Source organism: Pelodiscus sinensis, chromosome 8 (genome assembly GCF_049634645.1).
Source record: "Pelodiscus sinensis isolate JC-2024 chromosome 8, ASM4963464v1, whole genome shotgun sequence".
NCBI lineage: Eukaryota > Metazoa > Chordata > Testudines > Trionychidae > Pelodiscus > Pelodiscus sinensis.
Window position 1 is genome coordinate 21,719,179 of NC_134718.1, and position 288,358 is coordinate 22,007,536.

Below are 288,358 nucleotides of genomic sequence, written 5' to 3' on the forward strand. Positions count from 1 at the left end.
GCCCTCCCCAGGAACCTCTAGCAGAGGATTGCAGTGCACCTCCATGAAACTTCCATTGGAGTATTCATGGGACATCCCTATGCACATAAGCAAGCTGCTCTTCATGTCTTTGCTGTACTGTTCAGGGGAAAGAAAAACTGATAGTAACTCTCTCTCTCTCTTGCTTGTTTCAATACCTCTTGTAGCACAAATACAAACAAATAAAGAAAATCAACCCTGCTACTTTGGGGGTTCCATCCTGGTAGTTTTAAAGCAAAAACCACATGTACCAGGAATTCCTTCCCCTTCATCAGACTCATCCATGCACAACTGTTAGGACTAGCTGGACTAATATTATGTCCTGGTTCACTGTGGGGCTGGACACTCCCCCCCCCCCAATTCTGTCCTCTATATTTCTTCTCTTCTTACTTGTCCATCTCTTTCTCCTCCTTTATGGTGGAGGCTTTAATGGACAAGACTATTGCATAGAGTGGTGCAATCTCAGCTAAGGATAGCACACAGCTTTTTCTAAAAGCAGCAGGTCTGCAGCTCTGCACCAGGTAGATTGTTGTCCTCCCTTGTCTTTTAGTACATCTGCCCAAACTCTTTGGCTTTGGTAGTCCTTCTTCTCTATGTCCTGAGCAGTCTGCATAGACATGCCAATGTTTCTAAGGCTGGATCAGAGCTGTGACAGCACAGCCTTTTCTCCCCGCACACTGGGAAGATTCAACATCTGTATACTCCAAACAGGAGTATATCTGTAGTGGGGAGACACTGTGGCCAGGTGGACAATTGCACACAACACAGGGGAGGTATACTTATGAACCTAAGCAACAAGGACAAGGAATTAAAAGAAAAAAAGTGGGACTTTAGAAAGAGGCAGCTAGCTAGCCTTTTGGCAACAGAGTTCACAGCAGTGACCAGAACCAGTAACTGTTAATGTAAGCAACACAGTGTCTACACTGATATTTCATCAGCCTAAGTATATTGACTTTGATGTTTTCTTCATACTACTCACAGAAGCTGTGGCGGGGTGCTGCAACCTCGCACTCAGGAGGGCCAGGGAGGCCCAGGAAAAGGGACTCTTGGGTAGGGATGCCCATGGGGCAGCTGCTGGAGCAACTGCGTAGGGTCCATGGGAGGGGGACACCCGAACCCGACCAGATTCCGGTGCTGAGAACGCCAGCTGGGCGAGAGGGTGGCGCACGCGGGTGACGTCAGCACTGCACGACTTGGCCCCAGGGTGCCAGGTAAAGATGACTTGGCCCCAGGGTGCCAGGTAAAGACAGCCAGGCGACATCGGGCAATGACGCCACATGCCAAGATGGGAGGGGGGCATTGAAATGTAGGCCCAGAGACGCTGGAGAGGAGGGGAAGGACCTCACAAGAGCCAGGACAGGAACTCAAGGAAGAGGAGGCCCGATGCCGAGTGAGGTAACTCAGACCCCGGGATCGTTGGGGGGATGAAGGGGCTGAGGCAGCAGAGTAGGAAGTGGCCCAGGGCGGAGCTGTGGAACCCAAGAGCAGGTGAGTTTAGGGGTTATTACCCCACCCACTGGACAGGGAGTCGTCTCCCTGCCTTAGGGCCCTGGGTTGGGACTCGGGAGAGTGGGCAGGCCTGAGTCCCCCACCCCACACCCCGTAGTGCCCGAGGCACGACCAACCAGTGTGAGGAAGACCAGAGCTAATTTGGGACGGGATACACTGTGGTGACTCAATGGAATTTGGGTGAGAGTGGGGTTACAGAATAAAGACGCCTTTAGAGAATCCGACACGGTGTTTTTGACCTTGTAGATGTGGTGGAGAATGTGGGCATCGAACCCAGCCCTGTGGGAGAGCTAGGAAATTGAGATGAGACCCCACAATTTAATGGTGACTTTGTTGTAGAGGTCCAAAGATGGAAGTGAGCAAGCTTCTGGACAGCCAGAGACAGCAACAACAACAGCAGACCCAGCTTGTTACAACAGATGGCCGTGCAGTTCCAAGAACAACAAAGGCAGCTGGTTAGCGAATTATGAGAGATGGCGGAAGGAACAAGCGGACAGCGAGTGGGGGGAGACAGTGTAATAAGCGGCTAGGAAGGGCTGAACGTAGGCAGCCAGCTGCTGATAAGGCTATCGAAGATGGGACCATAGGACGAACCGGAAGAGTTCCTAGTGACATTTGAAAGGGTGGCCATGGCAGCAAGATAGCTGCAGGAACATTGGGCCACTCTGCTGGCCCTGTATCTATCTGGGCCCGTGCATCTGGCTTATTGGGGGATGTCAACAAAGGATGTGCTTTGCTACTTTAAGGTAAAGGAAGTGATCCTGGACCAGTTGGACATGACCCCCAAAACATATTGGTGACGCTTTAGGGACGCAAGGTACGGGCCAGGCGAAACACCCAGGGCGGTCACGCAACAGGTGAAAGAGGCGGGAAGGAGGCGGCTGGAGCCTGAGAACAGCTCCGCCATGCAGATAGCAGAAAAGGTGATACTGGAACAATACATCCAAATCCTGACACCTGACAGGCAGTGATGGGTCTGGCGACACCTCCCCAACACCCTAGGGGTATGTCTACACTACCCTCCTAGTTCGAACTAGGAGGGTAATGTATGCATACCGCACTTGCTAATGAAGCCCGGGATTTGAATTTCCCGGGCTTCATTAGCATAAGAGGGGAGCCGCCATTTTTAAATCCCCGCTGCTTCGAACCCCGTGCAGCGCGGCTACACGGGGCTCGAACTAGGTAGTACGGACTAGGTGCCTATTCCGAACTACCGGTACACCTCGTTTCATGAGGAGTAACGGTAGTTCGGAATAGGCACCTAGTCCGAACTACCTAGTTCAAGCCCCGTGTAGCCGCGCTGCACGGGGTTCGAAGCAGTGGGGATTTAAAAATGGCGGCTCCCCTCTTATGCTAATGAAGCCCGGGAAATTCAAATCCCGGGCTTCATTAGCAAGTGCGGTATGCATACATTACCCTCCTAGTTCGAACTAGCGGGGTAGTGTAGACATACCCTAGAAGAGGCTGTCTCCCTTATGGAATGCTTCAGCTCCGTGGAAGGCATTGATTGGAAGGGGAAGATGGCCCCTTATGCCCCAGGTCTAAAGGGTCCCCTCCTACACGGGAAAGATAGTCGCCCCCCCAGCCCATAATCCACCAAAGGCAGTACCTGGGCCAAATACCGAAAGGAGACTGGCCCCGGTGTGGCGGACCCGAGAACCTTTGGATGGAGGGTCACCTCCCACTCAAAATGAGTGGCGGACCCCAGTGAAAGTGACTCCGGCCCCTGGAGGGGCATATTATCAATGCGGGAAGGAAGGACATTTTCAAAGAGACTGCCCCCTCATGAACTGTACCTATGGACTGCCAACTAAGGTGGGTACCCTGTGGAAAGGGTTAAGCCAGCAGCAGATAACCCGGAGGGTAAGGGTAAAAGGAAGGTGGGTGGAAGCAATAGTGGACTCAGGGTGCAGGCAGACCCTGGTTAGGACCGATGTGGTTGGAGTAGCCCCGTCCCAAGGGCAATGACTGTGGATACACTGTGTGCACGGGGACGTACATGCATACCCTACAACCAGGGTCTAGATCAATGACGGGTGAGAGGAGGTGGTCTGCGAAGTGGCAGAGTCACCCCGACTGACCCATGTGGTCCTGTTGGGCAGAGACTGGCCAGGCTTCAGGCATTTGGTGAAGCCCTAGAGCAATGAAGCCCAGGGGCAAGGCACAGTGGCCAGGCACTGATATCGTGTGTGTGGCCAAGGAGATGAGACACCCACCCCCCCGGGTACCCGAACCCGTGGCTGTGGAGTGGACGAAGGGGACTTCCTGACCCAACAAGGAAGTGACACGACCTTACGAAACATGTGGAAGCAAACCCGAATGGCAGGGACTCGGGAGGCTATCAGGGCCCCCACTTTGAGGTACAGGGTGATCGCCTATATAGAGTGGTCCCCGGTGGGGAGAGGCAGGAAGAGCAGGTACAATTGTTGGTCCCCAGCCCCTACCGGAGGCAGGTCATGGAACTGGCACACGATAACCACTGGGCCAGACACCTGGGTCTAGACAAGAAACAGCAGCGGATATTACAATGATTTTTCTGGCCCGAGGTGTATAAGGAGATCAAAAACTTTTGCCCAGAGTGTCAGTATACCTCGCAAGGGAAACTCCAGAAAGCCCCGCTGGTGCCACTCCTTTTGAATGCATCGCATTGGACTTAGTTGGCCCCCTAGAATGGTCGTGGTGAGGACATCAGTACATACTGGTAACCCTGGTCTACGCGACACGGTACCCAGAGGCCGTGCCTTTGCGAATGACTACAGCACCCATGATAGCAGAGGAGTTGATGAAAATATTTTCTAGGGTGGGAAGCTATTGACGGACCAAGACCCGAACGTGACCTCCCGAGTAATAGCAGAATTGTATAAGGGTATGTCTACACTACAGAGTTAATTCAAAATAACAGACATTATTTCAAATTAACTTTAATAGCTGTCTACACATAAGGAGCCCTTATTTTGAATTTGGTAAACCTCATTCTACGAGGAATAATGCCAAATTCGAAATAGCTAATTTGAAATAAGTGCTGTGTAGACACCTATTTCAAATTAGCTGGCCTCCAGCCCTTCCAGGGAGCCCTGGTGGCCACTGTGGCCACAACCAGGAGAACTCGTCTGCTCCCCCCGCAACCCCGGAGCCCTTAAAGGGGCAGACTCTGGCCACAGTGCCTGTGCCAGTTGCCAGCCTGCCAGCACACAGCCAGCAGACAGTGCACCTGGAACAGCATGAGCCACCCACCCGCTACCACCCAGCCCTCCACCTCTTCCCAGGACCAGGCTGGCAGCTCCCAGGAGCCTGCCAGGGGCTGCAAAAGGCAGGCGACTTCCTGGTCAAGTGCAGAGATCGTGGGTCTCACTGAGATTTGAGGGAAGGCCTCCAATGCCCATGATCTCTGCACCAGGCACAGGAATGCGGCCATCTACAGCCACATGGCTGCCAGCCTGGCCACCAGAGGCCACATGCGTACCCAAGAGCAGGTGCACTACAAATCATAGAATCATAGAACCATAGAGCTGGAAGAGACATCAAAAGATCATCAAGTCCAGCCCCCTGCTCTAGGCAGGACCAATCCCAACTAAATCAACCCGGCCAGGGCTTTGTCAAGCCGAGACTTAAACACCTCTAGGGATGGAGACTCCACTACTTCCCTAGGTAACCCATTCCAGTGCTTCACTACCCTCCTAGTGAAATACTTTTTCCTAATATCCAACCTGGACCTCTCCCACCACAACTTGAGACCATTGCTCCTTGTTCTGCCATCTGTCACTATTGAGAACAGCCTCTCTTCATCCTCTTTGGAGCCTCCCCTCAGGAAGTTGAAGGCTGCTATCAAATCCCCCCTCACTCTTCGCTTCTGCAGACTAAACAGACCCACGTCCCTGAGCCTCTCCTCATAAGTCATATGCTCCAGCCCCCTAATCATTTTGATTGCCCTCCGCTGGACCCTCTCCAATGCGTCCACATCCTTTTCGTAGTGGAGGGCCCAGAACTGGACACAATACTCCAGATGTGGCCTCACCAAAGCCGAATAAAGGGGAATAATGACATCTCTGGATCTGCTGGCAATGCTCCTCTTAATGCAAACTAATACGCTATTAGCCTTCTTGGCTACAAGGGCACACTGTTGACAGTTATCCAGCTTCTCATTCACTGTAACCCCCAGGTCCCTTTCTGCAGAACCACTACTTAACTGGTTGGTCCCCAGCTTGTAACTATGCTTGGGATTCTTCCGTCCCAAGTGCAGGACTCTACACTTGTCCTTGTAGAACCCCATCAGATTTCTTGTGGCCCAATCCTCCAATTTGTCTAAGTCACTCTGAACTCTATCTCTGCCCTTAAGTGTATCTACCTCTCCCCCCAGCTTAGTGTCATCCGCAAACTTGCTGAGGGTGCAATCCATCCCCTCATCCAGGTCATTAATAAAGATATTGAACAAAACCGGTCCTAGAACCGAACCTTGGGGCACTCCGCTAGAAACCGACCGCCATCCTGACATCGAGCTGTTGATCACTACCCGCTGGGCCCGGCCTTCTAGCCATCTTTCTAGCCATCTTACCGTCCATTATCCAATCCACATTCCCTTAACTTGCTGGCAAGAATATTGTGAGAGACCGTATCAAAAGCCTTGCTAAAGTCAAGGTATATCACATCCACTGACTTTTCCATGTCCACCGATCCAGTTACCTCATCATAGAAGCTAATCAGATTGGTCAGGCACGACTTGCACTTTGTGAATCCATGCTGACTATTCCTAATCACTTTCCTCTCATCCAAGTGCCTCAAAATAGATTCCTTAAGGATCCCTTCCATGATTTTTCCAGGAACCGAGGTAAGACTGACCGGCCTATAGTTCCCTGGATCGTCCTTCTTCCCTTTTTTGAAGATGGGCACTACATTTGCCTTTTTCCAATCATCCGGGATTTCTCCTGATCTCCACGACTTTTCAAAGATAATGGCCACAGGATCCTCAATGACATTTGCCAACTCCCTCAGAAACCTCAGATACACTAAGTCCGGACCCCCCATGGATTTATGTACGTTTAGCTTTTCTAAATAGTTCCTAACCTGTTCTTTACCCACCACGGGCTGTCCTTCTTCATCCCATCTTGCGTCACTTAGCGCAGAAGTCCAAGAGCCAACCTTGTCCATGAATATAGAGGCAAAGAAAGCATTGAGCTGCGGCAGGCCTATACGAGGGTCTCCCAGTCAGGGGCTGACCCAGAGGCCTGCCCTCACTTTGAGGCCCTGGACCATATCCTGGGTTGGTCAGACGATCCGTGCCCCCCTGGTCATCATTGACCCTGGGGCAGAGGGCCCTGCCCCTGACACAGGGGAAGAGGAGGAGGAGGAGGAGGAGGATGGCAGCCAGGAGCCTGCAGGGAGCCAGCCCTGCACTCAGGACCACCGAGCCTTCCCAGAGAGCCTGTCAGCAGCCTCATCTGAGGCCGGGGAGGCCTCCACATGTGAGTGACATCATGGTCCCCTTATGTGGGGTCGGGGGGGGGCGGAGTGGGAGCCCAGGGACTTTACCCCGGGGAGAGACACTGCACACTGCCCTCCCTCCAGATGCCACCTCAGACACTGCACATCTTCCCTTCCCCCCGCCCTCCCACCATACTGTGGGCAGCAAAGGAGCTGGGGTGCAGTCCTGGGCCAGCTCACATTCCCGGGGATAGCAGGACATGATGGTGTGGACACCTGCCATCCTTGCCTTTCAGAGGGGGGCTGGGTTTCACCCACTGTGTCCCCAAGGAGAACTGACCACTTCTCTTGTTTCATCACAGCCGCAGCACCCGCACCCTGAAGGAGTTCCAGAGGAAACAGCTACGGTTGCATGGATGGCAAGTCCACAGCCAGGAGCAGTGGGCACAAGAGGACCTGTAGCTGTGGCAGGAGAGCTTGAGGGAGTTCCGGGAGCAGGGCCGTGCCCTCCGAGAGCACCTGCAGGCCCTGGCGGACCACTTGCTGCCTCTTGCTGCTTCAGCCCCTGCGGCCGCCCCAGCTATCACTCCTCCTCCCACCCCTGCGCCTCCTCCAGCTTCTTCCCCCCCTACCCTTCCTGCCCCACCCTCCACACCCACTCCCCCCCAACGCCCCTGCACCCGCAGTGCTGTGAGACAGGAGAGCCAGCAAGACCCTCAACCCTGAGCTTCACCTCCCCCTTCCTCTCCTTGCCTCCCCCTTCCAGATCCCTCCTTCCAGGTTTTCCCCCTCCCCTCTCCCGCCCTCATTCCCCCGCTCCTCCCACCTGAGTTATGTGAAATAAAGACTTTTTTTGTGGCAACACAGGTGTTTTTATTGTAGATCAGGAGGGGGGTAGGGAGGGGAAATGGGAAGGAGGTGGGGGAGGAATATAAGGCCCCAGATCCCAGTGGGGCACGCCAGGGGGACTTCAGTCCTCATCCACCTGGAAGCTCTCCCGCAGGGCGTCCTGGATGCAGACAGCCCCCCGAAGGGCCTCCTCGCTGGCAGCCATGCAGGGCTGTGTGTACTGGCCAGCCAGGTGGGCAGCTCTGCTATCCAGGCTGGCAGGAAAGCCTCCCCCTTCCTCTCACGTAAATTGTGGAGCACACAGCATGCTGCCACCACGTGCAGAATATTGTGCTGGGAGAGGTCAAGCTGGGTGAGGAGGCACCTAAACCGTACTTTCAGTCGACCAAAGGCCCCCTCAACCACGATGCGAGCCCTGCTGAGCCTGGCATTGAAGGTCTGCCGGGAGAGGCTGAGGTGTCCCGTGTAGGGCTTCATGAGCCAGGGCTGTAGGGGGTAGGCCGCATCCCTGACCAGGCACACTGGCATGTCCATGTCCCCGACCCTGATGTGGCGGTCAGGGAAGAAAGTCCCAGCATGCAGCCTCTGGCACACATAGGAGTTGCGGTACACCTGCGCTTCGTGTGCCTTGCTGGACCAGCCCTCACTGATGTTCATGAACTGGTCCTGGTGGTAAGACACGGCCTGCAGGATCATGGAGAAGTATCCCTTGCAGTTATTGTAGAGGGAGGCCAGCTGGGTAGGGGCATGGATGGGGATGTGCATCCTGTCGATTGCGCCTCTGCAGTTGGGGAAGCCGAGGGCGCTGAACCCCTGGATGACCGCGTCCAGGTCAGTGAGGCAGACAACTCTGCAGAGCAGCACCCTGTTGATGGCCTTGACCACCTGCAGAGAGACACACAAAACCAAGGGTCATTGGGGCACCCGGGTGGCTGAGAGTGTTTTTTCCCCGCTACTGTCCTGTGCCCCACTCCCAGGAGCAACCCCTGCTGCAATCTTGGCCACCGCGGGCCGTCTGTAGCATGGCCAGGATGGACCAAACCCTCCCGGGGAGGACACTTACACCACCTCCTCCCCGTTTTCCCTGGGGCAGTGCACGTTCTCCTTGCAACCCCTCTGTCCTTGCCCAGTGGCCAGTGAGTGCTGTACCTGCATGAGCACCACTCCTATGGTGGATCTCTCCATGCCGCACTGGTTCCCGACAGATCAGTAGCTATCCAGCGTGGAGAGCTTCCAGAGGGCGATGGTCACTCGCTTGTGGAAGGGAATGGCAGGCCTCATGTGTGTGTCCCGTCGCTGCAGAGCAGGGGTGAGTCACTCGCAGAGCTCCAGGAAAGTGTCCTTCTTCATCCTGAAGTTCTGGGTCCACTGTTGGTCTCCCCAGCACTCCAGGTTGATATGGTCCCACCAGTCGCTGCTGGTGTCCAGACGCCAGATGCGGCGGAGCACGCTGGCATCCGGACGCTGTTCCTCTAGGGCCCCCAAGGCGGGCAGGGGGAGGGCCAGGGGGCTGGGCTGCAGCAGAAGGTGCCGGGCAGCCTCCAGAAATTGCTGCCAGGCTTGCAGCAAGACATTCAACATGAGCACCAGAGTGCCCAGGGGTGGCTCTGGCTCCATGGTGTCGAGTACTGTGGTGTCCCAAAGGAGAGCGACCGAAGCAGTCGGAGAGGAAAATGTTTTGCTGTCCCTTGGCCAGGTAGGCAAGCAAATGGGAAAGCTGAGAACTGGCTGTCCAGGGGGGTCCCTTTAAGCACGAACCTCAGATAGCCTCAGACAGCAGCCACACAAAGCAACTACTGACCTGATGCCCTGCTGGAACTGGTTTCAGTTGCCCTTAAATGCGACCCAGCAGCCAATCAAATTAGAAAAATGCTATTTCGAATTAGTTTTTGGGTTTAGATGTGTTATTTTGAATTAGCTTATTTCAAATTAACTAATTCGAAATAAGTTAATTTGAAATAGCACTGTAGTGTAGACATACCCTAAGTGGCTACGGGTCAAGAAAATCAGAATGTTGGTGTACTATCCCCAGACCAATGGGCTGGTCGAAAGGTTCGACTGGACCTTGAAGACTATGTTACGTAAGTTTGTCCGAGAGGAGCCCTGCAATTGGAATAGGTTACTACCAGCACTCACGTTCGCGATCCGTGAAGTGCCCCAAGCATCAGTCGGGTATTCCCCCTGAGAGATGTTATACAGCCGTTGGCCCAGCGGCCTATTAGATCTAGTATGGGAGGAATGGGAGGGGCAAGATTCCCCAAGCTGGGGCTCCATTCAATATGTAGTCAGACTAAGGCAGAGGCTGCGAGCCTTAGGGGAGTGGGCCAGGGAGAACTTGTAAAAAGCCCAGGAGACCCAGGCCCAGCAGTACAACCGGGCAGCTGAAGTGAGGGAGTTTGAGCCTGGGGAGCAAGTCCTGGTGTTACTCCCCATGGAAGAATCTAAGTTGCTGGCCTGGTGGCGGGGGCCCTACAAGGTGGTAAGGAAAGTTGGAGAGGTGGACTATGAGGTCCAAATAGACGGGAAAAGGAAGGCCACCCAGATCTACCATATAAACCTATTGAAAAAGTGGGAGCCTAGGGAAGCGCTCCTCATTTGCACCCAACCTACGGACATGGGCTACGTCTACACTGGCCCCTTTTCCGGAAGGGGCATGTAAATTTCACCAGTCGTCGTAGGGAAATCCGCAGGGGATTTAAATATCCCCCGCGGCATTTAAATAAAAATGTCCGCCGCTTTTTTCCGGCTTTTAAAAAAGCCGGAAAAGAGCGTCTACACTGGCCCCGATCCTCCGGAAAAAGTGCACTTTTTCAAAGTAGGAATAAGACCCTCCGGAAAAGGGCACTTTTTCCGGAGGATCGGGGCCAGTGTAGACGCTCTTTTCCGGCTTTTTTAAAAGCCGGAAAAAAGCGGCGGACATTTTTATTTAAATGCCGCGGGGGATATTTAAATCCCCTGCGGATTTCCCTACGACGACTGGTGAAATTTACATGCCCCTTCCGGAAAAGGGGCCAGTGTAGACGTAGCCATGGAGTTTGGCCCGTGGGGAAAGGAGGAAGCAAAGGTTGATGAAGTATGGATGGGGGAAGAACTGGACCCCGAACAGTGGTGCGAACTACAGGAACTACTCATCAGGTATCAACAGGGGCTAACCAGCCAATCAGGACAGACGGACCTAACGTATCATGAGATAACCACGGAACCAGGCCAAAAGGTACGAGAAGCCCTATGCCCCCTTCCCCAAAAGCTGTGGGAAACAGAGGGTATGTCTACACTACAGCACTAATTCGAACTTAGTTAGTTAGTTAATTTGAACTAAGCTAATTCGAACTAACGCATCCAGACTAAAAAACTAGTTCGAATTAGCGTTTTGCTAATTCGAACTAGCATGTCCACATAGAGTGGACCCTGAACCGGGGTTAAGGATGGCCGGAAGCAGTGCCGGCAGGGCATCAGAGGAGGACTTAGAGCGTGGAGATGCTGTCTCAGGCTAGCCGAGGGCTGCGCTTAAAGGGACCCGACCCCCACCCCGGACACACAGTTCTAAGGGGTGCCCCGCTTGCAAAGAAGTTCTGGCTTGGAGTGCCCGGAGTACCCACACTGGGCACATCACACCACTCGGCCATCAGCCCAGCTGCACTTGCCGCAGGCTGCCATCTGGGGAGAGGGGGCAATCGGGGGGCTGCAGGAGAGCTTCCACCCCCAGAAGCCCGCAGAGCCAGCCCAGTCCTCCCCATCGGGGGCTCGTACCCCATTCCTCCCTCACCTTCTTCCACTTACCCTTCTCTAGCCCCCCTTCTTATTGATGTACAAAATAAAGATAATGTTTCTTCCAACATTGACTCTGTCTTTATTGAACAAAACTGGGGGAGACTGGGAAAAGGAGCTGGGAGAGGGGAAGAGAAAGGCTGGGAGAGGGGAGGGCAACTAACATGATCAGGGGTTGGGAACAGATCCCAGATGAAGAAAGGCTACAGAGACTGGGACTGTTCAGCTTAGAAAAGGGGAGACGGAGGGGGGACAGGATAGAGGTCTCTAAAAGCAGGGGTTGGGTGGAGAGGGTGAATTCAAAAAAGTTCTTCCTGAGTTCCCATAAAGAAGGACTAGAGGACACCAAAGGAAAGGAATGGGTAGCAGGCTTGAAACTAGTAAGAGAAAGTTGTTCTTCTTCCCAAAGCAAATAGTTAACCTGTGGAACTCCTTGCTGCAGGAGGCTGTGAAGGCTACAACTAGAACAGAGTTTAAAGGGAAGTGAGATCAAGTCATGGAGATTGGGTCCATGGTGTGGTATTAGCCAGGGGGTAGGAATGGTGTCCCTGCCCAAAGTATGTGGAAGGCTGGAAAGGGATGGCGCGAGACCAATGGCTTGGTCACTGTCTTTGGTCCATCACCTCCAGGGTCCCTAGGGTTGGCCGCTGTCGGCAGACAGGCTACTGGGCTAGATGGACCTTTGGTCTGACCCAGGACGGCCATTGTAAGCTCAGGGCTCAGGGTCGGGGGTCTCAGTGGACCCCCTTGATTTTCATGCACACCTGCTCCTGGGTGGCCAGGCTGGCAGCTCTCCTGCCCTAGACGGCCACTTTCCTGTGCCTAGTGCGGAGATCGTGGACGAGGTCCACGATGTCCGCACTAGCCCAGGAAGGTGCCCGCCTCTTGCGGTCCAGGGCAAGCTCCCGGGAGCCGCCAGCCTGGTCCCGGGAAGAGGGGGTAGGCTGGGGGACATCGGGTGGGTGGCTCTGTGCCGTGCCAGGTGCAGGGTCTGCTGGCTGGGTGCTGGCAGGCTTGCACCTGGCACGGGCACCGTAGCCAGCCCGTGCCCCTTTAAGGGGTCCGGGGCCGGGAAGGGGGCATAGAGTTTCCCTGGTGTTGGCCAGAGTGGCCACCAGGGAAACCTGGGGAGGGCTAGCCTCCCACTAGTTCGAATTAAGGGGCTACACACCCCTTAATTCGAACTAGCTAGTTCGAACTAGGCTTAATCCTCGTGAAATGAGGTTTACCTAGTTCGAACTAAGCGCTCCGCTAGTTCGATTCAAATTCGATCTAGCGGAGCGCTAGTGTAGCGCCTATTAAAGTTAGTTCGAACTAACGTCCGTTAGTTCGAACTAACTTTGTAGTGTAGACATACCCAGAATGAGGAGCAATGGTCTCAAGTTGCAGCGGAAGAGTTTTAGTTGGATATTAGGAAAAACTGTTTCCCTAGGAGGGTGGTGAAGCACTGGAATGGGTTACCTGGAGAGGTGGTGTAATATCCATCCCTAGAGGATTTTAAGTCCCGGCTTGAGAGAGCTTTGGCTGGGATGATTTAGTTGGGGTTGGTCCTGCTTTGGGCAGGGGGCTGGACTCGATGACCACCTGAGGTCTCTTCAATCCTATGATTCTATGCTATGGTACTCAAGAGAGGTGGTGGTATTAAGTCAGCATAACAAAGCAGTTGTGTTGGCAAGCATAATATTTAAAAGCAGATGTATCCACAGTTAGGATGAGATAATGAGCCTTGCATTGACTGAACCAGGTAGTGTAGATCAGGCCTGTATTGAGCCCCTATAGTTCACTGTAATTCTGTGTATTTTTGGAGTGTTATTAGTGTCATGCTTGTTCAGAAATAGAAAATTGCTACAAATGTGTGATTGTGACCCTTAAATAAGAAATCACATTGTGTGGAAGAGGGAAAGAATGAAGTTTCCTATGTCCCTGTAGTGATATCTAAAATTTGTCTAGTGAAGAAAGCAACACAAACTGCACTTTACTGACTCAAAATGGAGGAAATTGCATTCCTCACCTTTGTGTTGGAGATGCAGCTTCTGGAAACAATACACTATCTTGAGTCTCTGTGTCCCACAAGGGCTGTGATAGGCTGCAGTGTTAAGAGGCTTGGTTGAATTGAAGATAAAAGTAAATGCAAAATTCTGAACCGTGCTGTGAGGGTATTAAACTCCTACCTAACCTAAAGAGGGTTGTTCATAGGGTTAGTCCTTTCTCTTCCTGAACTCCCAGAAAGCTGTAAGGGGCCATGTGGAAGAGGCAAAGGCCAGAGCAGGAGCAAAAGGCCGGGAAGAGCGCAAGGGAAGGAGCATAGCATCGCCCAGGCACCGGCAGACGTGGTGTGCTAGTGGCACCAAGACCACTGGCAGAGGGAATAGCGAGTCTGCTCCACAGCAGTGGTTCCAAGCAGAATGGCCTTTGGCTCATGCCTAGCGGCTGTTGCTCCCAGGCCCCAAGCTGGGTTCTGCCCGTGGGCATTACAACAGCAGGGACCCTGGGATCCGAGGCATCTGGGGAGAGCGGTGGGAGGGGCGGGGGAGCCCGTTCCTCGGCTCTCTGCCTCGCTTCTCATTCGGGATACTGGGGCCTCGTGTGGTGGGGCCGGCCACATGCGGGAGGGGTCCCCCGGGGGCATGCGATGGGCTCCGCCGCGGTGAGGGGAGGGAGGCCGCGAGGGCCGGGTCCCGAGGCTGGGCAGGGCGGTGCCGGAGGCCCGGAGAGGCGGCGGGACACTCCCCCTGGCAGTGGGGCTGCAGCCTCTCCGCCCGGGGGGTGGGGGGGCGCCTGACGCCGCCGCTCGCTGCTGTAGCTCCAGGTCCCGCTGCCGGCAGCGCCGCGTGGCGGGCGGGGCGGCGGGAGCTTGCGGCACTAGGACTTTGACTCAGCAGCGCCGGGCTGCGGGCGGCGGCCCCTTTAAATGCGGAGCCGGCTGTCAGCGCGCGTCTCTCTGCCGCCCCCTCCCAGCTCCGCCGCAGTGACAATCCGCGCGCCCCGGCCCTGCCTCCACAGGCAGCGCGCGGCTCCGCACCACCGCGCCAGCCGCCGAGCCCGCCGCCCGCCGCTTGCCGCAGCCCAGGGAGAAGGAGACCGGCACAATGGAGGCTCCGCGCCTGGGTCGCAGCAGCATGAGCAGCCCCACCAGCCCCTGCGAAGATGTGATCAAGAACCTGAGCCTGGAGGCGATCCAGCTCTGCGAGAGGGACGGTAGGTCCGGGCTCCGCGAGCTAATCCTGGCACAGCCTGACACTGCCCCGTGCACGCCGATCCGAATTGATCCCGCGGCGCACGGCCTTTGTCAGCCGCCCGTTTCTGTTGTGTACCCCCCCCCCCCCGGCCGCCGAAGAACAAAAGGAAGGGAAAAGGGGGCTGCACCGTGTTAGGGGACCCACCCCTCTTGGAAATCGCCCCTTCCCAGGCAGCGCGGCTGCGTTCGGGCTCTCACTCGCCTGCTGCCCTTCGCGCCCCGCAACGTCATCGCGGGGTTCGCTCCGAGACAGGCATTAGCGAGCTAGCGGCAGATTTGCAGCAAGGTTCCAAGTCTAGAGACCGGATTGCAATGATTTGTATTAGCCATGATCAGGACTGGAGCTCAAATTCCTTTGTAGCGTTTGTGTCCTAGGGTAGTTGTTTTATATAGAAAACATACATAGGCGTCTGCTAGCTGTCGATTGCTGGTGCAGAAACTTGTTGCCAATTCCTTTTTAATGTTTGTTTTTGAATAATAACCCAGAGAATGAATTATCACCCTGTTTCTCAAAATGGGGTTTGGAGTGCTAAGGGAGATTGGGAAAGAAGGAGTGGGTTTACGTATTTCAGCACCATAGACAGAAACAACCTTCATGATTCTGGGCAATGGTTCAAAAATTGCAAAGCATCTGTACAGAATTGGCCAGATACATCTGGTAGAATGTGTGACTGATGCTATACATTCTGTGCCTTAATATTAAAACCTTTGCTTTGTAAATAGAGTTCTAAGTCTAATGCTTAATAGAATTGGAGTAAAAAAGGCTCTAAGTAGGAACAAAATTGGTATACAGTGTCGGTAGTTGTGCTAAATGGGATAGTTTGACAGTGGAAAAATGAAGTTTTGTTTTACAGTGCAGAAGCAATTTTAAGGATTAGCACAAACAATTACAAGGTGGTAATGAGGAGCCAAGAAGGAACCGTTTATATACTAATATCCAGAAATTTAGGGCTACCAATTTTAACTGAGGTTTTTATTAATTATACACAATTATGTCTAACTTCCAAGAGAAACATGATACTCAAATAACAGATAAACTTGTGTATAGAAAAATGACATGAGTAAAAAATTTTCTGTTTTGCAGAATAAAATTTAGTCTTGTGTTCAGTTATCTGAGTTTTTCTTGTCTCCTCGTTTTGACATTAAAAGCATAAATAACTTCAACATAATTGGATAGTATTTTTCAGTTTAAGTAGTGAAAGAACAGAACTGAATTTGTGTATTTAGTGAATTTACTGAACATTTGGGTTATTATGCCAATGAGTTAATCTATGTGGATTAATTTAACTTTTTTGTCCATGTGGATATATGTTTGGAGCATAATTATTGTAGGTATCAGTTAATTATGGAAATAATAATTCTGATTTTCTTTAGTATTAAGTTACAAGTATGTCATTGTTAAATATTTCAGTACTTTTGATTTAACCAGAGTTGATCATCTCAAAGTTGAGGTTTTGTAAAGTCTGATATTAAAAAATAAATGTTAAAGAAACTGAGAAAGTATTTCAGTAGAGCTTTCAGTTACTTTTATGGCAACATTCTTTTTGTTTTCATATTTTAAATATTGATTTGTATTTGATTCAAGGTAGAATGTGTGCTTTCATCACTATATTTACACCTAAATCATTGGTTAGGAAAACTTAATTATGTATACATAGAATATATTTGAGCATCTAAATCATTACCTATATTTAATCAGTGCATTTGTGTGTATATATATTATTTATTATTTATTTTGATGCACCTTCTTGAAAGGCTTTTGTCATTCAAGAAAAAGCCTTGTTGTTTTGTCAGACATATACAGGTTGAACCTCTCTAGTCCGGCACTCTGGTCTGGCAACATTCATGGTCCAGCAGTTAGTCGGAAGTTCACTTATCATGAGTGTGGCCAAGTTTTCTATGGTCCCATAAAGGTTGTTTACAGCCACCTGCCCTGGCTCTTAGAGTTCTGTGCTATTATTTAGTTCTAATTTACCCCACATGTCTTCTAAGAGCCTAGTAAACAGTGGAAGTGTTGGCAGACAATATTGACCTCTGTGGTTTGGCAAATTCTCTGGTTTGGCACCAGTCAGATCCTGAGGGTGCCAGACTAGAGAGAGTCAACTGTATATATATGAATCACGGATAACAGATAAAATAAAGATTTTGTTGGATGTTGATAGATGGAGAAGCATACTGTGATGAAATTAACTTTGCAGTTACAATTTCCTCTAAATCTGAAGGAATAGATTGCTGTTGTTTGACAAAATTCCCTTACATTTGATTTCATACATTGGAATAAACAAATTAAATAGTCTTTAATTTTTTGCCTTCCCCCAATCCAGGGTTAATAAAATCTACTATGTTAATTGCTGCAGTCTTCTAATTGAGTTAATACACTGTAATAAGCAGTACTCAGATTTTGTTGAAGTATCTCATGCAGAAGAATTGATTTTTCTTTTTGGCTTTTTAAAATCAAGAATTTCCTGTTTAAAGTGTCATCACTATAAAACAACAAGTTTCTCTTCTGTATATCTGTTTTTTCAGGTTAATCTTCATGCATATTAAACCCCAATACCTGATCGATTCATTGCTTCATGAAATACACATCTAAATTTTGAAAAGATGCACCTGCATTTCACATGAATTTTGTGTCTAATTGGCCATAGAATTGCACTAGAACATATTTGAGTATTTCCAACAGGTGGCACTTAAAAATAAAAAAAATCATGCTTTGAGTGAACACAAAAACAAGTAGATGAGCCTGGGTATCTGTAGCGTAGAGTGCAAGAATATATTTAAGCATCTAAATTGGTACCTACATTTATCCTGTGAATTTGTGTGTATACATATTATTTATTATTTATTTTGATGCATCTTCTTGTAAGGCTTTTGGTGCTCAGGGTAAAATGTGCCCCACTGAAATCAATGAGGATTTTGTCAGACTTTCTAATAAAAATGAATGTAAATCCTTTAAAAATGTCTTTTTCTATGCAAGGTTTATAAAATTAAAAGAGCAGGCACTAATTTAAAAAAGTGTGAAAAAAAACCTATGAAAAACAGAACTGTGCCTTCAGTTTTAACATGGGTCGGTTAGGGCACAGTTGCACTTCGCTTTTGCTGGGGCTTTGTAGATAAGATCTTAGTGTAAGGAAGTTTTTTTCTCAATAGTTGCACAAACTGTCCCCATCTTTATTCAACTTCATTTCTGTTTTCATAATTATCTTCTCCTTTCCCTCCTTGTTCATCTCCCTCATTGCTGTTTGCACACTTCAGATATGTGTAATTAGTTATCAACCAAATTAGCTGACTTGTAGCTAAACAATACATATTTAGTTCTCTTAATCTTTTCTCATAAATTAATCTCTTCACTCCTGTGCACATTTCCTTTACGCTTCTCTGGTCTCCTTCCAGTTTGTCTGGAAAGAGGTACCCTGAACTGAATTAAATATTCCATGTGTAAACACAGCAGAGCCAGATAGGGTATGTGTGCACTACAGCTGGGAGTATGCCTCCCAGCTCAGGTAGACAGACATATTCAGATGGACTTGTGCTTGGCCATGGACTCAGATGGACTTGTGCTTCCCTATGATGCAACATTCACACCACTATTTTTGGCATGCTAATTTGAACAGATCTCATGAAAGTCTGTCAGCCTGAGCTAGGAGATGTGACCCTGGTGACTAGATGCCAACGCAGGTTCAGGCCTCACAGAACACTTACTCTTACTCGCAAATCAATCTTGCTTACCTGTGCATTACTATTACTCAAATACATAGTAGATTAGAATGAGTTTAGTATTTTATAAACTGTATGTAGAATACAGCATGTACTGTTTCCCCTCAACTATACCTCATGTTATATAGTGATACCAAGAATTTGCACTGTAAACCTCTATGACTAAAAAGTATGTCATCTGAAGAAGTGGGCTGTGCCCACGAAAGCTCATGATACCATCGACATGTTTTGCTAGTCTATAAAGTGCCACCAGACCATTTGTTGTTTTAAAAATGTATCCTGTACAGACTAATTCGGCTACCCCCTGAAGCTTCCTTTATGACTATGTAACTCATCAAAGAGGGAAAAAGCCTTGTGTTATGCAGATGATGGTCAGTAACAAGATGTTAAATCCTGTTCATTAGATGCAAATGAGCCATCGTGTGAGATCAAGGACCAAGGACTTTAAGTGCCCTCCTCCCCAACCCACTTCCATGAAGAAGGAACCTTCATGGCAGTGGTTGGGATCAGCTTGATGTCTGAGCGAAGAAGATATAAAAATGCTTCACAAGGAAAAATGATAATCTCTTTGCTGTTTAAAGGCCAGAGACAGTAAACTAAAGCAGAGGTTCCTGGGGTAAACCTAGGTCCATCCTGACAGACATTTTGAATTGACAGATTACTATATCTCTGCCCTCATAGGTGGTAGCTCATTTGTGCATATGTGATTAGTGCTTTAACCTGTAAATTACTCTCATCACTGTCAAGGATTATCTGGCCTCCTGACTACTACCCCGTGTTACTCATCCATGTGGGCACTAATGATACTGCAAGGTGTGACTTTCAGCTGATCAAGAGTGACTACACGGCTCTAGGGGCACGGGTGAAGGAGTTTGGAGTGTAGGTGGTATTCTTTTCAGTCCTTCCCATCAAAGGTAGGTGCCCAGGCACAGAGACAGACCTTTGAAGGAATGGTAGAAGGGAGAACAGCAAAATAGAGACAATGGATTTCAGGAAGGCAGATTTTAGTAAACTCAGAGAGCTGGTAGATAAGGTCTCATGGGAAGGAAGACTAAGAAGAAAACAAACTGAAGAGAATTAGCAATTTTTCAAAGAGACATTATAAAGGGCTCAACAGCAAACTAAACCACTGAATAGCAAAGATAGAAAGTATGGCAAGAGACCACATTGGCTTAACCAGGAGATCTTACATGATCTAAAAATCAAAAAGCAGTCCTGTAAAAAGTGGAAACTAAGTCAAATTACGAAGGGTGAATATAAGCAAACAACACAAGTATGCTGGGGCAAGATTAGAAAAGTGAAGGCATAAAACAAGCACAATTAAGTTACAGACATAACGAATAACCAGAAGACATTGTACAAATATATTAGAAAAAAGAAGAAGACCTGGGACGGGGTAGGCCCATTGCTCAGTGAAGAGGGAGAAACAATAACAGGAAACTTGGAAATGGTAGAGGTGCTTAACAAATTTTTGTCAAGAAGATTGGGTTAGAGTTAGGGTTAGGGTTAGGGTTAGGAGCTGGGAGAGGAGGTATCTGAGCCTTCTAACTACCATCTTTAAAAAGTCATGGAAGTTGGGAAAGTTTCCAGAAGACTGGAAAAGTGCAAATACAGTGCCCAGTTATAAAAAGGGAAATAAGAACAACCCAGGAAACTACAGACAGGTCAGTTTAACTTCTGTGCCAGGGAAGATAATGGAGGAAGTAATTAATTCATCTGCAAACAAGTAGAAGATAATAAGGTGATAGGTAACAGTCAGCATGATTTGTAAAGAACAAATCTTGTCAAACCAATCTGATAGCTTTCTTTAATAGGAGAGGGTATGTCTACACTACACCTCTAATTCGAACTAACTTAGTTAATTCGAACTAGGCTAATTCGAACTAACGCATCCAGACTAAAAAACTAGTTCGAATTAGCATTTTGCTAATTCAAACTATCATGTCCACATTAAGTGGACCCTTAGCCGGGGTTAAGGATGGCCGGGAGCAGTGCCGGCAGGGCATCAGAGGAGGACTTAGAGCGTGGAGCTGCTGTCTCAGGCTAGCCGAGGGCTGTGCTTAAAGGGACCCGACCCGCACCCTGGACAGACAGTTCTCAGGGGTGCCCCGCTTGCAAAGCAGTCCTGGCTTGGAGTGCCCGGAGTACCCACACTGGGCACATCACAGCACTCGGCCATCAGCCCGGCTGCACTTGCCGCAGGCTGCCATCTGGGGAGAGGGAGAAACTGGGGGGCTGCAGGAGAGTTTCCACCCCCAGAAGCCCGCAGAGCCAGCCCAGTCCTCCCCATCGGGGGCTCGTACCCCATTCCTCCCTCACCTCCTTCCACTTACCCTTCCCTAGCCCCCCTTCCTGATGTACAAAATAAAGGACAATTGTGTTCAAAAATAGAATCTCTCTTTATTGAACAAAACTGGGAGAGACCGGGAAAAGGAGGTGGGAGAGGGGAAGAGAGAGGCTGGGAGAGGGGAGGGCAACTACAATGATCAGGGGTTTGGAACAGGTCCCATATGAAGAGAGGCTAAAGAGACTGGGGCTTTTCAGTTTAGAAAAGAGGAGACGGAGGGGGGATAGGATAGAGGTCTATAAAAGCATGAGTGGGGTGGAGAGGGTGTATACAGAAAAGTTCTTCATTAGTTCCCATAATAGAAGGACTAGCGGACACTAAAGGAAAGGAATGGGTAGCAGGCTTCAAACTAATAACAGAAAGTTCTTCACAAAGCAAATAGTCAACATGTGGAACGCCTTGTTGCAGGAGGCTGTGAAGGCTAGAACTAGAACAGAGTTTAAAGAGAAGTGAGATAAAGTGATGGAGGTTGGGTCCATGGAGTGGTAGTAGCCAGGGGGTAGGAGTGGTGTCCCTGCCCAAAGTTTGTGGAAGGCTGGAGAGGGATGGCACGAGACAAATGGCTTGGTCACTGTCTTCGGTCCATCCCCTCCAGGGTCCCTAGGGTTGGCCGCTGTCGGCAGACAGGCTACTGGGCTAGATGGACCTTTGGTCTGACCCAGTACGGCCATTGTAAGCTCAGGGCTCAGGGTCGGGGGTCTTAGTGAACCACCTTGATTTTCATGCACACCTGCTCCTGGGTGGCCAGTCTGGCAGCTCTCCTGCCCTAGACGGCTGCTTTCCTGTGCCTAGTGTGGAGGTCGTGGACGAGGTCCATCATGTCCACACTAGACCTGGCGGGTGCCCGCCTCTTGCGATCCCGGGCAAGCTCCTGGGAGCCGCCAGCCTGGTCCCAGGAAGAGGGGAAGGGCTGGGGGGCATCGGGTGGCTGGCTCGAGCCGTGCCGGTACAGGGTCTGCTAGCTGGGTGCTGGCAGGCTTGCACCTGGCACGGGCACTGTAGCCATCCCGTGCCCCTTTAAGGGGTCCGGGGCCGGGAGGGGGGCATACGAGTTTCCCTGGTGTTGGCCAGAGTGGCCACCAGGGAAACCTGGGGAGGGCTAGCCTCCCACTAGTTCGAATTAAGGAGCTACACACCCCTTAATTCGAACTAGTAAGTTCGAACTAGGCTTAGTCCTCGTACAATGAGGTTTACCTAGTTCGAACTAAGCGCTCCGCTAGTTCGAATTAAGTTCGAACTAGCGGAGAGCTTGTGTAGCGCCTATCAAAGTTAATTCGAACTAACGTCCATTAGTTTGAATTAACTTTGTAGTGTAGACATACCCATAACGAGTCTTGTGGATAAGGGAGAAGTGGTAGAGTGGTACACGGAGATTTAGTAAAACATTTGACATGGTCTCGCATTACTTTCTTATCAATAAACTAGAGAAATACAACCTAGATGGGGCTACTATAAGGTAGGTGCATATCTGGCTGGATAACTGTTCTCACAGAGTTGTTATTAATGAGTCACAATCATGCTGGAAGGGCATAACAAGTGCAAATCCACAGGAGTCTGTTTGGGACTGGTTCTGTTGAACAGAACCAATGATCTAGATGGTGGCATAGAGAGTGCATTTATTAAGTTTGCAGATGATACCAAGATGGGAGGGGTTGCAAGTGCTTTGGAGAATAGAGTCAAAATGATTTAGACAAACTAGAAATGGTCTGAGGTAAAATGGATGAAGTTTAATAAGAACAAATGCAACGTACTCCACTTAGGAAGGAGTAATCAGTTTCACACACACAGAATGGAAAGTGACTATCTAGGAAGGAGAACTGCAGAAAGGGATCTAGGGATCATAGTTGACCACAAGCTAAATGAGTCAACAGTGTGACACTTTTGCCAAAAAAGCAAACATGATTCTAGGCTGCATTAACAGATGTGCTGTGAGCAAGACACCAGAAGTCATTCTTCCGTTCTACTCTGTGGTGATTAGGCCTCAATTGGAGTATTGTTTCCAGTTCTGGGCACCACATTTTAAGAAAAATGTGGAGAAATTAGAGAAAGTTCAGAGAACAGCTACAAACATGATTAAAGGTCTAGAAAACATGACTTATGAGGGAAGACTGAAATAATTTGACTTGTTTAGTTAGGAAAGTAGAAGACTGAGAGGAGACATGACAGTAGTTTTCAAGTATCTAAAAGGGTATCACAAGGAGGAGAGAAAAAAATTGTTCTCTTTGGCCTCTGATGATAGGACAAGAAGCAATGGGCTTAAATTGCAACAAAGGAGGTTTAGATTAGACAATAGGAAAAAGTTCCTAACTGTCAGGGTGGTTAAACACTGGAATAAATTGCTTAGGGGGGGATTATGGCATCTCCATCACTGGAGATATTTGAGAGCAGGTTGGACAGACATCTATCAGGGATGATCTGAATGGTGCTTGGTCCTGCTGTGAAGGCAGGGGACTAGACTTGAGGATCTCTCCAGGTCCTTTCCAGTTCTAGTGTTCCATGATTTTATGAAATGTTTAGATATTTTATTTCAGGATTGGCTACAGATGCTGTCCTTGGAATAATTTCTAGAGCCATGGTCGCCAACAGGTCGATCGTGATCGACTGGTCGATTGTGGGGCCTCGACCAGTCGATTGCGAGGTGTCTGGTTCCCACCCCCCCATTTTCCCTCCAACCCCAAGAAGCCCCACTACTTACCTCCAGATAAAATGGAGGTAGTGCCAGCTTCCCATGGGTGGGCAGAAGTCCTGCAGCTTAGCGCCTTTCTGAGGATTCCGGAAGTGCGCTGGCTGCTCTGCCAGGCACACTGCGGGAGGGGGCGTCGGCTCCGAAGGAGGAGCACGGCACTTCCTTGCACTGGCCCAGGAGGGGTGAGTTGGCGCGGGGTTTTCCTGCACCACGGGGGTCGGGGGGCCAACCCCAGAGCAGACACGCATGGCGTTTCCCTGTACTGTGTGTGTGTGGGGGGGGGGTGAGTCGGGCCCGGAGGAGGAACGCCCTGGCTTCCCTTTGGGGGGGGGGGGGGGAAATCCTGCAAGGAGGCAGATGCAGGAGACTCTGCCTCCACTGGAACCCCACCCACTCTCCCCACCCCCATCTCCCCAGCCACAGAACTCTGTCCCCACTCCCCTGTCCCAAGCCACAGAACTCTGTCCCCACTGGCACCCTGTCCCCAGCTGCAGAAACCTGTCCCCACTGGCATCCTGTCCCCTGCCAAAGCACCCACTAGCACCCTTCCCAAGTACTATGTCCCCTGTTCCCACCAACACAGTTGGGGCCACATTAGTGAAGCTTTGGGGAGGGATTTTTTGCATCTCACTTGTGTGGCCTCACCTGACTTTTCTTGGGTCAGTGACCCCTGACTCAAAACAGGTTCCCTGCCTTTATCAGAAATAAAGACAATGCAGAAACTTTTTGTTTGACATAGTATTTTATTTAAAAATGAAGCCTGGCCAAGAAACCCCCAACTTGGGCCAAGCCCCCATCTGGCCACAGCAGCATAACACTCCTGCACTCCCCTTTCTCCCAGACCCTACATCTGAGCCTATCATACACTGGAACCCACTCATCTGAGCTCCTCATATACCCCAACCCAAATTCCTGAACCCTTACATCCAGAAGTCTGTGGCTTGCTTAATACCCTAACCCTACATCTGACCCCAACACTGTCTGCCCTGGCGCCCCCTCCCCGAACCTGTGCCCCTTTATCCACCTTCTGCATCCAGATTTCCTCCCAGAGCTTGCACCTCTCACCCCTTCCCACACCCAAATCCCTCATTCCCACCCCAGAGCATACACATCCCGTCTCAACCCAGCGAGGTTCCAGCTAGACTGCAGGGCTGTGTCTAGACTACACCCCTTTTTCAGAAAAGGGATGCAGATTAGACACAGCGCAATTGCAAATGAAGCAGGGATTTAAATCTTCCCCGCTTCATTTGCATAAACATGGCTGCCGCTTTTTTCCAGCTTGGGGCTTTGCCGGCAAAAAGCGCCAGTCTAGACAGGGATCTTTCGGAAAAATAAAGCCTTTTCCGAAAGATCCCTTATTCCTCTTAAAATCAGGAATAAGGGATCTTTCGGAAAAGGCTTTATTTTCCAAAAGATCCCTGTCTAGACTGGCGCTTTTTGCCGGCAAAGCCCCGAGCCGGAAAAAAGCGGCAGCCATGTTTATGCAAATGAACCGGGGAAGATTTAAATCCCTGCTTCATTTGCAATTGCGCTGTGTCTAATCTGCATCCCTTTTCCGCAAAAGGGGTGCAGTCTAGACACAGCCCAGGAGTTTTTCAAGATTCAGGAGATATTCCAGAAAAACACTTCTGCATCCAGGGATGCATTTGTTCTTCCTCTTCTTTTAGTGGAAGAGCAAACATGATCTTTTTGTCACCCCTATATTTCTCTTTCCACAAGGAATAAGGAGGCTTCTAAAAGAAGGGTTTTTTCTGACATTTGGTCCAGTCTAGAGAAGCCAAATTTTGGAAAAACCTCTTCTTACAGAAGAGTTGGGGAAAAAAAGCAGCAGTATAAGGGTTGAGGATAGCAATTGATGGAGAGGAGGAGAATAGAGAGGGCAGGGCTTCAAGAAAGGGGTGGGGCTTCAAAGAAGGGGAAGGGCAGTAGATCTTGGCTTGTTCTGTCGTTTAAAAAGTGATATTGGGTGTAAAAAGGTTGGAGACAACTGTTCTAGAGCCTCAGTTGATTTGGGGTAAGTGACAGGTATCTCTGAATATATGGTGATTTTTGGTGCAAGTGACCACTTATCACAAAGTCCAGCTTACATGGGTGCAAGATAAACTGATCTAGTGACCAGCAGTTCACATTTGTTACTGACGTGTTGAAACCACCAATTTGGTGTGTTCGCCCTGTTTTTGACAATTTGCCCTGAGATAAGTACTCAAAGCCACGAACCACTACAGGCAGTGTGACAGGCTGGTCTGTCCCACCAGCAGTGTAGACAAACCCATAGAGTGTGTGTGTCACTTCCGTACTCTATACCTTTGGGTGTGCAGCTCAAAACAGCATTGTCTTTTTTCCCGTTAATCTGCAAACTTCTGTCTAATTTCTGTCCTCTATTTATATTTAGGACTTTTAAATTATCATTATTACTGCTTTCCATTCAGATTTCAGATTATTTTTTCCTGGATGTAATACTCTGCTTATTACCTAGTGGGATCTGTTTTATCATTTTCTGTCCATGTTTTTAAACTCCTCCAGTATTTGCAACTCTTCGAGGGTATGTCTACACTACCCCGCTAGTTCGAATTAGCGGGGTAATGTAGGCATACCGCACTTGCAAATGAAGCCCGGGATTTGAATTTCCCGGGCTTCATTTGCATAAGCGGGGAGCTGCCATTTTTAAATCCCCGCTGGTTCGAACCCCGTGCAGCGCGGCTACACGGGGCTCGAACTAGATAGTTTAGACTAGGATTCCTATTCCGAACTACCGGTACACCTCGGGCTTCATTTGCAATCCCGGGCTTCATTTCCTCTTAAAATCAGGAATAAGAGACCTTTCGGAAAAGGCTTTATTTTCCGAAAGATCCCCGTCTAGACTGGCGCTTTTTTCCGGCAAAGCCCCGAGCTGGAAAAAAGCGGCAGCCATATTTATACAAATGAAGCGGGGGATATTTAAATCCCCCGCTTCATTTGCAATTCCTACTTGTCTCATCTGCATCCCTTTTCCGGAAAGGGGGTGCAGTGTAGACACAGCCTAAGGGTAGTTAAACATCGGAAAAAATAGCAATGGAAGTTAGAGGTGTTTAAGACAGGTTAGACAAACACCTGGTTAATATTTATTCCAGTCTCAATGCTAGAGACTGGATGACTTAAAGAGATCCCTTCCAGTTCTACATTTCTGTGATTTGGACTAGTATAACTGAGATCGGAATCTGTCTCTAAGTGTACTTCTACACAGCAATGCTATTTAGTCCACGTCTATACTACAAGCAGTTATTTTGACATAATGTCAAAATAATGTCAAGCTGGAGGATTTCTCTAACCCTCATTTTATGAAGAGTAAGGGAAGTCAGAAGAAGAGTGCTCTTTCTCGGACTTCCTGCTGTGTAGACAGAGCCAAAAGCCAAAATAAGCTGTCTTATTGACATAGTTAAAGTTGTAAAGCTTATTTTGGCTTTAGCCCTGCTGTGTAGTGATTTGTCCAGGGTTTGGACAAAATCTGTACTTCTGCTTTCCTCAGAGAATAATGATAATTTCAAAATAGTTATTGCAAAATAGCATTAGTGTGGACACTCTGGTGCTGCTAATTCAAAATAATTGGCCTCCAGAGACCTCTCACAGCTACAGCTCTTACCTCTCTGGCCACACTTTGCATCTCCACTGCTCTCATCCTCCTGCAGAACTTAAAAATCCTAGCAGGAGAAGGGCTTCTCCCATGTAGCAAGCTATGAAAGCTCCATGTGACACAGCAGTAACCAAGGCACTCATGAGTGACCCCAATGCTCCATCAGAGACTACCACAGCTGCCAGCACTCCTGCTGCTCCCTTGGCTGCCATTAACCAAGGATTCAGGAGAGCTCTGGCCTGGAGTGGTGCAGAGATCCTGGATCACAGTAGAAGCTAATCAGATTGGTCAGGCATGATTTACCCTTCATGAATCCATGTTGACTATTCCTGATCACTTTCCCCACTTCAAGTGCTTCAAATGCTTCCTTGAGGATCCCCTCCATGATTTTTCTGGGGACTGAGGTAAGGCTGAATGGTCTGTAGTTCCCTGTATTGTCCTCCTTTTTTTAAAGATGGGCACTACATTTGCTGTTTTCCAATCATCCGATCTCCATGAGTTTTCAAAGATAATAGCCAAAGGCTCTGCAATGACACTTGCCAACTCCCTCAGTACCCTCGGATGCATTAAATCCGGGCCCATGGATTTGTGTATGTTTAGCTTTTCTAAATAGTTCTTAACTTGTTCTTTCCCCACCAATGGCTGTCTACCTCCTTCCGATGCTGCGCTGCCTAGTGCATTTGTCTGGGAGCTGACCTAGTCCGTGAAGACAGAGGCAAAGAAAGCATTGAATATTTCAGCTTTCCCCACATCATCTGTCACTGGGTTACCTCCCTCATCCAATAAGGCCCCCACACCCTCTCTGATCAACCTCTTATTTCTAACATGCCTGTAGAAACCTTGTTATCCTTCACATCTCTTAGTAGCTGCAATTCCAATTGCGCTTTCACCTTCCTGATAACTCCCCTGAATTCTTGAACAATATATTTATACTCCTTCCTAGTCATCTGTCCAAGTTTCCACTTCTTGTAAGCTTCCTTTTTGTGTTTAAGCTCACCAAGGATGTCCCCGGTACGCTAATCTGGTCGCCTAACATATTTGCTTTTCTTGCTGTGCATCATGAAGGTTTCTTCCTGTGCCTTCAATAAGGCTTCTGAAAATACTGCCAGCTCTCCTGGACTCCTTTTCCTTTCATGTAAGCATCTCAGGGAATCCTGCCCATCAGTTCTCTGCTGGAGTCAAAGTCTACTCTTCTGAAGTCCAGGGTGTGTATTTTGCTATTCTCCTTTCTTCCTTTGGTCAGGATCCTGAAATCAACTATCTCATGATCACTGCTTCCCACCTCTACTTCCCCTACTAGTTCCTTTCTGTTTATGAGCAGCAGGTCAAAGCTGTGCATGGCCCCTGGTCGGTTCCTTCAGCACTTGTAGCAAGAAGTTATCCCCAACATTCTCCACAAACTTCCTGAATTGTCTGTGTACTGCTGTATTGGTCTCCCAACAGATGTCAGGGGGTATGTCTACACTACCACCCTAGTTCGAACTAGGGTGGTTAATGTAGGCAACCGGAGTTGCAAATGAAGACTGGGATTTGAATTTCCCGGGCTTCATTTGCATATTACCGGGCGCCACCATTTTTAAATGTCCGCTAGTTCGGACTCCGTGCCCGCGGCTACACGCGGCACGAACTAGGTAGTTCGGATTAGGCTTCCTATTCCAAACTACCGTTACTCCTCGTGGAACGAGGTGTACCGGTAGTTCGGAATAGGAAGCCTAATCCGAACTACCTAGTTCGTGCCGCGTGTAGCCGCAGGCACGGAGTCCGAACTAGCGGACATTTAAAAATGGCGGTACCCAGCAATATGCAAATGAAGCCCGGGAAATTCAAATCCCGGGCTTCATTTGCAACTCCGGTTGCCTACATTAACCACCCTAGTTCTAACTAGGGTGGTAGTGTAGACATACCCAGGGTGATTAAAGTCTCCCACGAGAACCAGGGCCTGTGATCTGGAAACTTCTCTCAGTTGTCCAAAGAAAGCGTTATCTACCTCATCCAGCTGATCCGGTGGTCTATAGCAGACTCCAACCACAACATCACCCCTGTTGCTTCCACTTCTAAACTTAATGCATAGACTCTTAACAGACTTTTCTCCCTCTAAATACTACAGCTTCGAGCAATCATACTGCTGTCTTACATACAATGCAACTCCTCCTCCTTTTCTCTCCCACCTGTTCTTTCTGAACAGTTTATACCCTTCCATGACAGTGCTCCTGTCATGTGAGTCATCCCACCAAGTCTTCGTTATTCCAGTCAAATCATAGTTCTTTGACTGGACCAGGGCTTCTAATTCTTCCTGTTTGTTTCCCAGGCTTCTCGCATTTGTGTACAAACACCTTAAATAAGCAGTTGATTGCCTACCTTCTCCATCCGAATCAGGGGTCCCCCTTTGTTGCTCATTCCTCCTTGGGATTCTTCCCTGTGTCCAACTTCCTCACTTACCTCAGGGCTTTGGAGGTAACAACAGCAGTTCTATCACCATCCATACCTGGCTTCCTTCTGAGAGATTCCTCAGTTATTAAATGCATCTTTGAAGGGCAGGAGTGTAGTGAAAAGATTTTAAAGAATGGTGAGTGTCCCTAGCCCCCTTCCCAACTCCCTCTCAAACTCCCTGTTAACAGCCCCTGGTTGCAAGGTCCCTGGTTGCTGACTCACTACTTTATAAAGCCCTGGACTGCTTGATAGCCCCTCTCCCTGATTAAGGCTCAACCAATGAGCAGAGGCTTCTAGATTTCAAATCCTGATTAGAAGCTCACAGCTTCCACCTGCCAGCCACAGCACTCACTCTGTGAGGGAAGGGAAGGAAAAAAAAAATTGCAGAGCCTCAATGGGGTTTGGTCCTGCATCCAGCATGAGCCAGTACTGAATCAGGCTGCCTATCGACTAATCAAGTAGTCAATAAAAAATGTATCGACTACTCAATTAATTAAATACCCACCTCTTAACATCCCTAGTTTGCGGACAAGTGCCAGGAGTGGGCCACTGATCATGAAGAGCTCCTTTGCCAACCAGGAGCAAAGGAAGACCACCTGGGACTAGCTGGCATGCCAGAACAATGCCCTGTGCTCCTCCCCCACCTTGGTGATGGAGTGCATGGTGTTGTGCATAGAGCGGGCCACCAGCCACCTCTCCATCCCCCCCACCATGGCTTCCCCTCCTGGTCTCTGTAGGGGTCACTAGGGCCCTGAAATACGGGGCAGTGGGACCTCTTGAGAAGATAAAGAAGGGAAGGCACCACACCCATCCCCATCCCTGAGCCTCTCTTTCCTTGACCCCCAATCCAGATTCTTTACCCAATCCCTCCCCTGGTATATGTCCCCCCCAATAAACCGTCCTGTTTTTTCAACAAACATGTCTTTATTATTTGCTCTTTAGGGGAGGGGGAAGGTGAGGGTGGAAAGGCTCACACAAGGAATGCAGAGGGCCCCTTCAGGAGAGGCACAGGAGAGAGTCTCACAGGTGGCTATGGACGAGTGTCCCTCACGGCCTTCCTGATGAGTGCAGCCTCCTGATGTGCTCTCCTGATGGTTTTGCTGTCTGACTGCTCAAATTCCCTGGCCAGATGTTCAGCCTCAGCCCCCCACCCTGGCAGACAAGTCTCTCCCTTGCTCTCACATAGGTTGTGGAGCACACCACAGGCCACCACAACAAAGGGGAAGTTGCGCTCGCTGAGGTCCACATGGGTGATGAGACTCCTGAACCTCCCCTTTCAATGACCAAACACATAGTCCACGATTATGTGGCTCTTGCTCAGCCTGGCGTTGAAGTGGTGCTTGCTGGGGTCCACGCTGGCATTCATCCTGCAGGTCTTTGTCCTCATCTTGCTGGAGCAACATGCGAGCAGTTTGAAGTACTGTGTCAGGAGGTGCAGCATGAGGCCCATGAGTCAAGCACTGATTTTTAGCAGATGTTTATGAGCATAATTCCACCAACATCACTGGCAATATATGTGTACAAGGGGAAACTGTAGCCCTTAATGATAATCCACCAAAGAGATTAGCATTGGTGCTTTTCAAGAATAATCCACCAGGCAGGCAAATAAATAAACTGTACGATGCTGCAAGGTTCAGGACATTTGTCTCACTTGTATTTAGACCAGGACTTGGAAAAATATGGCCTGTGGGCTGGATCCAGCTCGCCACTGTCCTGCGACCCAGTGGGAGCCTTGTGCAGACTCCCTGCCTGCCACACCCTCACACGCCGTTCAAAGTGGCCTGCTTCAGGAGCTATGTGCTCTCTGAGCATGGCATACCCCTGGGAGGGGAGCTTCATGTGCTGCCTCCACCCCCAGCACAATCTCACAGCTCCCATTGGCCAAAACTGGCCAAGGGAGCTGCCTAGACCATTCTTGCAGCACAGGAATTGTGCGGAGGGCCCCTACAAGGGGTGCGTGGTGCACGGGAAGCACATGGCTCCTGCAGCTGGCCGCTTTGAGAGACGTGCAGGGACACAGCAGGCAAGGAGCCTGCCTGAGGGTCCCCCTGGGCTGCTGGCTGGAAACACCTAAGGTAAGCGCTTCACAGCCAAAGCTTACCGCTGGCACCTCGTGCCCTCCCTTCCCCCAACTTCCCTTCCGCACTCCTGCCCCAAGTCAAAACCCAAACCTTCTGCACTCGCTATCCTGCACCCCCTTCCAGACCCTACACACCAATCCCCTGCCCCAAGTGTCAATCCCCTCCATCACCCAAACTCCCTCCCAGATCCCAATCCCCCACCCCGAGTTCCCTTTTGCACCAACCCCCATCCCAGACCCTGTACCTCCTCCATTAATGTAATAGAATGCATCCCTTGACAACTTTCCAAATTCTTGGAGTGTTTCCCATCAAAAATTACTTCCCATTCTGCTGTAGCTAAATTGTTTGTATCTGATTTTGATTGTCTGATGGTTTTAACAAGGATACTGTCTTTCTGTGGGCCAAAACTTACTTACCTGTTGCTGTGTAACATGGATGCTAACGTGTATGTGTTTATATTTTGTGTGTGATCTGTGTACCATGAAAGAAAAAAAAAAGATAGGATCTATTTGTGTGTTTAGAGCCAAGTTCTGCTTTCAGTTATACCAATGCAATCCTGTTGACATCTCTGGGGTTGCACAATAGGTAAGGACATAATATAATAATTAGTGAACCAAACTAACATGAAGATACAAATATGCATGAGCATTCAAAGACCATTCATTAACCATATTGCCAATTATTAAGACTATTTTTTATTTAGAGCATATTGTATCACATTAGGGGCACGGCACGTCTAAACTACATTCCTCTTTCAAAAGAGGAATGTAAATTAGGCAAATCGAAAGTGTAAATGAAGCATTGATTTAAATATCCCATGCTTCATTTGCATATTTGCATCTGAGTGCTTTTTCCAAAAAGGGTTTTTCGAAAGTCAAAGCTCAGTTTAAAAGCAGTTCTTTCAAAAAAACAAAACAAAACCCCTTTTTCAAATGAACCCATACTCCTGAAAAAATGAGGAGTCTGGGTTCTTTCAAAAAAGGGTTTTATTTTCAAAATAACCATGACTAGACTGTGCTTTCACTTTCGAAAAACCCTTTTTTGAAAAAGCACTCAGACACAGGGGCAGCCCGTGACTATAGGCAGACTCGGCCGCCGCCTAGGGCGCCGCTGCCCAGAATGCCCAATGATGACATCAGTCCATTGACAGCCCTGTAGGTGGGGGCGCTGATCGCGCGTTCCACCTGGGGTGCCAGCTGCCGCAGCCAGCCTCAGACCGCTCCTGCTCAGACACGAATATCCTGAATATATGGGTTTGGTTTTTCATGTTACTCTGAAAGGTTACAATTGATGGAAAACTCAGAACTAGATGATTTAACTTTTTCCAATGTAAATGGAGTCTTGAACAAATAGTCAAGTAAGACAGAGAACCTGCACATAGTGGCCCAGATTCAGAAATGCTGTAAATGTTACTGTACATGACACATTGTTAAACAGATGTAATTTACACACTTATGAGGCATGAAGATGGGATTTTAGCAGAGGTTATAGCCAATAGGAAAGTTTAAACAACAGGGAGGACCCATTTTGTCATTTTCTCGCGCCCTTTTATTGGCTGCTTTTCCTGGTGCGACTCTCACTAATATATAAATTATACTCCTATTTATGCCAGTTTAGAAGTCTGTAATTGTCACCATTATTTGTGTTACCTCTGATTTTGGTGAAGTCTTTCATGGGAAACTGCCTACTTCCAAATTCTGTTATTTTATTATGAATTTTTTGCATAAAATCCTAGAGCTAAAAGTGGAACTAACTATTAGCTGAACAATAGCCATGTGCCAGGGAATTATCAATCTGAAAACTCCTCCCACAGTCCCCTTAGAACTAGAGATGTGAAAGGTTAACCAGTAACCATCACCCTTAATGGATGATGCTTATTTGTTTAACCGGTGGGAGCCAGAGCAGCTCCCCACCTGCCATGGGCAGGGGGGCTGCTTCTGCCCCGCGGGATCCATTGCGGACAGTGGCTGCTCCAGGCATCCGGAGCAGGCTGGAGCAGTCCCTGCCTATAGTGGTGGGCCACTGCAGCCTGGCCATGGTGGAGAGTGGGGGTGGGAGGAAGCACTTGTGACCCCCTCCCTTAATTGGTTAACTGGTTAAACATGAAGAAAACTTCACATTTAACTGGTTAGCCAATTACATGGGATTTTACATCCCTAGTTAGAACCAGAGCCATGACATTTAGGTCAGATGGCAGGCAGAGGATAATTGTAAAAGATATCCTCTGGCTTTTTCCTGCATAGCAAACTATAAACAACAAATAGTATTTGTGAATCCACTGGCAGAAGATGATGCTTTATTTTAATTGGCTTTGGCTATAAAGAGTGCCACTGCAAGTGAATGTATGTTTCACAAGTTTGTTTTGCTTTGAGAATAGACAGTCATGCTTATTATTTCTCTGTGTTTTTTGTTTTGTTTTGTTTCTGTTTACTTGATGATAGGTGCTCATTATTCCATTGTAGTCAATCATTTCCAGGTACTGTTCTCTATGAATTTGTTTGACTGATGGATAATTTCTCATGCTTCCACAGTGCAGTAGACTGCACTGTTACTGCTGTGAGAAGTGGCTGAGATCATTTAGGCTGAGCTGTTTGCATTAGGATTGGAATTATGGGAGTGAAAGCATGATTTGCTTGCTAATACAAATCATATCAACTCTGTAGCCAATCTGAATTTTCAGTATCTCAGCACAGTGTATCTGGGGTGTAGCCCTCTAGCACGAGCCTATATTTTTAATATATTGTCCAAATGATGAATTGCATGCAAACTAGACGTGGGGGAAAGGGTGTGTGTGTGTGTATGTGCATGTATACTAGTCATGCTATAGCTAAGGCTCTCTCCATTGTTAATGTCTAATTTGACTGTTAAGATAATATCAGAGCTGAGACTCCATGAGCAAAATCATTGAAGACCAAAAGCAACTATTACTTTATTTTCCAGTTTTGTAAAAAAATCACTCCTGTGAATATTTAATAAAATGTTTGAAATGAATGTCTTCAATATCTCTGTGTATAATTCTAGAAAAGCCTTTGTGCGTTAAATGAAAAAATCAGTTGGCAAGTTGTCCATGCTGTGAACTTATGTATTGTGAATTCTAAGGTAAAAGTGGAGGGTCCTCGTGTAATTAAAATTTAAAAAATAGTGATTGTGCACATAAGATAGCTACTTTTCAGTGAGAGATTCTAATAAGATTTTTTTTTTGTATCATCCTTCCACCACTTCAGACGAAATGGTTCCGCTGCTTGTTTTCCAGGTAATGAGATAAATTCAAAAGCAATCCCAGAGTGCTTTCAAGTCTTTTCAGCTTGGTTATATCACTTCCTAATTTTTATCACGTCTCCAACAGTGACGAGTGAAAGCCATGAATGATCAAAAGAAACTTCTGTGCTCTTTTCTTTCTTTCACTCATAGCTAATTTCTGAATTGAAATATAATTACAACTTTAAATTAAGTGTGTGTATATAGTGAAATTATATGAATTATAATTATGCAAATTATATTTTATATAATGTTGTTTCTAACCAATTGTCAGCATTTTGGTTCAGCTGCAGCAGTGACTATCACAATGGGTTTAAAATTGATTAGACTATTTGAGTTGAAATTTAAATCTGGATATGGCAGAGAGAGATAAGCCTGTAATAGGAGTATAAAGGTTCTGCATCTAGTCTCAGTGAAGATGGCATTTTGTGTTTATTCTGTGACTTTGAGCATAAGATTTTAGTCCTTCAAAGTGAGAACTACACACAAATCAGTAGCTTCCTTGGCTTCTCGTGAGAGGATCAAGAATCCCTTGGACTGTGTACTGGTTACATAACTAAATCTCAGACTGTGAAATGGAGTTGTTTCAGAAGCATCTGTTCTCTAATTCCAAGGGAGGACATTTCCCATTATGTGGCATTGCGGACCTAGTCCATTTGGTTGTTAATCTTTTTTCTTTTGAATTTTCAGCCAGAGGATGTATAATACTTGTGTTTTTTCTTATATTCCCCTGTTATTGTTCCCAGGTTGGCACATCAGGAAAATGCAAAATGAAAGGGTAGGTTTAAACAGAAGTGGCCCTATTTTGATTTTCATGTTACAGTTCTCCATTCCTGCATTATCAGGGTTATTTTCATTTTTATCTCTCAGGCTTTGTCTACACTGCAGGGTTTTTGCGCAAGAAGCTTTTTGCGGAAGAGATCTTCTGCAAAAACTTCTTGTGTAAAAGCACGTCCACACCTCAAAAGTGCATCCATGCATTGTGGATGCTCTTGCACAAGAAAGCTCTGTTTGCCATTAACAGAATGGCCATCAGAGCACCTGTGCTTTTTCTGATAGGCTCTTTTTGCACAAGAAACCCCTGTGGAGTGTCCACACATGCCTTTTTGCACAAGAGCTGTAGTGCAAAAAGAAGTTATTCCTCGTGGGGAGAGGAATAACTCTACCAGCAAAAGCCCTCTTTTTTACCAATTTACTTGTGCAGAAACACACCTGAGGTGTGGACACACTGTAACTGCCAATTGGGTGGATTTGAACCTGGGACCTCTAGGAGCTGAGTATAAGAGCCTCTACCCTCTGAGCTAAAAGCCAGCTAGCACCCAGCCCCTATGGTAGAGGTTTCTTGATCTTATCTGTTGCTGTGGTCTAGGTGCCACTGCATGGGTCAGTGAACCACACTAGGTGTGTGGGTTACAGCTCTGCCGTTTTTTGCACAAAAACAGCTGTTTTTGCACAAAAATCTTGTAGTGTAGATATAGCCTCAGTGATGTTTCAGCAATGAAAGGTCAATTCATCCATAAAGAACTAGCAGAGAAGCAAAAATGAAAACACTTGGCTTCCAGATCCCAGTGCTAAGTCCTTTTCAATTGGGATTTTGGACTGTTTCAGAGCAAGTATCTCCTGATTTAGGATTAGTTTAAATTGCAACTTCTATTTGCCCTAGAGTTTATTTCCTTTTGTTAAACTGCTCATTGAGTGATTCGCTACTAGGCTTCAGCATGAATGGATGGGCATGTATCAGTAACATCTGGAGATGAGAATGGACATAATGATGAGCATACAGGGGAAAATTATATCCTGTATAGAAAACTTTTTCAAGAGTAAGTGACAAAGGGAAGCTTTAAAGGGATATTTGCCAGTGCGATTAATCTACTTTGCAGACAGTATTAAATGAAGTACCCCAGGCATTAGTCCTGGGGCCGGTTTTGTTCAACATCTTCATTTATGAGCTAGAAGAGGAGCTGGATTGCACCCTCAAAAAGTTTGCAGATGACACTAAGCTCGGGGGAGAGGTAGATACTCTGGAGAGTAGGAATAGGGTCCAGAGTGGCCTAGACAGATTGGAGGATTGGTCCAAAAGAAATCTGATGAGGTTCACGAAAGACAAGTGAAGAGTCCTGCACTTGGGATGGAAGAATCCCAAGCACTGTTACAGGCTGCAGACCGACTGGCTAAGCAGCAATTCTGCTGGGGTCCAGCAGTTCTGGACCTATGGATTACAGTTCTGCTGGGGTCCATCCTCATTGCCTCACATCCAGCAAGAAGCTTGATTTGAGGCAATGTGCCCTTGTTGCAAAGAAGGCTAATGGCATATTGGGCACATTAGTAGAAGAATTGCTAGCAAACCAAGGGAAGTGATTAATCCCCCTCTATTTGGCACTAGTGAGGTCACATCTGGAATATTGTGTCCAGATTTAGGCCTCTAACTACAGAAAAGATGAAGACAAATGGAAAAGATACATCAGAGGTCAACAAAAATTATTAAGGAGCTTGGGCATATAACTTATGAGGAGAGGCTGAGGGATTTGGGCTTATTCAGTTTACAGAAGAGAAGAGTGACCGGGGTTTGATAGCTGCCTTCAGCTACCTGGAGATGGGTTCCAAAGAGGGTGGGAGGCCGAGGATGGCTATTAGGAAACACTGCTTCACTAGAAGCACTGGCATGGGTTGTCTAGTGAGGTGGACTGAGATCTTTCATCCACAAATAAAGCAAGGGCTGTGGCAGCACAAGCTCCCCCAGACTGGTCTCTAAGATGTCTTAGTCCTGACCTTAAGGGCTCATCTAGACTACGGGGAAGATTTGAAAGAGGATATGTAAATTCTGCAGGAATTTGCATATCTTCTTCCAATCTCACTTTTGAAAGCAGAGCTTTTGAAAGTGAAAGTAATCAAGATGCAGGGTTTTTTCAGCAACCCTCCCCTTTTTCAAAAAGCCGCATAAACCTCATTTTTTTGGTTTCAAAGTTCTGCTTTTGAAAGTGAGATCAGAAGAAGATCCTCTTTTGAATCTTCCCCGTAGTTTAGATGAGCCCTGAGGGACAACAAACAGAAGTGAAGGGGTAGATTAGTCCCCATGCCCATTCAATCCTTGTCTTCTCTGCTGTGTCTAATAACTAGTTTCATTTGTACTGGTGATTTCTGGTGGTGTGGACTCAAGACCACTGCCTTATTTCATTTAGATCACTGAAGTACTATCCAATGGTAATGACTTTAATTCAGGAGCAACCTGAGCTAGATTGTCCCCTTGCACATTGTTTAATGGAAATGGCAAGGCTCAGCAACTCCAACAGTCACTGCCCCTGACCCAGTGGCCCCAAAACATGAGCCAGCAAGCCACTGGCAGCCAGCCCTCTACCACTCCCCAGGAGCAGTCTGCCAGCTCCCAGGAGCCTGCCAGGGCCCGGAGAAGGTGGGCACCTTCCTGGTCCAGGGTGGAGATCATAGACCTTATTCAGGTTTGGAGGGGATGCCCCCAACGTCCATGATCTCTGCACTAGACAGGGGAACGTGGCCGTCTATGGCAGGATAGCTGCCAGCCTGGCCACCAAAGGCCACATGCGAACCTAGGAGCAAGTTTGCATGAAAATCAAGTTGGTCCGGTGAGACCCCGTAACCCTGAGACCTGAGCTTCCCCTCCCCCTTCTTCCCCTTGCTTCTCCCTTCCAGCTCTCTCCTCCCAGGTTTCTCCCTCCCCTCTCCCACCCTCTCTTCTCCCCTCTCCTACCTCCTTTCCCCAGTCTCACCAGAGTTTCATTCCCCCTCCCCCGTTTTGTTAAGTAAAGAGAGTTTGCTTTCATGAAAATACATGTATTTTATTTGACATCAGGAAGGGGGGCTAGGGAGGGGTAAGTGGAAGGACGTAAGGGAGGAATGAGGCACAAGCCCCCAGTGGGGCAGACCAGGGAGGCTTTCACTGCTCCTCAGGGTGGAAGCTCTCCCGCAGGGCCTCCTGGATACTGACAGCCCCCCGCTGGACCTCCCAGATAGCAATCTGCAGAAAGTGCAGCCAGGCTTGCAGCAACGTGTCCACAAGAAGCACCAGAGTGCCCAGGGGCAGTTCCGGCTCCATGTTGCAGAGTGCTGTGGTGTCCTGAGTGAGGGCAACCAGAGCATGCAGAGACAAAATGCTTTGCTGTCCCTCATCAAGGTAGGCAAGCAAGCAGGGAAAGCTGAGAACTGGCTGTCCGGGGGGGGGGGGGGGGGGGGGGGAGGGTCCCTTTAAGCACAGGCCTCGATAGCCTCAGGCAGCATCCATACAAAGTAATTCTTGACCTAATGCCCTGTCGGACCTGGTTCCGGCTGGCCTTAAATGAGATTCAGCGTCCACTCAGTGTGGACGTGCTATTTCAAAATAGCAAAACGCTATTTCAAAATGCATTTTGTGTGTAGACACATTATTTTGAAATAACTTATTTCTGAATAACTAATTTGAAATAAGATATTTCGAAATAATGCTGTAGTGTAGACATACCCTGATTCTGTGACTCTGCTCTGTCTAGATAGCAGGGCATCTGGGTGAAATTTCAGTGGTGGACCCACAGCTTAAAATGGTCAGGCCATGCCCTCCTCTCCCCCTTCCCCCCCTCCACATACATCTTCCAACTGCTGGATCTATAGAACTTTCAGCAAGTGCAAAAACATTGGCTGGGGGTGGCTCTTGTCCTTTCACCAGCCTCCCCTAATTGATATAATTGCCTCTAGCCCCAGTGTAACTGTCAGTGGTAATTCCCCCTGCCTGTTTCTTCACCACATCTCTCTATCTTCTGCCCCATCTTTATCAACTTGTTTCTTAGCCTCGCTCTCTCACTTCCTTCACACCATCTGTCTTCACTGCTTTTTAGCTTTATGTGCTGTGTCTTTTTCCTCTTGCTCTTTTCTGTTGTTGCTTTGCATCCTTCTACACTCTTACGCAGTAGTGAGTCTGGCAAAGATCACCTCATCCCTTAACACTTGCTGGTGGCACCACTGCAGGGAAGCACTTGCTATACAAGAGTACAGGGAAATATCTAATTTTAGCACGTGTTGGTTGTGGGGATCAGTGAACAATTTGTTCTCTCTCATGTGTGTCTGTAGAAGTTAGAAAAAGCTTCCTGATGAAACTAGTGAAATTCAAGTATACTAACATTGCAAACAACCCAAAGGGACAAATCGAAACTATCACAGTGTCAATATTTGGTGCTTGTTGCAAATATGACATTATTAAATGTTATATTCTCGTGCCTCTTGTAAATGTTGAAAGCATTTTTATGTTTGAGAATCACTGCTAGGATTTCTAATCATATTTCTTACATTTGACTGTCAATAACTACATTATGAAATAAGTCATTTATGGGCCTGTTAACTTTTCAGCCACCAAATTCTTCATATGTTTCTGCAGAATCTTATGTGTAGTGGCACAACATCTTTTTTATATAATTTGCTATATTCATATTGGGAAGCCCTTACTTATATTGATGTCCGTATTTTCACTGACTTCAAAGAGACTCATCTTGTCAGTAGGTACTTCCACTCTGAGTAAGACTTACAGAATTGGGCTTTTGTATTTTTCTTGTATGTATTTTTGTAAAATAATAGTTGAAAGAGACTAATATTTGCTATGTTAAAAGTTGAACTAATCATACTCTAGTGCATTTGTCTAATGCTGTCAATGTTTATTTTTACACAGGGAATAAATCACAAGATAGTGGGATCGCAGAGATGGAGGAACTTCCAGTCCCACACAACATCAAAATAAGTAACATCACATGTGATTCTTTCAAGATTTCATGGGACATGGATTCTAAATCCAAGGATCGTATTACTCACTATTTTATTGATCTCAACAAGAAAGAGAACAAGAATTCCAACAAATTTAAACACAAGGTAATTTTTAAAAAACAGTAAACAGTGATTTTTAGAATAAATACAAAATTTTGTGACAATCGTCTGGACTGCCATGGAAAGCCACATACTGAATTCACTAGAAAGCTGGGATTTGTAAAAGAACTGATAGAAAAAAAAATCCAATAGAATAATTTTTGAAAAACTTGTTTAAAAATTGAAATGAAACTATTTGATAATGTTAGAACATTCCATTTGATTTGTATTACACTATAAATTCAAATATAAAAGTCAAATTAATAAAACATTTAATTTTCATAGAAATTAAATGTTTTGATTCAAAATAATTTTTTGAAAATTTTTCCTTCCAATTGAAACCTAAAACAAATTTTGAAACAGTAGAATTTCCAGCAAAACAGAAGTTCTGGTTCCTTTACCAGTCTTATTTTTCATTAAACAGGTTGCGCATGGTGCTCCTCTGCCTATCCTCACAACAGCAACATGTGTCTTCTTGACATAAGATTTAATAATTAACTTCTAGGAAGGTTTCCAGCAGTCTTCCTCTGCTTCTTAATGCTTGTTCAGAATGATTTAAAACACTTGTTCAGACATTTCAGCAACTATTGAGCTGAATATTTGCTCTCTGTTAGATGTCAGCGGTACATTACATTTGTTTATTTCAAAGTACTGTTAGTTATGTATAGGCAGTCCCCGGGGTTACGTACAAGATAGGGACTGTAGGTTTGTTCTTAAGTTGAATCTGTATGTAAGTCGGAACTGGCATCAGCCGCTGCTGAAATTGATCAGTTTCAACAGCCGCTGAATCTGGACACCAGTTCCACTTACATACAGATTCAAGGTAAGAACACCAGGCATCCCCAAGTCAGCTGCTGCTGAAACTGATCAGCAGCTGATTCCAGGAAGCCCAGGGCAGAGCAACTCTGCCTCGGGCTTCCTGTAGTCAGCCGCTGGTCAGTTTCAGCAGCGGCTGACTTTGGGACGCCTGGGGCAGAGCAGCTCGGGTGCTGCTGGCTTGGTCCAGTAGCGCGGCCGCTCCTCGGAGCTACTGGACCAACCCAGCAGCACCCCTGCTGAAACTGATCAGCAGCTGAATCAGGACGCCTGGGGCAGAGCAGCTGGGGTGCTGCCGGGTTGGTCCAGTAGCGACAAGGAGCGGTGCTGCGGGACCAACCGGCAGTGCCCCACCTGATCTACCACAGGCCCCTGGCTTTGCTCCACGTCTCCCTGGTCTGCTGGGGGGGGGGCACTAGCTGCGTCTCCCCCTCCCCCAGCAGACCAGGGAGATGTGGAGCAAAGCTGCGGAGGACCCGGGCTGAACCGTGGCGCTTCCAGTTCAGCGCCGCGGTCCGGCCCGGGTCCTCCGCGGCTTTGCTCAGCGTCTCCCTGGTCTGCAGATCTGGAAGCGGCCGCGGGTCCGGAAGCTGACCCGCGGGTCTGGAAGCTGATCTGGAAGCGGCCGCGGGTCCGGCCCACGGTGCTCCGCCGCTTTGCTTCCGTCTCCCTGGTCTGCTGGCGGAGCCAGCAGACCAGGGAGACGGGGAGCAGCTTTTCTCGCCCCGGAGAAGGCGGGCGGCGGGACCAGGTGTCCCGCTGCTCTAGTTCTCTGGAGCGAGAAATCCCCGTTCATAACTGCGGATCCGACATAAGTCGGATCCGCGTAACTCGGGGACTGCCTGTAGTGGGATGGACTATGATGCTACTGTCAAATCAAGGGAGGACAATTATATTAAAGACACAATCATTTGCTATCTTAAAATGTGTTCATGAATTCCATAAAAGATGTATCAGAGTATCAGAAACAGTATCAGAGCCCAGATACCGTCAAAGTATGATATTTTTAATGTTACCAACACTTGTATTAGTAAGGGCTTTAAAACTAAAAGGGCAATCAGGAAACATTTCTGCTAACTTATGTTGATCTTTTTACCTTCAAAGGTATTTTAACTGTGATAATTGTTTTTTTGTATTTATAACCCCTTTTTCCTCCCCCATTTTTCCTGACCTTCACTTTTGGTTTTATGAGATGGTTGGAAGTAATGTTTTGTGTTTGTTGTATACCTGAAAACCATCACTGCAATTTTCAACAGTGAGTTTTAAAACATCACCTAGTCCTGATCTTCAGCTGATATAAATTGGCATGGCTTCATAGACTTTAATGCAGCTATTCCAACCACCAGATTATACTATTCCTGATGATGCCACAGCACACCTGGTAACTGAGCTATGTGATTTTGTCTTCACCCACAACTATTTCCAATCTGGGGACAATTTATACCCTCAAGTCAGCAAAACTGCTATGGGCACCCGAATACCTCATAATATGCCAACATTTTTACTCGCAACATTGAGCCAGAGCTGCTGCAGAGCAGTGCCAGGCTCACAAGTCTCATACTCTGCTTCATAGCTCAGGTCGTCCAGACTGCCTGCATGCAGCTTCAACAGCACGAGGACCAGCCTGGAATGCAGGCTCTGATCACCCATGGTATGTCTACACTGCAAAGTTAGTTCGAACTAATGTCCGTTAGTTCGAACTAACTTTCCTAGGTGCTACACTAGCGCTCCGTTAGTTCGAACTTAATTCGAACTAACGGAGCGCTTAGTTCGAACTAGGTAAACCTCATTTTACGAGGATTAAGCCTAGTTCGAACTAGCTAGTTCAAATTAAGGGCTGTGTAGACCCTTAATTCGAACTAGTGGGAGGCTAAGGCTTCCCAGGTTTCCCTGGTGGCCACTCTGGCCAACATCAGGAAAACTCTATTGCCCCCCTCCTGGCCCCGGAGCCCTTAAAGGGCCACGGGCTGGCTACACACTTTGTGCCAGTTGCAAGGCTGCAAGCACTCGTGCCTGCACAGCCTGCACCTGCCACACTATGAGCCAGCCATCCGAGGGCTCCCAGCCCTTCACTGCTCCCCAGGACCAGCCTGGCGGCTCCCAGGAGCCTGCCCGGGGGCGCAAAAGGCGGGCGCCCGCCTGGTCAAGTGCGGAGATCGTGGACCTCATCGAGGTTTGGGGGGAAGCCTCCAATGTCCACGATCTACGCACTAGCCACCGGAACGCGGCCGTCTACGGCCGCATGGCTGCCAGCCTGGCCGCCAGGGGCCACCAGCGCAGCCGGGAGCAGGTGCGCTGCAAAATAAAGGACTTGCGGCAGTCCTACTCCCGGGCCTGCCTGCCAGGGGCCGACCCGGAGGCCTGTCCCCACTTCCATGCCCTGGACCGCATCCTGGGGGCTCATGCCGTCCCTGCCCCCCGGGGACGTGATTGACCCCGGGGCAGAGGGACCGCTCCTGGACACGGAGGAGGAGGAAGAGGGCTCTGAGAGCCAGGAGCCTGCCGCCAGCCTGCCCAGGACCCGGGACCCCCGAGGCACGCCACAGAGCCGCTCGCCTGAGTCGTCTGAGGCCGGGGAGGCGTCCACCTGTGAGTACCCTCGTGTTCCCCTTATGTGTACAGGGGGCTGGGGCGAGAGGGAGCCCCGGGACCGTGCGCCTGGGCCTTGCCCACCACGGAGCAGCAGCTGGGGATCCTGCAGGGGCCCTGGCCTTGCAGAGGGGAGCTGGGTTTCACACACCTGGGCCCCTGGGGTAATTGACCGCTGGTCTTCTTGCACCACAGCTGCAGCACCGGGGCCTGCAGGGCGCACCACTCCGCCTGCAGCAGCCACCCGCGCCCGGGCAAGCAGGACAGCCAGGAACCAGGAGGACTACCAGAGGTGGCACCTCCAGTTCCTGGATTGACAGCTCCGTCTCCAGGACCACTGGGTCCAGGAGGACCTCAGGCTGCGCCGGAGGAGTCTGGAGGCCCTGGAGGAGCAGGGCCGTGCTCTGCGAGGCCACCTCCAGAGCCTGCTGGACCGCTTCCCATTTCCTCCTCCCCCTGCTCCCCCTCTTACTCCCCCTCTTGCTCCCCCTGCTCCCCCTTTTGCTCCCCCTGCTCCCCCTGCTCCCGCTCCTGCTTCCGCTCCTGCTTCCGCTCCTGCTTCCTCCACACCCCCTGTCCCTCCTGCCCCCCCCTCCACAACCATTTCCCACCGACGCCCCCGGACCCGCAGTGTGGCGAGACAGGAGAGGCAGCCGGACTCCCACCCCTGAGCTTTCCTTTCCCTTCCTCCCTTCCCTCCCCTTCCCTTCCAGCTCCCTCGTCCCAGGTTTCCCCCTCCCCTCTCCCACCCTCATTCCTCCCTTCCCGCACCCAGTTATGTTCAATAAACAGACGTTTTTGTTTCAAAAACAGGTGTCTTTATTGTACAGTAGATAGGGAGGGGAAAGGGGAAGGGGGGTAGGGTGGAAGAAGGCCCCAGTGGGGCATGCAGGAAGAGGTCAGTCCTCCTCCTCCTCCACCAGGAAGCTCTCCCGCAGGGCTTCCCGGATGGCGGTGGTGCGGGGCTGACCGTAGTGTCCAGCCATGCGGTCAGCCTCAGCCATCCAGGCTGGCAGGAAAGCCTCCCCCTTTCGCTCACACAAATTGTGGAGCACACAACATGCTGCCACCACGGGAGGGATGTTGTGCTCTGCCAGGTCCAGACGGGTGAGGAGGCATCGAAAGCGGGCTTTCAGTCGCCCGAAGGCCCCCTCCACTACAATGCGGGCCCTGGTCAGCCTGGCATTGAAGGCCTGGCGGGAGGGATTGAGGTGCCCCGTGTACGGCTTCATCAGCCACGGCTGCAGTGGGTAGGTGGCATCCCCCACCAGGCACACGGGCATGTCCACGTCCCCGACCCTGATGTGGCGGTCGGGGAAGAAGGTTCCGTCCTGCAGCCGCTGGCACACGGAGGAGTTGTGGTACACCCGGGCGTCATGTGCTTTGCCCGACCAGCCCACATTAATGTCCGTGAACTGTCCCCGGTGGTCACACACGGCCTGCAGGATCACGGAGAAGTACCCCTTTCTGTTGACGTACCGGGACGCCTGGTGTTCCGGGGCACGGATGGGGATGTGCGTCCCGTCGATGGCCCCCCCGCAGTTGGGGAAGCCGAGGGCGCCGAATCCCCGGATGACGGCGTCCGGGTCGGCGAGGCAGACCACCCTGCGGAGCAGCACCCGGTTGATGGCCTTGACCACCTGCAGAGAGAGACACAGCAAAGCACCAATCAGTGGGGCGCCCGGGTGGCTGGGAGCGTGCGTGCCCTGGCAGTGCCCCGCGCCCCACTCCCGGAAGCAACCCCCCTGGCAGCGTGTAGTACGGCCGGGACAGCCCGACCCCTCCGGTGCGGGGCGCTTTCGCCTCCTCCCGCCCCCCCTTTGTCCCTGGGGCGGCCCATCCCCTCCTCGCAGCTCCCCTCCCCCCGGGCTCAGTGGCCGACGAGTGCCATACCTGCATGAGCACCGCTCTGACGGTGGATCTCCCCACGCCGAACTGGTTCCCGACGGATCGGTAGCTGTCCGGCGTGGAGAGCTTCCAGAGGGCGATGGCCACCCGCTTCTGGAGGGGGATGGCGGGTCTCATGCGAGTGTCCCTTCTTTGCAGGGCAGGGGCGAGCCACTCGCAGAGCTCCAGGAAGGTGTCCCTCCTCATCCTGAAGTTCTGGGTCCACTGTCGGTCCTCCCAGAGCTCCAGGACGATGCGGTCCCACCAGTTGGTGCTGGTGTCCAGACGCCAGACGTGGCGGGGCATGCCGGTGCCGGGGCGCTGCCGCGGCTCCTCCATGGCCCCCAGGGCGGCCAGGCGGAGAGGCAGGGGGCTGATGTTCCCCAGGTGGTGCCAGGCAGCCTCGAGCCATTGCTGGCAGGCTTTCAGCAGCAAGTCCAGAACGTGCACCAGAAGGTGCAGGGCGAGCCGTGGCTCCATGTTGCCACCTGCGGCGGCCCCCCCGAAGGGAAGCACCGACACAGACGGGCACAGAGACCAATGCTTTGCTGTCCCTCGGCGAGGTTGGCAAGCAAGCAGGAAAAGCTGAGAACCGGCTGTCCAGGGGGGGTCCCGTTAAGCTCGAGCCTCAGATAGCCTCAGACAGCAGCCACACAAAGCAACTACTGACCTGATGCCCTGCCAGAACCGGTTTCAGCCACCCTTAAATGCCCCCCTGCGTCCAATCAGTGTGGACGCGCTAGTTCGAATTAGCAAATCGCTAATTCGAACTAGTTTTTAGTTCTAGACGCGTTAGTTCGAATTAGCTTAGTTTGAATTAACTAATTTGAACTAAGTTAGTTCGAACTAGTGCTGTAGTGTAGACATACCCCCAGGTCTTGGCACTCCTGCTGCTGCACATGCCCCTCAATCTCCTGGACACCATGGAATGTCACTTCTGGTGGTGGGAGACTAGTTTGGATTGGTGGGACTGCATCATCTTGCAGCTATGGGATGACCAGCGGTGGCTGCAGAAATTCCGCATGTGGAAGGCCACTTTCCTCGTGCCCTGCAAGTGGCTCACCACTGCCCTCAGGAAACAGGACACTCAACTGCGACCTGCCATCCCCATGCAGAAGTATGTCACCAACTCCCTGTAGAAGCTTGCCATGCCGGACAGCTACTGCTCTCCATCAGGAACCAGTTGGGTGTGGAGAAATTCACATTTGGGGCTGTCCTCCTAAAGGTAGCCAAGGCCATCAACAAGGTGCTGCTACAGAGGGTCGTCTCTCTGGAGAATGTGGACAGCATCATTGATGGCTTTGCTGACATGAGCTTCCCCAACTGCAGGGGGCCATAGATGGCACGTACATCCCCATCCTGGACCCTGACTACCGGGCCTCAGATTACATCAACAGGGGTGCTGCAGGCTCTCATGGATCACAAAGAATGTTTCATTGACATGAACATTTCCTGGTTGGGAAAGGTGCGAGGGCTCTTGTACATTTCAAAAGAAGAATGTAGAAGTGCCTATTGACTAGTCAAGTAGTCGATGGAAATGCCATTAACTGCTTGATTAGTAAATTAACCATTACTTAACATACTTAGGGTAGACCAGACCTTCCTGTGGTTCACTTTGTGAAGGGGAGAATCCCATTAATGAATGAGTTTCCAAAATCCACACATTTCAGTCTAGAGATTTACATTTAAGCCTGCACCTTATATAATAAACCCAAATACCAAAGTATGAAAATGCACAAATAAGGTTACAAAGCAACCTTAACTCGTCACTGTCACTCCTGCTCATCTGTTGTAGTGGTGAGCAGTGACATTTTATAGAGGACTTTACAATTTATGACCGGGGCCATTTTATAAATCTTTATTTGAAGAGATTGCTCATAAGTCAAGAACACATAAATATGTGACTGGTTTGTATATTTAATTAGTTTGATTCCTTAATCACACTGCACCCCTGGCCTGGATTTTGCATAATGTTTTCCATTTATTTAATAGGATGGTCATGCTATTTACAGTAATTACAGCTAAATCTCACAGTATAATGTTAATTTACAGTTAAAACACTGAGAGTGTATGTGTCTCTGTGTCTGTGTGAGAGAAAGAGAGTGAATTAGCCTCAAAGTCACAGAAATAACTGGAAAGGGAGCTTTTTCAGCCATCAGAGACAGGGCAGTGGAGTCTTTGGATATGTCTAGAGTACATCCGTCTGTCACCAGAGGGATGTAAATTAGACATACCGAAATTGCTAATGAAGCAGGGATTTAAATATCTCGCACTTCATTAGAATAAAAATTGCTGCCGCTTTTTGCCGAGGCGGCAATTTGCCGGCAAAAAGCGGCAGTCTAGATGGGGATCGGTTGGCAAGGAAAGCCTTTTCTGACCGATCACTTATGCCTCGTTGCATAAGGAATTGCTCGCAAAAGGCTTTCCTTGCCGACCAATCACCGTCTAGACTGCCGCTTTTTGCCGGCAAATTGCTGCATCTGCAAAAAGCAGTGGCCATTTTTATTCTAATGAAGCACGGGATATTTAAATCCCTGCTTCATTAGTAATTTTGGTATGTCTAATTTACATCCCTCTGGCAACAGATGGATGTAATCTAGACATACCCTCTGACAAAAAGAGTTTTCCTCTCAACAAGTTAGTTATAAGTATTGGGTGGCATATGAAGAAATGTAAAATGAAATCTCTTCTCCGATCTGATCACTTTTTAGTTTTTTGTTGTTACTTTCCTGCTAGTTATTCTGTTTCCAAATAGTCCTCCTATATGAACAGGGAAAATAAGGGCTATTATTGCTAATATAAAAACAAACAGAAAATAAATAATTTTTCTTAATTGAAACGCTTTCCAAGTTTGTTTATGGGTCATGCAGAAACAAAACCTTTGCTTTCATCTGTATTAGGGATGTTAAATATAGTTTAATCAACTAAACTAGTCCCAGATGCTGTGATTCTGCTTTTTAATGTATTAAGAGCCCGTAGGCTCTTAATACATTTAAAGGGCTAAAGTGCAGCAGGGGGAACCCAGCGTGAGCCAGAAATCAGCTGGCCTGGTTCATGCTGGGTCCCCCTTGCTGAGCTTCTGATTTTTAAATCTATTAACAGTCAGCAGGCTCTTAATACTTTCACAAAGCAGAGTCGCAGCATCTGGGATTGAGTGCAAGTTGGGAATCAGCTGATTCCTGGCTCGTGCCTAGTTCCCGCTACTCCCTTGCCCCCTCAGGAGACAGTGCTGGAGGGAACCGGCTTTTAAGCAACTAGTTGAGGAACTAGTCGACTATTCAATAAGCTTTTGCTTATTGGATAGTTGACTAGTCAACTAGTCGCTTATATCCCTGGTTTATACTTGGATGAAGCTAGATTAATTTAAAATGTCCACTGTTCATGTGGCAGCAACCATTTTAAGATGCTATGGTTCCCATCTGCCACCCACTCCTCCTCCCCCATATACAAGGAATGCCTTCCACACTCCATCCCAATTTCATAGAATCATAGAATCACAGAGCTGGAAGAGACCTCAGGGAGGTCATTAAATCCAGTCCCCTGCTGAAGGCAGGACCAATCCCAACTAAATCAACCCAGCTAGGGCTTTGTCAAGCCAAGACTTAAAACATAAAAACCTCTAGGGATGGAGATTCCACCCCCTCCCTAGGTAACCCATTCCAGTGCTTCACCACCCTCCTAGGGAAATAGTTTTTCCTTATATCCAACCTAGATCTCTCCCACTGTAATTTGCTTCCATCTCCCACACCACAAGGAGACTATTGTGACAAAACCATCACCACTACCTCTTCCTGCCTGCCCTCGCCCCCAGGACAACTAGTCAATGTCTCTGATCTCTTTTAATCATATCACGTTGATACAATGCAGCCCTCATTTACAGCCATCCCATGTGAAAGCAACCATTCCACCCATTTCCTTAGGCAGGGATTCTCTCCCAGCAGTTTCTCAAATGCACATTCTCTTACCACAGACTCTCCTCCCAGAATGACAGCCTTTGCAGCTTTTAATCAATGAATACTGACAGGCACTATTTGCTATTCTAATGAATGGATAATTGTGAATACATCACAACTCTTTTTAATTTGGTAATCTTGTAATAAAAATAATAGTAATTCTAAAATTACCTGTATGTTCTAAAGCATGCTGTTATTCATATTTCACACACTATTAAGCTTGCTTACACCCTAATAGGGAATAGAAGATTACCATTATGTTAATCAATACATTCCATTTTAATATTGTTGCACACATTTTGTTCCCAAGATCAAGGCTTCTGCAGGGTTTTGAAGGATGCAGAAATCAGCTCTGTTTCCTGCAAAATACTGGCAAGGAAACCTGGCATATCATCTACTCCCTCATAGCCAGATCTAAGCTGAAGTCTTCAATGTTGCAGAGGTCAAGCATTTCAGCCTCTTGTGAGCATTCCCAACTGGAATTGGAGCATTCCTAACTCCATCTTTGATATCAGCACAATGGGCTCTGAATCTCTGGCACAACAAAACAATGGGGGGGGGGGGGGGGGGAGGAAATAGAAACCAGAAGACTACAGTGATAGACACAAAGCTTACAACACAAATTCCACTTATTGTCATGCATTTGCTTTTCCCAGGTGTTGTTTTTAAACAGGTTTGTTGTGATAAAAGATAGGAAACAAAGAGTAGGAATGAACAGTCAGTTTTCAGTATGGATAGAGGTAAGTAGTAGTGTCCCGCAGGGGTCTGTACTGGTCCCAATCCTATTGCACATATTCATAAATGATCTGGAGAAAGGGTAACAGAGAGGTGGCAACATTCGCAAATGATAGTAATCTGTTCAAGATAGTTAAGACCAAACTATGAAGAACTTCAAAAGGATCTCACAGAACTGGGTGACTTGGCAACAAAATGGCAAATGAATTTTAATGCTGATAAACGCAAAGTAATGTATGCTTGAAAACATAATCACAATTATACATGTGAAATGATGGGGACTCAATTAGCTATTACCACTCAACAGAGAAAGATTGGAGTCAGAGTGGATAAAACATCTTTTCAATGTTCAACAGAGGAGACTAAGGTGGTGGTGGGGGGAGTATTATAGAGGTCTATAAAATCATGAATGGAGTGGAGAAAGTAAATAAGGAAAAGTTACTTGTTCCCATAACATAAGAACTAGGGAGTCACCAAATGAAATTAATAGGTAGCAAATTTAAAACAAAGAAAAGCAAATTTTTCTTTCCCCAGCACACAATCAACGTGCGGAACTCCTTTCCAGAGAATGTTGTAAAGACCAGGACTTTAACAGGGTTCAAAAAAGAATTAGATAAATTCATGGAGAAGAGATCCACCAATGTCTGTTAGTCAAGATGGGTAGGATTGGTGTCCATAGCCTTTGTTAAAAGCTGGGAATGAGTGACAGGTGAGGGAACACTTGATGATTGTCCATTTTATTAATTTCTTCTGGGGCACCTGGCATTGGCCACTGTCAGAGGACAGACTACTGGGCTAGATGGACCTTTGGTCTGCCAGTATGGTAATCCTTATTTTCCTTATGATATATTTGACACATGAAGCACTGGTTTTGAAATATTTAGGCTGCGCTGTCTTAATTTTGTGCTGAGCTATGTGAAAGACTATTCTTCTTTCATGCTGGTGTCAATCAACACTGAAGTCAGTGAAATTATATTTAGAGACCCAGTAAGCTTATGTTTTAATGGCCTTAACATTTCCTTAGCAGCATAGTGTATCGTAATCAAATTATAGTCCTAATCCCACAGGCTTGCATGTTTAAATACAAATTGATCTCCTTGAGCTATTACGTGGTTCTCAACAGTGTATGAGGCACTCTTCCAGGGTATATGTCAACTCATCTAGCTATTTGTCTAGTTTTGCAACAGGCCATATAAAAAGCACCAGCAAACTCAGTATAAGCTAAAATTTCATGCGGCCTTTTTGTACTGCATTATATACTATACACTGAAATGTAAGTATAATATTTATATTCCAGTTGATTTATTTTATAAGTGCATAGTCAAATAATCAATAATCTAAATAATCAATTTTGAGTAGTAGTGTATACAAAGTAAGTGTAAAGATACACTTGCATTTTTATATCTGATTTTGCAAACAAGTATTTTAAGTGAGGTAAACCTTGCAGGGGATAGTCATGACAAAATCAGACTCCAGAAAGGGGCATAGTCTTGAAAGGTTAAGAACCACTAATCCAGTGGTCACCAACCTGTAAATTGGGATCTACTGGTAGATCATGGAACCTTTGATCAGATGATCCTGACAGGTTTGGCTGGGAGGCTATCAAGTGCCACTCCTTTATCTGCCCCTCTCAGCACGGCCATGCTCTTCCTGCCCTCTGCCTTGGAACTGCCCCTCACCCCCAGGAACATCCTGCTTGCTGTTCTCCTCCAGCCCCAGTTCTGAACTCCTCCTGCACCCCCAAACCCCAGCCCTAGCCCTGAGTCCCCCTGCATCCAAACTCTCTCCCAGAGCCTGCCCCCTCCTGCACCTCAACTCCCTGCCCCAGGCTCAGCTCAGAGCCCCTCCCACACTCCAAAACCTTTAGCCCAAGATCAGTGTCTGCATCCCCCTTCCCCACACTCCAACCCTCTGCTCTCAGCCTGATAAAAGTGAGGGAGGATGGAGTGAGCAGGGGCAGGGGCTCAGAAAAGGGGCAGGAAGGAGGCGGGGCAAGGGTGTTTGTGTTTGAGGCAGATCCTGGATTGTACTTAAATTCGAAAAGTGATCTCATGCCTAAAAAGGTTGGAGACTACTGCACTAATCTATAGTGCTACAGGTAATAATATTCTATAATCATATAGCCCCAATATTAAAAGCATGTGTTTAGATAAAGGCTAAATCTCACTTCCTTTCCTTATGTGTGTCATCTGGTTAACATCACTGTGGTACTCATGTGAGAATAGTTAGTAGAAGTTGGGCCTGGGGGGTTTAAATAAGGTTATTGACATTCATGACCCTAAAATTATAGGACTTTCTGAATATAGCATGATCAAACTTTTTTTATTTCATTAGGATGTACCTACTAAACTGGTTGCAAAAGCTGTTCCGCTCCCTATGACAGTTCGTGGACACTGGTTCTTGAGCCCAAGAACAGAATATACAGTTGCAGTGCAGACAGCATCAAAGCAAGTAGATGGTGATTACGTTGTTTCTGAGTGGAGTGAAATCATAGAGTTTTGTACAGCAGGTAAGATTGCTGGTAAAAGATACAGCATCTAAAGAAAGAAAAAAAACAAGCATGCTGTGCAGTTAGCTTCTGTCTACATCACATAATAATCAGGACCAGTCCCACATGGTAATGTAAGGGGTGGTTTAGGTGGCTTACTTTCTGTTTAAAATGTGTAATGAAACCAGGACTGCTCTCTTGTTGGGATGTGGGAAGGAAGATACACAGAGACCCAGGCCTCTCCTACACTCAGACACTGTCCTTCTAGCATAGCTGTTGTGGCAAGGACCCCTCTTTCCCTAGCCAGTGTTTGGACCGGCAGCCTCCTCTCTTTGTCAGGGGTTGGGCTTGCAGCTGGCATGTGGAGTAGGGAGCCCTGCCCCTCTTCCTGGAACTCCTTTCCCTGCTCTCTCTAGCTCTGTAAGGGTATGTCTAGACTGCATCCCTCTGTCAGCAGAGGGATGCAGATTAGGAAGGTCAACATTGCAAATGAGGCAGGGATTTAAATATCCCGTGCCTAATTTGCATAAAAATGACCGCTGTGTTTTGCTGACTCAGCACTTTGTCGGCAAAAAGCAGCAGTCCAGAGGGGGATCTGTCGAGAAAGAAAGCCTTTTTCGACAGTTCCCTTATGCCTCCTGCAAGGAGGTTTACAAGATCTGCTGCTTTTTGCCAACAACGTGCTGAGTCAGCAAAAAGTGGTGGCCATTTTTATGCAAATTAGGTGCTGGATATTTAAATCCCTGCCTCATTTGCAATGTCGACCTGCCTAGTCTGCATCCCTCTGCCGACAGAGGGATGCAGTCCAGACATACCCTAACTGCTAGTACTTTGTGTCAAACTTTTGCTCTCCATCTCACCTCCCAGCCTCTCACTCTCTCCTCCACCTTCTAACTGGGGAGATTTTTAAAGGCCTCCAGCAGGCCTGAAGTGGAGTCAGCCAGTCCCAATCTGCCTGGGCCAGCTCCCTGCCAGCTTCTCCTAATTGCCCTGAAGCCCTCTACCTCTAATTAGCATGCCTTTTGGTCTGCCTTTCCCTTACACGGTAGCAGCCCTGTGGGCTGACCTTATCACACTGTATACAAAGCAGGCAGTGCACAGACCATTAGCAGTTGGCCAAACAATGCACCTGGTGGCAGTCTAGGTGATCAAAACTGAATAAAACTGAAGGAGTGCCATTCTTGCATCTGTCTTCAGCCTCAAGTAGCTACGCAGTTTCCTGAAAGCACTCCATGTGCTTCTGTTCAGCATGCAGCAAGGTTCTCAAGGCTGTTGCTTGTGGAAAGCCTCAGAGCACCACCACCTCCACCTCACCTTGTCCTGCACTCCAGTGATTTGGCTTCTATATTACTTGAACACAGCTTCATTGTGATGAGATTCACCCTAGTGCACAGGCCAGCCTGTACTCCTCATTACAAATTGTAATGAGTCCTTGTGCTAAATGCACTGGAGTGAGTTTAACCCTGCATCGGTTGGGCAGTATCAGAGCCCTCATATTGCCTCTGTGGTAATGTATTGTGATACTAGGTCATAGTCACATGGGGAGTAGGGAGCATTTTTTTAAGGGAAAAGCACATTAGTAGGAGATAATGCTATCAAGCCCTTGTAAAAATTGCATCTAGTTTTGTTCATCAAGTCATGAGGAGTAGTGTAACCTGGTGGATGGGGATTCTGTTCCTAGGACTGCCACTTACGGGTAGTGTCACTTTGGGGCAAACTTTTACGCTTTAATGCCTGTGTCCCAAAAATCTTTCTCTGTGCCTCTCTGCTTTATACAAAAAATCAAAATACTGTTAGACTGTGATTGTTGTGTTTCTTTTTTACTAGCAGATAATCTTTTCTTCACAGATTATTCAAAAGTTCATCTAACACAGCTTTTGGAAAAAGCTGAAGTGATTGCAGGACGTATGCTTAAGCTTTCTGTTTTTTATCGGAATCAGCACAAAGAATACTTTGATTATATCAGGTAAGAAACAGCACGGTAAAATGGTTTTCCCGCATTAAGATAGTACAGTAAAACTCCAATAGCCCGGCATCCAATAGTCCGGCACTCCTGATAGTCCGGCATCAAAATGGCAAGAGCCTAGTGAGTGAGCTTCAGCAAAAAATGAGTCACAAGATAACAGCGGCAGCATCTGAACTGAGCAAAAAGGGTAAAAGAGGCTTAAAAAAACTAAAACATTACAGTATACTGTATACAGTATATGCAATAAAAAGGATTAAGAACACTTTATATACAGTATATAATGTATACAGTATATATATATATATATATATATATATATATAACCATCTTATAGTACCTCCTGATAGTCTGGCATATCTGATAATCCGGCACCACCTAGGTCCCATAGGTTCCGGATTATTGGAAGTCTGCTGTAAATCCAGTGAAGTATTAAAATACAATGCAACATAAATATATATATGTGAAGAAGCATGCTGCAATTTTACAACAAAAAGTCTATGCACTAAATTCCAGTTCAAGAATAAAAATGACATGTATGTAAACAATTTAGCACTGAATGGGAATGGGAAATAAGTTTGCTTTTTGGAGTAAAAACAGTATTTTCACAATGCTTGTTGTAATGGAGTTTCAATCTGAGTAAGCCTCTAGCCTCCATCCTAATCTAAATACTAAGTAAAAATAATGATGATGATTGATGATGTACAAGAAATTAAATGAGACTTCTAAAGATAAGGAGTGCACAATTTTGTGCATGCAAGTACTTGGTGTATACATATGTCTCTCAAATTTGCATATGCACATTAAGTAATCAAGCATATGCAGCCTGAATACTGGCATTTAAAGTCAGATCCAAAGAGAAACATAGGCATTGAAATGGCTCCTGGCTTGGGCCTTGCAGGTGTGTTGGATAGAAGCACCTACTCTGGAGGTCCTGCAGAAGCTAAAGCACCTGCTCCCCTAGTCTAAGTTGGCTGTGCACATCCACATTGGCAGAAACCCAGGTGCAGAAGGATTGTTAATGGTGGAAACACGAATTCATAGGGATTTCAGGTGCCTCCAGGGTTGGGTGGCAGCTTAGCAGGGGGGTTGAGGTCACAGTGGTGCCTACGTGTTGGACATGTATGCCTAGCGACTTAGGTGCCTAAGTCTTTTTTGTGGCTCTCTCCCTTAGGGTATGTCTACACTACAAAGTTAGTTCGAACTAACGGACGTTAGTTCGAACTAACTTTAATAGGTGCTACACTAGCGCTCCGCTAGTTCGAATTTGAATCGAACTAGCGGAGCGCTTAGTTCGAACTAGGTAAACCTCATTTTACGAGGACTAACGCCTAGTTCGAACTAGCTAGTTCGAACTAAGGGCTGTGTAGCCCTTTAGTTCGAACTAGTGGGAGGCTAGCCCTCCCCAGGTTTCCCTGGTGGCCACTCTGGCCAACACCAGGGAAACTCTATGCCCCCCTCCCAGCCCCGGACCCCTTAAAGGGGCACGGGCTGGCTACGGTGCCCGTGCCAGGTGCAAGCCTGCCAGCACCCAGCTAGCAGACCCTGCACCTGGCACGGCACAGAGCCACCCACCCGATGCCCCCCAGCCCACCCCCTCTTGCCGGGACCAGGCTGGCGGCTCCCGGGAGCTTCCCCTGGACTGCAAGAGGCGGGCACCTTCCTGGGCTAGTGCGGACATCGTGGACCTCGTCCACGATCTCCGCACTAGGCACAGGAAAGTGGCCGTCTAGGGCAGGAGAGCTGCCAGCCTGGCCACCCAGGACCAGGTGTGCATGAAAATCAAGGGGGTCCACTGAGACCCCCGACACTGAGCCCTGAGCTTACAATGGCCGTCCTGGGTCAGACCAAAGGTTCATCTAGCCCAGTAGCCTGTCTGCCAACAGCGGCCAACCCTAGGGACCCTGGAGGGGATGGACCGAAGACAATGACCAAGCCATTTGTCTCGTGCCATCCCTCTCCAGTCTTCCACAAACTTTGGGCAGGGACTCCACTCCTACCCCCTGGCTAATAGGACTCCATGGACCCAACCTCCATCACTTTATCTCACTTCCCTTTAAACTCTGTTCTAGTTCTAGCCTTCACAGCCTCCTGCAGCAAGGAGTTCCACAGGTTAACTATTTGCTTTGTCAACAACAACTTTCTCTTACTAGTTTCAAGCCTGCTACCCATTCCTTTCCTTTGGTGTCCTCTAGTCCTTCTTGATGGGAACTCAGGAAGAACTTTTCTGAATGCACCCTCTCCACCCAACCCCTGCTTTTAGAGACCTCTATCCTGTCCCCCCTCCATCTCCTCTTTTCTAAGCTGAACAGTCCCAGTCTCTGTAGCCTTTCTTCATCTGGGACCTGTTCCCAACCCCTGATCATGTTAGTTGCCCTCCCCTCTCCCAGCCTTTCTCTTCCCCTCTCCCACCTCCTTTTCCCAGTCTCCCCCAGTTTTGTTCAATAAAGACAGAGTCAATGTTGGAAGAAACGTTATCTTTATTTTGTACATCAATAAGAAGGGGGGCTAGGGAAGGGTAAGTGGAAGGAGGTGAGGGAGGAATGGGGTACGTGCCCCCGATGGGGAGGACTGGGCTGGCTCTGCGGGCTTCTGGGGGTGGAAGCTCTCCTGCAGCCCCCCAATTGCCCCCTCTCCCCAGATGGCAGCCTGCGGCAAGTGCAGCCGGTCTGATGGCCGAGTGGTGTGATGTGCCCAGTGTGGGCACTCAGGGCACTCCAAGCCAGAACTTCTTTGCAAGAGGGGCACCCCTTAGAACTGTGTGTCCGGGGTGGGGGTCGGGACCCTTTAAGCGCAGCCCTCGGCTAGCCTGAGACAGCATCTCCACGCTCTAAGTCCTCCTCTGATGCCCTGCCGGCACTGCTTCCGGCCATCCTTAAGCCCTGTTCAGAGTCCACTCAATGTGGACTTACTAGTTCGAACTAGCAAAACGCTAGTTCGAACTAGTTTTTAGTTCTAGATGCGTTAGTTCGAACTAGCTTAGTTCGAATTAACTAATTCGAACTAAGTTAGTTCGAACTAGCGCTGTAGTGTAGACGTACCCTTACTGACTTTTGAATTAAGGATGATAAAGAGCAGTTATTTGGCTAATCGTGTGGTTGATACAATTTGTATCAACTACACAATTAGTCAATAAATGAGCTGCTCTGCAGAGCAGGGGTATTTCCAGGAGTCTACTCAAGCCGGGACTGATCAGTCTCTGGTCATGCCGGCTCTATACCGCTGCAGCTCTGCACTTAAAATGCAGAGGCACAGTGGTCCCCACAAGTCGGAACTGCTCAGTCCCAGCTCATGCTGGGTCCAGCAGCCCCTGTTCATGGCTGCGGAGAGAGGCTGCTACCAGTGCAGCTTCGCAGCAGCCTCTCCTGTCCTCCTCCCTCCCCCTGAAACCTCTGATAGAGACACTGGGGGAGGTGCAGGTGGCCCCCTTTTAAGCCAGCTCCCCACAATACTGGCTCCTGCCCCTCTCCCCACTGCCTCTCATGCAGAGACAGCAAGGGAGGGGGAAACGAGTAGTTGAGTACTCTGCTCGACTACTCAATAAGCACAAGTCGATTACTCACATCCCTATTTTGAATGCCTTATTGTGCAACCCTAAAAGTCTCTTAACATGGGTTTTAACTTCCACCCATGCAGTGTATCTACATATTTTCCAGATTAGTGCTGAAGATAAAAGCTAGATAGTCAAAATATAGATGACATCACCCCAAAGGTAAAGCTCAGGAGACTGAACAGGAAACTGTCTTAGGAAAAGCACTATGCAATGACTCCGCTAGGAATACTCTTCTAGAAAACTGGTCTGGAATATCCATTGCCATCACTAAGAAATGCAGCAGAACTCTGGTTTTGCACTGTCTTACAGAATTGGAGTTCTGATTACTGCCTGTAAAGTTGTGTAAACAGGCTTTTTTTTCTACACTTCAGCCTATGTTAAGCCTGCTTCAACAATGCATGCCTTTAAGTTTTACTCAAGTCTAATTCAGTTTGAGAGAAGTAACACTTTCATTAAACAGGAGCAGCTCTGTGTTGGATTGGGACTTTGAGTCCTGGAATAAGAGCACATCATTCTTTTGGAATGCCCAGGCTTACCCGGTCCTTATAGCTACCGGGTAGGTCACGTCTTTCCTAGCTCACAGTGCATGTGCATTTGAGTTCACAGAATTTTGCTCTGATGGTAGCCATTCATAGGTAGGGCCCCTCAAAATTCATGGTAATGAAAAACACACCATGGACCATGAAATCTGTTCTTTTGTGTGCTTTTAACCCTTTATCATACAGATTTCATGGGGGAGGCCAGCATTTCTCACACTTGGGGTCCTGACTGAAAAGGGAGTCGCAGGGCACAAAATTATTTTAGGGAGGTTGAGGAATTTCCACCCTTGCTTCTGCACTGACTTCAGAGCTGGATAGCTAAAGAACGGTGGTTGTAGGCTGAGCACCATACCATGACACCCTTACTTCTGTGCTCTTGGTGGTGGCAGCTTAGCCTTCAGAGCTGGGCTCCTGGCCAGCAGCTGCCACTCTCCAATTGCCCAGGTCTGAATGCAGCACCGCCATTAGCAGCCGCACAAAAGTGAAGGTAGCAGTAATGCAACCCCCTTCCTCACTGCTCCTTTTTGGGTCAGGAACCCTACGATTACACCACCAGGAAATTTCAGATGTAAATAGCTGAAATCATGAAATGTACAATTTTTAAAATCTTAAAACTGTAAAAAATTGATCCAAATGGACTGTGAATTTGATAGGGCTTATTCATAGCTGTACTTTTGGATTTCCTCCACACAAAGAAGTCCTTGTGGCTGCACTACTCAAGTGACAGCCTTCTAACTTTTCTTTATTCTATATGTTTTTGGTTTGCATAAGATTCTAGCCTGAGCTAGTTTTTCCTCTTATTAAGAAACTAGCTAACTAGCCCATCATAAAACGGGATTTTCAGGTCTCTCCTCCATGTCCTATTCCCTTTCTATCTTGGTCTTCTCTCCTGAGCCTCCAGTCTCTCGCTCCGTCTCTCTTTCTCTCCCCTCCTCCTACCTCCTTCCCCCCTCTCTCTCTCAGCTCTCCTCCATCTCCTGCCTCTCTCTCCGTCTCTTTCTCTTCTTCTCCCCCTCGTGCCTCTCACTCTCTTTCTCTTCTTCTCCCCCTCCTGCATGGGGAGCGCGGAGCCCAAACGGCTGTTTGCGCCGCTTGCTCCCACACGGCAGCCCAGCTGAACAGCTGCCTATAAGCCCCCTGCACCATTTTCCTTCACCCCAGCACTGATCCTGCAGTCTCCCAGTTGTCCTCCTCCTCCCCCTTGTTCCCCCGCCATCCCCTTGGCTAGGGTCTGTTCATGGCCATGGGGCGGGGCCTGACCGTGTACGTCACTGCCTCACCCCCCTTCGCCTCCCACCGTGGCGCTCGGCTGAGTTCTGCGCCGCTTAGCCGGGCCACCAGGGTGGAGCCCAAACAGCTGCTTGCTCTGCTTGCTTCTCCACGGCGGCCCAGCTGAGGGGCGCAGAAGTCAACTGAGCACCACGGTGGGAGGCAACAGCGCTCCCCAGAGGCAACAAGTGATGCTACAACGTTACAGAGTCACAGACAATGGGCTACTAGATATATGATTACCTTCATAAAGTGAAATAAAACCTGATTCTAATTTAATGCATGGCTTGCTGTTAGAATACATGAAGATGTTTGGATGTTACAAGAAACAGGCAAGTTGTGGGTCTTCCAGTTTGCTAAAAATGTCTAGCCAGAAAGGTGCTATATTGTGCTCATGACTAAGCTGTTGGTGGCCACAAAACCTGGCAGTAACATTTGTAACCGTTCACTCTAACTAGCATTCCTTGCCTCAAAGTGTTGGTTTCCTTATCATTCAGAAGCTCTCTGATTGTGTAATAATCAGTCCTGCAAAAATGAGGTATATTTAAGACTAGCAAGCAAGGGTTCTAATGGCTGATAAAGAAAAGTTATTTATTAGTTCCCATAATAGAAGAACTAGAGGACACCAAATGAAATTAATGGCCAGCAGGTTTAAAACTAATAAAAGAAAGTTCTCCTTCACACAGTGTGTTGTCAACCTGTGGAACTCCTTGCCAGAGGAGGCGGTGAAGGCTAGGACTATAATAGAGTTTAAAGAGAAGCTGGATAAATTCATGGAGGTTAGGTCCATAAAAGGCTATTAGCCAGGGGATAAAATGGTGTCCTTGGCCTCTGTTTGTCAGAGGCTGGAGAGGGATGGCAGGAGACAAATCGCTTGATCATTGTCTTCGGTCAACCCTCTCTGGGGTACCTGGTGCTGGCCACTGTCGGTAGACAGGATACTGGGCTAGATGGACCTTTGGTCTGACCCAGTACGGCCATTCTTATGTTCTTATGTTCTTATGTAACTAGGGCCATGGGCTGGCAGCAGCATGGCAGCAGCCTGGCTGGGGTGGCAGTGGGGGAGGTAGAAGTGGGGAGTGGCTGGGGCAGTAGTAGAGCTAGGAGCACTTAGGAACAGATGGTTGGGGAGCTGGTGGCAGGTGACCTTCCCTGGTCAGGAAAATTCCCTCATTTGGGACTGGTCAGATCCTGAGGGCGCTGGACCAGGAAGGTCCCACCTGTATTGTGTTTGCCTGGCTGAAAACAAAATTTTCTAACAAAGTCTGCTTTATTGAAATTAAACCTTTCTAAATGACATGGGGAACAAACAGGAATAGCTGTTGTACAGGGAAACTTACTGACCTTTGCAAGTGGTGTTAAGGTACTAACACATCAGGTTGGTCAGTTTTGTTCGTATGCTGAGCATGCGCAATGAAACGTGTTCTTTATAGCACATAGGAATTAGATCTTCACTTGCTATCACCAGCCTGTGAAACGACTCACATAGATCAGAATGTAATGCATCACAGTATCAGATGATGGGCTAAATTGAGCACGGCATGTATAGCACAAGCAGTTTCTGCTGGTGAATTATTGTTGGAAAGCTTTCTGAAAAACATCTTTTAAGCCTGGTCAATTTGCATGAATGGAGAATAGTAATTTAGCATACCAGATAGATGACAAGCGTACTGTGAAATATAAAGATGGAGATGGATATGAGACCTACGATGTGTTGAGAATTAATCGTTTACAACTCAGGTAGAAAACAGAAAAAGAAATCAGTCATGGCTTTGACAAGAGAAGTGGTAAGTTCAGTAAAACATATTTTCTAAATAGGAAGGTGCTGACGATTTATTGCACTTTGAAAGCATTTAGGCAAACAAAGTATGAGATATGCTCAACATATTTTATTAGGGTGTATAATTCCTTTTAACCAGTTAAACATTATGTTTAATAGGTCAACTGCTAAAACAGAGGCAACCCCTCCTCCTCCTCCCGCTGCGAGTAGGGGCTGCACTGGACAGGCTGGTGTGCCCTCACCTGCAACATGCTGCTCCATCCAGGCCAGGTCTGCCATGGACAGAGACTTTTCCAGCTGGGCTGAAGTGTCGCCCCCCCCCATGGCTCCATGGTGTGTGGGGAGCTGCTCCAGCCCTCGCAGGTCAACAATTCATAACCCTAGTTTTTATGTGTGCGTACATGCATGCACACACACACACACAAACACACACAGAATCTGTGCACTTCAAATGTTGACTTGCAATGAAATGTTTGGGTTTGTGTAACTTTGGTTTTACGACTACAACTGAAAGAATCAAATTATATCTCATCTTGGGTCTAGACCCACTTCCACTGAAATAGACGGCAGACAAATTGGACCATGTCTTAGTAATATGGAGCAGCAGATTTTATTAGAAGAAAATGGAATGGGGTCCTACTGGGGAATCCTCTCCTCAAACTTACTAGAATGAAACTATCATCTTTACCACTTCCTCTCCAGAGCTGCCAGGCAGAACTCCACAGTGCTTGTACGGAGCTCTCCTAGCATTCAAAATCTGTGAAGATCTGTTTAAATAAAACTCACAGAAAGAGAGAGAGATTTTCTGTGTTTCAGTCCCTGTTACTTCAGTTATTCCTGACTGTGTAAGGAGCGGAGTGGCAGCAGATAAGAGGGCAAGGGAATTCCTACATCCCCCTATCATAGAGGCACTGGAAAATAGAAAGGGGAACTAACCATCATGTGAATGTGTGCATCAGCCACTGGAAACATTCAAGGATATTGCAGCATGGTTGGGTTTATTTATTACTTTTAATCTAGACTTAAAATCTCATTATTGTTACAACTTCTGAGGTGGGTTTTTTCTTAATTGTTTTGCTTCTTTAGCCACAAAACTTATCGCCAAAAACAAAGGAAAACAATTCTGTCACCCTGGTCATGCCTTCGTTTATTTGGTTTTGCTTTCCCTTAAAAATGTCATGGTGTTAAACTTATTTTTCAATTGACTAACTTCTCTTTATGTCCCTTGTGACATGATGGCAGTCTTATAAGTAGCCAAACTTGTACTCTTCACTACAAAATAAACAATGATATTCATTTTTAGAGAGCAACATGGAAATGCAATGCAGCCTTCTGTCAAGGATAACAGTGGTAGCCATGGCTCTCCAATCAGTGGGAAGCTGGAAGGCATCTTCTTTAGCTGCAACACTGAGTTTAACACGGGAAAGCCACCACAAGATTCACCTTATGGAAGATACAGGTTTGAGATTGCAGCTGAAAAACTTTTCAATCCAAATACTAACTTGTACTTTGGGGACTTCTATTGCATGTACACAGCTTATCACTATGTCATTCTTGTTATTGCCCCCGTTGGCTCACCAGGAGATGAATTCTGTAAACTGCGCCTTCCTCAGCTAAATTCAAAGGATAATAAATTTCTGACCTGCACCGAAGAAGATGGCATCATGGTTTATCACCATGCCCAGGATGTTATTTTAGAAGTAATTTACACTGATCCTGTGGATCTTTCCCTTGGCACAGTTGCAGAAATTACTGGTCATCAGTTAATGAGCTTGTCTACTGCAAATGCAAAGAAAGATCCCAGTTGCAAGACCTGCAACATCAGTGTTGGACGTTAATCCTCCTCTCTCTCCCCTCTCCCCTCCTTAGGAGCCTTTGAACCTCTGTTGTCCATTTCCATAGTCAGATGGTCTCTTCAGAAGCATGCACATGACACTACCACCAAAAGCAAACACCAGTTTTTCAAATTCATTAATAGCATTTTTAGAATAACTTCCTTCCTTTCCTTCTGTTCCCCTAATGCTTTAAACTATTAGAAGTCCTGGATTTTCTTTCTGACAACATTTATACCTAGATGCTGCAATTTTGTTTGTCTGATCATTCCTGGCCAAACATAACAAAACCTATATAAACTGCTTTAGCAAAATAAAAATAATGGCTTATAACTGTGTTTAAATATGCATTTATTTTAATCTACTGAACAAACACTGGAATAACTGCAAACAGCATGAAAGGTTGTAGATGCAGCATGACTTAAATCTCAAGGCCTAGAAATGTCAGCACTTCCAACTTGTTGTTTGACAGTGTTATTTATATTAGCTAACTGGGGAAAAATGGTGTTTAAACATAATAAATATAATAGAAAAATATTTTATTTGTACTGTTGTATAAAATATTATACAATCATATAGAATATATAGAATACATTTTAATAGCAATTGTATACATATGTCATGAAATCATTTCTCCTTATCAAAGATGTAGTTTGTAAACCTCAAATAGTTGTGTATCTGTTCCTGTCGCTCTTAGAATACTTTAATTAAAACAGATTTACAAAGGAAATCATCCTGATTCATAAAAGTTATAAATTGTCAAGTCAATACAGTGAAACAGCAAATCTTAGAAATAAAAAAAATTCCACATTGTGTAGTGGTTGCACTTTTTCCTCCAAGCTGTTTGAAAATGTGTACTACTTAAAATCATGCTGAAGCATTACATATAATACAAATACCAATGTGTTGGTACAGAATAGACTTTAGAAAATGAACGCTTCCCTAAGATGGTAAAACAGGTGGCTTATGTGAAGTTAATACAAAATGGCAATTTAAATAAAACACTAAACGTTATGCAACATATCTCCTTTTTAAGCTCTTCCTTCATGTTTGGGTTAGACATTTCCTAATTATCCCAGCTATTGATTTGTAATGAAAAGTACAAAATGCTGACAATCCTGTGAAAAACTGCACTTCACACAGAAATGATCTATCACAAGAGTGAGGAAAATCTCTTCACATTACAAAATAAGGTGTGCTGAAGGATGCATAATTCCAATGGAAAAATATTTTTATAGTCTTATTTTTAGGAAATAAAAAGGCCAGAGTTCTTCATCTCACAACCATGATGTTCAGTTATATATATCTATCCAAAATATCTTGTCAGAATGCAATAAACTATTCTCATCATTATTTGAATATAGACATCTAACACAGGAAATACTGCAACATTTTACAAGGTGCATGCTTCCAAACAAACTTTGCTTTGGTAGTCAGAAAAGCAAAATTTTATAGCATCAAGCAAAATAAAGTGCTAAGTTTAATACAGAACTAAAATTTATTTTACTGAATTTTATTTATGGTACTATAAAAGCACTGCCCACCATATTTAACAGACCAGCACCTAGGGTACATCTAGACTACAGGTTTTTGTTGACAGAGGCTTTACTGATACTGTTGACAAAGCCTCTGTTGAAAGAGTGTCTAGACTACAGCCAGTTCTGTTGACAAAGCAAGCCACTTTTTCGACAGAGAGTCTAAACGCTTTCTTTTGAAAATGCACTGTGTGGATGCAATAGCGCCTTTTTTCAACATAACTCTGTCAAAAAAAGGCGTTATTCCTCGTAGAATGAAGTTTACCGCTGTCGACAAAACTGCCGCATTCTGTCGACTTACTGTCAACGGAACTCAGCGGTAGTGTAGACGCAGGTATAGTTTTGTCAACAAAAGTCCACTTTTGTCAACAAAACCTTGTAGTCTAGACACACCCTTAGTGCCTTTACATTTTCTTCTACTATCCTTTGGCAAACCTGAACCAAGAATTCCTTCCCTATCCACTGTTGCTTTGCTAAATCATAGAATTATAGGGTTTGAAGAGAGCTCAGGAGGTCATTAAGGCCAACCACCTGCTAAACGCAGGAACAACCCCCACTAAATCATCTTAGCCAGGGCTTTGTCATGCCAAGACTTAAAAACCTCTAGGGATGGAGATTCCACTACCTCTCTAGGGAAACCCATTCCAGTGCTTTACCACCCTACTAGGGAAATAGTTTTCCCTAATATCCTATCTAAATCTCCCCCAATGCAACTTGAGATCATTGCTCCTCATTCTGACATCTGTCACCACTGAGAACAGCCTCTCTCCATCCTCTTTGGAACCCCCTTCAGGTAATTGAAGGCTGCCATCAAATAGACTTTTTTTCATTTGCAAAATAACATGATTGCATTTGGCAGTTATTTTACCATTTTATTTTTTCTTCAGAAACCTCAATTTACTCATCTCCAAAAATTCAGGGCCAAATTTTATCCGCGTTTATGCATTTCCACTCCTCTTTGAAGCCAAAAGGAATTACACCTATGTATCTAAGGGTAGAATTCAGTCTAGTCTACAGGTTGTGAGTTAACATATGATGAAGTAAGTTGTTTTGCCTACCAAAATAGTGAATTAAGCTGCTTTTAAGTGAGATAGAGTGCTGGATTTCCGGTTATTTTTATAGCGTGGAAGGTATTTCCTAACAGTTTATAAATTTTAAGGTTAAAATGGGTTAGGCTGAAGGCCTATTTTACAGTGTCCATTTAACTTCCAACATTATCATTGTGCACGTCAAGGCTTCTCCAAAAGGAAAAAATACCATTCACTCACTCCCATTTACCTACTCTGACACATTGTCATCCTCTCCTATTCTCAGCTAATAAGATTATTAAAGTGCATCAGATTCTCAGTGTGTCTAATAACGGTGCAGAAAAATCCAGACCTGTACAATTCTTTTAGTTTGTTTGGGTTTTTCTAGCAATCACTAGCAGTGCATTTCATTGAGTTCAAATTGTTTTACAGACATCGTGCTTACTGATGAGAACCTCTAAGAGCCTGAGTTTGGCTTTTGTGTGCTTGTATTCAGAGTACTCTTCAGCCATGGGGATACGATCTTCCTTTTGTGGAGTCCTGAAAGAGTCAAAGAGTGATCTGTCATTTTATGACAGAAGAAAAATGGGTTTTAAAATGATTTCTGCTGTGATTTTTTTAATATTTGTTTCTAATTTTAGATGCCAATAGACATATGAAAAGATCACACTATGGTGAAGTCAGATTATAGGAATGACCATGAAAACACTGAATTCTAAGATTTAGATTATACAAGGTAATCACATTTCTTGTCACTGTGTAAGTCATAATTACTTAACTCCCAAATATACAATATGTTGTTGTACTGTATTATGGAACAAATGAATACTAGGGTACTATAATATAGTTTTCTTTTGGAACCATATATTGACATGCTCCAATACCCAGAGAAAATACATGGAAAAGTTCCTACTCATCCAAAGGGCACTGGATTTGAATTCGCAGAATCAGAGACCATACAAGTGCTTTCTGCTGATTTTCATCATAATAAGAAATCATTCCGACCTATCTAAAATCACTCAAGGAGTTAAAGCTGTTTTTATTCAGGAAGTGTCATGACTTCAGTAGCATTTAAGCAGATTTAGCAACTGAAATAGTAGGGGTTTGTCTACACTAGCCCCCTAGTTCGATTTAGGGAGGCTAATAAGGGTGACCGAAATTGCAAATGAAGCGCTGGATTTAAATATCCCACCCTTCATTAGCATGTTCCTGGCCAGTTGCCATTTTAGAAATTGACTAGCCCGAAGTAACTGCCCGCGTCTACACGCGGCAGTGAAACGGGATTCCAAATTAAAGCCCTAAATCGAATTATCTGGTAAACCTCATTGCAGGAGGAATAACAGCTAATTCGATTTAGGGCTTTAATTCAGAATCCCGTTTCACTGCCTCGTGTAGACGCAGGCAGTTACTTCGGGCTAGTCAATTTCTAAAATGGTGACCAGTCGGGAACATGCTAATGAAGTGCAGGATATTTAAATCCCGTGCTTCATTTGCAATTTTGGTCGCCCTCATTAGCCTCCCTAGCTTGAACTATGGGGCTAATGTAGACATACCCTAAGAGTAGTATTGGGATGTGAATATGTGAGGGGGTCATATTTTTGAAAATTAGAATTTCACCTTGTTTTAGGTATAATTTGAAATTTACTAATAAACTCCCAAATAAACAAAATAGAAAAAACTTCATCAAGAAGGTCTCTGTTAAAAACAACAGCAACAAAATGGCTCCTTCTCTGCTCACAGGTGCAGAGCTTCCAGCCACCAATATACCTGTCTTGGTAAAAAGTCTCCAGGAAAGTGACATTTCAGCAGCGCATTTATCAAAAAACACTGTCATTCTCAATCTGCAAATGAATTCTGTAAGCCACGGGGCTCTAATAGTTCATGCACGGCACACACAGCTGCTGCTGGGCTACCCCAATCCCTGACTAAGAGTTACATTGCTAATTCTGAAGAAAGCCCAGGGAAGGACGTTTCTGGACTGAGCCTCTGACAGAGTTCCCTGTGGATCTTCAAGGGGTGGCTTTGTCCCCTCAGAGGATTTGTTATGCGGGTCACCCTAAACATGGAAGAACTTCAAGATTCTGCACAGATCCTGGAGGAATTGTCAGAGCAAAAAATAAGCTCCATGAAGACCTGATGCTTTCACGGTGCTCCCAGCAGTTCCCTTCCATTCATGGGCAGTAGGTACCTTGTGTTTTCAGAGTTCCAAAAAATAACAGTTCTTTGCCTAGTCCAATTACTGCAGGTAAGTTCCTGCTGCTAAGAATGTTTCTTACTGGAAATATAAAAATCTGCTCAAAATATATGAAAGAGGTTTTATTTACCTTCCTGTTTGTTTTAAAAACTGTTCCTCAAATTCTCGGAGAGCTTTGCGCAGCCTTTTCTTGTCAGCTCTTGTTTCTCTGAGATGTTCAAGTAGCACAGGCCTACAGGGGAAATAGAGGAAGCTGAAGCCTTTAAGGACTTGGAAATAGTTAAAACATTAGGGCTGGATGTGGCCCTTGAATATGCACATAGTGACAAGTGTGTCCATTCATCTGAGTTCTGAATTAGACCTGTTAAATTCAAGGTGTCCTAAAATTGTCTTACCAAGACCGATTATAATAGCGCATTATAACACAACACCACAAGTATAAATCTGCAGTGTGTTTTCTTGCCTTTGGTGCCATTCACATTCCTCTAATAAAGAAAATGCAAAGAATCTATGGAAGAAAGCAATAAAACACTCTGGCCCTAATCCTGTGGGAACCCTTAGTTCTAGGTGGAGTTCATGGTGCTCAGCATCTCCTAGAAAACTTGTCACCATGCAATCTCTGGCCTCTAAGTAACAGAGGGTATACATGATTAGCCACATAGGACCTGATCCTGAAATCACTTTCCACCAATAGCAGTGCTCTTTATTGTGTCAGTGGCACTGCACTCTGCAGTAAGAACTAAGCTGGCCAGTAGTTGTGGGATAAAAATACTGTTTCATAATAATGTGATGCACTGAGAAATCTCAGCAACATTGCTTCATGCTGCATCATTTACACAGTGGGAGTTCCACAGTACAAAGATTCTGTCTATCTTTGTGCACTTGATAGAATGGAACAGACTTTGTTCATGTATATGGTTCGCTGTTGTTAATGAAAACACATGAGAAATATAAGGAATAGTATAAGCTATGAGATCATATCCATTCCTAGGGTGTGTTTTCATGAGTGAGCCCCAGCGCTGAATGACACGTGTCCCCATAATTGAATAGCCTGACCATTTTCTGTCCTTTTCACAGAAACACAAAACATAACAAGATTACAAAGCACTGTTTGTGTCATTGTTTGGAGTTCGTTGATACCCTTGTGGATAGCAATAATTTTATTTGATGAATAATAGATATGTAGCCATGTTAGTCTGGTCTAGCTGAAAGAACACATATTCCTGCTCATCCAGAAATATAATTTATGCTATCATGTGCCGGCAATGTCCATCTGCTATGTACATTAGACAAACATCTCAGACACTTCGCCAAAGAATCAATGCCCACAAAACAGATATTAGACAGGATCACAAAGAAAAAACAGTTTCTTGCCGTTTCAACCAGAAAGGGCATTGTCTCAATGACTTGATTACCTGCATCCTGCTTCAAAGACCTTTTAACACCAGACTTGAAAGAGAATCCTCTGAACTGTCATTCATGCTTAAATTTGACACTTTACACCTAGGTCTTAACAAGGACCCTAATTACCTTACCCATTACAAAGATAGCTTCCCCAATTATCACCTCTAATATCATTAGCTCACAGACATTTACCTCCCCCCCCACCCCAATTCCCCTTCTGTTCTGAAATTTGATTTATCCTTTTCATATGTATTCATTTTTTTGATTGTATCCTTTGGTATATATGATCATGTCAATTTTCTTCCACAATTTGATCTGAGGAAGTGGGTCTGGCCCACGAAAACTCATCACCTAATAAACCATCTTGTTAGTCTTTAAAGTGCTACACAGTCCTGTTTTTTATTTGATGAAGATATTGATTGACTTATGTTAACATGGTGAAAATACATGAACAATTCTATTATGCCAGACTATAAATTAAAATTATTCTTGCAATTACTGTATATTTTATAAATGGGATAATATGATTCAGATTCTTCAGGTGAATAGGTGTCCTCTTTCACACCTGTGACACTACACTTGTCCAATGTGAAATGTAACCAATGGAACTGCAATATATAAATGAAAACAAATTAGCCTGGTTGGTCAAGCCACCATTAATATTAATGTCTCTTCATCCAAAGTGTCTTCTTCCACAAGAGCCTTTTAAGAAACTAAGTGGATAAATATCTAAACTTCCTGACACAAATATGTAAATGGACAAATCATTTATACCAGGTCATCATGTGGTGTCTACCTATTTGCAGATTTCTTAGGGTATGTCTACACTAGCTCATTAGTTCGAGCTAGGTAGGCAAATGAGGGCAACCGGAGTTGCAAATGAAGCCTGGGATTTAAATATCCCGGGATTCATTTGCATGTTCTCGGGCGCTGCCATTTTTAAATCCCCCTTAGTCCGAACTAACAAAACTAACTGCCCACGGCTAGAAGCGACAGTTAAACGTTAATTCGAACTAACTACTTAGTTCGAATTAACTGTTACTCCTCATTCCATGAGGAATAACAGTAAGGAGTTAGTTCAAATTAACGTTTAACTGCCACATCTAGCCGTGGGCAGTTAGTTCGGACTAAGGGGGATTTAAAAATAGTGGCGCCTGGGAACATGCAAATGAAGCCCGGGATATTTAAATCCCGGACTTCATTTGCAACTCCGGTTGCCCTCATTTGCCTACCTAGCTCTAACTAATGAGCTAGTGTAGACATACCCTTATATATTTATAATCCCTTGTTTCTCTCTTTGCAGACTTAGGCAGTTCTCTAGTACTGAAATCCACAGGTATTGATTAAATAAATATCCCCTCTCTACTTTCTCTCACAAAAAGGAAATAACTCAAACCTTCGATCTAGAGCAGGGGTGGGGAACCTAAGGTCTGGAGGCTGGATCCATCCCCCAGCTTGCCTGTATCCAACCCCTGAGGCTCAGGGCTTCCCACAGCATTGGGGAGCCCACGCTAGTGAGGGCTGGGATGTTTCTCTCTCACTTGTGTGCAGCCACTGACTGATTTTTCTGTGAGACAGTGGCCCTGACCCAAAACAGGTTCCACACTCCTGGACTAAAGCTTCCTTACCACTGGAAATTTGACAGTAAGTACAGATCATGTTGTGACTAGAAAATGTGTTTTTGATGCATTAAGAAAAATTGCAATACTCACATTGTGGCCTCATGTAAATTGGACAGAGATAGGGCTGGTTGTTTGATTGACTTTTTTTCATCCAGAGGTGAAACAAATGTTGGCTCATTCTCCTCATCTGCATAACACAGATTGGCATCCACATGAAGGTTAGATGCTGGAGCGGATGATAATTCATGGCTGCTTTGAGAATGGTCTTCATCTGAATCTTCTTCCTCCTGCTTGTAATAGGTAATGCCATTCTTAAATTAGCTGTCTAAATCTTATTATTTGTTGAAAATATATGAATATTAAAATGAATAGCTAGACATACTTTGGGTATGTCTACACTAGCTCGTTAATTCGAGCTAGGTAGGCAAATGAGGTGACCGGAATTGCAAATGAAGCCCGGGATTTAAATATCCCCGGCTTTATTTGCATGTTCCCGTCCGGTTGCCATTTTTAAATTTCACTAGCCCGAACTCACTGCCGTGGAATGAGGAGTAACAGTTAATTCAAACTAAGGACTTAGTTCGAATTAATGTTTCACTGCCGCGTGTAGCCGAGCGGCAGTGAGTTCGGGCTAGTGACATTTCAAAATGGCGACCGGACAGGAACATGCAAATAAAGCCCGGGATATTTAAATCCCGGGCTTCATTTGCAACTCCAGTCGCCTCATTTGCCTACCTAGCTCGAATTAACAAGCTAGTGTAGACATACCCTTTGAGATTTCTCACTACAGCTTTTGAGGGGATAAATTTCTTTGTACAGTATTACTTGCCATGACTCAATGTGGCAGAATCTGGCCCTTACTTCCATTAGCAGCTCTTCTAATTATTTCCTGTTTATTATTCAGATAACTAAAAGTTTGCAATCACATATTTTAAATAGGATTTAGGGCACAATTCTGAAACCCTTACTCATTACATTAGTCCTGTTGAAATGAATTAAACTCCTCACATGAATAAGGTTTGCATTGAGGGAGTCCTTTCATTTAATACTACATAAAATAAACTTGAACCATTTAGTTCTAACAGTGCTCATAAATTAAAGCTATAATATTCATAAAAAATAATTTCAGAGGCATTTTTAAGGTTACAAATGCTGTTAATAATGAAAAAAGAATGACAGTGTTATAACATATTTAAGGTTATACCACAGCACAAGAACATGGCTATGTAAATAGTATTTTCTTTCATAGTGATGAGACAAATGATTTACAAAGCTTGAGAATCTGCTACCACAGTTTACATTCAATGGCATCCCATTCTGCAGAGAGTGCTACTAAAATAAATGGGGGAATTTATCAAGTCCAACCCCCTGCCCAAAGCAGGACCAACCCTAACTAAATCATCCCAGCCAGGGCTTTGTCAAGACAGGACCCAAAAGCTTCTAAGGATGGAGATTCCATCACTTTCCTCAGTAACCCATTCTAGAGCTTCACCATCCTCTTAGAAACATAGTTTTTCCTAATATCCAACTTACATCTCCCCCACTGTAACTTGAGACCATTGCTCCTCATTCTGCCATCTGTCACCACTCAGAACAGCCTTTCTCCCTCCTCTTTGGAATGCCTCCCCCACTTCAGGTAGTTAAAAACTGCTATTAAATCCCCTCTCAATCATCTCTTCTGGAGACTAAACAAAACTAAACAAGCCCATATCCCTCAGCTTCCCCTCAGAAAGCATGTCCCCAGCCCCCTAATCATTTTTGTTGCTCTCTGCTGGCTGAACTCTCTCCACTAAGTCCACATCCCTTCTGTAATGGGGGAGGGGGGGCGGAACCCAGAATTGGACGCAATACTCTAGACATGGCCTCACCAGTACCGAATAAATGGGAATAATCACTTCCCTAAATCTGCTGGCAATGCTCCTCCTAATGCAACCTAATATGCCATTAGTAATAGAAATGTAGCCGTGTTAGTCTGGTGCAGCTGAAGCAAAATGCAGGACAATGTAGCACTTTAAAACCTAACAAGATGGTTTATTAGATGATGAGCATTCGTGGGCCAGACCCACTTCCTCAGATCAAATAGTGGAAGAAAATAGTCACAACCATATATACCAAAGGATACAATTAAAAAAAATGAACAAATATGAAAAGGACAAATCACATTTCAGAACAGGAGGGGAATGCAGGAGGGGGAAGGAAGGTAAGTGTCTGTTGGGGTCTTTGGGTAAGGTAGTTGGGGTCTTTCTTAACCCATTACAAAGATAACTTCCCCAATTATCACCTCTAATACCATTAGCTCACAGACATCTACCTTTCCCCACCTCTAATATCATTAACTCACAGACACTTACCTTCCTCCCCCCCCCCCCCCCCCGCATCCCCCTTCTGTTCTGAAATGTGATTTGTCCTTTTCATATGTGTTCATTTTTTTTAATTGTATCCTTTGGTATATATGGTTGTGACTATTTTCTTCCACTATTTGATCTGAGGAAGTGGGTCTGGCCCACGAAAGCTCATCATCTAATAAACCATCTTGTTAGTCTTTAAAGTGCTACATAGTCCTGCTTTTAAAATGCCATTAGCCTTCTTGGCTACAAGGGCACCCCCTTGACTCATATACAGCTTCTCATCCTCTAGAATCCCCAAGGCCTTTTCTGCTGAACTGCTATCTAGCCAGTCAGTCCCCAGCCTGTAACAATGATTGGGATTCTTCTGTTCCAAGTCCAACAAGTGTCCTTGTTGATCCTCATTAGATTTCTTTTGGCCCAAACCTGCAATTTCTCTATGTCACTCTGGACCCTATCTCTACCCTCTAACATATCTATCTCTTCCCTTGGCTTAGTGTAATCTGCAGACTTGCTGAGGGTGCAACTCATCCAGGTCATAAATAAAGAAGTTGAACAAAACCACCACCAGAACTGACCCCGGGACATTCCACGTGAAACCGACCATCAACCAGACACCGAGCTGTTGATCACTAACTCGTTCAGCCCAACCATCTAGCCAGCTTTCTATCCACCTTACAGTCCATTTATCCAATCCATACTTCCTTAGCTTGCTAGCAAGAATACTGAGAGAGACAGTATCAAAAGCTTTGCTAAAATCAAGGTACATCACATCCACTGACTTCCCCATGTCCACAGAGCCAGTTACCTTGTCATAAATAAGTCAGGCATGACTTGCCCTTGGTGAATCAATGTTGACTATTCCTGATTACTTTCCTCTCTTCCAAATGGATTCGTTGAAAATCCCCTCCATGATTTTTCCAGGGACTGAGGTGAGGCTGACTAGTCTGTAATTCCATGGATTGTTCTTCTTCCCTTTTTTAAAGATGGGCACTTCATTTGCCTTTTTCCAGTTGTCTGGGACCTCTCCCGATCTTCATGCATTTTCAAAGATAATGGTCAATGGCTCTGCAATCACATTAGCCAACTCCCTCACCACTCTCGGATGCATTAGATCCGGCCCCATGGATTTGTGTATGTCCAACTTTTCTAAATAATTCTGAACCTGTTCTTTCTCCACCGAAGGCTGCACACCTCCTTTCCAGACTCTGCTGCCTCGTTCAGCAGTCTAATACCAAGACAAAAAAAGCATTGAGTACTTCAGCTTCTCCCACATCATCTGTCACTAGGTTACCTCCCTCATCCAGGAAGGGTTCCACACCCTCCCCGATCACTCTTTTATTGCTAACATGCCTGTAGAAACCTTTCTGGTTACCTTTCACATCCCTTGCTAGCTGCAATTTGAATTGCGCTTTAGCATTCCTGATTACATCGCTGCATTCTCAAGCAATATATTTATGCTCCTCCATAGTCATCTGTCCAAGTTTCCACCTCTTGTAAGCTTCCTTTTTGTGTTTAAGCTCACCAAGGATTTCACTGCTAAGATAATTGGTCACCTACCATATTTGCTTTTCTTACTGCACATCGGGATGGTTTGTTTCTATGCCTTCAATAAGTCTTCTTTAAAATGCCAGGTCTCCTGGACTCCTTTCCCCCTCATGTTAGCATCCCAGGGGATCCTGCCCATCAGTTCTCTGAGTGAGTCAAAGTCTGCTTTTATGAAGTCCAGAGTCTGTATTTTGCTGTTCTCCTTTCTTTCTTTGGTCAGGATCCTGAACTCGACCATCTCATGATCACTGCTGCCCAGTTTGCCACACACATGTACTTCCCCTACTAATTCCTCCCTGTTTGTGAGCAACAGGTCAAGCTGCACATGGCATGTGGTTGATTCCTTCAGCACTTGTACCAGGAAGTTACCTCAAACATTTTCCAAAAACTTCCTGGATTGTCTGTGTACTGCTATATTGGTCTTCCAACAGATGTCAGGATTATTAAAGTCCTCCATGAGAACCAGGACCTGTGATCTGGAAGATTCTCTTAGTTGTCTGAAGTATGTGTCATCTACCTCATCCACATGATCCAGTGGTCTATGGCAGACACCAACCACAACATCACCTTTGTTGCTCCCACGTCTAAGCTTAATCCAAAGACTCTCAACACACTTTTCTCCCTTTATATACTGGAGCTCTGAGCAATCATACTGCTCTCTTACATACAGTGCAACTCCTCCTTTTTTCCCCACCCGTCCTTCCTGAATGGTTTATACCCTTCTATGATATTGCTCAAATCATGTGAGTCAGCCCGCCAAGTCATCGTTATTCTAGTCACATCATAGTTCATTGACTGTGTCAGGACTTCCAATTCTTCCTGCTTGTTTCCCAGGCTTCCTGTGTTCATGTACAGACACCTTAGATAACTATGTTATTGCTCAACCATCTCAGTTCGAATCGGGGGTCCTCCCCATTGCACCTTCCTCCTTGTGTTTCTTCCCATTTCCCCGCTTACCTCAGAGCTTAGGTCACTATCCCCCAATGAACCTAGTTTAAAGCCCTCCTCACTAGGTTTGCAAGCCTGCCCACAAAGATGCTCTTCCTTCTCTTCATTAGGTAGATCCCATCTCTTCCTAGCAATCCTTGTGCCCAGTACAGAGTCCCATGGTCAAAGCCCTCTCTCTGACACCACCTGCACAACCGTTCATTTACTTCTAAAATTCTATGGTACCCTACCTGGGCCTTTTCCTTCAACAGGGAGGATGGACAAGAAAACTTGCACTTCATACTCCCTGATTCTTCTTCTCAGCCCTACATAATCTGCCGTGACCTGCTCAAGGTCATTCTTCATGGTATCATTGGTCCTACATTGAGAAGTATGAAGGGGTAGTGGACTGAGGGCTTGATTAGTTTCAGAAGACTCTCAGGCACATTCCGAATTCTAGCTCCAGGCAAGCACCACACCTCTCAAGTTTCCTGGTCTGGACAAGAAATGCATAACTTTGTCTCCCTTAGGAGGGAGTTCCCAACCACCACCACTGGTCTCCTTCTCTTGGGAGTAGTGGTCATGGAAGCTGCATCCCTAGGACTGTGCATCCCATGCCTTCTGGTTGATGGAGTCTCCTTCTCATCCCTTCCCTCAGAGGTCTCTGCCAAAGCATTCTCCACCGTAGTATCTGTGCAGAGAGCCTGAAAGTGATTATTTACCTCTGTCTGGATTGGGGATACCCGAATTGTCTTTCTCCTCCTGGAGGTCACATGCTGCCAATTTTCTTCCCCATTCTGCACTGTCCTATCTCTTTCTTCTGCATCCTGTACCTGCAGTATAAGTTTCTGACTTCTATCCGGAAAGTCTTCATTTTCTCTGATGGAACACAGGGTTGATACTTTAACTTTATCTTCCAACATGGAGATCAGCTTGCACTTGTACAGACAAATTATTTTCTATGCTCTGGGAGGAAGACAAACATGGCAAATGCTGTGCAGGTCACAACAGCTGATCTCTCTATCCGTACTGCCTTCCTTCCAAGAGACTCCTCGGATGTTGTATTGATCGCACCCTGAAACCTAAAGGGGAGGAGAAAGAGAAAGACCCTCCAACATCTGTGGGGCTCCCCTAATGTGAACTCCCAGGCAAACTACCTTATCAATGTTAACATGTAAATTTTAAAAAATTGTTATTTAAGAATCAGAATCTCATACATGAAAAGCCTTTCCTTTCTTTCCTGCTGTCTTTCTTTCACACTGGCATAGAGTTGATCCAAATGCTATGCTAATATATTAATGTTCTGAGTGGTGATGAACGTATTTTGAACAATCATAGATGGAGGCAGATACATTAACAATACACTACAGATGGACATAGCTTTTATTTTCTTATGTAGAATTGTTTGTAATGGTGAAAGATAAAATCTGAACTCCCTCATTTGATCCCTCCCTCCCATGCACACTGATTGATTCAGAAATTGATCTTTTACATCATGACCTCTGGCATGTTTGGGGTTGAATCATGTGGAATGTTTATTCCCTTTGAAATATCAACTGTCTGACTTGATCAATAAAATCTCTATAAACTCTTCATGTGCAATTGTGATTAGAATGTCACTAAACTGACATACAAAACTCAAGCTTCAGGGGGTAGCTGAGTTAGTCTATAACAGGAAAAATGTAAAAAAACAACTAATGGACTTAAAGACTAACAAAACATGTAGATGATATCATGAGCACAACCCACTTCTATCCCTAAGCTGATCATCTGAAGAAGTGGGTTGTGCTCATGAAAGCTCATGATACCATCTACATGTTTTGTTAGTCTTTAAGGTGCTACTAGTCTATTTGCTGTTTTTTACATTTTTCCATACAAAACACAGCTCAAAATCTCTTGTAGCTTCTTTACAATAAATATTAATTCTTTCCAACTTACAATTGTTGTAATCAAAGATGGTGTTGAAAGCAGTTGCTTGATAATTCTGTATCTGTCATAAAGGGGCTTCATAAGACTCCTCTCTTGTTTAGTTACCTAAAAAGAAACCATAAACAATTATATTCTTTTTAAAAATGAGAAGTATGGGATTTCATTTATACCCATGTGACTGAGAACAGAATTGACCTTATATGTAATATTGTTTCAGGTAGTATTTATGAATATTTATGTAATGGCAGAATAATTAAAAAAATATGACAGCATACAGTTTGAAAACAAAAATGTAAACTCCTATTCTAATGAAAAATATATAAGGTAGCATCTTTGCCTCTTTGCTGGACTCAGAAGATGACAATATTGTTAAAGAGATTTGTTTTCTCTGCTCTCTCTAGTTAACCCCAGAGTGTCAGGTACAACTAATTAAGGGCTAACGTTTGGGGGGTTTTAAGTTAATGCACTCTGAACCCAATCCAAGCAACAATATCTATAGCCTTTCAAATTGCGTAAGTCATGTGAAGGTTATGGATTCTGGTGGTGCAACAGACCACCCTATTAAAAGAAGGAGCTGACCAGTCACAACAGAAGTCCAAAGAGGGAGAAAAAAACATAGCTACTCTATTTAATTGTGCATGCTACCTCCATCTTGGCAGAGGGTTAGCCTAAATGATCTTTGTAGACCCTTCTAAATCTTTGCTTCTACGATTATATCATATCTGTCTTAGGAAGACATTGTCAGAAAGGAATCACCTGCAAATGTTTTCATCATCTCCCTGTGTTCCACAATACCCTACCCTCAAATTCTTGTCCATGTCAATCCCACCACTGACATTTTATTGCCCGTGAGAGTGCTCTACTCTATAGAAACTCATCTCCACAATTGCAGGATATAGACAGAGTGTGGGCCTGGGCGATAGCCCAGAAGTAGGGAGTTATTGGGATGAATGGAGTGAGGAGGAGAGCAGAGGAATGCTGCTGAATGCCAGCAGCCTGTCTACTCTAGTTCAAAAATTTCAGGGGGTAGCCAAGTTAGTTTGTACAGAATAAACTTAAAAAACAACAAATGGTCTGGCAGCACTTTATAGACTAACAAAACATGTAGATGGTATCATGAGCTTTCTTGGGCACAGCAAACTTCTTCAGATTACTGGAGTGTTGGATGTCCAGAACCAAAAATAAAAGTGCTGGGGCAGGACCGGAGAACCCCAGCAACCCATGGCAACATGGGGCCGGGGGCTGAAGAAGCCTGGCTGCCTGTAGCAGTGCAGAGCTGGGGAACCCTGGCAGCCTGCAGCAGGACATGGAAGGGGGCCAGAGAACCAAGAAAGCCCATGGCAGCACAGAGCTGGAAAACCTGGCTCTGCAGCACAGAGCCAGGAGCTGGAGAACCCTAACACTCAGGGCAGTCCAGGTCAGGGGCCAGTGGCAGCAGGGTGGACAGACCAGCTGGGGAGGTGTTAGAGAGGGCCAGAGGCAGGAGACTGGCTGGCTCAAGCTGGGCCCTGGTCCTGAAAATTAATTCGGGACTGGTCAGATCCTGACGGTGCTAGACTAGGGAGATCCAACCTGTATCTCTAAAATAAATCTAGTGAAATATCTAAATATCTTGGAAATAGCTAAGGAAATATAACCTGAATAACTGGCTAGATAACCATTCTCAAAGAACAGTTACTAATGGTTAACAGTCAAGCTGGAAGTGCATAACAAGTGGCGTTCCCCAGAGGTCAGTTTTAAGACAGGCTCTGTTCAATATATGTCATTGACGATTTAGATGATGGCACAGAGAGAGTACAATTATAAAGTTTCCAGATTATACCAAGCTGGGAGGAGTTGTGACTGCTTTGGAAGATAAGGTCATAATTCAAAATGATCTGGATAAACTGGAGAAATGGTCTGAGATATATAGGATGAAGTTTAATAAGGAGAAAAGCAAAGGACTTCACTTAGGAAGGAACAATCAGTCTCACACACAGAGAATGGGAAGCGACTGTCTAGGAAAAGGTACTGCAGAAAGGGATCTAGGGGTCATAGTTGACTACGAGCTAAAAAATGAGCCAAGAGTGTGATGCTGTTGCAAAAAAAGCAAACATGATTCTGAGATGCATTAACGGGAGTATTGTGTGCAAGACACAAGAAGTCATTCTTCCGCTCTATTTTTTACTGATTAGGCCTCAGTTGGAGTATTGTGTCCAATTCTGGGCACCACATTTCAAGAAAGATGTGGAGAAATTGGAGAAGGTAAAGAGAAGATCAACAAAAATGATTAAAGGTTTAGAAGTATCAGAGAGGTTAATCTGAATCTGCATAAACAACGAGAAGTCTTGTGGCATCTTATAGACTGAGGGTATGTCTATACTGCCACCCTAATTCGAACTAGGGTGGCTAATGTAGTCATTCAAAATTGCAAATGAATGCAAGGAGGAGTAAAGGTAGTTCGAATTAGGAGCTTTAATTCAAACTACCTAGCCTGTGCCGCGTGTAGCTACGGGGCATTTAAAAATGGCGGCACCCAGGAACATGCAAATATTTTAATCCTGGGCTTCATCTGCAAGTTTGAATGACTATGTGCAGCGTCTACACTGGCATGATTTTGTGCAAATACTTTTAACGGAAGAGTTTTTCCGTTAAAAGTATTTGCACAAGAGAGAGTCTATACTGGCATGTGCCTTTGCACAAAAGATTTGCTTTTGCGCAAAAGCATCCGTGCCAGTGTAGACGCTCTCTTGCGCAAGAAAGCTCCAATGGCCATTTTAGCCATTGGGCTTTCTTGCGCAAGAAATTGATGTTACCTGCCTACACTGGCCTCTTGCGCAAGAACACTTTACTTTTTGTACATTACACTAATGTTGTAATGTACAAAATCAGTGCTTCTTTCGCAAATACTCTGATGCTCCCACTCAGGGATATGTCCTCTTGCTCAAGAACAACTTTTTGTAGTTCTTGAAGTTTGTAGAACAACAATGACATCCTTAGTATTTGCTAATAATATAAAGACAAGCTGAGTTTCTGAGTTTTTTCTAACAAGCTGAGTTTCTGAATTTTTTAATTAATGTTTTCAGTTTTTAAGCAGTCTTAGCTTTCAAGGGTTGGTACTTAGGCATATATTCCTTACATTTGATCCAACTAGTTGATACACAAACTGCATGGGTTGTGCTGGTGACTATGGGCCAATTTTTCAAAAAGGGTTATTCTACAGTTGTTTACAGTTCTATATCTATCTGTGCACAGGAAGTTACCACTGATTTGCATACATGGCACAGTAGCTACTAAGGCTGCCTGCATGCACCTACGATGCCTATTAAAGCTGATTTACCCTTGTGATCAAGCTAACTGTGCCTCTGAATATAATCATACAAGTGTGTAAGTATCTGCCCTATTTGACAATTTGACTATTGCTATTATGAATTTTCAGAAATTGTAGTATGGTGAGATAACACCACTTGGAATGTTTTGTCAGCCGATCAGTATGCAGAATTTTTTTATATGATGCAAAGGCTACGTCTAGACTGGCATGATTTTGTGGAAATACTTTTAACGGAAAAGTTTTTCCGTTAAAAGTATTTCCGCAAAAGAGCATTTAGATTGGCAAGGATGCTTTTGCGCAAAAGCATCCGTGGCCAGTCTAGATGTGATTTTGCTCAAGAAAACCCCGATCGCCATTTTAGCCATCAGGGCTTTTTTGCACAAAACAATTCTTCCCTGTCTACACTGGCCCTCTTGCGCAAGTATTCTTGCACAAGAGGGCTTTTTCCCGAGCGGTAGCGTGAAAGTATTTGCGCAAGAAGCACTGATTTTGTACATTACCAAGTCAGTGCTCTTGCACAAATTCAAGCGGCCAGTGTAGACAGCTGGCAAGTTTTTGCACAAAAGTGGCCGCTTTTGCACAAAATCTTGCCAGTCTAGACGCACCCTATGGCTACGTCTAGACTGGCATGATTTTCCACAAATGCTTTTAATGGAAAAGTTTTCCGTTAAAAGCATTTGCGGAAAAGAGCGTCTAGATTGTTATGGACACTTTTCCGCAAAAGCACTTTTTGCTGAAAAGCGTCCTTGCCAATGTAGACGCGCTTTTGCGCAAAAAAGCCCTGATCGCCATTTTCGCGATCGGGGCTTTTTTGCGCAAAACAAATCTCAGCTGTCGACACTGGCCCTTTTGTGCAAAACCTTTTGCTCAAAAGGACTTTTTGCCTGAACGGGAGCAGCATAGTATTTCCGCAAGAAGCACTGATTTCTTACATGAGATCGTTAGTGTTCTTGCGGAAATTCAAGCGGCCAGTGTAGATAGCTGGCAAGTTTTTCCGCAAAAGCAACTGCTTTTGTGGAAAAACTTGCCAGTCTAGACACAGCCTATATGTTTACTAAGTAATGCTCCATTATAGTGCTCTCTCCAAAGTTCTGAATTTAGCATTACTCAGACATTTTCTTCAATCTGTGTTCTGCAGTTTATCAGTTCTCATGCAGTTATGTGAACATCTGGCAAGAACCCAGCCTGGAACAGGCAAAGTGAGCTGGTATAGTGGTTGCTGTTGCAAATCTTTAACAGGATACCTTTTGACTAATTACATTTTCTCCTGTGCACATGGCCCACACAAAAATTAAGTTCCAGCTAAGCCTCCACCTGCACGAAAGGGATTTCACACATCCACCATCATGAATAGATAGTAACATTAATTACTTGAAATGTCCATTGTACATATCCTCATGTTGACAATGTCTAAATGTCCAAACTTTTTCTGACTGGTATTTTTTACTCTGAAAAGTGAGTGAATACAAATTCCTGGGAATAGTTTGGGATAGTATAACCACATAAGTGAAAGGAGAGCTTCATTGATTGAAACCTTACATGATTACTACAGGAGTAATAAGATAGCTGGTCCTGTGAGTACAGTTCTAGAAATAATGAGTCAGATCTTCAAAAGAACTCAACAGCCAGATAGGACAGCCGGGGAGCTTAACAAAGCAGAATATCTGTAAAGAGATCCTGCCAAATATTCTGGTCCAGCAGTTAATTAATTTTTAAAGGAGGATATAATACAACCCTACAGAACTAGAAATGTTTTATTAAATTGATGAAAATGTCAGTGAGGTCAGATATTATGATATTAACATATTTTCCTGCACTGTCAGCAATCCAAACATTGCAGCTTTATGCCAGAGCATCCACATGTTCACCCTTGATTTGCCAAACTTCTGATATAATTAAAGTTATGACTATCTGTAAAAAATAAACCAAATGTTTTATGAGACAATTTAATATCTTAGGGTATGTCTACACTAGCCCCCTAGTTGGAACTAGGGAGGCTAATGTAGGCATTCGAAGTTGCAAATCCTCCTGCAAGGAGGTTTAACAGGTAGTTCGAACTAGGGACTTTAATTCGAACTACCAGGTACCTGCCGTGTGTAGACGCGGGCAGTTAGTCCGGACTTGAACATTTCAAAAATGGCGACCGTCCAGGAAGATACAAATCAAGCGTGGGATATTTAAATCCCAGGCTTCATTTGCAACTTTGAATGCCTACATTAGCTTCCCTAGTTCGAACTAGGGAGGCTAGTGTAGACATACCCTTAATGTCAGCACAATGTTATTGTCCTGTTAGAAATAAACTAGGGTATGTCTACACTACCCTCCTAGTTCGAACTAGGAGGGTAATGTATGCATACCGCACTTGCTAATGAAGCCCGGGATTTGAATTTCCCGGGCTTCATTAGCATAAGCGGGGAGCCGCCATTTTTAAATCCCCGCTGCTTCGAACCCCGTGTAGCGCGGCTACACGGGGCTCGAACTAGGTAGTTCGGACTAGGGTGCCTATTCCGAACTACCGGTACTCCTCGTTTCACGAGGAGTAACGGTAGTTCGGAATAGGACCCTAGTCCGAACTACCTAGTTCGAGCCCCGTGTAGCCGCGCTACACGGGGTTCGAAGCAGCGGGGATTTAAAAATGGCGGCTCCCTGCTTATGCTAATGAAGCCCGGGAAATTCAAATCCCGGGCTTCATTAGCAAGTGCGGTATGCATACATTACCCCGCTAGTTCGAACTAGCGGGGTAGTGTAGACATACCCCCCGTGACTTCATGATTGGTTAGGTTAGCATAACATGCAGACAATTCTTCTGTATTTGAAAATACTGGTCAACGGTAAAACTGATTTTAGGTGAGAGACAGCACTGGTCAGCAGCACTGTACATATTAAATTAGATGAACTGATTGTGTGGGACAGCCATGCCATATCTTACCATGGTTAGCCTAATCTAACCATCTTTTCTGCACGCCATTGGACCATTTCTCAGAGGGCCTCCACTACTGCTGGTGTCACAGATGTCATTTCCCAACAGAATGCTCTCCACCTCTCTTATGTTTGAAATGCAAATTTAATAAAAAAAATACGTTGGGCCTTCAGTCTTGTGAAAATACTACAGTTTGTTTGGAACTGAATAGGTATGCCCAATATGTAATCCTTGGAAGCAGCTAACAGCATAATTGAAAAATAGATAGATGCTGAATAGATGCTTGCTTTGTACCATTTGATATTTCAAAAGGTGTTGATAGCTCTGCATCGTTAAGGATGTGATCCATGAAAGGACCAAACTATACTGATACATTTTTCAAGACAACCCATTTGCCCATGTACTTCCCAAAGCCTGTTTCTGCTGATGATATCGAATGCCTTGGTCCAGTCAATGAAAATCACATAGAGGTCCTGATGTTGCTCTCTACATTTTTCTTGTATCTGCCTGGCTGTGAACATCTTGTCAGCAGTGCCTCAACTGGCATGAAGCCCACACTGACTTACAGGAATGATGGCGTGTCAAGTACCCCCTGATCTTGCACCCCCATCCGCAGCAAGATGAGACTCCACCAGCCAGTAGAATAGAGAGGGTTTATTGCTTCTCCAGGATAAAGCACAGTATAGACATGATGTGGTTACAGGAGTCAGGGCCTACCCTTGGGGTAGGGGTCCACAGGCTCCTGACCCCTCAGTACTCAGCTTAGTCTCCTCTCTTCAGGTCATCCCTGCCAAAACAGCTTCTCCCAAAACCACCGAACACACATCCCCCCAGGTAGCCACACCCCTTCCTTTGTTCAGGTGAGAAACCCTGGCAGGTCATTGTCTATGTGCTGGAGCTCAGGGGTGACCCTCTGCTGGACAGTACTTACAGACACAGGCCAGTGGGGGTCACCCACAGCCCACAGCCCAAGCATAGCAACCAGCGAGTGGATAGCACCTACTACATCACAGATGCCATTTGTGAATACATGTAGTGACAGCCAGTTGGAGAAGATGCGGGCCAGGATCTTACGAACTATAGACAGCAGTGAGATGACCTGGTGGCATCAGGCATGCATGGTCACCTTTCCTCTGGGATATGTGTACAATCAAGGTATCTTTAAAGTCCTGGGGGACTTGCTCTTTCTCCCAAATGGTGATAAATAAACCGTGAGATGGCATATCAGCTGGCCACCATCAACTTTAGAAATCGCTGATGGAATTGGGTCACTGCCAGGTGCCTGCTTGACAGCTTTTTGTCAAGAGCTGGTGGTTTAACCAGCTGTCAATCATTAGCCCACTAAGGATTCTCTTCAGAAACGCTGCTGCCAAAAGTTATCATCTGGTTTAATACGTTGCAGAAATGTTCAGTGCAGTGGTCAAGGATCTTAGCTCTATGTATAACTAGAGTGCTGCCATAGCAGAGCACCCTGATCTGGAGCCAGCAGCGCCTGTCTTCATCCTGTCATACAATGCTTTAAAACTATGTCTAGCAGCAGTGTCTTGAAACTTGACTGCTTTATATTCCCACCAGTCCTCTTTCATTTGCCCTAATTTCACTTGTGCCTTCTGCTTAGCTCCAATGTATGCTGATTTTCCTTACTGTTGATCCAGACCCAGTGTGTCACATGCATCTTATCAAGGAGAGCTCGAGCATCTCCGTCTTTGTCATTAAACCAGTCCTTGTGATTGTATTTTTGGAAACCTAGTAGACTGAGTGCAGTTTTGTAGGTTGTGTCCTTGGTGTTAATCCAGTCCTTCTTAATAGTGGATGGCTGCTCTGGACGTTCACTATTCATGACTAAGAAAGTGTCATGACTGAGATGAAGCAATGCTTGTGTCTCAGGCATTTCAAGTTTATCTACACCCAATGTTTTCCAGCAGACAGCAGAATGATGATGTTTGGCAGACAAAGGCAGACACGGGGTATCATGGAGTTGTTAGAACAAAAGCATTGCATGGGTCAACGTCAGAAAGATCTTTTTGTTTTGTAATCCTAGACTCACAGAACACTAGAACTGGAAGGGCCCTCGAGAGGTCATCGAGTCTAGTCTCCTGCCCTCGTGGTAATGAAGTAGTCATTCATATGCCAATGCTTAGACTGAGGGTGCATCCAAAGGGAACCCCTTTGTTTGCCTGTTGGAAGAATGTGCTTGCAATAGCAAGCTCATGCTGTGCACAAGTGTAAGAAGGAGGGGGCCATCTGAGTTCTTGCTTCCAATACTATGATGTCCAAGCATCTCTAGCCACATGGTGCAGTCCTCTCTCGCATTAAAATCGCAAAATATATATAGCTTGGATTTAAAAGGTCCTGAAGAGACCACCTTGTCATCCTCTGCAGCAGGCAAAGTGGGTGCATGTGCACTAACAAGTACAAGGCACTGTCTCTGCCTCTGTCTAAGCTTTGCCTTGGGCTGATGGCACGTGGCTGGGATTCAAAGTAGTGACGTCCTGATGGCGAAGCCAACTCCTGCTTGTCTTGGATGCCCATCAGGCTAACCCACACAATATTTTGAATAGCCTATTCCAAGTTCTGTGAACTGGCTGGTGCCAGATATGGTATGTTTCATGTAAGGCTGTGATAGTGATGTTATCACATGCAAGTTCTCTACCAATGATTAATGTTCTGCAAGAAATGCACGTATATTCCAGCATGGAAAGTGCAGCTTCGGTTTAGATATTGATTTTTTCTTGTGACTGCAAAATTGGATATCACAGTTAACTGACAGGAATACATTGGAACAAGTTGCATGTATGGATTATTTTCCCTTCCCTTCTCATTCCAAAGAAAGCAGCACTATCCCTACCGAGGGCTGTTTTCTCACCTGGGTGGGATATGGGATGTCTTGTTGTCCCAGTTCAGCAGACAGACGACCATCACATCCAGGCTAGTTACCATGCCATCAAGAACAGCTGCTTTCCCACCCATCACCCGGACCACAACAGGCTCAAGAACAGCTGCTGGGCTGAGACCCTGTTTTTTTCAAACTCATTTCACATAAATGAAGTGCGGCTTGACAGCACGCAACGGTAGGAGAAGTATCACATTAAAGAATGAACAAGAGGGCAGCACCCCCTGCACACTATGCTTGCCAATCCCACTCTCAGCCAGGGAGGGCCCGGAGCTAAGCTTGCTCCTGACTGGCTCTTCCCAAACACTGGCTGCTGGGGAAGGCTGGGCCCTGAGGCCACCCTAACCCCAGCCCTCCCTCTCTCCTCCCCCAGCTCTGCCTGCTGGTCGATCATGGATCTTTTAGTCACAAATTTAGGGTTACGTAGTCTGCTTATACTGTAAGTAAGCTCAATTGTAAGAACGCTTGCAAGATTTTAATATTGAAAGGATGATAGACCACATTCTGCTCCTAGCCATTTCAGAATAAATCAGAATATCTCCATTAAAGAGAATGGCATCAAATTCACACTAGTACAGCTGAGATCATATTCTAGCCCCCAGGCTAAACTGTCAAGGCCTAATTTGCTTCACCCTAGTGTAACAATATTTACTTCAGTGCAGTCATTCCTCATATACGCTGATATAAGTGAAAAGATAATTAGATCATGTAATAGTAGGAGGCCATCACAATTAATACTTGTAATTTTGGGGACTCCCTTTCACAGATAAAAGGCCAAAGATCTAAACTGCCTGCACTAAAGAGTACCATGTCTGATGCTATTCGAATTTCTGTCTCACCATTTTCAGGTTACATCTACTCTGCTGGCTTTTGCCGTTAGCGAATATGCTAATGAAGCACTCATTAGCATTTGTCATGCTGTCATTAGCATATTCTCCACCCAAGGCTTTTTGCGAAAGAGGTTTTTGCACAAAAACTAGCTGTGTAGACGGGTCCATTTTGTGCAAAAACTCCCTTTGCACAAGATCCTTATGCCTCAAAAAAGGAGGTATACAGGATCTTGCACAAAATGGATTCATCTACACTGCTTGTTTTTGTGCAAAAAGCCTTGGGCAGAGAGCTTCATTAGCATACTCTCTGCCGGCAAAAGCCAGCAGTATAAACAGCCTCAGAGTAAGGTGCTGTGGTAAATGTAGGTCCTGTTAAAAAAGTCTCTGTGAAAGACAAAGAATGCCCAGCTTTGCTTAAGACCTTTACGTCTCATTACCCTACTAAAAGGCATTGCTGATGTTGTCCAAGGAGTCTTGCTCAGGGTGCTTCAATTATTACACTATATGACAATTTGTTTCCTGCCTATCCAAAGGTAAGCAGAGATGTGTACAAAACTGTAATTAGCAAGGGCCAACCACATCAAGCACAAAACCAAACCATTCTGCATGCTTGCCACTGAAATCAACCAGCCTTCCATTCCACTCCTAAAAACCCAACCCAAACAAGACAAAAATAACCCTGTCCACACCACTGTGTGTATTGCTTCCTAAAGCAACTCTTATGCAGTCATTAGTGATAGCCCTTGCTGTGAGCCAACAGCTGCTGTTGATCTCCTGGGGTATGTCTACACTAGCTCGTTAGTTCGAGCTAGGTAGGCAAATGAGGGCAACCGGCGTTGCAAATGAAGCCCGGGATTTAAATATCCTGGGCTTCATTTGCATGTTCCTGGGTGCCGCCATTTTTAAATCCCCCTTAGTTTGAACTAACTTCCTAGACTGTTACTCCTCATTCCACAAGCTCTGCTAAGAGCCTGTATTGAGAACTGGATGATTTGATGCATGTAGTGTATTTTCTTTAACAACCTTACTCTCATGTTTTTCTTTCCTTTAGTAATAAACCTTTAGACTGTAGATTCTAAAGGATTGGCTCAGTGTCTTGTGATCCACAGTGTAAATTGACCTGGGAACTGTGGCTGGTTTCTTGGGACTGGAAGAACCCGTTTGGGGTGGGTGAGATTGGGTTCTATAACCCCTCACCTGTGTGTTAGGCCTGGGGCTGATTGGGGCACAGGAAGAGCTGGAGTGTCAGAGGGGTTTTGCTCGTGAGGCTTTTGGCTGGCTAGATTGGCAGCTGAAGCATTCGGCATGACTGGTTTGTGGCCTATTTGAGAAGGTTTCCAGTCTGGGGCTGTAATGAGCCCTGAGTTTGAGAAATTCGCTGAGCAGATGCCCTCAGCTGTGCCCAGATTCGGCCCGGTCTGTCACACAGGGGCATATACTACACTCCCTAAAGTGGAGTAGCATTGATTTACTTCCCCTGTGCTGTGAACTGGAGGTCCCACTGTGAAGGGGCAGCTTTGTGCTTCCTCTAATGTAAGGGCTGTCTCTGTCTAACAGACAGCAGAGCCCTTAGGGTACGTCTACACTAGCCCCTAGATTGATCTAGAGAGGCTAATGAAGGTGACCGGAATTGCAAATCAAGCCCGGGATTTAAATATCCCGCGCTTGATTTGCATGTTCCCGGCCGGTCGCCATTTTAGAAATTGACTAGCCCGAAGTAACTGCCCGCGTCAACATGCGGCAGTGAAACGGGATTTCAGAATAAAGCCCCTAAATCGAATTAGGTGGTTAACCTCATTCCACGAGGAATGCCACCTAATTCAATTTAGGGCTTTATTCCGGAATCCCATTTCACTGCCGCGTGTAGACGTGGGCAGTTACTTCAGGCTAGTCAATTTCTAAAATGGCGACCGGCTGGGAACATACAAATCAAACACGGGATATTTAAATCCCGGGCTTGATTTGCAATTCCGGTCGCCCTCATTAGCCTTCCTAGATTGATCTAGGGGGCTAGTGTAGCCGTACCCTTAGAAAGCAATACTTCTAATTACTAGCTCTGAAGTACAGCACTGTGATTGCTAAATTCTCATCTTAGTAGAACAGCTCTTCATGCTCAGGGACTGATAATATCCGTAGTATTTATGATCAGTGTTGGAGCATGAAATTTGCCTATCAAGGTTTGAAAGTCCATTTCCCCAACAATATTCTTTAGTAACAGTCACATCCTCCACTGAACAACAGGCTTCCAATAAAGTCATCAGTGTGATGTGTTGGATCACAGAAATCCCCTTTGGGTTTTCCCCCAGTATGCTGATCAAGCCACTGATGCCCACCTTCCTGCCCTCTGGGGACCTGTCCTCCTGAGACAGAAGCGCTGGTGTCCATCAGCCAAGGCACTGAATTGGGGTTTCTGCCCCCTAGAAAAGTACCAGAGACACTGATCCAGCTCAGCTCTGGGAGGGTGCAGTTATAAGAGTTCAGCACCCAGGAATACAGTCCCCAAAGAGGACCAAAACCGCAAATAAATCTGCCTTACTTTGTGTAAAAGAGAAGCCCATAGAGAAGCCCATAAGGTCAGCCCCCTTTATCAATGAGAGACAGACATGCACAGTGGTTCCTACCCCAGGTAACAATTATTTACACTGGGCTTGATAATAAACAAACGTATTTTTGTTACATATAATAAGTAGGATTTAAGTGGTTATACGTGAAAACAGACCAAAGACCTTCAGTTATCAGGCTTTAATAACTTCAGTTATAAGGCCTCTTCCTGAATCTTTTCTTCCAAACACAGGTCTCTGTACATCCCAGGTTTGAGCCTGCCTCCTGCTGCATCTCTCCTCCTCCTGGACAGCTTGGATAGATGCTAGGCAAACTCAGGACTAGGGTTTGCTTTCTCTACATTTCCCTCTCCCCCCCCCCCAATGTTACAAATTGCCTAGCCCACCTGGAGAAGAATTCAAGAGACGAGCTCCTATTTACTCTATAGTCCGTGTGGCTTTATGTCTGGGATTTGAGTTCTTTTTGCTGCTGCTAACAAGTCCTGGGATGGATTCAGCCACCTCAGAAAAGTCATTTTCCAAAATAAATTGTGCACATTTTTCAGACACAGTAGCAACAATGAACTTAGCGTGGTTTTGCCCTCTCTGAACCACCAAATTCAGCCAAGTCCCCAAGGAAGCTATCTTGTTCCTTAATCAGATCCCTCCAGACTGAAGACATAACCCCAGTGTCCCTCCATGCAGGGATGTCTTGCCTAGTCACCCTGGCAGACTCCATGTATTTCCTGCCTGACTTTGAATTAACCAGTTTTATAAATCCTGTGCAATAAGTAGCCATTGTCTGGGAAGCAGAAATGTCATGAGTTACCTGCTTCTTATTCCTCCCCGCTCCCCCCCCCTCCCGCCCCTCCATAGATCATCACCTTGTAGTGGTGGAGATGCTTGTGTGTTCCAATGACCCCAGGAGCTATGCTGCCTGGAGTCATGTACTCCCTTAGGGTCACTGATGGAAGAACAGGGGTCACCAATGGCAGAACAATCGAGGGTGAGGTTCCAGACAAAGTATGATCTAAGAAGTCCTCGACAGCAGAGCAGATGGAGGATAATTGCACAATGGAGGTGAATCTGTTGTGTAATGTTATAGCGGCTGGAAAGGCGGATAAAGGCTGCAGCAGACAGAGGACCTCCAGTTGTTGTTGTGTCCATCCATTGGTTTCAAGCCCTCTATCTGTCAAGGACAGAGGTGACTGTTGTGCACCAGTCTCCCCATATTAAGAGAAGTCTCACACAGGCATCTTCCAGTTTTGGGGGAAACACCTGCACAAGTCAAAAGTCCGAGGGTGATCGGAGAGTGGCAATGGGAACAGGACAGTGGGATCTGGAAGTTCCTAGTCACAGACCCACACACAGGCAGTGGTTGTGTGATTCAGTCTTCTTGCTCGTCATCTCTTCCCTTGGCTTAGTGTAATCTGCAGACTTGCTGAGGTGCAACTCATCCGTCAACGTAGTCATGTAGTTTAGACATACCCTCTCTGTCGACAAAACTTCTGTAGACAAAAGCCTGTAGTCTAGACGTACCCTAAGGTGCCACAAGACAATATGTTGTTTTTAAAGTTACAGACTAACATGGCTGCCCCTCTTAGACTTGTTCCTGAACAATTAAATCACACATGTCCTACAAGCTTACAATTCCTTTCCCTCTCGCCCACTTATCTAGCAGGGCTTTCCATTTGGTTAACATAAGCCACATTATTTACCCCAGCCCCTCTCGTAAGGGATCTAAATTTCACCCTGTAAGTTTCAGATGCAATCTTAAACTGTTTTAAAACCAAATCCTTGGATTTATAATGAATTGAAACGTCAGCCAAAGGCATCTTATTGAATATGTTCAAGTCAGTCGTGTAACCAGAGTGCTCATTTTCTGATCCTCAGGAATTGAACTGAATGCATGCCACATAGTCTTTCTAAGATGATACAATATTCAGAGATGGCTGCAGACTCATCATAAGCTAAGTACAGTTGGTCCCAGTTGTGGATTTTTGAAGAGGTGAATCCTGCTGCATTGAGATGCTGACTCTCCCAGTCCAGCACAGTACAGCCAGTTCATCCCTTTTTCCCTCTTTTTGGGCTGTCTCTTTGTCTTTCTCAAGTTCTCTCAGTTCCAGGGCTCTTTGATGAGCAGCTTTTAGTGGTTCCTCTTCTTTCTCCTTCAGCTCCAGGGCTAACCTCTGGGCTTCCATAGCTTCCTCATGGGCAGCCTTTACCCTGGCAGTTTGTAATTCCATTTTAATCTCCCTAATTCCATTTGTTTTTATGTCCTTCCTCCCTCTCTGCCACTTGCCCTCTTGAAGTTCCAGTTTCTTCTGAGCCTCAGTCCCATTCATTTTGCTGATTCTCCTGTCTGTATTTCCCTTACCCGAAATAAGCAAACAGAAAATAACAAACCAGTAACTATTTTGTCTGTCTTCCAAAAACCACTTTTAGAACACACTTAAAATTACTAGCACCCAGAGCAACCAGCTGTGCACACTACCTTGCTTAACTGTGAGGGGTTGGATCACAGAAATCCCCTTACAGTTTTTCCCCAATATGCTGATCAAGCCACTGATGTGTACCCTCTGGGACTCCCCACCACTCTGCCCTGTTGAGCCAGAAGCTTTGCTCCTTCCCAGGTAGAGCATAGAGTTGGGGTTACCATGACACCCCCCCCAAACAGAGCAACACAGACATTGAATCAGCTGTTATAGGAGGGCTCATCTCTAATGGTTCAGCACTCCAGAACACAGACCTCCAAAGAGGACTAAAACCATAAATAAATCTGTCTGACCCTGTGTAAAAGTTTCACACAGAGAAAGCTCATAAGATCAGTCACCTTAATCAATGTAAGAGAGATATGCACAGTGGTTGCTCCCCCCGGTAACAATTATTTACACTGGGATTAATAATAAACTTGTGTTTTTATTAAGTATAATAAGTAGGATTTAAGTGGTTGCAAGTGAAAACAAATCAAAATAAGTCACCAAATTAAAATAAAGAAAAGATGCCAACTAGTTCTAATCCACTAAGGGGCTTATTACATGCAAATGATTACTCTAAACAGTTGTTCTTATTTCAGGTAAAAGGCTTCAAGTCACAGTTGATCTTTATTCTGACTTGGGTCTACATCTTTTTCAGAGTTATTTGTTGCTAAGTTTCTTCACGTGTATCTTCTTGGGGTAGGTGAGCCAGTTTCAAAGACTAGATGAAGACAAAGATCTGAGAGCTTTCCATTTCGTAAATAGATTTTTCCCCGGGGCAGGAACCCTGTGTTAAGACCCCTCATCCCTATGGAAAAATACCACATCCAGATCGGATTCCAGTACCAGGTTGCATGTCATGAGTCTTTCTGGGACTAACCACAGTTTGGGCTTACAGGTTTGAGTGCTGAGCCATTATATGTTCCTAAAATATCCCTCATGGCCTTCCTTAGCACATTTTGAATTAAAACCGGATTCACACTTTTTGGCTGTGTCTACACTGGCACCCTTTTCCGTAAAAGGGATGCTAATGAGACACTTCGGAATTGCAAATTCCGCGGGGGATTTAAATATCCCCGCATGAACATGGCTGCTGCTTTTTTCCGACTCGGGGTTTTGCCGGAGAAAAGCACCAGTCTAGACGGGATCTTACGGAAAATAAGCTCTTTTCCGGAAGATCCCTTATTCCTACTTGAATAAGGGCTTATTTTCCGCAAGATCCCATCTAGACTGGCGCTTTTCTCCGGCAAAACCCCGAGTCGGAAAAAAGCGGCAGCCATGTTCATGCAAATGCCGCGGGGGATATTTAAATCCCCTGCGGAATTTGCAATTTCAAAGTGTCTCATTAGCATCCCTTTTATGGAAAAGGGTGCCAGTGTAGACACAGCCCTTATGTCTAACTTCATATCTAAGACTGAATCATGCACAAGAGTAGGATATACGCTTTTAGTAGACTGTAACTTTAAAATTGTTGTTACATGATGCATTTTGCATAAAGCATCTTTGAGGTAGACATGTTCATATTCATAAGCCAATCAGAACAATACAAATATACTCCAGTTGAGAATCTGGCCAATAATATTCATTGTATTATAAATACATATATATAACCAGGAAAGAAAGAGGGACGTGTAATTGCAATACCCATTAAAAAGAGCAGTCCATCTAATTTGTTACTCTGCCTTAAGTAATGACTGTTACCTGATGCTTTAAAGAGGTAAAAAAACCTCTATAATGGGCAATTATATAAGTTTCTTTCAATTATAGAATGTTGATGGATCATGCACTGAAGTATGAGATTTTTAGTCTCTTAAGTAGAGTATGATTATTTTTAAAGCCATATACCATTGCTAAATATAGAAAAACTGTCCAGAAAAAATCTCATCAGCACAATCTTAAGGCAGTTACCCTAAAAATTCATTATATGGTTGTTACTATTAAAAAGGAAACTTCTGGAAAGCATTACTAAACCATAGTAACTACAATAATGCAGTTCTAAGGCTACTGCTCATCTGAGAATAGGACAATGTTTCAGATTCCTTTATGTAGTAACTAGATCAGTAACAACTTGCCAATAATGACCACTGCATATCTAGGAAGTATCTTTAAAGGAAAGAAAATGAAAAAATATGGTAATATATCCTCACAACATTTCAACTGCCCACCCCTTCAGGCAAATTTATCTCTAGTGCACATAAGTTTGTGTTTACTGTTTTAAAGTAGTTAAATCAGAAATGCCAAACCATGAAACTAAAAATTTAATCATTTTTAGTTATATCAGAGACATCAATCCCACATCCTGTTAAGCTTTCTAAACTACTAATGTTGGTTAAGCAAAGTGTTTAGGAAAATGCATAACGTTAAGCATGCAAATAATTCCACTGACTTCATGTTCTATGGAACTTTCGAATTCACCACATGCTCTGCTGTATCTTGGCCTGCTCTGGCAGGTTTCTGGCCATAGGTACAGGCTTAGCATCTTCAATAAATAAAGTAAAATGTAAGTGATAACTCATAACATTGTGTCCTGGCTTATAAAACTTTTCTTCTATGATGTTAAATGCTCTAATATCGTATACATTTCAATGCTAAATTACAGGTCAGACTATGTGTTACTTCAACCACAACATACCTAAGTCAAGGTGCAAATTATGGAAGATCACAATAGGGCCTTGAGTATTGTTACCATTAAGGTTGCAGTGTTTTGCTATTGAAGACCAATATAATGTCATCAAAATCCGGCTTTGTTATTATATTTATTAAAATTTTGTCATAGTTTAACATTTCCATCAATGAACATTTATATTTGAAGGTTGCTTTGAACCAACTGCACTAACATTGAATGTGTAAGAGTGATCTAAATATATTTAATATGAAATCTCAAAAGTATTTCTTAAAAGAAATTCTATGTAATATAATTTGAAATTTACCTATCTTTCCATGGTATACTTACAGGCCGTCCATGAACACTCTCAAAATATAGCAGACATTTCTGAAGACTGATTTTTTCCAAAGCCATTTGCTTTTTTGTCATATCCTATTTAAAAGAGTTATTTATAAGATTATGAGTCAATATTTCATCTCAAGGATCTAGGAAGTTATGTTTTAAAATGTACTTTTTCCAAACACTAATATAAAAGATCCTATTCCTGCTGTCATTGAAATCAGTGAAAGCTTTGTCCTGAGCAGGTGCCAAGTTTGATCTTCAGCTAAAGCATTTGGAGTGTGGGAGGGGTTCTGAGCTGAGCCTAGGGCAGGGAGTTGAGGTGCAGGAGGGGGTTCTGGATGCAGGCTCTGGGAGAGAGTTTGAGTGCAGAGGGACTCAGGGCTAGGGAAGAGGTTTGGGATGCAGGAGGGGTTCAGGACTGGGGGCAGGGTTGGGAACACTGGCTCCAGCTGGGTACTATTTACCACAGGTGGCTGATGGGTGGTGGTGCAGGGGGCTAAGAGGATGTGCAGGACCAGGGAAGTTCCCCATTACTGGCTTCCCAATGCCCATCCCTCCCCACTGCTGACTGCTTCTGTCCTGTGCCTAGCTCTGCTGCCAACAAGCTTGGGCTCTGCCTCCACCACCACTGGGCTCTGGCACCAGCCGCACCAGACCCCGCTGGCTTGGCCAGGACTTCCCAGGGCCAGGGCTCCCTAACTGTCACCACAGCTGGAGCTCCACGACTGCCGCCGACCCCACTGCCGCTGTGGCCAGAGCTCATAGCTGCTGGGAATGGAGCTCCGTGGCTGACACTCAGGGCTGGACTAAGGGGTGGGCTAGCCAGGTAGCTGCCCAGGGTGCCAACCTATGGGGGGTGCCCGGCTCCCAGCGGGCTGCAGCAGCCATCCAGGGTGGGCACCATGTTAACCCCCACAGTACCTGCCAGCAGCGCCCTTCCCCCCGTGGCCACAGGGCCCTGCATGGCCAGGTGCCGGGCCAATGGGGCAGCGCATGCGCCGTGCATCCACCCATGCACCCTGGGAGTGGGCCCATGCATGCATCGTGTGCCTGGAGGTGGGGCCACACATCCCGGGTGCAGGCCCGCGCATGCGTTGTGTGCCCAGAGGCAGGGCTGCGTGTTCCAGGGGCGGGCCCGCGCATGCGTCGTGTGCCCAGAGGCGGGGCCGCGTGTCCCGGGGGCGGGCCCGTGCCTAGAGGTGAGGCCGTGGGCCCCGGGGATGATGCCATGCACCTGGGGCACCAAAATAGCTCGGGCTGGCCCTGCTGCTGCTGACCTCACTGCTGCCAGGGTTGGTGCTCTCTAGCCACTGGGAGCTGTCTGCTGTGCCACCCACCCCCCTGCCATGGGGCTCTTGCTGACTCACTGCCCCCTGCCACAGGGCCCCCACTAAGTTGCCAGACCTCCCTACTCTTGGGCTCCATGGTCCAGCAACATACGTGGTTCTGCCAGACCAGGGACATTGCTGGACCAGAGTCCTGGTTTGCAGAGGTACAATCTGTATTCTGAGAATGGCGTATAATGTATTCAAACCACACATCATGCAGCTCTAACTGTTGTAAAATGGGATCAAAATGACTAGTTCACTGTCCTATGCGATGTGCCCCCTGGAGCACAAGTCATGTTATTTATATTCAGGGTCAAACTGTCCCAGTTCAGAGTTTAAAATTCAGTTCTCTAGTTCAATCCCATCTTTAATTGTATTATTGATTTTAGCCTCCAGGGCCATACACTAGACGCCATGTGACCCAGTCATGGGGAACCACAAATAAAACAAAAGAGAAACTTGTTTCCCGCACAGTAGTTTAATAAGTGTCGGAGATGTCAAGAATGCAGCTTATTGTAGACATGTTGGAATTAATGAGCTGGAAGTCTTGTGTTTTTTATATGCCTGTCTCTGCTCAAATATTTACAGACTAGCCAATTTGCCCGTCATAAGAGGGGATTTTCAGGTCTTTTCTCCTGAGCTCTCTCACTCTGTGTGTCTCTCTCTCTCTCTCTCTTCTCCTACTGCCTCCCCCCACTCAGCTTTCCTCCACCTCCTGCCTCTCTCTCAGTCTCTTTCTTTCTCTTCTCCCCCTCCTGCCTCTCACTCCACCTTTCTCTTCTCCTCCTCCTCCTGCCTCTCTCTCACCTCCATCTCTCCCAGCCCCCCTTCCTCTTCCCCTCCCGCCGTGGCGCTCGGCTGAGTGCTGCCTGCTTAGCCAGGCTGTCGCGAGGGAGGGGATCAGGGCGGTGATGTACATGGCTAGGGGGCGGGGCTGTGTTCCACTTTCCACATTCCATGAGGAGTAACGGTAGTTCGGAATAGGAAGCCTAATCCGAACTACCTAGTTCATGCCGCGTGTAGCCGCGGGCACGGAGTCCGAACTAGCGGGCATTTAAAAATGGCGGAGCCCGGCAATATGCAAATGAAGCCTGGGAAATTCAAATCCCGGGCTTCATTTGCAACTCCGGTTGCCTACATTAACCACCCTAGTTCAAACTAGGGTGGTAGTGTAGACATACCCTTACATACTCACAGACATTGGGCTACTATATATATGATGTGTACCTGGAAAACACCCAGGAACATCACATTTTAATAGATTGAGGACTGCTTTATGTCAATGTGGAGATGCCTTAGAGCAAGATGCAGCCTGTAGCCAAACCTGGTCCTCCAAGCCACCAGATCTGGCCCGAGGCTGCTTCATCAGATTTCTTTTGGCCAATCCTCAAATTTGTCCAGGTCACTCTGGACTCTATCCCTGCCCTCCAGCGTATCTACCTCTCCCCCTAGCTTAGTGTCATCCATGAACTTGCTGAGGGGGCAATCCATCCCCTCATCCAGGTCATTAATAAAGTGTGATGGACCCCTCCCCCCCCCCCATGCTCTATGAAATGGACTTATGGACACAAATATGCATAACTCAAAGATACTTGGGACAAATTGCCTCATGTAACCTGTCAATCTTAATGTCATAAACCACTGGATCTGTCTACCATATATTGGTATATGCATCATTCTTGGGTGTAAAGTTGGAGTATGGAATGGTTTGTGGTTTGTGGTTTTAAGAGTGCAAAGGCAAGCCCTCGAGAGTGTTTCCCTCAAGTTCTGGTCAATTCTAAACAGCTTTTGTCCTTTTAGTCTTAGCAGTGGTTGATCCTAGGAAGCCATGTGACCTCCCAACAGGTAGGGCCTGACGAGCTGTGATTTTTCCATGCAAGAGTGGAATGTAGAAACAAAATTCCTGCCCAAAGGTGGAATCTATAAAACAATAGGGAGCTGGCACTTTCTTTGTCTTTGGTTGTCATGGCACACCTGAGAGGATGAACCAAAGACACCAGAGAGAAGGATTTTCTCTGGTTTGGAGACTTATCTGGAATAAGAACAGTTTGAGGGTGAGATGGTTATAAGTTTCTATGGAGGTCTTAGTGTTAGAAAACACTTGGCTAATTCTGTTAGTTTAAATCTGTAAGGGTATGTCTACATTACAAAGTTAATTCGAACTAACAGCCACTAGTTCGAATTAACTTTGATAGGCGCTACACAGGCAAACCGCTAGTTCGAACTTAATTCAAACTAGCGGAGAGCTTAATTTGAACTAGGTAAACCTCATTCTACGAGTACTAACGCCTAGTTCGAATTAAGTAGTTCGAATTAAGGGCTGTGTAGACCCTTAATTCGAACTAGTGGGAGGCTAGCCCTTCCCAGCTTGCCCTGGTGGCCACTCTGGGCACAACTAGGGAAACTCATCTGCCTCCCTCCCAGCCCCGGAGCCCTTAAAGGGGCACGGTCTGGCTACGGTGCCTATGCCAGGTGCAAGCCTGCCAGCACCCAGCCAGCAGACCGTGCACCTGGCACGGCACGAGCCAGCCACCCACTGCCATCCAGCCCTCCGCCTCTTCCCGGGACCAGGTGGTGGCTCCCAGGAGCCTGCCCGGGGCCGCAAGAGGACCTCATCCAGGGTTGGGGGGAGGCCTCCAACGTCCACGACCTCTGCACTAGGCACAGGAAAGTGGCAGTCTGGGGCAGGATAGCTGCCAGCCTGGCCACCAAAGTCCACATGCGAACCCACGAGCAGGTTTGCATGAAAATCAAGGTGGTCGAGTGAGACCCCTGACCCTGAGCTTAGAACATAAGAACTTAAGAATGGCTGTACTGGGTCAGACCAAAGGTCCATCTAGCCCAGTAGCCCATCTGCCGACAGTGGTCAGCACCAGCTACCCTGGAGGGGATTGACTGAAGACAATGACCAAGCGATATGTCTCGTGCCATCCATCTCCAGCCTTCCACAAACAGAGGCCAGGGAGACCGTTCCTACCCCCGGGCTAATAGCAGTCCATGGACCCAACTTCCATGAATTTATCTAACTTCTCTTTAAACTCTGTTCTAGTTCTAGCCTTCACAGCCTCCTGTGGCAAGGAGTTCCACAGGTTGACTATGCGCTGTGTGAAGAAGAACTTTCTTTTATTAGTTTTAAGCCTGCTACCCATTAATTTCATTTGGTGTCCTCTAGTCCTATTATTGGAACTAATGAAGAACTTTTCTTTATTCACCCTCTCCATACCACTCATGATTTTATAGACCTCTATCATATCCCCCCAGTCTCATCTTTTCTAAGCTGAAAAGTCCCAGTCTCTCTTTATATGGGACCTGTTCCAAACCCCTAATCATTGTAGTTGCCCTTTTCTGAACCCTTTCTGAGGCCAAAATATCTTTTTTGAGGTGAAGAGATCACATCTGTACACAGTACTAAAGATATGGCGTACCATAGTTTTATACTTCCCCTCCTCCTTCTTCCCCTGGCTTCCCTCTTCCAGCTCCCTCCTCCCAGGTTTCCCTCTCCCCTCTTCCACCTCTCTTTCCCTCTCCCACCTCCTTCTCCCCAGAGGTTAATCACCCCCCCCCCCCAGTTTTGTTAAATAAAGAGAGTTTCTATTTTTGAACACACGTGTCCTTTATTTTGTACATCAGAACTGGGGTGTCTCTGTGGGCTCCTCGGGGTGGAAGCTCTCCTGCAGGGCCTCCGGGATCCTGACAGGCCCCCGATTGACCTCCCAGATGGCAGCCTGTGGCAAGTGCAGCCAGGCTGATGTCCGAGTGCTGTGATGTGCCGAGTGTGGGCACTCCAGGACTGCTTTGCTGTCCCTCATCGAGTTAGACAAGCAAGCGGGAAACCCTGAGAACTGTCTGTCCGGGGTGGGGGTCGGGTCCCTTTAATCACAGCCCTTAGCTAGCCTGAGGCAGCAGCTCCACGCTCTAAGTCCTAACCTGATGCCCTGCCGGCACATGTTCTGGCCAGCCTTAACCCTGGTTCAGGGTCCACTCAATATGGACATGCTAGTTTGAATTAGCAAAATGCTAATTTGAATTAGTTTTTAGGTCTAGATGCACTAATTCAAATTAGCTTAGTTTGAATTAACTAATTCGAATTAAGTTAGTTCAAATTAGTGCTGTAGTGTAGACATACCCAGAGAGACTAATGTCCAATACATACCAATACATGCCACAGCCATCTGGGATGGTGCAATAATCCAACTGGACAATAAAAATTATGCTGAGGAAACTGGTTGATGCCAACAGGTCTAACCTAGGATACTCTCAGATCTCCGATTCTTCTGGCATTGAGAGTAACACCAGCTGCTTCTACTTATAAAACACCCTTTGAGGCAATGACAGGTTGAATGATCTGAATACCTGAACACCTAATTTGGCATGCCAGTGGCACTCAACTGAAGGGAATAAAAATTGATGCCAACTTGAAGAATCTGTGAGAACATTTAAATCAGGTCCATTTGCAAATAGTTGATAGACTGTGGAAATCCAGACACAAGGCAAAGGCCTACTTTGACACTAACCTGAGAGAGAATACTCAGGAGGTTGGTGACCAATTAATGTTGTTATCAAAGCACCAGAGCATGGTCTGTGTAATCGGTGATTCGGAAGGGTTGGCTCCATCGATAAACTCAGTTCAGCAGTATACAAAATTAGACTAACTAGAGGCAAGGGTAACAGCATGCTAATCAGTTGAAGTTATATCAATAGTCTAGGTTACAGGAGCAACTTCCTCCTCACAACCTAGGTGAACAATCCTCATTGGAATCGCAACAGCTAGAGTCTAGCAGACTGCAACCATGAAATAGACACTGGTATTTCTGATTTACTACACCACTCAAATCCATGAAACTCAATGACACAAATGCACCTGACACAGAACACATCAATGAAAGGGATAAAAGAGACTATTATACTCAATTCAGAACTTATTCAAAGTCCTATTCATCAGGCTAATGGAATTAGAGAAGATGTTACATAGTAGATCCCAGTTCATATTCCTTCTCCTCTCAGAAGGATGGGAGATTTAAAGTAGGGGTCTCCCACATTCCAGGTGAGTATTCTTACCACTGGGCTAAGAGTTGGGAGGGAGATTGCATCTCCCACTTGCCTTCTCCTCCCTCCAAAATAATATACATGCCTAACACCAAGGGAGGGGATTCATCTGGGAATCTCATGCTGAAGGAAAATCCTCTGTGCAGCCTTAATTTCCATGCTTTCCTCTCTGAGAGAGGTGGGGCTTACCATACACACTTTGCATCTCCCACTGTTTCATTTGGGCATGAGCAGCCTACCAAGCTGGTTCATGTGAATTCCATTTTGAGGTGTCCCCTCTCTCCCCTCATTGTGTGGGAAGCCCAGGCACCTGACTCGTGAGTTGAAATCCCAGCCAGTGATTCTCTAGGGCTATGTCTACACTGCAAGCCTCTTTCAAAAGAGGCTTTTTCGAAAAAGAGCATCTAGACTACAACCTATACTTTCGAAAAAGCAAGCTGCTTTTTCAAAAGAGAGCACCCAAGCAGTCTGGATTCTCTCTTTTGAAAAAGCACAGTTTGCATTACATAGCACCTTTTTTCAAAAGAGCACTTTCGAAAAAAGGTGTTATTCCTCGTAAAACAAGGTTTTCCGCTGCAAAAAAACTGCCATGTTCTTTAGATTTACTTTCGAAAAAAGCAGTCTAGATGCAGGGGAAGTTTTTTCGAAATAAGGCCACTTTTTTCGAAAAAACCCTGTAGTCTAGACAGACCCAAGAGCTACATTCTTGCGCAAAAGCTTGCCAGGTGTCTACACTGTACACACGTTCTTGCACAAGTAAATTTACAGTACAGCATCAGAAAACAGGGCTTCCTCCAGAAGTTATTCCTCTCCCTACGAGGAATAAGCTCTCTTGCACAAGAGCTCTTCCACAAGAAGGCAGTGTAGACAGGCAACATGATTTTCTTGCGCAAGAAAGCCCTATAGCTAAAATGGCCACCAGAGCTTTCTTGCACAAGAGAGCATCCACACTGCCATGGACACTCTTTCGGAAAAGCACATCTCTTGCGCAAAAGCATATGGCAGTGTGGACATGCTCTTGTGGAAGACCTTTTACAGAAGAACTCTTGTGCAAAACAGTTCTTGCACAAAAAGCCTGCAGTGTAGACGTAACCATATATGTGTCTAAAAAGTAGGTCTGGTACTGCTGAGCATCACCACACTAATAAGTTTCTTTGTAAATTGAGCCCTTCTTTGTCCTCGCAATTCTCCCTAGAATCCCATTCCAGAAAAAGTGTGCTAAGCTCAGTGATCTTAGTGCAAAAATGCATTGTCCCCAGATGTGATTATTCTACAAGCAACAGACATACCTTTATTGTCTCGGGGAGGTTAAGCTGTTGTCTTTTCTCCTTTAATTGCTTCAATACAATATCCATTGTTTCTTCAATGGACGGATTTAGTTCAGTACTTCCTGCTTCCTGCTTTTTAGTCTCCGTATACGTGACAGTGCTCTCATGCTGCACAATTCTTTGGGGTGCTTGAGGGGTACAGTTGTGCTCTTCTGACATTTTGAGTTTAAGCTCTGTTCCAAAAAAGCAAGTTACTTGGCAAATGAGTTTTTAATACATATTTGTTAGAAGGGTTCCTGTTATATTAAAAAAACACACTGGCTCCTTGCATTGGTTTGTTGACATATCGCAACCATTTATGAAATTAATCATTTTTAACTTGCATTTTTAATCCCCTGCCCCTAACTGACACATTCACTCAAGCAAGCAAGAATCAGGAGCAGCATGAACAGCAGAAGTTGCCAGGTGGCATAGACATGGGTGGGCTGGTATTATAGACAGCCTCTACTTGCCCTGCCCATGCTCCACCAGACTCCTTCAGGCTCCCTCCTCCAGCCTGCTGGTCTCATGCCAGAGGCTGGGGCAGGCAGACTGGGGACCATGCCACCTGTCCTAGCACCGGGGCCACTTTCCCCACCGAGCACTGAGCTGTCAGCTTGGCTGCAGAGCGTGGGGAGGTTCATGGCTGGGGGTCTCGCCAGCAGGCACAGCCTGGGAAAGCTGTGGCTGTGTCTCCTGGCTTCCCTGCCTGGCACTCCAGGGCGAGGGGAGGCTGTGTCCATGCCACCTGCTGGCTCTCCAGAGTTTCAGGGCTGTGGGAGGCTGGAGTCGCACTTTCCCAGACTACGGGCACTACCCTGGGGCAGGGGGCAAGGTCCAACAGCCACAATGGGGGATGGGGGTGGAGGCTGGGCAGGGGCTAGCAGCAACCACAGTGGAGGGGCTTGGTTGGAAAGGGTGGGGCAGGGAGGGTGTTACCCACCACTCATAGGCGAAGAGCAGCCAGCACCCCACACGACCACTCATTCAAGCCCCTGAAATAGCATTTGTGACCATGGACAAGGAAACAGGCCAGGCAGCCACTATGCCTGGTTGATCTTCACAGCCAGAATAACCTCCAGCATCGGACAGGGCATCAATGATCTTATTGTAACATGATGCTACAGTGGTGACCAGCCTGGGGAGGGAGGATAAAGGTGGTTTAAAGATACCCATATTGTTCCTGCCCTGAATAAGCACAACATGGGCAAACCAAAGGATGTGGAAAGTGGGAAATATGGTTAGGGCAGCGGACTGGCCCTTTGGAGCCTGAATCTGCCACTGGTGTACTGATTGATCTTGGGCAAGTCACTTCACCTCTCTCTGCCTTAGTTTCCCTGTTTCTAAAATAGCACTAATGATGCTTTCTTCCTTTGTAAAGTACCTAATATGCAAACACTCACATGTGTGGTTAGCTCTGCTACTCACACTGAAATCAATGCTACTAATGTTAAGTATGTGCTCCAGCATTTGCAGGATCTGAGCCTTTGATGTGTATGAAAACTGGATTTTATTATTTTGAAAGATAATCAATTCCAAGTGGCAATTTACAAGTTATTCATGTAGTTTGGCCATTTTACAGTTATTTTGATTTTCTTTTGTTAAAATTTTTATTTTAAAATGTTTTCTGTCCATGCAGCTGAAGTTAAGAGAGGGATTTTCAAATGAGATTGGAGCCCATCTCCTATCGATTTTCAATAGGAATTGAGTTTCTAGATCCTCTGGGAACATATCAAAATCTCATCCAACCCTAAATAATTACATTTTATAAATATATTTAATGGTATTGAAACCTTATACTATGATTCACTTAAGGCAAAAATGCATCTAAAACAAATTATTCTTTTACTACGTTAAAAATAGCTTGCATTTTGTGGTTATTTAAAAAAAATCAAGAGTGACTACATTTTCTCCTTGGATAAACATATGGGCTGTGTCTAGACTGCATCCCTTTTCCATAAAAGGGATGCAAATTAGACACATCACAATTGCAAATGAAGTGGGGATTTAAATCCCCCCCGCTTCATTAGCATAATAATGGCTGCTGCTTTTTTCTGGCTCAGAGCTTTGCCAGAAAAAAGCGCCAGTCTAGACATGGATCTTTCGGAAAATAAAGCCTTTTCTGAAAGATCCATTATCCCTCTTAAAATGGATAATGAGGGATAAGGGGTCTTTATTTTCCAAAAGATCCACGTCTAGACTGGCACTTTTTTCCGGCAAAGCTCCGAGCTGGAAAAAAGCGGCAGCCATTTTTATGCTAATGAAGCAGGGGGGATTTAAATCCCCGCTTCATTTGCAATTGCGATGTGTCTAATTTGCATCCCTTTTACGGAAAAGGGATGCAGTCTAGACACAGCCATGTTGTTCCCCACTCTAATAAATGGAGCCACACACAGGCTGTCAAGGGCAAAATTTGACCTTTGGTATTACATCACATTTCAACCCAGAGGCTAGTTTATGACCAAATAAGTGCTATAAAATGGAATGTTGTAATGTAAATTCAACAAACTCAGTTTACTATTGCAATGTGAATGGTATCACTATAATAAACCATTAGCTTTGCAATTACATACTGTATGTTAATAATGCTGAATCATCAAACAAACCTTGAGGCTAATATTTAAAAATGTATCTGTGTTTGCAAGATTGTTGATAGTTATGACTAAGCGCTCTCCTTTTCAGTTGAACTGACTCCCCAAGCATGGCTGAGAGACATTGGCACTGGACATGCCATTTCATCTTTCTCTCATTAAGGAGACTTAATACCAGGCCTTTGCAAATAGAAGTAGGGGGTAAAGAGCAGAAAGCAAATACCAAAATGCTCCTACTGCATTAGCACTGCTTTAAAAATATTCCAGTACAGCACCTTTGGGACTGGATTGGTGCCGAACCAGTGAATTTGCCAAACCACAGAGGTCAATAATGTCTAGCAGCATTAGCAACACTTCCACTGCTTACTGGGCCCTTACATGACATTTAGGGGTAAATTAGAGTGAAATAACAGCACAGAACACTGAGAGCCAGGACTGGTGACTGTAAACAAACTTTATGTGACCACAGGAAACTTGGGCCCGCCCATGATAACTAAACATCCAGCTAACTAAAATCATGCCAGACCACGGAGAGAGTGCCGGACTAGAGAGATTCAACCTGTATTCTGAAATTTCCCAACGTGCAAAAAAATTAAACTATATACTCCTAGATACCTTTGAGTTGTTTGCGACCTTTAGCCAAATCATTCATCCATTTCAGGACTTCAGGATTGGAAGTTTTATCACCGTGTGAAGGCTGCATGTGAGAAAACACAAAAGAACTGATGATGGGACTATTCCTTTTCTTCTGCCCTAAGTGGACCGATTCATATGCATAAGGTTCAATATGGGCATGAGCTTGTTTGTGAAAACCAAACTTCTGCTTGATGTAGCAGGAATTCTTACAACACTCCTGATATACATATCCAGTAAAGAAACAGCTAATTTAAAATACAAAATGTTCCAGAACAAAGATTGTATGTTAATGAAAATCATAGCAAATGATGAGACATACTGATTTCCCTCATGCAAAAAAGAACAGACCTGTAACTTATCCCTCTAGCCCCTCTCCTCCACTAGAGATGTTTCTGTCAATATTTCTAGCCAAAGATCCCCTCCCAGGACCTTATTGGTATTTATCAGGATCTATTCAGGACCATCTCCCATTTAACGATGAGAAGGGCAGGCTGATCACAACAGTATGCCCTAACAGAGCAGCCTGGGCACAAAGCAGGGGGCTTGGCACCAGAAGCAGGCAGAACCTGCCCTCCTACTCTGCTCTGCCCCCACTCTACTCCTTCCCCCAAAATCCCAACCCCACCTTGCCTCTTTCCAGCCTCTGCCCCTCCTGTGAGTGATGCCAGGAACCAGTGGAGGAGGGTGTGCTGAGCCAGGTCTTTCTCTGCTGCCAGCTCCAGGCTCACTACTAATTCCCTGGTCACCCTGAACCCCAAATTCCGCTGAAGCATGGGGGCCTCCAAAGTGCAGGGCCTAGGAGAGCTGCCCCACTCCATCCTCCAACTCTGAAAGTAGAAGGCAAACAGTGGTGGAGCTAGGCCCATATTCTTGAATATTGGTGGAGCATGGTCACCACGGGCCCATATCACTCATTGCCTATGTCTCTCACCACCTTCATCTCCTCCCTCTCTTGCTTCCTATCAGCATTTACTGCACAGTAGCAGATGCACAGAATCAAAACAGATTTTTTTTAAAAGACCAAATGCCCTCAAAAATATAAACAGTATGTAAAAGGGAAAGGCTTTGTGGGAGTGTTGAGTGGGGCAAAGCAGGGGAAATGCTGCAAGCCTTGCTACTTGCCTAGTTCATCTGCCTCAAGCCTGTATCTAAAAAAAGTCATATAGTGACTTAACTGCTTCCTCTGCTGTATCTGACCAGAAGATTCATTCACTCTCCTCCCACTTGACTGAGTCTTAAGGTCACACACTCAATGCTCCCCTCTCTGTACCAGGCAAGGTGACCTATTGAGTCACACCCTGTATCCAGTAGCACTGCTCATGTATCCCAGGTCTTTGTGAGGTCACTAAGATGGACACCTCTCTGTATCCTGAAGGACTGCTTGCTTACCCAACCCTCCCGGAGGTCAGTGATGTGATCACCGCCATACTCTTCAGGACTGATCCTGATGATTAAAATAATATACCCATTGACAGAACTATTATCTGTGTGATTGCCATGTGTTTTCTTCCTTTACCCTCCTGGAGATCAGAAAAGTATTATTAAAGTAGCTGAGCTAATCTACAGACTACTGCTCTTGTTACCCTCTTCTGCTTCCCAGAGCAGTGTTTTTTCCCAATACTACTCAAGTATCCACAAAAAAGGGATAGGTGCAAATTGTTTTCATTTTTATTATTTCCAAGGTTGCCTCTGTGTTTATTTGTGTTTGCCAGCTAGTGTGCATGAGTGTTATTCCAATCCCAAAGTTGGCCATCTACCTACCTAGTCACACATGTTTTCAGGATATTTTAAAGTAATTACATTTTATCATCACACATTCTGATTGATGGATACTGCCCAATGAAGGTAACTCAAATGAAGCTTCACAATTATGGCCTGTAATCATTAAGATATGATTTTTTTCTATTATTTTGCTAGAAGCAGTTCTACGCCTTTAAGGACCATAATAAATACATGGAATCCTTCTGTAGCACTCATCCCATTTTATTTCTCTGCTTTCTTACCCGATATTTTTTTTCTTGTTCAAACTTTTCTTCAAACTTCCTGATCTTCCTCTTGAGACTTTGAAGATGTTTGCTAAGTTGCATTACTGTCTGGGGTTCTTTGCAGTCCTCACAATTACACCTGGAAGAGCTTCTTGGCCTGCAAAGCAGAAGTAATAAAATCATGTTAGTGCAACTAACACTTCTGACCTCATGCCGTGAAATCAGAACTATAGCCACACAGAGCCATCTTTATTTTAAATCACATGTAGATTGTGTTAGAACTCCAGCTTTTACAGATGTTTCTATTACAGGTAGACACAAGGAGAAATGGCTGAAATATCTATTTCATGGAGTAAATGTGTGAAATATCTGTTTTTCTTTGAAGATGGTATAATGTTTAGTAGGGAACTCTCACCTTTCCTACCTTACTTTGTCATTAATTGTGGGTTTCTTAAAAGGACTACACATTGATCTCACTTTTGAAAACCCCACCTAAAGAGCCAGATTTGATACCTTGGCTCAAACTTAGCAACAGCGACCTATTCCTTGAGTGATTCTACTGAATTTGATCAAATTATTTGTGCAGTAAGATATGATGCAACATGCACAATGGGAACAAGAAATGGCACTTCATTTGTGACAGTAGGGGGCTGTGCTGTGAGCTGATGGGGTGAGTATCCAAATGCCTGTCTGTCTGTGACCCTTTGACTGGTGCTGGTTGCAGGGACTGTTTGACTATGTGTTTGGCTATTGGAAAAGAGTGACCATTTGAAAAGTGTGAATTGGGAGAGCTTTAGTCCAGGTGGACTTTGAGGGGCTGATAGGATTGGAGACAAGACTTTGAGAAGGTCACCTGCTTCAAGAAAGCAGCCTTATAAAAAAGCTAGCCAGAGCAAACTTAGTGAACAGAGGGAGTTTGCCTGGGACTGTACCTTGCAGGAGCCCCACAGAGATTGGTGAGGTTTCCCCCCCCCCTTTTTTTTTTTGCTTCTCTTTCTTCTCGCCTTCAAGCTTCAGGGTACGATCAATACAACAACTGAGGAGTCTCTCAGAAGGAAGACAGTATGGATAGTGAGAGATCAGCTGTTGTGACCTGTACAGGATGTGCTGTTTGTCTTCCTCCCAGAGCACAGAAGAGAATACATCTGTAAAAGTGCAAGCTAGTCTCCATATTGGAAGAGAAGGTTAAAGGACTAGAGACCCAAGTATCACCCCGAGTTCCAGCAGAGAAGATGAAGATTTTCTGGATAGAAGGCAGCATTCAATACTGCAAGTACTGGTTGCAGAAGAACCAGGGAGAGTCATGCAGAACAGGGAAGAAAATTAGAAGCATGTGACCTCCAGGAGAAGAAAGGCAATTCAGGTTTACCCAATCCAGATAAAAGTAAGTAATCACTTTCAGGCTTTCTGCACAGATACTATGGTGGAGAATGCTTTGGCAGACAACTCTGAGGGAAGGGACCATAGGGAGACTCCATCTACCAGAAGGCATGGGATGCACAGTCCTAGGGATAGGGGTTCCATGAACACCGCTCTCAAAAGAAGGAGATGGCTGGTGTTGTTTGGGAACTCCCTCCTAAGGGGAATGGAGTCATCCATCTGCTGTCCAGACTGAGAAACTTGAGAAGTGTGCTGCTTGCCTGGAGCTAGAATTCAGGATGTGATTGAGAGTCTTCCGAGACTGATCAAGCTTTCAGACCACTACCTCTTCTCCATGTAGGAGCCAATGATACTGCCAAGAATGACCTTAAGTAGGTCACTGCAGATTTTGTGGTGCTGGAAAGAAGGATCAAAGAGTTTGAGGCAGAAGTTGTGTTCTTGTCCATCTTCCCTGTTTGAAGGAAAAGGTCCAGGTAGAGATCATCAAATTTTGGACGTACATTCATGTTTGTGAAGGTGCTGTTGGAGAGAGGACTTTGGGTTCTTTGACCATGGGATGCTGTTCCAGGCACAAGGATTGCCAGGAAGAGATGGGATCCACCAAACAAAGTTAGGGAAGAACATCTTTAAGGCAGGCTTGCAGACCTAGTGAGGAGGACATTTAGCTAGGTTCATTAGGGGATGGTGACCTAAGCCCTGAGCTAAGTGGGGAAGTGGGATACAGGAAGAAACACAAGGAAGAAGGTCTAATGGGGAGGTACACCCGATTCGTACTAAGAAGGTCAGGCAATCAGCTAGTTATCTAAGGTGTCTGTGTACGAACACAAGAAGCCTGGGAAACAAACAGGAAGAATTGCAAGTCCTGGCACAGGCAAAGAACTATGATGTCACTGGAATAATGGAGACTTGGTGGGCTGACTCACATGATTGGAACACCGTCATGGAAGGATATAAACTGTTCAGAAAGGATAGGTGGAGAAAAGGTGAAGAAGTTGCTCTGAATGTAAGAGATCAGTGTGATTGCTCAGAGCTCCAGTATAAAATCAGAGAAAAGCCCGTTGAGAATTTTTCGGTTAAGTTTAGAGATGGGAGAAGCAAGCGTGATGTTGTGGTTGGTGTCTGCTATAACCACCAGATCAGGTGGATGAGGTAAATGAGGATTTCTTCAGACAACTAAGAGAAGCTTCCAGATGACTGGACCTGGTTTTCATAAGGGCCTTCAATCACTCTGACCAATACGGCAGTACACAGACAATCCAGGAAGATTTTGGGGATAACTTCTTGGTACAAGTACTAAAGGAACTGACCAGGGGCCAGGCACAGCTTGACCTGCTGCTCACAAACAGGGATGAACTAGTAGGGGAAGTAGAGGTGGGTGACAACCTGGGAAGCAGTGATCATGAGATAGTTGATTTCAGGATCCTGACAAAAGGAAGAAAGGAGAGTAGCAAAATACAGCAGACTTTGACTCCCGCAGAGAACTGATGGGCAGGATTCCCTGGGATGCTTACATGAGGGGAAAAGGTGTCCAGGAGAGCTGGCAGTATTTTAAGGAAGCCTTATGGAAGGCACAGGAAGAAACCATCCCAATGTGCAGCAAGAGAAGCAAATATGGTAAGCGACCAGATTGGCTTACCGGGGGCATCTTTGGTGAGCTTAAACACAAAAAGGAAGCTCACAAGAAGTGGAAGCCTGGACAGATGACTAGGGAGGAGTATGAATATATTGCTCAAGCATGCAGGGATGTAATCAGGAAGGCAAAAGCACAATTGGAATTGCAGCTAGCAAGGGCTGTGAAGTGTAACAAGAAAGGTTTCTACAGGCATGTTAGCAATAAGAGGGTGATCAGGAAGGGTGTGAGTCCCTTACTCGATAAGGGAGGTAACCTAGTGACAGATGATGTGAGAAAAGCTGAAGTACTCAATCCTTTTGTTGCCTCTGTCTCCACAGACAAAGTCAGCTCCTAGACTACTGCACTAGGCAATGCAGTATGGGAAGGAGGTAGGCAGCCCTCGGTGGAGAAAGAACAGATGAAGAATTCTTTTGAAAAGCTGGGCATACACAAATCCTTGGTGATGGACCTAATGCATCTGAGGGTGCTGGGGAAGTTGGCTGTTGTGATTGCAGAACCATTGGTCATTATCTTTGAAAACTTGTGGATATCAGGGGATGTTCAGGATGATTGGAAAAAGGCAAAGGCCATGCCCATCTTTAAAAAAGGGACAAAGGACAATCCAGGGAACTACAGACCAGTCAGCCTCACCTCAGTCCCTGGAAAAATCATGGAGGGGAGCCTCAAGAAATCCATTTTGAAGCACTTGGAAGAGAGGAAAGTGACCAGGAATTCACCAAGGAAAAGTCATGCCTGACCAAACTGATTTTATAATGAGGTGGCTCTGTGGACATGGGAAAGTCAGTGGATGTGATATACCTTGACTTTAGCAAAGCTTTCATTACGGTCTCCCACAGTATTCTTGCCAGCAAACTAAGGAAGTATGTATTGGATAAATGGACTGTAAAGTGGATTGAAAGCTGGTTACATTGTCAGGCTCAGCAGGTAGTGATCAATAGCTTGAGAGTCTGGCTGGCAATCAGTTTCAAGTCTCTTTATTAATAACCTGGATGAGAGGATGGATTGCATCCTCAGCAAGTTCGTGGATGATGTTAAACTAAAGGGAGAAATAGATATGCTGGAGGGCAGAGATAGAGTCCAGAGTGACCAGGACAAATTGGAGGATTGGGCGGAAAGAAATCTGATGAGGTTCAACAAGAACAGGCAAAGAGTCCTGCACTTGGGACGGAAGAATCCCAAGCATTGTTACAGCAAAATGCAGGACAATGTAGCACTTTAAAGACTAACAAGATGGTTTATTAGATGATGAGCTTTCGTGGGCCAGACCCACTTCCTCAGATCAAATAGTGGAAGAAAGTAGTCACAACCATATATACCAAAGGATACAATTAAAAAAAATTAACAAATATGAAAAGGACGAATCACATTGCAGAACAGAAGGGGAATGCGGGGGGGTGGGAAGGGGGAGGAAGGAAGGTAAGTGTCTGTGAATTGCTGATATTAAAGGTAGGGAGAGTGGGATGTTTGTGAGTTAATGGTATTACAAGTGATAATTGGGGAAACTGTCTTGGTAATGGGTGAGAAAGTTCAAAGACTTGTTAAGTCCTTGTTGGCAAGTGTCGAATTTTAACATGAATGACAGTTCAGAGGATTCCCTTTCAAGTGCAGATGTAAAAGGTCTTTGTAGCAGAATGCAGGTGGCTAAGTCATTTAGAGAGTGTCCTTTCTGGTTAAAGTGGCAAGAAACTGTTTTCTCTTTGTGATCTTGTCTGATATCTGTTTTGTGGGCATTAATCCTTTGGCGAAGTGTCTGAGATGTTTGTCCAATGTACATAGCAGACGGACACTTTCGGCACATGATAGCGTAGATTATATTTCTGGATGCGCAGGAATATGTGTTCTTGATCTTATAACTCACTTGGTTAGGTCCAATAATGGTATCAGCAGAATGAATATGTGGACAAAGCTGGCAACGGGGTTTGTTGCAAGGGAAGGTACCAGGGTTGGTATTAGTGTGGTATGTCCTGTGGTGGTTGGTAAGAAGCATTGTTACAGGCTGGGGACTGACTGGCTAAGCAGCAGTTTGGCAGAAAGGGACCTGGGGATCACTGTGGATGAGAAGCTGGATATGAGTCAGTGAACCCTGGCAGCCAAGAAGACTAATGACATATTGGGATGCATTACTAGGAACATTGCTAGCAGATCTAGGGGTATGTCTACACTGCCACCTTAGTTCGAACTAGGGTGGCTAATGTAGGCATTCGAAGTTGCAAATGAAGCCCGGGATTTAAATATCCCAGGCTTCATTTGCATCTTGACGAGCGCCGCCATTTTTAAATCCCCGTTAGTGCGGACTCCGTGCCCGCGGCTACATGCGGCACGGAGTAGGTAGTTTGAATTAGGCTCTCTATTTCGAACTACCGTTACTCCTCATGGAACGAGGTGTACCGGTAGTTCGAATTAGAGAGCCTAATTCGAACTACTTACTCCGTGCCGCGAGTAGCCGCAGGCACGGAGTCCGCACTAACGGGGATTTAAAAATGGCGGCGCTCGTCAAGATGAGAATGAAGCCCGGGATATTTAAATCCCGGGCTTCATTTGCAACTTCGAATGCCTACATTAGCTACCCTAGTTCGAACCAGGGTGGCAGTGTAGACATACCCTAGGTAAGAAATTATTCTCCTTTAATCAGCACTGGTGACACTTCATCTGGAGTATTGCATCCAATTCTGAAAAAGAAAAATTACAAAAGGTATGTGAATGCATTGGAGAAAGCCCAGCAGGGAAAGCTCTTTGAGGTATCTAAGGGGCCTTTCCACCTTTGAACCCCTGGATTTCATGATTGGGGTCTGCTTAAAGCCCAAAGCCTTGACTCTAGAGACAGCTCTCAAATGCAAAAAATTGGGCTGCTTGCAGCTTTGCCTTTGGGGCAGAGAGTTTGTTGTAAGAAGAGGAAGGGGCAGGATGATTAAGAATAAGGGCTGGTTATTCATATAATTGAAAGATCATCATGAAAACATTGCCAGGTACTCCACTTAAAAGATAGGAAGGAAAAATGTTGTGCTGCAGGGATCTACATTTAGATCACTGTTGTTAACCTTATAAATGTTCTTAAAAAAGAGGTAAACAGTGACTAATCCACAGCTGAATGTAAAAGTTACAAAGGGGTCTCACCAAACTGTCTGACTGGGCAACACAAAGGCAGTTGGAAATCAGTGCTGATAAATGCAAAGTAATGCACATGGAAAAATATAATCCTAACCATAGATACAAAATAGTTGTTCCCACTCAAGAAAGAGATCTTGGAATCCTTGTGGCTAGTTCCCTGAAAATATCTGCTCAAAGTGCAATGGCAGTTTGAAAACTAAAAAGCTAACCGAATATTGGGAGTCATTAGGAAAGAAATAGATAATAAGACAAAATACCATATTGCCTCTATATAAAATCATTGTATGCCTATATCTTGAATACTGTATGTAGATCTGGTCACCCCATCTAAAAAAAGATTTATTGGATTTGGAAAAGGTACAGAGAAGGGCAACCAAAATGATTAGGAATAAGGAACAGCTTCCATATGAGGAGAGATTAACAAAACTGGGACTTTGGAGCGTGGAAAATAAATTACTAAAGGGTGGGGGGATATGCTAGAGGTCTAGAAAATCATGAATGGTGTGGACAAATAGAATAAGAAAATGTTATTCATTCCTTCACTAACATAACACAAGAAGATGACCCAATTAAATTTATGGGCAGCAGATGTAAAACAAACAAAAAAAATGTTTTTTCACAGTCAACCTGTGGAACTCTCTGGATAACTCTCTGGCTGGTTTTCTGACAAAACTTGAGTTATGTCCACACTGCAATCGCATTCTTCCGAAAGTAAATCGAAAAAACAGAGGGGGGTTTTCTGGCATTGGTAATTATTTTCTATGAGAAAGAAGCTTTTTTTTCTGAAAGATATCTTCTTCCCGAAACAGACCAGTATGCAGCCTATCATGATTTCTGTAGATTATCATTATCTACTGCTACCAACTTGTATAAATGTAGTACAGGCAGTCCCCGGGTTACATGGATCCGACTTACATCGGATCCCTACTTACAAATGGGGTGAGGCAACCCCGCACTAGCTGCTTCCCCCCAGCAGACCAAGGAGACGCGAAGCTAGCGCCCCCCCCCCCCCCCAGCAGACCAGGGAGAGGCGGAGCAGCTTTTCTCAGCAGTCACCTCCGCTTGGGAATAAAGGCCTGAGGGAAGTGAGGTGTGGGAGAATAAAACTGAGCTCTGGAGAAATGTTTGGCTAGAGTTTCCCCTACAATATGTACCAGTTCCGACTTACATACAAATTCAACTTAAGAACAAACCTACAGTCCCTATATTGTACGTAACCCGGGGACTGCCTGTATTGAAAATCAGAGCTGGTCACAACTCAGAATTTCCAATCCACAAGGAATTCTAACATTTCAAACTTTATTTTGTTCCAACTCAGAATTAAATCAAAATTTCAGAAAAAAAATTATGAGTAAATCAAAACATTTCATTTAAATGAAATTAAAAAGTTTCATTAAAAGTTAGATGTTTTATATTGCATAATTTATATTGTTTTATACTACACAATTTATAATGTAATAAAGGAAATATTAAATTTAGTTTACAAAACACAAATATCCTTATAATCTAAAAAAATAAAATTTTGTCAAAATGAACATAATCCCACTAAAAAAATTAGATTTTGGCAAAATGGCTTTTTCTGATAGAAAATGATTCATTCAGAAATTTCTCAACCAGCTGTACTGAAAATGGTTCTGGCTAATCTCCATGTGTCAAAACTGGGTTTGATGGACTAAAATGTTATTTTTAAGTTTTTTTATTGATAAATGTACCATTTTAACTTTGTCTCTTAAAAAGAAGATGGGCTCATGAAAGAGTGAGTTACCATAAATTTCCAAGAAATTATTAAAAACACCACCTTTTCAGTATTATAGTTTCTTACATTCTAAAGGACTCTAGAGTTGCAATGGAGAATCTTTCCTTACTGATAACAGGCTTATCTATTTTGTAGGATATTTCATGTGTGATTTTTTTTTACATTTATGAATAAATAGGCTTGATTATTTATAATTGATTAAACTTTATTTTTAGGATTTAAAGAAAACAATTCTAGCATTAAATTAATTCTTAGAATTTCCAAAAAGGACTTACAGGACTATTCAGATGTTTTGTGACACTACTTTCCAATTCCAAAGAATGACTCATGCAGTAATTCCACTGCAATTGAAATTTTCTGAATTATACCTTTAAGAACCTTTTTTTAAAAAAAAAAAATCCTGTGTTTACTTTTTTGGCTCATTATGAACTAATCTTTAAAAATGTCATTACTAAATTATAATTAACTGAGATCTCAGCTAATGTTATACTTTTCTCTCATTAGAAAACGTTAGATCATATTTGTAGTATTTCAAATTAACCATGCCAAATTATATTATATTATGAAACATCCCTGTTTAGAGCAAATTCCATATCTAAGAAATGGGAAGAGTCATATGTTCTAGATTGTACAAATATAATAAAAATTAAAGTTAAAAATATATTTTCTTACGTCATGAAAGGTTGAGCGCTTGGTGAGGAAGGGGCCGAGTCTGTGTCCAAGTTAAATCTCTGGCTTTGACTAAAGATTGAGCAGCTTGGTGACAGAAGGGGATTATCTCCATCACTAATATGACATAGTAGTCTACTGGTCCCTAAGGAGTGATGGTCTTCTGGGCCGTTGTCTGCGTCACTCTGCCAGTCTCTATGGGCGGGTACAGGCTCTTTAACGATAAGATCAAATCAGGATGGGACAAAAAGTCTCTTATTAAACAATCTAATTCATTAGCTATAGAGATAAATAAGACCCTCTGTGAACAAATGTGTTCATGGAAGCAAAATATGAAACTTAAAAACTTTGCACTTGACACAGTTAGTATATGGTATTGTAATGCAGCATATACTGGTATAACGGAACGGAACACCAAATCAGAGTATAACAAAGGAGGATACCTAAGCTACATCAACTGGTGTATCACTGTACTCTGAGTTCCAGAACAGAATATTGGCAGGTATGTGTGTATATATAAATAAACCTTAAGGTTTTGTTAAAAGAAAGACTAGAAGTTTCTCAGAATAAAAGGACTGTCTCAGTTCTTATAGATCTGTTTTCTCTGAAATGCCCTCTGTGCAGCATAATATGCAGGCAGATGTAAAAAAAGACTCATTCCCTAACATAGGGCTCAGTCCTTTTCTCAGGCGAATAGCACACATAGGCAGAAGTGTCACATTTAGGACCCTATTCTGCAACACAATGAATGTTTCTAGCAGGTGACACAGAATTACATGCAGAAAATGCCAAACCTATCATGTATTACTAATCCATTCAGGGCAATACATATGAATAGAAAATTGAAACTGATTTTATAAACAGTACAATGTTAGTTGGGGTGGGGCAATAAAAAATGACAGTTCACAGGGTTAGTCCCTGGCGGGCTGCCACTGCTATGTTTACCTGTGCTTTTGCAGGTATTGGACAATCACAGCTCTCATTGAGCATGGATCATTGTTTGCGGCCAATGCAAGTGGTGGGAAGCAGCATGGACTGGGACACTGCTTCCTGCCGTTTGCATTGGCCGTGAACAGCAAGAGCTGCAATCTTCCAATCCCTGCAAAAGCACAGGTAAACATAGTGGTGGGGGCCCGCCAGGGACTAACCTTGAGCACTGGATCTGGCCCACAGGCCAGAATTTGCCCATCTCTGATGTAAGTGGTGCCATGTGGTATTAGGTATTTGACATTATGCTACTAATGTCCCCATATATTAATGGGAGCATAGTCTTTTAAGGAGTGGAGTGCATCCAGTGTATAAGAGGGAATGCATAAGGAGCATTTTCAACAATGAGCTATTGCAACTTTCTCCAAGAGTGTGGAAGATCCTTCATCATCTGAAGTCTTTAAATCGGGTGAAATTTACAGCCCGTGTTAAGCAGGAGGTCAGACTAGACGATCATGATGGTCCTCTCTGGTCTTGAATCTACATGTCTATGAATCTCTCCTCCCTCTTTAAGCCTGTTGGTATCAAGACCTGTGTAGGGTGCGCTGAAATGGTGAGAATCCCTGCTCCCTTTTCTTCACCTTCAATAGGCTTACATAAAATAGGCCAAATTTTTGACTCTAACTGCTGTATTTTTTCAGTCGGGTGTGCTTTTAAGTGGGTTCTACTTCATGATGGAGAAATCTTATATTAATATACATAGCATTGCTGAATTTATATACAAACAAGTTTAAAAAGCCAGAATTGAATTCTTGATGCCAGAAGAGAATGTTTTCTCCCAGCTATATGGGTAGAGATTTTTCACCTATATTTATTGACTAGTTACAATATATATTTGCTAAGATAATTTTATTTTCCCTCTCAGATTGTATCAAGATGCATAAATGGAGTCTGCATCAATTATTGTTATATTTACTGTAGGTTCATAAAATGAATTTTTTCCATATCATAAATATATTCCAAAGGATTCTTTGTTGGATTTCTTAAATATTTCAGCAGGAACAATTAATTTGGTCCCAATTAATCAGCAGATAGGAAAATGTTTCTTCACCTTTTATTTTAATTAAAAATGAGATTTTAATCAATGGTGTTATTAAAATTCAGATGACATACCTCCAACTCCTGTTAATTTAGAATGCTAAATTATGGATTTCCCCATGGTAAGAGGCTAGGACTTTCAGAAATAAAGAGACCATTTCCCTTAAGATTTTGATGGAACTCTTATACTGTACTTTAATTAACATCTGCACACTAGATAATGAAGCTGAGTTGGTTTAGCAATGGGGAAATATTGATTCCATGCGGCCTCCCTCTTAGAAAGCAGAAAATTGGACATTGATTTCTAAAGAAATTGATTAAAATTACTTTAAATATTATTTTATCAAACACCGTCCAAATGATTCTATGTCAGAGCAACACAACACGAAATGTTGCTAAATTGTGGAATTATGGGTCAGAACAGGACATGAAGAGTCTCTGCATGGATTTTATATCTTTTGATAAATCTTTTCATACTGGTTCCTCTTTCCTTGAGAATTATTTAATGGGGTGTGAGTACAATGGGGGAGAAAAAGTTTTTTTTGCCTGAAAAAAATTCTAAGATTTCACATTTTTTCTACCTGATTCATGATCCAGCATGGAATTTCAGGTTGAGAGGGAGAGACAGAGCACCAGAATAGGCAATAGCTGAGACTATGTCTACACTGTGGGGGGAGGGGGAGAAGGAGATTTGGAAAAAAATACGCAAATTGCAGTTTACATTTGGGTACCTTTTTCCACTTGTTTTTTCAGAGGAGGCTTTTCCAACATTTGGCCTTTCTGCACAGGGCCAAATGTCAGAAAAACCTCCTCTTTTGGAAGAGCCTTCTTCCTCATACAATGAGGAATACTGTTCTGAAAAAGCGGACACGTTTCCTGGATGCCGAAGAGTTTTTCCGAGATATCTGTGGTATCCGAGAAAAACTCTGAAGTCTAGACAAAGCCTGAGTGATTAAGGGACTCTCATCACAAGGAAACTTTTATTATAGTCAAGTTATTTCTGCAAAAAGTTTCAGTTTCAACTAATCAGCATTTTCTGATGAAAATCTATTGCACTGAAAAATTCCCGACCAACAATAGTTGTGACAAAGAAGGCCAGAGTCTGGTTTGTAATTTTATGCAGTCGTTGTTCTCTTAATAATTTCTACTTCATTGGTCAAATTCTCCTCTTTATCACACTGGTCGTGCCTCAGGCTTCTATGGAAGGAGAACTGGCTATATTGTTTAATACACCTGCTGGGGAAGATGCTGTTGCTTAATGTTGGCCTGATCAGAGAGCTGCATGGGCGTCTGTAATTCTAATATTTACCACATCACTTTGCAATCATTATAACCTTTATCTCCCATGTTTTTAATGTCATATATTGTCTGAATCAGTAATATGAAACTCTGTAAACATATATACTCACTATAGGAATTCATATTCCAAACAGAGCTATTCATATTACTCCTAAAATGAAAACAAGTAAAATAAAAATGCAAAATAAAATATTACAAATGCATTTAATGATGTTAAAAACAACAAAATACCCTATTCCAGAATTAAGGATAAATTTTTAGCTAATAGTGTAAGCACTATAGAATAGTTTTAATGTATCTCAATATAAATGACCATTTTACATTTCTGAGTCCATCAAATACAGTGATTTAGTGATTTACAATAAGTAAATAAAACAAAAAGTTTACTTTACATTGTATTTTTATTACTTTCATTGTTACCAACTATAGTGCATTTTACATCTATGTTGAAAAAGCTCCCTAACCAACCAACCAAACAAAAACAAAAAACCACCCACCAGGTGATAAGCAGGTACCAAGGATCAATGGCAAGAGACTTCCCCAAAACTCTGTTTTGCAGAATTTGTAAAATATGAGAGCAATCCAAATCCTTCCTTCAGTGAAATATCCAGAAAGGAATTTTGAAGAAATGAGGGCTAAGACATTGTACCTACTTAAGTTAGTGACTTGCTCAAGCAATTACATGTGAAATAAACCTATATTAAATAATACTTCATAACAAAGATAAGCACTACCTTCTGGCTGTGAATCCCTTCGTTATTTGGAAGGCAAAATACAGAACAGGAATCTAACTTACTTTTAATTTTTATTTCTCAAACACAATATTGTGCTGTCCTCTAGAATGAGTTGTATTAACCTTTTTCAAATTTCACATAATTTTCAATCTTTGAGAAACATAGGGAATCACTGGGGAGAGGGAGAGACTGCTGCTCATCATCTAGTCGTGTAATTAAAATGAATTGCAAGAACTGGGGTTTGCAATGCCAAAAAAAATGGCAGTTACAATTTTGGTAGATCCCTGAACGTCAAAAGGGGAGCAAAATTATTTCTGTATTGAACCTGATTTTGGGGCTCTTAGTGGAGGCTGTTCACAAATCTGTACTTCTGGAAAATACAAGGTATGATGAAAGAGGAATTTTTGTAATATTTTTATAAGTCCTCAGAGTGGCTCAGTTTCCCCCATATGTTGCATTGTTGCCCAGTGTAGGAGGGATGGGGACTATTTGCTCTCATGACAGACTGTGCCCATCTCTACAGTAATCACTTATGTCAGCAAAACTTGTGTTGCTCAGAGATGTGAAAACATCCCTTAGTGACATTAAGTTTGATGGCATAAGTGGTATGATGTGCATGACACTATGCTAGCAGGAGAACTTCTCCTACCAACATAGCTACTGCCACTGGTTGGAGGTGATTTACTTATGTCCATAGGAGAGCTCTCTCCAGTGGGCATGGAGCAGTTACACTGAGAGGTCTTACAGTAGCACAGCTGGAGACATAGTCTAAGTGAAGTAAGTGTTGTTTAGCTGTCTGGGCCTTAGTTGCCATATCAATGGAGCATCTGAGAAGACAAGGGCAAACCCAATTGCCAGGACATTAACACCAATCAGGGGAGAGAATAGATTTTCAGGGAGCACCAGAAGACAGATGTTGCTAACATTGGCATTCTGGGAGGAAGAACTTCAACCCTGAGGGAAGGATGAAGAGGAAAGAACTGCCTGGGAAGTGGCCAAGGGAATAGCAGCAGAAACTATTGCAGGAAGCAGCACATGGCTAATTATAGGGTCACTGGGTTGTAACCTGGAGTAGCTGACCCACCCAGGTCCTCCTCCCCCTGGCCACTGGTAGGGTGGCCTTAGCCCCAGGAGATGAGGTTTTTTAGAGATCCAAATGAAGGGCATGACTTAAGAACTCTTTAGGGACAGAGCCCTTGGGGCACTTCTCTATAACAGGGCAGACACAGACTTAAAGCTATCTGAGAAGACGCTGAGAACTGAGCCCAGAGACATTACCAAGAGCACAGGGACAACTATTTTTTGATCTTTTACCCTGGAAGGGGTTTGTGTGTTCATACATATTGACCGTGTATGACTTGGCTGGAGGACTAACCCGCTGAAGACCCACCTAACAAAGGCAACGGTAGATGGGGAGTACCGCAACAAGAGAGAGAGTGTTCAGGTTCACATCCATCCCCCAAAGAGTGCTCACAAGAGGTGAGAATGTCCCTTGCCAAAGGACCCAAACACAATCTTAGATAGACCCCATAAAACAGCCTAAAGTTGGCCATGGCCAGAGCCCTAAATTCCTGGTAGCCCAGCACTAATCCAAATTCACAAGCTGGCCCCACGCTTGACAGACTCCAATCTTGGCCTCAACTGTACACTACATACTGGGTCCTCAAAAGGATTCCAGCCTTTAGCTTAGACCAACAAATGAGGCAACACTTATGCTAGCCTGTGCCTGTGTCTGTGCATACAAGTTGGACCTGACGTTAGTGAAAAATCAAAAGCTAAAACCCTCCTTACCCCAAACCAGCAAACTGGTTTCAATACTACATCTATCCTAAACTGACACTCTGGTGTAATATAAGCACTAAACTAGAGCTCTTAATCTGACATTAAGACAAGAGCTAGCAACACATGAAAAATGCCTGGACAATGGGAACATCAAAACTATCACAGAAAGAATTTCAAGTTTGTGTTCTCGAAGTATTTTTTTAAACAGTTAAATAACATAAAAATTATCTACCACCCTTCAAATGTGAAAAGCCACATACACTGTCTATTGGTATAATATAGATCTGTATTCAAACACACACTGTGTCACTGATTGCAACAGTTGTCATTTTTTGTAAAAGATGTAAAGTTCTTCTAGTTCAGCCACTCCAAGTAAGCGTATGTCTACACTTGCCCCTTGTTTGAACTCGTGCAATGAGGAGTAACAGTTAATTCGAGAGAAGGGTTTTAGATCGGACTACCGCGTCTACACTCGGCGAGTTAATTCGGGTGACCGGCATTTTAAAATGGCGACCGGCTGCGAATATGCTGATCAAGAGTGGGATATTTAAATCCCGTGCTTCATTAGCAACTTCGGTATGCTTCATTTGCCTCCCTAGTAATCCATCCCAGTATTTTTATACAAACACTGATTCAAGAAGTCATGGCTTTATAAATAAATTTGGACATGTCTGTCTCACATTGTTTTCAGTGACTCGTATAATGAAAGTCACTAAATATTTTGAGAACCTTAGAAACATTTGCTGTCCTGAACATTGCATTGTTTTGCCAATATGTTTTAGTTAGCATTGGTTCACAAAAATGATATTTCCTTTACTTTTGTTATTTGGAATGTGAAGAGAAGTGAAATCTATTATGTTATCATGTTTATATTAAAATTATGCACTTATAAAATTTTGAATATTGCGGTTTATTCACTGAAAAAAATGCAGATTTGATTGACCTGGAACTATTTCTGAATTTGTACTGAGTTTTCTTGCAATTTAGGAGACCTAACTTCTTCATGCAATGCATGGTCAACCCCTGGAGCTCATTGCCAGAGGATGTTGTGAAAACCAGGACTTTTAACAGAGTTCACAAAAGAACTAGATAAATTCATGGAGGTTAGGTCCCTCAAACCTATTAGCTAGTATGGGTAAGAATGGTGCCCATAGTTTCTGTTTGTTAGAACCTGTTCTGTTCATTCCCTCTGGTGCACCTGATACTGTAGACTGTCAGAAGACAGGATACTGGACTAGATCAGTGGTCCCCAACCTTTCATGGCTGCCAGCCACCCAGGGGCGGGGCCGCTCATGTTCCACACTTCTGGGGCTGGGGCCACGCATGCGCTGCGCGCCTGGGAGCAGGGCCGCCCACATGTCATGTGTTGGCACCGCGCATGTGTTGCGCGCTGGGGGTGGGTCCAGCCCAGATGTTTTGGCGGATGCACATGAATGCCCCGGTGGGCACCATGGCGCCCGCAGGCACTGCATAGGGGACCTCTGGGCTAGATGGACCTTTGTTCTGACACTGTGTGGCCAGTCTTGCGTTTTTGTGCCTATTGCCAGCCCTGGTACCGTAACTGTTATTAAATTGGAGATTTTTAACAGTTTAAATGCAGTTTGAATCAAATGAAAGGTAAAGGTTGCAGAGTAGTCCATTAAAGATCAAGCGCCCTCTGATTATCGATTAAGAAATGGATGAAGAAACATATTTGTGTTAAATTGGAAAAGGACAAAAAAATCAGTCTGCCAATGAACGGAAGAGCCAATGCAATATTAGTACAAACTACAAGACATCTTTACTCCCTGTAGCATTTTCATGGTCTCCATTATTGACTCAAATATTGAAGTGGGAGACTACAACTGTTAGGAATTCTAATAGTTGCATGGCAGGGAGGGATAGCTCAGTGGTTTGAGCAGTGGCCTGCTAAACCTAGGGTTGTGAGTTCAATCCTTGTGGAGGCCATTTGGGGCAAAAATTTGTCAGGGATAGTACTTGGTCCTGCTGTGAAAGCAGGGGACTGGACTTGATAACCTTTCAAGGTCCCTTCCAGTTCTAGGAGATAGGCAATCTCCATTAATTCATATTTGAAACCTGTTCAGGTGGGTTTTGTTGACCTATATTGCAACAGCTAGAAAAAACCCTGTAAAAACCCAAACAACCTAATAAACTCAGAAGCCAAAATGTTAATCTCTGGTTTTGGCTGCATTGCTTAGATTTTCAATTATTAGGGTTATGTGTAAGTATTCCTTATTTTTTTGCAATAGGTTGCCATCATCTGAGCAAGTCTGAAGTAGATTAGTGTAAGTAATAAAAATAGTTTAAATATAATACTTGCCTTTCACGAAAAATCCAAACAAACAACAGCCTCTGGCACAAGCTTTTCTGAACTCAGCTTTCTTTTATCCATAAGTTTTACCTTGAAGACTTAGGATGAGGCCTCATATTACTGAACTGTTTCCCTTAATGTGGACCGTACAAACATGTAAGCTTACATTTCATTTCACTGTATGGTATATCAGTCTTATTAACTAATAATTCAGAAACAATAATTCCTCTTCTGCCTAAAATCATGATTCTGCCATCTCTGTGAATATATGCTATGAGTGACAGAACATTATGCCAAACCTTAAGGCCATTCATTTGGAAGAATTGGTTTCAGTGTGTAGAGTTAATAAAAGAAAAGGGGGCACATTATTCTATGCAAGATGGACAAAGGCAGATTCCTGAATGATTAAAATCAAGGTTCTGTGAAACTCACCTTCACTATCTCCATGATGATGCATTAAATTAAAATCAATAATAGGAGAAATGAAGTGACATTGGTCTGACAAAAAATGGCAAAACAGAATGACATGAAATGGCAGACTATCACACACAATGTGGATATAGCACAGTACAGAAATAAAGAATGTAGCTATCTTGAAAGAAACAGACAGGTCAAACAGAAGAAGAAATGTGAACTCTTAAGATTGCCTCAAAAGCAAAATGCTGTACCTTAGAAAAGTAGAAGACTGTTGTCATTTATGTCCACCCTTACTCGTACATCTTATCCCTTTGTTTACATTTGTTAGCATTGATAGCATCTCATTGTGCTTCAGCCTTCACATTGAATCTGTTCTGTGATCCATACGGCTACAAATATTAGAATATACTGGAACATAAGACTACCTTTTAATTGCAAACGAGGACACAGAATGACATAGCAGCTTACCTCTGGAACTGGCCCCATCAGCTTGCACAGTGGATTGGAGTGATGAAGTGGCTGAATCCTTGAAAGCCTGCAGCTGAGGAGTTTCTTCCTGGGTTGGCAAAAATGCAGAGCACAAGTCAGTTTCAAGGGCTTGTAGCTTTAACAAAGAATTCTGCAGACAAAAGCAGAACATTTGGCTAGATGGAAAACAACAAAAATGACAGTGACGGATCTTCAGTTGACTGAGCCCATTAACAGTGTCTGCAGAAGGGGTGATCCACTAACACCTCTTAAAGGGAAGTATAACAAGATCAGTTTTGCATTATTCCATGTGTATCTTCATGCTTATCTAAATCCTAACTTATATGATTTATTCATCACATGTGGGAATGGTGATTTCGTCAGCAAAAGACAATTTGTTCTAGGAAGCCAATCTGAGTTGGTGTCTGTTTTCTTGGTCTTGAAGCAATATGCTATGCAAGCATTTCATTCATTGTGCTGACATCAGGATCTGATGACATTATGCCCCTCCCAGTTTATCATTCATAAAAAAAATCGTAGAAGACAAAACCTCTCCACAGCATATTGTGCAGTATGCTGCAGTGAACAAAGAGCTGCCGAGTGCTACACAGCCTTCCTCGGGACTCTTGGAAGAGGTTGCTTTTTATTTATTCTTGTACAGGCATTGTGTATATGCAGGTCATTGCTGGTTCAATCAGGCTATCATATCATTTTCATCAGCTGCAAAGGCAAAATTAACAGATCTTTGTCGCTCACAGCAAAAGACAATGGGGACAAGGCTGCTTATCTATACCAGCACCTTCAGCTACTGAGTCACGCTTCGTCCAGTTTTCATTTTAATCTTCAATGCTGAGTGTAATATTGAGCTGCACAATCTAACACAAGCATCTTGCTGTGATGCAAATGCTCTGGAAGCCTAATCACCACCTGACTGGATTAAATGAGTCACTCCTGACACACTGTATGTTCAATTACCTTCCCTCAAGGGGAAAACAGACAGCAGTGGAAGATGCATGAAAATGCAAAGGGTTGTGGAAAAGCTCACACAGAGGAAATATCAAATCAAGCCAAGTGAAAAAATAAGGCACTTGCAGATAAAATCAGCGTTGCCCCAGAAATATTTGCCCTATTGCTTATGTATCCTTAATTGTACATCCCTAATCATAACTGCTCAAGGTTATCAAGATTTAGATTCTTTCTGAGCAGATATGACCCAAACATCTATTCAGACGATAGTTTCATTGTGTACTATTGTCAGGGCTGTATCATGCAAATCAATGAATAAATCTACACAAATTTACAGCCACTTTTGAACCCCAAGCATTAGGGCATTCTGTAAAGGTGCACTTGGGCTGTGGGCAATAAAATAGAAATTTAAAGGAAGATTCTCAGTCCTGATCACCTCCCTTTAAAGAGTGCATCTAGACTGCAGAGTTTTTTCAGAAAAATGGCCGTTTTTCAAAAAAACCTTCCCTTATGTCCACACTGCTATTGCGTTCTTTCAAAAGAAAATCGAAAGAACGCAGGGGTTTTTCCTGCATTGGCAAACCTCATTCTATGAGGAAGAATGCCTTTTCCAAAAGAGTGCTGTCGGAAAAAGGTGTGTGTGGACGTGAAGAGAGAGTTTTTTTAAAAGAAGAGGAAAGAGGAAAAAGCACAGGTGCTCTGGTGGCTACTCCATCCATAGTAATCACAGCTTAAATGCGAGAAAGTGTCCATTCAGTGTGGATGCAATCTTTCGAAAAAGCAGATCGCTTTTTCAATGTGCTTTGGCAGTGTGGATGCACTCTTTTGGAAGACTTTTTTTGGAAGATCCCACCCAGAAAAGCTTCTTCCGAAAGAAGCCTGCAGTCTAGACGAACCCAAAGTGGCATTCAGGCAGTGCACTTGTTAGGGATACACAGGGCAGGGATTCTCCAGCAGATACAGAGCTAGTATAATCAGGGTCCAGGCCTTCCTTCCGCAGCCTCCAGCTCTGTTTGTCTGTAAGCAGGGGATTCTTCCTACTGTACTAGGGGAATTTTTCTATGGACACATTTGCCTGAACCAAATGACTAAAGGATCTGAGTCCCCACTTCCCCTGTGCCTGCCCACCTTTACTTTCCTCCCTGGCACCAAGTGAACAGAACTCATACTACACAGCCCAAGGGTTTTTGGGTGTTTGTCTTGGCACTCTATGTGCAACTCTGGGCTGGACCAAGTGTGCCCACAGTCCGGGATATGCCCAACTCACTGATAGCTCTGAAATCACGGCAATTTCCTAAAACACATGCACCAGCCATTTACAATAAAACCATTTCTTGGGGTTTAAACCCCACTTCCCAAAATAAGAATTGTGAGGAAATGGCCTGGGAAGTTCAATGTGGCAGTTTCTGAAGTGCAACGCTAAGTCTCCCACTGGGAGTGAAACACTGATGCAAATTAAAGGAGCACTGGACTGAAGAAATATGCCATTGGGTAGGGCATATTGCTTGATCCAGGACTGGATATCACTAACTATGATCGGCCAGTAATGACTTATCTGCAAGGCACTTCTATCTTTGAAATGCCTTCCGGCATCATGGTTAGCTTTAGCAACTTACTTGAACACTGATACCAACCCTACCAATTGGGGCACATATCATCCAGAACAACAACAGTAATACTTAAACTGTTCCCACTTCTGGATTTCTTGGATCGTGGGTCCTTGATTCCAAGGGTATGTCTCAGTGGGTATGTCTACACTACCCCGCTAGTTCGAACTAGCGGGGTAATGTATGCATACCGAACTTGCTAATGAAGCCTGGGATTTGAATTTCCCGGGCTTCATTAGCATAAAGCCGGCGCCGCCATTTTTAAAAGCCGGCTTGTTCGAACCCCGTGCCGCGTGGCTACACGCGGCACGGGCTAGATAGTTCGAACTAGCTAGCCATTACGAACTATCTGTACACCTCATTCTACGAACTAGCGGGGTAGTGTAGACATATCCTGTCTGAATTGGAACTGGCAGATTCTCACCACATCCTTCTCTAGAGAAGGCAACTTGTTCCTTTCTTGTAAACTGCAGGTCATGTCCATTCTGTGCAAAGGTTCCTTCCATGTGTGGGAACACTTCCATGACCTGATGTATTCCTGCAACTATGGTTTGAAAATCAACTTCCTAGCCTTTGCACTTGCATTGAGAAATCTACCAGAAGCCCATTAGGTACACTTGCTCCAGATATAGGCTCTACAAGCAATCAATAGCCATTATGGACTCCAGAATCAGGAGTCTAGTTCAGAATCTGGAGTGAGTTTGGAGTGACAGCAAAGCTAAAGCATGACTAGGAACAAGGCTGAAACAAGAGCAAGGCTGGAGCAGGCTGTTGCTACTATAAAGCCAAGGAGCGTTCCAAGCCCTGGAGCAATGTTGAGCAGACTGGGCTGCTGTTCCTTCTTACATGTGAGGCTTACATTACTTACTCTGCGTCACCAGCCCAGATCTTGCCTTGTGGATTAGCTTGAGCCGAGCCCAGGAATGATTCATCAATGCACATGGCTTATGCAGAGTCTAGTGACTCATCATCTTACACTTTTCCTTTTCATTTCACGGTGGAGGGAATCCTCCCCAAACCTCATCACAAGTTGCAACTTCAGGACCAGTTCTGCCTTCAGAACTCATTGTGGGCCCCAGCACTATGCCTTGCTCCTTCTCTCCTGGAGGCCCAATGCATTTGCCTGAATTGTCTTGCCTGAATTCTGTGTCCATTCATACATTTCTTGAGCCTGGTTCCAATGGTTGTCAGGATACTCCAAACTATTTTTGTACCCTTTTAATCTATGATCACTGTTCTTTATATGTCTCAACTTTGAAAGAGTGCTCCCCTTCACAATTTGTTCCCAAGATGGCAAGATACATTCTGAAAGGAATGTTGACATTTGGAAAACCTGTCACCAACTTTTCTGCTATTTGTGCACTGATCATTGCTGCCACAGATTTCTTCTCTGCATACGTACATGCTCAGGGACTGCTTCACAGGGAGATGCCTTACTGGGGGAGGGGTACTTCTCCCTCAACAGCTGCAGAAGTTCCATGCTGGAGATTGAGGGTACATCTACACTGCAGCATTTCTCTGGAATAATGGGCATTATTCTGGAAAAACAATACTAGTATCCACACTGCAATTGCATTATTTTGACAAAAAAGTTGCAATAACAGAGGGCTTTTTCTGATGGTGGTAGACCTCATTCTACGAGGAATAAGGCTTTTTCGGAAAAAGCTTTTTTGGAAAAAGGCATGTGTAGATTCTGTTGAAAAAAGAGGCCTCCAGAAAATAACACAGGTTACCTGCTGACCACTCCATCCACACTCATCACAACTCCATAGTTCCTGTCTCCCGGCAGCTGTTAAAGCTGCAGACACCCAGGACAGGGCTTGTGGCAGGAAACCGACCCTGGAAGCTGCAACACACCTCATAGCTGCCACTACCATACATCTGGGCACCAATGTCCCAGCCACAAGCCCCCCAAGAGCCCATTGGCCCTCACAGAGAGCATGCACAGGGCTCCCAGGAGCCTGCCAAGGGCTGCAAGAGAAATATGCCATCCTGGTCTAGGGCAGAGATCCTGGCAACCCTCTAGGATCTCTGCTTCAGATGCCATAACACTGACATCTATGGCTAGATGGCCAACATCCTGGCCATGAGGGGCCACTATCTCACTGTGGAGCAGGTACAGAGCAAAGTGAAAGAGCTCCAGCATGGCTATGCCAGGGCCAGGGAGAGCAGCTCTTGCTCCAGGGCAGGCCACCACTCCTGCCCCTACTATGAAGAACTCTACCACATCCTGGGGGATGGTGCAGCCCCTTCCACACCTCTGGTGGTGAACTCTGGGCAGGAGATGCCTGCCATTGCCTGCCCAGGGGTCCCAGGCCAGGAGGAGGAAGAGGAGCTGGAGAAGGAGGAAGAGATGGGCAGCACCATCACCACCATCATCCTGGAGCTGGTACTCCAGGGCGTGGATGTCTCCCAGGCATCCTCCAAGGCTGGGGAGGGATCATCAGGTGAGATTTTTACACACACAGGGTGGAGTCTGCGGGCACTGAGGGGCTGTGGTGCGATTGTCACTTAGCCTTCTCGGCCTGGCCCTCATGCCACAGCCTGTGCACGTACCCCTGGGCTCCTGCTCACAGGCTCTGGAGAGGCCAGACACACTTCTGACTCCCGGGGGAGGGGACGCCCTCCACCCACTAGCCACCATTTTGAAAAGAGGTTGGGGACAAGGGCACACACACACCCTCACACAGACTCTGGAGTGCCACACATGGCACACGGGCATGCCTACACACTTGAGGCACAATCCGCTCCCACCTGCGGCACCGATGGAAGCCCAGGTTGCTCAAGGCCCCTCTTCTAGCCATGAAATCCCTGTGTAGCTGGACACTTCCTTTGTCTGCTTGTCCGTGGGATGGGGGGAGTGGATGGGGGAAAGTATGTTCCCCGGGAGAACTCTGGGGTCCCGTGAGACATGGGCTGCTGTCCAAGCCACACATGGCCTTGCTCCCAGGACATCACTGTCATCTGCCTTGAGAGCTGACATCCCAGAGAAACTGTACACGCCTGAGTGCATACTTTTTTCTCTCCTTTCCATTGTAAGTAAATATTGTATTAATATTTGCAAGGAGAGCATGACTTATTCCAGTTGACTTATAGATTGCTTTAGTATCTTAAAACTGAGTTATAAGAACATAATAATAACATAATAATGGCCATACTGGGTCAGACCAAAGGTCCATACAGCTCAGTATCCTGTCTGCTGACAGTGGCCAATGCCAGGTGTCCCAGAGGGAATGAATCAAACAGGTAATGATCAAGCGATCTCTCTCCTGCCATCCGTCTCCACCCTCAGACAAACAGAGGCTAGGGACACCATTCCTTACCCATCCTGGCTAATAGTCATTTATGGACTTAATCTCCATGAATTTATCTAGTTCTCTTTTAAACCCTGTTAACAGATTGACTATGAGCTATGTGAAGAAGAACTTCCTTTTATTTGTTTTAAACCTGCTGCCCATTAGTTTCATTTGGTGGCCCCTAGTTCTTATATTATGGGAACAAGTAAATAAATTTTCCTTATTCACTTTCTCCACACCACTCATGATTTTAAATACCTCTATCATATCCCCCCTTAGTCTCCTCTTTTCCAAGTTGAAAAGTCCCAGTCTTAATCTCTCCTCACATGGCACCCATTCCAAACCCCTAATCATTTTGGTTGCCCTTCTCTGAACCTTTTCTAATGCCAGTATATCTTTTTTGAGATGAGGAGACTACATCTGAACGCAGTATTCAAGATGTGGGCGTATCATGGATTTATATAGAGGCAATAATATATTCTCCGTCTTATTCTCTATCCCTTTTTTAATGATTCCTAACATCCTGTTTGCTTTTTTGACTGCCGAGGCACACTGCGTGAATGTCTTCAGAGAACTATTCATGATGACGCCAAGATCTCTTTCCTGATTAGTTGTAGCTAAATTAGCCCCCATCATATTATATGTATAGTTGGGGTTATTTTTTCCAATGTGCATTACTTTACATTTATCCACATTAAATTTCATTTGCCATTTTGTTGCCCAGTCACTTAGGGTATGTCTACACTACCCCGCTAGTTCGAACTAGCGGGGTAATGTATGCATACCGCACTTGCTAATGAAGCCCGGGATTTGAATTTCCCGGGCTTCATTAGCATAAGCGGGGAGCCGCCATTTTTAAATCCCCGCTGCTTCGAACCCCGTGTAGCGCGGCTACACGGGGCTCGAACTAGGTAGTTCGGACTAGGGTCCTATTCCGAACTACCGTTACTCCTCGTGAAACGAGGAGTACCGGTAGTTCGGAATAGGCACCCTAGTCCGAACTACCTAGTTCGAGCCCCGTGTAGCCGCGCTACACGGGGTTCGAAGCAGCGGGGATTTAAAAATGGCGGCTCCCCGCTTATGCTAATGAAGCCCGGGAAATTCAAATCCCGGGCTTCATTAGCAAGTGCGGTATGCATACATTACCCTCCTAGTTCGAACTAGGAGGGTAGTGTAGACATACCCTTAGTTTGGTGAGATCCTTTTGAAGTTCTTCACAGTCTGCTTTGGTCTTAACTGCCTTGAGCAATTTAGTATCATCTGAAAACTTTGCCACCTCACTGTTTACCCCTTTTGCCAGATCATCTATGAATAAGTTGAATAGGATTGGTCCCAGGACTGACCCTTGGGGTACACCACTAGTTACCCCTCTCCACTCTGAAAATTTACCATTTATTCCTACCCTTTGTTTCCTGTCTTTTAACCAGTTCTCATTCCATGAAAGGATCTTTCCTCTTATCCCATGACAACTTAATTTACATAAGAGCCTTTGGTGAGGGACCTTGTCAAAGGCTTTCTGGAAATCTAAGTACACTATATCTATTGTATTCCCCTTGTCCACATGTTTGTTGACCCCTTCAAAGAACTCTAATAGATTAGTAAGACATGATTTCCCTTTACAGAAACCATGTTGACTTTTGCCCAACAAATTATGTTCTTCTATGTGTCTGACAATTTTATTCTTTACTATTGTTTTAACTAATTTGCCCGGTACTGACATTAGACTTACCGGTCTGTAATTGCTGGAATCAGTTCTTGAGCCCTTTTTAAATATTGGCATTACATTAGCTATCTTCCAGTCATTGGGCACAGAAGCTGATTTAAAGGATAGGTTACAAACCGTAGTTAATAGTTCCGCAATTTCACATTTGAGTTCTTTCAGAACTCTTGGGTGAATGCCATCTGGTCCCGGTGACTTGTTACTGTTAAGTTTATCAATTCATTCCAAAATCTCCTCTAATGACACTTTAATCTGTGACAATTCCTCAGATTTGTCATCTACAAAGGACCGGTCAGGTTTGGAAATCTCCCTAACATTCTCAGCCTTACTTTCCTCCTTGTCAGCTGATAAACTATCAGGTGAATCCTAAATATAATAGTAGTATACAACAAAATGGCTGTTATTTTAGAACTAGCCAATTAACCCATCATAAAAGGAGATTTTCAGGTCTCTCCTCCACATCCTATTCCCTTTCTATCTCGGTCTTCTCTCCGCCTCTGGTCTCTTGCTCCATCTCTCTTTCTCTCCCTTCCTCCTACTGCCTCCCCCCCCCTCAGCTCTCCTCCGTCTCCTGCCTCTCTCTCCGTCTCTCTTTCTCTTCTCCCGCTCCTGCTTCTCTGCCCGCCTGCACCGTTTCTCTTCACCCCAGCACTGATCCTGCAGTCTCCCAGTTGTCCTGCACCTCCCCCTCCCCTTTGTTCCCCCACCCACCCTCTGGCTAGGGTCTGTTCACGGCCAGGGGGTAGGGCCTGGAGCTGCTGTCATGCCGCACGTCATCGCCCAGTTCCCCTTTGCCTCCCGCCGTGGCACTCAGCTGACTTCTGCGCCGCTCAGCTGGGCCACCACGGGGGAGCCCAAACGGCTGCTTGCTCCGCTTGCTCCCCCGCGGCGGCCTGGCTGAGTGTCACAGAATTTCAGCCAAGTGCCACAGCGGGAGGCAAAGGGGAGTGGGGTGGTGACATGTGGCATGACAGCAGCTCCAGGCCCCGCCCCGCACCGCCCCCTTTCGTCTCTTGCTGTGGTGCTCGGCTGACTTCTGTGCTGCTCAGCTGGGCTGCTGTGGGGGAGCAAGCAGCTCAAGTGGCCATTTGGGCCCCACGCTCCCCATGCAGCTTGCTCCCCCACAGCGGCCCGGCTGAGCAGCGCAGAAGTCAGCTGAGCGCCACGGTGGAAGGCAACAGTGCCGCCCAGAGGGAACAGCCAGAATTTCAGCGTTACAGAGTCACAGACATTGGGCTACTATATATATGATGAAGTACCATTAATTTCTCACATCGTGCACCATTTTCAAGAGCAAAAATTAAAGTAGGTGTTATTAGGTGGACAGGTGATAGGGCAGTACTCCTGTATATATTTCTATGTAGTCTAATTTAAGGGCCTACAATTATGAACGTGCCTATGGCCTTCAAAGAGCTTAATCCGGCTCTGGACTAGAGTATAGCACGTAAGCAGAGTGAATACCATCTGATGGTGTCAGTTCCATATTTTGTCATGTCAGTTCCATATCTTTTTCTTTGGGTGGGTGTACTTAGGAGGGGCCAAGCTAAGTGGGAAAACAAGGAAGAGAAGAACGACATTACAAGAAAGAGATGTGAGGGCTTGGCGGAAGCATTAAGAGGGTAAGAGAGGCAGCTGGGTGGTGATGCTGAGTTGTGACTGTGAGGAAGGAGAATATTTGAGAAAACAGCTAATTAGCTCATGGTAGAGAAAGTCCAATAAAAACTATATAAAGATTTTTAAATATCTGAAGTTTGACATTTTCTGCCATAAGCTGACATCTCTGGCTGCTTCCTTTTTGGATCTTTTTCCCAAGTCCATGTGACAGAGAGAAGGGGAGGTAAAACATGGATCCTAATGCTCCGAGTATGAATATATATGGGTTTTCCCATGCATAAGTCTGGGTGATGGGGTGCCAGGAAGAGCCGTGGCCCCACCTGGGCCCCCCATAACCACACCTCCTGTACTGCAGTCCCTGCTTTGGATGCTTGTGATCCTACCAGTGGAAAGCCCTTCTACAGTGTACAGGAGATGCACCTTTTGTGATCATCCCTTGTGCTGAATTTTAAATGGTGGAGAATATTTGCTAGCCCTCCATACTACAGCTGCTGAATTTCATCCCTACTGAATAATGCAGGGAAACAACAAGGTGGCCAGTTAATTCCTGTCGGCCTATATAAAATGCCCTTTTAAAAAACCATCTGCTATCAACTATCCTTGTAAGTGATTCTGCTTAGGCCCTTCTCCAGTTGAAAACAGACACACGTCTAGGTGCTGATTCTGCACTTTAGTGGGCACTAGCCTTTCTTCTGTGGCTCTGGTGGCTTAATTACACATTCCACATGCACCTATCAGCTAGTGAGGGTTTTTGAAAGGCTGTGGGCCTGATTCTCCATTCCCTTGAACTTTATGCTCTCACTTACATATGTGCAAAGTGAATGGTAAATGATGCCCAACCAGCAACGGTAGTATTCTACCCTTGCCACAGGTGTAAATGACTGCACAAAATGCAGGCTACTGGAAAGCCTGATTCTCTCACTGAATTGCCCACGGTGCTTCTCCCTAATGGCAAAGGCATGCTAGGGAGACCTATTTATTGTCTCTAACTCCCCTCATACTGATGGGAAAGGAAGAGGCAAATATAGTTGACCATCGGAATGCAAACAACTAACTCCGGGTATGTCTACACTACCCCGCTAGTTCGAACTAGCGGGGTAATGTAGGCATACCGCACTTGCAAATGAAGCCCGGGATTTGAATTTCCCGGGCTTCGTTTGCATAAGCGGGGAGCCGCCATTTTTAAATCCCCGCTGGTTCGAACCCCGTGTAGCGCGGCTACACGGGGCTCGAACTAGGTGGTTCGGACTAGGGTTCCTAGTCCGAACTACCGGTACACCTCGTCTTAGTGCTGCATTAGAGGAACGAGGTGTACTAGTAGTTCGGAATAGGAATCCTAGTCCGAACTACCTAGTTCGAGCCCTGTGTAGCCGCGCTACACGGGGTTCGAACCAGCGGGGATTTAAAAATGGCGGCTCCCCGCTTATGCAAACGAAGCCCGGGAAATTCAAATCCCGGGCTTCATTTGCAAGTGCGGTATGCCTACATTACCCTCCTAGTTCAAACTAGGAGGGTAGTGTAGACATACCCTCTCATATCAAGAGGAAAATATACTCCTTAATTTAGAATTGTCCTATTCATTTTTTTAAAATTATCCAACACCTATGGTAAGCTTCAACGTAAAAGCACTCTCACAGACTACAAAGCAAAATATTGCATTTTAGAAATGCTTATGCTGTAATTTACCAGCTGGTTTGTATTCCTCTGCTATAAATTATATTTTTTGCCATCTGTGGAAGGTGGGTGGATGGTGGATTTTCACTGACTGTGGAAGGACTAAAAATAACAATGCACTTATATAATTTGCTGTATATGCCCTGGATAATGACTTGTTGCAAAGAAATCAGTGTAAATAATTCCAGTTAGTCTGATGTTAACTGAAAGCTGCAGTGACTGAAATATCCTATACACCCAACTAGTGATGTGACCTGGCCACCAGTGTAGTGGACACTCTGCTAGAGTCGGACTTAGTGTGCTAAAAACAGCAGGCTGGGTACAAGCCTGCCTGACAAGGTACGTCTGACCCCAGGAGGATAGCCCATGCCACTGCCTGTACCACAAGGCCCACACCGCTATTTTTGCCTGCTCGTTTGAGCAGAGCTGAGGATCTGAGGAAGTGGGTCTGGCCCACGAAAGCTCATCATTTAATATACCATCTTGTTAGTCTTTAAAGTGCTACATTGTCCTGTATTTTGCTTCAGCTACCCCAGACTAACACGGCTACATTTCTATCACTGTCCTACAGAGACATGGGTGTATCCTCTAATGCAGCACTAAGACATGGAGTCATCATTTTGAGCGTAGCCTCCCAGCCCTCACTCCTTTGGTTATTGGGCATAACCAATAAGCCCTGCTGGGTGGATCTCATGTGCCAAAGAGAACATTTTATTTTTACCTATAAATATATGGGCTCCACCAAAATGGAGGTCCTTCCAGTTGTCTGACCACTAAAGAGCTGGTTAGCTTTAGTGCTGCACAATATATTCAAAAAGTCACAGAAATCATTGAGGATTCAGAAGTGGAAGCAGAGACATCAACATTTGTCTTTATTAGAGACCTACATGTTATGCAGAAGGATGCATAGCTCATTAGTTAAAATTCTCTCTCTCACTAGTCCTTAGGAAAACGGTTCTTAGGGGACTGCCTATTTGCCAGGTTTTTGTCTAGGCCACTTAGGGCACATCTACACAACAGAGCTAAAGCCGAGATAAGCTACACATCTTGAGCTATGTCAATTGCGTAGTCAAAATAGCTTATTTCAGCTTTTGGCACTGTCTACACAGCAGGAAGTCCGAGAAAGAGCACTCTTCCTCCGACTTTCCTTACTTCTCGTACAATGAAAGTTACAGGAGTTGGAGTAAGAAGTCCTCGAGATCAACATTATTTCAAGATTATGTCAAAATAACGGCTTGTACTGTAGACGTGGACTATGTTATTTTGAAATAATGTCAATTATTCCAAAGTAATGCTGCTGTGTAGACATTGCTTAACAGGAGTTGGCCAGAGAGGCAAACAAAAAATGTAGATGTAGTTTTATACGGCTATAAATTAAAAATAATGTCATAAAGTGTGTTCACCAACTTTAATAGTAATTGGGAAAGATTATAAACTGAAAGTCACTTTCACTTAAAACAATTAAGCTACACTAATTTATACCAGCTAAGCCTCTGACTCTAATACTTGGAATCTGATTATGACCTCATATAGTTCTATGCTAGTGGAACACCACAGACTTTAGAGCAACTATTCCTGATTTACTTCAGTGTCAACTTAATAAGAAACTGGATCAATATCGTTTGACATGAATTTCTAATATAAGCCTCCTTGAAAGAATGCACGGAAACATTTAAAGTTGGTGCATTTTTAAACTTTCTTAAACTCAGAATAAAAATATTTATGAGAATATCTTTACTTTAAACATTGTTTGGAAAGATCACCATACAATTACCTTAATGAGAGTTTGTGCTTTACAAGTTTGAAAAAAGAGTAATTAATATCCTCTGAAAGGCTCGACCTTTAGCATCCTTTCAAAGCAATTAACATTTTCAAAGAATGGGGTGAGTGCCAATTAATTCCATTTCAGTGTCATAGGAAAAAAAGTAAAAGCTTCATTAATCCAGATAAAAGACAACATTTGTTTACTTGTATTATTCTGAAAATAGATTATTACAGTTTACAACTTTTTAAAACAAGGGCTACGTCTAGATTACACTTATCTATTGGAAAAAGGTATGCAAAATGCACTCCGCAATTTGTGTACCTTTTTCCGATAGTTTTTCGAAAGAGGCTTTTCTGAAATTTGGCCAGTCTACACTGGGCCAAATTTCAGAAAATCCTCCTCTTTCAGAAGAGCCCTCCTTCCTCATGGGAAGAAAGGCTTCTGAAAGAACGCATCTGCTCTTCAACAAAAAAAGTGGAAGAGCAAATACATTCCCTGGATGTAGCGGAGTTTTTCCGGGATACCGTATACCTCCGGTATCCTGGAAAAACTTCTTAGTCTAGACATAGCCAAGAAAATTTTCAGAATGAAGTAAGGAGACAGCAAATAGAAAAGATACAGCAAGAAAATTCCAAGTAGTAATTTCCTCTCTATGTGGAACCTACTGACAATGATCAAATACAACAAAACTTACATTGTGATTGCATCATGGTATGGAGGAATTGTGAGATTGCAAAAGGTCTTCAGTGTCAGAAAAGTGATGTATGATATGTCTAATTATATATTAGTTTTCACTCTCCCTCATTTCTAAAAAATGTGCTCAGGGCCTCTAGATCTATGTACAAACTAACAAGCCACTTTTATATATTGTTTAGTTTAAATGCCAATAAAAATAAATCACCCCTGACTTCCCCCACTCCAAAAGAAAAACCCTATCAGTGCTAAAGACACCTTTAATGCTCCCCTCAAAGTGCTGCACCTGGGAAAATACTATGTACTTCAGCAGACTCAGGTTCAATTCTTCCCCACACTTTTGAAGAGCAAATTCAACAGTCAACATTGAGTACATCCTTCCCCTAATCTCTAGTTGAGCAGAGGACTGCAAAGCCACCCTCACACCCTGAACTTTCAGTAATGGTTCAATAAGCCACAAAAATTCTCACTGTGAGGAATGATCTTATTTTACAGAGTTGATCACTTGTATCTGAAATGGACTCTTGGGATATTAAAAACAAACACAAAACAGAAGAACACCACCATCCCAACACAGTTTGGCCCATTCATATATGTAGCAGTCATGGAAGGATAGAGAAACCACCTATGTCTCTGGATCCTTGACCTTTGTAGCTGGGAAAATAAAGTAGAAAAGTATTGAGTTTTGAAACAGGGAAAAGAAGAGGAGAGAGAGATGATAAATGCGGGGACAAACCTTCATCTTCCTACACTAAGCGGAGGGTCCACACCTCAAGCGCGTTTTTGCAAAAGAACATTTACACCGCTTTTGGCGGTGTAGGTATTTCTCTATCTACAAGGAATAACCCCTTTTTGTGCAAGAGTTCTTTTTGTGAAAGAATTGGCCTCCAGGAAGAAAACCTTTTGGCCACTCCATCCAAGTTAATCAGAACTCTATAGTTCCTGTCTGTTGGCCCCACTTAAAGACGCAGGCACCCTGGACAAGTCTTGTGGCAGGAAGTTTGCAGAGAGCAGGTGCCTTCACCACGCGGCTCTGCGTCTGCCACAAATGTCCTCATGGCAAGCTCACTGAGACCCCCCTGGCCTTTCCAGGGAGCAGCCCCAGGGGTTCCAGGACCCCTCCAGAGGAACGAAAAGGCGCTCTCCTTTCCTGGTCCGGACCTGAGATGGCGACCCTCCTTGAATTGTGGGGCAAGGAGGAGTCGCTTCAGGACCCTTGGGCCAAGAGGAGGAATGTGGAAATCTTCTCCCGTATGGCCGTATCCCTGGTGGAGTGAGGTCACCCTGCCCGTACCATGGAGCAAGTCAAGGCAAAGATAAAGGAGCGCTGTTAGGGGTACGTAAGGGCCACCAAGCATAAGGTGCGCTCAGAGACAGGACCCCACACATGCCCCTACTATCAAGAGCTCCACCACATCTTGGGGGGTGGGGAACTCTCTTCCCCACCCCCATCATGGTGGACTAAGGGCTGAAAACCCCAGTGGTCATCCACCCAGAGGTTGCCCCTGAGGCAGAGCCAGAGGGCCAGGGCCAGCACTAGCCAGAGGAGGAGGAGGAGCAGGAGCCAGGGACTGTCACCCTCTCCCTCAAGCCAGTCACTGGAAGCCAGAATGTCTCACAGGCCTCCTTGGAAGCCTGGGAGGGATCTTCAGGTGAGTTGGCACACTCACACACACACAGGGTGGGGGAGGCAGGCACACAGAGAGAGGGGGGCACAGTGTAGCTTGGGCTGCTCGGCCAGCACATGGTGCTGCAGTCTGTGTACGTGCAACCACATGCAGCGGAAGGGTGCGGAACGCGGGCACAGCAAGCAGCCCCTGAATATGGCTGGGATCCTGCTGCCAGGCTCATGCGTGGGCACACATGTCCTGCCCCCAGTAGGGAAGGGGGCACACCCAGCTGCAAGCAGGCTAGCTGCAAGGGTGCAGGCATGACCCCCTCGCACAGAACACAGGCATGCCTGCACGAGGTAGCAGCCACTCCCACAGACAGCCCAGCAAGCCACAGCTGTGTGTGCAGACCCCAGGGAGGGCCAGGCTGCTCACGGCTCCTCTGCTGCCCATGAGAGGATCCCACTGTGGCTGCACACTTCCCTTGCCTGGCTGGTCATGGTATGCGTGTGGGGGGGGGGAGGAGGTCCTCTGGCCACATTGGGGCCCCTGTGACACAGGGTGTGCTGTGCAGGCCACACATGGCCTTGCTCTCAGGACATCCCCCCCCCCCCATGGGCCGCGGACTGGTGTAGTTGCCGCTCACAGAGGATAGCATGGCCTCAGGGAATGTGTGTCCAGGGAGGACTGATGGCCTCTTCTTCTTGTGTGTTCTCCACAGCCGGACCAGCTGGGATGGAGGGCCTAACCACACCATCACTGCAGCCACCTGTCAGAGACAAGGGGACCCACAGATGACCCAGGGTGCTGAAGGACCTCATGCAGCAACACGTCAGTGTCATGCGCAACACACATGACACCCTCAATGCCGACCTGGAATGGTGGGAGCATGCATGGGCCGACATGATGGTGCGGTGTGACACCATGTGCAACGTCCTGTCCCGCATGGGGGAACACCCGCCTGATGTCGCTGCTTCTGCCTTCCACCCTCCTGCCACCCTCCTATGGCCATTGCCCATCCTTCTGGCCACCCTGCTATGCCTCTGATCCCTCCCCATGCCATACCCTGTTCCCACTCTAGGCACCTCTCCTGCCCAACCATTTCTGGTCCCCAGATCCACCCAACCCCAAAGAGGTCCCTGCACCTGAGGTGGCACTGCAAGCTGTCCCACTACTCCTCCCACTCCGGATTCCCCCTCCTGGTCCTGATCCCTCCTCCCAGTCCTGATGCCCCCTCCCAGTTCAGATATCACCCCCCCTCCCCCGCTCACCTTCTCCTCATGTTCAATAAAGAAGCACTACTTTTTTGTTCAAACCAAACAGGTGTGTTTATTGGGAGCTCAGGGAAAAGGCAAGAGGAGGAGGTGAGAGGGGGAAGGAAAAGAGCGGAAAGGCAGAAGCCACCCTACCCCACATAAATGTTTGTAAAGTGGCCCAGTGGTTCCCCAGGGCCTGTAGGACTACTGAAAAGTAGCCCTTTCTGTTAATAAACTGGGCCGCTTGATGGTCCGGGGTCCAGATCAGAATGTGTGTTCTGTTGCTGGCTCCCCCACTGTTGGGGAACCTCCGGGCAGCAAATCCGCCCATGGTTGCATCCAGGTCCTCGAGACGGATGACTCTGCGCAGCAGCAGGGAGTTGATGGCCCGGACGATCTGCAGAAGGAGACAAAGAAACACACAAAACAGAGAATGTAAGAGGGGGGTTGCGTGAGGCCTTAGGAGGTGCCCATCGCCCTCCCCTCCTCTGCCTCCTCAACCCTCCAGGAGCCACCCCCTATGAGCCCATACGCCCCCCCTCCCCCAGCAGCAGGGCTGTGAGGGCAGGATGGCACAAGCCCTCAGGGCCAGGGCTCTCCCCCAGCCCCCACTCCACCCCCTAAAGTCCCTGCCCCCCCGAGGGTCCCCCTTATCCAACACCCTCCCCTCTCCCAGGCAGAGACTACAGCCCACAAGTTCCTTACCTGCATGGACTTCCCCTCCCCAAACTGGGTGGCTACTAAGCAGTAGCTGTCTGGGGTGATCAGCTTCTAGAGGGCTATTGTGACCCACTTCTGCAGGGGGATGGCAGGCCGCAGGTGGGTGTCACGTCTCTGGAGGGTGGGTGTGAGCCAGGCACATAGCTCTAGAAAGGTGGCCTTGCACTTCTAAAGTTGTGCAGCCACTGCTGGTTGTCCCACTGCTCCATGACTGGCCGGTCCCTCCTGTCCAAACTGGTCTCCAGCCTCCAGAACCTTCTGTGGAGCAGCTGCAGCCACACAGAGGGTGATAAGGAGGAGTTCTGAGTCCATGTCCAGCATTAACATGTAGGCAGCTGGAAGCAAGTGCTGCAGGAACTGCAGCATGGCCACTTGGGGCCGTCGCCTGCTCAGGGCCAGCTCCAGCTCCAGCTCCATAGCACACACCAAAGAAAAATGCTGTGGTGTCTCAAAAAAGAACAGGGCAACCACAGTAGGCACCACTGAAGCTTTGCCGTCCCTCAAGAGAGGTCCGTAAGCAGGCAGCAGAAACAGAGAAATGACTGTCCTTTAAGTTTGTGTCTCTGCAGGGCTCCGGCAACAGCACTCGGAGTAACTGGTGACCTAAAGCCTGGTTAGATCCAGTTCCGGGTGACATTATACGAGAGAGAGCATCCAATAGTGTGGACACAGTCTTGTGAAAAAGTGCATTGCTTTTGCGACCCACTTTGAAGGTGTGTGTCAAGGCTGATTCCCCACTCTGGCATGATAAATGCAAAAAGTGGGGGCCCGCAAAAGTGCCCCAAAACCTTATCTCTACAGGCTTTGGTATAAAACTTCCCCCCAAAATCCTAAAAAACCTAGATTTTGGGGATAAAAAAATCTGCTGCCACCATCAAGTGCATTTGAACCCACAAACAGGGTTGGACACTTGAAACCAACCCCAGGGCACCCCAAACTCTTTTCTCCAAAGAGCTTGAAAAAGAAAGAGAAAATATAAACGTCAGTCTTTGGTTGCTATACCCTGGTCAGAGGCACGCAGATCCCACAGACAGATTTTCCAGGACACAGAATGAACCAATACCTGATTAATTAAAAAAAAGAAGAACTTTTATTATCAAAACAATACTCTTATTACAAGCATAGTTGGATTGGCTATATGGTAAGAGCCACCAATTAATAAACTCACGAGGAATTTTCCCATGGGCTCAAAACTTAGTTACAAAAAAGAGGAAAAGCCATTTCTAGCAGCACAGACATCAGATCCATAGTCCCACAACAACAAACAGGAGGGGAGGAATAGCTCAGTGGTTTGATCATTGGTCTGCTACACCCAGGGTTGTGAGTTCAATCCTTGCAGAGGCCATTTACAGATTTGGGGCAAAATTTTGTCAGGGATGGTACTTGGTCCTGCTGTGAAGGCAAGGGACTGGACTCAATGACCTTTCAAGGTAAGGTCCCTTCCAGTTCTAGGAGATAGGCAATCTCCATTAATATAAAACTTAATGGATTTATCTAAACTTTACCCTACTTACACATTTTGAAGAGTCTTTTTCTTGGAGACATGTCTTCTGTCTCCTTCAATATCTAGGGAGCAAACTGGCCCAGAGACAAAAGAGGGAAAACCCCAAAATTCCTTTGTCTCAGTTTGAAATCCCTATTTACATTTCTATTGGCTGACTGCTATCTGGCTAGGCACAGTTAACCCCTTAGTCCCCAGGCTGCTGGCCATCCCTCATGACCATGACAGTGTGGATGCACTTTTGCACAAGAACTTTCTGTGGAAGATCTCTTCCACAAAAAGCTTCTTGTGCAAAAAGCCTGCCGTGTAGACGTAGCCTCAGTTTACAAGGCAAATAGAGAGAATAGAAATAACCAAAACCTCCAGTTGGCATTCTCTGGACAGTGATGTTGCCAGCTTCCATAATGGTTTCCCCAGTTTTCAAACTATGTTTTGCCCATCCCCAAATATCTAGCTTGTGAGGGAGACAGGGGATTCTCTTCCATGTAGAATATTTTTAAATAGATTTGTGTTTAATTATTAATGGTTTTTCAGATTTGTAAAACTGTCTGAGGCAAAAAGCATGATAAGCCACTCTTTCACCCTTGAAAATCCTTTAGAGTAATTATAGAGAAAAGGACAGGATTAGTATCTACTTGTTTGATTTCTGTATTGCAAGAAAATTAAAAGTGGCTTTACAACAATAGAAAAATCCTCCATTTATTAATTTAAAACACAGTTCCAGCTAAAAATAAACTAGAATGTTTTCAGTACATATTCTTGGCAAAGAAAAATAGAGAGCTGCAGTATCTGTGTTGGCAGTTTGTATATCTTGAGGCACTATGACATTTTAAGTGCAGAATTTCCTATATGTAGAAGAAGCAGTAATAAGATACATCAAGATCTGCACTGTACTCGTATAAAGCCATGGCAGGATTCAAAATGTCTTCAAAGACTCAGTGAATATTTCTTAGCATGACACCTGCCCACCTGAGTTTGCATTAATCCTGAAATATATTTTAGAGGAAGCTTAATTAAATTTTACTCTGATTATATTCCCCTGGGCCATTCCTCTGTCATTACCAATAAATATGATCCATTTTAACAGTATATTTTAATTGCTTTTTATTTAATACATTTACTGTATTTTCTCTTACCATTTCAAGTCTGTTCTGCATGAATTTTAAATTCTGTAATTTTTATTGTAGAAGTTTCTGCAGATGGGCTGTGAGAAGAACTAACAATTTAGTCAAGTAAATTTATCATGTACTTTACATCCAGACATCAGACTAGTATGGGACATTTCCAAATGCCCCTCTTCCTATAGTTGGATGTGAGTGGTGTCATATTATTTATATTACAATTTTTTAATATTGACCTAAGCTGTGGGGACATCAGCACATAGAAAAGCACTCAAATTCAGTGATTACACTCAAATTCTCTTAAAGGGACAAATGGTGGTTTTCTATTAATGCATGTCAAGGCCCTATTAATAGGTATGGTTGTTATCTGGCTCACTGTGGTAACAATCTTACTTTTTTCATGGCATGACAGTGATGTCCCCATTTCCACTCCTACCCCACCCCCCTCACCTTTTATCTCTGCTGCTTTATTCTACACTTTATAAACCCTTTTCTTGTTCAGAAACTTGTAGGCTACGTCTACACTGGCATGAATTTCTGAAAATGCTTTTAACGAAAAAGTTTTCCGTTAAAAGCATTTTCGGAAAAACGCGTCTAGATTGGCAGAATGCTTTTCCGCAAAAGCACTTTTTGCGGAAAAGCGTCCGTGGCCAATCTAGACGCAGTTTTCTGCAAAAAAGTACTATGCTGTCTACACTGGCCCTTTTGCGCAAAAGTCTTTCAGAAAAAGACTTTTGCCCGAACGGGAGCAGCATAGTTTTTCCGGAAAAGCACTGATGATTTTACATGAGATCGTCCGTGCTTTTCCAGAAATTCAAGTGGCCAGTGTAGACAGCTGGCAAGTTTTTCCGGAAAAGCAGGTGATTTTCCAGAAAAACTTGCCAGTCTAGACACAGCCGTAGAGTGTAGCAGGCCTTTACACCATCATGACATCTCCTTCATTTGTGAAGCTGCTTTGTAAGGGAGCCCATTTCCTAGGCAAATTGCACAGCCTGTATTTTGGCTTCCAATACATTGAGTCAATTTGTCTGAGTCTGGTGTAAGACTGCTCATTGTTTGATACACAGTATGAGCTTTCTGTCACACTGCCAAGGCTGCTCCCCACTCTGGCACTTTGAGTGCAATAGGTGGGGGCTCACAAAAGACTTTAAAATAGGCCTCTATAGGCCTCTGCTTAAAGCTCCCCAAGGTCCAGATTCCCTGACCTTGGGTGATGTCCTGCCACCACCCAAGTGAAAAAAAACCTTTTTGAACCCAGGAAGATTCACTTGGGGACTTCTGCCAGGGTATGGCTACACTGGGGGAAGGGGGGGGGGGGGGTTCTGAAGAAGGTATGCAAATTGCAATCGCATTTTCAAATCTTCTTCCGAATCTTTTTCTGGAAGAGGTTTCTCCAATTTTGGCCTGTCTACACGGGGCCAAATGTTGGGAAAAAACCTATTTCGGAAGCCCCCTTATTCCTCGTAAAACAGAAAAAGAATCGGAAGAAGATATACAAATGCGAGAGCAATTTGCATACCTTCTTCAACCCCCCCCCCCCCACAGTGTAGCTGTACCCCCAGAAGGGTACGCCAAGCTCTTTTACAAGAGAGCTCAAAAAAAAAAAAGACCAGTCTTAGGCACGCACACACTCACTCCTATTACTTTCCAGGACACAAGAATCAGATCATAGCCTTAAAAAAGGTGATTTTATTAACAAAACAAAAAAATATACACGGTAAAGCATACCTAGTTGCTAGGTGTTATAGAGCAACTGAGAAACAGATTAAAGCACAGAGAATTGCTTCCCTGACATTCATCTTTAGTTACAGTATTGGAGGTGGGGGAGGCACATGGACTCAGCACAAAGGAATTTAACCAAACTACAAAACAAAGAAAATAACCTGATCATGTCTAATTAACCATTCCCTAACATTTACATATCCATAGCTTCAAGTCCAGTCCATTTCTAGGCATGAGGATTTCTGCCTGGTTCAGTTAATCTCCCCCCAGCTCCAGAGCTTCTTGTCTGAACTGCAGCAGGCAGATTCCTTTTCAATTCAAATCTCAACACTCTCCTCCCATTGTTTCTCCTGGTTCCCTGCCAACACTTCCTGGCTACTCTGGGTTTAACACTTTGGTTACTGAATGCTGGGATGTTTAGAAAAGGGCAGCACCCTTCCCATCCATCACACACACACACACACACACACACACAGAGCTTCATTGTATTGTGTTCTTTTGTCATGTTTTGACACCCACGTTACAATCAACTATTATTTCAATAGTCACAAATATGTGCAATTTCCTTTGTTTTCATTTCTTCCTTTTCTCTCTCTCACCATTTGCACTGATGGTCACCAGCTAAATGTATCAAGCACCAATTTTTTTTTATTATTATTATTTTTTTTTGCCTTGTGGAGTTTTCCAACTACTTTGTCCCTTCCCTCAGCTATTTCTCTGGGATGTAAAGGCTTTGATATAGCCTAACTATATAAACAAACTGCAAGTGCTGTTCCAATGTATTCCATTGTGCTGTGAGGACCAAAAAGAAAAAAATAAACACTCCTGTACCAACTTAAGATCTCTCTCAATATTGCCAGCAGTCACTTAGAAAATAATAGTTCCCTACCTTTTGTAATTATTGTTCTTTGAGGTGTTGCTCATATCCATTTGGTATGTGTGCACCACGGCCACGATCATTGCAAGATTTTTCCTCTGGGAGTACCTGTTGGATCAGCTATGGAGACCACTTGAATGGTGCCTCCATGGTATGGTGTATAGGTCTCTGCTAACCGTCCACCCCTCAGGTTCTTCTTGCTGGCTACTCCAACATAGGGGAGGTGAGTGGAATTTGGAATGGAATTGAGCAATACATCTTCAAGAACTGTTACAAATGGTAGGTAACTATTTTTTCTTTTTCAAGTGATTGCTCATGTGCAGTCCAATAGGTGAGTTCAGAGCAGTATACTTAGAGGAGGGGTTGGAGTTCATTGCTCATTTCTCTGCTGAATGTTGCATCATCTCTTGCTCATTGGGTGATGGTGTAATGTGACATGAAGGTATGAATAGAGAATCATATCACTGCCTTGCAAATGGGAACTTGTGTGGGGAATATCAGCAAGGAAGCCTGTGCTCTCATGGAGTGAGCTGTCAGTGCTGGGCCTGGGACCGTGGCCAGGTCTTGGCGGCACCTGATGCAGGATGTGATCCATAATGGGAGACACTGGGACAAGATGGGTAGTCCCCTCTTTCTTTCATTCACTGCAATAATGAGCTCTGGTGATTTACAAAATGACTTTGTGCATTCAATATAGAAGTGCATCTGACATCAAAAGAATGAAGAGCCTGCTCCTTAGAGTTGGCATGGGGCTTTGAGAAGAACATCAGTAGGAAAATATTCTCATTGACTTGGAAGTGGGATGCTTCCAGGACCATGCAAGTGGGATGGGAATGATCACCACCTTGTCCTGCCAAATCTTGAGGAGGACTTTGTGTACTAGTGGTAAGGGAGGAAATGCACAATGCAGGTGATTGGACCAAGGAATGTGGAACATGTCTACTACTGAATCATGACGATGATTTCGAAAGGAGCAGGACTTATGGCACTTCCTGTTGTTCATTCTTGAAAATATGCCCATCTAGGGATGATCCCACCTCTGGGAGATGGATAGGATGATCTCTGTCCTGGGGGACACTCATGGGTGTTGAAGAAGCCACTGAGGTGTTCTGGGCCCTTGGCAGGTGGGAGGGTTGCTGGTGGACCTGGTGCTCTATGCAAAAGTGCCACCAGTGGAGGGCTTTAAGACAAAGGGAGAGGAGAGAGCACCACCCTCTCCCTGTATATAGTTCATTGATGTTGCGTTGTCTGTTGGTGCAGAGACACACTTGCCCTGTAGCCAGAGAAGGAAGGTCTGGCAGGTGAGGTGAACTGCCCTGACTCTCTAACACTGATGTGCAGGGAGAGTTCCCAAGACCATAGCCCCTGACTACTGGAGTTGCTCAGGAGTGTTCCCCAGCCTGTTTCTATGCACTTATGACCAGAGATAGGGAGCGTTGGGAGTTGGTAGATGGCACTCCCACACAGCCACCAATTATGGGAGTGGAGAAGCGGGGAAGGTGACCAGACAGTCCAATGGGTCCCTGCTGGGCTTGTAGGTTCTGGAAAACCAGCTCTGCAAGGGGTGGAGCCACAACCTGGCATGCTGCACAACAAATGTGCAGGCCACCATGTGCCCCACAAGCCCCATGCACCTTCTTGCTGTGATGGTTGGGAACCTTTGGAAATTGCGGCAGAGGTCCATGATCACACAAAAATGAAAACTGGGGAGGAAAGCTCTCATATGCGTAGAGTCCAAGAGAGCCCCGATGACCTCTATCTTTTGCTGAGCAAGAGAACAAGCGCCCCAATGACAATCACTGGGATGGATTGTCAGCAGAGCACCATAGACTCCACCAGGAAGGTGCCACTCCACAGGGCTCCACAGCCAACCCAATGGGTACTCCTAGGAAAAGAACCTTCCGAAGCTCATGCATACAGCATACACACATCTATTGGAATGCACATCTGCAATCACTTGAAGAAGTATCATTGTTAAGAAAAAATGTCCCTTTTTATTTGCCTTTTAGTTTTTGAGCATTGGGTGATATTTTGAAATGTTTCTCTGCAAACATGAAAGCTAAAAACTTTCATTTTAAAAAAGTAAGCCAAGATTCTTATGTAGTCATATGATTCTACGAGCTGCAGGTTTATGTTAAATGTTAAATATTGTCTGATTAACAACACTGCAGTTACAATTTTGGTTACACTTACCTCATTTAAATTCTGCAATTGTTCAGTAGTTTCCTTTGGGGAAAGAAATGGATGCTGATCTATTCTACAACAGAAAAATAGAAAAATTCCATTGAATGTCTCATTTTTCTCACTGCAAATATTTCATATATGTGAATTTACACTACTGTATGCTATGCTATCGTTTCTGTGATAAGATTATACAATACTGTACTGAAAAAATAAACTTCCTATGAAATTTACCTCAGAATTCTGTGCAACTCATTTAAATATGCTGCAAAGGTAAATACTGTTCAGCATAATAGTAATTGTATTTGGAATCACTTGTGATGCATTTATACCACAAATGCTGTTTTGAAAACTATCACAGTTAATAATTAGGTTTAAAAAATCTAAAAAACAAAAGCCTCTAACAATTTGGGATCTTTCCTTGAAAGAATGTATGCAAAGTAGGGGCCCTGTACTGGCAGCACTACCAAACTGCTTACGGATATGCTTAAACACATCACTGCACTCAGAGAGTCTGTCTACACTGCAGTCTGTCTACACTGTGTCAGGTGATTTGGTCTCCTGGACTCTAGGACTTGGGGAAGTGGCAGGATCCCAAAGCCCACACTGCAGCCCAAGCTGCAACATCTCCACTGCAATTAAACAGCTCCTTAGCTTGAGCCCTGCAAGCCTGAGTCAGCTGGCACATGCCAGCCACAAACGCCTCACTGAAGTGTGTGTATACAGACCAAGGAAGCTTCCTGACCCTTCAGCTATGGCACTTCCGAGTAGAGGCACTGACCCCATGGGTGCTCCAGGGCTGGAGCCCATAGAAAAAAAATAGTGGGCGCCTAGCATGCACTGGAAGCCCCATTGATTAGCTCCTCCCATGCCCCAGCGTCTCCCACCCACCATGGGCCAGCTGTTCATGCAGGACATTTTAACTGAGAGGGGAGGAGGTGGCTGGAGGAGGTGGGGCAAAGATGGGAGCTTGGCGGAAGGGGTGAAGTGAGTGTAGGGCCTGGGGCAGAGAAGTTAGTCGAACATTCCCCACAGAAACTCAGAAAGCCAGCGCCTCTGCTTCTCGGGGCTCCATCCTCTCCTTCATCCTGCTCAAATTCTATGGGAAACTGGGAGGGGAGACTGCTGATACTGTTTATGGTGTCCCAAAACATTGTTATGTTAAATGAAAACAGCACCATCTCTAAGGGTATGTCTACACTACTACCGTAGTTCGAACTAGGGTGGTTAATGTAGGCAACCGAAGTTGCAAATGAATCCCAGGATTTGAATTTCCTGGGCTTCATTTGCATCTTGCCGGGCGCCACCATTTTTAAAGCCCCGGTAGTTCGGACTCCGTGCCCGCGGCTACACGTGGCACGGAGTAGGTAGTTCGAATTAGGCTTTCTAATTCGAACTACCGTTACTCCTCGTGCAACTGCCCGCAGCTGCAATGAAGTGTAACAGTTAATCCGAACTAAGTCCTTAGTTCGGATTAACTTCTGACTGCCGCGTGTAGCCACGGGCAGTCAGTTTGAACTAAAGGGATTTAAAAATGGCGCCCGCCCGGGAACATACAAATGAAGCCCGGGATATTTAAATCCTGGGCTTCATTTGCAAATTCGAATGCCTACATTAGCCACCCTAGTTCAAACTAGGGGACTAGTATAGACATACCATAAGAACTGAAGTCACGTGTGTGGCCTGGAGCCAGACCCATTGCGGCCAGCAGAGTGGCTGGTGAGAGCGACTGGCGGGCAGCCAGCAGAGCAGCTGGTGGAGAAAGTGGACCACAGGAGCAGCAAAAAGGTGGCATGGCCTCAGGCTTAATGAATGGAGTCATCAGGGTGATGTGTCTGGGTCCGCACTGACTGGACAGAGCTGTAAATGGGGCATTTGAAGTAGGGTACAGAGAAAGTTTGGGTAAGTGAATGGGACCCTTACCTTGTTGGACTAGTATTTGTATCTAGTATTTGTGAGAGTCTAAGGAACACAGCAATGAGAAAATATTACTTCAGTATCATTTTGTATAATACAAGCAATGTGATGCAAGAGAATCACACACCTAAAATGCAGATAATATCTCCAATCTGAGTAATACCAATAGCTGATGATTTAAGGGTAGTGTGAAGGACCACCCCGCCCCCATGCTATAGAAAATGGACTTGTGGACATGAATATACCTAACTCAAAGATGCTTTGGACAAACTGTCTCATGTAACCTATCAATCTTCATGTCATAATCCGCTGGATCTGTTGTTCTTGTTTTGATGTATGTATCACTCTGGTGTGTAAAATTAGACCTATGGAATGTGGAAAGGTTTATGGTTTTAAATGTGCAAAGGAAAGCCATCAAGGGTGTTTCCAAATGCTGGAATGCCTCAATGTCTGGGCAATCATATCCAAATAGCCTTTTGTCTGTAAGTATTAGCAGTGGTTGGTCTTAAGAAGTCACATGACCTCTCTAACTGTAGGGACTGGCCAAGTAACTTCTCACGCAAAAGTGGGAATCTTTAAAACAATAGAAAACTAGCAGACCTTTGGCTGAGGCACTCCCAAGAAAGGATCCAAAGACCCCAGGGTAAGGAGCTTCCCTGGTTTGAAGGTTTAGGTGGAAAGGAACAGTTTTAGGGTGAATTTGTAATAAGTTTGTACTGAGATTTTAGTGTAGGATTAGCAGAGCGTTTTCTGTTATTTTAAGTTTGTAATCTACTTTGCACTGCTTGTTCTCACATATTACCACTTAAATCTTACTGCTTGTACTTCATAAAATCACTTTTATTTACTATCAAGCCCAGTGTAAATCATTGTTACCTGGGGGAGCAACCAGTGTGCACAGTGTGCAGATTTATCAGGCTGCATGGGCCCTTCAGGTCTCCAAGGTTGCACTGCATGGGTTACTCCATACTTAGGCATTGTGCCGCTATATACCCTACCTCCCCACATACACAGAATCAATACCCTATGCAGTGCATCCCCCTATTTCTTGGGCTTCTGGGCCTTACCCCCTGACCTTTCTTCTCCTGGTCCCCAAGTCCCCCCTTTGCCTCCAGCTGCTCTCCCATCTCTTTTCTCCGATGCCAAGCCCTGTCTGAAGGTTCAGGGAGGCAGGCCCTTGGAACCAGGGCAAGCTTTTTACCCTGCTGGACTTCTTTCCTGAGAGGTCATGAGAGATCTTTTCCTGTTAACTGTCTCTCGACAAGGGCCACTATCTCAACATAACTGATCCATATTCACAGTTTGGGTGATGGCCCCTCGTATACTGCTTCAGAATGACAATTTCCACGATCTTTTGTGGGCTGTGGGTCTCAGGCCGCAATCATTTTTGGGTGAGGTGGATCAGGTGGAATGATTGGGACCTTAGTGCTTTGCCCTCCTAGTATCTCCACTGATGGAATCTTTGGGCTTGGACGGTGGTTGTTATTCTGGACCTGGCTAAGAAATGCCTTCAGTTGGGAGAGTAGCCATCTCCTTGGGCATGTCAGAATAGGCCTACTGGGCCTCACTGCACAGGAACGGAGCCAGGATGCTTGGCCACTGGGCTCGGGGCCAGCCTTCCCACAGGGTAGACCTCTCAAAGGCCAGGAGGTACGTCTCCGCATCGTCCTCCCCTGTCATCTGGAGATAACTGCTGGCATGCAGCAATTGAGCTCCATCTTGTGCCCCTTAGTGTGCCCCTGGATGGCCAGAGCCTTCAGCTGCATTATCACCTCCTGCAGGGTGGCTCAGTCTTGGGAAGCCTGGCTCATCAGCAGCTGGTTAGTTTCATGATGTAGCTGAACTAACACTTGCTGGGCAGCCACCTGAACCTTGGTAGTTTCCTGGTGCATTACAGTGGCTTATACAATCACCTTCATTATGTAACCCTTCTGCCAGGTAGCGCCAGCAGCAGCCAGGGCCGAGTTCAATACCTAAGGGTCCCTTTTCATCCATCTCACACACAACTGGCTCGAGCCCCCACCCAGTAGCCTGGGAAATTCACACACCTCTGGGTGCCTCTGAGAGGCAATGCTTCCCCACCCGCAAGCACAGAGGCTGAGCGTAGAAAAGAAACTTTTAATAGAAGAGAGAGAGAGAGGTCACATGGCATTAACCAGAGTTCATAACCAACCCACGAGTAACCATCCCTGCTCAACTGAATTGAGCAATGTCCTTTACCTCTTAGGCTCACTAGTCCAACAAGCAAAATGCAGGACAATGTAGCACTTTAAAGACTAACAAGGTGGTTTATTAGATGATGAGCTTTCGTGGGCCAGACCCACTTGATACTTCCTGAAGTCATCCTAGCAAGCAAAATTTTTTTTCCTTTCTGTCAAGACCATTTACATTGATGGTAGTTACATGTGCATGTTGAGCTAAATACACACCATAGTCCTTTTTTATAATTAAGCATAATTGCTCTGCTAGGCAAATGCAAATTGACTGATAGTAACCTAGCAACAGAGTACATGTTATTTAATAACTTAAGGCCTGTTCCTGCTCTCATTTAAAATCAGTTACAAAGCAACCACTATCCTCAGCAGAATGGAACCCTTATTTTTCATCTGAAGGGATGCATTACATTATTCTACACTCTAACAGAAAATTTAAATAACAGTGGACAACTCTGCCTTCCATGTAATCTAGATCGTGAAAAATAAGAAAAATGTGATTCTCTATTATTGCTACTTTCCATATTTTAGAAAGAGGCAGAGTAAATATTTGAAAGGCTTGGTTGGTGAGCTTGCTGACACTGTACAGGAGTGTAACACCACTGATTTCAGCAGAGAAACTCCTGGTTTATCATGGTGTAGATGACATAAGGCCAATATTGAATATCTTCAACGCTTGTGGACATGACCCCCCCCCCCCCACACACACACACACAAAGAGGAAAGGATAAACATATCAAAATAAATATAGCTTAGCAATAGAGCTGAGCTATTAAAGAACAAGGCCAGAAGACACTAATTACTGGATTATGAATGAAGTCATTCTGTATGCCATATTTTGAAATAAAATCAGAATGTTAGTTGTAGATGCTGTAAACATTAGAAATTTGAAAAATTGCAGAAGGACTAATGAAGCAAATTTTCTGGATTGATGCTGATTAAAAATAGATCTCTTCACTCAAATAGTATACTTGATATTCCTCTTTCAAGGGCCCAATGCAGCTCTAGATTAGTCTTTGCGCATCCCCTGAATCAGCTGGCTTGTGTACATTTCCAACTGCACAGGCAGGGAGCCAGTATAGCAGTGGAGACCTGGTAAACTGTGGGGCACGTGTAGACCCCATTCACATTTTACCCATTGCTGTACATCTACTGCCTTCTGAGAAGAAGAAACATTTGGCTGGAGAGGAAACATTTCCTGGCCTAAGTGATAATAGTCCAAACTTCTCAAGTAATTAGCTTCTTTTAAATACATGGCAAGTCAGGGGGTTTCCCAGTTTTTTTCCGATTCTTTAAGATAAGAAGAATCATAGAGCTATAAAGATTAAACTATCGTGTGGCTTGAAAATAAGTTGTAATAAACAATGGAAGACCAAATTGTGGCCTCATATTGGGTAACAGCACATAACTCTATAATTGCTCTCCGTTGTTTAAACAAAGCCAATCACATGTAATATGTGAAAAACATTTTTAAGACAATTTTGCAGGGATTGTACATCAGGGCTGAGACAACAGCTTTCCCATCCTTTCTGTTATGGAGAGGTAATCCTCAAATCCCAATGTTTGCTTCTTGGGAAGCATATTCACTTTTTTCTCCCAAAGATGCAGATTGAACTGTGCAGTGATCCAAATCCCATTATTTTTGCCCGGTAGAATAGTATTCAGTGCAATTACTAACAACAGTATTAGAAACTCAGTTTTAATGTGGGTGCAGCACTTTCCTCAGGGCAATTGGTGTTTAATATATTGAAGTGACTTTGCTGCTCATGAAACATTCTGGACAGACATTTCTCTTCTATTCACAAAATAGATATGCAAAGGCTACAGCAGGATAGTACTTCTCCATCACCCTAACCATTGTTCTAAGCTCTAAATTAGAATGCTCTCTTCAAACCTGCACATCATCCCACCTCTCTTGCCTCATTCAAATCCTTCCTAAAACTCACCCTTGTCGGTCTTGCCTGTTAAAAATGGCTGGGAGAAAAGAACACAGTAAAGCAGGGGTGGGCAAAAGCCACTCAGTGGGCCAGATCCAGGAGCTGTCCAGGAGGTGCAAACACTTTCAACTGCTTCGGTTCAAAGGGCTTGTGCCTGCTGGGCAGCTGCCAGGCAACAGGTTAGCAGTGGGGCCAGGAGCTACCAGCCATGTTATGTAAATTCTAAGCCTCCACCCCACACAACTCTGGGAGGAGGCTAGCCCCCAGCACCCTCCCCTCTGCTCCAGGTCCCTTCCACTGGCCAGAAGTCGGGGGGAGGGACCCCAGGCCAAGCAAAGCTCCAATAGGGTAGCTCTCCACCCCATTCTTTCTGCCCAAGGCCCTGTCCCTTCTGCCTGATGCCCTGTCCCTTCCGGGTCAGCTCACAGCCACTTCCATAATTTGTGAAGTGGCCCCTTCAGAAATTATTGCCCACCCCTGCAATAAAGGAATAGAAACATCAAGATGTGCACCTGGTCCAGCAGGTGATTTTACTGTCACTCCATCATTTCTCTCTCATTCCCCCTCCTACTTCTCTGTATATGAATCTCATTTGTCATGCCTAGAATTAAGATTTCTCTACTAAGCATGGACTGCATCCAAACTTTCCAACCTGGATGGCTCTTGAATCCATATTTAGACACCTAAATATAAATGGCCTATTTTTCAGAGATAGTGAGCATCTTCATACTATTGACTAATCATGTTATTAAACCTGGAGGATGCCGAGGAAGAGAGAGAGAGACCAGCCCTGCATCCCGGGAGGGGAGGGTCAGATAGGGTATGAACTCCCCAGCGGGAGCAGACTTGGGGAAGAGGCGAAAGAGACTCCAGAGCCGCTATGGCAATGAGCATCATGCTGGGACACCCTGACGGTAAGACTGCACCACGTATAATGAATTGACCGAGCCCCGAGATGGGGCCAAGGAGTAGGAAGTGGCCTCAGTTGTGCATTTTATGGCCCACAGGTTGACGTGCTTCGGGAGGATTCCCCGTCAACCAGGCAAAGGAGCAGTTGTGACCCCACCTTAGGGCTCTGTGCCGGGACCCAGAGGAGAGGAAGGGCACAGGTCCCCCTACTCCACCACTTGTGGCCAAAGACCAGCAATTGTGGACAAACGGGGACTCTCATTCATAGTGAAAGTGGATGTTGTTTGTCCATCGTGGTCGATGAAGACCTCAACACCACTAAGTGCTTTGAGATTGGATACAGTGTGTCCGAAGATGACTTATCAGGCCAATTCAGGCACCAAATGTCCTGGAACATGTCGGGCAGACATGTGTAGGCATTGCAATCGTCGCGCTGGTAGCTTTGGATTTGCGCAGCACGTGCTTGTGTTGTGCTTCAGAGATGTGCCCTGTTTCGAGAACTTGGCATCCCTTGTGAATGAGACTGCGCCAGGCAGGGCGGTTGTGTGCCAGCGAGTCCCAGGTGGTTGTATCAATTCTGACTTCAGGGAGGCCTTGAGTGTGTCTTTGTAATGATTCCTCTGTCCACCATGCGAGCGATTACCAGTAGAGAGTTCCCCAAAAAGGAGCTGCTTAGGTATACGTTCGTCCGGCATACGAATGACATGACCTGCCCATCTAATCTATGCACTCATCAGCAGAGTGTGGACTGACGGTAAACTTGCTCTAGAGAGAACCTCAGTGTCTGGTATTTTGTCTTGCCATCCGATGCGTAATATTCTGCGAAGACAAGTCATGTGGAAGTGATTAAGCAGTCTTGCATGCCTCCGATACACAGTCCACGTTTCACAGGCATACAGGAGGGTGGTGAGTACCACGGCTCTGTAGACCTTCAGTTTTGTTGCTTGGCTGATTCCTCGACGTTCCCATACAGTGGGACACAGTCTACCAAAAGCAAAACTTGCCTTCGCTATTCTGCATGTGACTTCTATGTCAATGTTAGCTGCATGGGAAAGAGTACTGCCGAGGTAATTGAACTGGTCCACTGCCTGTAGCATCCGCCCTGTGACTGTGATCGTGGGTTTTGTGTACGGTGCATAAGGGATAGGCTGATACATGACTTCGGTCTTTCTGCTGTTGATGGTGAGTCCAAAGTTGTCACAAGCTGTGCAGAACTTGTCCACACTGACTTGCATCTCTGCTTCAGAGCCAGCATACAAGGCGCAATCATCGGCAAACAAGAAGTCTCTCAGAACAATTTCTTTCACTTTGGTGACAGCCTGAAGTCTCCTCAGGTTGAAAAGATTCCTGTCCACGCTGTACTTAAGGCTGATTCCGGCAACGCTGTCCTGGAAGGCATCATTCAGCATAGCAGTAAACATGATGCTGAACAGTGTAGGTGCAAGTACACAGCCCTGTTTGATGCCATTGGTGACTGGGAATGCCTTAGAAGAATCTCCACCATCTAGCACTCTGGCCATCATGCCATCATGAAACTGGCGTACCATCTGAATGAATTTGGGGGGGCAGCCAAACTTTGACATGATCCTCCACAGACCTTGTCGGCTGACAGTGTCGAAGGCTTTTGTGAGGTCAACAAAGGTTGTGTAAAGTTCACGATTCTGCTCCTGACACTTCTCCTGAAGTTTGCGCGCGGCAAAGATCATGTCAATAGTCCCATGGCCCTTACAAAAGCCACATTGTGACTCTGGCAGGAGGCCACACTCCAGATGAGTGACCAGACGATTTAACATCACTCTTGATTTTACCTGCGATGGAAAGCAGCGAAATTCCCCGATGATTGTCACATACCTGTCGATTGCCCTTCCTCTTATAGAGGTGTACAATGGATGCATCCTTGAGTTCCTGAGGAATAGATCCTTGCTCCCAAAAAGACTGGAACAACTCGGTGAGCTTCTCTGTGAGTATGTGACCACCGGCTTTATAGACCTCTGCAGGTATAGCATCTGCCCCTGGAGCTTTGCTGCTGGATAGCTGGCTAACAGCTTGTGAAACTTCGGCTACTACCGGTGGATCATTCATGGCACCGTTGATGTCAACCTGGGGAATCCTCTCAATCGCCTCACTGAGGGCTGCAATATCAATGCTGTATCTTGCAAGCTCTCTGGCAACCAAGGCTGTTCTTCTCTCTAGTCTGTCTGTTGTAGGGCTGTCCAAAAGCAAGCGCACGTTCCAAGTTCCAATGGTGAGCGATATCACCATACGTTTAATCTGTTTATTTGTATTTGTTCGACCGCCATAATGGGATTCCCGCCAGCCGCGGTAAACTGGCCAGGATGTAGTGAAGCAGGCAATGTTTAGGGCACCTTTTCTAGCCCCTTCCCCAATTCCACAGAGGTGAGCAGTGCGTTCCTAAAAAGGACTGCTCAGTCGCCCAGGTAGACGCCGGATTTCACTGCTGCTTCGATCAGCGAGAAACGACCATTAAACTTTGGCCACCTGTGTGCAGGTCTGTGACTACAGCTCCCAGTGTGTCCACACCTGCTGCTTCGTCACTCGCCCATCGCCACAGGACTTTGAAGGTTGCGATAATGATGATGGTAATAATGTGGTGTCGAGACTTGCGTGTGATTTGGATTTAAGTGAGGAAAAGTTGTGCAGCATCAACCTCACTCTCTCTTCCCAATTCCCATCTGGGTCCAGTAGCAAGACGAAAGTCAAGATGGCTGGAGATGGGACTGGGCGCAGGGGAGTGGATGTAGGAGGGGGTAATAAACCAGTGGTGAACACCCTTCTAAGAAGCTTCTTGTAATACTCCCTCACATAGAGGCAGATCAGGAGGCACCTGAACCTCACCTTCAAGCACCCAAAGGCTCATTCCACCTTCATGCAGGCCTGGCATTGAATTGGTCCCTGTTGGGGTCCAGGTGGCCAGCGTACAGCTTTGTCAGCCATAGCATGAGGGGGTAGGCTGCATCCCTCATGATGCACAAGGGGATCTACATACAGGGTGAAGAACATGTCTCTGGGTAGAGGCTGGAGTTTCTAAATACACAAGCATCATGCGCCGTGCCCGACCACGAGACGAAAATGTTCATAAACTATCCACGGTGGTCTACCAGGGCCTGCAGCACCATTGAGAAATAGCCCTTCCTGTTGATATACTGGGTGGCAGGATGATGTGGCACATGGACTGGGATGTGGGTTCCATCAATCGCTCCCCTGCAGTTGGGGAACCCCAGAGAAGCAAATCCTGCCACTATCGGATTTGCTATCTGCACAGCAGAATGGAGTTGATGGCCCTTACACCCTTCAGGAGACAAAGAAACACACAAAACAGAGAATGAAAGAGGGAGTTCCTGAGCCCTTGGGAGGTGCCCACCCCCTTCCCCTTCCCTCCTCAAACACCACAGAAGTCACCCCCTATGACGCCACTCCCCCCCCTTGCAGCAGGGCTGTGTGAGGGTGGCACAACCCCTACCCCCAGCCACCACCCCCGCACTTCCCCACCCCCTTTCCCTAGGGTCTCCCTTTCTAGGACTCCCTCCCCTCCCCGCCCCGGAACTTATCTCCATGAGGAGGGCCCTGATGGTGGACTTTCCCATGCTGAAGCGGTTGCCCACCAACCAGTAGCTGTCTGGGGTGGCAAGCTTCCATACAGCGATGGAGACCCACTTCTTCAGGGGGGTGGCGGGCCACAGGTGGGTGTCGTATCATCGGAGTTCAGGGGCAAGCCAGGCACACAGCTAGACAAAGGTGGCCTTCCTCATGCAGAAGTTCTTGAGCCACTGCTGGTCACCCCTCCGTTCCATCACCAGCCGGTCCCACAAGTCAGAACTGGTGTCCAGCCTCCAGAACCTTCTCTCCACTGTGGGGTGCGGTAGCAAGGGCCTTGCTCCTGCACACAGGCAGAGGGTCTCAATGATGAGCTTGGTGTTGAGCTTGTGCAGGGCCATGAAGGAAACCTGCACAAACTGCTGCAGAAATTGCAGCATGGCCGTGTGGGACTATCGCACGGCCAGAGGCAGCTCCAGCTCCATGGCTAGGAGCATGCTGTGGCATCCAAAAGCTGGGCAACCAGAACATGCACAGCGAAAGATTTACTGTCCCTCGGAGAGGTTGGTAGGCAAGCATGCAGCAGAAGCAGAGAAACAGCTGGCCGGGGGAGGGGGGTGTCCCTTTAAATGCACGTCTCAGCTAGCCTTGGGCAACTGTACTCGGAAGCAACTGCTGACCCAATGCCCTGCCTAAAGTGGTTCCAGGTGGCCTGATATATGAGATATAGCATCCACATTGGATGCTATCTTTCAAAAAAGCAGATCTCTTTTTTGTTGTGCTTTTGCTGTGTAGACGCTCTCTTTCGAAAGAAGTTTTTCTGGAAGATCTCTTCCGGAAAAGCTTCTTCCAAAAGTAGCCTGCAGTCTAGATGTAGCCTGAATGTCCTAAAACAAAGACTTAAAAATAAAATGCAACTCTGACTAACTTAGTGAGGAGGGCTGTACATTAGGTTGGAAGGGGACAGGTGACTGAAGCCCACATGTAATTAAAAAACATGATGACCTGGGAGAAGTGTCAGAAATTGGGGGAACATGGGTTGTAATAACAGGGATAAAGAAGATACAAGACAGAACTAATGTGAGAAGCATGGGACATAAGCAGGAAGAATGTGTAATGCTATTAATAACCACAACTATGACATAGTTGGCATGATAGAGATTTGGTAGAAGAATATACATGACTGAAATATTTATATAGAAGGGTACAGCTTGTTCAGGAGGGACAGGCGGGGGAAGAGGGAGGAGGGGTGTTGCCTTATACTCTAAAAATGTATAAATGTGATCTGAGGTTGACATGGAAATAGGAGAAAAACTTGTTGAAAGTCCCTGGGTACGGATAAAAGGAGTAAAACAAGGATGATGTCATGATGGGGGGGGGGGGGGGGTCTAAGACAGACCACCTAACAAGGAAGAAGAGGTGGATGACGCTTTTATTTTTTAACTACTAAGAAAAATCGCTCAAAGCACAGGACTTGGCGGTGATCAGGGACATCAACTATCCAGACATCAGGTATCTGCACTCACACCTGCAAAAATGGAAAAATAGTTTGGGAAAATAACACAGTAGGGTAGAGATTATTCATCAAGCTCTTGAAATGTATTGGAGATGATTTTTTAGTCCAGAAGATGGATAAACTACAAAGGGAGAAGCTGTTCTAGATTTGATTGACAAATAGGGAGGAAATGGTTGAGAATTTGAAAGTGAAAGGAAGGCTGGATGAAAATAATCACAAAATGTTAGAGTTCATGATTCTAAAGGGTCATGAGGGAGAACAGTAAAATAAAGACAATGGATTTCAAGAAGGCAGACTTTAGCAAACTCAGGGTAACTTCCAATGGGAAAAAAACATCTGCAAGAATTTTTTAACATTAACAAAAACAAATTTTCCTTTAGCCTTATTCTCAGAAATGGCTGAACCAGTTTCATCAAAAGTTTAAAAACCTAACACACACAACCTTTTTTTAGCCTGAGACAGACCTCTGGTATGGAATGTTTTAGCCTGGACACTTCAAGCATTTCAATAAACAATTGAAAACAGGATCTTATACATTAGAACCCTCATTTTATAAATGAGTGGTCAGAATAGTGTTTGTTAAAGTGGGTCGTGGCTCCCCTTGTCTGGAACCAATGGGAGCCCTGAGGCTCCATAGCTATTTTCTAGAGAAGCTCTAGAATATTGTCAGCTCTTGCCATTTATTGCAAGACTTGTGATATTAGGTGATTATTCTTAGTGTCTCAGATCCTGAAGCTGAGTGATTAAATCAGGTTTGTCATTGGCATTCTCTACTTTTTCCCCTAGGTGCTGTCCTTAAACATCCATACCTGTCTGCAGAGCTTTAAATTACATTGACAGGTCCAAAGTCTGCATCTCTAATGGACCCTTTAGGCAAGCAAAGTTGCATAGGCCAATTAGCAACTTCCCCAAAGGGGGCCTGTATTCCACTTTGAGAAACATTGGGTTAAATGAACCATTTTTATGTCTTGATCAACCAGGTACATGAGCACATGCTTATGCAGTGAGCAGAAGTGTCACATACTCAAGACTGTGGGTATTCTGATCTTCATTAATTTACATAGGTACAGTACAGTCTGATATAATGCAATCCATTAGGAAGGTTGTAACAGACACACTGTATACACTTCTTACTATTTGTTATGTAAATTATCATTGAATTAAATTAGCTTTCATGTGGTACAAAATTAAGGATGTTAAATATCAATTAATTGAATAGTCGAGTAACCTCATGAATTCTTATCAGTTAGTCGATTAGTCTATAGTCCCTGGGACAGGGCCAGCACCAGTGCACTCTGGCCTCATTCCCAAGGAGCCCCCTGCCACTCTGCGCTGCTGCCTCTGTGGGGTGCCAGGAGGGAGTTGATCCACAAGGAAAGCCAGCTTAAAAAACAGCACCTCTCATGGACCGGCTGCCTGTCACCCTGTGCTTTTGACTCTGATAAGCAGACAGGAGCGCAGGATGGCAGCAGTCCCTGTCTTGGCTGGGTGTGGACTCTGCACGTGCCGGATTCTGCATGTGCCAGAACGGAGCCGGGCTGCCTGCCTGGCTGGCTGCTAATACACTTTAAATGCAGAGCTACAGCAGGGGTAGGTCCTGGACTCATCACAAACCATGGCTGAGCCAGCCTGCTAAAAAATTTACTGACAAGGATGTGGGAAGGGAAATGCATGTAGTCTATAGCATTAACCTATAAGCTTTTGCTTATTGGTTAATCAGTTAATCAACTACACTATTACATCCCTAGTACAAACTGTAATTTTGAGCGGCGAGGAGTCCTGTGGCACCTTATAGACTAACCGAAGTGTTGGAGCATAAGCTTTCGTGGGCAAAGACCCACTTTGTCAGATGCATGTAGTGGAAATTTCCACAGGCAGGTATAAATATGCAGGCCAGTATCAGGCTAGAGATGACGAGGTGGATCCAATCAGGGAGGATGAGGCCCACTTCTAAATTTCCACTACGTACATCTGACGAAGTGGGTCTTTGCCCACGAAAGCTTATGCTCCAACACTTCGATTAGCCTATAAGGCGCCATAGGACTCCTCACTGCTTTTTCAGATTCAGACTAACACGGCTACCCCTCTGATACTTGTAATTTTGAGATGTTTTATTTCAGGAACATCTCAATTCCCAATTAATTCACAAATAGGGCTTCTACTGTAACGGACCATATGATGCAAACAGCTAGAGGCAGTGCTATAGGCTCTGTCAGCAATTCTCATTTCTCACTTTAATATCTTATTTTAAATAACAGCAAAGATACCAGATCCATAAAAGGAATCTTAGAAAACTAAGCAAATAAGAACTTCTATAGCACTTTCTCACCAAGAACCTCAGTCTACCCACAAACCCGCAGGAGTGGCTCTAGACTAGCTGCCAGCAACTGGCACCATAGGCGAACCATGCAATCAGCGCCCCCACCTCCAAACCCCTCAATGATATTATGCCACCATTTGGCGCCCCATTTAACGTGGCACCCTAGGCGACTGCCTAGTTCGCCTATATGGATGGGTCGCCCCTGCACAAACATTAAAGAGTCTAGTTTCGTAAAACCACTAAAAACTAGGAAAGAAAGTATTACTCCCATTTCAGAGATAAAACAGACATAAAGTATGGGACACAGTTAGCCTGCACCTTCTTCTTCAGTCCTCTACCTTAATCACAAGACCCTCCTTCATCCATCCAGTACTGGCTGAGTAGTTGCCTTCAGCTATACAGGCAGTCCCCGGGTTACGTACAAGATAGGGACTGTAGGTTTGTTCTTAAGTTGAATTTGTATGTAAGTCGGAACTGGTACATATTGTAGGGGAAACTCTAGCCAAACATTTTTTTTAGTTTTGGATAGCATAGGGAAAGGTTAACTCCCCTCTAATGTTCGTTTTGCTGTCTGTTCCCCTGTTCAGAAGATTTCACATCTATTTCTGTCCCTGTGACAAACTCAGGACTAAAGGAGTAACTCATCATATACCAAACAGCTCTGCACCATGCTTTGAGCTAATAGCTTTATTTCCACACACCACCCAGGGTTCTAGGAGGAGGGTCCTTTTTTTGCTAACACAATGAGGCCAGCACTTTGTTTGCTTTGGTGGAGTCTTTGTTTGCCCAGGGAGCCCAGCATGTATAGGGGGAGGAGGGGCGGAGAGGCTGCTTTTGTCTGCTGTTCGGCAGCCTGTTGCTCAGGGGAGGGGGCAGCCTGTTGCTGGCAGGGGGGGAGGGGGGAGGCGTGCAGGATGCGAGGCCGCGGGGGGGGGGCAGCTGGCGTGGGGAGGCACTTTTCCTCTGCCTGGCAGCTCTGCGGGATTCCTGTCCCTGTGGCCAGCTGCTGCAGGCAGAGGCCAGCTGGAGCCGGCCGAAGAGGAGGAGGAGGTGGATTCTAGGACCCAGGTGAGCGAGCCCCGGGGACGCTGCTGCGCTCCAGGAGCCCAGCATGTATAGAGGGGAGGAGGGGCAGAGAGGCTGCTTTTGTCTCTTCGGCAGCCTGTTGCTCAGGGGAGGGGGCAGCCTGTTGCTGGCAGGGGGAGGCACTTTTCCTCTGCCCGGCAGCTCTGCGGGACCCCAGTCGGAGCCGGCCCGAGGAGGAGGAGGATCCTAGGACCCAGGTGAGCGAGCCTGGGAATGCTGCTGCGCATGTGCGGGAGTTGCCTCACCCCGGTTCGTATCTAGGGATCCGACGTAAGTCGGATCCATGTAAGTCGGGGACTGCCTGTATATACTGGCTATTAGCATCTGAATTGTGAAATAAGGGGTACCACTGTACTCACTATTTTAAAGAAACTTTAACAAGAGAAATTACCATAATAAGTCATGCTGCCTTGCGATTGCTTAATTTAAGCTTCTGTGTCTGAGAAAACTTTCTAAGCATCATTCAACAACTGAGGACATTTAATCTTAAATTTCCAAATGAAATAGATGTCGTGCTTGTAAATGGTACTTGAGGAATCTGAATGGTACCGAATCACTTCCCAGAGGGGCAGTTGTACAGCTGTCTACCCTGCAGTGCTGGCTATGTCAGGGCACAGCTAACGAAAATACCTTGTGTTTCTCAATTCTAACATCCTGGTTCTAATTGGGAGAGTGACGTCTTCACAAAGCTGATACCTGTTAGATGCGAAAGGAAGATTCACTTAAGATAGTGCAAGGAGGTGTGAATTACACCTTCTGATAGCTGAGTCCCGAGAACTCACCTCAGTGGAGAATAGGTGATGTTCCAGCTTCCTTCTTCCAGCACAGCGGCAAGTGGCAGCTTCCTGCTGGAGGAACTGTGGCCCAGATCCCCATCCAACACCCACTGAAATCAATGGCAGATTGGCACCTAGGGTATGTCTAGACTACATGGCTCCATCGACAGAGCCATGTAAACTAGTTTACCTGACATAGGCAAAGAAGCAGGGATTTAAATAATCCCTGCTTCATTAAAATAAACATGGTCGCCACACTGTGCTGACGATCAGCTGATTCGGCACAGTGCAGCAGTCTAGATGCAGATCTGTCAGTTGGGGAAGCCTTTGCCGACTGATCCTGTAAACCTCGTTTCACAGTGGCCATGTTTATTTTAATGAAGCAGGGATTATTTAAATCCCCACTTCTTTGCCTATGCCAGGTAAACTAGTCTACATGGCTCCATTGATGGAGCCATGTAGTCTAGACATACCCCTAAATAGCTTACACCCTGATTACTGTCATGAGCACATGCCCCCACACTGACCACAGCACTCAAATTAGAGGTTGTGATAGCCCCTTATAATAACTGTGGCATAAGACAGATCGCAACATGTTCACACCATTGTTGCTGGGAAAATGTGTTAGTGCCGTCCTTCAAGTGTTAGGCCAGCAGAAACCTGAATAGAACTAATATACAACAAATGTGCATCAACTCATTACTAAGGATAGCAACAGTACAGGCCAAAACCAGTTCACTTTGCAAGGAAATTACATCCTCAGCCACTCTGCTAAGACTGCGCCCGAAAATGTGAATTAATATAATTTCCAGTGGTTGCTTACTAAAAACACATAACTAGAGGCAATGGGTTCATTTCAATAAAGCATCCAACTGCCATCAGACTACAAATGTCACTACTAACCTAGTTCCAATTTGAACCAGTGCCTCAGAAGGAAAATCACTATATATTTCCAATGGTTGTCTCCTGATCCGTCCAGCACTCTGGGACAGAAAGCTGCTCCCACAGGTCTTCTAAAAATGGTTCTTTCCCCAACTCCTATTGCCACTTGGCCTCGGGTATAGATTGGATAACCTCCAGCAATATGTAGTAGGGATTGTGGCAGAGCTCCGGCCATGCCCTGCACTTCTAAGCGATTATTGTCTGCCTCAGAGGCTCACTGTGACCCTCTACACTGCCTCCTATCTTTTCTAGAGGCCAGGGTTACAGCGTACTGAGCCATCCTCAGCATTGGCAAAATCAAAGAATTAGGTTGTAACCCCTCCCTTTCTAAGAACAGACATTTTTCGTGGTGTGAGGAGGTGTGAGGCCCACCCACTACTCTGGGTTCTCGCCTAGGGACCCTAGGTAGTCTCAACTGTCAGGGTTTATCCCCTAGCCCCAATACAGCATCTTTTCCCTAATCCACTTCCACAAAAGCTCCCCTATTACCTTCTCCCTGATATTTGAATGAATTTTTCTTTCATTCAAGCACAAACATTCTTTCCTCTTTGCAGTCCCCAGCCCTCCAGCAACACACTTCCACCTCTCACTCTTATCCTCCCCCCTCCCTTACCTGAGGGGAAACCTTTTAAAGTAGCCCAGCAGGCCTTACTTGACTGCAGATGTCTGATTAGCCTACTGCTTCACTCAAGCTCTTAATTATCCTCAGGTGCTTGACTGCCTCAATTACATGGCTACAGTCTCTGACAGTTTATTTAGGAAACCCGGCTCACAATATTCCTGTCCTCCACCAAACTATTGTAGCCATTTGCTCTGGGCTTGTCACACATCCTCCACCCCTTCCTCAACACCAAGACTACATCTACATTGCACTCTCTTGCGCAAGAACATATACAAATGAGGCATGGCGATGAATATCACTGTGCCTCATTTGCGTACTTAATGAGCCACCATTTTTGCACAAGGGGCTTTTGTGCAAGAGCCGTTCTGCCTGAAAATAAGCGGCAGAATGGCTCTTGTGCAAAAACTTCTTGTGCAAAATGGCGGCTCATTAAGTACGCAAATGAAGCAACTCATTTGCATATGTTCTTGCACAAGAGAGCGCAATGTAGATGTAGCCCAAGGGTTTGGGCAACTTGGGACATCAAACAGTGCATTCTGGATAAGTCATCAGTATTGCTGTCAGGGCTGTTCCCACTTTGACACTCCAAGTACAGAAGATGAGGGCCCACAAGAGAGCTTAAAAACTCTACAGGCACTGGTTATCAAATCTTCCCAGAGTCACAGATTCCCTGGCTCTGAGAAATAAACAAAGAAACAAAGAAGCTGCTACCATCAAGTAAATTTTATTCCCTAAAACCCAGGGTGGACACTTGAAATCACCTGCATGGGGTACCCCAAGCTCTTTTACCCCAAAAGAGATTAAAAAAGAAAAGAGAAAAACAAGCTGCAGTTTCTGGTAGCTGACACCTCAGTCAGAGGCATGTAGATACACACAGACAGATCTTCCAGGACACAAGAATCAAATCATCACCTTAAAAAAAGTGATTTTTATTACAAAACAAAAGTTAACTTGATAAAGCATACCTGGTTGCTAGATGTTACAGAGCAACTAAGGAAAGCAAATTAAAATGCAGAGAAAAGTATCTGGAAAAAAAGCTTAGATGGTAAAGGGGGAGGGGAGGCATAGATTCACATAGAGCAGTTCAAACCAAACCACAAACTAAAGAGAAAATACTCTGAATGCAACTAGATCCACTTTTTTCCCTTTTACTTACTTCCAGTCTCCTCTTTGTTTAGTCCACTCCCATGCTACGAATTCCTTGGAGTCCTGCCTGGGTTTTTCTCTCCCACACAAAGAAAGCAGGCAAGGAATCTATATTCAATTCAAATTTCATTCCCCATCTCGATTGGTTCTCCCAGACCCCTGGTCAACACCTCTGCTAGCTACCTGAGTTTAACCCCTTATTTACCGGGTGCTGGTCAGCACTCCTCCTGTCCATTACAATTGCCATGACAGCTTTCTGATCTATGTTGCAACTGGAACCGAAATGTCTGGAGGGACAGAAACTTGTCACCCTTGTATTCTTCTCCTTGTTCTTCTGCATTGATTGGAGAGGGGCATGGTTCATCATGAGGACAAACTTTGTCTGGGCAAATAGTATTGTAAGTCTTCCTTGGCCCATTTGATGGAGAGGCATTCTATCTCCACAAAAGCATATTTTAGCTTCTCTGGGAGGAGCTTCCTTCAAAGGTAGAAGCTGGGATGCTCCTCTCCCCTGGCCAGTTGAGAAAAGACAGTCTCTAAGCCCTTGGAGGCATTAGTCTGTAGAATGAACTCCTTGGTGGAGTCTGGGGCTATTAAGAAGGGGTGTCATGGCTTAATTCCCCAACCTGACAATTCAAGTGTAGATATGGGGGACAGCTAGCAGAATAAACTCTGTAAGAACCTGTGTCTGTAACTCCCAGAGACAAACTTGTCCAGTCTCATTTTCTCTGAGGCCCCCCCCCCCCAAAAAAAGACAATTGGTTTGCTGCCACCAGCAAGTGTAGATAAAAATATAAAATAAGCCCTTTCCTAGAGAAGAGGTCACTTGAACTCCCCTCCCTGAGGCAAAGCTCTCCCCCTGCCCCAATCTTCATTTTGCTTGGAGTTGGGAATACAGACAGAGGTAATCCACAGAGAGTAATGGGGCTCTGCTTCTCCCAGGTAACTTAGGCTCATAAGTTTAAGGACACCAAAAATCAATACTTGTTAACCAAACCAAAAAGAAAACATTTTTATTATTAAAACAAGACTACTGTTGCAAGCACAGTAAATGACTAGGTGCTAGAAGCCATGGATTGAAATAGTTTCAGGAAGAATCTCTGGGCTGTAATCCTTAGTTACAAAAAAGAGAAAAACAATTAACCAGCTCAGACATGGTTTCCAAACCCCCAAACAAGGAAAACAGTAAAACCTGATATACCATCTAAACTTTTCCCTACTTACACATTTCAAGGAGTCTGTTCCTGGGAGAGTCCGTCTCTCCTGCTACTTGTGGAAAAAAACCTGCTTTGATCTAAAACAACAGAAGAGAGGCAGGGAACCAGCTGTCGGTTTGAAATTCCTATCTGCATTTCATTGGCTGAATGCCCAAAGCTCCCGCCCTCAGATGCATCTCCTGAGTTGCTTCACTGTGACAGACCGGACCGTGTCTGGGCACAGCTGAGGGCGTCCACTCAGGGTGAATTGCTCAAATCCGGGGCTCCTTACAGCCCCTAGACTGGTGACCTCTTCAAACAGGACACAACCAGTCCCACAGAGCGCTTCAGCAGCCTGCCTGAATCCTCACGAGCAAAACCCCTCTGACACCCCAGCAGTATCCATGCCCCAGATGGCCCCAGGCCTCATACACAGGTGGGGGGTCCTAGCACCCAATCCCACCTACCCCGAACAAGTTCTGTCTGGTCCCAAGAAACCAGCCACAGATCCCTGGTCAATTTACCCTTTGGACCTTACCCACAAATCACGCTGGGCCAATCCTTTAGCATCTAACATCTAAAGGTTTATTATTACAATAAAGAAAAGCATGAGAGTAAGGTTGTTGAAGGAATAGTACGTTACATGCATCGAATCTCCCAGTCCTCGATGCAGGCTCTAGCAGAGATGTTATAGCTGCTGGCTTAAGAGTCCTTGTTGCACATCCTAGAATCAGGATGGGTCCACAGTTCTTTCCGGCTCTCAGTCCCTGCACTGCTGCCTCTGGGATGAAGTGCTGAGCTGAAGACAAAATGGAGTCCCCCACATGGCCTCTTTATACATCTTCCTGGCCTCTCCTTGGCCGCAGCCGGTCACCTGGCTGTCAGCCTCTCTCTGCTGCAGCTCTTAGGCCTCTGTCCTCATGCTTTAGGTGTGTCCTTGGCCCATCGAGTGCCATTGTCCCACAGGGCCTCACTAATTAGCATGTCCATAGGCTAGGCTCTGCCCAATGCTCAACCACATTCAGAGAAATATTCAGTTTCCACACAGATTACAGATTTCTACCTACACACACAGACATTATACACTCACATAAATAGCGTACACAGGATCAGCAGATAGTAAGCTTCTATTCAATACCTCACATGGCCCCCTTCTATACCATTCTTGGGGCCAACACCCGCACCTATGGGTGCATCAGTGATCTGGCTGCTCCCCTCAAGATCCAGTAACGTGACATTGACTCTTTCCTCACTCTACAGGTAAGTCAGACTCTCCTTAGCAGCTCCTATTCATGACAAGGGGTTACTGCAGAGGTCCATTTGTAGGTCTGAAAACACCTTTAGTGCTGCATCACACCATCCAACCAGATCAGGTCCACAGGCCTTCACTAACTCCATTAAAAGACTGGCATATGTGGCAAAATGGGGCACAAAACTCCAATAGTACTCCATGATCCTTAAAAGTACCCAAACTTGCTTCTTCTGACTTGGATTGAGCCAATGTTAGATGGCCTCCAACTTATTCAGCAGGGGTTTTACTAGGCCTTTCCCCACCACATACCAAAGATATTTAGTTTCTGTGAATTCTATGGCACACTTGGCAGGGTTTGCTGTCAGTCCGGCTTGTTGGAAAGTCTCAAGAACTGCCTCTGGCTTTTCCAAGTGTTTCCCAGTCCAGGATATGGATGACCACATTATCCAGATAGGCAGCAGCATAATTTGTATTGGGACATAATAGCTTGTCCAGGAGGCATTGAAAGGCAGCAGGGGCCCCATGTAGGCTCAAAGGGATGACCTTGTATTGGAATAGTTCTTCCAACGTCAAGAATACCATTTTCTCCTTCATATTTTCTCCTTTACTGGCAATGAGGATCTTCCAGTACTCCTTCATCAGGGGCCTCCCGCTCTGGCCAGGGTTTCACAAGGTTAATGTGGCATATCTGTTCTATCGTCTGATGTCCTGGTTGTTACTCCTTATAATTTACTTCTCCCTTGGGTTCAGTTATCTCACAGGGACCTTACCTTTGGGCCAACAGCTTTCTTTTGGTTGTGGGGATCAGTACCATTACTCGATCTCCAGGTTGGATCCGCCAGACATTTGCTTGTCTGTTGTAGCACGCTCATTGGGCCTCTTGGGCCTTCTCCATATGTTTCTGTATGATGGGAGTAACTTGTGCTATTTGGTCCCTCATTTGCAACACATGCTCTACTATATTTCTCCCCTCAGCCATTTCTTCTTCGCAAATTTCATTGTCTGTATCTACGATGCCCCAGACATGGTGTCTGTACAAAAGCTCAAAGGGAGAAAATCCCATGGATGCCTAAGGAACCTCTCAAATAGTGAACATAAGATAGAACAGCAACATGTCTTAGTTCTTCCATCTTGGCTTGCCATCTTTCTAATCAGCCTGGGGGGTTTGATTAAATCTTTTGACCAGGCCGTGGGAGGTAGACAGAGGCCCATAAGGTCTGTACATGAAGAAGAGTACACAGGTCCTTCATCACCCTGGACATAAATGGGGTTCCTTGGTCAGTGAAGATTTCCTTGGGTGGTCCAACTTGGGTGAAAATGGTTATCAACTCCTTGGCAAGAGTCATAGATACTGTGTTTCATAAGGGAATAATTTCGGGGTACCAGTGGCATACTCAAAGATGACCAAAACATATTGGTGGCCCCATGTCACTTTTTTCCATTGATCTCACCAGGTCAATGGCAATCCACTCAAACAGGACCTCGATGATTGGCAGGAGTAGGTCCTGGACCTCGGGTTTTCCCATCTCCAGGTGCCTTATCTATCTCAGCCACCTCCTTCCTGGCATTCTTGTACCTGGATCTTACCTCCTCTAGCTGGGGGTAATTAGTGGCACCCCAGGCACGCAGATCATAGTAGTCTTTCTGGGCCCCTCCACAGAGAAAAGAGCCATGCCTCACACTGAGCAATTCTCTAAAAAGATAGGAGATATGATTCTATATGATCCTCAGTCGTCATTTTCAGAAGGCAGCCTCTGGCCCTCAAGGTTTGGGTCCTTTTGGGCCCTGGAGTCCAGGTGGCAAGGGTTTTCAACTGATCTACTACCTCTGAGAGGATGGCTTTATCAGAGGCCGCTTGACTCATTAACAGCTGGTTGGTTTCCTGCTGTAGCCATATAACCTCTTGTAATGACAACCTCTTTATCTCGATGGCCTCCTGTTGAGCTGCTGTGGCCTGCACCAGTGCTTTCACTAAGTTCTCCATTGTGGTGTGAACCTCTAACCCAGGAGTGGTCAATAATTTTCACGGGGGGGGGCACTTTATGAATTTTGTAATGTGGTCATGGGCCAACTCCACCTCCAGGAAAGGGCAAGAGCCTGGAGAAGAAGGGGAGGGCCTGGGGACTTGCCTCCCCCCAGAGTTACGTGGGGCCAAAGGCTTTGAATTAAAAACACAGCAAAGGGCTCATGGCTCCCAGCCCCGCCACCACCGTGTGGCCTCGCAGCTACCTGCGGCAGCTGCAGCTATTTAAAAGGCTCACAACTCTGGCCCCTGCCAGGGTAGTGCTGCAAGCATGAGCCATTTAAATAGGATCCTGCTGCCTCACCAACTGCCTGGAAATTCAGTGGCCTAGGCCACATCTTGTTTAGCCCTTCTCTAATCCAATTAAGCAGGAGAAGAAAAAAAATAACACCCTGGGGCACCTTTTTTCTCTTCACCATGCTTTTACCCCTGTAATATGAATGGTCCCAGTCCTGGCACCAGTTGTGGCAAAACTCCGATCATGACCCGTTGATCCTGCATTTCTAGGCAGTTATTGTCTGCCTCAGAGGCTTGTTGTTACCCTCCACACTACCTCTTATCTTTTCTAGAGCCCAGGGTCACAGCTTACTAAGCCATCCTCATCATCGTCAGCAGTGGTGTGAAACCCCCTGTAATCCTAGACTCCCTTTCCTGGAACAGACTTTTTAGTGGTGAGGGGAGGATTGGAGGGAATACAGGCCTGCCCACTGCTTCAGCCCAAGGACCCCAAACAGCAGCAACTGTCAGGATTTTTCCCTTAGCCCCAATATAGTAACCTTTCCCCTGGGCTACGTGCCCAATGCCTCTCCTAGTTCCCTCTCCCTGGTACATGAACAAATCTTTCCAACTTCAGCACAAACAGTCATTTCTTTTTGCAGTCTCCAGCAATTCATCCTCTCAGCCCTTCACTCTTCTCCTTCCCCCTCCATTATCTGGGGCGTAGCCTTTTAAAGTAGTCTATCAGGGGTTAATTGGCTGCAGGTGCCTGATTAGCCTGCCACTTCATGCAAGCTCTTAACTAACCTCAGGTGCCTGCCTGTCTTGATTACATGGCTGCAGTCTCTGGCAATTTATTCAGGAAACAGAAGAATATTCACCCAGCTCCTGGTATGTCTGCCCTCCACCCAACTATTGTAGCCAACTGTCCTGGGCCTGTCACAAGACACTTGACAGCATATTTTTATGAACACTTGACACAAGGGACTTAAGAGCGACTGGGGTCAGTACTGTCTCCAGACTCAGACACTAAAAGGGGGCACCACTTGAGACATTGAACAAATATACAAGACAGTCTCTCTTACATTCACCCAAGAGAACTATTATACCTAATCTAGTGGTGTTCAACCATCCTCTATGTAGGGCTTCTGGTGTTTCAGATTGATTTGTAAGGTGGTGACCCATGAAGAGAGGCTCAGCATAGCATAAATTTCAACACTGAATCCAATTCCATCAATAACGGCCTAGTCCTTCCTCTAGGTTGATTCATTAATGCACTGTGGATCTTTGGTTAAAGTAGTTCCCAGGTAGCTGTGCTCCATTCCAGAGGGGTGAGTTAGGGCACAAATCTTCATAGTCAACAACACAGGAAATATCTGTTATGTAGAGTTTCAGGGAATTCCCCTGGAGCTTTGAGGACAACCAGGCATATGGGCACCCTACGTGAAACCCCTCCCTTATGGTATCAGACTCATTCCACTGCATTCAGGACCTGATATATCCCTAAATGTATCACAGAATCAAAACTCAGACTGTGTTTATTACTCCTGAATTCTCAGTGGAAATATAGATCTGAGAATCAGTGAAGCAAGAGAGGAGGGGAAAGCGTCAGGATGATTTTGAAACTGACCCAACGGAATTAAGATTAGGGAAAAGATGTTCCTCTTGCCTAGAAATGTAAAGTTAAAGTAGTATATGCCCAAGCGTGACTACTTGCCCTTTCCTGGTTACTCTTTGCGGCCAGTGTGGACATGACCAGTAAATAAAATATAATAATAATCCAAATTGTTAAGTATTTATTAAATTAAGTTAAAATCTCCATATATAAAAAAGATGGATGAAAATGTAGTCATGGATACGGAGGTACTAACAACAAATAATTCATGATAAAAAAAGAAAAAAAACAAAGTTAAAATATGCTGAAATATGTACAATATAAATATAATAGGATACTCAGAATGGAGCTCCGGGATTACTATTTGTCACAGAAAAGAGCCATCATGTCGGTTGTGACATACAACATGAGTTTACATAAGTTTTCCTTAAAATTCTTTCCTGTCTCAATTCCAAGGAGCATTAATAATTCATTATTACCTTAACTCTATTTATCTCAACCCCAATTACAAGGCCAAAAAAATGAACATTTCTATTCCCACTTTGTTCTTTAATATCCTTCTCCAAATCAAAGTAATAGGTTGCCTTTTCCCAAACTATCGTAATTGTCTTCCCATCAAACAGTAGTGTCCAACACCACTGCAGTTTCCATTCTAACAAAAAACAACATTGAGCTTATTCAAATAGCGTTCTTAATTTCTTAAATATTCCTCCACTATCGCTTTCAATCCTGACTTACCTATTTCTTCAGTAACTGCAGCTATTACCTGTGTTCCCTATAACATATCCTTGGGAGGATTGAATTTTCTTTTGGGCAGGTTGAAATTTCTTATGTTAAATACCAATACTGAGGTAGTGTGGGGATGTGCACCACCAGTACAAATAATAAGCACACATATATTTTAAGAAGTCCATTTGTGTGGAAGAAAATATATTAAAACAAGGGATCGATCGTTAACAAGGAGCAATATTTGCAATAGTTAAGATGAAATCAAATTTAAAAGATTAACACTACCCATAGAGTATATTTATTCTTTCTAACAGCTTAAGCTAATAAACGCACCAAAACACATATTATGCACACATAGCTATGAGTCAATTAGAAATAGTATTTGCAAGGAAAACATGACTAATACAATATTTACCAACACTAGAAAGGAGAATAAAAGGCATTCACTAAAGCTTATAGAATTTTTCTGGGGAATGTATAGGATCCATGTTGTAAAAACAGATAAAAGTTTGAAACTTGTGTATGTCACCAACTCAAAGACTCAGAAGCGTTACTCTGTAACTGAAAAAACAGACTGCTATGTACATTGGACAAACTTCTCAGACACTTCGCCAAAGAATCAATGCATACAAAACAGACATAAGACTCTCTCACAGAGAGAAAGCTGTTGCTTGCCATTTCAGCCAGACTGACCATTCCCTCAATGACCTTAAAACATGCATATTGCTTCAAAGAGACTTTAACTCCAGACTTCAACGAGAAGCTTCAGAATTGTCATTCATGCTTAAATTTGACACTTTATGTATGGGTTTAAACAAAGACTCTAATTATCTCACCCATTACAAAGATAGCTTCCCCAATTATCACCCCTAATGTCATTACCTCACAGACACTAACCTTTCCCCCTCACCCTCACTCTGTTCTAAAATTTGATTTGTCAATTTCACGTTTTGTCAATTTCATTTTTTTGATTGTATCACTTTGGTATATATGGTTGTGCCGATTTTCTTCCACATATTGATCTGAGGAAATGGGTCTGGCCCACGAAAGCTCATCACCTAATAAACCATCTTGTTAGTCTTTAAAGTGCTACATAGTTCTGTCTTCTGTTTCAGCTAGACCAGACTAACACGGCTGCATCTCTATCACTATGTAAACTTTGTTTGAAATATATCATGCAAATGTCCTAGCACATACCCACTTCATGCAACCTGCTTCTTCCCCCATACCCTTTAGACAGACAGAGAGGACTGTAGCAAGTGAGTCAGGGACACCCCAAACAAGCTGCCCCTCACCTCCACCTCACTCCACAGATGCCAGCACCCACTCACCCCTTTTCCCCTACCTATCCCTGTGCAATCTGTTCCCCTCAGCCCAACTGGGGGCTGGGATAAAATACAGCTTCTCAAACTTGCAGGCACCAGCAGTCTGACCTGTCCTAACTCCCTGATAAAGCACAAACAAATTACCCACACATCCCCCACCTCACAGCACAAATAAACTCCTCCCTCCTCCACCTCACCCCAAAGCCAGCACCCACCCACCCCCTCCTCCCCCTATCTACCCTATGCAGCCAGTCCCCCTTCCCAGGAGGCTTGAGAGTGCTGAGTTTCTGCCTCTCTCTCCTCACACAGATGGGATTCTCCAAACTCCCCTCCCCTCTGATTCCCCCTCAGCCAATTACTCCCTCCCTCTCTCCTCCTCCCCCTCCCCCCAGCCACTTATTCTTTCCTTATCTTCCTTCTTTACTTGCTCTTGGAGCTGCTCACTTTTAAGCATGGAGCAGCTCCATTTAGCTGCTTGCTTAGCAAGATGATGCCCTGTTCCTCGCTGGCTCAGCGGAGCTCCTGCCTGTGCGGGAGCTTTGAACTTCTGAAAGGAGTTCACAAAACAGTTGCCTGGACACACAGACACACTTGCAGGGAACTTAGGCTACTACCCTATTATGTCTGTTTATCTAAGCATCTTTCAATGTAAAACATTGCTCAGATATATGCAGGATTGTTTCTTTAAACTTCCCATATCATCTAAATATAGCCTGCATTTCATCTTCCTTCTAGCTAGTGTCTCTCTGGTAGGGAAAGCATTAGCTTTTAATTGTAGTGCAGCAATAAAGGAATAGGATTTAACCAGATATGGTCTACTAAAAAAAAATTACTAATTAGGTAATTTTTAAAATACTTAAACCCAATTCCCTGGCATTTTAAATTCCACCTCCTTCCAAATTCTTTAGTTCAGGGTTACCACACTATACTTTATTATTTAAATGTCCCCCTGTATGTGTGTGTGTACATTCACACACACAAACACACATTCATGCACAAGATAAATCTATCTAATCATCTCATGAAACAATATGCCTTCTCCACTTACAAATTAGCATCTTTGGGATATGAATACTACATTTAGTCCAGGCAAGTCCCCCATCTCTTTCTCTAGCATAAAATAACCTGTCAGTAGTACATTGAAGGAGATGTAAAATCTTCTTAACAAGTTTCTTGAATACAACATCCAAATCATCTAAAACATAAAAAGGAGGCTTGATCAAAAGCAAATTATAAAACAGCCCAGGTTTATAGTCCCTAAAATCATCAGTTTTGGGGCAGATTTCAAAGTCGCTTCACATAATCTATCACACCATTCAGTCAATTTCCCCTTTACCAATACGCCACTCACCCCTGTCCAAGGATCTATCTTTGCATACAATATTTTTCAGCCTGCCTTGGTTGCACATAGTCTTCTCTTTACCCAATTTCCAATTATGTTTAGGATTAACCACAAATCTTACATTTAGCCATTATGTGAAATCCCTTTGTTTACCTAACATTTACCTTCAAACTAGTATTCTTGCAGATAACAGTCTAAAATCTCAAGGTTTCTTATCATCCCTTGATACATTCCACTTGAAATAGCCACATCATCAACAAAAGCCAAAGCCATAATTCTTTTCCCTTGAATACTGAAGCCTAATTTCTCTTAACCAGCAAAGGTCAATGGCTATATTAAATAATATTGGAGATAAGGTGTCTCCTTGCTTTTCCCCAAAACTTATGTTAATGCACTCAGTGCATTTACCATCCACTCACACCCCAGTGATTGAATTTCTATAAAGATCCCTAGCAATATCTATAAATCCCTCATTAATCCCAATTTTTTTAAGGCCTGTGTGATGGGGAGTACTGGCCCAGAAAGAGTTAACCAGGCCTGCTTGGCTGAGAAGGCCCCTCCCCCACATCTCTGCTGGGCATGCTTCAACTGCAGGCCTAGTATAAAAGCTGGGGAGCAGCTCACTCAGGGCTGACCATGGAAGGAGAAAGACCTCCTGCCCAAACACAGGAGCAGCCACAGCAGCAATAGCTGCCGCTGCCGCCGCTGCTGCCGCTTCCTCCGCTGCAGCCACAAGTGGAAACCAGGGAGAGCAACTAATCTGGAGGATGCAGGTTGGGAAGGCGCCAGCCAGAGGACAGGGTAGGAAGTAGCCCAGGGCAGGGAGCTGGAGGCCTCCTAGTGAGCTCAGGAGATTATGAGGTGAGGCCACACAGAGAGGGCTCAAGAGACTCACCACCCCGTGGGCTTCCCAGCCTGTGACAGCCTGCCACAATGGCTATGTCTAGACTGGCATGAATTTTCGAAAATGCTTTTAACAGAAAAGTTTTCTGTTAAAAGCATTTTCGGAAAAGCACATTTAGATTGGCAGGATGCTTTTCCACAAAAGCACTTTTTGTGGAAAAGCGTCTGTGGCCAATCTAGACGCAGTTTTCCGCAGTTTCCCGATCTCCATTTTCGCAATTGGGGCTTTTTTGCGGAAAACAGTACTATGCTGTCTACGCTGGCCCTTTTGGGCAAAAGTCTTTCAGAAAAAGACTTTTGCCCAAACAGGAGCAGCATAGTTTTTCCGGAAAATCACTGATAATCTTACATGAGATCGTCAGTGCTTTTCCGGAAATTCAAATGGCCAGTGTAGACAGTTGGCAAGTTTTTCGGCAAAATCAGATGATTTTGCGGAAAAACTTGCCAGTCTAGACACAGCCCTCATGTTCATATCCAACTGAGTCAAATGCTTTGGCCAAATCTACAAAAACAATAACTAACTCCTGTACATTTTGCTTAATCTCTTTAATTAAATTAACTAAAATTGCTATATTTTCCTCATAACCGATAGCTGAAGTAAAACCTTTTTGCCTACTAGAAATCTTAATCATAGACATCAATCTTCTTGCTAAAATTTTTGCATATAGCCTCACCCAAACAGAACCAATTGTTAATGGCCTCCAGGAGGATAATTTAGCTAATTTCTCATGCTTCTGTACCCATGGGATTAAAATAGTCCTATTTTCTTTAAAACTGGATGGAATCTGTTCAGTTAAAAGCATATATTTAAAATGTTATTAAGTTCATGAGAGTCCAAATTCAACATTTCCCATAGCTCCTTAACAGTAACCTTATCCTGGCCTGGGGCATTATCTTTTCAATTTTCTCTTAATACATCCCTCACCTCCTCCATCAAGATTGGATTCAGTAATATACCATTATCCACCACCTGGGTGGCCGGAGGCCATCCTATCGTATTTCCATGTCCAACCTTCTCTAATGTCTCTGTATAATACCCTTCAATCTCATTCAGAGAAATACTACACCTAGCTCTGTCCGACTCTCCCATAATAATATGTGCATCCACTTTATTATCTGCAAACAGCTCTAGGACTTTGAGTATAATGGCCAAGGAAAACTGGGAACCTGGATATTTTATACAGCTATTTGCATACATACATATTAGCATTTTTTGCATTAAATAGCAGTGAAATGCACTGTCTTATCCCAAAGCCTACCTTGGTTGAAATCTCCTGGCTTCTTGGCTTCTGAAAGCCATATTCTGAGTGTAGTCATTAGTGGATATTCCTGCTTCCCTGGGACATTCTGATATTCCTGGCAATACATTCTCCATCTCCTGCAGAAAGAGAGCACCCTCTCATCAATGGCCAAGATGTGAATATTTTTGCTTTAAAAAAAAAAAAGTTGTAAGAAACAAAGGTGGTTGGGGATAGAGAATGCTCTGTCCTGGTTTTTTCTGTTATTCTCTTGGGCTACGTCTACACTGCAGGCTTCTTGCGCAAGAACAGCTGTTCTTGCACAAAAACTTGCAGAATGTCTACACTGCACATGAGTTCTTGCACAAGTAAATTTACAGTACAGCGCTGGAACAGAATACAGTTTATTCCTCCCCATGAGGAATAAGCCCTTTTGCGCAAGAGCTCTTGCTCAAGAAAGCAGTGTGGACGGGCAACAGGGGTTTCGTGTGCAAAAAACCCCTATAGCTAAACTGGCCATCAGAGCTTTCTTGCGCAAGAGTGCATCCGCACTGCCATGGATGCTTCTGTGCAAAACTACATAGCAGTGTGGACACGCTCTTGCACAAAAACCTTTTGCACAAGAATTCTTGTGCAAAACAGTTCTTGAGCAAGAAGCCTGCAGAGTTAGATGTAGCCTTGATGTATAAAGAAGGTAATAACAAATGGATAGCAAAATAACTATAAAAAGTTCCAAAGCATCACCATTCTTCATTGTACAATATTGTCTAAAAGCAGATTGCATAAAAAAAGACACCAATGAGCCTCCTGTTTTTAGTAATTATTTAGACAACAGACATCAAAATGTCCTAAAGGGTCCTACGCTTACTGCTCAGTATGTTTATCTAACTATAATTAGTTGCATTTCATTCAAGACCGTTAAATTACAAGAAAGATTTCTATTATGGGCATGAAAACTCTGACTCACAAAAGTAACCTCAATTCTCATGAGTAATGGTCTGTAAGATCAGCCTCCAAATCTCTAACTGATTTTTCCAGCCATTCTAACATAATTATTCCTTTACTAGTAAAACTTACTTTAGAGTGAGGGAAGGCGAATGGAAGGAATCTGTTGATTCAATTACTTTGTTGTGTGGATGGGTGGAAAGCCAGTTTGGATTCATGAATGGAATCCAGTTCTGGAAATTAGGAAGGCTTTAGTTTTAGAGCAAACTGTCAATAACTAGATTTGTGGACTTGAATGAATCACTCAACCAATCTCTGTCTCAATTGTATTATCTATAAAATGGGGTAAAAATCCCTATCACACAGAGGTGTTATAAAAATTACTTAAGTTGATACAGTGTTCTGAAAATGTAAAAAAGCCAATCAATTTTCTTTCCCATTATTATTTGTTTAATTATTAATGATTATGCCTGTAATTTACAGATCTGAAAATCAGTGTACTTGGTGCAGCAACATGTTTGTTTCCACTGGTAAAATATTTAATTTTGCTGCAGTTCTAGGGCCCAGCCCTAGAAATCCACAGAATGACTTCAGTGAGGCTATGTCTACACTACAGGGGTTTTGCAAAAAAACCTGTGGAACGTCCACACCTCAAGCACGTTTTTGCACAAGTAAACTTACACTAAAACAAAAGAACAGAGGGGTTTTTGCAGTGTAGGTATTCCTCTTTCTACGAGGCATAGCTCTTTTTTATGCAAGAGCTCTTGCACAAAAAGGTGTGTGTGGACGGGCAACGGGGTGGGTGGGGGTAGCGCAAAAAGAGTCAACCAAAAAAGCACAGGTGCTCTGGTAGCTATTCTGTGAATAACAATCAGAGCTTTCTTTCGAGAGAGTGTCCATGCAGTCTGGACACTCTTTCACAAAAGCGCATTGCTTTTGCAATGCGTTTTTATAATGTAGACGTGCTATTGCGCAAGAAGTTTTTGTGGAAGATCACTGGGCACCCAGTTTTCGGAAATTGAAGGTCCGTGTCCTCACTTTAGACAATTGATCAAGTCCACATTAGGGAGTGTGCTGTCAACTCACTGAGAGTGAAGGACTGTGGTTAGCTTTTTTTTCCAAAGTGCATTACTTTACATTTATCAGCACTAAATTTCATTTGCCATTTTGTTGCCCAATCACTTAGTTTGGTGAGATCTTTTTGAAGCTCTTCACAGTCTGCTTTGGTCTTAACTATTTTGAGCAGTTTGGTATCATCTGCAAATTTTGCCACTTCACTGTTTACCCCTTTCTCTAGATCATTTATAAATACATTGAATAGGACAGACCCTTGGGGGACACCACTAGTTACCTCTCTCCACTCAGAAAACTTACCATTTATTCCTATCCTTTGTTTCCTGTCTTTTAATCAGTTACCAATCCATGAAAGAACCTTCCCTTGTATCCTATGACAACTTACTTTACTTAAGAGCCTTTGGTGAGGGACCTTGTCAAAGACTTTCTGGAAATCTAAGTATACTGTATCCACTGGATCCCCTATGTCCACAAAGAACTCTAACAGATTAGTAAGGCATGATTTACCTTTACAGAAACCATGTTGACTTTCCCCCAATAAATTATATTCATCCATGTGTCTGACAATGTTATTCTTTATTATAGTGTCAACTAATTTGCCCAGTACTGATGTTAGACTTACCTGTCTGTAATTGCCAGGATCACCTCTCAAGCCCTTTTTAAATATTGCTGTCACGTTAGCTAACTTCCAGTCATTTGGTACAGATGCGGATTTAAAGGATAGATTACAAATCACGATTAAATGTTCCACAAATTTCCCATTTGAGTTCTTTCAGAACTCTTTGGTGAATGTCATCCGGTCCCAGTGACTTGTTACTGTTAAGTTTATCAATTTGATCCAAAACCTCCTCTAATGACACCTCAATCTGGGACAATTGCTCACATTTGTCACCTAAAAAGAATGTCTCAGGTTTGGAAATCTCCCCAATATCCTCAGCCGTGAAGACTGAAGCAAAGAATTAATTTTGCTTCTCCACTAAGACTTTATCATCTTTGAGGGCACCTTTAGCATCTCAATCGTCCAAAGGCCCCACTGGTTGTTTATCCAGCTTCCTGCTTCTGATGTACTTAAAAAACATTTTACTGTTACTTTTTGAGTTTTTGACTAGCTGTTCTTCAAACTCCTTTTTGGCTTTTCTTATTATATTTTTATACTGAATTTGACAAAGTTTATGGTCCTTTCTATTTTCCTCACTAAGGCTATGTCTAGATGACATGGCTCCATCGATGGAGCCATGTAAACTAGTTTACCAGGCATAAGCAAAGAAGTGGGGATTTAAATAATCTCCGCTTCATTAAAATAAACATGGCCACCATGCTGTGCCAACGATCAGCTGATCCAGCTCAGTGCGGCAATCTAGACACAGATCTGTGAGCTGGGGAAGCCTTTGCTGACTGATCCTGTAAACCTTGTTTCGCAAGGCATAAGGGATCGGTCGGCAAAGGCTTCCCTAGCTGACAGATCCACATCTACACTGCCGTGCTGAGCCGGATCACCTGATCATTGGCACAGCATGGCGGCCATGTTTATTTTAATGAAGCGGAGATTATTTAAATCCCCGCTTCTTTGCCTATGCTGGGTAAACTAGTTTACATGGCTCCATCGACAGAGTCATGTAGTCTAGACATACCCTTAGGGTATGTCTAGACGACGGGGTTTTGTCGACAAAACTATACCTGCATCTACACTACTACTGAGTTCTGTCAATATAACTAGTAGAGGGGATCCAGCATTTCACTGACACTTCCTGCCTGACTGCCCATGGAGCTGAATTTTATAGCACAAATTCTGAGCACCATTTATATATAAACAAATACTTAAATTTGTAACTACATTCTTCTCTTCTCTTATGACTTATGACAATTGATCTTATGACTGTCAAGTTCAGACCAATACATGTTCAAAGGATGGACCATTCCATGTCCCCTTTCCCTTCCCCTCCCCTTCATGGAGTGTGTGCTGTGACTGCCAGGTGAAAACTGTTGGCTTGTAATTCAAGTTTGAATTCTAGAAGACTCTGCTGATTGGCTGAGCCTTGGTAGGGGGAGAGACTTTCAGGCAGTCCAGATCTTTATAAAGCAGTGATCAAGTGACCAAGGAGCTTGCGAACAGGTGAGTGCCAAGAGGGAGTTAAGAAATGGAGTTTGGAAGGGGTGAGGGAAGGGGGCGAGGTTCTCTTTCCTTTCTTTTCCATCCTTTTTCCATGACAGCAGGTATGGACGGTGATAGGTCTGCTGTTGTTACCTGCACAGCATGTGCCATGTTTATCTTCCTTCCAGAAGAAAGAATGAATTTCATCTGCATTAAGTGACATTTTTGGGTAAAAAACTAGAGGACTGGAGGCCCAAGTGTCGACCCTATGCTCGATCAGAGAGGATGAAGACTTCCTCGATAGAAGGCAGCGTTTAATGCTGCAAGCACAGCAAGCAGAAGAGCCAGAGAGGGCAGTACAGGAGCAGGAAGAGAACTGGCAGCATGTAACTTCTAGAAGAGGAAAAAGGCCAGCACAGGAATCCCCCAATGCTATAGAGGTAAGTAATCGCTTTCAGGCTCTCTCCACAGGTTCTGTGGTGTTGAATGCTTTGGAAGGGGCCTCACAAGGAAGAAACCAGAAGTGAACACCATCTGCTGGAAGACATGGGATGCGTTGCCCCAGGGATGGAGGTTCCACAACCACCACCCCCAAAAGATGACAGGTGGTGGTGGTCGGGGGCTCCCTCCTAAGAGGGACTGAGCCATCCATCTGCCATCTGGACCTAGAATCTCAAGAGGTGTGTGGCTTACCGGGATCTCTAATTCAGGATGTGACTGAGAGGCTTACAAAACTAATCACTTCGGATCACTACCCTTTCCTGCTTCTCAATGTGGGAACTAACTATACGGCCAAGAATGACCTTGAGCAGGTTACTATGGATTATGTAGTGCTGGGAAGAAGGATCAAAGAATTCAGAGCGCAAGTGGTGTTCTTGCCCATCCCCCTTGTTGAAGGGAAAGGACTGGGCAGGGATCGTCGAATTGATGATGTAAATGCATGGTTGCGCAGGTGGTGTCACAGAGAGGGCTTTGGTTTCTCAGACCATGGGACTCTGTTCCAGGCACAAAGATTGTTAGAAAGATATGGGATTCACCTAACGAAGAGAGGAAGGAGCATCTTTGCGGGCAGGCTTCCAAACCTAGTGAGAAGGGCTTTAAACTAGGTTCGTTGGGAGAGGGTAACCAAAACCCAGAGGCGAGCGGGAAAGTCAGATACCAGGAAGAAATGCAAAGAGGAACGAGCAAGAAGGAGGACCCCTGATTCTAATGGAAAAGTTAGAGCGATCAACTGGTTATCTGAGATGTTTGTACACCAATGCGAAAAGCCTGGGCAACAAACAGGAAGAATTGGAGGCCCTGGCCCAGTCCAAGAAATATGATTTAATTGGGATAACAGAGACTTGGTGGGATGACTCGCATGACTGGAGTGCTGTCATGGAAGAGTATAGACTGTTCAGGAACAAAAGGCAGGGGAGAAAAGGAGGAGGAGTTGCACTATATGTAAGAGAGCACTACGATTGCTCAGAACTCCAGTATATAGAGAGAGAAAAACCTGTTGAGAGTTTATGGGTTAAGTTTAGAGGTGCAAACAACAGCAGTGATATTGTGGTTGGTGTCTACGACAGGCCACCGAATCAGGTGGATGAGGTATATGAGGCTTTCTTCAGACCACTGAGAGAGGCTTCCCGATTGCAGGCACTGGTTCTGTGGGGGACTTTAATCACCCTGACATCTGTTGGGAGACCAATATGGCAGTACACAGGCAATCCAGGAAGTTTTTGGAGAATGTTGGGGATTACTTCTTGGTACAAGTGCTGAAGGATCTGACAAGGGGCCATGCGCAGCTTGACCTGCTGCTCACAAACAGTGAGGAACTAATAGGGGAAGTAGAGGTGGGTGACAGCCTGGGAAGCAGTGATCATGAGATGGTTGATTTTAGGATTCCGACCAAAGGAAGAAAAGAGAGTAGTAAAATATACACCTTGGACTTTAGAAAAGCAGATTTTGATTCTCTCAGAGACCTGATGGGCAGAATCCCCTGGGATGCTAACATGAAGGGGAAAGGAGTCCAGGACAGCTGGCAGTATTTTAAAGAAGCCTTATTGAAGGAACAGAAAGAAACCATCCCAAAGCATAGCAAGAGAAGCAAACATGGTAGGACACCGGATTGGCTTACAGGGGAAATCCTTGGTGAACTTAAGCACAAAAAGGAATCTTACAAAAAGTGGAAACTTGGACAAATGACTAGGGAGGAGTTTAAATGTATAGCTCGAGAATGCCGGGGGGTTATCAGGAAGGCGAAAGCGTAATTGGAATTGCGACAGGAAAAGGATGAGAAAGATAACAAGAAAGGTTTCTACAGGCATGTTAACAAGAAGAAGGTGATCAGAGCGGGTGTGGGGCCCCTACTGGATGAAGGAGGTAACCTAGTGACCGATGATGTGGGGAAAGCTGAATTATTCAATGCTTTCTTTGCCTCTGTATTCACGGACAAGGTGGGTGCCCAGACTAATGCGCTAAGTGACGTAAGATGGGATGAAGACTGACACCCTTGGTGGGGAAAGAACAGGTTAGGAACTATTTAGGAAAGGTAAACATACACAAATCCATAGGTCCAGACTTAATACATCCGAGGGTACTGAGGGAGTTGGCAAATGTCATTGAGGAGACTGGCCATTATCTTTGAAAAGTCGTGGCGATTGGGAGAGATCCCAGATGATTGGAAAAAGGCAACTGTAGTGCCCATCTTCAAAAAAGGGAAGAAAGACGATCCAAGGAACTATAGGCTGGTCAGTCTTACTTAGGTTCCTAGAAAAATCATGGAAGGGATCCTTAGGGAATCCATTTTGAGGCACTTGGATGAGAAGAAAGTGATTAGGAATAGTCAGCATGAATTCACAAAGGGCAAGTCATGCCTTACCAATCTGTTTAGTTTCTATGGTGAGGTAACTGGCTCTGTGGACATGGGAAAGTCAGTGGATGTGACATACCTTAACTTTAGCAAGGCTTTTGATACGGTCTCCCACAATATTCTTGCCAGCAGCTTAAGGGATTGTGGACTGGAGAAATGAATGGTAAGATGGATAGAAGGATGGCTAGAAGGCCAACGGGTAGTGATCAATGGCTCAGTGTCAGGATGGCAGTCGGTTTCTAGTGGAGTACCCCAAGGTTCAGTACTAGGACCGGTTTGTCTGAAGAAAGCCTCATCTACCTCATTCACCTTATCCGGTGGCCTATAGCAGACACCAAACACAAAATCACCCCTGTTGCTCCAACTTCTAAACTTAAACCATAAATTCTCAGCAGTCAGTGTGGCAGTGTAGACGTGGATCTGTCAGTTGGGGAAGCCATTGCCGACCGATCCCTTATGCCTCGTGAAACGAGGTTTACAGGATCAGTCAGCAAAGGTTTCCCAAGCCAACAGATCCGTGTCTAGATTGCCACGTTGTGCTGGATCAGCTGATCACTTCTTTGCCTATTCTTGGTAAACTAGTTTACATGGCTCCATCAATGGAGCCATGTAGTCTAGACATAGCCTTAGTGAGGAAAATAGAAAGGACCATAAACTTTGTCAAATTCAGTATAAAAATATAATAAGAAAAGCCAAAAAGGAGTTTGAAGAACAGCTAGTCAAAAACTCAAAAAGTAATAGTAAAATGTTTTTTTAAGTACATCAGAAGCAGGAAGCTGGATAAACAACCAGTGGGGCCTTTGGACGATTGAGATGCTAAAGGTGCCCTCAAAGATGATAAAGTCTTAGTGGAGAAGCAAAATTAATTCTTTGCTTCAGTCTTCACGGCTGAGGATATTGGGGAGATTTCCAAACCTGAGACATTCTTTTTAGGTGACAAATGTGAGCAATTGTCCCAGATTGAGGTGTCATTAGAGGAGGGTTTGGATCAAATTGATAAACTTAACAGTAACAAGTCACTGGGACCGGATGTTTTGAAAGAACTCAAATGGGAAATTGTGGAACATTTAATCGTGATTTGTAATCTATCCTTTAAATCGGCATCTGTACCAAATGATTGGAAGTTAGCTAACGTGACACCAATATTTAAAAAGGGCTTGAGAGGTGATCCTGGCAATTACAGACAGGTAAGTCTAACATCAGTACTGGGCGAATTTGTTGACACTATAATAAAGAATAACATTGTCAGACACATGGATGAATATAATTTATTGGGGGAAAGTCAACATGGTTACTGTAAAGGAAAATCATGCTTTAATAATTTGTTAGGGTATGTCTACACTACAGCTCTAATTTGAACTAACTTAATTCGAATTAGTTAATTTGAACTAAGCTAATTCAAATGAGTGCATCTATACCTAAAAACTAATCCGAATTACGTTTTGCTAATTCGAACTAGCATGTCCACATTGAGTGGATTCTGAACCCAAGTTAATGCTGGCCAGAACCAGGACTTAGAGTGTGGAGCTGCTGCCTCAGACTAGCTGAGGGCTGTTCTTAAAGGGACCGGACCTTCACCCCGGACAAACAGTTCTCAGGGTTCCCCGCTTGCTTGTCTACCTCGATGAGGGACAGCAAAGCAGTCCTGTCTTGGAGTTCCCTGAGTGCCCACACTAGGCACATCACAGCACTCAGCCATCAGCCCAGCTGCACTTGCCGTAGGCTGCCATCTGGGTGGGAGGGTCAATCAGGGGACAGTCAGGATCCAGGAGGCCCTGCAGGAGAGCTTTCACCCCAAGGAGCCAGCAGAGCCACCCCAGTCCTCCCCATTGGGAACTCGTGCCCCATTCCTCCCTCACCTCCTTCCACTTACCCCTCCCTAGCCCCCCTTCCTGATGTAAAAAATAAAGGACACGTGTGTTCAAAAATAGAAACTCTCTTTATTTAACAAAACTGGGGGTGGGGGAGATGAACCTCTGGGGAGACTGGGGAAAGGAGGTGGGAGACAGGAAGAAAGATGGTGGGAGAGGGGAGGGGGAAACCTGGGAGGAGGGAGCTGGAAGGGGGAAGCCAGGGGAAGAAGGAGGAGGGGAAGTATAAAACTATGGTACTCCATATCTTCAGTACACTGTACAGATGTGGTCTCCTCACCTCAAAAAAGATGTTTTGGCCTTGCAAAGGGTTCAGAAAAGGGCAACTACAATGATTAGGGGTTTGGAACAGGTCCCATATGAAGAGAGGCTAAAGAGACTGGGACTTTTCAGCTTAGAAAAGATGAGACTGAGGGGGGATATGATAGAGGTCTATAAAATCATGAGTGGTGTGGAGAGGGTGCATAAAGAAAAGTTCTTCATTAGTTCCCATAATAGAAGGACTAGAGGACATCAAATGAAATGAATGGGTAGCAGGCTTCAAACTAATAAAAGAAAATTCTTCTTCACAAAGCAAATAGTCAACCTGCGGAACTCCTTGCCACAGGAGGCTGTGAAGGCTAGAACTATAGCAGAGTTTAAAGATAAATTAGATAAAGCCAAGGAGGTTGGGTCCACGGAGTGCTCTTAGCCAGGGGGTAGGAATGGTGTCCCTGGCCTCTGTTTGTGGAAGGCTGGAGAGGGATGGCACGAGACAAATGGCTTGGTAATTGTCTTCGGTCCATCCCCTCCGGGGTACCTGGTGTTGGCCGCTGTCAGCAGACAGGCTACTGGGCTAGATGGACCTTTGGTCTGACCCAGTACGGCAGTTTTTATGTTCTTATGAGAGTAGGGTTTTTGATTTCAAAAGGGCTAACTTTAATAAATTAAGGAAATTAGTTAGGAAAGTTGATTGGACTAAAGAAATTATGGAACTTGAGTGGAAGAGGCCTGGAATTATTTTAAGTTAAAGTAGCATAAGCTGTCAGAAGCCTGTATCCCAAGAAAAGGGAAAAAAATCATAGGCAGGTGTGTTAGACCAAGCTGGATGAGCAAGCATCTCAGAGAGGTGATTAAGAAAAAGCAGAAAGCATATAAGGAGTGGAAAATGGGAGGGATCAGTAAAGAAAGCTACCTTATTGAGGTTAGAGCATGTAGGAAGAAAATGAGACAGGCTAAAAGTCAGGTAGAGTTGGACCTTGCAAAGGGAATTAAAATCAATAGGAAAAGGTTTTATAGCCATATAAATAGGAAAAAGACAAAAAAAGAAGAAGTAGGACCACTAATTACTAAGGATGGAGTGGAGGTTAAGGATAATCTAGGAATGGCCCAATATCTAAACAAATACTTTGCTTCAGTCTTTAATTAGGCTAATGAAGAGCTCAGGGTATGTCTACACTACCCCGCTAGTTCGAACTAGCGGGGGTAATGTAGTCATCTGCAGTTGCAAATGAAGCCCGGGATTTGAATTTCCCGGGCTTCATTTGCATGAAGCCGGCCGGCGCCATTTTTAAATGCCAGCTAGTTCGAACCCCGTGCCGCGCGGCTACACGCAACACGGAGTAGCTAGTTCGGATTAGGCTTCTAATCCGAACTAGCTGTACTCCTCGTGGAACTAGCTGAACGAGGAGTATAGCTAGTTCGGATTAGGAAGCCTAATCCGAACTAGCTACTCTGTGCCGCATGTAGCCGCGTGGCACGGGGTTCGAACTAGCCGGCATTTAAAAATGGCGCCGGTCGGCTTCATGCAAATGAAGCCCGGGAAATTCAAATCCCGGGCTTCATTTGCAACTGCGGATGACTACATTACCCCCACTAGTTCAAACTAGCGGGGTAGTGTAGACATACCCTTAGGGATAATGGTAACATAACAAATGGGACTAAGGATATGGAGGTAGATATTACCATATCCGAGTTGAAAGCCAAACTTGAACAGCTTAATGGGAGTAAATCGGGGGCCCAGATAATCTTCATCCAAGAATATTAAAGGAACTGGCACATGAAATTGCAAGTCCATTAGCAAATTTTTTTAATAAATCTCTAAACTCAGGGGTTGTACCATTTGACTGGAGAATTGCTAATATAGTTTTAAGAAAGGGAAAAAAAGCAACCCAGGTAACTATAGGCCTGTTAGTTTGACATCTGTAGTATGCAAGACCTTGGAAAAAATTTTGAAGGAGAAAGTAGTTAGAGACATTGAGGCTAATGACAATTGGGACAAATTACAACATGGTTTTACAAAAGGTAGATTGTGCCATACCAACCTGATCTCCTTTTTTGAGAAAGTAACAGATTTTTTAGATAAAGGAAATGCAGTGGATCTAATCTACCTCGACTTTAGTAAGGCATTTGATGCAGTACCACATGGGGAATTACTGGTTAAATTGGAAAAGATAGGGATTAATATGAAAGTTGAGAGGTGGATAAGCAACTGGTTAAAGGGGAGACTACAGCGGGTAATATTGAAAGGTGAACTGTCAGGTTGGAGGAAGGTTACTAGCGGAGTTCCTCAGGGATCAGTTTTGGGGCCAATTTTATTTAATCTTTTTATTGCTGACCTTGGCACCAAAAGTGGAAGTGTCCTGATAAAATTTGCGGATGACACAAAGTTGGGAAGTATTGCCAATTCAGAAAAGGATCGGGATATCATACAGGAAGATATGGATGACCTTGTAAATTGGAGTGATAGCAATAGGATGAAATTTAATAGTGAGAAGTGTAAGGTTATGCATTTAGGGATTAATAAAAAGAATTTTAGTAATAAGCTGGGGACACATGAGTTGGAAGTAACGGAGGAGGAGAAGGACCTTGGAGTCCTGGTTGATTATAGGACGACTATGAGCCACCATTGTGACATGGCCGTGAAAAAGGCTAATACGGTCTTAAGATGTATTAGGAGAGGTATTTCCAGCAGGGATAAGGAGGTGTTAGTGCCATTATACAAGGCATTGGTGAGACCCCATTTGGAATACTGTGTGCAGTTCTGGTCTCCCATGTTTAAGAAGGATGAATTCAAACTGGATCCGAGGAATGGAAAACCTGTCTTATGAAAGGAGACTCAAGGAGCTTGGCTTGTTTACCTTAACCAAAAGAAGGCTGAGGGGAGACATGATTGCTCTCTTTAAATATATTAGAGGGATAAATACCAGGGAGGGAGAGGAATTATTTAAGCTTAATACCAATGTGGACACAAGAACAAATGGTTATAAGCTGGCTAGTAGGAAGTTTAGACTTGAGATTAGACGAAGGTTTTTAACCATTAGAGGAGTGAGGTTCTGGAACGGCCTTCCAAGAGAAGTAGTGGGGGCAAAAGATCTAGCTGGCTTCAAGATTAAACTAGATGGGTTTATGAAGGGGATGGTTTGATGAGATAACATGATCTTGGTAACTAAGGGTACGTCTACACTACCACCGTAGTTCGAACTAGGGTGGTAATGTAGGCAACCAGAGTTGCAAATGAAGCCCGGGATTTGAATTTCCCGGGCTTCATTTGCATACTGCCAGGCACCGCCATTTTTAAATGTCCGCTAGTGCGAACTCCGTACTGCACAGCTACACACGGCACGGACTAGGTAGTTCAGAATAGGAAGGCTAGTCTGAACTACCTAGTCCGTGCCGCATGTAGCCGCGCACGGAGTCCGCACTAGCGGGCATTTAAAAATGACAGCGCCCAGCAGTATGCAAATGAAGCCCGGGAAATTCAAATCCCAGGTTTCATTTGCAACTCCGGTTGCCTACATTACCACCATAGTTCAAACTACGGTGGTAGTGTAGACATACCCTAATTGACCATTCATTATCAGTGGTAAATAGGTCAATGTAGGGATGATAGGAGTTACTACAGAGAACTTTCTGGGTGTCTGGCTGGTGAGTCTTGCCCACATGCTCAGGGTTTAGCTGATCGCCATATTTGGTGTCAGGAAGGAATTTTCCTCCAGAGTAGATTGACAGAGGCCCTAGAGGTTTTTCACCTTCCTCTGTAGCATGGGGTACAGATCACAGCAGGAGGATTCTCTGCATCTTGGGGTCTTCAAAGTATCTGAAGGCAACAATATCTGAGATATAGGTGAGAGGATTATTCTAGGAGGGGGTGGGTGAGATTCTGTGGCCTGCACTGTGCAGGGGGTCAGACTAGATGATCATAATGGTCCCTTCTGACCTTAAAGTGTATGAGTCTATGAGTCTATGTTCTAAGCTCAGGACTCAGGGTATGTCTACACTACAAAGTTAGTTCGAACTAACAGACGTTAGTTCAAACTAACTTTCATAGGCGCTACACTAGCGCTCCGTTAGTTCAAACTTAATTCGAACTAACGGAGCGCTTAGTTCGAACTAGGTAAACCTCATTTTACGAGGATTAAGCCTAGTTCGAACTAGCTAGTTTGAATTAAGGGGTGTGTAGCCCCTTAATTCGAACTAGTGGGAGGCTAAGGCTTCCCAGGTTTCCCTGGTGGCCACTCTGGCCAACACCAGGGAAACTCTATTGCCCCACTCCCAGCCCCGGAGCCCTTAAAGGGCCACGGGCTGGCTACACAGTTTGTGCCAGTTGCAAGGCTGCCAGCACCCGTGCCAGCAGACCCTGCACCTGCCACACTATGAGCCAGCCACCCGAGGACACCCAGCCCTCCACTGCTCCCCAGGACCAGCCTGGTGGCTCCCAGGAGCCTGCCCGGGGGCGCAAAAGGCGGGCGCCCGCTTGGTCAAGTGCGGAGATCGTAGACCTCATCGAGGTTTGGGGGGAAGCCTCCAATGTCCACGATCTCCGCACTAGCCACAGGAACGCAGCCGTCTACGGCCGCATGGCTGCCAGTCTGGCCACCAGGGGCCACCAGCGCAGCCAGGAGCAGGTGCGCTGCAAGGTCAAAGACCTGCGGCAGTCCTACTCCTGGGCCTGCCAGCCATGGGCCGACCCGGAGGCCTGCCCCCACTTCCATGCCCTGGACCGCCTCCTGGGGGCTCATGCCGTCCCTGCCCCCCGGGACGTGATAGACCCCGGGGCAGAAGGACCGCTCCAGGAGACGGAGGAGGAGGAGGAGGAGGAGGGCTCTGAGGGTATGTCTACACTACCCCGCTAGTTCGAACTAGCGGGGTAATGTTTGCATACCGAACTTGCTAATGAAGCCCGGGATTTGAATTTCCCGGGCTTCATTAGCATAAAACCGGCTCCGCCATTTTTAAAAGCCGGCTAGTGCGAACCCCGTGCCGCGCGGCTACACGCGGCACGGGCTAGATAGTTAGAACTACGTAGTTATTCCGAACTATCTGTACGCCTCGTGGAAGTTTGAATTAACTTTGTAGTGTAGACATACCCTTAGAGTTCTTTGAGGGGCTCAACAAACATGTGGACATGTTTGTTGAGTGGATACAGTATACTTAGATTTCCAGAAAGTGTTTGACAAGGACCCTCACCAAAGGCTCTTAAGTAAAGTAAATTGTCATAGGATACGAGAGAAGGTTCTTTCGTGGATTGATAACTGATTAAAAGACGGGAAACAAAGGGTAGGAATAAATGGTAAGTTTTCCGAGTGGAGAGAAGTAACTAGTGGCGTCTCCCACGGGTCTGTCAATTTATTTATAACTGATCTAGATAAATGGGTAAACAGTGAAGTGGCAAAATTTGCAGATGATACCAAACTGCTCAAAATAGTTGACACCAAAGCAGACTGTGAAGAGCTTCAAAAAGACCTCACCAAACTAAGTGATTGGGCAACAAAATGGCAAATGAAATTTAATATTTATAAATGTAAAGTAATGCACATTGGAAAAATTAATCCCAACTATACATACAATATGATGGGGACTAATTTGGCTACAGCTATTCAAGAGAAAGATCGTGGAGTCATTGTGGATAGTTATCTGAAAACATCCACTCAGTGTGCAGCGGCAGTCAAAAAACAAATAGAATGTTAGGAGTCATTAAAAAAGGGATAGAGAATAAGACAGAAAATATCTTATTGCCACTATATAAAACCATGGTATGCCCACATCTTGAATAATGCATATATAGATGTGGTCACCTCATCTCAAAAAATATATATTGCTATTGGAAAGGTTCAGGAAAGGGCAATAAAAATGATTAGGGGTTTGGAACAGGTCCCATATGAAGAGAGATTAGAAAGACTTGGACTTTTCAGCATAGAAAACAGGAGACTAAGAGGTTTATAAAATCATGACTGGTCTGGAAAAAGTGAATAAGGAAAAGTTATTTACTAATTCCCACAATAAAAGAACTAGGGGTCACCAAATGAAATTAATAGGCAGAAGGATGAAAACAAACAAGAGGAAGTTTTTCTTCACTCAGCACACAGCCAACCTGTGGAACTCCTTTCCAGAGGATGCAGTGCAGGCAGCGTTCAACTTTGATAGGGTTCAAAAAAGAGCTAGATAGACTCATAGAATCATAGAACCATAGAGCTGGAAGAGACCTCAGAAGGTCATCAAGTCCAGCCCCCTGCTCTAGGCAGGACCGATCCTGTAAAAGGATCACGCTGCCTCGAGAGGTTGTTTACTACCACCACCCTATTTATTATAAAACTCCTTGTGTCTATAAGCCCAACATAGCCTCATGCCTTGACAAGAAAATCCCAGCCTCCCTACGTTTTTGAAGGAGACCCGAATTTCCCGTATCACATACCCAGCTGTGCGACTTGCTTCACTCCGGATGACGGGATAGGAGGGTTCGGGCCCTCCCTCTCTCCGAACCCCAGCCCAGGGCCCTAAGGCAGGAATTTCCTATCTCTGCTCAGCGGTTGGGATATTGCCCCTAAACCTACCCACTCACGGGCCTGCTCTCCCCCCAAGGTCCTGCACGCCCCTCGCCCGATCATTCCGAGTGCGGGGTGGGAGCGACCCGTCAAAAATCCCAACTAAATCAATCCAGCCAGGGCTTTGTCTAGCCAAAACTTAAACACCTCTAGGGATGGAGACTCCACTACTTCCCTAGGTAACCCATTCCAGTGCTTCACCACACTCCTAGGGAAATAGTTTTTCCTAATATCCAACCTGGACCACTCCCACCACAATTTGAGACCATTGCTCCTTGTTCTGCCATCTGTCACAACTGAGAACAGCTTCTCTCCATCCTCTTTGGAACCTCCCTTCAGGAAGTTGAAGGCTGCTATCAAATCCCCCCTCACTCTTCTGCAGACTAAACAGACACAACTCTCTCAGCCTCTCCTCGTAAGTCATATGCTCCAGCCCCCTAATCATTTTGGTTGCCCTCTACTGGACCCTCTTCAATGCGTCCACATCCTTTTTGTAGCGGGGGGCCTATAACTGGACACAATAGTCCAGAGGTGGCCTCACCAAAGCCGAATAAAGAGGAATAATGACATCTCTGGATCTGCTGGCAATGCTCCTCTTAATGAACCTAATATGCCATTAGCCTTCTTGGCTACAAGGGCACACTGTTGACTCATATCCAGCTTCTCATCCACTGTAATTCCCAGGTCCTTTTCTGCAGAACTACTACTTAACTGGTTGGTCCCCAGCTTGTAACAATGCTTGGGATTCTTCCGTCCCAAGTGCAGGACTCTGCACTTGTCTTTGTTGAACCTCATCAGATTTCTTGTGGCCCAATCCTCTAATTTGTCTAAGTCACTCTGGACCCTATCTCTGCCCTCAAGCGTATCTACCTCTCCCCCTAGCTTAGTATCATCCGCATACTTGCTGAGGGACAATCCATCCCCTCATCCAAGTCATTAATAAAGATATTGAACAAAACCTGTCCTAGAACCGAACCTTGGAGCACTCCACTAGAAACCGACCGCCATCCTGACATTGAGCCGTTGATCACTACCCGCTGGGCCCAGCCTTCTAGCCATCTTTCCAGCCATCTTACCATCCATTTATCTAATCCACATTCCCTTAACTTGCTGGCAAGAATATTGTGGGAGACCGTATCAAAAGCCTTGCTAAAGTTAAGGTATATCACATCCACTGACTTTCCCACGTCCACAGAGCCAGTTACCTCATTATAGAAGCTAATCAGATTGGTCAGGCACAACTTGCCCTTTGTGAATCCATGCTGACTATTCCTAATCACTTTCCTCTCTTCCAAGTGCCTCAAAATGGATTCTTTAAGGATCCCTTCCACAATTTTTCCAGAAACCGAGGTAAGATTGACCAGCCTATAGTTCCCTGGATCGTCCTTCTTCCCTTTTTTGAAGATGGGCACTACATTTGCCTTTTTCCAATCATCTGGGATTTCTCCCGATCTCCACAATTTTTCAAAGATAATAGCCAAAGTCTCCTCAATGACATTTGCCAACTCCCTCAGTACCCTCGGATGCATTAAATCCGGACCCATGGATTTGTGTACGTTTAGCTTTTCTAAATAGTTTCTAACCTCTTCTTTACCCACCAAGGGCTGTCCATCTTCATCCTATCTTGTGTCACTTAGCGCATTAGTCTGGAAGCCCACCTCGTCCATGAATTCAGAGGCAAAGAAAGCATTGAGTACTTCAGCTTTCCCAACATCATCTGTCACTAGGTTACCTCCTTCATCCATTAGGGTTCCCACACCCTCTCTGATCACCTTCTTCTTGTTAACATGCCTATAGAAACCTTTCTTGTTATCCTTCACATCCTTAGCCAGTCGCAATTCCATTTGTGCTTTCGCCTTCCTGATAACTCCCCGGCATTCTCGAGCTATACATTTAAACCCCTCCCTGGTCATTTGTCCAAGTTTCCACTTTTTGTAAGATTCCTTTTTGTGCTTAAGTTCACCAAGGATTTCCCCTGTAAGCCAATCCGGTGTCCTACCATGTTTGCTTCTCTTGCTACGCGTCGGTATGGTTACTTTCTGTGCCTTCAATAAGACTTCTTTAAAATACTGCCAGCTGTCCTGGACTCCTTTCCCCTTCATGTTAGCATCCCAGGGGATTCTGCCCATCAGGTCTCTGAGGGAGTCAAAATCTGCTTTTCTAAAGTCCTCCAAGGTGTGTATTTTACTACTCTCTTTTCTTCCTTTCGTCAGAATCCTGAAATCTACCATCTCATGACCACTGCTTCCCAGGTTGTCACCCACCTCCACTTCCCCTATTAGTTCCTCCCTATTTGTGAGCAGAAGGTCAAGCTGAACACGGGCCCTGGTCATATCCTTCAGCACTTGTGGAAAAAAGTTATCCCCAACATTCTCCAAAAACTTCCTGGATTGCCTGTGTACTACCGTATTGGTTTCCCAACAGATGTCAGGGGGTATGTCTACACTACAAAGTTAATTCGAACTAACAGACGTTAGTTCGAATTAACTTTGATAGGTGCTACACTAGCGCTCCGCTAATTCGAACTTAATTCGAACTAGGGGAGCGCTTAGTTTGAACTAGGTAAACCTCATTCTACGAGGACTAAGCCTAGTTCGAACTTACTAGTTCGAATTAAGGTGTGTGTAGCCCCTTAATTCGAACTAGTGGGAGGCTAGCCCTTCCCAGCTTTCCCTGGTGGCCACTCTGGCCAACACCAGGGAAACTCCATTGCCCTCCTCCCAGCCCCGGACCCCTTAAAGGGGCACGGGCTGCCTACGATGCCCGTGCCAGGTGCAAGCCTACCAGCACCCAGCCAGCAGACCCTGCACCTGGCACGGCTCGAGCCAGCCACCCGATGCCCCCCAGCCCTCCTCATCTTCCCGGGACCAGGCTGGTGGCTCCCGGGAGCTTGCCCAGGATCGCAAGAGGCGGGCACCCATCTGGTCCAGTGGAGACATCGTGGACCTCGTCCATGACCACCGCACTAGGCACAGGAAAGCGGACGTCTGGGGCAGGAGAGCTGCCAGCCTGGCCACCCAGGAGCAGGTGTGCATGAAAATCAAGGTGGTCCACTGAGACCCCCGACCCTGAGCCCTGAGCTTACAATGTCTGTACTGGGTCAGACCAAAGGTCCATCTAGCCCAGTAACCTGTCTGCTGACAGCGCCCAACTCTAGGGACCCTGGAGGGGATGGACAGAAGACAGTGACCAAGCCATTTGTCTCATGCCATCCCTCTCCAGCCTTCCACAAACTTTGGGCAGGGACACCACTCCTACCCCCTGGCTAATACCACTCCATGGACCCAACCTCCATCACTTTATCTCACTTCTCTTTAAACTCTGTTCTAGTTCTAGGCTTCACAGCCTCCTGCAGCAAGGAGTTTCACAGGTTGACTCTTTGCTTTGTGAAGAACAACTTTCTGTTACTCGTTTGAAGCCTGCTACCCATTCCTTTCCTTTGGTGTCCTCTAGTCCTTCTATTATGGGAACTAATGAAGAACTTTTCTTGATGCACCCTCTCCACCCCACTCATGCTTTTATAGACCTCTATCCTATCCCCCCTCAGTCTCCTTTTTTCTAAACTGAAAAGTCCCAGTCTCTATAGCCTCTCTTCATATGGGACCTGTTCCAAACCTCTGATCATTTTAGTTGCCCTCTCCTCTCCCACCCTCTCTCTTCCTTCTCCCACCTCCTTTTCCCAGTCTCCCCGAGTTTTGTTCAATAAAGAGAGATTCTATTTTTGACCACACGTTTTCTTTAATTTGTACATCGGGAAGGGGGGCTAGGGAAGAGTAAGTGGAAGGAGGTGAGGGAGGAATGGGGTACGAGCCCCCGATGGGGAGGACTGGGCTGGCTCTGCGGGCTTCTGGGGGGTGGAAGCTCTCCTGCAGCTCCCCAATTGCCTCCTCTCCCCAGATGGCTGCCTGCGGCAAGTGCAGCCGGTCTGATGGCCGAATGCTGTGATGTGCCCAGTGTGGGCACTCAGGGCACTCCAAGACAGGACTGCTTTGCAAGCGGGGCACCCCTAAGAACTGTCTGTCCGGGGTGGGGGTCGGGTCCCTTTAAGCACAGCCCTCGGCTAGCCTGAGGCAGCAGCTCCACATTCTAAGTCCTCATCTGATGCCCTGCCAGCACTGCTTCCAGCCATCCTTAACCCCGGTTCAGGGTCCACTTAACTAATTCGAACTAAGTTAGTTCGAATTAGCGCTTTAGTGTAGACATACCCAGGGTGATTAAAGTCCCCCATAAGAACCAGGGCTTGCGATCTGGAAGCTTCTCTCAGTTGTCTGAAGAAAGATAGATTAATGGAGATTAAGTCCATCACTGGCTATTGGCCAGGATTGTTAGGAATGGCATCCCTAGCCTCTGTTTCCCTGGAGGTGGGTGACAGGGGAGGGATCACATAAGGATTACCTGTTGTGATCCCTCTGTCTGGGACATCTGGTATTGACCACTGTCAGCAGACAGGATACTGGGATAGATGGACCTTTGGTCTGACCCAGTAAGGCCATTCTTATGTTCTTACGATCTAAAACCTCACTTCTTATATTCTATCTCCAGAATATACACTGTACATATTTGATTTTGGTATTCCAATGACCCATAACATTTAATTTATAATACATTAATACTACAGAATTGCAAAGGGGATTAGGGAAATACACAGACCATAAGAACCGTTTGTAGATCCATAGATTCTAAGGCTAGTGATGATCTACTCTGACCTGCTGACCTCTGGCTATAGGACGTCTCTGTTTTAATTTTTGCTTCAAATCTAATGGCTGTGTTTGAGCTAGAGCATATCTTTTAGAAAAATGTTCAATCTTGATTTCAGCCTTGCCAGTTATAAAGAAACTACTACAACGTTGGGCAGCTTGCTCCACTCCAATGGTTAACTACTCTCACCGTTAAAGATTTGCACTTTGAAGAGCCCTCTATTGTCAGATTTCTGCCCCTATGTAGTTCTTATAGATTCTGATCAAGTCACCCCTGAACCTGCTCCCTGATGCACTCAAACTGTGTTTATGTGCAATTGTTATTTCACTCTTTAGGCTGAGATCCTGTTACTTTTCTAGGATTTACCTCTGCCATTGCAACCTGTCCCAGCTCCAGTTCACCTGCAATTTCTGCCCTATTCTTTTAAGAATACAGAGATATCATACAGTCCACACTCCTTCCACTATCACATCCATGCACCTGGCTTTCTACTGGTGGAAACTTCCATAGAATCTTTCCCTATACACAGAGATTCCTGTGTAGCAGATAAGTGCATCAATTTTCTCCCTACCTCAATACCTATTTTGTTATTAAAAAGCTAACTTCTATCAGGAGCAGCTCAAAGCATGGTAACTGCTAAGAGCTTAGTAACTACTACCACAGAAATGTGAATAATAATTAAATATCTGATATGTCAAAGCAAATTCTGTTTTTAGATGTTGTCATGAAGTGAATAATGGTTTTTCACTCATTGTCAGAGTGAAATTGGGGTGATGGTATCACTAGTGGAATACTGGGAATCAAAATAGAGAATCATTTGAACTAGAATGGCTTGACCACTCTTTAGAGGCATTGTTTTAGCAGAGCCAGTCAGATACATATTGGCTGCCTTATGTGTACAGTTGTTAGCTTATTGAGAGTTGGCAGCAATGTGTTTAGAAAGACCCCAGGAGTGCACAGTAGGTGCTGTTCCAAATCATCAGTCTCTTTTCCTTTTCCCAGATAATGACAACTTGCTGTATAATCAGCAGCTTCTACAAAATAATAACACTTTCTTTTCAATTTTAAGTAAAGCAGAGTCAGACTGGAAAGAAGCAGATTAGATAAAATCAGTTACTAAAGCAAGCAAAGCACTTCCGTGTTTGAAGATTATAGAACATTTGGGCACTCAACTTAAAAAACTGGCCCTGAACATTTCTACAAACAGAATGCTTTTGCTCAGAGGCACTATAAACAATAGCCTGCTTGCCAAATGTGCACTAGATTCAAGAAAACAACAAAGCAAAACAAAACAAACTTTAGACGTTGCTGCAACCAAGTGGGGCCTGAAGACAGGGGGATTAGGAAAATGCATATTCTTACATGAGAATGAACTAGGAATATGTAAATGTGTTCCTTAGGAAACAGATTGCCAACAGAGCCTCAATGCAGCAAGCTGCTCCATGTGGAAAGACTCCTCCAAAATCAATGAGTTAAAGTTCATTGCAAGATGGGGGCCCAAAATATAACCCAGTCAGGATGAAGATATTTTAACATACTGTGATGAAGTAACATTTATTTTATATGAAGACCAATCACGTTCATAATGCTAATTCTGAAATAGATGAGATACTGTATGAGTGCTCAGTTCAGAAGTGGGGCCAAACGGCACCCACACTCCTCACTGGTTTGGATTCGGGGCCAGGGATAGGAGTGGAATTCATCATCACTTCTTTGTCTACTAATTCCAGCTTTATCCCATTAAAAATTCATGGCTTTATTGGAGTTTTTCACCTCCAGATGCTGCACTTTTCAGTCACATTACTATTTTATGGAGATCTAACTACATGATCACAAAATAAACCAAAATTCTCAGTTAAATTCTTCAAGCCAAACTCAGTGGTAAGATAAAAAAAAGGGCAAATTAAGTGAATGGATGATGTGCCCTATTTCAGCTTTCAGTGAGTGTGAGCTGCAGGAGTAACATGCATGAGAACTGAAAGGGGGCACAGATTCAGGGTAGCAAGAAAAGCTGCTTTTCCTGATATACTTCTCCTTTTGCCACTAATTTTTCATACCCTCTGCACAGAATAAAGGGATGATATGTAACATCCTCCAGCCACATTACAGTATTCAGTGGTTTGACTTAGACACTAATTTAAATCTCTAGCACAAGCCACACAGATGTATTTAGCCAGGAGGCTGAAATTGCCATGCTGGAGGAGGCTGCTGTAATGCAAAGAAATTGTTTACTTTTGCTTTGTTCTTTTGGGATTCAGCAATGCATCTCTGATGGCAAAATGTTAGGGACGCTTTCCAGAAACAATCTGTTCCCATAAGAAAATAAAAGCAATCACCAGGAATATCCATGTAGCACTTCAATGAATGCTCCCTAGTGGCATAATCTCCCCTTCAAACACTGGGAATTAAACTCAGGCAGAAAAGCAGTAGCACTCCACCCTAGTGCAAGTGAACATCAGAGCAGATGCATATTTGGGGCTCCGTTATGTCCCTTGAAGCAGGCCTCGCTGAGGGGAGAGGATGGAGGTGAATACTGCAAGCAGCTGCAGCTAGAAGAATTATGACTATAATCCCAGAGAAGACACACTATGCACAGGAACGCAAAGGGAAGTTGCAGACTCTTCCCACCAGTCCAGCCACCCAGTCCCAGACCATGGGCAGACCACTTCTCTCAGCACTTCTCTCAGACCTGTTTCCTTGGGGTGTTGAGCATTGCAGCCATTTATATTCACCCTCCACATGTAGCTAAACTATGGCCTTCTCCAAAACTGGAGCACTACATTGCACCAGTTCTGGGACAGCCATAAGCTTAATTAGCATTCAGTAGGCTGTACAAACCTGATAGGCTATAAAGGCTACTGTTGGTTGGAACCTTATATGTTCTATAATTTAACATGATTTAGGGACTGATTTTCCACTGCCTTAATCCTTCCCTGATTCATACCTATACAAAGTAGATGTACACTACTGCTAAACGAGAATGGCAGCAATTTACACCCAGGATACGTCTAAACTACAGGCTTTTGTCAACAGAAGTTTTGCCGACAGATACTGTCAACAAAGCTTCTGTCGACAAAGAGCATCTAGACTACATCCAGTTCTGTTGACAAAGCAAGCTGCTTTGTCGACATGACAGTGTAGACGCAAAGGACAGTGTAGATACAATAGCACCTTCTGTCGATAGAGCTCTGTCAACAAAAGGCATTATTCCTCGTAGAATGAGGTTTACAGCCGTCGATAAAACTGCTGAGTTCTGTCAACATTATGTCGACAGAACTCAGAGGCAGTGTAGATGCAGGTATAATTTTGTCAACAAAAGTCCACTTTTGTTGACAAAACCCTGTAGTCTAGACACACCCTCACTGTGTAGATTTACACTCAGGGTGTGTCTAGACTACACGGCTCCATCGACGAAGCCATGTAAAGTAGTTTACTCAACATAGTCAATGAAGCAGGGATTTAAATAATCCCCGCGTCATTAAAATAAAAATGACTGCCTCGCTGTGCCAACAATCAGCTGATCCGGCATAGCACGGCAGTCTATACGCAGCGTGGTCAACAAGGGAAGCCTTTGCTGACCGCTCCTGTAAGCCTCGCCCCCTCCTGGCCAGCCGGTTGGTTCTCCCCTACTTCTCCTCCCGATCTTCCCCGGCCAGCCCTGCTGCACCCCCGCCAGCACTGCTTCCGGCGGCCAGTTGTCCCCTCCTCCTCCTGAGCTCCCCAGGCCAGCCCTGCTCCCGCTGGCTTCCCCTCCCCGATCTCCCCTGACCAGCCCCCGCCCCCCTCTTCCTCCCAGCCAGCCTCACACCCCTCCCGGCCAGCCCCATTCCCCTCCCAGCCAGTCCCTACCCCCACCCCCAGAAAGTGTATCCGGTATTTTTTTAAGACTACCTTGTAATCCTATAATGTCTCAAAAAAAAAGTGGCTTTGCATTTTAATTTAATCACATGATACACTCTTCTAATTTTAAAGTATGAATTGCTGTATTATGCAATAAGCGCCGAATTGTACATGTAAAAAACAAACTAAAAAGTACAATGTCTCATACTTAAGTTTGTATTTTTTAAGTAAAGTTTAGTTGTTAGTTTTAAAAAAGTAAGTTTAGTTAAGTTTTAGTTTCTTTGGTTTGTTTGATGAATAAAAATAATGTCCTTTATGGTTGAGTATTCAATAAATGTTCGCCTTTAAAAAAAATTCCCTGGGTACACACCCTAATGAAATGTGCTGTGCATGCCTATGTATAAATGACAGCATGAGACTCAGACTCTAAGCAAACCCAGTGTAAACCTTCGTAACAGGGGGTCATTGGGCCCCTTCAGTTGTGCCCCTGCTGTGCCCTCAAACCATAGCCCCATGCTTTGGTGCTCTTGCCCATGCTCTTCATTTGCAGGGTACACTCCCACCACATTCTCACCACAGACAGCTCCCGGGTGAGGGCAGGGGACTGGACTTTATGATCTCTTGCGGTCCCTCTCAGTTGTAGGTTCTAGGATTCTAAGATGCTATGAAAGGAAAGCTGAGCCATGCCCCTGTCACACCACCACCAAACAAGGAAGTGAAATTGGAGCTGGCTGAGTGAGCCCAGGCTGATGGGCCAATGGGGAACAGCTGCCAGCATTGTTAAACCAGAGCTACATCAGGATTGGCCGGGGAAAAGAGCTGAGGGTGGGCACTCTTGTCTGCAGCAGCTAGAGGTCTCTGAGGCTGCCACCTCGCAAGCCCAGCCGAGCCGCCCCACTCCTGGATGTTGGCGCATACGCCCCTCTCCCCAGCCCAGAGCCCTCGGGTCAGAATGCGCCGCGGCTGCACCTCCTGCGGCTGCTGAACCCGCACCTCCTGCAGCTATCGAGCAGGCTCTGCAGAGCAGACTGCTTTTAGCGGCGCGGGGGTGCAGCCCGGCTTTAGTGCGAGGAACAGGGCTCCTGCCTTCCGGTCCTGCTTCACCGTCACACAGGGTATGTCTACACTACCCTCCTAGTTCGAACTAGGAGGGTAATGTATGCATACCGCACTTGCTAATGAAGCCCGGGATTTGAATTTCCCGGGCTTCATTAGCATAAGCGGGGAGCCGCCATTTTTAAATCCCCGCTGCTTCGAACCCCGTGTAGCGCGGCTACACGGGGCTCGAACTAGGTAGTTCAGACTAGGGTGCCTATTCCGAACTACCGGTACTCCTCGTTTTACGAGGAGTAACGGTAGTTCGGAATAGGACCCTAGTCCGAACTACCTAGTTCGAGCCCCGTGTAGCCGCGCTACACGGGGTTCGAAGCAGCGGGGATTTAAAAATGGCGGCTCCCCGCTTATGCTAATGAAGCCCGGGAAATTCAAATCCCGGGCTTCATTAGCAAGTGCGGTATGCATACATTACCCCGCTAGTTCGAACTAGCGGGGTAGTGTAGACATACCCACAGGGAGTTAAATGTATAGCTCAAGAATGCCAGGGGGTTATCAGGAAGGCGAAAGCGCAATTGGAATTGTGACTGGCAAAGGATGTGAAGGATAAGAAGAAAGGTTTCTACAGGCATGTTAACAAGAAGAAGGTGATCAGAGAGGGTGCGCGGCCCCTACTGGATGAAGGAGGTAACCTAGTGACAGATGATGTGGGGAAAGCTGAAGTTCTCAATGCTTTCTTTGCTTCTGTATTCATGGACAAGGTCGGCTCCCAGACTAATGCGCTAAGTGACACAAGATGGGATGAAGATGGACAGCCCTTGGTGGGTGTCACGCGGAGGTCTCCCCCTCAGAGTTACAGCCCCTTCATCACTGGGGGTGGCCTACACCCAAAGTCACCACCCTACACCCGTGTCCTTTAGGTTCTTAACTGCGTATCGGTCTAGCGGCTATATCGAGCCCCACTCTGACGCAGCGAGAGTTCGATTATGACCAATCGCCCAACTAACACCAGGATTCCCGTCAAAGCGGTGGGGCGGGGAAAAACAGGGGCCCGGACCCGCCCTCGCTCACAGGCCCCAGCCCAGGGCCCTAAGGGTACAGGTTGGCTCAGACTTGTCCCGGCTGACGGGGCTTCCTGCTGTAACGCGTCAGCCCACCAACCCGAGAGGGTTCTTCCCTGGGCTGCTTCCTTTACCCCGCCCCGGTGTCTTACTGCGGGGAGTCTCACCTTCCCCTTTTGCGGCCAGACTGCTGGCAGGCTCACCTCCGGCCAACAGAATAGTGCGCCGCAATACCCCTGGTCCTATGCCGGCCCCTCCGGCTCGGCTGTCCCTGTGGGGAGCTCCTTTCTCTCTCTACTCCTCTTCCCCCCCCCCCCCCGACTATGGCAGTGGCGTTTTAAAACGTCCCGCCGCCCTTGTACGTCACCTGTTGGGAGGGGGCGGGGCCGACATCCTTACGCCGACCTTCAATGCGCCGGACGTTCGGGGGGACGGCGGGGCCTTTCCGCGCTGCCCCCGCGCTCCCTGACTGCCGCCCGCATGCCGGCCGGCTCCGCTCTCCCCGGCGCGACTCCGGAGCATGCTGCGCACCGCCGGACTGCTCCCCCTTTGGCGGCGAGGAGCGCCTACCCGGCGGGATGCATCATGCACAGCGGGGATGCCCCATCACACACCTCCACTTTTAAATCAGTCACCTCTCTTTGTTCCTCCTCTTCTTTTCCTTCATACTGCCTTGAGAAAAAGTCAGCATTTTGGTGGTTTGTGCCGGCCCTGTGAGCTATGTCAAATGCGTAGGGCTGCAAGGCTAAGTACCACTGCATCACCCGTGCGTTTGAGTCTTTCATCGTCTGTAGCCATCGCAGGGGGGCATGGTCAGTTATCACCCTGAAACGATTAGCTAAAAGATAATATCGCAGCAGGTCAATAGCCCATTTTACGGCCAATGCCTCTTTTTCTATAGTCGAGTACCGTCGTTCTCGTGGGAAGAGCTTGCGGCTAACATACATGACCGGGTGTTCCTCCTCCCCCTCTCCCTGTGATAGAACGGCCCCTATTCCCATCTCAGAGGCGTCCGTGTGGACAGCGAAGGGGTGATCAAAGTCGGGCTGTGCTAGTATTGGGGCCCGACTCAGACAATCTTTTAGCGGTTGGAAGGCCTCCTCGCATTCGGGGGTCCACCTTACCTTCTGGGGCATGGTTGCCCTGGTTAAGTTTGTTAAGGGAGCTGCTATTGCTGCAAAGTTGGGGACAAAGCGGCGATAGTAGCCAGCTAGTCCCAAGAACTGGCGGACCTGCCTCTTGGTCCTGGGCGGTTGGTACTTCCTCAGCGTTTCTAGTTTCTCTACAAGGGGTCGAAGCTGACCTCGGCTCACGGTGTAGCCCAAGTAAGTCACTTCCTTTTCCCCAAAATGGCACTTCCTGGGGTTCACCGTCAGCCCCGCCTCCCGTAGTTCCTGCAGTATGGTGGAAACGTGCTGCAGGTGCTCGGCCCAGGACCTGCTGTAAATGACGATGTCGTCAATATATGCTGCGGCGTATTGGCCGTGGTCTTTCAGCACCCTGTCCATCAGTCTCTGGAAGGTGGCGGCGGCTCCATGGAGACCGAATGGCATACGGATGAAATGATATAAACCAAACAGGGTTTAGAAGGCCGTCTTCTCCCGAGATTTGGTGACAAAGGGAACTGCCAGTAACCACGCGTCAGGTCTAGGGTGGACAGGTAGCGTGCCCGGCCCAGCCGATCTAGGAGCTCGTCCACCCTTGGCATTGGATAAGCATCAAATTGAGCAAGTGCGTTTACTTTCTGAAAATTGATACAAAACCGCATCGAACCATCTGGTTTCGGCACCAGGACTATAGGGCTCCACCATTCACTGTATGATTATTCCACTACTCCCCAGCATATCATTTTCTGCAGTTCTTCTCGCACTGTTTTCCACATTCTACGGGGAAGGGGCCGAACCGGGTCACGTACCTTCCTTCGTGGTTCAGATTCAATGTGGTAGTAGGCTAGCATGGTCTGTCCCAGCTCTTCCGTCAACACATCATGAAAGCGTTGCAGCATGTCCTCTAGCTCCGTGCGCTGTTCCTGGGATAGGTCAATTCCCATCTGCAAGGTCCCCGGGGTGGGGCGGCTTTCCTCCCCCGGGCCCAGTTCGGGGTCGGGAGGAAGAGGGTTTACAAATAATACTTCGCACTCCTTCCAGGCCTTCAGTAAGTTGACTTGATATATTTTAGTATTCTTGGCTCGTCCCAACAGCTTTACTTCGTAATCCACCTCCCCTACTCGTTTCACCACCTCGAAGGGCCCCTGCCACTTCACTAATAGTTTCGAACCTGGGGTTGGGAGTAACAATAATGCCCTGGTTCGAAAACCCTCAGGTGCGCTCCCCTGGGCTGTTTCTAGGTTGGCTTTAGCCACGTCTGCCAGGGTGCGACGCCTCTGTCGTAATCTCAGTATGTACTGCACCGAGCCCCTTACCCTGGTCTCTTGCGCCTCCCAACTCTCCTTGATCATGTCCAGGATTCCCCGGGGCTGTCGCCCATATAATAGTTCAAAAGACGAGAACCCCGTAGGTGCTTGGGGGGCTTCTCGTACTGTGAAAAATAGCGCTGGTAAAAGGGCGTCCCACTCCCCAGGGTCTTGTTCTGTGAACCGCCGTATCATGCCCTTAAGTGTCCGATTAAATCGTTCGACTAATCCATCGGTTTGCAGGTGGTACACCGAGGTCCACAACCTTTTGATCTGCAATAGACGGCACAACTCCCCCATTAAACGGGATGTAAAGTTCGTACCTTGGTTGGTGAGTATTTCCTTCGGCAGGCCAACGCAGGCGAACATTTTCACGAGCTCTGTCGCTATAGAGGAGGCGCTCATGTTCCGGAGGGGAACCGCCTCCGGATAATGGGTGGCATAGTCTAATACAACCAAAATGTACCGGTAGCCTGTTCTTGATTTTTCTATCGGCCCTATTATGTCAATTGCTATTCGTTCGAACGGCACCTCTATTATCGGCAGGGGAATGAGGGGGGCTTTAGGTACCCCGCGTGGCACTGCCCTCTGACATTCGGGACACGACCCGCAAAAGTCTTGCACCTCCCGGTACACCCCGGGCCAATAAAAGCATTGTAACAACCGCTTTATCGTCTTTTCATACCTTAAGTGTCCCGACCAGGGGTTGGTATGTGCCACCCCCATGAGGCGGCGACAGCACCGCCATGGTACGAGGAGCTGTCAGGTCTCTGTTCGTTCCTCCCCCCACCCATCAACCCTATATAAGCGGTCGGAATGTACTCAAAGCGAGGGCCGGCGAGGCCTCCCACTGTAGTCTCCTCCTGCTCGCCGCCCTCCCACGCCATGCTCCAGGCGTGCCTCAGCGTGGGGTCTTCCCTTTGCTCGTGGAGAAAGTACCGTTCTCGAGTTCCAGGTGGAGGCGCTCCCCTACGTCGGGATCCTTGACTTGGGGCACCGTGGGGGGCTACCCCCCTTGGAGGTTCTCCTAATGCTCCTAACTGGGCACCTGTCTCCTGCGTTGCCCCCCTGGCTTGCCAATCGCCTACGGCCCTGTGGAACCCCGCCCAGTCGCGGCCCAGCAAAGCTGGATAGGCGAGCTGGGGAGCTATTACCACATAGCACCAACTGTCGCGGTCGTCCTCCTTGATCTGGACCCAGGTGGTGGCGTATTGGTGCAGGTTCCCATGGACACACTGCACCTGCATTGTGGGACCCCGTGGGCCCTTCGGGGGGATTAAGTCCGCCCGTACTATGGTCTGGCTACACCCCAAGTCAAGGAGTGCCACCACCTGCTTGCCTTCGATCACCACGGGCCGCATTATCTTACCTTCGGCCTCCTCCGTTAACTCCCCGGCCCCCGCTAACGCCTGCGCGTAGGAACAATCCATGAAGGGGCAGTCCTTAATGAGATGACCCTCTTGTCCACACCGAAAGCAGGGTCCGCGGGGCAGACCCGCCTTAAGGGGGTTGGGCCCGGCATCAGGTAGGTGGCCTGATGCGTCTCGGGGCACCTCCCTGGCCGGGAGGGACCAGGCCGGCGCTAAGGGTCTCCTTGTGGCCCCTCGTCCTGGTCCCCATCTGTCACCTTTTTCTGGACTTCCCTTAGTGTGGGGGCTTCTCTCTGCCTCTCCTTTCTTGGGTGGGGGTGGTCTATTCCCCCGGCTCACCATCTCTACCCCCTCGGCGGCTTCATAATCATTCATGAGTTCAACTGCCTCACTCAGTGTGGAGGGGTGATGGCGGCGTACCCAACGCTGACCGCTGCTGGGCAAGATGTTCATGAACTGCTCCAGCACCACTAACTCAGCCACCTGCGGTCCGGTACATTGCTCAGGGTCTAACCACCTCCAGGCCGCCTCCTTCAATCGCTGGGCGATAACCCGTGGCCGGGTCCCCGAGCTATAGTGCTCAGCTCTAAACTTCTGCCGGTAGGTTTTGGGCGTAATGCCCATCTGGTCCAAGATGGCCTCTTTCAGTTTATAATAGTGTAATGCGTCCCGGTCACTCAGGCTTCGGTACGCCAATTGTGCGGGTCCGGTCAGGTAAGGGCCAACATCGTGGCCCAATGGGTCTCCAGCCACCTGGCTGCGGTGACGACCCGCTCAAAGGTTGTCAAGTACGCCTCGGGGTCATCGGCGGCCCCCATCTTAGTCAGACGGATGATCAGGCGAGCCATGCCTGCCTCGTCTTCCTCTCCGTCTTCCCCTGGGGTCGCCACCCCGGTCCCTAGTGGCGCCGCCAGCTGCACTTGTGCTTTAAATTGTTCAGCCAAATCTTTTATCAGCTGCCGCTGTTGCTCCTGATGCTGGGTGGACAGCTGTTGGATCAACAAGGTCTGTTGTTGTTGACTCTGCCTCTGGGACTCCTTAATCCACTCGAGGAACTGGGCAGGGTTCATCTCTACGCTCCTTTCGTGGAGACGTCGCTGCACCCGGCTCGCCTCTGCCTTCGCTCTCTGGAGCACAAGACAAACTCCCCCCCCCCCTTTTTGTATGAATATTCCCCTTTTCAATCAAGGGTGGGGACCTCCACCATCTGTCACGTGAAGCTCTCCCCCTCAGGGTTACAGCCCCTTTGGGGGTGGCCCACACCCAAAGTCACCACCCTACACCCGTGTCCTTTAGGTTCTTAACCGCGTACCGGTCCAGCGGCTATATTGAGCCCTGCTCTGATGCAGCGAGAGTTCGATTATGACCAATCGCCCAACTAACACCAGGATTCCCCCGTCAAGGCGGTGGGGCGGGGAAAAAGGAGGGCCCAGACCCGCCCTCGCTCACGGGCCCTAGCCCAGGGCCCTAAGGGTACAGGTCGGCTCAGACCCGTCCCGGCTGACGGGGCTTCCTGCCGTAACGAGTCAGCCCACCAACCCATGAGGGTTCTGCTCTGGGCTGCATCCTTTACCCTGCCCTGGTGTCTTACCGCGGGGAGGCTCACGTTCCCTTTTGCAGCCAGACTGCCGGCGGGCTCACCTCTGGCCAGAATAGTGCGCCGCAATACCCCTGGTCCTACACCGGCCCCTCCAGCTCGGCTGTCCCTGCGGGGAGCTCCTTTCTCTCTCTACTCCTCTTCCCCCCCCCCCCCCCGACTATGGCAGTGGCATTTTAAAATGTACCGCTGCCCTTGTACGTCACCTGTCGGGAGGGGGTGGAGCTGACGTCCTTACACCGACCTTCAATGCACTGGACGTTCGTGGGAAGGGCGGGGCCTTTCTGCGCTGCCCCTGCGCTCCCTAACTGCCGCCCGCACGCCGGCCAGCTCCGCTCTCCCCGGCGCAGCTCCAGAGCATGCTGCGCACCGCCGGACTGCTCCCCCTTTGGCAGTGAGGAGCGCCTGCCCAGTGGAATGCATCGTGCAGGGGGGGGATGCCCCGTCAGAGTGGGTAAAGAACAGGTTAGGAACTATTTAGAAAAGCTAAACGTACACAAATCCATGGGTCCGGACTTAATGCATCCGAGAGTACTGAGGGAGTTGGCAAATGTCATTGAGGAGACTTTGGCCATTATCTTTGAAAAGTCGTGGCGATCGGGAGAAATCCCGGATGGCTGGAAAAAGGCAAATGTAGTGCCCATCTTCAAAAAAGAGAAGAAGGACAATCTAAGGAACTATAGGCTGGTCAGTCTTACTTAGGTTCCTGGAAAAATCATGGAAGGGATCCTTAAGGAATCTATTTTGAGGCAGAGAGTAAAGTGATTAGGAAGAGTCAGCATGGATTCACAAAGGGAAAGTTACGCCTGACCAATCTACTTAGCTTCTATGATGAGGTAACTGGCTCTGTGGACATGGGAAAATCACTGGATGTGATATACCTTGACTTTAGCAAGGCTTTTGATACGGTCTCCCACAATATTCTTGCCAGCAAGTTAAGGGAATGTGGATTGGATAAATGGACGGTAAAATGGATAGAAGGATGGCTAGAAGGCCGGGCCCAGCAGGTAGTGATCAACAGCTCGATTTCATGATGCCAGTCGGTTTCGAGTGGAATGCTTCATGGTTCGGTTCTAGGACCGGTTTTGTTCAATATCTTTATTAATGACCGAGATGAGGGGATGGGTTGCAGCCTCAGCAAGTTTGCAGATGACACTAAACTAGGAGGAGAGGTAGATACGCTTGAGGGCAGAGATAGGGTCCAGAGTGACTTAGACAAATTGGAGGATTGGGCCACAATATATCTGATAAGGTTCAACAAGGACAAGTGCAGAGTCCTACACTTGAGACGGAAGAATCCCAAGCATTGTTATAGGCTGGGACCAACCAGCTAAGTAGTAGTTCTGCAGAAAAGGACCTGGGGGTTACAGTGAATGAGAAGCTGGATATGAATCAACAGCGTGCCCTTGTAGCCAAGAAAGCTAATAGCATATTAGGTTGCATTAGGAGGAACATTGCCAGCAGATCCAGAGAAGTCATTATTCACCTTTATTCGGCTCTGGTGAGACCACATCTCGAATACTGTGTCCAGTTCTGGGCCCTCCACTACAAAAAGAATGTGGACGCATTGGAGAGGGTCCAGCAGAGGGCAACCAAAATGATTAGGGGGCTGGAGCATATGACTTATGAGGAGAGGCTGAGGGAGTTGGGTCTGTTTAGTCTGCAGCAGCGAAGAGTGAGAGGGGATTTGATAGCAGCCTTCAACTTTCTGAAGGGAGTTTCTAAAGAGGATGGAGAAAGGCTGTTCTCAGTAGTGACAGATGGCAGAACTAGGAGCAATGGTCTCAAGCTGTGGTGGGAGAGATCCCGGTTGGATATTAGGGAAAACTATTTCACTAGGGCCGTGTCCAGACTCAGGGGTTTTTTCGGGAAAAGTAGCCTTTTCCCGAAAAAACTTCCCCTGCGTCCAGACTCAAGCCGCGTTCTTTCGAAATTATTTCGAAAGAACGCGGCTTTTCTTTCGATGGCAGTAAACCTCGTTTCACGAGGAAGAACGCCTTCCTTCGAAAGTTCCTCTTTCGAAAGAAGGCGTTCTTCAATGTAAAGAGGCCGTCTTCGAAAGAGAGCATCCAGACTCGCTGGGTGCTCTCTTTCGAAAAAGCGGATTTCTCTTTCGAAAGATCCGCCTGCAGTCTAGACGCGATCTTTCGAAAGAGCCTCTTTCGAAAGAAGCCTGCAGTCTAGACATAGCCTAGGAGAGTGGTGAAGCACCTAGGGTATGTCTACACTACCCCGCTAGTTCGAACTAGCGGGGTAATGTATGCATACCGCACTTGCTAATGAAGCCCGGGATTTGAATTTCCCGGGCTTCATTAGCATAAGCGGGGAGCCGCCATTTTTAAATCCCCGCTGCTTCGAACCCCGTGCAGCGCGGCTACACAGGGCTCGAACTAGGTAGTTTGGACTAGGTTCCTATTCCGAACTACCGTTACTCCTCGTGAAACGAGGTGTACCGGTAGTTCGGAATAGGCACCCTAGTCCGAACTACCTAGTTCGAGCCCCGTGTAGCCGCGCTGCACGGGGTTCGAAGCAGCGGGGATTTAAAAATGGCGGCTCCCCGCTTATGCTAATGAAGCCCGGGAAATTCAAATCCCGGGCTTCATTAGCAAGTGCGGTATGCATACATTACCCCGCTAGTTCGAACTAGCGGGGTAGTGTAGACATACCCCTAGGGAAGTAGTGGAGTCTCCATCCGTAGCAGTGTTTATGTCTCAGCTTGACAAATCCCTGGCTGGATTGATTTAGTTGGGATTGGTCCTGCCTAGACTTGATGACCTTCTGAGGTCTCTTCCAGTTCTATGGTTCTATGATTCTATGATTCTTGTGTCTTGCACATTATACTCCTGTTAATGCATCCCAGAATTATGTTTGCTTTTTTTGCAATAGTGTCATACTTTTGACTCATATTTGGCTTGTGATCCACTATGACCCCTAAATCCCTTTCTCCAGTCCTTCTTCCTAGCGAGCCACTTCCCATTCTGTATGTGTGAAACTGATTGTTTCTTCCTAAGAGGAGCACTTTGCATTTGTCCTTATTAAACTATATCCTATTTACCTCAGACCATTTCTCCTTTGTGTCCACATCATTTTGAATTTGACCCTATCCTCCAAAGCACTTACAACCTCTCCGAGCTTGGTATTGCCTGCAAACTTAATTAGCGTACTCTCTATGCCATCATCTAAATCCTTGATGAAGATATTGAACAGAACTGGTCCCAAAGCAGACTCAGCACCCTGTCTCAGGCCCCAGTCTCAGGCTCCAGTATGGAGGGCCAGTCCATTAGTCTCTGGGCAAAGGCCCAGGGCCACACACTCCCCATGCATCTCACTGACTGGAACTTTTGGAGATACTTCTCTGCCAACAAGCGCACCACGTCTAGGATGGCTGCCCTTGTGGTCTCATAGTCCCAGGCCTGTTCAGCGCTCAGTGTCATTTAGGCCTCTTGAGCTTTGTCTGCCAAGTAGGGAGCTAGCTGTAGGGCTCAGTAACCTGATTCCATATGTGCCTCTTGCTACCTGCTCTGACATGCAAAGGTACACATCTGAGTCATCAGCCAAGCCCATTTCACAGTATTGCAAGCCAGCCTGCCCGATGTCATTCCCCATCAAAGGGCTCACCAGGTGCTGGAGGAGTTGCTGCTGCGTGCTGGGCTGCTCTCTCATAAAACCCTGCAGGCTTTTCTGCTGCCTGCCAGGTTAGCAAGGTCTGTCGCTCAGCCTAGTGGGACTGTGGAAGCCTTGCAGGACCTTCTGCACCTGTTCCTGCTTCTTCACAAATCCCTGCAGGGTCTCTCTCATCTCTGGGTTGCCAACCATTATCCATTAGCTCTAGGTCACCTGAGCTCTTTTGTTGTGATGTATGTTCTCACCTCCTTCTCTTCAGGGAAGAGCCTCGGGAACACACCTGAAATATTATTGCCTACAGAGAAGAGTGCCAATGCTCTCTCCTCCTTTGGCTCCCTTCTCTTCCCCTTGCCAGCCTCTATCTAGCTCCTGGCTAACAAGGCTGGAGGCTGCTCCCTATTGGCCCATCAGCCAATTTCCCTTTTTTTGGTGCTGATGTGGTAGGCGTATAACTCAGCTTTCCTTACTCACCACTACGTCACGACCTTAAATGGCACAACAGGGTGGAACATGCAACAGAGCAAGCCAACCATTTTGTTAAATATAAAAATGTACAGTATAGTTTCCAACATCTGGTAGCTGCAAACACCATACTTGAAAACGAAGCAGTATCTGCTCTCCTGAGTGGGGTGGAAGGTCTGGCTTCTGCCCTTTGATGAAGTCAGTTCAGCTTCAATCAAACTGACCAGGAACAAAAACTCTTGCAGAGATTATGCATTTATGTCATCAATTGTCTTCTCAATACTGTGAAATTCCAGTTTCATAAATAAACCAAGAGGAGGGGTTCACAGTTTGTAGCAGGAGGCTCAGAGAACACTGTAGTTTTGATAGTGATAGAAATGTAGCCGTGTTAGTCTGGGGTAGTTGAAGCAAAATGCAGGACAATGTAGCACTTTAAAGACTAACAAGATGGTTTATTAGATGATGAGCTTTCGTGGGCCAGACCCACTTCCTCAGATCAAAAATCTTTGTAGTTTTGATGACACTGTGGTAATGGATGTTTTTCAAGATAGTGCCTGTGCTCCACCTAACGAGGCAATATAGAAGCACCTGCTATTTAAACTTAATGTCATATGCCATGAAAATAATTTTTATACGAAAATTGTAGCAAGGAAATCAAATACTGGAAAATCCCCAGCAAAATTCTTAAGGAAGATGCCAAGTGCTAAGGAATGATACTCAAATGAGTCTTGTGTTTGTGTACAAGACAAAATTTACAGGCAGGGTGATAAAGTGGGACATGCTGAATGCTCCCGGAAGAAGCAGAAAATTAGAGTCATAGAGAAAAGAGGCTGTAAGCATGGGAGGAAACCAGCTAATGAAGTTTGGCCGCAGATAGAGGAAATACAAGAGGATAACTCAGAAAGAGAAAGGATTTGCACATCCTCACTGTAACGTTCTTACTCACAGCAGTGAGCAGTTGTGGACTCACAGTCTAACACTATGTCAGGGAATTCTCACTGATTCTGCAAAATTCCCTTACTGAAATAATAATTACTTCAACTGAAATGTTACTTGCCCCAGATACATAGCCCAAATCACTGTGGAGGTGAGGTAGAGCAGGGATTAATAATGCTATCATTTGCATCACTTTGCTTTTAGAACATATTCCTTCTATGACACTGCACCATAAATATCTAGACTAAGCAGATACATTTACAGTATTACCTGACTTTCTTCATAGTTTTTCCCATTTTCTTGTTTTATAATGGATTTGGGTTTTCTCAATTTTAAGTTGCCCATCCCAACCCGTAGTGTGGAGTCATGGGCTGTCTGTTCCACGTGCTGCTGGATGTCTTGTGGTGATGGCTGGCTTTCCTCTAAGACTGTTGCACTGTCAGGATAGTTTTCTTTGTTGTTTTCATCTCTAGAAGAAAATAAAATCAAAGATGTAACACAGGATTTTAGCCATCTCTCATAACAATCCTGAAGAGGACAGGTGTCTGGGTGCCAGCTTTACTTGATATGTCACTACAGCTAGGGTAAAGACATGCACAAACTAAACTTTGTGTATGTTCATAAAACAAGTCTGTGTTACAAGCTGCAGTTTATTAGCAGACCATACACTAACTGCATGAGTACACATTTGTATGCGGAGTAATTTAAACAACTGTAAAAATCAGAGACCTGTAAATTATGTGACCTCCATGGGGCCTGATCTATACTACAAAGGTAAGACAATGTAAGTTGCCTTGCACTAACCCAATTGTGCATGCATCTCTATTCAAATTTATCTCCTACTGATATAAGCATCTTCTTAGGCCAATGCAGTAACATCAGCTCCCCAATGGCTTTGAGCCATGGTCAATCTACTATGGCTGGCAAAGGGTGAATGCAGACAGCACATGGCCTATATCGACCCTATAGGTCCTCCAGAATTGTCCCACAATGCCCAACACTGGTCTGTGGCCCAGTGATCCTGGAGAGCAAAAGCCACCTCCACTTCACCTCCCACATCAGAGGTCAACAGCAGTACTGTGTGAAAGCAAAGGAACTGCAGCAGGCAGGCCAGAAAGTCAGGGAGATCAACCGTCAAGCTGGTGCCAAGCCACAGACCTACTGCTTTAACAAGGAGCTGCATAGCAGAGGCCCCACTAGCATCCCACTGAGCAACATGGATCTTACCAAGGACACCCATACACAGTGAGAACAGTGAGAAAGAGGAAGATGAAAACACTCAACCATGGGGTCCAGCTATGCCATGAACCAGAATCAACCCAAGACTCCACCCCAGTCCAGTTACTCCCTACAGGTGAGCCACATTCAGGGAAGGAACCTCAGGTAAGTGTGTGAAGGCATTTTCCATTGTAATGTTGAAATGTGCAGATGGTGCCTGACCCCGACATAGCATGACAGAGGTAGCGACTTTTCATTAATTGATTTAATTGAAAGAAGTAGCAGCATAACCAAGAGAGGTGGAGTTATCTGCTTTTCATTCCTGGCAGAGTAATCTGTGTGGCCCATGAGCAGCTCTTGGTTTATAGACATAAGAATGTGCCTTGAATCCTCCTGAGAAATTTGGATGCAGCTCCCTTGGAAGTATCCTGCAATCCTCTCCTGAAAGTTTCTAGTACTGGCAACCTTATCTCTAACTCTGGGGTGGGATGTTTTCCCACACCATTCCATGAAGACTTTAGCAGGCACCACTACAGTAAATGAGCTAGCAGAACATGGGCCAGTGCACCTTAGGATACAAATAGTGCCTTTGTTACCCTGAGGAATGAGAGATCATCTAAAACCATAATAGACTAGAGAAAATACCGTCAAAAACGAGCCACAGATATCCACATTCGCAGATGTGGATACTCATGGATATAAAGTGGATATCCATGGATTTTCAGGGCTCTACACGTAGCATTGGTGCTCAGTGCCCTTAACTTGCACTCATACACATGGAAAAAGGGGCCTAGTTTTTACTGTTTCATGCAACCAAACAATTCCCTCCTCATACCCACTGTTCCCTGCACCCATCCTTGACCATACACAGCATGGCTCGGACTTTAAAGCAGTGTTGTACACAGGTAGTCCAAGGATGAAGTAGCAAGAAGCAGTCTTGTTTAAAAATCTGGAGGAGAAAGGGAAGTAAGCTCTGAAACCTAACTTGTGCTGTCTATGATCATTACACAGCAATACATTTTACAATACACACAGAATGCCTGACCAAAACAAAGACAAGAAAGAAGAGGACATGAAATGTTCATCAAGATCCTGCGAAACAATGCCACATTGGAGACAGGGCCAGCAGGGTGAACATTGCCAGCAGCCTGGAGAAGGAAAGAGCAAACAGAAGAAAGGTCCAGGTTCCAGCAGGAAAAAGAGAGGATATAATGCGCCAGGATATAATGGGGGCTTTTCTAGAAGCCAACACAAATGCTGCAGATTTTTGTTGACCTACAGGTTCAATAAGTAGAGGCTCACCTCCCTTTGCAGTCAATGGAGAACTCCATCCAATCAATTCTCTACATCCCTCAAGGTTTCACTTGGCTCCAGGAACCTCATCCTTATCCCAACCAATCTGCATCAGGGGACCATAGGAAAACCACAACTTGTGAGAGTCACATGTGTAGCCAAAATGGACAGAAATGGACATGAATATTCTGTCTCCTTGTTAAGTTCTGTTCTGTTAATTTATTTTAGAAGAAGCTTTTATTGAATGCCTTTTTAAATTGTACCTTTTATTGCATAACAAAATCAGTGCAAAAACTAATCTACTTTCTGGTAAATAATTAATCTTTAATACTCCATAACATATTCTAGAGGAAGCAGAGCACTGCTGACATTTCCCACTTCCTGTTATTGTAGAGATCAATAAATTACATAGGGTCAGTGGCAAATACAGTGTGATAATTCTAAATTCCCAGAAAGCACCATAATTACCAGACAGTGTTATGTTCATAAAAGTACACCAAGCACCACACATTTCCTAACAGTCCCCAATACTTCAGGGACAGGAAAAGCACAATCCACACAATGAATTGCTGTGGCTAATTGTTAAAAGTGCTCTCTCTACGCCTCCAGCTGCATAGCTCCACCCTGAGCTATTGGAATAGCCCTTGTACAGATGCTCCATCTCTACCTCGGTAGCAATTTTTTCCCATTTATTTCATAGATATTATGCAGGACACAACAGGCAGCTATAATCACTTTTTTTCTTCTCACTGAGATCCAATCTTGTGAGTAAACACTGACAGCATCCCCTCAACCTAAAGCACGATTAGCTGTCATTCTGGCTCTGCTGAGCTGGTAGCTGAATCTTTTCTTGGTACTGCCAAGGCGATTGGTATATGGTTTCATTAGCCACGGAAGTAATAGGTAGACTGGGTCCTCCAGGACCAGTACTAGCATTTAACATCACCACTGTAATCTGTTGATTGTGAAACAACCTCTCTGCTTAGTGATGTGTCATGAACTCTCTCTGACTAGCCAACACCCATGAAGAATCCCTAATGAGCCACAAGCACTTGTATAACCACAGAAAAGTAGCCTTTTCTGTTAATGTCTTCTGTGGCAAAAAGTGGTCTGTTGTCTGCCCACCGTAGTTCAGGAGCCCCGTTGCTGCAAATCCATTACCTATGTCACATACCATGGGGTATGTCTACACTACTAAGTTAGTTCGAACTAGCGCTGTAGTGTAGACGTACCCTTACTTAGTATCATAGCACTGTGTAGCAGTACACAATTAATGGCCCTGCACACTTGCATGACAAAGACCACCCACTGCAGATTTTTCAGCTCCAAAATGATTACCCACTGACCAGCACCAATTAGAAGATGCAAGTTTTCAATATGTGATTGTCAGCTGTCAGTGCATCTCTTATTCTGATACCCCTACATTACTGATGGGAAGAGGTTGGCATCCCGATGCGGGAACATGACCTTTTGCATCCAAATATTATGCAACTACTGCTCATCATCCCAAACATGCATAGCAATTTAATCTCACCAGTCAGAACTTTCTCAGGCCCAGAAGTGGTGTTCTGTTTTTTACACTTCCCCTGGATACCATAAATAGCAGAAAAGATAGTTACCTCTTCTGTAAATAGTGTTCTTTGGGATGTGTTGCTCATGTCATAGAATCACAGAATCATAGAACACTAGAACGGGAAGAGACCTTGCAACGTCATCAAGTTTAGTTCCCTGCCCTCACAGCAGGACCAAGCACTGTCTAGATCATCCGCGATAGATGTCTATCTAACATGTTCTTAATATCTGCAGTTATGGAGATTCCACAACCTCCCTAGGCAATTTATTCCAGTGTTTGACCACCCTGACAGTTAGGAAGTTTTTGCAATTTAAGCCGGTTGCTTCTTGTCCTATCATCAGAAGCCAAGAAGAACCATTTTTACTCCCTCTTCCTTGTAACACCCCTTTAGATACTTGAAAACTGCTGTCATGGCCCCTCCCAGTTGCCTCTTTTCTAAACTAAACAAGCCCAATTCTTTCAGTCTTCTCTCATAGGTCATGTTCTCTAGACCTTTAATCATTGTTGTTGCTCTTCTCTGGACCTTCTCCAATTTCTCTACATCTTTCTTGAAATGTGGACACAATACTGGACACAATACTTCAATTGAGGTCTAATCAGCACAGAGTAGAACAGAAGAATGACTTCTTGTGTCTTAATCATAAAACTCCTGTTAATACATCCCAGAATTATGTTTGCTTTTTTTGCAATAGTGTCATACTGTTGACTCATATTTAGCTTGTGGTCCACTATGACCCCCAGATCCCTTTCTGCAATATTCCTTCCTAGACAGTTACTTTCCATTCTGTATGTGTGAAACAGATTGTTCCTTCCTAAGTAGAGTACTTTGATTCTGTCCTTATTAAACTTCATCCTCTTTACCTCCGACCATTTGTCCAAATCATTTTGAATGATGATCCTATCTTCCAAAGCACTTGCAAACCCTTCCCATCTCGGTATCTTCTGCAAACTTAATAAGTGTAGTCTCTATGTTCCAAAACAGACCTCCGCAAAACCCCACTTGTTATGCTCTTCCAGCATGACTGTGACCTCTCTAAGATAACTACTGTCTGGGTACGTCTACACTACAGCGCTAGTTCGAACTAACTTAGTTCGAATTAGTTAATTCGAACTAAGCTAATTTGAACTAACGCGTCTAGAACTAAAAACTAGTTCGAATTAGCGTTTTGCTAATTCGAACTAGCAAGTCCACATTGAGTGGACCCTGAACAGGGCTTAAGGATGGCCGGAAGCAGTGCCAGCAGGGCATCAGAGGAGGACTTAGAGCGTGGAGATGCTGTCTCAGGCTAGCCGAGGGCTGCGCTTAAAGAGTCCCGACCCCCACCCCGGACACACAGTTCTAAGGGGTGCCCCGCTTGCAAAGCAGTCCTGGCTTGGATTGCCCGGAGTACCCACACTGGGCACATAACACCACTCGGCCATCAGCCCGGCTGCACTTGCCGCAGGCTGCCATCTGGGGAGAGGGGACAATCGGGGGGCTGCAGGAGAGCTTCCACCCCCAGAAGCCTGCAGAGCCAGCCCAGTCCTCCCCATCGGGGGCTCATACCCCATTCCTCCCTCACCTCCTTCCACTTACCCTTCCCTAGCCCCCCTTCTTATTGAGGTACAAAATAAAGATAACGTTTCTTCCAACATTGACTCTGTCTTTATTGAACAAAACTGGGGGAGACTGGGAAAAGGAGGTGGGAGAGGGGAAGAGAAAGGCTGGGAGAGGGGAGGGCAACTAACATGATCAGGGGTTGGGAACAGGTCCCAGATGAAGAGAGGCTACAGAGACTGGGACTGTTCAGCTTAGAAAAGAGGAGACGGAGAGGGGACAGGATAGAGGTCTCTAAAAGCAGGGGTTGGGTGGAGAGGGTGCATTCATAAAAGTTCTTCCTGAGTTCCCATAAAGAAGGACTAGAGGACACCAAAGGAAAGGAATGGGTAGCAGGCTTGAAACTAGTAAGAGAAAGTTGTTGTTGTTGACGACAAAGCAAATAGTTAACCTGTGGAACTCCTTGCTGCAGGAGGCTGTGAAGGCTACAACTCGAACAGAGTTTAAAGGGAAGTGAGATCAAGTTATGGAGGTTGGGTCCATGGAGTAGTCTTAGCCAGGGGGTAGGAGTGGTGTCCCTGCCTAAAGTTTGTGGAAGGCTGGAGAGGGATGGCACGAGACAAATGGCTTGGTCACTGTCTTCGGTCCATCCCCTCCAGGGTCCCTAGGGTTGGCCGCTGTTGGCGGACAGGCTACTGGGCTAGATGGACCTTTGATCTGACCCAGGACGGCCATTGTAAGCTCAGGGCTCAGGGTCGGGGATCTCAGTGGACCCCCTTGATTTTCATGCACACCTGCTCCTGGGTGGCCAGGCTGGCAGCTCTCCTGCCCAAGCCGGCCACTTTCCTGTGCCTAGTGTGGAGATCGTGGACGAGGTCCACGATCTCCGCATTAGCCCAGGAAGGTGCCCGCCTCTTGCGGTCCAGGGCAAGCTCCCGGGAGCCGCCAGCCTGGTCCCGGGAAGAGGGGGTGGGCTGGGGGACATCGGGTGGGTGGTTCTGTGCCGTGCCAGGTGCAGGGTCTGCTGGCTGGGTGCTGGCAGGCTTGCACCTGGCATGGGCACCGTAGCCAGCCCGTGCCCTTTTAAGGGGTCCGGGGCCGGGAGGGGGGCATAGAGTTTCCCTGGTGTTGGCCAGAGTGGCCACCAGGGAAAGCTGGGGAGGGCTAGCCTCCCACTAGTTCGAATTAAGGGGCTACACACCCCTTAATTCGAACTAGTAAGTTCGAACTAGGCTTAATCCTCGTAAAATGAGGTTTTCCTAGATCGAACTAAGCGCTCCGCTAGTTCGATTCAAATTCGAACTAGCGGAGCGCTAGTGTAGCGGCTATGAATGTTAGTTCGAACTAACGTCCTACCTAAGGGTATGTCTACACTAGCCACCCTAGTTCGAACTAGGGTGGCTAATGTAGTCATTTGAACTTGCAAATGAAGCCCGGGATTAAAATATCCCAGGCTTTATTTGCATGTTCCTAGGCGCCCACATTTTTAAATGCCTGGTAGTTCAAATTCTGTGCTAATGAGGAGTAACGATAGTCTGAATTGGGAGCTTTAGTTCGAACTACCTAGCCTGTGCCACGTGTAGCCGCAGGCATGGAGTTTGAACTACCAGGCATTTAAAAATGGCGGCGCCCGGGAACATGCAAATAAAGCCCGGGATATTTTTATCCCGGGCTTCATTTGCAAGTTCAAATGACTACATTAGCTACCCTAGTTCAAATTAGGGTGGCTAGTGTAGACATATCCTTATAGTAGCCCCATCTAGGTTGTATTTTACTAGTTTATTTATTAGAACGTTATGCAAGACCTATGTCCAGTCAACATAGGTGTGTGTGCAATGCACTGGTGCTGGAAGTTTTTCCCTAAGCAGTACCCATAGATGCCGGGGTCACCAGCACCATCTGGAATGGTGCGCACATGCCACGTTATATAGGACACTCCTCGGGATAGAAAGTCTGATGTTAGGAGCAGCTACTTAGTCTCATGGGTTACCAGATTCATGCCAGTGCTGGTGGAACCAAGCCAGTGCATTGTTGCCTTATCCCTCTTAACCTTGTGCAAGACCTTGCTGATGAGCACAAACAGTGGGAAAGCATAGAGAAGACCCTCAGACCACTGAAAGAAGAATGCATCCAGTAGGGAGCCCTGCTCAAGGCCCAACTGGGAGCAGAATCTGCTGCATTTTTCATTCTCTTTCATCAACAAGAGGTCCACTTGGAGAGAGCCCCGCTTGCAGAAGAGGGAGGTGATCACCTTGGGGTAAAGAGCTGACTCATGGTGAAAGGAGAACTCTCTGCTGAGATGGTCTGCAATCGTGTTCCACACCTCAGGAAAGTTACGCACCTCTAAAACAATGTTATGTAGAATGCAGAACTCCCAGAACCTCATTGCTTCCTTACAGAGCTCCAGGGATCACGTCCTCCTTTACCTTAATGTCCCTCCAGGCTCGGAGGTTAGGATGGAGTCTGAAGGAGGAACAGATGGGGAAGATCTTGGGAGTCCAGTATGCCATCCCCAGGCACACCCTTGGCCTATGGCTTAGACTGGCTAGTCCACTGTTAGCCAGACTGAGGACGGTGGCCTGGCTTCCTCCTGGAGGTCTTTGGGTGAGTGTGAGCTGTTTCCTGCTAGGGATAGTGCCTTTCGATTGAGAGACGTGGGGCTTAAACTTCTCTCTCTCAGTCCCAGGGATGTACAAGACCAAAATTTTCAATGTTATATGGGAACCTTTAAGACCATGCATCTTAGTATCCATTTATTCTGCAAACAGGGCACCGTGTCAAAGGGCAGGTCCTGGATTGAGTTCTGTACCTTCAGAGACAAGTCCAAAAGGAGGAGCCATGCTGCCCACCGTGTGGAGATGGTAGATGCCATGGAGTGAGCTGCCAAGTCTGCCATATCCGAAGCTTCCTGCAGTGCCACCAGGGCCACTGTAGACATTTCCTCCACCGGGCCTTAAATTCCCTGAGTGGTCCATCTGGCAGGGATGGCTGATGCCTTGTAACAGGTGAACAATGTCTGGTGGTCTTATGTTCTTATGTTCTTATGTATGTTCTTATGTTCTTATGTGGTTTGTAACTCTCTGTTGAAAGCTGGCCAAAGAAAAAGTTTCCTGCCAAACAAGTCCAGTCATTTAAAGTCTTTATTCTTGGGGGTGAGGACAGGCTGTCCCTGTCACTCCCTGTGATTTACCAATTCCACCATGAGAGAGTTGAGAGGTAGGTGGGTTTAAAGATAATCATGGTCTCCCATGGGGGCAAAATACTTTCTTTCTGCTCTCTTGGCTATAGGCAGGATAGAGGAAGGGGTTTGCCACAGGGTCTTGGCAATATTGGTGATGGCCTCATTTAGAAGTAAAGGCCATCCTGGTGGGGCCCACCTGCCCCAGGACTCCAAACAGTGACTCCAAGTTCTCTTGCACCTCTTCAGCCTGGAAACCCAAGCCATTAGCCATCTTCCTTAAGAGGTCCTGGTAGGCTTTCATGTCATCTGGGGACACCACTAGGGAAGAAGCCAGTATCACCTCATTCTGCAATGAGGAGGAGGAGGCTGAAGCTGGTTGGCCTTCCTTTCAACGGGAGGTCAGTTGCCTGCCCTGACCCCCAAATGCTAAGAGGCCGGTGTCACAACCTTGCCCAGACGCCCATGAGGCGTTGGAGGCACTGAGGAGGCTTGCAATTTGCTGGCGAGTGAGCAGGTAAGCTGAGGTTGAACCAGGACAACCCAGAGAGTCCATGGGCACTATTGAGTCTGCCACAGCAATTGAGACAATGAAATATTCTGTGATGGCACTGGCAACGAAACGCAACAATGCCAAAAACTGCATGGACATAGAGTTGGGTGTCATCTGCATATTGATGGCACCATCCTCCAGAACTCCTTATGATCTCTCCCAGCGATGTAGATGTTAAACAGCAGAAGGGACAAGATGGAACCTTGTGGGACCCTGTAGCACAATTGCGACGGAATCGAATATCAGCCCCCTAGCTCCACCTTCTGAAAGCATCCTGACAGATAAGACAGGAACCACTGCAGAACAGTGCCTCCAATACTCAACTCCATCAAGCGTTCCACAAGGTTACCATGGTTGATAGTGTCAAAAGCTGCTGAGAGGTCCAAGAGAAGCAACAGGGATGCACTCCCCGTGTCTGTCTCCTGGGGTAGATCGTCTACCAGGGCGACCAAGGAGGTTTCAGTTCCAAAACCAGGCCTAAAGCCAGACTGAAATAGATCTAAATAATCCATTTCTTCCAAGAAAGCTTGGAGTTGCAATGCCACCACCCCCTCGAGTACCTTGCCCAAGAAGGGAATATTAGCAACTGGGTGATAGTAATTCAATCCATGTGGGTCCAGGGAAGGCTTCTTAAGTAGCAGTTTTATCACTGCCTCTTTCAAGGTGGCGGGAACCATCCCAAATCTAAAAGATGCATTAATAATCCCCTGGACTCAGTCAGTCATCCCTTCCTGGCTAGATTTAATAAGCCATGAAGGGCAGGGGTCAAGCGAGCACGTGGTGGTTCGCACTCCTCCTAGCACCTTGTCCACATCCTCAGTCTGCAATAACTAAAACTGTTCCATAGAAAAACGATGGGGAGGTGCGCTCAACACATTCTGTGCCCCACTTACATAGCAGCTAGAGTCCAAATCAGACCGAATGCGAGCGATCTTATCTGAAAAGTGCTTTGTGAACAGATCACAGTGAGGAGCCAAGAGCTCCTCCATTTCATCATGAGTGCCAGACTGTAACAAGCCCCGCACTCCTCAAAACAGTTCTGCTGGACAGCATTTTGCAGATGTGATATGGGTGGAAAAGTAGCTTTTCCTCACTGTCAGCACTGCCACACTGTAAGTTCACAATTCAGCTCTAACCCGTAATTGATCGGATTCAGCTCTAGTTCTCCTACAGTGGCATTCTAGCCATCACACAGACCATTCCACCACCATCAACTCCCCAGAAAACCAGGGAGCAAACCTGGCTTGACTAGCCCAAAAAGGGCTCTTAGGAACAATCATGTCAACTGCCCTGGCTACCTTGGTGTTCCATGTATCGACTAGGGCATCGACAGGACCATTTGCCATAACAACTGAATAATCCCTCAAGGACCTCAGGAAGCTCTCCAGAGCCATCAGCCTCTGAGGGTGGATCATCTTAATTGGTCCCCCACTTCTGCAGAGGGTACGGTCAGCAGATAGTCTAAACTTGACCAGGTGGTGATCAGTCCATGATAAAGGGAGTCACATCCCTTATTTCTTGGCATAGTCCTAGGATGGTCATGGTATCTGTAAAATCTCAGGCCAGACCAGACAGGACAGCCTTGGTGTGAATATTAAAGTCCCCCAAGACCAAAAGCCTCAGGGTCCTCAATGTCATGTCTGAGACCACCTCAGCCAGTTCAATCACAGCCTCTGCTGTACAGCAGGGTGGATGGTATACAAGTAGAACATCCAACCTATCCTGGACACCCAACTTCTGGTACAAACACTCAAATCTAACACTTTGTTGGACCAAGATCCTAGCCAGTGAGATGATATCTTAATAGACAATCACCACCCCACCTCCGTGACCACTGAGCCACAGCTGGTGCTGTACTGAGATCCCAGCCGAGCACAGTTGGGAAAGGTGAACACCTCCCTCCACTCGCAGCCAGATCTCAGTGATAAAAGCCAGGTTGACCCCTTCATCCAGGATTAAATCATGGATAATAGTTGTCTTGTGGGATACCGACCTGACATTCAGCAGCAGCGCCCTCAGGGCTGATGGCCAGGTGTTAAGGTTCCCAGTTTTATTAAGGTTAAGAACAGGCCCGGAACAAGGAATAGAACACAACTCTCTAATCCTCGTTCTTCTTGGCTGGCCAGTCTGGATCTTACTGCCATATCTTCCTCTACCTGTCACAACTGCCACAATGCCATCTGAACCCTCCCCCTTAGCCACCCCATCTGTGCCAAAACACAATGAAAAAAGAGAACAAACACAACCCTTCCTTGACCTTCAGTGTGGGCAGGTAAGGGGAACTTCCTCTCATCAAGAACCCTCCCCTGTCCTTCCTGCTCTCACCAGGGACTGAATAAGACACCCAGAACCAACAAGTGTACTGCACACACAAACACACACTCAAAAATTATACTATATCATACAAAGCCATCACCACCACAACACACACCCTTGCCCTCAGTCTGCCTTGAAGGGCTCCCCCAAAGGGCAGTTCCCTTTGGGGAGTCCCTTTGGGGTGGCCCACTGCCAGTGGCGGCCCCTGGCTTTAATCCCACTCCTGGTAATGGCTGCAGGCAACACCTGCAGCTGAAAGTTCTTAGTCCTAACAGGGCAGGCCTCTTACTTAGGAAATAGTGCAGCAACAGCAGGACAAGATCTTTCCATCACGGTGGGGCTGAGAGAGATGTTAGTCCTTGTTTCCAGCCCTCACCCCTCCCTCCTAGTATAGAAATGGCCTTAGAGTTGCCACTTGTTGCATTTCTATGCTAAAAGTCTAAAGCATCTTTCTCTCCTAACGTGCCCTGATGCCACATGCTTTGGAAGTCACCGGTGTAGCAGAGCTGTAGTCCGACTAGTACAGGTCTTTCTCTTCACACAAGCTCTTGTTTCCTACATCCATGACCTCATTCGGCAAACCCTCCTCCCCCATCCTCTCATATGTCTTTACTTTTCCCACTTCGTTTTTTACCTTTCTTACAAGACAGTATATCCCCTCTAAGCAGTTAGAATAAGGGGAAAGCAGTAGGGTTTGACAGGTTGGAGTTGAAAGTAGGGAAAGTGTGCCTGTTTCCTGTTTCCTAACTCTTGGGCTTCCAGAAATATTCCCTTTATCTTTCCATCCATGGTGCTGCCCTTCCCTCCACTCACTCGCAGGGAATCATTGTCCCTCCCTTGGGAAGGGCAGGTACTCATATTCCTTCCCTATATCCTAGTCAGAAGAAAAATGGGATAAGGTTGGCAGTTTGAGGGAAGCACCTGGCTACGTTGGTGAAAATTGTATCAGAATCTTGACTGCAAGAAAGGATCGCCATTCATAACAGCCATTCGTAACCCTTGCCAAGGGTTTTCAGATATGATGTAGAGTAGAATACCTGTGTGTGGAGTTTGCTGCTTGTTCTTCATGTACAGACTCTATATTCTCTTCACACCTTGAAGATGGATGTAAAATCATTATTGACTTTCTGCCAGCTGCACACTTTATCTTTTCAGTAACAAAATGCTTAATTTGAACTGCTACATACAATACTTTAAACATTCACTTCTTAAGCCTTAACAGTAGTCAGTTTATAACATAGTTTTTGTATTTACAAAACCCAATTTTTGTGTAGAATTCTCCATTTGCTCTCATTTGTCTTACTAGAAATCCTGTGAAAAAATAAAATGAAGCTTCTACTGTAAAATTTGTAGAAAATAAAGGAGACATTCTTCTTTTTAATTGCTAATAGCCCACTTTACTCAAAGTATTATAAACAGTAATTAACATGCATTTTTCCTTCAAGACCTATTAATTAAATTTACAATACTAAAGCAATCGGCCTTTGTAATGCTACTTTTTAAAAAACCTCAATACAAGTTAAATTGTTGAAGAGAAAAATAACCTTAAGCATTATGATCAAATCTCAATAGAAGTAAGTATACCTAAAGCAAAAAGTAGCATAATTATAAGGAGAAAATGACTGAGAAACACATTAAACACCCACTTGTTGACCAGATATTCCAAATGACATTATGTGTAGTTTAACTTTGCAATGCTCAGTAGGAATAAGATCCTCCGGAAGTAGAAATAAGATCCTCTGGAAAAGGGCGCTTTTTCCGGAGGATCGGGGCCAGTGTAGACGCTCTTTTCCGGCTTTTCTAAAAGCCGGAAAAAAGCGGCGGACATTTTTATTTAAATGCCGCGGGGGATATTTAAATCCCCCGCAGATTTCCCTATTAGGATCTCTGAAATTAACATTCCCCTTTCGGAAAAGGGGCCAATGTAGACGAGCCCATAGGGTGTGTCTAGACTACATGGCTCCGTCGACAGAGCCATGTAGATGAGTTTACTAGACATAGCAAAATGAAGCGGCGAGCTAAATAATCGCACTTCATTTATATCAAAATGGCCGCCACACTGTGCCGATGATCAGCTGATCCAGCAGAGAGGAGCAGTCTAGATGCACCTCGGTCGACAAGAGAAGCCTTTGTCGTCCGCTCCGGAAAACCTCGTTTCACGAGGCATACCGGCGCGGTCGACAAAGGCTTCCCTTGTTGACTGCAGTGCATCTAGACTGCCACGCTGTGCCAGATCAGCTGATCGTCGACACAGCGCAGCGGCCATTTTTATGTAAATGAAGCACAATTATTTAAATTGCCGCTTCATTTTGCTATATCTAGTAAACTCATCTACATGACTCTGTCGACGGAGCCATGTAGTGTAGACACACCCATATACATGGATGCTTGTAGGAGCTGATGTGTTATAAATCCTCCTATTCCCCGCTCTTAAGTCACACAAAAAAACTGCAATTTACACACATGAAAGTCAGTCGTGAGGAAAAAATTCTTGCTCTAAGTTGTTTTGATGTACATCCAAGTTTTTTGGAATGGATCTTGGACTTATAAGTGAGGACGGCCTGTAGCTAAGAACACTTAACATATTCTTTTCAGAGCCAGGAAATTATATATATAACTATATAACTATTATAATATACATAACAATTCTGGCCCCTCTTTTCCCCTTGTCTCTTCATCCTCTGCTCATACTCACACTGCACTGGATAGGCCTGGATTACTTGAAGTTTGCTGGTAGAACAATCTATTCATTATGTGGGATGCAACCTCTGATTCAGCTGATTTATTAAATATTGACAAAAGCTGCTTGGCTTTGGAAAGAACATGTTAAATGATAAACATGGACCCCGTATGGCAATTCGATAGTCAGATTGTAATATGCTCCTCTCCCTGCCATTCTTCTGCTGTTATCTTTATCAACAGGTGACAGGCTGCTGATGAAATTATTTGAAAGGACAGTCTCTCTAGCTATTTATACTTCTTGCATTGACCTACTTTTTCAGGATGGGGGAGGAGTTAGTGAATGCATCTATTGAAGATGCTCTGTCTCCCCACCTTGTGTGCCTTTTAAAAGGAGACAAAATTGTTCAGCTCCTCAGTGATGAGGTGACTACAGTACTGCTAACTTTTGCAAGTATGTTGATGTGACTTTTGTTTGGTCATAAGTATGCCTCCCCCCCCCCCGGCTGCCCCGGCTGGGATTCTGCCTAGCGAATGGCAGACAAGGAAGAGAGGCCATGCATACTGAGTAATACATTGCGATTGCAGAAATGGTTCCAGTGGCAAGCCTCTCCAGAGAGCTCCTGTTGCCTGTGAAGCGTTGCCTCCGCCATTCTCCTAGGGTGTAATACTGGTGCACTGGCCCTGAGGGCCACTCTCCAGCTAACCAGTGTGACAGAGAGAAATCCTCTTGCCAGAAGTCCCTATCTACAGATGGGGGAGGGGTGGGAATCAGTTGGAAAAGTTGGGATAGGAGTTGGGATTGTAGAGGGGAAAAATCAGGGGCACTTTCAGAGGGAGGAAAGAGAGAAGGGGGCACACAAGGTGGGGAGACAGAGAGAAAGGATGTTCCTTGATAGAGGTGGAATGGCCCCTACTAATTTGCCAAGTAAAGACACCAGAATGAAGCAAAATGCCACCAAGGCTCCTCACAGGAGACTAACGTAAGTGAGGGCCTGGAATTGCTTAAGAGAGGAGCAATTACTAGGCAGGAGAGGTTGTGTGGCTTGGCTGGGGCCTATCTGGACCACTTAAGAAAGCCACACTATCTAAGGTCCCTGCAGACTGGTTTCTAGTGTACATATGTTAGAAGAGTTGGTGTCATGTGGGCATGTGTCTTTGTATATAATTTGGCTGACCCAACTCTGGACTGTGTAAATAAACAGTGTTTCCACCTTGCTTTGAATGGAAGCTCCACACTAGCCTTGATTTCTCCCTTCCAATCTCAGCTTGTCACAAGTCCAGAGAACCAGAGAGGAAGGTTCTACCACCTTTGAACTTTTCGTGGTCTGTGGGCCAGTCCGAGCTGCTCTTGCTTTTACCTGGGTCCCTGTGGCACCACTCTGACAACCAAGAATAGTCTGAACATATAGCCAGCCGCCCCGGGCCATGGCTCTTTTCATCTGCATCAAGGGACTGTGAGGGATGCAGCACAGACACACCAGCTGAATGCTGCCTGGCTATTCCTCCCTTTGTTGAGCAAATTCCCTGCATGTTGGTTCCACTGGGTTTGCTCTGCGGTGATCCAGAGAACTACAGAGCACTGACCCTTACTGCAGCACCACATGATTGTCTGAAGTGATAAATAAAAACAGAATTATCAGACACTGAGGAGAACATTATATGAGGTGGACTGTTAATGATGGGGGCAGTATAGAAGTATACAAAATAGTGAGTAGACATTTGGATGTTTCTAGTTACTCAGCTCATAGAAACAAGGGAGTAATGATATTAAAAGGAATCAAATTTAAAACTGATCATAGGAAATTTTAAAAATAAAGTACCCGATGAATTTGTGAAATGCAGTGCCACAAGCTATTGCTTGAGGCTAAGATCCTCGCAGGATTTTAAAAAGGATTGGCGCATTGCACTATATGGATTGTGAAAAGACCTACTGTTATGCTATACAGGATTACTTTTTAAAGAGCAGGGAGAAGTCCATTAGCGGTGGGCTATTCCATTAATGATCTTCATTGGAATCACAGAGTACTAGATGCTCGAGACAGGAGAGTACATCAGACAGACAGATCTGATCTGATATGGCAATTCCTATGAATGTTTTCTAGAGAATGTGGGATTTAGTGGATGTATTGTGAGTTGCTCCTTCTTTGTCTCAGATAGGAAACCTTTCTGAGCACATGGAAAGCTGCATCTATTTTGGAACTATGACCTTTAAGACATGCATAAAAACAATAACTTCTCATGCACCAGATGCACATATGACACACCAGGAGCCTGACCACTTGGATGCCTGGCTTATCTGGAGAAAGGTCCCTAAGAAAAAAGTAAAATTTATATCAAGGTCCTGTGCATTGTATTATTCTACAGCATCTGCGCCTTGGCAATAGAATTGTGCTTCAGAATGTAAGGTCAAAACTGGATGCCCAAAGTTAGGTAGCTAGATCCCCATTTAGACTGCTAAATAAAAGAGACTTCATTTTCAGAAGTGCACAGTATGAACAGTTTGTAGTGACGTCAATAGGAGCTGTGTGTTTTCAGCACCCCTGATACTTTTATTTCAGTGGCTAACTAAGGATAACAACTAACTTTAGCACCCTTGTTTGACAATTTGAGCCCAAACAGGGCTTTTCAAACATTTTTCTAGCCCCCAGCATTTATAAACCTATTAAAATAAGGAGAAAGCCAAATTCAGTGTGAAAACATGGTTCTGTTCCTGATGTGCAGCTAGCAAACTTCTCACATGCCCCACAGGATGAGGGATATCCCATTTCTCAGAGGACTTTGGACCAAGGATCTGCAATTACACTCTCTGCCAACTACTGCTGGGCTACGTCTACACTGGCATGAATTTCCGGAACTGCTTAAAACGGAATACTATTCCGTTTTCAGTTTTTCCAGAAAAGGAGCGTCTACATTGGCAGGCTGCTTTTCCGGAAAATCCCTTTTTCTGGAAAAGCGTCTGTGGCCAATGTAGATGCGCTTTTCCAGAAAAGAGCCCCAATTGCCATTTTCGCGATCGGGGCTTTTTTCCGGAAAAGACTACTGGGCTGTCTACACTGGCCCTTTTCCAGAACAGTGTTCCGGAATAAGGACTTATGCCGGAGTAGGAGCAGAATAGTTTTTCCGGAATAGCGGTTGATTTTGTACAGTATAGCATCGTTGCTTTTCCGGAAATTCAAGGGCCAGTGTAGACAGCTCGAAAAGCGGCTGATTTTCCGGAATAAGTGGCCCAGTGTAGACACAGCCCTGCAATGACTTCTAGGCACATATTCTGCCCCTCCTTTTCCCTACTGGCAGTGCTAGCACTATAAGGGCCCTCTGCAATGCTTCCCCTCCTGTCCTTAGAGTGACAAACTTAAAAAACAACAAAAGGTCCAGTAGCGTGACAGGAAGCCTGGCAGAGAAAGCCCCGCACCACTGGCCCTAGCAATACAACCAAGGGAAAGGCAGGGATGAGCACAGATCTGGCAGGAGAAACTCCAGTGAGGCTGAGGAAGAGAAAGGAACCAACGAGGGACTGAGGTTGGGAAGGAGAGGGAAAAGTATTAAAAATGTGATGTCTTACTATGCACCTCATTTGTAAAATCCCACATTTTGTCCTTCATTTTAGATCCCATCGCCCACAATACAGCATTAAAGGCGGAGCTGTATAGTGGCAAAGCTAATGAAAAATAATAAAATCATTTTCTGTTTTTTTTTTGTATTTAATTTCATGCTGGTTACTGTAGCACTCCAAAACCAGGGACAAAATTAATAGATGAAGCAAAGTAGGAGAAGTATATAGGAGGTTAAAAGGTGTTTGGAATCCCAGAGAAATATTCCATCCATTTTCCATTTGCAGTTTGACAGAACGTTTGGATTGCTCATACTGAGCTACAACCTAGACTGCTTTCAGAGTACATAATTTTCCCTGCAATACTTTAGCAAACAGTTCACAATCAACTTAGGCTTTTTATTCCTAGCATTTCAGCAATGTGAAATGTAATTTATACGGAAACTAATCTTAAAACATCTCCCTTTTGACAAGCACTGGCCAAAATTCAGCTGAGCAGTCTTCTAAAATATAATCCAGTGTGTGAAATTTTGGAGATAAAACACCTATGAAACACAGACACAATCATGATATGTAATTTTCAGAGCCAAAGAGAGCTGTACTGATGTCAATAAATAATGTAGAATAGTCACATCTGAAATTAAAGCATGTTTCTCTAGTCTAAAGGAAACCAGAAGTATATTCCATTTTTAAATTGTTAGTGGCATCCCAGTGTTTGTAACTTTACAATGTTTTCTACTGTTCTGCTATCTGTTCATCTTAAGATAAAAAGGCAAAACATATTTATTTAAAATCAAGTGGGCAAAAGTCCTGGTAAAAAGTTGTACCGCTTTAATTGCAGAGGGAAACTGCATTCGGGTACTGATCCTGTCTAAATAATATAGTATTTTGCTCAAAATATTCTTAAAGATTTTTTTTCTGCCAGTGCTGACAGTAAGAATAGAATATGTGCTCTTAGGAAAATGACACATTAGCTTGTCATGATCATCAATAAAAAGAATTAGCAACATTTTCTCATTAGATGTACAATACAATCATATGTTCAAACACATTTAGATATATATAAAGCAGAAAGCAGCAACAAAGATATTCTTTCATGATGCTACTCCATTGCTCATGGTTAACTATACATAAATATTGCTGTTACATCATATTCAGCATATTTTCAATAAAATAGTAAAACCACAGAGTGCATCATAAAATGTTACAGAAAGCTTTTTTATTTTTGAAATAGCATCGGAAAATATTCTCTGCACCGTTTAACACATCATTCTTATTTAATGGTAAAGGTATGTATTTAAAGTATTCACTTACTCTGCTAAAGCTGTACTGTTGAAGGAATGATCCTGAATGCTGAAACAGAAACAAGAAAACATCAGATACTCAATAAATCAGTCTCTCTAAAAGCTTTTCAGTTGCTGGAACACAAACACAAACATGGCATTGCAAGGCAAATCTCTGTGTTAGCTCTACATACACATACCGTACGCTGGGCTGCTCTGCACATGCTCATAATCAAAGAACCATGGGGATTAGCCCTGCAACTCTCACAACCACAAAGCCTATCCAGCAGTGCTTTCAATATATGAACACAGGAAACCAGGAGATTCTCAAAAATGGGTGACACACCTTTGCAGTTACAACTATATTGTTAAATAACAACTGGAGCTTCTAGCACATCGAGCCAAGTGTTTGGCATTCAGATTCTTTAAACATTTGAGTATTCACAATTTACTTAATATGTGCTATGCTGTATTTACTACTTGAAATAGAGATGATCAATTAAGGTTCTCATGAGACTTTTCTTCAGTTGTCTCTCACAGATTATGCTGATAGCACAAACTCCAAGGGAAGCTGTGAAAAAAAAATTAATTTGAATTGGAAGGAAGGGCTGCTAAATTAGCAAAGAATTTTTAAATGAGCAGCAAAGAAATTGCTTCTGTAAAATCCAAAATAATCCTGTAGTACAGTGTTGGCAAATCTAGCTTTATAAATCTATAAAGGGTCAAATAAGGATACAATCAAATATGCTGATACTGAGATAGTCCGGAGTTCCCTGTCTACTTGCAAATGAAGAATCTAGTAAATAGACTGCTAGATCATCTGACAATAGAAGAAAATATTCCTGCTGCTACATGTTTTCCCAAAGAATGGAGTATTCTGAGCATTCTTGATGTGTGTGACAATGGCACTGCATAAACTACAGCAAGAAACCAAGCAGAGATTCGGAGGCGGGGCATCCTATCCACTGAAGCAGCCTGTGCTAGAATGGTGTAAGAGCAGAGTTCAAGCATCCTTAGCGTGAATCTAAAGTCACACCACGACAAGGCAGTTAGAATACCCCTCCCCTCAGACAACATTGACATTGTCTCTTATTCTTGTCTCTCCTGAGCTCACTCACACTATGCATACTGTTCTGTAGATTCAAACTTGAAGAAGGAACCATTGTGATCATCTCATCTGACATTTGGCATGTCACAGGCAACAGAATCTCACCCACCCACTCCTGTCATAGGCTTTGTCTAGATTGCAGGCTTCTTTCAGAAGAAGCTTTTCTGGAAGAGATCTTTCGGAAAAAATTCCTCTGAAAGAGAGCGTCTACACCGCAAAAGCGCATCGAAAAAGTGAAAGAGAGTGTCCAGACTGAATGGACTATATCCCACATTTCAACTGTGATTACTATCAATGGAGCGGCCACCAGGACACTTAAATTTTTTCCTCTTTCCTCTTCTTTCAAAAGAACTCTCTCTTCCTCATCCACACATGCCTTTTTCCAAAAGAGCTCTTGTTGGAAAAACCCCTCTGTTCTTTTGATTTTTTTTAAGAATGTGATTGCAGCATGGACGTAAGTGAAGTTTTTCCAAAAAAACTCTGCAGTGTAGACATACCCATAAATGCCTGACCTCTAGCTGAGTTACTGAAGTCCTCAAAAAATGCTCTAAAGACTTCAAATGACAGAAAATCAACTATTTACACCAGCTCAAAGTAGTAGTGACCCATGCCTCAGTGCCGGAGGAAGGCAAATTAAACCTAGGGTCCCTTCTAATCTGACCTGGGTGAAAATTCCTTCCTGACCTTATACAAAGTGATTAATTAGACTTTGAGGGTAGAGGTGAGACCCAGCAGCCAGACACCTGGAAAGGAATCCTCTTCATAAACTCAGAGCTTCACTGTCTAGTGTCCCATCTCGGGCTACTGGGGAGATATCTGCTACCAGCAGTTGCAGATAGTCCATGTGACATTACAGGCAATCTCATCACACCATCCCCTCTCCATACTTCCCAGATGCAGCTTTGAAACCAGTTAGGCTTTGTGAACCCACTGCTCCCCATAGAAGGCTATTCCAGGACATCACCCTTTGACCGGTGGTTGTGCAGGTGATGTCGCCGAGGTTACGTCCACACTAGCTCGATAGTTCGAGCTAGGTAGGGTAATTAAGCAAGCGGAGTGGCAAATGAAGCCTGGGATTTAAATATCCCGGGCTTCATTTGCATGTTCCCGGGCGCCGTCATTTTTAAATCCCCCTTAGTCCGAACTCCGTGCCCGCAGCACGGAGTAGGTAGTTCGAATTAAAGATCCTAATTCGAACTACTGTTACTGACCAATCTGATTAGCTTCTATGATGAGGTAACTGGCTCTGTGGACAAGGGAAAGTCCACAGTGGATGTGATATATCTTGACTTTAGCAAGGCTTTTGATACGGTCTCCCACAATATTCTTGCCAGCAAGTTAAGGGAATGTGGATTGGAGAAATGGATGGTAAGATGGATAGAAAGCTGGCTAGAAGGCCGGGCCCAGTGGGTAGTGATCAACGGCTCAATGTCAGGATGGCGGTCGGTTTCTACAGGAGTGCCTCAAGGTTTGGTTCTAGGACCGGTTTTGTTCAATATCTTTATTAATGAGTTGGATGAGGGGATGGATTGCACCCTCAGCAAGTTTGCAGATGACACTAAGCTAGGGGGAGAGATAGGGTCCAGAGTGACTTAGACAAATTGGAGGATTGGGCCACAAGAAATCTGATGAGGTTCAACAAGGACAAGCACAGAGTCCTGCACTTGGGACAGAAGAATCCCAAGCATTGTTACAGGCTGGGACCAACCAGCTAAGTAGTAGTTCTGCAGAAAAGGACCTGGGGGTTATAGTGGATGAGAAGCTGGATATGAGTCAACAGTGTGCCCTTGTAGCCAAGAAGGCTAATGGCATATTAAGTTGCATTCAGAGGAGCATTGCCAGCATATCCAAAGATGTCATTATTCCCCTTTATTCCGCTCTGGTGAGGCCATATCTGGAGTATTGTGTCCATTTCTGGGCCCCCCACTACAAAAAGAATGTGGATGCATTGGAGAGGGTCCAGCGGAGGGAAACCAAAATGATTAGGGGGCTGGAGCATATGACTTATGAGGAGAGGCTGAGGGACTTGGGTCTGTTTAGTCTACAGAAGTGAAGAGTGAGGGGGGATTTGATAGCAGCCTTCAACTTCCTGAAGGGAGGTTCCAAAGATGATGGAGAAAGGCTGTTCTAGTAGTAAAAGATGGCAGAACAAGGAGCAATGGTCTCAAGGTGTGGTGGGAGAGGTCCAGGTTGGATATTAGGAAGAACTATTTCACTAGGGCTATGTGTACATTGGCATCCCTTTCCGGAAAAGGGATGCTATTGAGACACTTCGGAATTGCAAATCCGCGGGGGATTTAAATATACCCCGCGGCATTTGCATTTCTATGGCTGCTGCTTTTTTCCAGCTTGGGGTTTTTGCCGGAGAAAAGAGCCAGTGTAGACGCGATTTTCCGGAAAATAAGCCCTTTTCCGGAAGATCCCTTATTCCTACTTGAAAGTAGGAATAGCAAAAATTTATAGCAAAAAAAAGTTTATAGCAAAAATTCTTGTCATAAGTACCTAAGTGCATGACCTCACACACATCATTAAATGTAATTCCAATTTTCATGATCTTGACTATATCATACTAGCTATAACATTGTATCATCTGAAAATGTTATTAGTGCACATTCACACCAAGATCATTAATGAAAATGTTAAATAAGACCTGTCCCAAGATAGAGACCTGAGGAACTCCATTAGCCTGACATTTCACTTTTTTTAGTATGACCCTTTGTAGTCTCCCATTCAACTAGTTCCTTATCCACCTTTCAATTTTCATACTAATCCCCATTTTCTTTCATTTAACTCATCATATCCCATGTGGAACTGTATCAAATATCTTATTGACATCCAGATAACTTCGATCTACTGCGCAGCTGCAGGAATGTGGACTCTGCACCCAGAAGTTCCATAGCTATTACATGTCACCCCAAATCGGCATTATGATGCAATCCAACCAATCAATGCTCATTTTTTAGTTCCAGAACCTGTACTCCATCATCTGTAGCTGTTCCATGCACTCAACCAATAACCTTGAATTGGTCACTACATCCCACAGCAATCTGGACTCCAAGAAATCAGCATGTTCCCTGGTGATTCTGTTCTTCCTACTGCACTGCAAATAATGGAGGATTATGCATTCTGTGTTTGCAACTTTTTCCACAGTAGGGCAAAGATGTTCAGGCTAGATGTTTCTAGTACTGATGGCAGATAGCAAGGGGGTTCCTAGGATTTTTTTAAAATTATGTAATAGAACTGACATTATAGGATGGGTACAACTGCATGCTGGAAAGTTGACTGCTTACTCCCAATCACTTCTCATGGTTCATTTCTTCCCCCTCCTCATATCCATCCCTAGGCATTACCAAAAATTCCTAAAAGACAGTGAGCTGGCAGCTTGCACATGGGAATACTTACCATTGTATCTGCTCTGCATCGACACAAGCACTCTTGGGACATGTGTACACTAAGAAACTATTTTTAAATAACTAAATTCAACTTAACTCCAAATTTTACAAAATCAAAATAGCTTGTCTCCACTACAGAGAAGCCTCAAAATTAGTCTGAGGCAGGCACCATTAATGAGGACATACTACCTTGACTTGGAGCCCAGGAACCACTGGCGAGTAATTAGTTTGAATTACCCTGGGGAGTAGTTATTTCAAAATAGTGGCACCAGAGTGTTCACACTACCACTATTTTGAAATAACTATTTTGAAATTAGCATTATTCCTGAGGAAAGCAGGACTGCAGACTTTGAAATAAGCAATAACACAATTTTTGAAATTACAGGCTTGGTAGGGTGGATGGTCCATTTATAAATTCAACAGAAGGGGGTGTTATTTTGAAATAAAGCGCTAGTGTAGACCAGGGCTTGGAGAGTACATAGTGCCAGTTCAAGGAACCAAGTATGCGTGAGCTCAAGTGATAAACTAACTGGGGCTATATGTCACTATAACTTGTGTTGACTGAAGTCTACAATGCAGACATGGCCTTCGATGACTAATCACTAAAGTGTTATGACTCATGATTAAATCACAAGGCTCATGGCATTTGGATGTTTTCTTAAGGACCCCAGATATTGGAATTAAGGAGTTGCAAAAGGGTCTCAGCTTTAATTTTTTTAAAGTTGGTTTCTAGGCCACTTGTTTCTAGAGAAAAGTTTGAAAATGTGAAGCAACTGTGTCCTTAAGCTAGTGCTGTAAGATGCCAAACTGAGTCGCAAAAGGCAAATAAAAAAAATAAAATGCAATATTTTAAAAATCTAATTTAAAATAAATAATCCCAATTCTCAGGCTAATCTGTTGGTGTTTGGAGGCTTGACTCTTGATTTTTGCCTTGGTGCTGACAGTACTGCTGGTATTTGAACCATAATTCAATAGGGGAGCCATTACTTAATGGACACCATGTTGCATCAATAAGAGAAAAGCCTTGGGTGAGCTGAAAAATCAGATCAAAGTACTTCTCATACATGCTGAAAATGTCTTATAACTTGAGAGAATGAGCACAGAATGGTCTGGTAAGAATAACCTCTGCATTCTTACACACGCATGAGGATGATTGCTGGCTACTTCACAATCTCTGTAAATCCACTGAAATAAAATGCTACTATTTAGGGTAGAATTTGGCCTTAATATGGAGCTCTGAGCAATATTCACAAGGGCTACGTCTACACTGGCCCCTAATTCCGGAAAGTCATGCAAAGCAGGTAAGTCAGAATAGGGAAATCCGCGGGGGATTTAAATATCCCCCAAGGGATTTAAATAAACATGTCCGCCGCTTTTTTTCCGGCTTTGGGAAAAGCCGGAAAAAAGCATCTAGACTGGCGCGATCCTCCGGAATAAAGCCCTTTTCCGGAGGATCTCTTATTCCTACTTGAAAGTATCCCTCCTACTTGAAAGTAGGAATAAGAGATCCTCCGGAAAAGGGCTTTATTCCGGAGGATCGCGCCAGTCTAGATGCTTTTTTCCGGCTTTTCCCCAAGCCGGAAAAAAAGTGGCGGACATGTTTATTTAAATCCGCGGGGGATATTTAAATCCCTCGCGGATTTCCCTATTCTGACTTACCTGCTTTGCATGACTTTTCCGGAATTAGGGGCCAGTGTAGATGTAGCCAAGAAGCATAGTATTCACAGGAATTAGGAGGGGGAAAATCCATGTCTTGAAAGGCACCATCAAACTGTTTAAATTAATCATGTTAATGTTAATGTCAAACGCCTATGATTAAATCACTTTCTATTTTTCATTTGTTTATGACTCATTTGCATGCTTAATTTCATTTTTTTTTTTGGCTGATGATACTTTTAGTCACTGTTTCTGGACAGACTCTCCATGCCAAAAGCAGTACTGTAAAAATAATTTGGCATTGTTTTGTTTAAAACAGAGCCACATTAATAAATACACAGAAGAGAAGACATGCTATAAAGTGGGTGCACAACTGGTTGGAAAACGATACGCAGAGAGCAATTATCAATGGTTCACAGTCAAGCTGGAAGGGCATATCAAGTGTGCTCTGATAGTGATCTGTCTTGGGTCCAATTGTATGCAATATCTTCAGAAATGATTCAGATAGTGGCATAAAAAGTATGTGTTCAAACTTTCTGGAGGATACCAAGCTGGTAGGGGTTGCAAATGTTTTCAAAGATGGGATTATAATTCAAAATGATCTTGACCAATGTTTCTCAACCTTTTTTTTTATAAAGTACCCTTTTTACAAAATAAATCATAAATAAATACCCCCAATACCTACAGTTTTCAGACACACACAATTTTTTTTCCACCATTGCAACACATTTGTTTATACCACTTAATTGTAGCTGGGCAGGCGATGAAATTTTTGGGAATAAAAAGTACAAAAATAATAAAGTGCTGTACAACTTAAAACAAAAATTCAGTTTTCTCAAAATTTCAGTTGTTTTCATGTATCCCTCCGCCCCCTCTCCTCCCCCGACTTCTCTTGAGTACCTCTAAGGGTACCCGTACCACTGGTTGAGAAACACTGATCCTGATAAACTGGAGAAATGGTCTGAAATAAATAGGATGACATTCAATAAGGATAAATGTAAAGTACTACACTTGAGAAGGAATAATCAATTAGACAAATACAAATGCAAATGACTGTCCAGAAAAACGTACTGCAGAACCTGGGGATTCTAGTGGATCACAAAGTAAATATAAGTCAACAAAATAACAATGTGCCAAAAAAAAGCTCACACTGTTCTGGGATGCAGAACTGTTTGTAAGCAAGATATAAAAAGTATTTTTTTCACTCTATTCAAGGCCTTAACTCGAGTATTATGTCCAGTCTAGGAAACACACCTTGGCTACGTCTAGACTGGCTCCTTCTCCGGAAGAGGCATGCAAAGCAGGCAAGTCAGAATAGGGAAATCCGCGGGGGATTTAAATATCCCCCGAGGGATTTAAATAAACATTCCTTGCAAGTAGGAATAAGAGATCCTCCGGAAAAGGGCTTTATTCCGGAGGATCGTGCCAGTCTAGACGCTCTTTTCCGGCTTTTCCCCAAGCCGGAAAAAAAGCGGTGGCCATGTTTATTTAAATCCCTTGGGGGATATTTAAATCCCCCGCGGATTTCCCTATTCTGACTTGCCTGCTTTGCATGCCTCTTCTGGAGAAGGGGCCAGTCTAGATGTAGCCCACGAGAAAAACTTGGACAAGTTCGAGAAATGATTAAAAAGATCTAGAACACAGGGCCTAAAAACAGATTGAAAAAACTCGGTTTGCTTAGTTGGGAGAAAAGGGAAGACCAATGGGAAATGGTGGCATGATAACAGTCCTCAAGTCTTAAAAGTTGTTATAAAAAGGAGGGGGATATATTGTCCTTTAGCTCCACTGAGGACTGGACAATGCTTCATTTGCAATGAAAGAGGTTCCAGTGCTTGAGCAAATTATTTACATTCATTACTGATGCAAAACCCAGAAGTGCTGGGGCTTAAAATTGTCAAGCCTAGAGGTTTCAAAGCCCAGTGCTGTCAAGTCCTGGACTGAATTAAGCACTTGGTTAGACAAACAACTGTCAGGGATGGTCTAGATAATGCTTAGGTTTGCTTTAGTGCAGGGGCCTAGACAAGGGGCATGACTACATTAGGAAATAATATTGAAATAATTAAAATAGAAATAACTCCCGAAATAACAAAATTAAAATAACGCATCCACACTATGGGGGAGCATCAAAATAGCTCAGAAGTATTTCAGAACAGTGCGCCTATACTGATTGGAGCCTGCCACAGACGTGGAGCCCCCAGAAGCACTCTGGGGAGTGCAACAGAAGAGCGGATGCTTCCTGTGGCTGCTGGGTCAGGCAAGCTGAGACACATACTTTTAAGGGCTCCTTTCTACAGCCCCATTTCACATCCCTCTGCTCCTCTGCCACCTTCTCATGGGACACCAAACTCATGTGGTGTGCTCTGGTTGCCCTTGCAGATGCCACAGCACCGACAACAGCACTGACAAAGCAGTGCCAGGCTCACAGGCCTCGTGCTGTGCCTCATGGCATAGTTCATCTAGACTGCCCACGTGCCGCTCCAACAGGATGACTACCAGCCTCACCTGTTCACCCAGGTCCTGGTGCTCCTACTGCTACAAATGACCCTCAATCCCCTGCACACAACAGAATGCCACTTCTGGCAGTGGGAGAGAAGTTCCAACTGATGGGACCACATCATCCTGCAGTGATGGGATGACAAGCAGCAGCTCCAGAACTTCTGTATGAAGAAGACCACTTCCTGGAGCTCTGCAAGTGGCTCGCCCCTACCCTCAGGTGACAGAACACCTGACTGACCCACCATCCCCCTGCAGAACCGCGTCGCCATCGCCCTGTGGAAGCTCACCACACCAGACACCTACCACTTTGACAGGAACCAGTTGTGTGTGGGGAAATCCATAGTTGGGGCCATATTCCTGCAGGTAGCCAAGGCCATCAATAATGTGGCACTGCAGAGGATTGTTTGCACAATGTCAACACCATCGTCAATGGCTTTGCTGCCATGGGCTTTTCCAACTGTGGGGACAGGGGAGGCATAGGCAGCACTCATATTCCCATCCTGGCCCTTGACCACCATGCCTCGGACTATGTCAACAGGAAGGGGTACTTTCTGATGGTGCTGCAGGCCCTGGTGGACCACAAGGGTCAGTTAACAGACATCAGTGTTGAGCATTTGGGGAAAGCGTATGATGCTTGCATCTTCCGGGCTCCCAGTCCCACATTTCTAGATTCTAATGAAAACTGGATTGCTAATTGAGTCATGGCTAGAGTTCGGGTTGGACTGGTAATGCTGCACTGTCCACAGGCACTGCTGTAGAAAGGGACTAATTCATGGGTTCACAATTCCTTCCCTGTTCACCCCTTGTTCCTGGATGGAAATAACTAATCTCCACCTTCCCACTGGTCTTGGCTCTCTGCTGACTCTATCCATTTCTCTGGGCCTTCCACCCATTTGCTCTGGGAAGAAGCATACCAGGCACACAGCTCTTGTTCTTCTTCCCTTTCCCCCTCCTAACGGAAATCTCAAGAAGGGGAACACTAACATGACCACCTAAAACATCAGGGACTTTATTCTCCACTAGACCCTTCTACGGCCAGTCACAATCTTACCCATACGTCCCAATTTTCAGTATATAAAATTGAACTGTTTTGGTCTGAAATGTTACATACAGTGATATTCAGGCTATGTTTACACTGCAGGTTTTTGTGCAAGAAGTATTTTGCAGAAGAGTTCTGGCGCAAAAACTGCTTGCACAAAAGCATGTCCACACCTCATGGACCTTTTACTCCTTTTGTGCAAGAGAGCATCCACACTGCATGGACGCTCTTGCGCAAGAAAGCTCTGAAGGCCATTCACAGATTGGCCATCAGAGCACCTGTGCTTTTTCGGATAGGCTCATTTTGAGCAAGAAACTCCTGTGGAGCGTCCACACATGCCTTTTTGTGCAAGAGCTGTAGCTCAAAAAGGAGTTATGCCTTGTAGAAGGAAGTATACCTACGCCGCAAAAAGCCCTCTGTTCTGTCGATTGACTGTAGATTTTCTTGTGTAAAAATGCACTTGTGGGTTTTTGTGCAAAAACCTTGTAGTGTAGACGTAGCCATAGTGTATTAAAAATCTCAGTGTCAGGTATATTTCACTGCAACATATAAAAAAGCCCCGGTACCTCTCATCATTCTCAAGTCTGAGAAAAGGTACTGCCCCTATATATGCAGATCAGAATTTAAGCACAGAATTAAAGACTTGAATTTTAATAACTTCAACTTTAAAAGTAATTAAAATTCATCTTGTTAACTGCAAGTAGCATTTTGTCTGTGTTTCATTCCTTTCAGGCTCTAGACAAATTTCTACACTCCATATATTTTTGTCAAATCATAGAATCATAGAATATTACGACTGGAAGGGACCTTGAGAGATCATTGAGTCCACTCCCCTGCTCTCATGGCAGGACCAAATATTGACTAGACCATCCCTGATAGACATTTATGTAACCTACTCTTAAATATCTCCAGAGATGGAGATTCCACAACCTCCCTGGGCAATTTATTCCAGTGTTTGACCACTCTGACAGTTAGGAACTTTTTCCTAATGTCCAACCTAAACCACTCTTCCTACAGTATAAGCCCATTGCTTCTTGTTCTATCCTCAGAGGCCAAGATGAACAAGTTTTCTCCCTTATCCTCATGACACCCTTTTAGATACCTGAAAACTGCTATCATGTCCCCCTTCAGTCTTTTCTTTTCTAAACTAAACAAACCCAATTCTTTCAGCCTTCCTTCTTTAGCCTTTTAATCATTATTGTTGCTCTTCTCTGGACCCTCTCTAGGGGTATGTCTACACTACAAAGTTAATTCGAACTAACAGATGTTAGTTCAAATTAACATTGATAGGCGCTACACATGCAAACCGCTAGTTCGAACTTAATTCGAACTAGCGGAGCGCTTAATTCGAACTAGGTAAACCTCATTCTACGAGGACTAACGCCTAGTTCGAATTAATTAGTTCGAATTAAGGGCTGTGTAGCCACTTAATTCGAACTAGTGGGAGGCTAGCCCTCCCCAGCTTTCCTTGGTGGCCACTCTGGGCACCACCAGGGAGACTCGTCTGCCCCCTTCCCGGCCCCGGAGCCCTTAAAGGGGCACGGTCTGGCTAAGGTACCCGTGCCAGGTGCAAGCCTGGCCACCCGCGGCCACCCAGCCCTCCGCCTCTTCCTGGGACCAGGCTGGTGGCTCCTGGGAGCCTGCCCAGGTCCGTAAGAGGTGGGCGCCTGCCTGGTCTAGTGCAGACATTGTGGACCTCATCCACGACCACTGCACTAGGCACAGGAAAGTGGCTGTCTAGGGCAGGACAGCTGCCAACCTGGTCACCCAGGAGCAGGTATGCATGAAAATCAAGGTGGTCCACTGAGACCACCAACCCTGAGCCCTGAGCTTAGAATGGCCATACTGGGTCAGACCAAAGGTCCATCTAGCCCAGTAGCCTGTCTACCAACAGCGGCCAACACTAGGTACCCTGGAGGGGATGGACCGAAGACAATTACCAAGCCATTTGTCTCGTGCCATCCATCTCCAGCCTTCCACAAACAGAGGCCAGGGACACCATTTCTACCCCCTGGCTAATACCACTCCATGGAACCAACCTCCATCACTTTATCTCACTTCTCTTTAAACTCTGTTCTAATTCTAGCCTTCACAGCCTCCTGCAGCAAGGAGTTCCACAGGTTGACTATTTGCTTTGTGAAGAACAACTTTCTGTTATTAGTTTGAAGCCTGCTACCCATTCATTTCATTTGGTGTCCTTTAGTCCTTATATTATGGGAACTAATGAAGAACTTTTCTTTATGCACCCTCTCCACACCACTCATGCTTTTATAGACCTCTATCATATCCCCCCTCAGTCTCCTCTTTTTTAAGCTGAGAAGTCCCAGTCTCTTTAGCCTCTCTTCATATGGGACCTGTTCCAAACCCCTGATCATTTTAGTTGCCCTCCCCTCTCCCACCCTCTCTCTTCCCCTCTCCCATCTCCTTTTCCCAGTCTCCCCAAGTTTTGTTCAAGAAAGAGAGTTTCTATTTTTGAACACACGTGTCCTTTATTTTGTACATCAGGAAGGGGGGCTAGGGAGGGGTAAGTGGAAGGAGGTGAGGGAGGAATGGGGTTCGAGCCCCTGATGGGGAGGACTGGGCTGGCTCTGCGGGCTCCTCAGGGTGGAAGCTCTCCTGCAGCCCCTTGATTGACCCCCCCCCTCCGGATGGCAGCCTGCGGCAAGTGCAGCCGGGCTGATGGCCGAGTGCTGTGATGTGCCGAGTGTGGGCACTCAGAGCACTCCAAGCCAGGACTGCTTTGCTAGTGGGGAACCCTTGAGAACTGTCTGTCCAGGGTGGGGGTCGGGTCCCTTTAAGCACAGCCCTCAACTAGCCTGAGACCACAGCTCCACGCTCTAAGTCCTAATCTGATGCCCTGCCGGCACTGCTTCCGGCCATCCTTAACCTCTGTTCAGGGTCCACTTAGTGTGGACATGCTAGTTCGAATTAGCAAAATGCTAATTCGAACTACTTTTTAAGTCTAGATGCGCTAATTTGAATTAGCTTAGTTCAAATTAACTAATTCGAACTAAGTTACTTCGAATTAGTGCTGTAGTGTAGACATACCCTAATTTCTCCACATCTTTCTTGAAATGTGGTGCCCAGAACTGGACACAATACTCCAAATGAGGCCTAACCAGTGCAGAGTAGAGCGGAAGAATGACTTCTCATGTCTTGCTCACAACACACCTGTTAATGCATCCCAGAATCATGTTTGCTTGTTTTGCAACAGCATCACACTGTTGACTCATATTTAACTTGTGGTCCACTATTACTCCTAGATCCCTTTCTGCCATACTCCTTCCTAGACAGTCGCTTCCCATTCTGTATGTGTGAAACTGAGTGTTCCTTCCTAAGTGGAGTACTTTGCATTTGTCTTTATTAAACTTCATCCTGTTTACCTCAGACCATTTCTCCAATTTGTCCAGATCATTTTTGAATTATGACCCTATCCTCCAGAGCAGTTGCAACCCCTACCAGCATGGTATCATCTGCATACTTAATAAGAGTACTTTCTATGCTAATATCTAAATCGTTGATTAAGATATTGAACAGAGCCGATCTCAAAACAAACCCCTGCGAAACCCCACTTGTTATACCTTTCCAGCAGGATTGAGAACCATTAATAACTATTCTCTGGGAGTATGTCTACACTAGCCCCTTAGTTCGAACTAGGGAAGCTAATGTAGGCATTCGAACTTGCAAATGAAGCCCAGGATTTAAATATCCCGGGCTTTTTTTGCATGTTCCCGTCTAGTCGCCATTTTTAAATCCTACTAGTCCGGATTAACTGCCCACGGGAATGAGGTGTAACAGTTAATTCGAACTAAGGACTTAGTTCGAATTAACGTTTGACTGCCGCGTGTAGCCACGGGCAGGTAGTCCAGACTAGTGGGATTTAAAAATGGCAACCAGATGGGAACATGCAAATAAAACCTGGGATGTTTAAATCCCGGGCTTCATTTGCAAATTTGAATGCCTACATTAGCCTTCCTAGTTCGAACTAGGGGGCTAGTATAGACATACCCTGAGTACAGTTATCCAGCCAGTTATGCACCCACCTTATAGTATCCCCATCTAAGCTGTATTTGCCTAGTTTATTGATAAGAATATCATGTCTTACTAAAGTCTAGGTATACCACATCCACCACTTCTCCCTTATCCACAAGACTCATTATCCTATCAAAGAAAGCTATCAGATTGGTTTGACACTATTTGTTTTTTTACAAATCCATGCTGGCTGTTCCCTATCACCTTACTACCTTCCAAGTGTTTACAGATGATTTCCTTAATTACTTGCTCCATTATCTTCCCTGGCACAGAAGTTAAACTAACTGGTCTGTAGTTTCCTGGGTTGTTCTTGTTTCCCTTTTTATAGATGAGCACTATATTAGCCCTTTTCCAGTCTTCTGGAATCTCTCCTGTCTCCCATGACTTTCCAAAGATGATAGCTAGAGGCTCAGATACCTCCTCTATCAGCTCCTTGAGTATTCTAGGATGCATTTCATCAGGCCCTGGTGACTTGCAGGCATCTAACTTTTCTAGGTGATTTTTAACTTGTTCTTTTTTTATTTTATCTTCTACACGTACCACCTTCCCACTAGCATTCGCTATATTAGGCATTCCTTCAGACTTCTCAGTGAAAACCAAAACAAAGAAATCATTAAGCATCTCTGCCATTTCCAAGTTTCTTGTTACTGTTTCACCTTCCTCATTGAGCGTGGGCCTACCCTGTTCTTGGTCTTCCTCTTGCTCCTAATGTATTTATAAAAAGTCTTCTTGTTTCCCTTTATTCCTGTAGCTAGTTTGAGCTCATTTTGTGCCTTTGCCTTTCTAATTTTGCCCCTGCATTCCTGTATTGTTTGCCTATATTCATCCTTTATAATTTGTCCGAGTTTCCATTTTTTATAGGACTCCTTCTTTATTTTTAGATCATGCAAGATCTCGTGGTTAAGCCAAGGCGGTCTTTGGCCATGTTTTCTATCTTTCCAATGCAGCAGAATAGCTTGCTTTGGGACCCTTAATAATGTCCCTTTGAAAAACTGCCAACTCTCCTCAGTTGTTTTTCCCCTCAGTCTTGATTCCTATGGGACCTTACCTATCAGCTCTCTCAGGCGCAGGTGGAGGAGACAGAAGCGGTGCTGGCACAGATGTTGCGGGTCTTCCTGACCATCATAGGCCTCCCTCTGTCTAACTCCCTCTTAAACTCCCCTGTCTGCAGCTCCTGTCCACTTCGCTCCCCTGGTCGCTCTGCCATTGGCTTTTAAAGCCTGCTTGTCTAGGTCAGGCCTGCCCCCTTTTGTTTCAAAAATCATAATTCAAAAATCATAATTTTGCAGAGACACATTCCCTCTAAAGAAAAGCCATCACTTCCCATTACATATCCACTACTGAGTCTACCACAATTTTGGCAAAATAGGATCAAACCATTTAAAACATGACATGCCAGCACACAGAATGTTTTTTGGAAATGTTCAAATACATAAGTTATGTGCATTTTGGAGATATCAGTATTCAAAATAACATGAGATTTTACTTTTGAAAATCGCCTGTCTCATCATCTGGCTTATCATCTCTCTAAAACAGCTTTTACTAAAAACTCCATAGTATTATTCTGTTGATCACACTTACTTTGCAGTAACAAATACTAACCTCTCTATCCCAGCAGCACAAAATATTCATCTGTACAAATTCACTGTTCTGCTTTCTAGATATGCAATCTTTTATTCTGTCGCTCTTGCTGGATATGGAGGTGAGAATGATTTAAGCTATTAACCAGATTTTTTACGTATTTCATGAAGACAGATGGACAATGTGCACATTATCAACACCATTAGTCAACTGTAGGCACTATAAACACACATTAGTGCAATGCCTGCTCTGCAAAAATTGCATGGTCAACAGCGATGGAAGAAGGGGAGGCTGGGAGTCACAGATAGAGGGTAAGGTGGGTTATGTCTGAGAAGAGCAGAACATGGAAAGCCAACAGAGCTCACATCATGGGAGGGAAGGAAGGGGCAGAGAGAAACCACAGGTTGTGAGGAGGAGGAATGGAGTGTCACAAACAGCTGATGTGTGGTGCTCAAACCCAGGGAGGAAGGAGGAGAAGTGGGGATGGGGCATACTCAGGGCGGGGAGAAAAGTGGGGCAGCTGCAATGTTTTCTGCAGTTATAAATACTGGACACCTGCTCAGGGAGGGAGGAGGCGGAGCCCTGCTGCACGAAATGTTCATATATGCACAGCTCTGCTTTCTCAGTGTGTTGGTTGGCTTTGCAGTGATTATGTTAGCAGAAACATAAGAACATTTTATAGACAAGTTAAACCAAAACACAGTGATTACACAAGGAGGCCAGTCTTGAGCAGTGACTCCAGTTTTCTGTGCCTTTGAGTCTATTACTGACCTAATTAGCACATCATGTGAAGGCAGTGGGAGACTGTGATCAGATGCTCATGCTGTCTCACTTCAGAAAAGATAAACAGTCAAATATAGTAGTGTATCTACATGTAAATAAAGTTGCTATAGGAAAATTATCTCAAACAATAATCCCATAAAAAGTACAATCCTAGACTAAAACTGGACATGGCTTTAGGGACACATTTTTTAGGGGTGTCTTACTGTCTTCGTTAGTGAACATGCAAAATTTTACAGGCTCATTCTACCAGCTACTTGCTCACCAACTGCTGCCAAAGTACAGTAAAACTCCAATTGTCCGGCATCTAGTGGTCTGGCACTCCTGATAGTCCGGCACTAACTGGAACCCGGAAGTGCTCCAGCCAGCTGGACAATTGGAGCGCCTGTGAGCCCCACGTGTGCTCACAGGCCGGGAAAGGGAAGGGGAGGAGAGGGGAAGGAAATTATACACCTGTGACGGGTCTGCTAGGACCCGTACTGCATTCAGCCGGTGGGTGAGGGGGAGGGGTCGACGGGGAATGGCTCAGTGAGGGGCAAACCCTCCACCGTTTTGCAGGGAGGCAGGGAAAGCCCTGCGCGGCTGCCTCTTGTTAAGTATTTCACATTTTGTAGTGGACACAGTTGCTCTTTGGACACTGGCTTCCTGAAGTTTGCATAAGAACTTTGGAATGCATCTGCATTTTATATAATAGTTTGTGCCTGCACTTAGAGGTCACAGCTAAAAATGTCTCTCCTAAAAATAAATGTCTGTGTAGTGCCAAGTGCAATAGGGTCTATGGCTAGGGCTCCTAAATCAAACTTCAATAAGTAATAAAAATATATATAACTGCCCCCAACTTTAAACTTGTCATTAGTGATGCAAAATGTTCTCAGCATTGAACCCAGAAAAATAATGCTTTTTGCCTATATAATTAGGACCCCCCACAGGGCTGCAACAATTTGTATAGTAGCAGTGCTGAAAGCCATTGAGCCAAACAGTAAATCCTGTATATACTGGAAACCACTTCAAGTTAGCACCCTACCCCCATCCCTAGTTCCAGCACCTATGGCTTTGAATGAACAAATTAAGGAATTTTGCTAGCCTCAGGATGGTGGGAATAGTACATATGGATGGCGCTATAAACAGCTCCAACACTTCCCAATCCAGCCTGCATTGGGTATCTCATCAAAACCAGTTGTGACAGATAAGTGATGGACTCTGATCAAACCAACAGCCCCACCATGTCTGTGGGCTCTGGTGCAGCCACCAACAGAGAAGCGCATGTGATAATACAGCTTGCCTAGGTGATTCTTCTGTTTGGCTTTGCTGGGATGCCATAATGACTCAAGTCCAATGATTTTTCTGACTGTACCAGTGGGTGGTAAATGGTAAACGTGCTGTGTGATGTGTCCAAAATACCTGAGCAGGTCAGTACAACATAAAAAGTATTATACATAAGGCAGAGACGCATTGATCTTTTCTATGACTCATTTAAGAAAACATCACAGGATGCAGAAATGGCCTTTTTGAACCACTCTGTGGTTGTTCCTCTGACTAAAGTGTCAGTCACCTCTTGCTTCTTCTACATGTGTGTGTCAGGAAGGGAAGAGAGAGGGCTGGTGTACCTTCGGGTGAGGGACAAGCAGAACATGGGAGTCATAAATCAGTCTGGGTATGTCTACACTACAAAGTTAATTCGAACTAACAGACGTTAGTTCGAATTAACTTTGATAGGCGCTACACATGCAAACCGCTAGTTCGAACTTAATTCGAACTAGCGGAATGCTTAATTTGAACTAGGTAAACCTCATTCTACAAAGACTAACGCCTAGTTCGAATTAAGTAGTTTGAATTAAGGGCTGTGTAGCCACTTAATTCGAACTAGTGGGAGGCTAGCCCTTCCCAGCTTGCCCTGGTGGCCACTCTGGCCAAACCAGGAAAACTCTTCTGCCCCCCTCCCGGCCCCGGAGCCCTTAAAGGGCCATGATCTGGCTACAGTGTTTGTGCCAGTTGCAAGCCTGCCAGCACCCAGCCAGCAGACCCTGCGTCTAGCCACCCAGCCCTTGGCCTCTTCCCGGGACCAGGCTGGCAGCTCCCAGGAGCCTGCCCGGGACCGCAAGAGGCTGGCGTCCGCCTGGTCTAGTGCAGAGATCGTGGACCTCATCCAGGTTTGGGGGGAGGCCTCCAACGTCCATGACCTCTGCACTAGACACAGAAAAGTGTCCGTCTAGGTCAGGATAGCTGCCAGCCTGGCCACCAAAGGCCATGTGCAAACCCAGGAGCAGGTTTGCATGAAAATCAAGGTGGTCCACTGAGACCCCCAACCCTGAGCCGTGAGCTTAGAACATAAGAACATAAGAATGGCCACACTGGGTCAGACCAAAGGTCCATCTAGCCCAGTAGCCTGTCTACCAACAGCGGCCAACCCTAGGTACCCTGGAGGGGATGGTCCAAAGACAATGACCAAGCCATTTGTCTCGTGCCATCCATCTCCAGCCTTCCACAAACAGAGGCCAGGGACACCATTTCTACCCCCTGACTAATACCACTCCATGGACCCAACTTCCATGACTTTATCTAACTTTTCTTTAAACTCTGTTCTAGTTCTTGCCTTCACAGACTCCTGCAGCAAGGAGTTCCACAGGTTGACTATTTGCTTTGTGAAGAACAACTTTCTGTTATTAGTTTGAAGCCTGCTACCCATTCATTTCATTTGGTGTCCTCTAGTCCTTCTATTATGGGAACTAATGAAGAACTTTTCTTTATGCACCCTCTCCATACCACTCATGATTTTATAGACCTCTATCATATCCCCCCTCAGTCTCCTCTTTTCTAAGCTGAAAAGTCCCAGTCTCTTTAGCCTCTCTTCATATGGGACCTGTTCCAAACCCCTGATCATTTTAGTTGCCCTTTTCTGAACCCTTTCCAACACCAAAATATCTTTTCTGGGGTGAGGAGATCACATCTGTATACAGTACTGAAGAGATGGCGTACCATAGTTTTATACTTCCCCTCCTCCTTCTTCCCCTGGCTTCTCCCTTCCAGCTCCCTCCTCCCAGGTTTCCCCCTCCGCTCTCCCACCCTCTCTTTTCCCCTCTCCCACCTCCTTTTCCCAGTCTCCCCAGAATTAATCCTCCCCCAGTCTTGTTAAATAAAGAGAGTTTCTATTTTTGAACACGTGTCCTTTATTTTTTACATCAGGAAGGGGGGCTAGGGAGGGGTAAGTGGAAGGAGGTGAGGGAGGAATGGGGTATGAGCCCCCACTGGGGAGGACTGGGGTGGCTCTGCGGGCTCCTCGGGGTGGAAGCTCTCCTGCAGCCCCCCGATTGACACTCCCCCCGGATAGCTGCCTGTGGCAAGTGCAGCCGGGCTGATGGCCGAGTGCTGTGATGTGCCGAGTGTGGGCACTCTAAGTCAGGACTGCTTTGCTGTCCCTCATCGAGGTAGACAAGCAAGCGGGGAACCCTGAGAACTGTCTGGGTGGGGGTCGGGTCCCTTTAAGCACAGCCCTCGGCCAGCCTTAACTTCGGTTCAGGGTCCACTCAATGTGGACATGATAGTTCGAATTAGCAAAACGCTAATTCAAACTAGTTTTTAGATCTACATGCACTAGTTCAAATTAGCTTAGTTCGAATTAACTAATTCGAATTGTTAGTTCGAATTAGTGCTGTAGTATAGATATACCCTCTGTCTTCTGTTCAGTATTTTCTGGAAACCACTAGAGATATTTGTATCATCTCTATTTCTCTCCAAGATTATGTTAGTTTTCTGACAGTGAAGGTACACTGCAGGCCACCCGTGCTTTCCTTACACTCACACTAACACCTGTGTACAGAGTTCACAAAAGAGCAAAAATATTGCAGTGACACAGAATACCAAAATTCACGGCCTCGCCTATGTCCAATACATTAAGGAACACTAAAATCACAAAGCCAAGCAGTCAGAAGTTAAGACTTGTCAAATTTAAGGTTGTTCATACATCTTTAGGTTATCCTTATTTTGCATATATATTATGATGGTCCTGATCATCAACACAGAGAAATCTGTGCCAGAATCAGGAACAAAAAACAATTATTTTCCTGGGGCACAGTTCAGTTTCCAAAACACATCAGAACATCTATTTTCTTCGTGTAACTATCTGCCTCATTCAATTGTCATGTAATTAGAAACCCTATGGTAAGGATGCCAAATTTAAGTTTGTATCTTAGGTTTTTCCAGTCTTTTCAAATACCAAATTAAAAGTAATAGTGAAACCTTGTAACTCAAGTTCCCAAAAAATGAAGGATAGAGGGTAAGAAATTAAGTTCTTGTCAGAGACATGCATCCATTTTGTTTTCATTTCATGCAAGCCAGCACAGAGGAGACATATACACTGTATGTGCTCTCTGATGGTTCTTTTATTTTGTTATTTCAAGTTTTGCTGTTCTCTTTATCTAAAACAAAGGTCAGTCATCTGATTTTCTTTCTTCATGGTGGCTAAGGGTAAGTCCTATGTGAGATCAGGCCTGAAAGACCTTCCTGATACCCAATTGGGGCCTCAAGCCACTTCTGTGATGCAGATAATGAATAATAAAATGCACCGTTTCACCCACTTCAAAAGTGCACATGAAAAACTGCCACAGTAAAAGGAACTCTAAAGAAAATAGACCAGTGCTGTCCAATGTAAGAATAATGTTAGGAGAACTTATGCACAGAACAGCAACACATACTTAGAGCAATTGCTGCTTAATATCAGTGTTCATTTGTTGTGACATATAAACAGAACCTCTTTGATGTGTTAGTGGTCCTGTACCAGTGATTTGTGTATTTTCCAAGGGCACTGGATTTTTCTTCTGTGCTCCCCGCTGTTCCTCTCATTCCAGCCTCAGATTTGTTCTAGCAATTGGTATTAACTACGTCCATTACAGCACAAACAGAGGTAGACTTTCACCCAAAATTCAATCCAAACCTTTTTTTAGCTCAGAAAAAGTACAGATGTCTGTTTACCTTTGATGTTCTTTTTCAATTGCCTCTAACTCCTGCCTCTAGAAAATGAGGAGCCAAACTATTGAGAAAGACGATTCTCTCAGGGCCAGATTCTCAGCTGGGGTAAATCAGTGTAGCTCCATCTGCAGTTATGCCAGTTTATAACAGATGAGGATCTAGCTCTAGTTACCTGATACCAGCCATCTAATTCAAATTCATAGTTTAGTTAAAAGCAGTGGTTCTCAACCAGGAGTCTAGGGTCTCCTAGGGAGGCTGCAAGTATGTTTTGGAAGGTGAGGTGCCAAGCAGGGACAACAGTAGACTAAGTGGGGACTAGGATAGACAGCAAAAGCCTCATCCAGACAGAAGCCTGGGGCCCTCACATCTGCCACCCAGGGCTGGAGCCCAAGCCTGTACAGCATAGTTCATGGGAGACCCTGTGGAATAAGTTGCAAGCTACAGCCCTGCTTGCCCCTCTACAACTGCCCCTGGCTTTTATATGCAGAAAGTGAGTTAAGTTTAGAGCAGCAAGTCAGACTGATCCTCCAACTCTTTTAAGAGTTTCACCCTCTACTAGCCTATTTCCTTCTTCTTCCCAACAGCTCTTTGATGCAAAGCTACAATAGCTGGCTCGTGCAGATATTCTTTAACAGCCTCAGTATGCAATATAACCTGAGACTAGACATTTCACGCAAGATTGCAATATGCTACTGTAACCCACACACCTAGTGTGGTTACTGAGTTTTGCAAGTGGCACCTAGACCACTGCAACAGTTAAGATCAAGAGACCTCTACAGCATGGGCTGGGAGCCAGTTGGCTTTTAGCTCAGAGGGTAGAGTCAGCTCCCGAGGTCTCAGGTTCAAATCTGCTTTGGTGGTGGTTATACCACCACTATACTTCCACTAATCGTACACCAAGGCAGTGTCTAGACTGGCAAGATTTTGCGCAAATACTTTTAACTGAAAAGTTTTTCTGTTAAAAGTATTTGCACAAGAGAGCAGCTGTACTGGCATGTGCCTTTGTGCAAAAGCATCTGTGCCTAGTGTAGATGCTCTCTTGCGCAAGAAAGCTCCGATGGCCATTTTAGCCATCGGGCTTTCTTGCGCAAGAAATTAACTTGGCTGTCTACACTGGCCCTCTTGCGCAAGAGGGCTTATCCCTGAGCGGGAGCTTCGGAGTATTTGTGCAAGAACCACTGATTTTGTACAGTACAAAGTCAGTGTTGCGCAAATACTCGCAGCCAGTCTAGATGCAGCCCAAGTGTGAAAAATTGGGACAGGATGGGGAGTAAGAGTTATCTAAATAAGAAAAAGCCCCAAATATTGAGAAATCGGGACATGTGACCACCCTAACTGCACTGGAACAAATCTCCTTTCTGTTAGTGAATTAAAGTTACTTACAGACTCTTTCTGCTGTTGACACATTCTAGGGAGAAATAGAAACACCAGACATGAGGAATATCTTACTCCCACCCTAAACAAAACACAACACTGAGCAGGGACACCTGATGAGTGCTACAATTCTTAATCTGCATTGTTTGTACCAAACCTATCCTATATGGGTACTTGGAGTTCATGAAGCTCCTCACAGACTTACCCGGGAATCAGTTTATCACATTTTCCATATAACAATAAACATTCAGTTAATTCACGTTTGCTTTTGCATCTTTGCATCTATATCTGAGTCCATTACAACATTATGAGATAAGCTCAAATTTATTAAGGTCAATTTTTAGCACACAATATTGTAAAGTTAAAGGCTCATAGCCCTCTGTGTGCAAGAATTTGAAGTAGTTCAAAGTAGCAGGTCCCCAACAGAGTGGCTACTGTCAGCTCTCAAAGTGATGTACTGTGGGTAGCTATCCCACAGTGCTTGCTCCCCTTTGCATTCTGGGTTATGCTCCCAATGCATGCTGGGACCAAAACTGTGCAGCAGGTGGGTCTAGATACATAGCAGCAGCATTGTATCTAGGAAATGCACCCATTTCCTCCCACCCCCCACTTCATACCAATGGCAAATAGTTATTTCATGCCATTTTTTCTCTTGTTGGTTATCCACACAGATGCCACAGCAGCATGAGCATAGAACCCATCATGGATCCCATTGCGAATGAAAGCATGATGATGATGATGTTATTAACCTTCGTGTGCCTAATGCTGCAGCTCTGGTGCCACCAGACTGCATTGTTATGCAGGTATGGGATGAGCAGCAGTGGCTGTACAATATCTGCATGCATAAGCATGCACAGCATGTGACACTTGCAAAGCATGTGCCATGTTTGTCTTCCTCCCAGAAGAAAGAAGGGATTTAATCTGCACCAAGTGCAAGCGGGTCATCATTTTGGAAGAAAAAATTAGAGGACTGGAGGCCCGAGTATTGACCCTATCCTCAATCAGAGAGGATGAAGACTTCCTCGATAGAAGGCAGCGTTTAATCCTGCAGGCACGGCAGGTGGAAGAGTCAGAGAGGGCAGTACAGGACAAGGAAGAGAACTGGCAGCATGTAACTTCTAGAAGAAGAAAAAGGCCAACTCAGGTATCCCCCATTCCTGTAGACTGCTTTCAGGCTCTCTCCACAGGCAATGTGATGAAGAATGCTTTGGCAGGGACCCCTCCAGGAAGAAATCGGAAGAGAACACCATCTACCAGAAGGCATGGGATGCGTAGTCCTAGGGATGGGGGTTCCACGAACACCGCCCCCAAGAAAAGAAGACAGGTGATGGTGGTCGGGGACTCCCTCCTAAAAGGGACTGAATCATCCATCTGCTGTCCAGAGATGGAATCTCGAGAGGTGTGCTGCTTACCGGGAGCTCGAATAAAGGATGTGACCGAGAGTCTTCCAAAAATGATCAAACCTTTGGATCGCTATCCCTTCCTGCTTCTCCATGTGGGAACTAACGATACGACCAAGAATGGCCTTAAGTGGATCACTGCGAATTATATATCACTGGGAAGAAGAATCAAAGAATTCGAAGCACAAGTGGTGTTCTCGTCTATTCTCCCTGTTGAAGGAAAAGGTCTGGGTAGGGATCGTCGAATTGAGGAAGTAAATGCGTGGTTGTGCAGGTGGTGTCGCAGAGAGGGCATTGGTTTCTTTGACCATGGGACTCTCTTCTGGGCATGAGGATTGTTAGGAAGAGATGGAATCCACCTAACCAAGAGAGGAAAGAGCATCTTTGCGGGCAGGCTTGCAAACCTAGTGAGGAGGGCTTTAAACTAGGTTTGTTGGGGGATGGTAACCAAAGACCTCAGATGAGTGGGAAAGTCAGATACTGGGAGGAAATGCAAGGGAGAACAAGCAACAAAGGAGGACCCCTGATTCAAATGGAGAAGGTAGGGCGAACAACTGGTTATCTAAGGGCATGTCTACACTAGGTTGTTAGTTTGAGCTAGGAAGGCAAATGAGGGCAACTGGAGTTGCAAATGAAGCCCGGGATTTAAATATCCCAGGCTTCATTTGCATGTTCCCGGGCACCACCATTTTTAAATCCCCCTTAGTCCCATAGTAACAGTAACAGTAGTTTGAACGGTAACTACTAATTCGATCCTAATTCGAACTACCTACTCCTTGCCACGTGTAGCCATGGGCACGGAGTTCAGACTAAGGGGGATTTAAAAATGGCGGCACCCAGGAACATGCAAATGAAGCCCGGGATATTTAAATCCCGGGCTTCATTTGCAACTCCAGTTTCCCTCATTTGTCTACATAGCTCTAATTAACAACCTAGTGTAGGCATACCCTAAGGTATTTATACACAAATGAGAGAAGCCTGGGAAACAAACAGGAAGAATTAGAAGCTCTGGCCCAGTCCAAGAACTATGATTTGCTTGGGATAACGGAGACTTGGTGGGATGACTCACATGACTGGAGCACTGTCATGGAAGGGTATAAACTGTTCAGGAAGAACAGGCGGAAGAGAAAAGAAGGACGAGTTGCACTGTATTTAAGAGAGCAGAATGATTGCTCAGAGTTCCAGTATATAGAGGAAGGAAAACCTGTTGAGAGTCTATGGGTTAAATTTAGAAGTGGAAGCAACAGGGTGATATTGTGGTTCTGGGCCCCCCACTATAGAAAGGATGTGGACACATTGGAGAGGGTCCAGCGGAGGGCAACCAAAATGATTCGGGGGCTGGAGCACATGACCTATGAGGAGAGACTGGGGGATTAGGATTTGTTTAGTCTGCAGAAAAGAAGAGTGAGGGGAGATTTGATAGCAGCCTTCAACTTCCTGAAGGGAGGTTCCAAAGAGGCTGGAGAAAGGCTGTTAACAGTAGTGACAGATGGTAGAACAAGGAGCAATGGTCTCAAGTTACAGCAGGAGAGTTCTAGGCTGGATATTAGGAAAAACTATTTCCCTAGGAGGGTGGTGAAGCACTGGAATGGGTTACCTAGGGAGGTGATGGAATCTCCATCCCTAGAGATTTTTAAGTCTCTGCTTGACAAACCCCAAGCTGGGTTGATTTAGTTGGAATTGGTCCTGCCTTGAGCAGGTGGCTGGACTTGATGGACTCCTGAGGTCTCTTCCAGCTCTATGAATCTATGATAAGGCCACTTTCATGGAAGTATGCAAATTGCTTTCCCCACCCACAAGAACACCAGAATGAGACCTGCTCTGACAGTGCAAAAGTGAGTGGCAGTTGCCCTGTGGAAGTTCCTCACAGATCTACCCAGGAATTAGTTCATTTCAATTATTTAAATTTTAAAAGACACTCATAGTAACAACTTGCCTGTTTGTTCTTGATTTTAAGCCTCCTTCACTGCTGCCTCGTATGGAGTATCCCTTTAGAAGCTTAAATACAGGTTGGCTACGTCTAGATTGCATCCCTTTTTCGTAAAAGGGATGTAAATTAGATGTATCACAATTGCTAATGAAGCGGGGATTTAAATCTCCCTCACTCCATTAGCATAAAAATGGCTGCTGTTTTTTTTCGGCACGGAGCTTTGCCAGAAAAAAGTGCTTTCATAGGTGCTACACTAGCGCTCCGTTAGTTTGAACTTAATTCGAACTAACGGAGCGCTTAGTTCAAACTAGGTAAACCTCATTTTATGAGGATTAAGCCTAGTTCAAACTAGCTAGTTCGAATTAAGGGCTGTGTAGACCCTTAATTCGAACTAGTGGGAGGCTAATCCTTCCCAGGTTTCCCTGGTGGCCACTCTGGCCAACACCAGGGAAACTCTATTGCCCCCCCTCCCGGCCCCGGAGCCCTTAAAGGGCCACGGGCTGATTACACAGTTTGTGCCAGTTGCAAGGCTGCCAGCACCCAGCCAGCAGACCCTGCACCTGCCACAACATAAGCCAGCCACCCGAGGACACCCAGCCCTCCACTGCTCCCCAGGACCAGCCTGGCAGCTCCCAGGAGCCTGCCCGGGGACACAAGAGGCTGGCACCCGCTTGGTCAAGTGCGGAGATCGTGGACCTCATCAAGGTTTGGGGGGAAGCCTCCAATGTCCACGATCTCCGCACTAGCCACAGGAACGCGGCAGTCTACAGCCGCATGGCTGCCAGCCTGGCCGCCAGGGGCCACCAGCGCAGCCGGGAGCAGGTGTGCTACAAGGTCAAAGACCTGCGGCAGTCCTACTACTGGGCCTGCCAGCCAGGGGCCGACCCGGAGGCATGCCCCCACTTCCACACCCTGAACCGCCTCCTGGAGGCTCATGCCGTCCCTGCCCCCCGGGACGTGATAGACCCCGGAGCAGAAGGACCGCTCCAGGAGACGGAGGAAGAGGAGGAGGGCTCCGAGATCCAGGAGCCTGCTGGCAGCCTGCCCAGGACCTGGGACCCCCGAGGCACGCCACAGAGCCGCTCGCCTGTGTCGTCTGAGGCCGGGGAGGCGTCCACCTGTGAGTACCATAGTGCTCCCCTTATGTTTACGGGGGGCTGGGGCGAGAGGGAGCCCCGGGACCGTGCGCCTGGGCTTTGCCCACCACGGAGCAGCAGCTGGGGAGCCTGCAGGGGCCCTGGCCTTGCAGAGGGGAGCTGGGTTTCACACACCTGGGCCCCTGGGGTAATTGACCGCTGGTCTTGTTGCACCACAGCTGCAGCACCTGGGCCTGCAGGGCGCACCACACTGCCTGCTGCAGCTGCCCGTGCCCGGGCAAGCAGGAGAGCCAGGAACGAGGAGGACTACCAGAGGTGGCACCTCCAGTTCATGGATCACCAGCTCTGCACCCAGGACCACTGGGTCCAGGAGGACCTGAGGCTGCGCCGGTGGAGTTTGGAGGCCCTGGAGGATCAGGGCCGTGCCCTGCGAGGCCACCTTCAGAGCCTGCTTGACCGCTTCCCAATTCCTCCTGCTCCTGCTCCTGCTCCTCCTGCTGCTCCCCCTGCTGCTCCCCCTACTCCCCCTCCTACTCCCCCTCCTGCTTCCTCCACACCCCCCATCCCTCCTGCCCCACCCTCCACAACCATTGCCCACCGATGCCCCCGGACCCGCAGTGTGGCGAGACGGGAGAGGCAGCCGGACTCCCACCCCTGAGCTTTCCTTTCCCTTCCTCCCTTCCCGCCCCTTCCAGCTCCCTCATCCCAGGTTTCCCCCTCCCCTCTTCTACCCTTCTTCCTCCCTTCCCCCACCCCAGTTATGTGAAATAAACACACATTTTTGTTTGAAAAACAGGTGTCTTTATTTGACAGTAGGTAGGGAGGGGAAAGGAGAAGGGGGGTAGAGTGGAAGAAGGCCCCAGTGGGGCATGCAAGGGAGATGTTAGTCCTCCTCCTCCACCAGGAAGCTCTCCCGCAGGGCTTCCCGGATCCGGACGGCCCCCCCGCCCGCTGGGCTTCCCGGATGGCGGCGGTGCGGGGCTGACCGTAGTGTCCAGCCATGTGGTCAGCCTCAGCCATCCAGGCTGGCAGGAAAGCCTCCCCCTTTCGCTCACACAAATTGTGGAGCACACAACATTCTGCCACCACGGGAGGGATGTTGTGCTCAGCCAGGTCCAGACGGGTGAGGAGGCATCGAAAGCGGGCTTTCAGTCGCCCGAAGGCCCCCTCCACCACGATGCGGGCCCTGGTGAGCCTGGCATTGAAGGCCTGGCAGGAGGGATTGAGGTGCCCCGTGTACGGCTTCATCAGCCACGGCTTCAGTGGGTAGGCGGCATCCCCCACCAGGCACACAGGCATGTCCATGTCCCCGACCCTGATGTGGCGGTCGGGGAAGAAGGTCCCGTCCTGCAGCCGCTGGCACACGGAGGAGTTGCGGTACACCCGGGCATCATGTGCTTTGCCGGACCAGCCCACATTAATGTCCGTGAACTGGCCCCGGTGGTCACACACGGCCTGCAGGATCACGGAGAAGTACCCCTTGCGGTTGATGTACCGGGAAGCCTGGTGTTCCGGGGCTCGGATGGGGATGTGCGTCCCGTCGATGGCCCCCCCACATTTGGGGCAGCCGAGGGCGCCGAATCCCCGGATGACAGCGTCTGGGTCGGCGAGGCGGACCACCCTGTGGAGCAGCACCCGGTTGATGGCCTTGACCACCTGCGGAGAGAGACACAGCAAAGCGCCAATCAGTGGGGTGCCTGGGTGGCTGGGAGCGTTCGTGCCCTGGCAGTGTCCCACACCCCACTCCCGGAAGCAACCCCCCTGGTGGCATGTAGTACGGCCGGGACAGACCAACCCCTCCGGTGTGGGGCGCTTTCGCCTCCTCCTGCCCCCCCTTTTTTCCTGGGGCGGCCCATCCCCTCCTCGCAGCACCCCCCCCCCCAGCTCGGTGGCCGGCGAGTGCCAAACCTGCATGAGCACCGCTCCGACGGTGGATCTCCCCACGCCAAACTGGTTCCCGACGGATCGGTAGCTGTCCGGCGTGGAGAGCTTCCAGAGGGCGATGGCCACCCGCTTCTGGAGGGGGATGGTGGGCCTCATGTGAGTGTCCCTTCTGCGCAGAGCAGGGGCGAGCCACTCGCAGAGCTCCAGGAAGGTGTCCCTCCTCATCCTGAAGTTCTGGGTCCACTGTCGGTCCTCCCAGCGCTCCAGGACGATGCGGTCCCACCAGTCACTGCTGGTGTCCAGACGCCAGATGCGGGGGGGGCATGCCAGTGCCGGGGCGCCGCCGCCGTGGCTCCTCCACGGCCCCCTGGGCAGCCAGGTGGAGAGGCAGGGGGCTGACGTGCACCAGGAGGTGCCAGGCAGCCTCGAGCCATTGGTGGCAGGCTTGCAGCAGCAAGTCCAGAAAGTGAACCAGAAGGTGCAGGGCAAGCTGTGGCTCCATGTTGCCACCTGCGGCGGCATCCCCGAAGGGAAGCACCGACACAGACAGGCACAGAGACCAACGCTTTGCTGTCCCTCGGCAAGGTTGGCCAGCAAGCAGGAAAAGCTGAGAACCGGCTGTCCAGGGGGGTCCCTTTAAGCTCGAGCCTCAGAGATAGCCTCAGACAGCAGCCACACAAAGCAACTACTGACCTGATGCCCTGCCAGAACCAGTTTCAGCCGCCCTTAAATGCCCCCCTTTATAAATGCATTTATAAAGACAGTGTAATTCTGCTACATTTCTCTACAAGTGGGCAAACTACTAGCCAGGGGTACGTCTACACTACAGCGCTAGTTCGAACTAACTTAGATCGAATTAGTTAATTCGAACTAAGCTAGTTCGAACTAACGCATCTAGAACTAAAAACTAGTTCGAACTAGCGTTTTGCTAGTTCGAACTAGCAAGTCCACATTAAGTGGACCCTGAACAGGGCTTAAGGATGGCCGGAAGCAGTGCCGGCAGGGCATAAAAGGAGGACTTAGAGCATGGAGATGCTGTCTCAGGCTAGCCGAGGGCTGCGCTTAAAGGGTCCCGACCCCCACCCCGGACACACAGTTCTAAGGGGTGCCCTGCTTGCAACGAAGTTCTGGCTTGGAGTGCCCTGAGTGCCCACACTGGGCACATCACACCACTCGGCCATCAGCCCGGCTGCACTTGCCGCAGGCTGCCATCTGGGGAGAGGGAGTAATTGGGGGGCTGCAGGAGAGCTTCCACCCCCAGAAGCCCGCAGAGCCAGCCCAGTCCTCCCCATCGGGGGCTCGTACCCCATTCCTCCCTCACCTCCTTCCACTTACCCTTCCTTAGCCCCCCTTCTTATTGATGTACAAAATAAAGATAACGTTTCTTCCAACATTGACTCTGTCTTTATTGAAAAAAAACTGGGGGAGACTGGGAAAAGGAGGTGGGAGAGGGGAAGAGAAAGGCTGGGAGAGGGGAGGGCAACTAACATGATCAGGGGTTGGGAACAGGTCCCAGATGAAGGAAGGCTACAGAGACTGGGACTGTTCAGCTTAGAAAAGAGGAGATGGAGGGGGGACAGGATAGAGGTCTCTAAAAGCAGGGGTTGGGTGGAGAGGGTGCATTCAGAAAAGTTCTTCCTGAGTTCCCATAAAGAAGGACTAGAGGACACCAAAGGAAAGAAATGGGTAGCAGGCTTGAAACTAGTAAGAGAAAGTTGTTGTTGTTGACAAAGCAAATAGTTAACCTGTGGAACTCCTTGCTGCAGGAGGCTGTGAAGGCTAGAACTAGAACAGAGTTTAAAGGGAAGTGAGATCAAGTCATGGAGGTTGGGTCCATGGAGTCCTATTAGCCAGAGGGTAGGAGTGGTGTCCCTGCCCAAAGTTTGTGGAAGGCTGGAGAGGGATGGCACGAGACAAATGGCTTGGTCATTGTCTTCGGTCCATCCCCTCCAGGGTCCCTAGGGTTGGCCGCTGTTGGCAGACAGGCTACTGGGCTAGATGGACCTTTGGTCTGACCCAGTACGGCCATTGTAAGCTCAGGGCTCAGTGTCGGGGGTCTCAGTGGACCCCCTTGATTTTCATGCACACCTGGTCCTGGGTGGCCAGGCTGGCAGCTCTCCTGCCCTAGACGGCCACTTTCCTGTGCCTAGTGCGGAGATCGTGGACGAGGTCCACGATGTCCGCACTAGCCCAGGAAGGTGCCCGCCTCTTGCGGTCCAGGGCAAGCTCCCGGGAGCCGCCAGCCTGGTCCCGGCAAGAGGGGGTGGGCTTGGGGGCATCGGGTGGGTGGCTCTGTGCCGTGCCAGGTGCAGGGTCTGCTAGCTGGGTGCTGGCAGGCTTGCACCTGGCACGGGCACCGTAGCCAGCCCGTGCCCCTTTAAGGGGTCTGGGGCCGGGAGGGGGGCATAGAGTTTCCCTGGTGTTGGCCAGAGTGGCCACCAGGGAAACCTGGGGAGGGCTAGCCTCCCACTAGTTCGAACTAAAGGGCTACACAGCCCTTAGTTCGAACTAGCTAGTTCGAACTAGGCGTTAGTCCTCGTAAAATGAGGTTTACCTAGTTCGAACTAAGCGCTCCGCTAGTTCGATTCAAATTCGAACTAGCGGAGCGCTAGTGTAGCACCTATTAAAGTTAGTTCGAACTAACGTCCGTTAGTTCGAACTAACTTTGTAGTGTAGACATACCCCAGAAGAGGTAAGAAGTGGGATTCACAGAGTATCTACCTCACCTCCATGCACTGCCCCGCACAAAGAACTTACTTCCTCGTTGTCCCATCAGGCTTCCCCTCCCTTTTGCTACTCCTTCCCTGAGGGTGACTAAAGAAAGCAAGAGCAATTCATTGCTAGCATTAATACCCAGGACTCACCCTTGTGCAGAGAGCACCCAGGTTCTCTGCACAGAGGTGAATTTCACCTTCACTCAATTGTCTTTCTACTTTAGCGAGAGACAATAAGACTTGGCATATTTTTACTGCTACTGTTTTATGCAAGTATCAGGGGGTAGCCGTGTTAGTCTGAATCTGCAAAAGCAGATTGTGGAAAAACAGCATCGCTTGCCTGGTAACCTCAGTCGTGCAGAACGCAATGCCATCCACAGCCTCCGGAACAACTCTGACATTATAATCAAAGAGGCTGACAAAGGAGGTGCTGTTGTCATCATGAACAGGCCTGACTACCTAAAGGAGGCTGCCAGACAACTCTCCAATACCAAATTCTACAGGCCACTTTCTCAGATCCCACTAAGGAATACACTAAGAAACTGCACCATCCGCTCAGGACACTCCCTATACAAGCACAGGAACAAATCAACACACCCTTAGAGCCCCGATCAGGGTTGTTCTATCTATTACCGAAGATCCACAAACCTAGAAATCCCAGACGCCCCATCATCTCGGGCATTGGCACTCTCACTGAAGGACTGTCTGGCTATGTGGACTCTCTGCTCAGACCCTACGCCACCAGCACTCCCAGTTACCTCCGTGACACTACGGATTTCCTGAGAAAACTACAACGCATCGGTGATCTTCCAGAAAACACCATCCTAGCCACCATGGATGTAGAGGCTCTCTACACAAACATCCCACATGCAGATGGAGTACAAGCTGTCAGGAACAGTATCCCTGATGATACCACAGTACAACTGGTGGCTGAACTCTGTGAATTTATCCTCACACACAACTATTTCAGATTTGGTGACAACATATACCTTCAGACCAGTGGCACTGCTATGGGCACCCGCATGGCCCCACAATATGCCAACATTTTTACGGCTGACCTGGAACAACGCTTCCTCAGCTCCCATCCACTTACACCCCTTCTCTACCTACGCTACATCGATGACATCTTCATCATCTGGACCCATGGGAAGGAGACTCTGGGAGAATTTCACCATGATTTCAACAGCTTCCACCCCACCATCAACCTCAGCATGGATCAATCTACACGGGAGGTCCATTTCCTGGACACCACGGTACAAATAAGTGACGGTCACATCAGTACCACCCTATACCGAAAACCTACCGACTGCTACACTTACCTGCATGCCTCCAGCTTCCATCCTGGACACACCACACGATCCATTGTTTACAGCCAAGCACTGAGGTACAACCACATATGCTCCAAACCCTCAGACAGAGACCTACACCTACAAGATCTTCAACAAGCATTCTGTAAACTGCGATACCCACACGAGGAAGTGAGGAGACAGATTGACAGAGCCAGACGTGTACCCAGAAGCCTCCTGCTACGGGACAAGCCCAAGAAAGAAACCAACAGAACACCACTGGCCATCACCTACAGTCCTCAGCTAAAACCTCTCCAACGCATCATTAGTGATCTACAACCCATCCTGGACAATGATCCCTCACTTTCACAGGCCTTGGGAGGTAGGCCGGTCCTTGCCCACAGACAACCCGCCAACCTGAAGCATATTCTCACCAGCAACTACACACCACACCATAATAACTTGAACTCAGGAACCAATCCTTGCAACAAACCTCGGTGCCAACTCTGCCCACTAGGGCTACGTCTACACTGGCCCCTTTTCCGAAAGGGGCATGTTAATTTCAGAGATCGTAATAGGGAAATCCGCGGGGGATTTAAATATCCCCCGTGGCATTTAAATAAAAATGTCCACCGCTTTTTTCCAGCTTTTAGAAAAGCCGGAAAAGAGCGTCTACACTGGCCCCAATCCTCCAGAAAAAGCACCTTTGAAGTAGGAATAAGATCCTCTGGAAAAGGGCGCTTTTTCCGGAGGATCGGGGCCAGTGTAGACGCTCTTTTCCGGCTTTTCTAAAAGCCGGAAAAAAGCGGCGGACATTTTTATTTAAATGCCGCGGGGGATATTTAAATCCCCCGCGGATTTCCCTATTACGATCTCTGAAATTACCATGCCCCTTTCGGAAAAGGGGCCAATGTAGACGAGCCCTATGCGTATGTCTACACTACAAAGTTAGTTCGAACTAACGTCCGTTAGTTCGAACTAACTTTAATAGGCGCTACACTAGCGCTCCACTAGTTCGAATTAAATTCGAACTAGCGGAGCGCTAAGTTCGAACTAGGTAAACCTCATTCTATGAGGATTAAGCCTAGTTCGAACTACCTAGTTCAAATTAAGGGCTGTGTAGACCCTTAATTCGAACTAGTGGGAGGCTAGCCCTCCCCAGGTTTCCCTGGTGGCCAATCTGGCCAACACCAGGGAAACTCTATGCCCCCCTCCTGGCCCCGGAGCCCTTAAAGAGGCACGGGCTGGCTACGGTGCCCATGCCAGGTGCAAGCCTGCCAGCACCCAGCCAGCAGACCGTGCACCTGGCACGGATCAAGCCAGCCACCCGATGCCCCCCAGCCCTCCCCCTCTTCCCGGGACCAGGCTGGCGGCTCCCGGGAGCTTGCCCGGGACCGCAAGAGGCGGGCACCCGCCTGGGCTAGTGCGGACATCGTGGACCTGGTCCACGATCTCCGCACTAGGCACAGGAAAGTGGCCGGCTTGGGCAGGAGAACTGCCAGCCTGGCCACCCAGGAGCAGGTGTGCCTGAAAATCAAGGTGGTCCACTGAGACCCCCGACCCTGAGCCCTGAGCTTACAATGGCCGTCCTGGGTCAGACCAAAGGTCCATCTAGCCCAGTAGCCTGTCTGCCGACAGCAGCCAACCCTAGGGACCCTGGAGGGGATGGACCGAAGACAGTGACCAAGCCATTTGTCTCGTGCCATCCCTCTCCAGCCTTCTACAAACTTTGGGCAGGGACACCACTCCTACCCCGTGGCTAATACCACTCCATGGACCCAACCTCCATGACTTGATCTCACTTCCCTTTAAACTCTGTTCCAGTTGTAGCCTTCACAGCCTCCTGCAGCAAGGAGTTCCACAGGTTGACTATTTGCTTTGTGAAGAACAACTTCCTGTTACTAGTTTGAAGTCTGCTACCCATTCCTTTCCTTTGGTGTCCTCTAGTCCTTCTTTATGGGAACTAATGAAGAACTTTTCTGTATGCACCGTCTCCACCCAACTCCTGCTTTTAGAGACCTCTATCCTGTCCCCCCTCCGTCTCCTCTTTTCTAAGCTGAGAAGTCCCAGTCTCTTTAGCCTCTCTTCATATGGGACCTGTTCCCAACCCCTGATTATTGTAATTGCCCTCCCCTCTCCCAGCCTCTCTCTTCCCCTCTCCCACCTCCTTTTCCCAGTTTCCCCCAGTTTTGTTCAATAAAGACAGATTCCATTTTTGAACACAATTGTCCTTTATTTTGTACATCAAGAAAAGGGGCTAGGGAAGGGTAAGTGGAAGGAGGTGAGGGAGGAATGGGGCACGAGCCCCTGATGGGGAGGACTGGGCTGGCTCTGTGGGCTTCTGGGGGTGGAAGCTCTCCTGCAGCCCCCCAATTACCCTCTCTCCCCAGATGGCAGCCTGCGGCAAATGCAGCCGGGCTGATGGCTGAGTCGTGTGATGTGCCCAGTGTGGGCACTCTGGGCACTCCAAGCCAGGACTGGTTTTCAAGCGGGGCACCCCTGAGAACTGTCTGTCCGGGGTGGGGGTCGGGTCCCTTTAAGCACAGCCCTCGGCTAGCCTGAGACAGCATCTCCACGCTCTAAGTCCTCCCTGCTTCCAGCCATCCTTAAGCCCTGTTCAGGGTCCACTTAATGTGGACATGCTAGTTCGAATTAGCAAAACGCTAATTCGAACTAGTTTTTAGTTCTAGACGCGTTAGTTTGAATTAACTAATTCGAACTAACTTAGTTCGAACTAACTCTGTAGTGTAGACATACCCATATATACACCAGCAACACCAGCACAGGACCTAACCAGATCAGCCACACTGTCACTGGTACGTTCTCCTGCACATCTACTAACGTAATATATGCCATCATGTGCCAACAATGCCCCAACGATGCTATATACATCGGCCAAACTGGACAGTCCCTACGTAAAAGAATCAATGGACACAAATCTGATATTAGGCATGGCAACATACAAAAACCTGTAGGGGAACACTTCAATCTTCCTGGACACACAATTGCAGATCTAAAGGTAGCCATCCTGCAGCAAAAAAACTTCAGAGCCAGACTTCAAAGAGAAACTGCTGAGCTACGGTTCATCTTCAAGTTTAACACAATTAACTCTGGATTAAACAAAGACTGTGAATGGCTTGCTAATTACAAAAGCAGCTTCTGCTCTCTTGGAATTCACAGCTCCAGATCAGCTGCTAGAAGTGGGCCTCATCCTCCTTGATTGGATCCACCTGGTCATCTCCAGCCTGATTCTGGCCTGCATATTTATACCCGCCTCTGGAAATTTCCACTACATGCATCTGATGAAGTGGGTCTTTGCCCACGAAAGCTTATGCTCCTACACTTCAGTTAGTCTATAATGTGCCACAGGACTCCTCACCGCTTTTGTTTTATGCAATTAATTATTAACATTTTGAAAGAAGAAGTCAAATAGTGACATCACTGATTGCCTCACCTTGGAAATGTTTTCAGATAATGCATCCTAGATGGTGGAGAAAATACTTTCAATACAAAGTAAGGCTGGACCAATAGTTCCTCATATAACATTATTCATAACTTTTTTGTGCCAACAAAATAGCAATGATCTCCCATACCCGCGGAGTCACTGGTAAATGTAGCAGTGGCGGCCCACCAGGGGCTAACCTTGATGAACTGCCACCATTTTATTGCCCACCCCTGCAATAATTGAACATGAACATTCTAATCAAACTCTGCAGTATAACTGGAGGGAGGCAAGGGACTGAGCTACTGTCCGAACTACATGGATTTCACAAGTGTCAACCCAACTGCAATTTTGTGACCTATAGCGGGGTGAACACTGGGTTTGGAAAGACAAGGATGAGATTTATGCAGTCACTTGGGAAGCTCTCCAGTAACCAAGTCGGATTGGGAGGAATGTTATTTTAATTTAAAATGTATACCATGGTGGTTTGTTTATTTTAAAAATTACTGTTTATCTGACATTTCTCTCTCTCTCTCTGTTCTCTGGGGGTGAACTTCTCGTTGATCACAATCAGCGAGTCTTGCTAGCTATTCTCAGCATCCTCTCTTGCTTGTGCACCCTGAAGAGTTCATCACATTTGTAGTTGATAAGGTGTATGATAAATGGAATAGAATTAAATGTGTTTGTCAATTCTGATAAACCATGTGAGGCCTCAGGATTCTCATTTCATGATTCAATACTGGCCTCTGCAGGGTTTCAAAAAATAATTAAACTAGTTTTAAAGCCTTGTTCTATTTTTGTGCAAATACACTGTTTTACGTACATGTGAGCTTCCCACCCAAATAATTTTTTGGCTCAGAACAAAACTAGAATATCATATATTTCATCAGATTATTTTTTAGGAGGTGGTAATACTTATTTGCTGGGGAGAGTTCAATTATGCAAATATTATACCAACCACGAGTAGCTCCCAGTTCATGGTTAGATTCTTTCAGAATCCTATTCAAAAGTCGTACTGTAATGTTATTTTCCAAAAACATTGTAGATATGGAATATGGTGCCTGTAGAAAGGATGAGTCACTGCACTGTTGCCTCTAGAAACAAGCAATCCTCATCCTTTTTTTAATGTCTTCTAATATACACAAAAGTGACTCTATCCTCTGTAATAAGATGTTTGCCAAATATAGTTTTAGAAGTATGTTTTAATTTAATATACATAAGTATTGAGAAATATCTAAGGCACTGATTCAGCTCCAGTTTTATTATCATTAGTAGCCCATGGATCACATATTGTGATGGTTGAGTTCATATTAAAATTGTAGATACATGATATTTTGTGCAAATATAATTAAGCACTTATAGTGCTAAATTTGCCTTTTCTTCACTGCCAGGAAGGTTAATAATTAGTTAAAGCATCTCCCTTAATCTCTGACCACAGCACAAAACCCCTCTGCATTAGAATCTCTGCACTGTCACTTCATTTACTACCATCCATTGGCCTACTTAATGTTCATGTGTGGTACAAAGCCTCAAATCTACCAAGCAAATCTCAAGTTAAAATCTGACCTCCCAATTTCACTGATATAAATTACCCTGTTGATCTGATATCTCCTCCAGATTTCAACCAGTTTCATCCTTAATACACATGCCTCACTGACTTTGGTCTGTCTGATAAATAGCTTATATGTTTTTGGCTGGCTGGACATTATTAAAACTGATTAAAATTGTGACCAAGCAGACTACTTCCAGTCAAACTAGGATACATCCACTAATTTAAGCTCTCTGAACTAGTCTGCCTCAGGCACCAGGCATTCCAAATCTCAAAAATAACAACAGCAAGCTCTATGATTCCAACATCTTTTTTTGTGTGCGCCCAACTCTTAATATATTTTAACAAGGCGATGGTATTAAAAAAATAGAAAACTAAATTTATTAATATGGAAACTAATTCATCAGACATATAAGTATTTAGTATATTAATACACCAAGCCAAAAAATAAATTTAACCCAAATTCACTAGCTCCATGTGGTGGAAATAATACTCATTTTTGTTAACCTCAAAAGAAGTAAGGCAAACTAATTTTTCCATGAACAATAGCTTTAGTTTTGTTTATGTAACTTACTATAATGCAGGAATATGCCTCAATGCTATTCCAGGCATATACACTGAATGGTGATGTAAACAATGATAAAGGAACATGAAGGCGGGCGGCATGGTTACAAGAGGTCTGCAAATTCCCATGTTCAGGTTGCCAATACACCTTTGCCAACTGTGTCTCTTGTGTTTCTACATCCTTATGGAGGGCGCAGGAGTCTCCTCTCCACTGCTACAATCTCTGAAAGATGCAAATGGGCTGAGGCACAGGAACAGCAGTAACTGTGTGTGTGACAAGCAGCCTAATCTTCAGCCTGCAATGTATTGCTGCCTTAAGACGCAGGAAAGCAGTGGGAGCAATGAAAGAGGACTGTGTCTTCGGAGAAATCGCTAAGGATGCCCAAAGGCAGGCACAATTTGTGGGAGAGCGACAGAGTCAGAAAGAAAGAGGCAGGGCCAGAGCCTTTCCTCTTTAAGTTCCAATTTCACTGACTGCCTGGGACACTGCAGGGTGCAGTGCAGTGCCTGCACTTTCTGAGGCAGCTTCTGTGCTGCACTGGGCAACATGGCCAGAGGCCCCTTGGGAGAGGACAAACATGCCATGTCAGAGTGATGTGTCATGAGGAGATGGGTGGGGTGGAGAGTGAGGTACCATAAGGGAATGGGAGGCGGAGACAGTCTGGGGTACAAATGGGAAGAAGTCACAAGGAGGAGGTCACAGCTGGTGTCCCTTTTATGTTCCTCCCCTCTAGAGGCCCATACCCAAAGGGTTAATGAAGCACATCTGGGTAACTGCAAAGCTAATAATACAAGCAAGAATGGCAGTTCCAACCCTGGTGCTCCCTACTAAGTCACCAGCTGAATTAGGTGGCTGCCGAAGGAGCTTAGTAGAGCTCTGCGGCTATCTGCATTTGCAGACATGGATGCAGATTATCTGCATCCGTAAATATCCGTGGCTCATTTTTGTGGATACAGACGTCAGTGCAGATACAATATTTTGTATCTGTGCAGGTCTCTGGGGCTTAATGCTCTTATATACATTCTCCAGTTGCCTCATTGTCCCCTGCTCCTCTCCATATATTGCCTCGTTCATCCCTGCAAGCGCTGCCTCTCAAAGTCCCCTGCCTCCTATGGTTCTCAGAAGGGAAACACTAGATGTTCATCTATAGGACACCATAGGAGATATTACTTAAAATGACTGCTAAGTATTTAAAGAATTTAACAAGGGAGCCCAAAACTTTTAAGATTTACAGACTTCCCAGACCTTTCCAGAACACCCACACAGACACAAAGCAACAAGCCAACTCAATTATTTACTGCACCATTTTCTGTTATTGATGTGGACAGCATGACCCATTTCTTTTTACAGAACTGTCATTGAGTTGTGAAGCACTCAGATTCATGAACCATCCATAATCAAACCCAAAGCAACAAGCTAACCTGCTGCCATATGCGTTTACAGTGCACTGTTTTTCAAGTATGATCTTCACTGTTAGTGAAGTTAAAGCACATTTCTTAGTACAGGGGAGTCATCATATGGTAAAGCATCGAAATAGATTAAATATTTCACAATTTCTAGAATTTGAAAGCCTAATATCTTATTGGTTAGTTCAAAGTCATCTACATAAAACAATATAAAAAAATCTATGTAATATGAAAAAGCAGCTTCCTGCTTAGCTCCATACAAACACAAATTATAAGTACATCAGCACTGCTTGAATACATTCCAATACCTCTTCTTAGAAACTTATATGTTACAGTGATAATTCATTGGCACAGAATATGCATTTTTCCACTAGAAATTTTCTATTTCTTATCTATTACATTCTCTTCTGTTTCTCTTTCTAAGTAACATCTACTCTGGAAACAAGAATCTGGCAGTTTTGTTCAAAACAATTTGTGGGCACTTTAAGAAGTGTTTATTGTCTCCATATGTGTCAGTCTAACAACTCCACAGTCATTTATATAAACACATATGAAAGTCAAGCTACATCTCAGAACTATGTATAAACAGAACACCAATCTACCAGTCGGAGGATCAAAAATCAATTTTTATTTTAGGATTACAGCTTTCTTAGATCATATTACCATATGTAATGAGCTCAATAGAAGTCTGATGTACACACATATTAATGTGTCAATGGATGCTCTGCAGTCTTTTCAGTTACCTGTCCTGGTAGGTTTATTTAAACATGCAGTAATTACATATATTAGGCAGTTACAGACATTTTGGGGAACATAAACTTCTTTCTATTTTCCCCCCCTCTGCTGGCCACAGACTGTTCCTCCTCCTCTCCCGTCCTGCCAATATCCCAGCTGAATCATGTCCATCAGCTCCCTTTCACTACCGGCTCCTCATTTCACTCATTCCCGCTAAGTCTCTTGCTTCTTCTCTCCCCTTATTTGGTTCATGCAGAGTCCTAATGTCCAATGTCCACCAAACCCTCCCTTGCTGTAATTTAAGCCCATTGCTATTCTCCTATCACCAGAGTTTAAGGAGAGAAATTTTTCTCCCTCCTCCTTTTATCATCCTTTTTGGTACGAGAAAGCTTTTATCTTCTCTTTTCCAGACTAAACAAGCCCAGTTATTTCAATCTTCCCTCACAGATCATGCTTTCTAGACCTTAAATCATTTCTGTTGCTCTTCTCTAGACTTTTTCCAATTTGTCCACATCTTTCCTGAAATGTGGCACCCAGAACTGAACACAATACTTCAGTTAAAGCCTAATCAGCACAGGGAAGAGCAGAAGAATTACTTCTTGTTTCTTACCTACAACACTCCTAAAACATCCCAGAATGATGTTTGTCTTTTTCACAACAGTGTCACACTGTTGACTCATATTTAGCTTGTCCATTTTCACAGTACTCCTTCCCAGAGAGTCATCTCCCATTTCATAAACCTCTGTAATATCCCCGCCATTGGCTCATTTCTTTGCTAAAATGAACAGCCTGTTCTTTTTGTGTCTCCCCATAAGGAAGCCAATGCAAGAGGTGAAAGGGACTTATTAACATTACTGGGGCCGGGAACCTTTTTTGGCTCATGTGAAATGTTTTTTGTTAATTGTTAATGTTTTTTTATATGGTGTGAACTTTGTGGCTATGGTAGAATTCTAGCAAGGGGGAATGTAAGGGGACTGTTACCCCTTACTAAAACTCTGTGGGAGTTTTTTGTTTTGCCAGCTCCCAGTTTCAAAAGGGGAAGGGCTCATGAGACTGACAGACCCCAGAGACAATGGAAAGCAGCCAACACTCCAGCTCAGCCTGATTGACAGGTTGGACAGGCCAGTGAGGAAGGGGAGAGGCCAGGCCCCGTCCTCCCTGTGAGCTGGGATTGTTCTGGCTCTCTCTGAGCAGAGAGCTGAGACACGGCCCAAGGAGTGCAAGCTGTATGCTAAGGGGTAGTTTTTGCAGCAGCTGAGCCTGACACACATAGCTCAAGGAGTGCAGACCCTGAGTTGAGCAGCAGACTGGCAGTGCTCAGAGAGCCAAAAGGAACAGAGAAGCAACACAAGAAGCTAGAGACTGGCCAAGCAGCACCCTGCAGCTGGATGTGGCGAGCAGCTGGGAACTGCAAAGTGTGGGGAGAGGCTCTGGACTGGGAGAGGGGTCTGGCCACTTAGAGCTTGAGGCTGTGTGGTCACTGCCAGAGCAAGCGTGTCCAGCCTGCAGCCCCCCTGCAGCACATCCAAGGCCTCTAAGGGGCCTCTAAGGAAGAGACTGTGGACTGTCCTTACACTCTGCAGGCTGCTGTTTTGATGTCCCTGTGCTACAGAGCAGGGCTGTGTGTTCTCATTTAACCATTCTCATTTTTTTCTTATTCTTTTCTCTTTAATCAGTTGATGTTTAATAAATTGTATTTGCTTTGAACCTTATGAAGTGATCACTGGGCCAAGAAGGCCTGCAGTGTAAAGAGAGCACCTCGGAGTGGGGACACCCTAACTCCTGCCCCTAGTGACTACAAGGTCAGGGATTAAGCCCCAGGAAACCTGGGCCCAGCCTTGTTGGGGTTTCGAGGGCTCTGCTACTCAGGAGAGTGGAGGGGGAGCCCTCAGGATCAGGGAGCCGTGGGGTAAAGGAAGTGGGAGCGGGGACTCAGATCCTTTCGCTGGTTCATTTCACCGGGGTGTATAGAAGCCAGGAAAGTTCCCCACAATAGTGGGACCATTCCCCCGCTTACATAAGGTTCCCCACCCATGCTTTACAAAGCCAGAAAATAAATATCTAGAAACATGACAAGGTGAGATGAGGACTATCTAAGATTAGACAACACATTGTCCACAGAGAAAATGGAGGCAGGCTAGCTCCACTGGGTGTACAAATGTCCTCTATATACCTGTTTAGCAGTTGTAGCAAAGGGTGCTTCTTCCACCTCTCTCCACTGCACCAGTGAAGGCAGTGAAATTTTCTCCTGATTGATACAGGTGCTCCCCAAGTGTACTTCCTACCTCTCCCCAGACTGACCTAACCTGAGAGGCTGAACTGAGCTCCAAGCACATTTGTCCTTGTGGTTCTAATGGTTGGGCAACTCAGTTATCCTATTTGTACAGGATCTACAAGACTATACAATGTTACTCCCACTCAGTAGCACTCAATATAAACCAAGGAGAGCAAGCATCCGAAATTGAGGCCACTGAATCTGATGGTATCTGTTACTCTCTATTAAATATTCTATTAATTCCAAACAGCACTGAGCTAGAGGTAGATGTGGAAATGCACAGAAGAAATTAACCTCATATTTCAATAACAATGTAATTTTCATTGATATCTGACTTGTGGAACTGATCTGAATTGTGTACTGATCTGTTCTTACAAGTACTGATATTGATTAGAATATTATATCATATATATATAGTAGCCCAGTGTCTGTGAGTCTGTAATGCTGACGTACATGGCCACGCCCCCTAGCCGTGTACGTCAGCGCCCCACCCCCTTCCCCTCCCTCCATGGTGGTTCGGCCGAGCGGTTCGGCCGAGCGCTGCGCCGTTCAGCTGGGCCCCGGTGGGGGAGCAAGCGGCGGTAAGCGGCCCTTTGCCGCCCCGGGCTCCAGCCGCTTGCCGCCACTTGCTCCCCCGCCGGGGCCCAACTGAGCACTGCTCAGCTGGCCTTGGTGGCAGCGCCGCTCAGCTGGGCCCAGTTGAGCGGTGCAGCGCGCCTCTGAGGGAGGGGAAAGAGGGCGGGGGCACCACGCAGGAAGGGGAAGGGGGCAAAGCTGGCTGGAAGGGAGTGGGAAGCAGAGCTGGGAGGGATCGGGGGCTGTGGGGCTGGAGGGAAGGATGGGGAAGCCTGGAGGAAGGGGGGAGGGAAGCAGTGCTGGCAGGGAGGTTGTCCAGGGGGCCCTGGGGCTGGCCGGCAGGAAGAGGGGGCGGGAAGCAGACTTGGCGAGGGGGGGTGTAGCCACTGGCCGCAGTCAGAGTCCTTGTGTACATCACCACCACTCCCCTTCCTCCTCCCACCATGGCGCTGAGTGGTGCACCCCTCAGCTGGGCCGCCGGGGGAGAGGGGAAGGGGAGGCAGTGACGTAGTCTGCCCCACCCCCTGGCTGAGTACATCACTTCCCCACCCCTCCTTCCCCGCAGCGGCCCAGCTGAGGGCACAACACTCAGCTGAACTGCCACAGAGGGAGGGGAAGGAGGCGGGGCAGTGATGTACATGGCCGGGGTGCGGGGCTGTGTATGTCACCGCCCCCTTTCTCCTCCCTCTGTGGCACTCAGCTGAGTGCTGCGCCCCTCAGTCGGGCCAGCGGGGGAGCCATCAGTGCAAGGGGCTGTTTGGGCTCCCCTGGGGTTGGAGGGAAAGAGAGGGCGGTGACGTACATGGCCCCGCCCCCTGGTCGTGTACATCACTGCCCCGCCCCCCTCCCTTATGGTAGCCCAGCTGAGCAGGCAGCACTCAGCCAAGAGCCATGGCAGGAAGGAAGGGAAAGGGGGGCGGAGAGAGACGGAGGGGAGAGAGAGGCAGGAGGAGGAGGAGAAGCGAAAGGGAGAGTGAGAGGCAGGAGGGGGAGAAGACAAAGAAAGAGATGGAGAGAGAAGAAGGAGGCAGAGGAGAGCTGAGAGAGAGGAGGGGAGGCAGTAAGAGGAGAGAGAGAGAGAGACAGAGCGAGAGAGCTCAGGAGAGAAGACCTGAAAATCCCGTCTTATGACGGGCTAGTTATACAGAAGACACTCAACTACATCAAAGGTACAATGCTCACAAAGCTATTTTAAGACCATTATTAGAGTACATGTCTACACTGCAATGTTAATTCGAAATAACAGCAGTTATATTGAATTAACTTCAATAGCATCTATACATGCAAACCGCTATTTCAAATTTAATTCAAAATAGCGGAGCCATTAATTCAAATTTGGTAAACCTCATTCTACGAGGAGTAACACCAAATTAAAAAATAGCTATTTCGAATTAAGTGCTGTGTAGACACTTAATTCGAAATAGGGGGCCTCCAGCCCTTCCCAGGGAGCCCTGGTGGCCACTCTGAGCACAACCAGGAAAACTCACTCTCCTCTCCCCAAGCCCCGGAGCCATTAAAGAGGTAGACCCTGGCCACAGTGTCTGTGCCAGCTCCAAGCCTACCAGCCCAGAGCCAGCAGTGGCCACCGGGGCCCCTAACCCAGTGGCCCCAAAACATGAGCCAGCAAGCCACTGGCAGCCAGCCCTCCACTGCTCCCCAGGAGCAGTCTGCCAGCTCCCAGGAACCTGACAGGGGATGCAGAAGGCGGGCACCTTCCTGGTCCAGGGTGGAGATCATGGACCTTATTCAGGTTTGGGGAGGATGCCCCCAACATCCATGATGCCTGCACTAGATGGAGGAACGTGGCCATCTATGGCAGGATAGCTGCCAGCCTGGCCACCAAAGGCCACATGTGAACCCAGGAGCAGGTTAGCATGAAAGTCAAGTTGGTCCAGCGAGACCCTGAGCCCTGAGCCTCCCCTCCTCCTTCTTCCCCTTGCTTCCCCCTTCCAGCTCCCTCCTCCCAGGTTTTCCCCTCCCCTCTCCCACCCTCTCTCTTCCCCTCTCCCACCTCCTTTTCCCAGTCTCCCCAGAGGTTCATCCCTCCTCCCTCCCCAGTTTTGTTCAACAAACCTAGTTTCTATTTTTGAACATACATGTCTTTTATTTGACATCAGGAATGGGGGCTTAGGGAGGGGTAAGTGGAAGGACGTAAGGGAGGAATGGGGCATGAGCCCCTGGTGGGGAGGACCGGGGAGGCTCTGAGGGCTCCTCAGAGTGGACGCTCTCCCGCAGGGCCTCCTGGATCCTGACAGCCTCCCAATGGACCCCCTGGATGGCAGCCTGCAGCAAGTGCAGCCGGGCTGATGGCAATGACTCCACAAGATGCACCGGCATGCCCAGGAGCAGCTCTGGCTCCATGTGACCGAGTGCTGTGGTGTCCTGAGTGCAGGTACTCAGGGCACTCCAAGACAGGACTGCTTTGCTGTCCCTCATCGAGGTAGACAAGCAAGCGGGGAACCCTGAGAACTGTCTGTCCAGGGTGAGGATAGGGTCCCTTTAAGCACGGAGCTCAGTTAGCCTCAGGCAGCAGCCCCACACACTAAGTCCTAACCTGATGCCCTGCCGGCACTGGTTCCGGCCAGCTTTGACTTCGGTACAGGGTCCATTCAGTGTGGATGTGCTATTTCAAAATAGCAAAATGCTATTTCAAAATAGTTTTTGTGTCTAGATGTGTTATTTTGAATTAGCTTAATTTGAATTAACTATTTCTAATTAAGTTAATTCGAAATAGCGCTGTAGTATAGACATACCCTTTCAGAGAGGGGTCAAAGGGATGAGAGTTCCAGACTGATATTTACTGATACAAACCAAAAGTGGTATCTAATGCCAGATCTATAATATGGGGTGGGGGAGGTCAGCTTAAGGGAAGCAATTCTGGCTACAGAAATAACGTAGCTGGAGCCAGGGTACCTTAAGCTGAATTTTGTTGCCATTCCCAGAGTGGGAGGTTGTCAGGAGAAATGCTCCTATTGATCTCCCTTTGTGCTGATGGGGGCACCCTCAGCATTTGATTTTGTGGGTCTTTACAAAATTAGTCAGATTCTAACACTGGAAGATGGACTGATGCAGTGTTGATCTACTCACAAGTCTAGACCTGGCCTAATTAATTTTTTCCAGAGAATTAAAGAAAAAAGTCTTCCTGTCTGGTTTACAATGGGCATTTGAAGTTAATACTTCACTTGTGATGGTCACAGGTACATCAGTGAATAAAAATGTATCTGTCTCTCGCAGCTCTACCATTAAAAATGCTAAATCCTTCCCTATTCGATTAAAAGCCCTATAGTAGCACTATTGTAGGTAGCATTTGGTAGAATATAGAAGTATCTTTTTATAAAGGCAATTACACAAAAAATGTCATTTGCCTCCAGGTAAATATAAAATCTGTCTATTTAATAGAATATTTCTCAAAAAGGCAAAACCAGAATCAACACAGCTTTAAAATAATTTTGTAAACTCACACTCAAAGTTATATAACGATAATTCAACAGTTGGACTAAGCTGTCCTCAACACAGGTGGTGGATTGTGACCAAGGTAGCTTTAGGTCATCTTTGAGCTCCCCACATTTAGGGCATGCAGGACTGGTTCAGGCCCCAGTACTAATTATAGTGCTAATCCAACTGGTGCTTGACTGCTCACAGCCCCAGGGGGCTCTGATAGTGGTCAGGAATAGTTGGAGCACAAGGGTGCTCACCCCATGCCCATTGTCCTTGTCATGCCCCCTGTGATGGGGCTGCAAAAGGAAGCAATAAAGAGCCATTTTACTGGCTCCATGCTGTGCAGGGACTCACTTCCACCATGAGTATTCCTTGGGGATTCAGTTCAGCTAGTTTATGGGCACTCATCAGAGAAGTCTAAAGAGCCTATATAAAAGCTATTGATTGGGCCCACTACTTTAATTGAAACACAAACTGAGTATAAGATTTGGCTTCTGTTATTTAAACTAAGCAGCTAGTGCTTGGATAGGTTTTTGTCAGCCATATATTTATCTACTAGGGTACTGTACACATTCCAGTCCAAGTTACAGACAGCCTCTATGCAAACTAATGACAAAGTTCCCCAGCAATACACCTAAGTACAACAAACAGTCCTGAAAATATTAAATAATTCAACCTGATGTACTTTAGATGCATTTCTTTAGGTAAAATACAGTTAGACGCTAAATGGTTTTATTTAATCCATTGTCCATTCAAGTACAGGTCATTTGGTGAACAAACAAAAGGAACTTCTCTTTCCTTTGTAGAGGTACACGATTGATATATATAAGCTAATAGAGCTACATTTGCCCTTATTTCCTTCCATTCAAACTCTGCGAATAAGTGTTTCTCAAAAGACAGGGAACTATAATAGAAGACAAGAGCCACCACGCAAGGTAACTGTATCATAACTACAGCAGCATACTATTGAATCAGCTGAGATGGGGCTTCCACCGAACCTGCAGCTCTCACAGCTGCTCCCCCTACGTAAAAGAGGAAGAACAACGACTACAGTAACTCTATCAAACCCATCCATCACTTCCTTCTCAAAGGCAGAGTCACTGAGGACTGCTCAGAGAGCCTGGATAGGCTAGCACATACATAGTTTCTTAGGGTACGTCTACACTACAGCGCTAGTTCGAACTAACTTAGTTCGAATTAGTTAATTCGAACTAAGCTAGTTCGAACTAACGCATCTAGAACTAAAAACTAGTTCGAACTAGCGTTTTGCTAGTTCGAACTAGTAAGTCCACATTGAGTGGACTCTGAACAGGGCTTAACGATGGCCGGAAGCAGTGCCGGCAGGGCATAAAAGGAGGACTTAGAGCATGGAGATGCTGTCTCAGGCTAGCCGAGGGCTGCGCTTAAAGGGTCCCGACCCCCACCCCGGACACACAGTTCTAAGGGGTGCCCCGCTTGCAAAGAAGTTCTGGCTTGCAGTGCCCTGAGTGCCCACACTGGGCACATCACACCACTCGGCCATCAGCCCGGCTGCACTTGCCGCAGGCTGCCATCTGGGGAGAGGGAGTAATTGGGGGGCTGCAGGAGAGCTTCCACCCCCAGAAGCCCGCAGAGCCAGCCCAGTCCTCCCCATCGGGGGCTCGTACCCCATTCCTCCCTCACCTCCTTCCACTTACCCTTCCCTAGCCCCCCTTCTTATTGATGTACAAAATAAAGATAACGTTTCTTCCAACATTGACTCTGTCTTTATTGAAAAAAACTGGGGGAGACTGGGAAAAGGAGGTGGGAGAGGGGAAGAGAAAGGCTGGGAGAGGGGAGGGCAACTAACATGATCAGGGGTTGGGAACAGGTCCCAGATGAAGAAAGGCTACAGAGACTGGGACTGTTCAGCTTAGAAAAGAGGAGACGGAGAGGGGACAGGATAGAGGTCTCTAAAAGCAGGGGTTGGGTGGAGAGGGTGCATTCATAAAAGGTCTTCCTGAGTTCCCATAAAGAAGGACTAGAGGACACCAAAGGAAAGGAATGGGTAGCAGGCTTGAAACTAGTAAGAGAAAGTTGTTGTTGTTGACAAAGCAAATAGTTAACCTGTGGAACTCCTTGCTGCAGGAGGCTGTGAAGGCTACAACTCGAACAGAGTTTAAAGGGAAGTGAGATCAAGTCATGGAGGTTGGGTCCATGGAGTCCTATTAGCCAGAGGGTAGGAGTGGTGTCCCTGCCCAAAGTTTGTGGAAGGCTGGAGAGGGATGGCACGAGACAAATGGCTTGGTCACTGTCTTCGGTCCATCCCCTCCAGGGTTCCTAGGGTTGGCCACTGTCGGCAGACAGGCTACTGGGCTAGATGGACCTTTGGTCTGACCCAGTACGGCCATTGTAAGCTCAGGGCTCAGTGTCGGGGGTCTCAGTGGACCCCCTTGATTTTCATGCACACCTGGTCCTGGGTGGCCAGGCTGGCAGCTCTCCTGCCCTAGACGGCCACTTTCCTGTGCCTAGTGCGGAGATCATGGACGAGGTCCACGATGTCCGCACTAGCCCAGGAAGGTGCCCGCCTCTTGCGGTCCAGGGCAAGCTCCCGGGAGCCGCCAGCCTGGTCCCGGCAAGAGGGGGTGGGCTGGGGGGCATCGGGTGGGTGGCTCTGTGCCGTGCCAGGTGCAGGGTCTGCTAGCTGGGTGCTGGCAGGCTTGCACCTGGCACGGGCACCGTAGCCAGCCCGTGCCCCTTTAAGGGGTCCGGGGCCGTGAGGGGGGCATAGAGTTTCCCTGGTGTTGGCCAGAGTGGCCACCAGGGAAACCTGGGGAGGGCTAGCCTCCCACTAGTTCGAACTAAAGGGCTACACAGCCCTTAGTTCGAACTAGCTAGTTCGAACTAGGCGTTAGTCCTCGTAAAATGAGGTTTACCTAGTTCGAACTAAGCGCTCCGCTAGTTCGATTCAAATTCGAACTAGCGGAGCACTAGTGTAGCACCTATTAAAGGTAGTTCGAACTAACGTCCGTTAGTTCGAACTAACTTTGTAGTGTAGACATACCCCTACTCAGCTGACTGTACGTCACTCGTTTGCAAAAGCCAGTTTAAAAGAGCATTATTACTGAGCTCCCCCTGACTGCTTTACATTTCAGAGGTCATTCCAAAGAAGAAAGAAATGTTCTTCAAACATCTGAAGAAAAGGGACAGAGTGTTTGAGGGGCCCGGGAGGAAGTAGATTACAACCATCTATGAGTCTCCCGGTGTTAGGAGCGGCTCCAGAGTAATCATGACAGCAGTGGGAATGACAGGCATAATAGTAAAATGTCAGAGTTCTGAATATCAGAATTATGAACTAACTGGTCAACGACACACTTCATTTGGAACTGGAAGGCTGCAGCAGAGGCAAAAAGAGCAAATGCAGTATTGTACTATGTTAAACATAAACTATTAAAAATGACAGGAAAGTTTAAAAAAGATTTGAGAAGATAAGGAAGATGTTTTTGTGTTTGCTTCATTTACATTAAGATGGTTAAATGCAGCATATTTCTTCTGCATTGTAAAGTTTCAAAGCTGTATTAAGCCAATGT

At 45.9% G+C, this 288,358-nt stretch overlaps 4 protein-coding genes across 8 annotated transcripts; 1 reads left to right on the forward strand and 3 right to left on the reverse strand.

Moving 5' to 3' along the window:
- Positions 1 to 14,371: 14,371 nt before the first annotated feature.
- PHYHIPL (phytanoyl-CoA 2-hydroxylase interacting protein like) lies at positions 14,372 to 65,686 on the forward strand. The gene is made up of 5 exons (XM_006132124.4): positions 14,372 to 14,760; positions 40,595 to 40,791; positions 53,100 to 53,274; positions 55,102 to 55,219; positions 63,661 to 65,686. Exons 1-5 carry the CDS (start codon positions 14,652 to 14,654, stop codon positions 64,193 to 64,195), a joined length of 1,134 nt encoding a protein of 377 aa, XP_006132186.1. The 5' UTR covers positions 14,372 to 14,651; the 3' UTR covers positions 64,196 to 65,686.
- FAM13C (family with sequence similarity 13 member C) lies at positions 53,166 to 242,053 on the reverse strand. 5 transcript variants are annotated; one of them, XM_075934855.1, is made up of 17 exons: positions 241,949 to 242,052; positions 238,122 to 238,160; positions 231,613 to 231,669; positions 219,178 to 219,376; positions 182,236 to 182,354; positions 151,449 to 151,512; positions 127,114 to 127,201; positions 118,081 to 118,291; positions 109,550 to 109,688; positions 107,526 to 107,607; positions 104,302 to 104,513; positions 96,645 to 96,728; positions 96,078 to 96,170; positions 78,731 to 78,826; positions 72,063 to 72,262; positions 69,077 to 69,178; positions 53,166 to 53,302 (listed from the first exon to the last, which is right to left on the reverse strand). In XM_075934855.1, the coding sequence occupies exons 1-17, from the start codon at positions 241,972 to 241,974 to the stop codon at positions 53,254 to 53,256; spliced, it is 1,860 nt and encodes a 619-aa protein (XP_075790970.1). In that variant the 5' UTR covers positions 241,975 to 242,052; the 3' UTR covers positions 53,166 to 53,253. The 5 variants fall into 5 exon arrangements, with proteins under 5 accessions (XP_075790970.1, XP_075790969.1, XP_075790967.1 ...); XM_075934854.1 differs by lacking the exon at positions 53,166 to 53,302 and adding an exon at positions 67,103 to 67,292 and having other exon boundaries at positions 72,063 to 72,259; XM_075934852.1 differs by lacking the exon at positions 53,166 to 53,302 and adding an exon at positions 67,103 to 67,313.
- LOC142830385 (uncharacterized) lies at positions 211,419 to 216,003 on the reverse strand. The gene has a single exon (XM_075934859.1). The coding sequence runs from the start codon at positions 212,910 to 212,912 to the stop codon at positions 211,605 to 211,607; it is 1,308 nt and encodes a 435-aa protein (XP_075790974.1). The 5' UTR covers positions 212,913 to 216,003; the 3' UTR covers positions 211,419 to 211,604.
- An 18,461-nt stretch (positions 242,054 to 260,514) lies between the features above and the next one.
- LOC142830471 (uncharacterized) lies at positions 260,515 to 267,635 on the reverse strand. Its single transcript, XM_075935626.1, has 3 exons — positions 266,849 to 267,635; positions 266,357 to 266,596; positions 260,515 to 260,547 (listed from the first exon to the last, which is right to left on the reverse strand). Exons 1-3 carry the CDS (start codon positions 267,344 to 267,346, stop codon positions 260,515 to 260,517), a joined length of 771 nt encoding a protein of 256 aa, XP_075791741.1. The 5' UTR covers positions 267,347 to 267,635.
- Positions 267,636 to 288,358: the final 20,723 nt, after the last annotated feature.

Excerpts from the sequence above, each read along its gene's own strand:
- PHYHIPL (XM_006132124.4), top strand. The coding sequence starts at position 14,652 with ATGGAGGCTCCGCGCCTGGGTCGCAGCAGCATGAGCAGCCCCACCAGC. Across the intron at positions 40,792-53,099 it reads CCAACAAATTTAAACACAAG|GATGTACCTACTAAACTGGT; the intron begins GTAATTTTTAAA and ends TTATTTCATTAG. Across the intron at positions 53,275-55,101 it reads CATAGAGTTTTGTACAGCAG|ATTATTCAAAAGTTCATCTA; the intron begins GTAAGATTGCTG and ends TTTTCTTCACAG.
- LOC142830385 (XM_075934859.1), bottom strand. The coding sequence starts at position 212,912 with ATGGGCATTACGCCCAAAACCTACCGGCAGAAGTTTAGAGCTGAGCAC.
- FAM13C (XM_075934852.1), bottom strand. The coding sequence starts at position 241,974 with ATGGGGATTAGTATGAAAATTGAAAG. Across the intron at positions 182,355-219,177 it reads AAAACTATGAAGAAAGTCAG|GAGATGGAGAATGTATTGCC; the intron begins GTAATACTGTAA and ends CTCTTTCTGCAG. Across the intron at positions 78,827-96,077 it reads AAAGTTCCATAGAACATGAA|GTAACTAAACAAGAGAGGAG; the intron begins GTCAGTGGAATT and ends GTTTCTTTTTAG.
- LOC142830471 (XM_075935626.1), bottom strand. The coding sequence starts at position 267,346 with ATGCCGCCGCAGGTGGCAACATGGAGCCACAGCTTGCCCTGCACCTTC. Across the intron at positions 266,597-266,848 it reads TCGGAGCGGTGCTCATGCAG|GTGGTCAAGGCCATCAACCG; the intron begins GTTTGGCACTCG and ends CTCTCTCCGCAG. Across the intron at positions 260,548-266,356 it reads GCCAGTTCACGGACATTAAT|AATGTGTCAACAGCAGAAAG; the intron begins GTGGGCTGGTCC and ends ATTTCTCCCTAG.